The 224042-nt window shown below is 36.2% G+C and overlaps 2 protein-coding genes across 10 annotated transcripts; one reads left to right on the top strand and one right to left on the bottom strand.

Moving 5' to 3' along the window:
• Positions 1-2568: 2568 nt before the first annotated feature.
• Positions 2569-175175, bottom strand: LOC145667074 (dedicator of cytokinesis protein 1-like). 9 transcript variants are annotated; one of them, XM_081734781.1, is made up of 38 exons: positions 174899-175175; positions 166891-167071; positions 164123-164219; positions 160191-160336; positions 154238-154367; positions 135788-136015; positions 133334-133569; positions 130524-130653; positions 128247-128453; positions 123545-123702; positions 120643-120760; positions 115569-115737; positions 113627-113814; positions 106585-106685; positions 105503-105646; positions 103903-104037; positions 100768-100947; positions 97468-97642; positions 83047-83157; positions 81515-81670; positions 79421-79614; positions 74715-74947; positions 71107-71306; positions 68336-68464; positions 65633-65746; positions 64430-64681; positions 60573-60773; positions 59159-59294; positions 57653-58083; positions 54977-55192; positions 49629-49744; positions 49201-49257; positions 42562-42681; positions 28795-29029; positions 26748-26807; positions 19016-19160; positions 14011-14162; positions 2569-11732 (listed from the first exon to the last, which is right to left on the bottom strand). In XM_081734781.1, the coding sequence occupies exons 1-38, from the start codon at positions 174942-174944 to the stop codon at positions 11646-11648; spliced, it is 6114 nt and encodes a 2037-aa protein (XP_081590907.1). In that variant the 5' UTR covers positions 174945-175175; the 3' UTR covers positions 2569-11645. The 9 variants fall into 9 exon arrangements, with proteins under 9 accessions (XP_081590907.1, XP_081590908.1, XP_081590909.1 ...); XM_081734782.1 differs by lacking the exon at positions 49201-49257 and having other exon boundaries at positions 174899-175174; XM_081734783.1 differs by lacking the exon at positions 26748-26807 and having other exon boundaries at positions 174899-175173.
• Positions 175176-210413: 35238 nt separating this feature from the next.
• LOC145667073 (nucleoporin NDC1-like) lies at positions 210414-212470 on the top strand. Its single transcript, XM_081734780.1, has one exon. It carries the CDS (start codon positions 210642-210644, stop codon positions 212385-212387), a length of 1746 nt encoding a protein of 581 aa, XP_081590906.1. The 5' UTR covers positions 210414-210641; the 3' UTR covers positions 212388-212470.
• The last annotated feature ends 11572 nt before the right edge of the window (positions 212471-224042 follow it).

Below are 224042 nucleotides of genomic sequence, written 5' to 3'. Positions count from 1 at the left end.
GACTTTTAACTACCTATTCAAAGTTCATCCTTTCTCTTTTACCCTCTTTTTACACTCTAACATCACAATCTGTTTAAAATTGAAGAGCTCGATTTCTTTTTGTTAAGCAACCCCCAGGTCACGATTTCATTACTTTTGCTCTAAAGATTTTAGTTCACAAAATCCTTAGGTGGGCTCGTCAGTTATAAATCTCCAAAATTACCTTAATTTTTGTAACATCAAGCTGCCTGAAACTGAGGAGACTATACTGCACAATAGAAGTTGTGAATGGTACCAAGTGGAATGTCAAAGCCATTCCGTGTAGTGCATCACTCAATTCCGTGGGAGAGGTTGAAAGGGAAATCTGCGCCTGATCCGTCTCTTTAAAACGGAGTACAAATGTTCAATTACATTCAAATCTGGGGATTGGCAGGACAGAGGAGGCTCAACTTCAATCCAATGTACCTCAAACCACGCCGCAACAGCTCCAGCTCTGTATGTGGGCACACTATCATCGTTGAATATCCATTCTACAACATTTGGACCACAGTATACACAAGGTCCAATAAAATGGCGATATAATCGCTGAGCTACCGTTAAGCGCCAGCATGGGTACCCTTAAAAACTAGGATTCTGCGGTCTACAATATCAGAGCCACCGCTATGTTTCACGGTTGGGCGGAAACAAAGTGGGTTATGCTACTTTAGGTTTCCGCCACACAAACATGGCCTGTAGTTTGATTCATCCGACCATATAACACGTTTCCAGTTATCAGCAGCCCATCTTGCATGTTTGAGGCACTATGGCCCCTTATCAGCGGTTTCGTAGGAGCAACCCGATCGCGTATTTCCATGTCATGTAATTCAGGTGGATGTGATTGTTGACAGGCTGTAGGAAATGCTGCTTGAATTCCTCCGTCACTTGCACCACAGTCGCACGATGATTGTGAGTAAAAATTCGCCTTAATGCATGGTGGAACTAGTCACTAAATGTTTTCTTCCGACCAATGTTCCTCTTTACCGATGTGGTTTTGCCATGAGTTTTGTGGCTTGTCACCTTGACATTTATTCCTAACAACACACTTGGCATTTGTCACGCTCATACCACATAACCAAGCGGCAACAATTTGCCCTGTTTGGGAATCGAAGAAGTCGCCTACTTTACACTATCACTGCCTTCTCGATTCACTGCACACTGTTGTTGTACTGCTCATCATGTAGTACGGATTTTGCCTTAATGCGCCACCATCAATAGTGGCGCTGCAGGCGCCACCTGACCGTTGCCAACCGACACCTGACTTGTTTCCAACTTCAGATATTTCCATTGAATTGACACGTATCTGTATAGTTTCTTCATTCTAGAATAACTAAATATGAATTTAGTATGCTTCATAGCAATAAGGAGTGTTCAATTTGTATTTAGGTCCTAACCTAGTTGGTCAGCTGTTAAGGACGGGACTTATGGCTTAATGTATGAACCCGAATCATTTCGTTCAACGCATTCCCTGGGATTCGAATGACGAAGCACTCACGATAAAGGAGTGATCCCTATACATTCAGTTTTCGTATGACCCAAAAAATGTTCAAATGTGTCCGTTACTTTTGATAACGTATCTTACCTATAAACAGCACAAATTTCTTCACAGGACTATGTATCATTTTATCCTTTATCGAAATAAAATTGTAAAACGTAGCGGTTTTATAACAACTCATCTTCACGTTAAATACCTTACGTCTCATTATAAGAATTTCGACAATTTTTTTCACATCTACTGGCGTCAAATATCAGCTACCAAGTGACGTTAGAGCTGACCCGCTGCGACTCATACACCGTGTTTTGGGGCAATAACACCATATTGTGTACAAAAGGTTAACAGTTTTCAGACGACCCGATACGTATATACGAGATGTGATCAAAAAATACGATGAATAATTTTACTAGAAACAAAGTAATAAGCTCACATGGAATTTGATTTTATCTCCTTCAAAGTACTGTCCTTGGCTAATAATGCACTTATCCTAACGTTGAATCCACGATTAGAAGCATTTCTGGAAGGAGTTCACTACTGTCATGGTCCTCTCAATGTCAGCAATGGTGTCAAAAAGTTTTCCTTTAAGCGAGGTTTTAATTTTTGGGAAGAGGGAGAAGTCGCATGGTACTAAATCTGATAAAGTGAATGTGGTAGGACAGGAACACTTTTCCCGGCCAAAAAAACTCGCGGATCAAAAGCAAGGTATGTCATGGCGCGTTTTCATGGTGAAGAAGGAACCATCTGCTCATTTAATCGAGAGTTAAAATGCTTTTCGCAGACCCATATATATTTAGTTCACCGGAAAGCTCTCGAATAGTCATTCGTCTATTTGAACAAATCATTTGTGCGTTTTAGCACGTTTCCATAGGTTGTTGCTCGTTTTCAACTGACTCCTTGATGATGGTAAGAAGATTGGCTGTTGAAATACCACGAAAGTAATCATCAGAATGAGAATCCCAGAGACCATGAAGGAAATTAGTGGTTCTTTCATTATAAAAAAAAAATATTTACTAATAGTGACTGCATTAGATTATTGTGTGTTCAACAAAATAAAAATGTAATTTTCCACACTAGCTTTGTTTATTTTCTAGCAACTACTTATCACGCAGTTTGTTCTCTTGTAATATACAATAACACAACAAAATGTTTTTTTTTATGATTTACAATTCACAACAATAAGAAAAAATCATGAAAAATGATGGAATACATTACAATATGAAAAATACCAACAGCACAGAAGATAAAATATTGTTATACTGTTACGCAACCATACAATTTTATGCAAAACGATAGTTGCACATTATGCAAGATTAGTATACATATATATTTATGAGCATGATATGTAAATAGGCGACAGTTAATCTCGGGAAACAGAAATCACAGCATTTGGTCCCCAACAGAGAGAGAGAGAGAGATTGAGAGAGAGAGAGAGAGAGAGAGAGAGAGAGAGAGAGAGAGAGAGAGAGAGAGAGAAAAGAAATGGATCCACACAGGAACTGTACAATACTGGACAAAAGTAGTTTCTTCAAAACCCTGTGAATAAGTCACATGAAGAAATGGGGCATCAATATGGAACATCAGTAGGAAAAGTATGGCGTATGGTTACACTGTGTTAACTATGTACAGCATTTATGAGACTCGTTTTATTTTCCAACAATTTTTAACATCGATATTTTTGGTTTGAGTATGCGCCGTGTATAATATTTATCTCCGTTTTGTACTCGTTAGATGTGTGATCATCTAGTACTTTTTTCATTAACTTTATTTGTCATGTTCTATTACTTTACACAGACACTACAAATATTTTTAAGACAGGAAATCGTAATAAAATATGCAGAGATTATTCAAATAAGAGTGAAGTTTGATTTAATTAACAGCCACAAATACAGAATCTACAGATTATTAATTTGGCATGAAAATAAAATAATTGTATGTCTCTGCGCAGTACGATGACTTAACAATAGCTGTATTATCGAAGGAAACTTCGTTCTACAGACGGCAGAAAGCAACTCTTATGAATAATATTCTTAATTTCATGTTTATTTGTATAACCATCATATACATTAACGAGCATTAATTTACAGGATAAACTGCCATGTGTGATACCTACTCTCAATGAAAGTCCGATCTACTATATTGTTCTATCATAATTTGATTACAATATCGTATACTTAATAGATCTTAGAAAAAGTTTTTACGGTAAAATTTTGTACAATTTTGATCCTCTATAAAACCATATACAGTAAACTTTCGATTATCTGCGTTTCTTTCTATCAACGATAAATTATGGCAGTGACCCCAGCCAGTGTGTGGCGAAATTTTAGAATTTAAAAATTGATATTATGTAACCCTGAAGAAGGCCTTTACATTTTATATGACACATTTTAAACCTCTAATGGTGAGTTCTGAGACAGACTGAATTGGAACATGACTCAAATTCTATTGACGAATATTTAGGAACTATATAGAAATTAGAACCTGATACTAATGGTTCTCAATCTTTTTTGATTGACGACACACGTTACTGAACATCCAAGACGTCGCGACACATTTGTTTGATATTTTTCTTATAAATAATAATAATATATATTGTTATAATAGTGCAATCCTTATATGTTTTTGTATGTAATGACTACGTAGTAATGGGCATTATTGCTGCCGCTGGAGGTATTGACTGGTACAGTGTCTCGATTTTAACTAATTATTATTAAATTCTTCATCATTTTTAAATTCTAAAATTTCGGGACACACGTTAGGGAGCTGCGTGACACACCAGTGTGTCGCGACAGATCGGTTGAGAACCATTGGTTTATATTACCATTAATAAAAAAATGTAATAAGTGTATCGTGATGTCGTGAGAGCACTGAAAAGTGTGTCGTCAGACAAAAAAACGCTAGGAACCGCTATATTAAAAGAAAATCTACAACGCATGTGGAAAAATACTTTTATAGAGTCTGCAGAGGAAGAACTTTATGCTTATGAGCTGGTTCATTTAGCGAAATATATTACTGGACAAGATAACACCGTTGAGTGACATCATTTGTGTCGATTATGATCCAGGTTTTAATATCTTACCCATAGAAAAAAAAATCGTAGATGGAGCATTTCGTATGGTTTTGAAGAAGGAAGACAAAGAAAAGGATAAGACGCAGAAGCAAGTGAGTCATGGCGCAGCTCTAGCACACACTGAAAGGCTCACTCAATATGTGGAGAAACAAGACGATGTATCACTTTGTGACAAAATGTTGCTTTAAAAAACTTGTCACAAATAAAGGAGTTTCAACACGGAAAAAAAAAACAAAAATTTCCTCTTTTATTTTTTAAAAAAAGTAAACAGTAAGCTTATAAGTCACCGTAGTATGAGTAGGATCCCTAGTGTAAACAAAAATTATTTAAACGCACTTTCATATTTATTTGTGTCATTTCTCGGGAATTTTGCGGATTATAGTTGCTGCGCTACCCAATTCGACGGATAATTGAGAGTTTACTGTACTAAAATTCTACCGCGTTACAACGCATAAAGACTTATGGTAGCCAGATAGTTTTTAGTTGGGTTATACACGGTCAGCATATCGGCTCCCATTGTTCTTATATCTGTCCGTCTACAGTGGAGTTTGGTACAACTACTACACTCCTATTGCCTTATGCGAGTTAAATATTAAAAATTCTTCTGTATCCTCTCTGAAAATCGAATCAGGAATTACACGCGGTAACTATTCGGCTATGGAGTATATATATAAGAACTCTGTTCTAATTCCGTCAAAAAATAATCAAAGGGACAAGTACTAACCGATTCTACATCAAAACCTAAGTCTGAATTCAAATATTTTTTAAACGAGATGAACTCAATAACTGCATACTAATACAATGCTAACATAACTGACTTTTTATCTTATATTGAGTAGAATTTCCGGGGAAAAAATCCTACTTGATTAATTTCCGACCACATTAAGCCTCATTTCACTTATTGCTCATCGAATTGATAGAATAATGTGTAACAAGTTACAATTTATAAATATTAGAGTTTATTTCAACTGCTTTCATGAATGCATTTGAAAATGAAAGTATCCAAACCAGAAAATAGGTAACTAAAGCATGTATGATCGGAATTTCATTCCAGTTTCCCTGAACATGACCATCTCGTATACTGTTGGAGGTTTGTTGATACACGGGACTTCCTAAGTAGTATTTCGAGCTCTAAACCTGTGATGTGTTGGATGATTCCTACAATTCTATTCCCCATAATATAAGACATCGTTGTTTCCTCCACTGAAAATACAATTACATTACAATAAACATCCAGTATCACAACTGAGAATCCTCTCTGGTTTGCTCTAATATTAATTTGCTTAGCTGATTATGAACTGAATATATAGGAAATTGGACAAGATTATGACCAATACTTATAGCGTATACACTCACTGTAGGACGACACGATTTTACTATATATAACTGTACAAAATACATCTTTATTCGTAGAAAAAATTTCTAATAACTGCCTCTAATTGTGTCACTAGAATTTACAATGAAAATTCGTATTATTATAAAGCATTAATTAGCAAAGTTATTGACCTAAGAAAAAAAGAATGACAGTATTTACGTTATGAGATGTACAAACTTCTGAACTGTTTTAATCTGCAAGAATACTGTTAATACTGAGCTTTCTCTATATTACTATTACTTTTACTTTAAAGAATATTATGTCAAAAAAATATACAGAATTTCTTTAGTTCATAAAGAACAAAATCTGGATTTTTTAAAAATATGATCAGAACTACTGTACATAATTTTAATGTCAAAGACGTAACTTTTCAGCCAATCTCGTAAATATCTTAGTCTTGAAAGTGATTACCGAGATATCTGATTTTCTTCTGAACTATCTATTGAGTGCATCATATAAGGGAAAGGTCTGGAATTCGAGTCCCTTTTTGCTTTCCCGAACACTAAAAATTACTTTCACAATTATTCGCTTTCAGTGATCATCCACCTACTCTGGTCTACGGGCATACTGAAGGAATTAAAACTATGTTTTCCCCTGAGGGATTAATCCAACATGGAACATGGCAGGATGGAATTTTATGTTCAATCAGGACCAGCACATTCCACTATTTCTTTTTTTCTTTTCAGGAAATATATTGGTTAACATAATTTTTTAAAATCTGGTATAAGTCGCAACGCGTTGCTTGCCTAGAAATACAATTTAAAACATGTTAATTTTATGCAAATTTTTCGTTGTAAAGTAAAAACAGTTTCGGTCGTAATTGATAACCTGCTGAAAAATATAATTCCTTGGTTCACTGGCACATTTTCAACCAGCTTAATACCATTCGTAGAGGTCTGTGCAGATATCCACAGCATTTTGTATCCGCATCAACACATGATGATGTAGCAAATATAAACAAACTTGTATGGAATTATGATTTCAAAAATAGTTTTTAACATAACTCTGAATACTCTCTTTATATATTTCTGAATATATGATGATATATGAAAAAAACTAAAGCTACGAGGGAGGAGATATGAATAAAACTAAAGCTACGAAACTAAGGTTACAAGGCTGATATTTCTAGAGTTTCGTCTATTATAGAGGAATGGGGTGTGTGCGATAATTGTAATGCATAGAGTTGGTAACTGTGCAGTTTCAGCCAACTACGGCGCTAGTAGTAGGCAAACAGAAATGGCGACTCGTTTGGAAAACTGCTCTCGCTCCAGTTTGGAGTATTCCGCTCAGTTATTCGATTTCTGTGGGAGAACCATGTAACCGCAGCTGAAATTCATCGACAGCTGGTAGAGGTTTCCAGAGAGACTGCAATGCCTCGTCACCTTATTGCAGAATGGTCTCGAAAGTTTGCAGTTGACAGAGAAAACGTCACCGACGAGAAGCGCAGTGCACACCACGCTGTTGAAGCAGTTTCGCTGGGACATTATCGACCACCCTACCTACAGTCCAGTCTACGCGACTTTCATCTGTTCCCGAACTTGAAGGAGTACCTAGAAGACCGTCGCTTCGCTTCAGACGAGGTGGTGAAACACTCGTGACAACGTGGCATACAAGAACAGGATTTTTACCAGGAGTGGATCTTCAAACTCATCCCACGAAGCGAAGTGCCTCAACCGATATGGAGACTATGTCGAAAAATAACCTAATGTATGTATTATCTGGTGGCTGTATTGATTGTATGAAATAATATATACACGTTTCACTGTAGGCTTTGTAACCTTACTATCTGATCTCTCCTGGGAAATATATAAGAGGGTGTTTGGGTTCGTTTCCTGTGGGCTACCGTTTGTGTAAACAGATTTAATGGTATCGGGTTTGATCCCTGAACGTCCTTTTATATATGGCGCCCGAACAGGGACACACAATAATCGAACCCTGATATCCTCTTATAAATATTAAATGCAATCTTTATTTATCGTAAATCCACGACACTAAATAAAATTGATCGAAGAAAATTATCACGTTTGTAAATACCGTATTTGTCGATTTATTTCAGAGCAAACTGCTACTTAAAATTACTACTGTAAAGACACAAGCATCTTCCTTCAGAACGCAAAGACAAAATATAGAGATACAAGTTCCTTCAGAATGAAGAATACTCCAGCTCAAACAAATTCGCATAAAATTATATTAACACTTCATATTTATTATAAGTTTGAATGCCATGAGAATGGAAGAAAATTCAACGACGCACAACTTTATTCTGGTGGTTGTTTGCGCTAAATAAGTAATCACACTTTAATGTAAGATGTTAATACTATTCAGAAGAAAGACAACGAAAATTCTTGTCTTTTCACGACTATCCGTAATCCACACAAAAACTAAGAATAAATCTATAAAAAGCTATACAGACTTTTAACTCACTCAAAAGCATTTTAAAAACGAATAAGATCGGTTATTTAGTTTGTGCATCTCATAACAGTTCTTCTAAAAATTTGGAAAGAATTAAAGAAAATGTCGAAGAAGGCACAAGGCACCCGTTGCTTTTCTTTGATTATTAAGTAAAACTACTTCCACCCTAGTTTTGGCACCAAAACTATTGTCACTTTATAAAAGGTCTCCTCTCGAAATGACGTACAACAAAAAACTAAAAGCTCTCGCCAAACTTTGGAAGTCTCTCTGCTATACTATCTGCAGTCAAAAATGAACTGTTAAAAAGTTTAGCGAGAACTACACTGAATACAAGACGTTGAATAGGCTTCACGTCGGAGTGCAGAATAAAAACAAATTATCACCGTATGGTTTTTAAAAGATTTCTAAAGCACAATATTAATTAAAATAGTTATTTTTAATGTTTTCAGTCCTTTCCTTGTCAAAGAACGAAAATTCATTTCATAGAAAACGTAACATGTTATCTCGAATAAAATTAATATACAATATTAGTAAAAAACGCTGTAAATACTGATATACCTTTAAAATTAAATTATACTTTTAAAATTTCGTTTCAAAAATGTACATTATGCTTTCATTTTAAAAAAATGTACAAATTTAATACATTTGCATTAATATACAGCTTACATACACAAGGAAACATCAAGTTTATATACAAATAATAAAGAAATTCGAATTGCACATATCCTTTGCAAATTAGTTAGTATTCTTTTTAAAATACTTACTGAAATGTTTATTTTTAAAATGCTGGTCCCTTACAACAATGGACAACATTCCACAGACATTCATGAATATTTATTACAAAGAGGAAAGATCCACGAAAATGTTACTGACTAAATTATTTGCATGAGAAACACTATATTATTTGCTTAACACATACTATAATAATGCAATGACTTGTTGTAAAAGTACAAGTACATTGATAAATATACGTAACTTTGAAAACTATATTGAAAATCTAGTTATAACCTGAGAACTAACGGGATATTTTTGAAACTTGAAATAATTTATTCGTGGTTAAGAGCCTGACATATTAAAATAATACAAAATTTACCATTTTTCTTTTGCTTATTTTTTTATAAATGAAAAGAGATAATGAAATGATACCACAATCATAGATAATGTTATTCTACAACAAAAAAAAAAAATATGGACCTGAAAAATTTTGTTGTTTTGATTTTGGTTTCCTCTGGAACTACTTTTTAAATAACATTATTATGTAAATTTAGTAACTTACCTTAAAACTATTTTGTTTCTTACAAGCTAAATACAACTATTATTTAAAAAGTAGTTCACAGGATACCGAAACATGATATGTAATCAAATGCAGTTGAGTTCGTTCCTCCAGTCGCTACTTAACTTAGATTTTGGGGAAAATGTTATTACGGCAACACTGTAATTTCTGTGGATAGTAACACTAAAAATTCTTCAGGTTCATATTTTCTGTTGTAGAATATCTATGATTGTGGTATCATTTCATTATCTCCTTTCATTTAAAAAAAAAGCAAAAGAAAAATGATAAATTTTGTATTTTTAGCAAGTTAGGCTCTTAGGGAAAAGGAAGATATTACATTCAGCGCTTTTTTTTAACACTGCTTTTCTCGCATATAAAACTTGGATACTCTGAAAACCTAGCAACAAAGGTGTGAAGACAAAAGGTATAGCTCTATTATGTACAATATCTTCTACTCACAATTAAAGAAAGAAAATAATATGACAATCTAGCAACAAAGAAGGAATAGGACAATGCATTTCACATTTAATTATACATATGGTTTCTACTTGTATGAAAAGAATCTCTAAATATAGCGAACAAAACGTCGACATATTCTTTTATGTTAAAACCTGGATAAGGGAAACTGCATAGACTGAGGTCCGATTCACAAGGCACCTATTTCAGCAAAAATAACGCCTGGACCGTTAAGAATAGAAAGTACTATTCTTTAGATAGATAATTCTTTTTGGTAACATTACCGTGGATCGTTGTACGACACCACCATACAGCACATACTACATGCGTACATAATCACAGCGTACTTAGAATAAACTAGCACACGGCGTGGATCAAAGTAAATATTACTGCTCAATTAACATCAATGGTTTATATATATTATTATTATTACTTAACATTCATCCTATAGAAGATATGTATACGTTGGTCATTCATACTATAAATATACGACGGTTAATCATACAATAATAGATAACACTAAACACGATACTACCAATCACGAGAAAACATCAACTGTCAGCAATACAAGATTTATATGTATGGGATCACATGGTCTCCACAAATAACCTAAAAAAACTGGAAATTTACACACATACGTACGCATCTACCGATACAATTTTGTACATATCTAATATTTACAACTCACCTCAACAGCAAATTAATGTTTTATGTAAATGGATGTACAGCTACTATTTATTGTAGTCAATGTTCCAATAACATAATTCAATATATGTATGTATATATATATAATACATGAGGTAAAATACCTACTGGTAAAAAGACATACGGACTAGGAATTCCAGGACACATCTGTGTCGGACACTTACTAACATACCAAAAAATTATATATTTATATTCTTTCGTTACTTCGAAGTCGTCGTCTTTATCAAGTATATTACTATCCAGTATTAATAACTAATCTTTTATATACATTTCTGTAAATTATAAATATTCTCACTAAAGAAGGAAAACAATACCTATAAAACTGCACTTCTATCAAATCTAAACATAATTCTTCAATTATTGGCACTATATGAAAAGCAAAAATTAACTTTGCTTATCAAACAATTAAAAGCTTTCAAAAACACAAACAGCGTTGACTCATTTGCGAAAACTGCTGTAACTCATGTCATTAATTATACCTATAATTACTTTGAATCTAAAACTGACGATGTAGGGAATACCAGGAAACTCTTCCACACTATAAACTTTACCACCTCTCTAGAAGTCAAATTCTTATTCCTGTTAGTTATACTGATACACAAAGAGCATGGACAACAACAGGACTCTTTGTAATGCCCAGGCATACCGAAAAACATCTGCATTTATTAATTAAAAAAAAAAAAAAAAAGAAGGCACAGACTAACACGTCATGATGACATCAGCATTTGGTCACTGAACAACTCTCATCTTGTCCAAAAGCGAATGTACACAGCTTCGTTGGTTTAGTATCAATGCAGTCTTCTATTAACATAAATGAATACTAATGAAATAGACGAAACGGTAGAAATCAATCCGTTGGAATTTTTAACGATGGCTTTTTTGGTGGCGGGGTCGGAGGTGGACCGTCCTCTTCTACTGGTTCTGGTGGTGGCGGCTATACAAGAAAAAGATATATCAATAAATTATAATATTTCGTATTAAATTCTAATATATCAAATAATGATGATGATACTGTTATGGATAATTAAACCAGTGGTTCTCAACCTTTTCTGACTGACGACATACGTTACTGGACGTCCAGGCCATCGCGACCCATTTGTTTGATATTTTTATTATAAATAATAATATTTATTATAATAATGAACCCAATTAGTTTTTATAATGACTCTATATAGCACTGACCATTATTGCTACCGCTGGAGGAGTTGACTGGTACACTCTGTCTCGATTTTAACTAATTATTATTAAATTCTTCATGATTTTTAAATTCTAAAATTTTGCAACACACCTTAGGAAACTGCGTGACATACCAGTATGTCGCGACACATCGGTTGAGAACCACTAGATTAAACTGATGATCAATTACAGATGCTTCTCCAGAAACTTAAATTGATACATTCAAAACTCAAATTCACCAATCAGTATTAAAAGAATGGGTTTGCATTTCTGGATTTGACGTTTAGTAGACGAAATAATAAATTCATCCTAAATTATAAAGAGGACCAAATACTTGTGACTTTTACAATACATAGCAAATCCACGAACTCGTATAAGGTCAAGGCTAACTTACGGTTATTTTTTTTTTCTAGGAGTTAACAGACTAATATCTATTTAGGACAACACAAGGTATCATTTACGAATTATTTTGAATTAGGAAATATATACAGATATTCCAGGAATATTATCGGAAAACTGAGACAACGGACTTCGGACGCATATCTTCTATCACAAAATAAGGTCGTAAAGATGAAGAATTTTTGAATTTCATTTTCAGGTAAGCTACAGTCTTCTACAAAATTTGAAAAATGTTTCACAGATTCAAGAAATATTTTGTTAATACGTCTGTTCATGTGGGACATTATAAGGCTATCTGTCATTGTGACGATTCATACATTGGTGTGACTGAAAGGAATATTGATACTAGAACAAGACGCCAAGAATGAAGATTCAGCAGTTTGCGGCTTATTCAAACACCTAGTTGTGTCCAAGCATAGTATTGGGAAGTCAAGCTTATCAGCAAAACCACACCATAAATCGAAAGCAACGTTTTCGAATATTATATTATATGTAGAGCCAAAAATCCTAAGTTAACTTTGAATAAAAGCAACACTATAAGAATTAGGATGGTGTCACTAACAACTTCATTCAAAAGTTTGGGTTTCATTGATCTTGACAAAGTTCCAGTATTTTAAGGATATTTTCGGAGCTTACTTTCAATTTTTCCCAAACGAATACTGAATTAGTGCACATCATACACACAGGATTATTATAAAAATTCATTGAGTTTTAAGGTGAAATATGTCGAAACTAATAATACAACAGTTTGTGCTAAAGATAAAACGAAAGAACACATTTCAATGTTTAATTTCTCATATTCGTAATCTTGGCTTGTGACGACAGGTTGCGGCACAAACCTAGTTTACAAAATGGCATCTATGTAGCAGAAAGCATTCTGTGTTTTGGAATATGAGAAGGTTTTTTTTCTGTTGTTACCGTATACATGTATTCTGCAGGCAGTTTGCAACTGCACTACCAGGTTAACAGTTTAAGGACACTGGCTGCCTGTATAAAAGTAAATGAACAGGCCGCTGGATTAGGCCATATACTAAAGATGACTTATAGCTTTTCCCAGGCCTCCTAAATCTTAAATTGGCTGTTTGTGATTGTTTTCCTTCGAGGGCATGTGAAAGATACAGTGTATGTGGCCCCCTTACCAACAACTCTTGAGTGAGCTCTACGATCATATTACACCTCATTTACGACCATTGGTAGGGAAATGCTAGGGTGTGTGTGGGGCGAACTACACTATCGTATAGATGTGTGTCGTGTGACGAAAGGAAGTCACAACTCAAGATTTTATAATTGTACATCTGAAACCTGGACAGCGTCTGTATATTTTCATGTATCTCTCGTTATTGTACGTGTTATACATTTTCTAATACAGCCCTTTCAAATAACCATAAATATAGACGCTAGGAAAAAGACTGTATTGAATCAATTATTTGACATGCGGATTATCCAAGAAATTCCTAGCAAATATTTACATTATTATTTGTAGATTATTAAGTATATGAATATCTTCATGTGCGATACTAGAAGAAATCACTCTACGTTTCTGGCAATTATATTTCAATTTTTGGTGTCCGTTCCATCTTACACAATTATTTATTTTAATTGATCTACAGTTAAAATACAAATAATAGATGGCTTACTTTTGGCCGTACTCTGGGAGTGGTTGGAAGTGTAATCGGCCGCGTGTTTTCCTGTTTTCCTTCATCAGGTAGATTGCAATAATCGGCTTCACGAGTTTTCTGTGGCAATGGAGGGGGTCCATCTTCTTCACTGGCTGTAGAATCAGTAGTTCCTGTCGAGAATGAACGATAACATTACAGGCATAAAATAATAATAATAAATAAAATGGAATGGAAATTATTAATAACCTTTCAATAACGTAAGAAAGAAAACACACGCTGTGTGTTTATTAGATAACATTTTAAAACAAGTTCTAAAGTTATTAACATATATACAGATTGTTCTCAAAATAATGGAAAGCCTTGTACTGAAACACCCAATAAACATCTGTACACTGGGACAGTCTTTTGTTAGAGTAAACACACAAAGGAAGCAGGGAATCTGTTTCTGATTACAAGAGCCGATTATCTGCGCGAATCTGTGCCGTCTACTGAACATAAAGAACGCGTGTAGTAGGGCAGACAAAAATCTGCTAGTTACATAGAAGATGACTAGTTTATTGGACGAGGAGTTCTTTGCTTCTTGATAGTGCCGCATTAAAATTCAGAAAGAAAGGAACTGGTATCCATATCAATATTTACGCCGTCTAATTCAGCTCAAAATGTGAGAAATCATTGAATTGATCATTGTTACGAGGAGATATCTGCAATGTATTTCAAATGGAACATATCCCCATTTAATAATGACCGATTCAATTGTATAACATATTTTCAAACAACCCTCTAAATTATAATGAATTGTGTGCCTGAAGCAGTAGGGAAGCTAACCAATAACAAGAGCAGTAAACATAGTAATGATACAGTAAATTATAATAAATATTTACTCAGCTTGCTTCTTCAGTTCTGCACTTATCTCTTTCCAGTATTTGTCAATCACATGTCTGTTGTGATGGTATTTGTTTCTCTTGTATCATATTGTAGGCAGATTAAAAATAACTTCAATTAAGCCTTACCGTTTCTCTTATATCGCAGTGCGCGCACAAACAAAACCGACAATAAGCTAGCAAGAATTAAAAATTCATTCCGGTAAACTTGTCGTCGCAGATTCCAAACGCCGACAAGTCTAAACCTGCTTTCTCTGTGTTGCTTTATTTATAAATATGCAGTTACTCTTCAAGCTGGCACATGCTGGTCGGCACAGACAGTTTGAAAACAGGAAACCTGAGTCTTTTGTGTGCATATCCTTAGATCTGTGTTGGGTGATAATATGCAGTACGCGAGGTAGTATAGCACGGATTCATGTGTACAACAAGCCATATAGTGCTGCAGAATGGGAGACCTCTCCGACTTCCAAAATGAACAAGCTGTGTATGCGTGGTTAGTTGAAGTATTTCTGTCAGTGTAGTAGGTGTAACGAGAGCAAAGTGTTCAAGGTAATGACTCATATACATACGGACGAACTCATAGCGCTATCAGAGATGAGAATGGTGCACGGAAATAAATGAGAGAAATAGCCGGACATTGAAGAGAAAAATAAAATGAAATCTTTGAGTTTTACGTCCCACAGATATGCCGGTTAGGCTAAAGGAGGCGGTGATGATGAGTAATGAATGAAATGGTGGAATGAAGAAAGTGGGAGGAAACGGGAAAACCCCGGAAAAACCCACGCACACGGTGTTTGTCCACCACAAAGTTTACTTGGCGGGGGCTGGGATTGAACCCGGGACCCCAAGCACCAGAGGTGAATGCTCTACCACCGAGCCACCGCGGCCCTAGTGGTTCTTAGAGTAGCGAGTCTAGAGCAATTTCCTTCTCTATTATAAATGATGCAAGGATGGTTCATTATTTTTCTATAAACGATTCACAACAGCTTAAAGGTAGTTCAACGCTGCACTAATAAGTTAACGTCCATAATCTTACCGTGTTTCAACTATCTTGATAATTATCTGTATATTTCCTGTATATCAGTCCCTGTGATACATAAGTCACAATTATACGCATATAAAATGGTAATAAATGATTGGTAACTCTACGAGGGTTGTTACATAAATTCTAAGCCTAATGAAGAAAAATTAGAACTAGACATGCAATACTTTTAGGACAAATTTATTGAACCTTCCTATGATGTCATACTAAATTTGGTATTAATATCGACTTTTATTCTGTTCTTTTATCCTGAAGGCCCAGAAAGACAAAAAAAGTGCAAAGTGTGACCAAATGGAAAAACTGAAGGCAAGAGTTGTTAATGAATATCTTCACAAGAAAGCTTTAAAGCCGCAGGAGATCCACACCGACATGGTTGCTACTTTAGGTGATCGTGCCTCTTCATAGTGAAGAAATGGGCAGCCGAATTTCAGAGGGGAGAATTCCATTGAAGATAACACTCGATCAGGAAGGCCCATGGAAGCACTAACTCAGGAGAACATTGACAAAGTGCATGAAATCATCATGAATAATCGGTGAATGACCATTAGGCAGATTGCTGAGACAGTGGATTTATCTAATGCAAGCGTTGACAGAATTATCACCTACCATCTGTTGATAAGCGAGATGAGTGCCAAAACTTTCAACTGCTACTCAGCTCACCCGACGCAACATTTCAAGAGACAATCTTCATCTCTTCCGGACAAAGCTAAATGACTTTCGCACTCGATTCATAACAATAGATAAAACCTGGGTCCACCATTACCAACCGGAGTCCAAACAAAGTTCCAATCTGTGAAAATACCCTTCATCCCCCTGCGAAGATGGCCAAGTGCCCTCAGCTAGAAAAGTGATGGCTACGGTTTTCTAGGATTCTGAAGAGATAATGATGGTGGATTATCTTTCAAAGGGGCGAACATTGACTGGGGAGTTCTGTGCAGGTCTTCTACAATAACTGCGTGATAATATTCGGCAGAAGCGTCGTGGTTAACTGACAGCAGGTGTGCTTCTCCATCAAGACAATGACCCTAGCCACAAATTAGTCATCGCAAAAATGGCAGCAATTCATGATTGCGGCTACATATTGGCCTCCACCCACCTTATTCGCCTGATTTGGCACATTTTGAATTTCGTCTCTTCCCAAAGCTCAAAAAAAAAGTTGGAAAGTACTCATCTTGACACTGACGATGACGTTACGCGTACAGTACATGAAATTTTACACGCCTTCGACAATTTTTTTGTCAGACGCATTAACGCACTTGAATACCGATAGTAACACTTCATACATACCATAGATTGTAACACCGATTCAGACAGTGGTGTGTAGCGGGCTCGCACCTTGGTCTCCAAAACTGACCACAAGGGATCAATGATACTGAGGTCTGGCGATTGTGGAGTCCATGGCAGATGTGAAACTTCATTTTCGTACTCATCAAGTCAGTCCTGGACGATGTGGACTGCATGAACAGGGGCTCTGTCATCTTGAAACACGGTATTATAATCTGGGAACAAAGTTTGCGCCATGGAATGCAGCTAGTCCCTCAAAATGGTTACGTAGTCTTGGCACTGACATGTCCATGTAGCTTGATAATGAGTCCGGTAGAATACCAGGATATGGCTGCCCAAATCATCACTAAACTACCGCCATGCTTCACTCTTGATAACAGACAGTCTGTATTGTATGCTTGTGCTGGCGTTCTCCACACGTAAACTAGGCCAGCATTTGGAAACAATGTAAAGGAAGACTCATCCGAGCAGATGACAGTCTTCCACTGCTTCATTGTCTAGTTTCTTTTATGGGCGTTGCACCACTGGTTCCGTATAGCAGCATGGTCAACAGTCACGAGTGGTTGGTAAGCACTGTATTCAGCTAAGCTGTGACTTCTGGAGCCGTGGTGATTTTCTGCTTGGTCACAAGCCTACTCAATGTTTGTCTGTCTCTGACACGCAACACATACTTGCGTCAACGTAGGTGCTTCGCTAATGCGGTTTTTCGGAATACTTGTAGGCAGTCATGATCTTCGAGGCTGTGACTCTTGGAATTGGTACACCAAACATTTCTGCAACTTTTGTTACGGAAGCTCCCACCATACGTGCACCCACAATTTGCCCTCTTTGAAACTATGTCAGCTCAGACATGATTCACGAGAACCTGCACGGGCCCATCTGTTCGCTTGGCCAAATTGTATACCTCACAGGATGTACTGATAACCACAGCAACACCTACCATTCAGACGCAAATCGTGTTTGAAATGGCTACCTGTTTTAAACCAGGTGTTTCTATATTTTTGTCCTTCCCCTGTATATATATTGACCCCTTTCGCAAGACCTGGATTCCAGTTACAACTTATATTTAGACGTCTTACCTGAAACAAATATTTGATTTTGAAAACTTGAAACATTTTGTATTGGCATTGAAGAAGCTTTCAAAAATTTCGCTCAAAGAATGACTTTTGAGAGAGAGAGGGGGGGGGGGATAGAAAGAGAAAGAAAGAGAGAGAGACTGAAACTTTATTTGAACTCATGTACCGTAACTAATGTTTACAAATTGCTGCATCATTTTTAATGTCAGAATAATTTTAAAATAAGAATAAATAATGTTCTTTTTTAGAACTTATGAGACGAATTACCATATGTAATTAATCATTACAATATATAATTATTCACGGAAAATGATTACATATATATCTATAAATGTTTAACAATAAATACTGCATTATAAGTTTTTTTGCTATCTACTACAGTATTCCATATTTAAAAGTCAAGAGTCCGATGAAATTACACCGATTATTCACCGAGTTTTGACCCGACGCATACGCTGATGTGCAATTTTATTAGCTATTTTCTCTAAACTCATAAGCACTTCTGAAATAAAACTCTTTTCGAATTATAATATCTTACAAAGAAAACACAGAAGCTGAAATACAAGTAACCGTATTCCAAAATCCTTTCATTTGTGTACAAGTTATCCTCACTTAATACAGTACAGGAAATTCTGATAAAATCGAAACTAGTGGGATCGAAAAAGAAAAAAAGTTTGGAATTATGCTTCTTACACTCACATAAACCTAATTTACGAACTACAATAAGTTAGTCCACTTACCCATTGAATCCCTATTACTCCCGCTGCTTCCATTTAACTTTGTTGGAGAACCAGTTACTTTAATTGGCTGAAACTGACCACTGGATGGACGGCTCAACCTCCGCTCCCGTTCAACTTCAGACCTCAGAGGCCTCTTTGGTGTTAGCTACGAAACAAACAGAATTTACACATGAAAACAAATACAAGAAAGAAAAGATTATCAAGCTACTGAGGCACCCAACACACGTGAAGAAAGCAAGCCCGCTAGCACAGCACACAAACCTGCGTTCGTTTTCCATCACTGTTCTGAAACCTGGTAAGTTACATTGCGAAAATATTTAAGACGGCAAGAATGACGTAAAAATAACAGGGTGGACACGAGAACTATTTTAGGACAAATGTTGCATCAAAATCTTGCATCTCGAAACTACTGCATCTTATATACTTGTACTTTAGTTATGCGTAAGACTGCCGTATTTTGGAACATTTTTTAAAAAAATTAAATTTAAACTGAAGACATGACTTAGAGGGAAGTGCCTAGAAATGCTACATAAGCAATACAGCTTGACGTATCCTCATTGAAAACACGCTTTTACATTAAAAATCGGAAGAAAAGACGAAATGAAAATTTAAAACATAAGTATCTAAAGGTTATTTAAAGGAATATATTATTTTTAAATTTAACTTTACAGATTTTAATATTCAGCTGAAAACTGTTTAACATTACAACTGAAATAACATGAATTCTTTCACAATTTATATCTTTAAACTAAATTATTTGATTATGGAAGCCCACATACCATAATAACAATAAACTATAAAAGGATTTATCTATTAAACACACACGAAGTTTATTCAGTAAAATCCTGCACGAACTGATCAGTTGTAAAACACGCAATTATATAAAATAACAGACAAATTCTGACCAAAGCATATATTAACTAATAAATAATAGCGTTACAGTTTCGGCAAATTAACTTTGCCTTCATCAGACACATTATGAAATACAATTTCTAAGATTACAGCTTATATACTTCTTAAAGTGAGAGGAGGTATTCCATGAACCAATCATATTCGTCCTTTCCTTTAACAATTTTTTAATTAATACAAATGCAACTTTTAATGATCAACTTTCACTTAAGAGCTAAACTTTTAATTGGCACACCTATGTATGAATAACTTTCACTTTTGAAAAACATAAACTTTTAATAGTCTATCCGTTGTTCAACACACCTGTTTTAATCTCTTCTTTCTTCTCTGTTTTATCCAATATCTTTCTCCATACCTCATGTATATTTAGTCCGCTATTCCAATTCATAAGTTTCTCGCTTCCTTCCTTTCTTATCCATTCTGCCTCTTTCCATTTTCTTATAATGCTTCTTTTCTCCTTTTCCAGCCCCTCTATGCCTTCCCAGTCTATTTCATGTCCTGTCTCCCTTACATGTTTATATATAGCGTTACTATCTCTCTTCAATCGAACGTCGTCCTTGTGCTGTTTAATCCTTTCTTGTAACCTCTTTCCTGTTTCTCCTACATAACTCATATCACATTCTTTGCATTTAATTCTATATACAACCCCTTCATCACTTATTTGAATCTCTGTTACCTTCCTTTTCCTCGTTCGCAATGCATTTAACATTCTTCTGCTACCTTTTCTGTACGTTCCTACTCCTTCTTTTCTCAATAAGTTTTTTAAGACTTCCGTTTTTTCTCCTATGCTCTCTATCCCGAACCATCTTTTCTTTTCTTTTTCTCTATCTTCTCTCACTTCCTTCTGCCTTCTGCCCTCTTCTTTCTTGCTATTCCTCTTCAATCTATCCTCACTATATCCATTCTGCATTAATAAAGTGTGAAATTGCTCTATGTCTTCTTTTCTCTTCTCGTCATCACTATCTATCATTCTTATCCTTCTCTCCATGTTTCTAATAAAGTTCCTTTTAGTCCCTTCATCTACATCACTTCTTCTATGGCAATAAACACCTGCTGAGCATTGTTTCCTATACCATGTTGTTTCGAATCTCCCTCCTACTTTCCTTATTGTCATATCTAAAAAGTTTATTTTCCCCTCTTCCTCTAATTCTACCTCCAGGCTTATTCCTTTTTCTTTATCTTCTATCCTTCTCACAAATTGCTCGAATTGTCTCTTCGTTCCTTTCCAAATACCTAAACAATCATCCACATACCTGCAAAACATAATCAGTCTTTCGCCTCCTTCTTCCTTAACTTTCTCTTCCCATTTATTCATCACAATTTCTGATAACACTGGGCTTAAGCACTGGAAAAGCAAATAGCACTGGAAAAGCAAATAGAGTTGTGAAGATAGGAAACGTAATACTAAAGGAAGAAGAAGAAAAATGCCTTGATTTGGGATACAAGTTCAAAGTGAGGGAAGAAAAGACGAATACAAGGGAATTAGTTTTTTCAATGGAACAAGCAATTATGGACATAAAAGAAGAGGAAGAAAGGAACACGATAAGAAGAAAAGCTGCTGCTATAGTGAGGCAGAATATGAACAAACAAATAGGGAATCCTACAAAAGAAGAGAAAGAAGGATTTAAGAGCTTAAGAAAGACATTGTTATACAACAAGCCGATAAAGGAGGAGCAGTAGTAGTAATGGAAGAAAAATGGTACAAAGAGAAATTAGATGAATTATGCGACGAGACATACGAGGTGATAGGTGAGAGAAAGATGAAAGAAGAAGTTAAAGAGGAGATAATAAAGAATGCGAAGAAGGCAGGCTTTAGAAAGTTATTAGATGAAAAAGGAAGAATTCCGGATATGAAAGGATTCCCGAAGATACACAAAAAAGAGGTAAAGTTGAGACCAGTAATGGATTGCAGAAAGAATATTTTTCAACCATTAGAAGAGGAAATAAAGATAATAGCAGAGGAAATAAGGGGAGAACAAGTAAGTAATAGAGTTAAGAATACAGAAGAAGTAAAGAGGATGATAGAGAAAATAGGAAGAAGAAATGAGAAAACACTGATGTTTAGCGTAGATGTCAAAGCATTGTTTCCCAGCTTAAGAAGGGATTATATTTTGAAGGTATTGGAAGAAGAAATGGAGAATAGAACAGTAAGGAAATGGAAGAAAGATAAAGTGATAAAAGCATTAAAACTGATATGGGAGAACAGCGTGTGTACGATAGGAGAAAAATTAGTGAAAATAAAGGAAGGACTAAGTATAGGATCGAAATTAAGCCCAGTGTTATCAGAAATTGTGATGAATAAATGGGAAGAGAAAGTTAAGGAAGAAGGAGGCGAAAGACTGATTATGTTTTGCAGGTATGTGGATGATTGTTTAGGTATTTGGAAAGGAACGAAGAGACAATTCGAGCAATTTGTGAGAAGGATAGAAGATAAAGAAAAAGGAATAAGCCTGGAGGTAGAATTAGAGGAAGAGGGGAAAATAAACTTTTTAGATATGACAATAAGGAAAGTAGGAGGGAGATTCGAAACAACATGGTATAGGAAACAATGCTCAGCAGGTGTTTATTGCCATAGAAGAAGTGATGTAGATGAAGGGACTAAAAGGAACTTTATTAGAAACATGGAGAGAAGGATAAGAATGATAGATAGTGATGACGAGAAGAGAAAAGAAGACATAGAGCAATTTCACACTTTATTAATGCAGAATGGATATAGTGAGGATAGATTGAAGAGGAATAGCAAGAAAGAAGAGGGCAGAAGGCAGAAGGAAGTGAGAGAAGATAGAGAAAAAGAAAAGAAAAGATGGTTCGGGATAGAGAGCATAGGAGAAAAAACGGAAGTCTTAAAAAACTTATTGAGAAAAGAAGGAGTAGGAACGTACAGAAAAGGTAGCAGAAGAATGTTAAATGCATTGCGAACGAGGAAAAGGAAGGTAACAGAGATTCAAATAAGTGATGAAGGGGTTGTATATAGAATTAAATGCAAAGAATGTGATATGAGTTATGTAGGAGAAACAGGAAAGAGGTTACAAGAAAGGATTAAACAGCACAAGGACGACGTTCGATTGAAGAGAGATAGTAACGCTATATATAAACATGTAAGGGAGACAGGACATGAAATAGACTGGGAAGGCATAGAGGGGCTGGAAAAGGAGAAAAGAAGCATTATAAGAAAATGGAAAGAGGCAGAATGGATAAGAAAGGAAGGAAGCGAGAAACTTATGAATTGGAATAGCGGACTAAATATACATGAGGTATGGAGAAAGATATTGGATAAAACAGAGAAGAAAGAAGAGATTAAAACAGGTGTGTTGAACAACGGATAGACTATTAAAAGTTTATGTTTTTCAAAAGTGAAAGTTATTCATACATAGGTGTGCCAATTAAAAGTTTAGCTCTTAAGTGAAAGTTGATCATTAAAAGTTGCATTTGTATTAATTAAAAAATTGTTAAAGGAAAGGACGAATATGATTGGTTCATGGAATACCTCCTCTCACTTTAATAAGTATATAAGCTGTAATCTTAGAAATTGTATTTCATAATGTGTCTGATGAAGGCAAAGTTAATTTGCCGAAACTGTAACGCTATTATTTATTAGTTAATATATGCTTTGGTCAGAATTTGTCTGTTATTTTATAAAAGAAGTTCCAAAGCTAGAATGAGTGGCATTCAGACGCAATTATATATATATATATATATAATGAGTGTGGATCCCTTGACATATAGTCGTGTATATACAGTATAAAAGTGAAGTCGAAATACATTCAACAATAGAAAATGACACAATTTAAAGAGTAGCCACACAATAAACAAACATTTTACGATGATGGTGTTAGTCTTTGTACAAAATATTAGTGAAGCTACAGTTGTATCATTTTTTTTTTTTTTTTTTTTTTAATTTAGAACTCAGTGCACAAATCAACTCAAAGTGGGTATTAATAGGTTACAAACAGACAAATTTACCTACCCGCAAACATATATACAATACAGAGTAACATATATGGTAAAATTATTTATTATATTTCTCTTACATAATTTTTCAAGCTCTTTTGAGTCCAAGTGGCCAACAAGTGTGCTTCCTATGAAGGAAGTTCCGGAATTGATCCCCGGTGCAGGGCACTTGCCTCGGATATGAACATGAGCAGTGGTTCGGGTCACACTTTTGGGAGGTAGATTCCATCTCATATAGACTCGATTATAAAAATAACGTTGGAACTGCAATTAATCAATAATTTTTCAGGAATATTATAATGTTACAATTATTTCGTGAAAATTTGATTCCAGATCACTGCATTTATTACTTTCTTTGACTACGTTACAGTCATCTTTTAAGGCATTTCTATAAATCTTTCTATGGGTGTAATTTCATGACCGAACGTGTCTCAATAAAGCAGAAGACAAAATTTCTATTACGATGCGAAAATATTATTTGTAAATGTGAAATATGCTGTTGAAAATTCTCTATCTAAAAGTGTAAATGCAGCGTAGAAACAATGAGCACACAAAATATTACGATTGCTATCTTAACAATCGGAGCTCGGAGTTATTAAAAATAAAAAACGCAATAGTAAAGATTCACGTGAGTAGCCGAGTTTGTCACGTTGCCGATTAAGCCATGACCAATTAATCTGACAACTATTCAATTTAGCTAGTAAGTAATGTTTGGTTATTTCAGTAATCAAAGACGTCATTTAAAATCCTTTAAACCTCGTATTAAGGCGTACTCCCTTACCACAGACATAAAAAAAATAAAATAAGTAATTTAAAAAATGATAGTTCCCAAGCCTGCCGATCTCGTCGTTTCTCCAATCATTTTGACTACATTATACAACTGTCATCATTAATTATAGAGAGCCCGCCAAAAAATGTATACACTCTTTGTCATTCTTTATCAGGATACTGGTAGTGACAATTGTTCTGATATTTAAGTATATTGTAGTATAGGTTTTTGCCCAACATATGTCGGTACTGATGATAAAGTTCTTCTCGGGCAATCAGCCAGGTGAAAACTGGTGGATAGGCCAACGTTTCGAGAGCTGTCATCGTTCTCATCATCAGGGCAATTATGTAGAGATCAGCGGATATAAGATATATATACTCTGGGCTGGCAAAAATGCTGGTTCCTGATTGGCTGAAAATGCTGGTTCCTGATTGGCTGATTCAATCTGAAAACTGCAGCTGTGATTGGCTGGCTATGTTCCGTAGTCCGTGGTACTGATTGGCTGAGGGTTATCTGGATGTTTGTGTGTCGTTTTCTTTGCTGTGGTACTGATGACCGGGTTCCACAGGGGGCTGAGTTGAAATCCAGTGTCTCTATTAACGTTGTTTAGTTCATGAACTATGGCAAGAGATTCGGCTACTATCCTGGTCCAGTAATTGGTGCTCTTGGTAATGATGGATGTGTCCTTAAATAAAACTTTATGGCCTTCTGTTAAACTGTGTTCAGCTAAACCTGATTTTTCTGGATGGAATAATCTAATGTAATTTTCATGTTCTCTGCAACGTTGTTCAATGGTGCGTCCTGTTTGTCCTATATAAGCCTTTCCGCATTCACAGGGTACAGGGGATGTCGGTACTGTCTGCATGGTTACTGAGATTTAAAAAAAAAAAGGGGGGGGCAGGTGTACGCTTGACGTTGGAGTAGCGTATGTTTTGAAGTGTTTTATCAGGTTTGGGAATGCCATCGACATGCAGCGTCAGTGGACAGGAGCTGTGAAAGATGAAGTGTATCGAAGTAAGCCGCGCACACTCGAGAACCTTCGCCACAAGATTACAGAGGCATGTGTATCGATTTCCATTGATACATTGACCGCTCGTCGTCCTGTTAAGTATTTGGCCGCCAACACCCAACATTTTGAATATCTAATGTAAACATATGCTTACTTCAAGGTGTGTGACACATATCTGAACAATCATCATCATCATCATAGGTATTTCCTGCCTTTATTGGCAGGTCACTTGCCGCAGCTGAGAAGCTTCCATGCTCCACGGTCCTCCACTAACCTTTTCGTCTTCACGTATGATCTTTCTCTTTTAATATCATCCATTAATTGTAGTCTCCTTCGCCCCCTCCCTCCCTTTCCCGCCACCATACCCTCTAGGACGTCCCTCATGATACAATCTCTTCTTAGGCAGTGTCCCAACCAGTTTCTCTTCCTCTTCCTAATAATATCTAAAAGTGTACTTTTCTCACCCACCATTTCTAATACTCTCTCATTCGTTTTCCGCTCGACCCAACTAATTCTTTCCATTCTTCTCCACACCCACATTTCGAAGGCTTCCAGTCGATTTTCGTCACCTTTACGTAATGTCTCAACAATAATTATATTTAATTAAGAAATATGATATTTACAGGGATTTTTTTTTTTGAACAGTGTATAAATTTTTCTTGCGGACTCTGTACATTGATAAGAAAATAGATTAAAAGATGTAAGTTAAGAGTTCTAAAAATACATAAATTTATAGAAGAGCTTACTTCTTTTGACCTATTTTCTTTGTTCCTGTACTCGATAACGACGGCTGCAAAAAACTAGTAGAAATGCTTGGAGAAATACGCTTTCTTCATTCAACTGAACTCTAATTCATCTTGCATGCAAATGTTATATTAATTCCAACTTGTCCCTCATTCACAGAATTGTCCTTAATAATGCAGTAAAATAAGAATTACATATTCTTAAAGTTATTCCACAGTTATGTTCACGGTAGAGCTTGAGGGAAAAAAAAATATAGAAAAAAGCTTTTGAATATTTCTAGGCTGTTATCAAGCCATATACAACCAGTGTAGTTTTCGAAAGTTTAATTTGTTGCCCTGACACTTACTTACCAATGTTTTGCTGAAAGAATGCATCCGCTGCAGAAAAGGCTTCTCCCCTTCCATGCACACCTACCAAGTACGAGAACTCTTACACAAACAAAAAATATAGAGACGGCACAGAACAAAGTTTTCTTTCACTAAACGTTCACAAGAAGATGGTCAGTACAAGACGATTAGTCGATTTATTAGTATGAAGCTATCACTGACGTATGTTATTACTTCATGGGAATCTAGTTAAGTTTTGTAAACGGGAATACGTGTTATCGTTCAGAAATAACAGAACAGGCTAAGAAGGAATTTTCCTCCAAAAAGAAGTCTACATTCATATAATTCAGTGAAAGTATATATATTTAATAGTCTAAACAAAACTGGAACAATGTAAATACAACAATACCTGTATTATTGTTAATCTATGCAATCTAGGAGAATTAATGACAGATATTCTTGGTGCAATTTTAGGAAAGGTGCTTTATTGATACTGAGTTAACAGGTATAGAATTTCTATTATAGTTACGAGTATCTCAAGATCATGCATTGTTTTAGAAGAAATTTTGACACTGTTTTCCTTTCAAATGTGTTTCAAATCGATTCAACGTGTCATACTTTGATTTTTTTTTATTTATTTGGAGATTCCATTTCCGTCGTATCTAATTATGGAAAAAGTATAATAATCATAAATCTATTCACTCGATCTACAGAAAATACCCTATTTGTTGTCTACCCATAACCTACGTTATTTGACTTTACTCAGGAACTTCTAACACGAATTGATGTTCTTCAGGAGTCGAGAAATTACTTCCATATTTTACTTATTATTATTTCCTACGATTAAGAATTGTTATCTTGTTTTACTTTCATTTTCACTGACCTCTGCTCTACACAGATTACAATTTTAACATGAAATAGCTCCTATGTATGAAGTTCAGTTGTCTTCTTTCTTTATTCATTGTAATATGAGTATCGAAATCATCAGATTAATGATTAACAAGTAAGTCATTAGTCAGGGTGATAATCAAAACTAGAACCACTACCACGCTACTATGCCAGTGATTAAACTCTTCGATTATTATTATTGAGCCCTTCGTAGCTCAAGTAATTATGACGACCCTACAAGCTTTTTGTTTTTGTATGTTCACTTTTAAATAACAAAGAGTTTTCACATTGCGTTTTGATAAGAACTGTTTAATTTTAAAAGTAACCATTGCAAAGTTCTGTAAAATAACTTTGGTACATGCGCCACAATCACCATAGTGCGATCACCCCTAAACGAGACATTTCTCAACTCTCAGAAATATTTATTTTTTCAAGTTTTTCTTTCATGATTTTTAATTCCTTGAGAGCATTATTAGGTGCATTAAAAAAAAAAAAAAAAAATGAAAACATTACATTGAAATAAAGTTTATTCAATCCAACTGTGCTTCATAATGTTCAGAGATCGTCATAGATAAAAAGAACTCAGCACAAGGAAACTTAAAGTGGTCAGAATGCCGACAAAGTTTTGACGTATCTACATAACGTTTTAACATTGAAGTGTAATCCTCGTCTGACTATATATAACGCACCACTTGAATGTACTTGTAACTCATGACCGTTCTAGTGTAACAACTTCAAAGTGTTTTCTAACTTGTTTACATATATGTAAATAGTCCTTGTTGCCAGGTTATCGAAATGCAGTTATCTGTGTGATCATGTTTCTCGAAAGACAGGCAGACGTGATTACAGAAGTTCGTTATAGACTATTTCGCAAAGTAATTTAGACCATCATTCTGTTGAGTTGAACGTTTTAAAATCATATTAAAGCAGCAATTTGTAATCTTAACAGAACGTATATATATATCATCATACAAATTACATCTAAAATAATAAGTAATATCAATATCTCTATCGTAAATATATCCTATCTTCCACAGCTATCATCTCTCAACAATTCATAACGTTGTTTCTAATTAAAAATCTATTTTTCACATAATAATATATCAATTTTCTATATTTGTATTACCCGTTCTTGATCGATAACTTAACACATATTTATTCGTGAATTTTGCTACATACATACCTCTTGTCGCAGTTCAATAACTGGTGTAGCATTTGCATTTGGGATATCTTGGTCAGTGTACCAATGGCTGTTCCCTGTTGGAATCACCTGAGCACTCATCGTTTTCCTCGATGAAGAACCCCGATTCTTTTCTTTATGCTTTTCTCGCTTGTTCGACTTTGAGAGGGAAGGAGAGGCATTGGGCTTGACAAAGATGGTCTGGGCCCGAGAGGAAGATTTTAAATGAACAGAATTCCTAAACGAAAAAAGAAACAGAAGCCATGCAATTTATCAAATACATATCATACATCAATCAATCAAACAAAAAGACTTATTGCGAGTAATATTTGAAATCAAGTACAGCAAAACTTCGTAGAAGAAAGCATAACAGACAAGCACAGAAAAGGAACACATCTATCACTCTACAAACTTTTCCCTTCCGTACTTTATATCACTATTTATCAGAAATGTATTCTTAGAAATCTATATACACGATCAAAATGTTTTGTATCTATGTATGGGAAAACTTAAATAGAAAAGTCTGTGGTTTATTTCAGTAAAGTACCAGGAACAAATAAAGGCTCAAGTACTCTACAGTGCAGCAGTACTATCCAAATATTAAGCTCTATAATAGTACTTCTTAAAAATTCAAAAATAATTTTGCCAATATTTACCTCTGTGATTGTTAACTTTTATTATTACTGAAAGGTTTTCCCTTCATATTGGAACAATTATTCCGAATTCCGATTCTATGAGACTGAGTCACATGGTATATCAACTCTTTCCGAAACCTCTTCTTGTTGACCATAGATACTATTCAACTCCATTGCTAGTTCTATTCATATAATTATTATGGAACTTAATGTATAGTATCATGCATAGTATTAATCAATACGAAATAACACTGATATTTTACACTACAAGATGATCTGAACTGATTGATGTCTGATGCTCAAATTCTCATTACACAATGAATGTAACTTAGCATTAAAATATTCATGCAAGACAATATTACAGAGATTTTCTCGTCAAATTTCAAGCTGCAAACATTCAAGCAAAATTTTTAAAATAAAATCATTCAGAAACGTTTTCACAAAAATAAACAAATTTTGATTAAAATACAATGTAGTTATTTTAAATATATATATATATATATTTTAATAATTGCATTACAGTCCTGAGATGAATGCCCTGACATAAAAATAGCGAAATATATTAAATCTATGGTTTTACGCTTATAAATAAACGATAATAAATGTCGTAAAAAGAACACGCCTCCAGGAAGTCACGAAAAAGAATTCGGACGAAACACGAAGACGGCCGATCACCCCTACATGGACTTCCCTTCAAGAAGAGGCTTATAAAAGACCTCACGAGAAGCAATCGATCAGTTGATAATCAATTACCTATCAACATCTTTCTCCTGGGGACGCCATGGGTTACGAAAGTTCCTTTAAAACCATCTCCTATGGCTGCATTGAGCAAAGGAGTTATCCACGTTACCTGACATTTGGAACCTTTTCTGAAGCCACTTTTGTGTGCTGAGGACTTTATTGAACATTGAAAAACATCTAGACGTTTACAAAAGACTTTCAAAGATTTTTATAAGAAGTTTGTAATAAAAGGTTAAGGGTTTATATCCCGGATTTCATTTAGAGTCTACCGGACAAAAAAGCAGTGCGATATATAAACATAATTTTATATGAAGATGTGTGAAAACATCTCTCAATTATCAATTAATTGTTTTTATCACTGTGCTTACAGGAAAATCAATATGTACCTATCTACTTCCAATTCAATGAAACGCGTTAAATTATCAACATAAGAGAGAGATCGCAAACCACACCGGAACATTCTTTAATCCACATGAAGTACTTTAATTTTCCATATCATACCTACCTTCCGAATCTTACACTAAGTTTACCGAATGGGTGATTTTGAAGACGGAACTTATAAAGTCAATATTGAAGAAAATGATATCGAAAGTTTATCCGGACAGAAACTAACTAAAAACAAAAAATTTAGTTTTGAGACAGACTACAAATATTTTCTTGTCTAGGTCTCGACGGATTGTTCTTCACATTATGCATGTGGACATGCATTAAACTAACGGTACATACGAAGTTAATATTTAGGACCTACATGGATTAGTTACACCTTATGCTCTGAGTTTACAAAGGTTCTTCAAAGACAATGAACAAGGAGATATCAGTTAAAGAATAATAAAAACTTTAATTTACAAGTATGACTATGCAAAGACATTCTATGTAGTTACAACTTTAAGAAACTTCATGTATTATTGAATACAATATTTAATATGGTTTATAGTTTCAACTTCTCGATGCTTTTAGTGCTTGAAGTGCCAGTGGAATTACAAGAATGGTCAGCAAAATTATCTAAAAGTAAACTCGAATCAATTCCGAATTCCTAGTTTTGGTATTAAAACACTCACACTACAAACTAATGAAGGCTTCACTAAACTGTATCAGTGTCTGTATGCATTAAACTTTTGCGGTGATTTTTGCAGTGAATATTTTATATTATACAGAGTGTTAATGAATTTTACCGACAAACTGTAAGAAGTGATTCCTCACACCAAAATAAGAAAAAAAAAAACAGTTCATATGGTCTTGTTGTCTAAAATGCATAGTTTCAGAGCTAGGGCCGTCCAAAATCGTGGAGTGGCGGTCCATATCAGAGTAAATAAAGTCACACTTGTGCCATCTAAAAATGCATATTTCAATAGCGTGCAATTTGAGAGTAAAGGATATATCGAAAGCGTTGAAATGGTTGATAGTGAACATGGTATCGGCAAACGAGAAAGCTCAGTTCATGTGCTCTTTTACTTGAGACCCATTCGTTGATTACTACACAGCGAATTTCAAGAGGAACTAGAACGACCTCCTTCTGATTACAGAAACACTGTTGCGTGGTATGCGAAATTCAAGAAGACCAAGAGTGCTTTTACTTCCACTATCGGACAATGAAGACAAGAGGAAGTCGTGCAGGAAGCGTTTTAACGCTGTCATTTCTAATTTACCCATTTTGCTTCTTCTGTACTTGATAGTGCACAGAATTTTACACAAGATATTGCACTTGTATACACATAAGTCTAGTCTACAATCTTTGATTCAAAATTATCTCTTTCGTCATTTTGCTTTTCTGGCCGTTTGCGATGAAAACGAATAATTGCTCCGTGTGTACTTTTCTAATTCACATCTCCGGGGAAGTGTGAACACGTATAATGTACGAACATTGAAGTTCAGAAAATCTTCATGCTGTTATGGAATAAGAGTGACATAGTCCAAAACTGAATGTCTGGTGCGGCTTCAGGCATAAAAGTCTTTTTTTTTAAATTATTTTTTTATTTATTTATTTATTTTTTTTTACAAGCGTACAATAGCAAGTGACAATTGCCTGGATACGCAGGGAACTTGGTAACATCTGAACTAAATGACTGACAAAACATAGTTTTCCAGCAAGATAATGCTTCGCCACATTGGGAATTTCTCGCTCAAGAATCTTTGAATGAGACATTTTCTGAGAGATGGTTTGGCGCGACAGCCTTGCAAATTGGCTACTATGATCGCCGAACATCACTCCTCTGGACTTTTTCGTGTGGGTTATGTCACGGACAGAGTTTGAGCAACAATATGCCTAATCTGAATCCACTGAGAACAAGGGTAACGAACGCCATTGCTAATATAATCCCAGAAATGTTGCACAACACATAACGCGAAATCGAATATCGCTTAGACGTACATGCACAAAAACAGCAAAAGCATCTTATGTGGAGGTGTATCGGCATCGAAAAAAAACTTTATGGGTTTTCCACCTCTTTTACCATAAGCCGTATAACTGTAAATATAAAAGTTTCTTTGAAATTAAATTTTGCAATGTTGGGAAGACTTTAGGGACGCCCTGTATGTTACGGAAATAGATTTTATTATTACATTTTTATTCCATTAGTTTCACTGAGGTAATGATGAGGTATTATATTTCAATAAAAATCCACTAAAAAGATTTCATAACGTATATATTGTCGTTAAGATCATTTTTTAAACTTCGTTAAGAGTAGCGAACAACGAATGCGTGTAAAGTAATAGCTCTACACGCTTCATCACATCAGTATTTCGAGAAAATCGTACTTTTTCACGAATTATGAAATATATACAGGGTGTCTACTGGAATACCAGAAAGTAAATTCATGACTTTTTATGACCTTTTTGTTCAAATTTTCATGACCATGGCGATAAAAATTTACCATTAGTAATAATAAACCCCTACCATCAGTGGTGCATCGGAACTATGCGGGTTGCTAGTCTTAAATATCACTTATTGTGAATCTTAAAGAAAGAATCTAAAATTCTGCTGCCTTGTGCTCGAGCACAGAATAGCACTTACCTAAATACGGGCCTGCTCTTACCAGTGAATCACTCTATACTGTATTTGAAGTTTTAATTCTGAGTATAATTAATTATCCATCTAGCAGAAATTTGTCTGAAATTAAGCACTCAGAGAACTGCCCAAAGACAAAACAAATTATAAAAGAAATTCGTTTAAAAAAAATAGATAATCAAATTTAAAATCTGCAAACTCAAACGAATAATATTATTTGCATAAGTCTAAAGGCCCAAAAATACACAATTTACATTTCTTAGAAGTAAAGAAATAGCAGATCAGAAAGTTGGACAGTAAGAAGTTGTTGTTATATTACAGAGACTAGAAGATGAAATGGGGAGCAGCTAGGAAGACAGTAAAGTACTAGTTAGCCAGCACTAACTGGAGGGGGAAATTCTCACAATTACTGACCTGATACAACTGTTTCAGTACATGCAGTATGAGGTATAAAAGTATGAAGTATAAAAATATACTCTGAAATTTCAGATTTTCATGACCAGTTGGGTAAATAAAGGACTTTTTCATGGCTTTCATGACTACTAAGCAAAATATATGACTTTTTCATGACTTTCATGACTTTTATGACCAGTAGACACCCTGATATATAAGAGAGGAAAAAAATATTCACTGGTCGGTTAAAGATCACTCTGTAATCCCAATAATAAACGGTAAACAATTAAGTCTTTGTATATCCCTCTAATCCTAATAATAAACAGTAATGTTAATAGATGTCGCTACATGTGCTATCGAGTTAAACTGTACAGGCCATCTGCTGATTAAAAACTATTGAAATCTTTAAATAGCTGTATAAACATGATACAGGGTCTGAGGTGTTCGCGGGCAAACTCAAATAAATACATATTTTAAACGTAAACAATTAAAGCTTTTAACCAAATACGATTTTAATCTATAGTGTACAGAAAGCCGAAAGCTCGGGAATAACTAATATAGGTAGATTAAAAAAAAAATCATTTGGGTCTAGAATTTCTAACTGAAGTCCGATGTTCATGCAATTTGTGGCAAATAAGGAAGGACGGGAGATTTATGGGACTATGTTTGTTGCATTAAATTCATCCCGAGTGATATCGGCCACGCCTTAAAAAAAAAAAAAAATCGCCAGTGTACCTTACAACTGGAATGAGGTGCGGTGCGGAGGTTTGAGTTTTCTCCGTTAAATAGCAACTTCGCCAAGGTCAACAAGAAACAGGGAACTGGGCCGTCGTATTGAGAATTGTTGTGCAGTACAGTTGTGTGCTATTGTGTGATTGTGATTAGAACACAGTGAGAATGGTGTACTCTTTGGAACAACATGTGTTTATCGTTAAAAGTTTTTGAAGAATGAAATCTCTTGTTGCTATGCAAAAGGCATTAGGGAACAAATTTGCTCTCTAGCTTCTGATCGAGAGAGGGAAGCATCGAACCCCGCAGGCGGGTGTTGTGGAGGATGTCAGTTATCGACTTTTTAGGTCACCCAAGAACCCCCTCAGTCGTCTGTTGCAAGAAAATGGCTATAGTTATTCAACATGTGATTTATGGGTGTTAACATTCACTTAATTTGTATTCTGCAATTCAGCTTCAAAAATCCAAAACTTCATTTCAATTGTACGGTACACTGGCGAATATTTGTTTTTCTTGAGGCGTAGGCTACATTACCTGGGATGAATTTAAACCAGTAAACACAGTTCCATAAATCTCCCATCCTTCCTTGATAATTTGCTACAAATCACATGAAAATTGGACTTCTGTTAGAAATTCTAGACCGAAATGAAATCCATGAATTTTAAAAAAAAATTATCCTGTATTTTCTAACACCAGAAGAGATTTTCGAAATTGTCGTTATATAATTCTGGTTTTGAAGTTATGATGGAGACCTCCTCCTCTGAATAAAATAACTCTAGACTTATACACAATATAGTATTTCTAAACCCTTATACCTAGTATTCATTGGGCAGATTGGGCAGATATTATCATTTAAACCAGTGATAGCTAAATTAAGACACATTGCAGGCCAGGATAAAATAATAACCATTCCCCTTCCCCTCCCCGAAGTGACTGCTCGTTGAATTTTTGGGTCATACTTTTCTGAATGTTTCCTCTATTCTGGATATCTTGCTTCTTGTTTCAGTGTATAGATCAATTACGGCCTGGGCCACGAACACTTGAAATAAATTCTATGAAATCTGCATGTTTCTGAAACTTTGGAATGGTATTTTATGGTCCTTATCTTGCAGAATGGGCATGGCAACCAAAAGGTTACAGAAAATAATTTTTACAGTTAAAAGTGAAATGTAGATTCCAACAGTGGTTTCGAGCACCGTCAAAATAATTTTTCTTCATTTAATTGATTGTTTTTCGACAGCAACAAAATGATCATATTTTTTCTACAAACACTCTTTGGTGAAAACGCCGTATATCCATTGATAATACAGGATTGATTGGCTATTTTCATAAAAACGAAGTTGACAACAATGGAGGGAGGGGGACATGAAATTCGTCTAGAGCTCATGAAATTTACTGGCGGTCCTGGATTCAGATATACTATGATGGCCAGCTACATTCTTCTTGGTACGCATGAAATTTAATAAAGGAAGAAATAATACATTTTTTTAGTTTTATTCGCGAGCTGGAATTGGCCCGCGAGTCATCATTTAGCCATCACTGGTTTAAACTATATACTCGTTTCGTTATATCAAAAGCTCGAGTATTTATAACTACTTTTACTACAATAACACAAGCTTAACTTCGTTAAACAAATATTGTCAAAAATTTAAGCGTATAAATTGGTAATTCATAGTAATAACCACATAAACTGCACACTGTGCTGAGGATTGCAGCATGCTGTAGGTAACTGGCAACATAATTAAAAGGAACATTGCTGAGATACATATTCATGCAAGTTTGACACACACACAACACTTCCTTGAATCAGATACATGTTTTAGAAAGTAGGCTTCGTGAGTTGGGCATTCATCCAACGATAAAATGGGATGCAAAACAGCCCTTACAAATATATACAAAGTGTGTTCAAAAAGTATCGAACCTCTGCTTGACAAAAATACATTTATTGATTTGAAAATCTGAAACAATAATCCTCTTCAAAGTAGTTTCCTTGGTAACGCACACATACTTCTTCCAGTGCTCCTGCCATTGTTGGAAACACTTCAGGAACGAAGTTTTTGCAATGGTGAGCAACTATGCTGTTGCATTCCGCATGATGTCTTCTCTTAACTCAAATCGGATCCCTTTTAGTAGCATTTTCAGCTTGGAAAATGGAAGAAAAGTCACACGGAGCCATGTCGGGTGAGTAGGGAACGTGACGATACACAGGAATGTTGTGTTTGGCGATGAAAGCCTGAATCAAATTTTGTGGATACTCTCCTCATTCCCGAATTCTCGTTCAAAATTGAATGCACCGATCCGATTGAATGGTTTCCGCTTGGGTATCGCCAAACTTTTGTCAAAATTTGACGCAATATCGCTGCTCAACTTTTTCTGTCATTTTACAAAAAACTGAAATCCGACGACCGCTCACTACACGTCTTCACTCGTTGGCCGACTGCCAGCGATTGATGTTGTCTGTGGGCGAAAAAAAAAATCACGACTGCGCATGAATGTTTCCTCAACATCTACATTGAAGAAAGTCTCCCGTGCTCCATTGGTTTACGCGGGAAAAAATACGGTTCGATACTTTTTGAATACGTCTCGTATATCCATTAGGTAACTTGTTACTTTATTTCAGTAATTTTCCCAATAAACTGTAATTTTAAAAAAAAAAAAAAAAATAACGGTATTCCTATTCTACTCTATAAAATCTAATTTGTTATACATATATTTTATTCCTCTATTAAAATAGTAGTAGATATAGTCTTTTTGATCACAGATTCACAAACGAGACTTAGATATGAAATACTATTTCTGAGTTGCATTTCGTCTAAATTCTATCTTTATTTTGAATACGTAAGAATTATATACATCAGATCCAAAAGTAATATAAACCTCATAATAATATTTACTATCATTATTAATGAATCCTTGTATTGATTCAATATTAGCTTCTTTCTTTGCCATATATAAAACATCAGATTACGTACATATGTTATAGTTTTATTAATAGATTGCATTGATTCTGTATCATGCTTCAGATCTTCACTGCCAGTAAATTCTCTTCTTTTCGGTGACCTGCCCCTAAAACAGGTTTCGAAACGACTTCGGAGATAATATTTTAGTTTGAGGTATACTGAGATGTAATTAATTTCTGCATATTGAAATCCGGATATCTAATTATACTAATAACTGCATATTTGAAAATATTCTTCTTTTGTTTATAGCTTCAAAAAGTCAAATTCAATTTTTATTACTACATATAGTGCAGAAATGACCTAGAACGGACACGAGACACTGGCTTATTGGTGCAGCGCTCATCTCTGGTGCGAGGGTACTAGTTCGATGCGAGGCCATGTAAGTGTGGACGACAACAGGGAGTCTGTGGATTTTCTCAGAGTTCTCCCGTTTCCTTCCACATTCTTATTCTACCAATAATTTCATTTATCATCCGTCTCCTTTAGCCTAAGAGCATAATCGTGGGACAGAAAACTATAATTTTATTTCACTGATTCTATCTAGAACAGGTAATTTACACATGAATACTGCAACAATACGGCTATTAAGAAAAAAACATTACGAACAACATTCTCGTTATAAAGTAAACATTCATCTCCTACCATCTTTTTTCTTTTTTTTTAAAAAAAACCCAGCTAAATTACAGTCTTCCTTTAGATTCTGTGGACCTATAATTTACGCTGACTATTGAAATTCTTTTTAAAAAGGTTTTCTACCGAAAAAGCTTTTAATGGAGATGTTAACTGACACGCGTCTCGGGAACAGCAAAGAATCAGTAACAATATCCTATATATATATAAAAAAAAAAAAAAAAAAATATATGAGTTCCGCTCTGGACATTTGTAGTAAGCGAAATAGTTAATATACTCAACAAGTAAGGACATATATCAACAAATATGTATCAAAAAATGTAAATAAAAACAATTACGTACAACTAGCTTCGGAAATATAACAAGCCAAAAGCCAAAGGAAAAAGCTTAGATGCTCTATTCTAAAGGCGACCGGATTTTATTATCTTCGAATAAAACTAAAAATGAGGGAGAGGGGTACAGTGCAGGAAAAAAAAAAACAAGTGCACAATTTTATATTTACCAAAATATCACGTTGATTTCACCAAGACCCAGCAATGGTTGAAGAAATGAAAGAGAAAATGATGACAGGATTGAGATAACAGAAGAAACAGGCAGAAGTTTGGTTGTCGTTACAATGTACATGGTTTAAGACGTTACATGTGGAATATATAATGTGAAGTGGTCATCGTTTCAGTATTAGAAACACAGCATTGTGAAAAATAAAACGGAAACGAAAAACTTCATAGACAGTATGACTCAGTACCGACAACCAGAACTACTTCTTCCTGCTGTTTTGGGGTACTTTATATTTAAAAAAAATCAATAGAATTAACTAAGGTGATTAAGAAAGGAAAATAGGTTATGAGACATTAGTTTGTTATGGGATGAGCTACTAATGGATCGTAAAGGAGGAAGAATGGAGTGCGACCTAAAAAATGACAAGAAAAGAAAAGAAAGAAGACGATTATTACAAAGTTGTTCATTATCTTTCTTCAAGACAATTTATATCTACAATTTTAACAAACATGTAGTGCGTCACATTATCTGGAAGACCAACTAAATACAAGGTGTCTCAAAAGTCCCCGAACAAAGAGTAACTTTGATATTATCAGAGTTACAACAAAATGTACGAGGGGAAACCGTCTCCAAATACGATGTTTTCAATCTAAAGTAAAGGAATTTTTTAAAATTGGACGAGCCGTTTGGGCTGTACACTTTTTATGCGCTAAATGTTAAATGAAAATGCAACGTTTTGCCATTTACCTGGGCCCACAATATAAGTAAGTGAAGTTACGGTTTGAAATGGGGACTGGCCATCGAAATGTTAGCGTAAAAGACAGTAACTTCGTTTACTTATGTTGTGGGCCCAGGTAAATGGCAAAACGTTGCATTCTCATTTAACATTTGGCGCATAAAAAGTGTACAGCCCAAACGGCTCGTCCGATTTTAAAAAATTCCTTCACTTTAGATTGAAAACATCATATGTGGAGACGGTTTCCCCTCTTACATTTTGTTGTAACTCTGATAATAACAGAGTTACCCTACGTCAGGGGACTTTTGAGACACCCTGTATTTCCGGTAGGAGTGGAGTACAATTTTCATAACCTGGAAATTAAACTAGAAAAAAGAAAGAAAAAAGTACTGGCACGCAGTTCGAATTCGAACTTTATTGTAACACCTATTCGAAGATATCCTTGAAAAATATGTAATATCTCGAAACGCCATTTGCAATGTGATGCACTACACATTACTATAACGTTGTATATTAAACATTTTGTTCACTTCATCAATTATCTTGAAACTTTTCTACCTCGTATATATAATTCCGAACCCAAAAAGTTATTCATGGATTTTGTATGTTTAAATTCTTCACCAATACGAATACAGCACATTTAAAAGATCAACAGAGAAAAAAGTTTTAAGAACAGTTGCATTTTATACTACGAGGGCTATCCAGAAAGTTAACAGAGGTTTTCAAATAAACAAACTAAATTGTATTATATCGGATGTTCTAAAAATGGTACCCATGGCCCACAGAGCACTATTCTAGAGGGTAAAATAAAGCGAAAATGTCATATGATGGTTTGGCCTCCAGAGCCTCCTTTAGTCGCTACGGGAAATCAAAATTTCACAATGTGGCAACGTCGCAGATTAACTTGGAGCCATTAGCATTACTCTAAAATACAACAAGCAGATGAATCGACTGCTATACTACTAAGTGATGCTAGTGGCAATCAATATCGACTTTAGCTGCCATCTGGGAAGAATCGATATATTTAATTGATTGATTGATAGATCTAATCTATGCTTCCTTATTTGTGACGCTGCCACATAGTGCAATTTGTGTCTCCAGACCAGGACTCGAAAGGTATACAAATATATATATTTTATGCTTTATTTTGGCTTGTAGAATAATGCTCTGTGATCTGTGGGCGCCATTTTTAGAACACCCGATATATATTTGAAAGCTACCTTCTCAAGTTATTTTTCCACATAATCGCCATGCAAATTAAGGTACTTATCATACCGTGGCACATGGTTTTTCAATACCGTCGCAGTAGAAATCTGCCGCCTGCAATGTCAACCACTAGCTTATACCGACATGCAGTTCGGTGTCAGTATCAAAGCGTTGTGTAGCGATCCATGTCTTCATTGCTGGGAAGAGATAGTCTTTTGGCGCTAAATCCGGGCTGTACGGTAGGTGATCGAACATCTCCCATCTAAAACCATGCAAGAGTTTCTCAGGTACACTTGACCATATGTTGACATGCATTGTCGTGAAAAAACATCGTCTTCGCGCTAAGTTTTCCCGGCGCTTATGTGATAGATTTCAATTGGCTTGTGGTTGTTCCTCACAAGAAGAAGGATTTTCTATTGCAGCGCACATTGTAACACATCACAGTCCTCACGCTACCACAGCCAGATGCGTACTGAGTGTGGCAACGTTCTGACATTAAGATGGCGACTTTAGCCCTTTGATAGGTCAAAACGTCTGGTACTTTCTGAATAGCCCTCGTATTTAGTAAAAGAAAGAAGAAAGACTTATGATTTTACATGCTGTTATTGTTCGTAAGATCTATGACTTTTTAAAAATATTTCTTGTTTTTAGTTTTCCTTTTCTGTAATCCTTTGTACTAAAATGTCACTTAACAACCGAGTCTTTAAAAGAAAAATACGAGTTTACTTTCTAGTCTATTACTACATTAATTAACTCTTCGCAGTCATGTTCAATATGGATTTCTTTTAATAATATTCTTAGAACATCTTAAGTATTAAAGGAATCGATATATACATGAGAAAACATCAAAAACGACCAATATAATTTTCTCGTAGCAACTCATTATTTCTTCTTAAACCTTCATGATTTATCATATACAGAATGTCCACAATCTCTTGGGTCAAATTTATACAGGTGATAGAGGGATTTAATACATGTACTTTGGGATAGAATGTAGGTGCAACACGACGGCGCACCTGCTCACCTCGATGTGGATGTTCGCCATTATTTGGATACAACCTTCGTAAATCGCTGGATTGGGATTGGAAGAGATCCTATCCGATGGCTATGGCGCTCCTCGATCTCAACCCTCTCGACTTCTTCCTTTTGGGACACATCAAGTCATTGCTGTATGAATCGCCAGTAGAATCCGAGGAGGACTTACTTATAAGAGTCCTAGCTGTCTGCTTGATTGTGCAAGAGACGCTAGGGATATGCGCGAGTGAAGCAAAAATTCTTTAGGTGTTGTGCTACGTGCATCGAGGTTGGTGGTCGCCCCTTTGAGCAGTTACTATGAGTTTTTGGTACGTACAATGCAGCAGTAGTTAGTTTGTGCTAAACCTTACATACTCAGATGTAGTGTTATGCACAATCAAGCAGGTTACATCGACTTCCTATACATATCTGTTATTGAAACGTCGTACTTGTTCCTACAAATTGCTGTAACTTCAAGATGGCGTGGCGCTTGAACTAGCCGTTTTTGACCTTCGGTTTCTTATCTCAAAATACGTATATCAGACCCCCCCCCCCGCATCACCTATATAAATTTGACCCAAGAGGTTATGGACACCCTGTATTTTCCCAAATAAATCATAAGATGGGGAGAATGGGACACCGTTCTAATTAAAAATATCCAGATAAAGAAAATTTTGAAACTACAAACTATATTTTTTTTAAAGAAATACCTGATAATCTACACGAAATCATCACACTCAAACTCAAGAAATCCTTTACAATCTGAATATTCAAATTTACTAATACCATCATGCATTCTACCTAGGTAGAAATACAATAACAAATTCATTTACCTAACTTGTATATCAAGATACAAGTTAACAACTAAACTAACTCAACTCGGATTCTTAAGTATACAGAAAGATCTGCTTTGTGTCTTCTGTACCATATCTCGGAGAAAATATTAAACAATTATTTTATAATGCTGCACAAAAATGAGTTCTTCTGTGTATTGAACGCAAGCTCAGTGCAACGACACAAAAAAACTGTCACAAATTAATGCAATTAAATGAGGCTAAATCTTAAAATATACGCTGAATAGCAATTAAATAATAATAATACACAACACGTATACAACCTACATGGACAAACAAAATATTTCTTATTTTTTGGCTACTTCATGCACCACTGCTGTGTAGAAATTTTGCACCATTGTCTGTTAGTTTTGTATTAAACTTCCCTTACCTTGCTGTGGAGGTTGCGTTGAGGTTTGAAAAGCTCTGTGAGAAGTTGAAGCTTGCAAGGCTTTTTGTGAGAGTGGAAACCTGTGACCTGGTTAAACTGGACACGCGGGACCTACTGCCTCTGTGCATGCAAAAAGAACAGATATGTTTGTGCTGTTACAACGAAAAAAAAAAAAAAAAATCTACATGCAGAGAAAAGGAAACAAAAAAAGAGAAACAAGAGTGAATAAAGTAACAAATAAAGTACAATTAAATACAAGAAACGTATTTCGACCTGTGGCTGAAAAATAAATTAAAACATAAGCTAAAGAAAAATTACAAATTTACTACAAACACTGCATAAGGTGCACTACAATATATACACATTATATATCTGATAACTTGGGTCTGATTGTGTTAGAACAATTCCTCTATCTGAATAGTAGGTCTAAAAATTTATTAGCACACGCATACGATTTAATTTAAATCCTTCGACAGTGTACTTGATTTCTTGAAGAGTTTACGCCAAGCAATACATACTAAAACAACGAAATTCCGACATGCTTTTTTGCTATTACAAGATGAATATATGGGTTTACTCATAATATTTTAAATCATGCTAATAAATAAACACAATAAAGCCTCTAATGAGGGAATTATTATTTATGTGTTAACGTGAAATGCCCTAATACTTGTTCTTGTGTTTGGTTAAGCACACCACTTCTTAAGACTTTTATTCACGTTACCTACATTAATATTACCAGTATGTGATGAGGAAGATGGAAAATCTCAACTAAGACTATCTACTGCTGGATTACAGGCTAAAACGTCAGTCAATGAACAAGGCTACAAAAACTCTTTTACAACATTCATTTAAGAACACCCAGTAGAAATTCACGAATTTTGTCCAAAGTCACTATACAACAAAATGAAGGTAAGTGGTAGAGATACCAACATAATGCCCATTAGACATCTCCAATATTTAGTATAAGGTGTTCAAAAACATATTATTACTAATCTGATAGCTTGCGTAGCTAATCCGAGCTGCAACAAGTAGTTGTTGTTCGGAAGGGCATCCAGTCGTCTTCTAGGTTGTGATATCCTAAGTTCGCGGTAAACTTCGATGTAGCTGGTAGTTGCTAGTGTTTGGCTGCCTGTGAGACATATTCTCATCATGTGAACACGTACTCGATAAGGTTTAGATCTGAAGATCTAGCAGGCGGAGAAAGGAGGTGTATAACAAGTGAAGCAAGTTGGATTGTCTTGGAGATGTCGGATAAGATTTGCAAAGAACTGCATTTCGTTTCATTTCTGCATTTTCTTTCATTCTAAATTATAATGCACTCTTTGTTCACGTTTGAACCTCATCCGTGGACACTATTCTGATAACGTATTCTCACATACGTTTTTTATACGTCATGATAATGCTCCAACCAATGAGGGTACATGTGCAGACGAAATGAATAAAAATTCGCATGCTATGAGGGGTCTGAGACTTCATTTTACGCCTGGGTTCTAGACCCATGAGTGGGGCTTCGTCAGGGAAGCGGGAAGAAAGAGAAACCATTCTACAAGATGGTGGTATAACGCATAGACCTGCGTTGTGTGTCATGTTCAATTCTTATTCTTCTTCTTATTATTATTATTTCATTCATTTTTTAAACCTATGTAGAAAGCTAAGAATATGAATAATACAAGTATAGTAAATTAGACCATATGTGTATTTCATTCAGGATTGTTTCCTCTATACATTTTACGTGTAGTTCGCCGTAGTAGGTTTTTACTTATAACTGCTTAATCCATAACTTCTGATATAGTTATTTATTGCGGTTGTTTGTGGTGAGATTGGAACAAAACTTCGTTTTGTTTTAATTGCATCACAATTTGCAGAAAAACAGCATTGGTGTACAGATAACTTTGTACGCATTCAGGCTGACATTAGCGAAGTCGTTAATGCACGGGTGCTGAATGGATTCCAAGTTCGGTTCCCGAGCTTGGTTACCACGTTGGTTTATTTCGCTATCCGCAGTAACCACACTATACAATCCAAACGATTTTTCTGTCCAGGTATTCTCTAGTGTGTTGCAGAGATACTGGGTGAGATATGTTTACTGTTAGCACCTCTGCTTCTTATCGTACACTACTACAGATACCTAAACAGTCACACGCTAACAGCGGTAATTGGAGAATGACGACCTAGCCTTTCCAAGCCCCACTATATGGTTGGCGTACGTGCCTTCGGTGGAAATGATCAAAGTTCGATTCCCGGTGAGAGCTCATGTAGTTTGCATCCCACGTGAAGCTGTAGGTCTACATCTCATATAGCCTCAGTGCTGGAGAGACGCTTTACTCCAACCCGAACAATCAATAACTGCATTATACAACCACGCTTGAACTCCTTAATTCCATAACACGTATTCGCTAGCGTCATCATACATATTTGTCACCTAACTAGAGGATCGTGTGGTCCAACAACCTTCAAATTACTAGCATTATACGCTCTATTCTCTACACCTAGGTTCCTCCCATAGTGGCCTGTCGGCTGACCTAGCTAAAATCGTTATCTGATATACAAACGCACGTCCTGTGGTATGAATTTCGTTGGAATCACACGATGTAGAAGAGGTAGTCTTAATTAATTATCTTCAGAGTTAGAATAAGATGATGGGTAAGAGATATTTTTAAAAGTACATTCTCCAACGTATATCCGCAAAACCTACATGTACGTACAACCCCGATGGCAGAACTTTTTTTTGTCTTTCTGCGATGAGCTTTTGTAAGTCAAAACTTTTCTACAGGAATTCTGCAAAAAAATTTCTGCAGAAGAAACACTTGTGATTCTTAAAATTACGCTTTACGCAACGTAAAAAGCAGTTCAAACTATATTTAAGCGAGTAGTCCGTCCATTTAAGACATCTACACATAGCAGGCATGTTTTCATACTTTTCTGTTGGCTATTTTTTTTCTCCTCTGGCAATTTTTCTGCACAGGCACGGGAAATTTTCTGCGATCACATCGCAGATCGCGGCATGTTCTGCTATGGGGCGTACAACAATGTCATAAAGTCAAAAATACAAAGTATGAATCATACTTTTAATTAATTAATTAAATAACGGACGTATGTTTGTTACTTTACGGAGCCCTTATAAGTTATCTGCTCTCAGTCCTTTGAATGTGAATACGATCCATGAGGAATCTCTGCTTTTTTATCATTATTATTAATTTTCAAGACTGCCATTACATTTGAAAAATAACAATTCCCTATTATAATTGTAAGATAAGCTTTGGAAAACACCCTTTACCAGACTGCACGCAAATACAATTAAAGATAAAAATTTAAAGTGCATTGGTGATAAAGTATGTGCAAATAGATCTATAATAAAAACTGTAACACTACTGCAAATAAAAGGAAGATGCATGTTGAAAGAGCATGCTTCTACATAATAATGATGATGATAAAGCAATGCCCAATATTGCAATAGAATTTAATGACAACAGCTGCGAAATGGAAAACGTGTAACATCTGCATCTTTGCTTTCAGTGCTATTTATTGTTGTTATGCTTCTTCTCTTGTATTTATTTCTTACTAATGTACGGCCATGTTAACAAATAGAAATAATAATAATAATAATCTGCTCGCACCTGTCGATCGTATTTTTTGATACATAGCCTTGCACGAAAAAGTGCAAAGAGCCGAAGATATATCTCTAAAGTTTGCCGTAATCTTACATAAAATACGAAGAGACAGCTACTGAAACACAGACGAATGAGCATTTTTTTCTCTCTTTTTAAACAACACACTTTTCGTAAGCGTTTCTTATTTTTTTTGAGGATGAAATTAAAATAAAACTTTAGCAATATTAGGATGTTCTGGAGTTGTCATGTTTCTCCAATATGACAATGCAGTATTACACTTGAAAGTGCTTCATGTTCAACTGAATTAAATTTCCTGAAGCTACATGATACTCACAAGTTAATCTGAAATGATTGTACTACAAATTGTAGTCGTTTTTTGTTCTAAATGCCATATAATACCTCTGCGATAGTATGACTTTTGCGATATGAGAGAAATATCAATGAAAAGGAACTGTTATTTAATAATAGCGTCTTGTACCTCTTGCAAAGAAAATTAACATTCGTAGATAGTTAATCACGTAAGTTTCTACATATATGTAAAAAGAAAACTCCAACTATTCAGCCACAAGAAGATATAGCCAGGACGGCTAGATGGGGTATATTCAACTTCAGCAGGTTCAGTGGCGAAATTTTATTACTAAACTACACATACAACAACTTAACCTGGGCTCCCTCATGGCTGTATGGTTAGCATACGCGCCTTTGGCGCTAAAAGACCGGTCTTCATTCCATTTTATAACTCAGATAGTTTGAAGTTCACGATAAGCTGCAGGTCTACATCTCATATAGGCTTAGCGCTGAAAAAAGACGTTAAACTCCAAATCGAACCTGGGGGACACGGTGGCTCAGTAGTAGAGCGCTTACCTTTGGTACGTGGGGTCCATGGTTCGATCCCCGTCCAGTAAGTTTGTGATGGACAACATCGTGTCCGTGGGTTTCCTCTCACATTATCATTCCATAAATTCTTTTATCAACATTAAATTTCCTTAATCATTATTCTGACGGGCGTTAACTGAAAGATTTCATTTCTTTTTTTCAAATCAAACCAACCAAGAACCTTTATTTTTGAAGTCTATCCAGCTCAAGTATTCCGATTAATCTTCGCTTCCTTCATTCTGATAAACAGAAGAAACGCATGAAATTCAGCGACTACAAAATGATCGACAAAAAGAGGGTGCGAAGGCTCAGTGGTAGAGTACTAACCTCCGGCGTGGGTTTTCCCGGAGTTCTTTACTTTTCCCTCCACATTCTCATTCCACCAATTCTTTCATAATCATTCCTTTTCATCAATCATCCGTCTCATTTGCCTAAAGGACATAATCGTAGAACGCAAAACTAGGAATTTCATGTCATTTCATGAGCGACATGACCGCGAATCAAACCGAGGTTTCCAACTTGCCATGCCACTGTACTGACCCATTAAGCCTTCATGTACTGATCCACTTCCTGACCAGCTCTCAACCACCGCCCTCAAGGGCAAAAATGTGTACTCGGCATGACAGGGTAAATATTAGCTACAATAGCCGTTCTTGTCTATTTCTCGATCACACGATAGAACTAACTAACTCTATGGGCAATGGTACCCGGAGCTTCAATGCCGCGTTCACAAAAGCTCTCCACTGATTTCTGTCCTTAGCCAACTGGATCTAGTTTCTACTTTGTATTTTTATTTCTCCGAGATCCATCGTAATATTAACCTCCCATCTGCGCCTAGGTCTCCCTAATGGCAATTTTCCGATTAGACTTCCAGTTAAAACTTCATACTTTCTTTCATTCTGTTTACATGACCTGCCTACCTAAGCCTCCTCGATTTGATGACCCTAACAATGTTTGGTGAACGATATAAATTATGTAGTTTTCCGTTATGAAGTTCTCGCCATTCACCATTCCCGCTCTTCTTGGGTCGGAATATTCGTCTTTTTAGGATATTGTTCTCAAATACTTTCAGTCTACGTTCTTTCTCACAGAATAAGTGATCATGTTTCGCATACGAACAACAGGAATGATTATCATTGTATATATTTTAAGCTTCAAATTCCTCGACAGAATTTGCAACAACAAAATATTTTGAACTGAATAACGACATCAATTTCCTGCTTTTAGTCGGCATTTAATTTCTTCATGAATATGGTTTTGGTCTGTTAATACTGATCTTAAATATCTGAAGGTATCCACATGATAGAACACTTTTTCAATCAACATAACTTAAACGAAACGCGAAATCGATTACAATTATTAATAATTTTGATGTTTTAGTTTTATCTAACCTTTTTTTTTTTTTTTTTTTAAGTTCCGATGCCACCTTATGCAGTGTATAAAACATTTAAAAATTAAAACAGTTATGTACCGTGAATGTAGCTACCATGCAAACGTGACCCTCACCATAACCAGAACAATTCATGCAAACTTTCCCCGTGATGTGCATGCATAGCTGATTGTGATGTTAGGCAATATTAATATTTTGTAACTATACCCTTAAACAAATACAGTGTACCACCATATCACCATAAAGCTACACAGATAAGACAGGACGTAAGACACATACTTTAACAGAGAACTGAAAGATAAGTCCTGTTTCGACTGTCACTTAAATTAAGGAAAGGTTTATGACATCCTGAAAGAAAGATGTCAGAATTACCCACACCACCAAGGAATCATTACTACATTAAGATTTCTGCTGAAATTCAAAGTTATTTTCTGTCATGACCCTTTCAAACAGTGTACTTAAAAATAATGAAAATATCTCACAATTTAATTCGCAAATCATATCATAATGTCTTAAGTTTCAGTTAGTTCCTATTTAAATGCTTCAAACACGATAATGTGACAACATAGTTCTAAGTTACAACGAAATTCAACGAACTTTTCCAACTCTTACTAACTTCACTTTCTAATTCAAATATTACTGGAGGCCTGCTAAGCATTTAAGAAAATCGCTGTCACGATGTAATTTATTAAAACAACTTGATACAAAACATGCATCCCTCCTCTACATGTTGCTTTAACAACTTCCGAACAACTTTACCTCTGAGTTTTCTTGGATGTAGCAGAATATAGTTCTTCCCCTGCGCTGTATCGAAAACTGTAGTCAAATTAAATCAATTCGTTTCAAAATTATTGATCTACTGATAAATGAACATACAGGAGCAATGTATATACTTTTGTTTTGGCGAGTGTAGTTGGAGAAAATTAAAGAATTTTACAAATAATTTCTAACTTTGCATATGAAACTCATTATACACTTGTAGTTTATAGGTTCAAAGCGGAATTCAAATTTTGAGACAGTAAATTCAGTACATGCCCATCTAAAATTATAACGAAGTAATACAATCACAAATTTGTAAGGCCTACTCTATTCAATATGACTTAAGTTAAATTATATGTGAAAACGGTTAAATACAAACATTTGTAATAAGCTGTACAATATGTAAATCACATAGAATGTATACTTACTCAGAAGAACCTAGACTAACTTCAGATAATCTATGGGAATCTGCGTTAGAACTAGCTCTGCTGAACTGTCGTCTCATCGTCACAGCATGAGCACTTTCGAATTGCAAGTCACATGTCTGTAAAATGGATACAGAAAGTCGTATCATAACTATCAACATATTTAGAATTTCCAAGTTAAAAAAAATAATCAATAGCACAGTACAACGTGATCCCAAAATTAGTAACATTTCCAACGAAGAGAACGTAATGCAAAAACAGTGTGATATAAGTAATGGGTTTCGTAATTCGCATTGCTGAAATCAGTCAACGACCAAGTTTGAAGGTAACTCCTTTATTGAGAACCAACCTGTATGTGGTTGAGATTCAGTTATAACAATCAGGATCGACCACAAGTGTGCTGACAACTCATTACATTTAGAACGCTTCCACTTGTGACAAAGCTTTAATAAAGGGTTTATCAAACAAATAATCTACTACAATATTATCATTTTAACTACAGAGACTCTACTCCCAACATTTCTCGGTACTGAACGCCTACTTCTGACTTTCGATATCTGATATTTGTTTCAGTATGAAATAACTAAAGGGACTATTATGTGGTTCCCACGTAGAGTGGGAGACAACATACGTTTATATTACTAAATTTTATAGGAACCTTTTATATATTACGTACTTATTCAAACGTAAACACATCTAAGACAAACAACACTATAAAGTTAGGTAAAGAACAATACAACAAGGCATAATTCTACTTATCTAAATTATATCGGGAAGTTTGGTGGTATCAATAATATTTCTGGACAACTACTATGTCCTTCAAATTACTTAATGAACATATAGGATGCTTATCTCCCCATATACAGATTAACCAACGCTCAGGCCAAACCGCTTAAGTTAGAAACCAGGGTGGAAAAAAATCATGATTTTTTAAATAAAAATCATTTTTGTTGATTTTTTTGATTTAAATCGATTTTTTTGATTTAAATCAAATCTTTCTCCTCGTATAATACAAGTCGCGAACTGGAGAAAAAACATTAGGAATTAATATTAAATGACAATTATGCCATTTAAGTGAAAGTATTTTGGTTTAATTTCGGATTAATCCTCAATCGTTAACCTATTTCAATCCGAAACAATATTTCTTAAGCATTAAGGAAAAAACGTACAGCAACGTTTATCAACATAACACTTTTCTTTTCACGAAAGTTCCTGATATTTGGCAGGAGTATATTTTTTAAAACATCGAAACTATCCAGCGGCACGAAATACATGTAAAGTACATAAATTTCGCCCAAAATTAACTGTATAACTCTATGGCCTATGGAACCCGGAGGTTCAATGCCGCATTCACGGAAACGCTCCACTGACTTCTATCCTTAGCCAACTGGATCCAGTTTCTATTTTGTATTCCTATTTCTGCTGGATTCATCTTAATATTGTCATCCCATCTGCGCCTAGATCTTTCTAATGGTCGTTTTCCGATTGGTCTTCCAGTTAAGAATTTGAAAGTGTTCCTATTTTCTTCCATCCTGGCTACATGACCTGCCCACCTGAGTTTCCTAGACTTGATGACTCTAGCAATGTTTGATAAACCGTAAAAATTAAGTAATTCCTCGTTATGAAGTTTCCCCCATTCCCGCTTGTCTTGGGTCTGAATATTCGTCTGAATGTCGTCAGGATCTTGTTCTCAAATACTTTCAGTCTACGTTCTTCCCTCATAGTAAGCGACCATGTTTCACAACCATACAGAAGCAGGGTGTCTACCAGTCAGGGAAAGTCAGGGAATTTGCAGGGTCAGGGAAAATGTCAGGGAATTTCATTGTGTATCAGGAAAAAATCTTTCCCAGGCTGTGAGGGGTGAAGAAATGCCACTAAAATAGTCATAAATTACAGGTAAATGAATTGGTTCGTTTGTACGTCTGTACAATATTGTATAAGCATATAAACAATGGTGAAAACTTACAGTTCACTTTAAATATAAGTTGGGGGCGCGGTGGCTCACTGGTAGAGCGTTCACCTCTGGTGCTTGGGTTCCCTGGTTCGATCCCAGCTTGCACCGAGTGAACTTTCTGGTGGACAAACACCGTGGTCGTGGGTTTTCTCGGGGTTCTCCCGTTTCCTCCCGCTTTCTTCATTTGATTCATTACTCATCATCACCGTCTTCTTTAGCCTAACTGGCATAATCGTAGGACGTAAAACTGAAAGATTTCATTTTCACGATTTAAATATAAGTTACTTTTCATGAGTTACTAAGGAAAAAAGAATGACAGTCAGGGAAAATTATAATTTTGTCAGGGAAACTCAGGGAATTTGATTATGCTTCCTTCTAGACATCCTGAGAACAACAAGCATATATATTTTAATCTTCAAATTCCTGGACAGAATTCGTGACGACAAGAGATTTTGAACTGAATAATAACACGAATTCTCTGCTTTTAGTCGACATTTAATTTCTTTGTAGATATCGTTTTCGTTTGTTTCAAATATTGATCCTAGATATTTGAAAAAATCCATTTTATCAAAAGTATTATTCGATATTTTAACACATCCAAAATTTGCCGTATTACGATCCCGAGGAACTTCGTTCTATGTATTTAGTACATAAATTTCGCCTAAAGTTTTTATTTATTTATTGTTTCGGAAAGGGGATCGGGCCCCTCTAAATACGCCCCTATTATCTGGAAACAAACAAATAGACGTGGACATAAAAGAATTTTTGTCTTAAATGTCGATGGTGATTTCTCCGTTGGAATAGTTAACGATTTAAAAACCCTATGTTACGAAGAGAAGAAAGCAGGATTCTCCCGTTACCCGTTCAAAACGGGATTTTCCCTAATCATCCTCTGCATGATACTCGTTTTCATACTGTGTTGTACATACATTGGAGCAGTGGCGTATTTAGGGGGGGGGCTTCCGGGCTTAAGCCCCCCCCGAAATCTAATTTACTATAGTAAAGTATATGAAATATCTTGCAGAATATTCACATTTTCAGGCAAAACACCCCCAAAAGTTAGCAAAGCCCCTCCCGAAACAAAATCGTAAATACGCCACTGCATTGGTCTCATTGTATTATGAATATTATCTTCCATAATCGTAATAACAGAACAGAAACGGGGTTTTACTTATTTTCACTTTAAATTAATTTATTTCGAAATTTGATTTAAATCAACGATTTTTATTTAAAAAATCAAGTGATTTAAATCTTGAATAAAATCGTGATTTAAATCAGACTGATTTAAATCAATCCACCCTGTTAGAAACTGGAAATTTTGACAATGCATAGGATTTGTAACGTGAGGTACCACTAAGGGAGGATTTCTGGGAGTTCGACGGGGAAGGGGTAAAACGGGATGGCAATTATTATAGTAAAATGACCATATCTCCGAATTCCTGAAAGAAAGAAACATGAAATTTGGCATTTGAACTTAATAAGACACGCGTTTTTTTTATTTATTTTAATTTTTGACCTAGAAGGGAGAAAACGGGATGGGATCAATTATTATAACAAGATGGTCGTCTCGGAATCCCTGTTTAATGTAGAAGACACGTGTTTCATAGGTTTTTTTTTTTTTTTTTATTATTATTTTATTTGTCCCAAAAGGTAAGAAAAGAGGTGGGAAGAAAGGGGACTAAGACAGCCTATACCCTTTGGCTAATTGACCTTGTACTTACGGCCGATCACGGCGTATATATGCGCCTGCAGTTTGTGTTGTGGAAATACTGCAAGACTTATGATCATCTATGTACATGAATGGGAAACACAATGATTTTTTCCCCTTTCCTTTCCTTGATATATTGTTCATCTAGGAATTGTGTTATATTTTATTTTTAATTTCTGATTCAATTATTAACTGTTTATCATTTTAAGGGCAAATCAACTCAATACAAAATTCGTCGACTATTTTAAATTAGTAACATCACAGCAAATTGAATATCTTCTTAAACCCTTAAAAAGCGGGCTTTTAAAATGTAAATGTAAATGAAATCAAATCTTCAAGTTTTACGCCCGACAGTTATGCCGGTTAGGCTAAAGGAGACGGTGATGATGAGAAATGAATGAAATGGTGGAATGAAGAAAGTGGGAGGAAACGGGAGAACCCCGAGAAAACCCATGCACACGGTGTTTGTCTACCATAAAGCTCACTTAGTGCTAGCTGGGATCGAACCAAGTACCTCATGCACCAGAGGTGAACGTTCTACTACCACGGCCCCGTTTTTAAATGTAGGGAACCATTTCAACATGAAATCATTTACACTTGTTTTGAAGGGTCTATATAACTAAAAACTTAGTTCAAATTTAATATCTTTGAGAGGACTGAAGAACACGACACAAAAGCTGTTGAACTCTTGTCTCATAAACCTGTTGTTTATAGGTTAAATACAGGGTGTTTTAAAACAACACCGACAACGTTTGGGAGGTGATTCCTGACATCAAGATAAGACGAAAAGTATAGACCAACCTGGGTGCACAAATGCTTTCTTTTGGAGCTATAGGGGTCCGACAATATGAAATGGAACCTACCATAGTGGAGTAAAGACTTCACTTTGGAACTAATATATGCGCTATTCAAAAATACATGTCCTACGGTACTTCCGCAACAATTTTTATAGGGATAGTTCGTGAGTACTTCAAATTATATGCCCGATAGCCAAAGTGCCTCTATGAAAATTGTTGCGTATCTTAGGATTCTGGAGGATGTATTTTTGGATAGCGCACATATTACTTTTTAAGTAAAGTCTTGACCTGACTACGGTATGCCCCATAGTTTGGAGCGCTAAGAACCATTAAATTTCATTTTTTCATCTTTTAGGCAGCCTACAACTCCTAAAGGAAGCATTTGTGCACTCAGGTTGGTCTATACTTTGTCTTATCTTGGTGTCAGGAATCACCTCCCAAACGTTATCGGTGTTTGAAACACTCTGTATATTCACTGACTGGGTTCTTCACTTTCCCTTTGAGTACAGAAGTTATAATTATGAGATGCTTTACGGGGGTTTTATATCCGAGGCAAATACATTTATTGGAGAAATGAATCCGGGAGTAGAACCGCACACAGCATATGCGTTACCCATCTGACTACAAACGGATATTTGAGTTTACACACAATAGTGTCCTTTTTATCTTAGGCATGTCACTCATAAGTTAGGATATTTTGAGTGATCAAATGCATAAAAAGGGATCGTATCCTATTCCGAAGATACTACCCAAGCATTTGCGATCATTTATTATCGGAATTATGTATAACCTCACAACTCAAGGTTCGACTATGAATACCTATATGGAAACGAATCCATACACGAATAACATTAAAACATTCACAAAGCATATTATCTTTAAACTATTATACCTTTTTCCCATATTTCTGTTCCACATGGGTTTGCATCTCATTGAAACAATCTTCCAGTCTTTGTTGAAATGGCTGTAGTGATGGTGGAGCCCTCTGCCGGTGCAGTTGAATTCCAATTTCAAGCAATGGTATTTGACTTGCAATAAGATCCTTTAACCGAGAAATAAGACCTGCTTCCGATGGGTGACTCTGCATATATTCAGGTGTAAAAAATGCCTACAAAGAAATGTATATATTAAAAATTAACTTAAGTACTACTTTCTGGAAGTTAAAACACAGAAGCATAGATATATACAAGTCTAAATATTAGATACTTAGGATTCCGCTGTCTTGCAATGAGGATATAAAACATATTTTTAGTTCTTAATTTGTACTTAGCAATCCATAAAGGATTAATGAACTTACAACAGAAACGTATTTATTACTTATACTGTTCCACTTAACGGAGAAGGTTTTCCTTTAACCTGTATTCTTACTATCAAATCAAGCTTCCCTGAATTCTCCTCTTAAGTAAAAATAAATAAATAAACAGGACATAGTGATGTGAAAATAACGTTAACATAAAATTACACGAAACTTCTGCACGTAAGCGATTTTTGTTTGTTTGTTTCATTACATGTATATATTCAAACCACTTTAATTATACTTATCATTAGGGTCCGGATCTTGTTGACCTAAAAATTTTTAAAAAGTGACCTATAAAATGACACTAAAATTCCTGTAAAATGACCCTAAAAATCACAAAAATTGACCTTAAAACTTACGTTTTCTCAAACTTTTATTTCATTAAACATTGACATTTTTTAATATCCATTGGATTTTTAATTAACATTTCTCACTCATATTCAAAAAGTTTTGTTTCAGTTAGTTGCAGTCCATTGATCATTTATTTCTATTGATCAGTCCATTGTACGGCATTGTAAGTATTGAAAGCGTCAATTCACTCCCAAGTTGAAACTAGGAAGCACAATAAAACTTAGCAAGTTTAGACTACATGAAAATAATAGATAAAAACCTGTTTAAAACCCTTGTACGCCTTCGAATGCATTTTTAGTTATTCACGTGATCACATTCTTTGTGGTCAATAACCCAAAACTATCTGTTTGGCCACCTACCAACCCCCACCTTTCGTTAACCAGCTACAGTTTAGTTTTCATTAGCTTGTTAAGAATGCAGTTTTTCCACTCCAATAGTCAGGAAGTAAGAAAAGAAATTATTCAACTTCGTCTTTTCCACATCCGTAAACCGTGTTCATTTAAAGATTTTCTTATGTAGAAAAAAAATAAAAAATAAAAAGACCATAAGTGACCTAAAAGTTACATTAAAATATTAAAAAATGACCTGAAATTTCAAAACAGAAAAAAGTAACCAAAAGTTGACCCTAAAAAACTATATCTTTAGAACCGAGAGTTGATGGATAACGTTTTTATTTGAACTTGCCTTGTCCTATGCATAACAGAAAAAAGTTGACTTGTCAACAAGATCCGGGCCCTGCTTATCAACATCATTACCCTATGGAGATAGTTGTGGGAAAGATTTGACGAATTCTTCATCTACCATTGAATTAATAATGGATACTTGAGATTGATATATATATATATATATCGACTAGAAAGAAATCTTAGGATAGTCACGGTCACTGTGAAGACAAGGCTAATCGAAGTTTCTGTAGAGGGCTGGTAGGTCAAAAAACAATACGACAAGTGTACTTTGCACGGTTTTCTGTTGAGTTGAGTTTATTTTGAGTTTAACGTCCCTCCGGGTCTCCCACGCCAAAGACGCGTACGCTAACCGCTTAGCCACGAAGGAGTTCCACGGCTTTCTGTATTTATAATGCTAGGAAGTTTGGATGGTTGTTCTGCCGAATTGTTGCTCACCCGCGTCGTGATGTGTTAGTGGATTTTGAATAGTGTACACCAAAGGAGGCAAGAGTTAACATGCTGCCGTTTTTCTCTTCCTCTATGACTACTGGAAGCACATGGACAGGACTGTTTGGGCCACTTTACATGACAAGATGTCAACCGTTAGTGTTATCGCTAAACAATTGGTTACTGGGGGTAGTCTTATATTTGAGCGTTCCTCCCGCACAATTACCTCGAATACTTGCTCGCTACATGTAATGTTTGTGGTGGTGTAGAAAACGACTGCAATGGCGAAGGGCGAATGCAAAACGGTTGTACTCAACGATAAGATAGTTTATCTCCCGTACCCAAACCAAGGATCGTGTATGTCTGTCGACGTGCAGATGAGCAGAAAACTCCCGCGTGTGTTCGAACGGACCATAACAGTGAAATCAAGGCTTCCAACGAAACTGAACTCTAATATTACACTGTTTCAGTATACTGATACACAAAAAGTTTGAATTTTAGGGAAAGCAACACCCAACATTCTGAGACACTTGATTTGAAATGTTTGAGAGTCAATAGTCGACACCTCTACCTAGGGGTGAATCTGATACAACATTGCTTTATTACTCCTTCTAATATGTTTATCATATATTAAAGACTGTTAAAGTTATCTTCAGGGCCAGTTCCCAATGACAGTTAACACAAAATTATAACGATTTCAAGCAATATATTTCTCAGTTTTTGTGAAAGTAGAGATAATTCCCTGAGTTTTCAAAGCAACAGATAATGTCTACGGACGCAGATTTGATTGTCTATTATGTCCACTTACCTTTTCGTAGTTAACTACACCACCCATAACAGCTGCATCTACAATGCCATTCAATTTCATACTAAGTGGATTCAGCTGAAGACCAGGATCGTTCTTATGGGCAATAATAAGCTCTCTTAAGGACTTATTCGTAGCTTCCATCGTTTCTATTGCGTTCTGCAGTGGACTCACTTCATACGTGTCTGAGGATGTCACTGGAAACCACCGTAAAATACCCGGAAGGGGATACGAAGTCACAAGCACTGTTCTTTCAAGCCAAAGACTTGCGAATTCATTCTCAGCATCACGAGGCTCCTTATGGAAAGGTCGTGAAAACCTGAATCTCTGCACATCGTTCACTCTGTAGTATCTTAATATTTGGTCATTGATTGGTTTCCCAAATGGCCGTTTCTTTTCGTCCATTATAGGATCAACCTTGTTGATTTGCAAATCTAGGTAATTGGTTAAGGAAATAACTATTTATTAATATTTTAGTTTTAAGTTCTACTTTCCTGCCTTCTAAGTTAGTAAAAACGGTATGCTGATGGTGAAATGTATGCAACCGAAAAAGCCCGAACGGAAGATATATACAAGTGCAGGCTCCTCAGAAAAGCTTCAGAAAACACGGTAAGGCAATGAGATCCTCCCTCCATCCCATAATGTGTATTAATTTTAACCAAAATTGCCCACGAACTGGAACTATCATACTAAAATATGACCAAAAAATGTATTCATTGTAGCAACTGATCACATAAAGAATTACTCCTTGACTGTCCGTGAATAGCAAGAAAAACAAAAAGTATTATGATTTTTTAAAAGCAGGCCATTTTACGTTGAAAATCCGATCGAAAAAATAAATATTATTCTTCAAATTTTTATTACAGCACTTACATTTATAAATTAGATATCATTTGAAATTCGAAAGCAAAAGAATGCGCACAACTACAGAACGTAAGTTTCGAAGTTTGAAGTTGGAAGTTAAAGAAAGAAAGACAAACCATCTGAAATTCTCCCCGAAATTTCATTTTCTATGTTTTAACCTCAATCCTTGAAATTCCCTGAATCTTAACAAAATTCCTGGACTTTTCGCGGTCTTCTCGAATATTCTGACTTTTTTCCGATTTTCCAGGTTTGTTGCCACCCTATTAATACACCATCTATATGCAATACATGATAAAATATAAAATTGTTCTTACAATTATAAATTATTCTTGTATATCTTCAGCGTTCAAAAATGAAAATGAAATGAAATCTTTAAGTTTTACGTCCCACGGTTTTGCCGGTTAGGCTAAAGGAGACGGTGATGATGAGAAATGAATGAAATGGTGGAATGAAGAAAGTGGGAGGAAACGGGAGAACCCCGAGAAAACCGACGAGCACAGTGTTTGTCCACCACAAAGTCCACATGGCGCGAGCTGGGATCGAACTTCAGCGTTCAAATATATATATCTTTAGTGTATTATTACGTATAGTACACCAATCGAAATGTAACTATGAGTTAGTAATCAGCTTGTACAAAAAGGATACACTGATGAGGTGATTCTAATACTTCTTCGCCAGGAGGTGTCAATTTGTTCATCAACTCTGCATTTGGCATCTGATTTAATGTTCGACTGCTGAAGTCACTTAATCTCTCATATTCTTTGCCTCTATACACAAAAACCTAAAAAAGAAGCAAATAAAAAAAATACATAAAAGATCCATAATTCTGAATTAGCTAATTCATGTCTCAGCAAACAAGTGCACAAAACAAACTGGCTACGTTTAGTCACTCTTAATTACGGAAACAGCAGCTAGGGGTAATAAAGTTTCAATACAATGAACACCTATCCTTTTATTAAAGAAAAAAAAAACGTTGTAATTATTCCAACACGCAGACTTATAATGAACATACATAAAATATTTTCAACCTTCAATATTTGACAAATAAAGTAACGAATTTCAATATTAACGGAGATTTGCTTTTAGAACTCTTGGTTCAAAAATGTCAATTCATTGAATAAAGTAACTACTTTCAATATTTAACAAACATTAGAGATGGTTCAAAAATACCAATTCAATACTCATTACGTAATTATTTTCTACCTGGCTAGAAACAATTCTATGCAAATGTATGGACCTAGCGACAATACGAAACTTTTGACAGAAAGAGAAATATTTCTTTGAAACATGACTGTATGGGCCCATATCAAGTTATCAAATTAGAATATGTTTTCAATCAATTTTACTACCCTGTTTTTCTTCCTTGCAGACAAACAGTTGGTACCTCTGTGTAAGCACGGTGCTGGTTTGAATTTCTGGTGAAGGTACAACATTTTTGGAGTTTCTCAAGCATTTCGAATAATTAATTTGTTATTTATTTGAAATGTCACGTTCCTTTTCAAAGAGTATAATGTACAGTCCAAACTACATGTACTCTCATTGGGGACTGAGCTCAGGTCTCCCGTATTGAAAGGATCATGAAACAATTGGTGAAATGAAAACGGAGGGAACGGGAAAACCCCAAGAAAACCCACGGACACGATATTGTTCACTACACTCATATGGCAAGAAATCGATCCAAGAACCTTCGCACCAATTCAAGAATCGGTGAGCAATCTAACACTAAAGCACTGTCAACAGATCTGCTGCCTTCTGAATGTATACTAGAGAGTATTCTTTCAAATATGTCAGAAATCAATATCTTTTTCTCTAACACAGACTGTTTACTACTATTGTAATTTACCAGGAAATGTAATGTTTTCATACCTTGTACAACAATAATACTTCTCTATAATAACAATCGGACGAGACAAAGAAGAAATATATTTAATATTTTTTTATTTAAATTTATCAACACATTAACAGTTAAAAGTAACATGACGCTTTTCGACATGGTTATTAAAAAATGTAAAACAAACATGAAAAATAACAGGATTCACTTAAAAAAAAAGTAACTTACTTTATTCTGCAAAAACGCCGGAAAGCCACGACCATAGAAGGCGACTCTGAAATACTCTGGTTCTGGGCGGATCTGTTTCATTATATTGTCATAAAACTGAGACATTCGTTTCAGTAACTCACTCAGCTGGAAGTAATCATAAATTTCTTCTTCATACTGCTTCACTAACTCTTTACAGACAGACAAGGCACATTCCCACATCTGGAAATACATAATTGTATTTATTTATACATACATATATATATAATACAGAAGGTATTTGCATCATGCAATCTCGAACTATTGAAAGAAATGTTGAGGCAGAGGAATATCAATTGAACCCAAAAAGGCGATTTCATTAAATGAATTTTATCCTCTTTCTGTCTCTCCTCTCCGGGGTCTTCTAGAAATGGCGCCCACGGCCCACAGAGCACTATTCTAGAGATCAAAATAAAGCCAAAACGTTGCATGATGTTATACTCTCCAGGACCTCCTTCAGCCGCTATGGAGAATCAAAATTTCGCTATGTGGTAACGTCGCATATTAACTTGGAAGCATTAGCATTGCTCTACGAATCCATCAAGAGGCCTCATCACAGCGAAATTAAAATACCGCTAATTATACAGTAATTATGTGATATCTTCATATAGATACAAGATAATTGAAAAATGGAACAAGAGCGCCCTAGACAATATTATTTTGCATGAAGTACAGTTATCCCGAGTCATCTAGTGGCTTTCCGTTTGCAGCCATTTAGAAACGCGAAAATAAATGTCGAATTTCAAACAGGTTGGAAATCGAAAGCAGGTAAGTGAGTCCTGATAATGATATCTCATGTAAAATAATATTGTCTAGGGCGCTCTTGTTCCATATTGCGATTGTCTTTTATCTATTTGAAGATCTCACATACTTACTGTAAAATTAGCGGTATTTTAATTTCGCTGTGATGAGGCCTCTTAAGCAGTCACATCAATTGCTAAACTAGTAAGTGATGCTACTGTCAATGTATATCGACTTTAACTGCCATCTGGAAAGAATCGGTGTAAGCATTTGATGGATTGATATATCTACTCTATGGTTCTTTATTTGCAACGTTGCCACATAGTGTAATTCACGTCTCCAGAGGAGGGCCCGGAAGGTATACAACTACATATATTTTTTGTTTTGTTTTGACTTGTAGAACAGTGCTCTGCGGTCCATGGGCGCCATTTTTAGAACATTCGATATATATATATATATATATATATATATATATATATATATACAGCCGGTGTCCAACAGTTCAGAGCCACAGGCCAAATCCGTTATGAATAAAGATACGAAAAATGGAAACAGAGGAAAGTTGCTAGAAACAGATGGTTCTCAATCTAAAATGGTGGAATTTTTCCACTCACGCAAACCGTATGGGCTCCACACTGGTAATGTACCATATACTAAATGAAAAAGCAACGTACATAATTCAGCACACTGTTCGAACCGAGGCACATAAAAATGACATGGGTACGTGTACATTGTTGTGTGAGGGAACCTAGAATACTTCGAATCAGTTTTCCAACAATCCTGTATTATTTGTACGATGAGGACCCAATGGAACAGCCTGCTGAACTGGCAACATTGCTTTTTCATTTAACATTGGGTGCCTTACCAGTGTCGAGCTGAAACGGCTGGGCGACTGGAAAAATTCCATTACTTTAGGTTGAAAACTACCAACTCTAATAACTTCCCTCTTTTTCAATTTTTCGTTTATTGACTCATAACAGAGTTGGCCTACAGCCCCGAACTTTTGATACACCATATACAGGGTGTCCCAGGAGGAAGGCGCAATATTTTGGGAAGTAGTAGTATGAGTGTTTTTAAGCAAAAAAAAAAAAAAAAAAAAAAAAAAGTTCATATAAACATAGGTCCTAATCTCAACGGTTTGAGAGCTACAAGTTGTGAACTGACTTTATGTTGCGTATTGCTCACCCTGTATTTACTCTACAAAAGTGAGACATAGCGAATTTGAAAGGTAATGGAATGGCTTTTTGAATGGTATGCAACATGTGGCAGTGGTATCTTTGGAAGGGAAGCTATTGAGGGAAATTTGGGAAAGTTAAGGTTATCTAAAGAAATTGGATGGCAACACTGATTCCCAAATATCCCTCAATAACTTCTTTTCAAAGTTGCCACTGCCACATATTGCATATCGTTGGAAAGTCCATTATCATCAGCTTTCAAACCCGCTATGTCTTACCTCTGTAGAATAACTACAGGGTGAGCAATATCCAATATAAAGCCAAAAATGGTTCACAACCTGTAGCTCTCAAACCGTCGAGATCAGGACTCATGTTCATATGAACTTTTCTACTTAGAATCACCCATACTACCATTTTCCGAAGTATTGTTCTTTCCTCCTGGGACACACTGTACAGTATATATACATATTAGTGATGCCATGCATTGTTGAAGCGAGCGATACTCGCTCTTACTAATTTCTATCCGAAACTCTGACAAAACACACACAATGTTCTACAAAAATCTTTTTGTGTTTAATAAATATTCATCAAAATCTTATATAAAACTGGGGAGAACGCATTTTCTCATTATTTGTCCATTTCAAATGCAAGCGATTGAGATTATAGTAAATTCTCAGGAAAAAATATGAAAACATATTCGACAAGATTGTATTCTTTTCACGAAATATTTCATAAAATATTTATTTAAATTTTCGCGGGAGTGAGAAGAGGACTAAGTGAATCCTTATATTTGATTGCAAAAAAATGAAATGAAATCTGAGTTTTACGTCCCACGGTTATGCCGGTTAGGCTAAAGGAGACGGTGATAGTGAGAAATGAATGAAATGGTGGAATGAAAGAAGTGGGAGGAAACAGGAGAACCCCGAGAAAACCCACGCACACGGTGTTTGTCCACCACAAAGTTCACTTGGCAGGAGCAGGGTTTGAACCCGGGACCCCATGCACCAGACGCTCTACCACTGAGCCACCGTGGCCCCTTATATTTGATTGCGTTCAACTGCAAGGGTGAGGATTATGTTAAGAAAAAGCCTCAAAAAAGTATACACAAAATTCCATGAAAATACAATATTTTTACGAAATATAATCATGGATCATATTTCTACTTCGAGGGGAAAGAATCCATACAACTTTAGGAGGCTAAAATCACAGCTTAATTTTGACTGGTTTTCATCCCAAGCACGGGAGATTACAGAAAAGAGTTAACGCAAATACAGGGTGGCCCAAAAGTAGGTGTACACCTCTGCATTGATTAAGTATAACATTCTAGCTTATAGGTTTATTTGCTTCGGCTCTTTCGAGCTTAAGATGTAAGTAAAAAGACATTAAGAACAAATAATAAAGAAACTAAGTCTATCTGATAGATAACAATACGAAATGGTATAAAATGCAATGAGTTGATCAGTATGTGACTGTACACCTACTTTTGGGCCACCCTATATACATAGTATTTTACCAAAACTGAATAAATTTTACGTAAATCGTCGTGGAACTTAACAAAATGATCAGTGGGGCGGGGGATGGAAGGTGTGGATTCTGTGTCTGAAGAAACCACTACTTTTTTTTTTTTTTTAACTGATTTTCGCACCATACAGAATGAATGATTGTGATGCTTCAAAGAAAATATACGACATATTGCATTAAAATCGAACAGTTGGAATGAAAACTATTGTGAAACATTTTTTCTTTAATTGGGAAGGGGTACACTTTTAAAATTTGTTATCCAGGTTGTATTCTCTTTTCTTTCTTTTTATGTGAAATAAGTGAGCATTTCACATCCATATGGAATCGGCATTCGAAAAATGTGTTGGCAGTGGCATGAAATACCGTATTACGTAATGCGGCATGACCCCATAGATAACTTACCTTTCCTTTATCGAAGTAGTTAATAATATCGTAATACAAAGCCTCCTTCAACTCCCGGTGAGTCTGGCAGTGAGGATACTTCTGACTCTTCAGAAGAGGAGGTAGCATTGCGTCCGACCAATTCAAAAGTTTACTATGTAGCTTCAACGTATTAGCAGCTTCTGTGTAGTTATCACACTCCAGATGTAAATCACATAATTTATTCACGTATCGTATGTACATTTCTTTTCTGTTAATTTCACTGTAAAAGTCCTGTAAAACAAAAGATCTATAAAATATTTGGAAATAAAATTAGTCATACATAAAAGTAACACTAGTAATATTTTAAAACTGTTATAATCAAGTAACAACTAATGTGGACATTTTTTTCGAGCTACCCGGTGTTTGAAAGAGCAATTAAACGAGTTTTGACGGAATAATATTACTTTTACACTCTTTTTTCGATACTGTTCTATGTTGTAGTTATTGTTGTCTTGTTTTCTTTTTTTTTTCTTTTGTTAACATTTTCTTGTGTAAAATGGCAAAGTTATGCTGTATCTGGGAATTTATTCAATAAATAAATAAATAAAACGGTTTGGGTACAAAACCTCGCCTCCCAAAACTTCGCGGCCCAAAATCTCGCCGGGCCGAAACCTCGCGGGCCAAAATCTCGCGCCCCAAAATATCGCCATACCCAAAACCTCGTAATGATCTCGCGACACAGAATCTCGCCTGGTCTAAATTAAGCGAGACGTAGTGTCGCCTGGGAAGAAATATCGTCAGGATAAAACCTCTTCACGACGATTTCTTCAATGTAGAATGTTCTATATATTACTATATGTATATATTTAGTAATAACACATAATTACATTAAAATAATGACAAGAAAAATTCTAATGCATGCTTTGGAAATCTATATATATAAAAATTAAATGACTATGTTTGTTACATTATACCTCTTGAGCAATCCTACCGATCTCGATCAAATTTTCAACATAGATGAGGTTAGACCCTAGGATGTCTTTTATAATTTTACTTTGTCGGCACAACAAAAGGGAGGGGGAGGGGATATATATATATATATATATACAGAGCCGTAGCTAGAGATATCGGCGCCTGGGGCGAAGTAGATTTATATATATACGATACGTCTCATATATATAAAAGAACTCATTTTGTTTTCATTGGTTTTGGGTTTCATGTAAGAACTTATTTTTTACTTACCAGAAGATTAACGGTACAACTCATCCTATTTTCCTTATTCTCATCAGTAATAATTGACCTGTATTCCAGAAGTCTTTCCATTAGCCGTGTAACCGTTTTTACAAATTTTACACCCTGCAAATAAACAAACATTAATCACCAAAAATTGATAAAAACTTTTTCTCGTTTACAATTAAGATTTCGTTCTTCACAGGCAACATTACTTATTAGCTACACAGGACCGATTTCAAATATTCGCAAAGTAAAGAACTAGAGAAATATACACATCGTTAAACGTTCATGTCTGCTCTGCTATCGATTTCCTTTGATAAATCTTTTCTTGGTAGATTTCGCATATGACAACTGTTACTAATACTGATCATCATCATCATAGGTATTTTGCCTTTATTGACAGGTCCCTTGCCGCAGCTGAGAAGCTTCCATGCTCCACGGTCCTCCGCTAACCTCTTCGTCTTCGCGTATGATCTTTCTGTCTCTATATCATCCATTAATTGTAGTCTCCTTCGCCCCCTCCCTCTCTTTCCCGCCACCATACCCTCTAGGACGTCCCTCATGATACAATCTCTTCTTAGGCAATGTCCCAACCAGTTTCTCTTCCTAATAATATCTAAAAGTGTTCTTTTCTCACCCACCATTTCTAACACCCACTCATTCGTTTTCCGACCGACCCAACTAATTCTTTCCATTCTTCTCCACACCCACATTTCAAAGACTAATACTGAGAAACTATCTTATTATCTCATAGTATGTTGAAATTCCACTAATATTTGATCACCTAATTGCTGTGTTAAGTACTGTTTTGAATTTAGTAATATTGTATTAATACGAGATACGACTAACGGTGATCGGCGGATCCTGTACAATCAAGTTTTATGAGCTATACAAAAGCCCGAATATAACAGACCTACCAAACGTCTTAGGTGGTCGAATCATGTTTGTCCGAAGGGAAGCAAATTGGAAAGCGTTTGAAGATTCTAGGTTTTGATGTGCAAGAAGACCGCTAGGCAGATCAAGAGATGGAGTTTACAAGGATCTACAACAAATCAAAATATGGACTGACTGCAGACAAAAAACAAGTGACGTAACCCACTGGAGGAAGAACCTTGTAGCTGCGAGCGATACTCTCGATCTGATTGTGAAATGATGATGAATTGAATACGGAACTTCGTAACAGAGGAATTACAGTTGCAGCTTTTTTTCTCACGAGTGAATTGTTAACTGATAAGGTTGAAGAAGTTTTGCTTGAGCTAGCTGTTGAGGAATGATGTGATGGAAGTTACGAATGACAAAGACATAAGGCAGAGAGCGGTTTGAAATGGAAAGGGTGGGACTCTTTTAAGTGGAAGTACTGCAAACCGCTGATATACCATCTAATACAACTAATACAAGCAAGTTAATTAATGTATTTTAGTCCTTGTTATTCCGTACATTTTAAAGATAAAAATGTCCCAGATTAAAAAATTTTCAAACATATTAATCCTACTGCAGTCCATATAGAACCAACTTTCTCATAACTGTTACCACGAACGGCTCAGCAAACAATTTTAAACAAATGTTTAAGCTGTTCTTAATATAAGACGCGAAGTGAATTTTGCTCCGGCAGGTTAGAATTAAATGTACAGATATAGTAAACTACTGTTATACTTTACATTAAGATTATAATGTTACACATTATTGTTATACTTTATTAGTTTGAAATCATTCAATGTTGTAGATGAAACTCAATTATTTCTAACTACATAATACTTAGGTTTAAAGCTTCCTAACATGTAAATCAAGTTCATGAGAGTAGCGTTATTATCACAATATCACTACTTGTATACTGGAGTGTACATTTAGATACTTTTTTTTTAAAATCAGAATTTACATCCAAACAACCGTCTGATTCATCACTGTATATGTGAAAGCAAATAATAATAATAATAATAATAATAATAATAATAATAATAATAATAATAATAATAATAATAATAATAAACTACATCCATATCCCTTTAACACATTTTATTTTTTGAAAATGAAATGAATACGTCCCGTGGTTATGCCGGTTAGGCTAAAGGAGACGGTGATAAGAGAGATGAATGAAATGGTGGAATTAAGAAAGTGGGAGGAAACGGGAGAACCCTGAGAAAACCAACGCACACAGTTTGTCCACCACAAAGTTCACTTGGGGGGCAGGGTTTGAACCCGGGACCCCAAGCACCAGAGGTGAACGCTCTACCACTGAGACACCGCGGCCCCTATATATATATTTTTTTAATTTTTTGAAAAGGACAGTCCCACATTATTTTAATACTACCTGAATATACCCATTCTTCGCATCGGGGCTGTATTTGGAAGTCAACGCCTGTGGGAGTATCACTATTCATTTCAGTGACCGCGAAAACTATGAATTCGACACTAATATCGGTCATTTTCTACCACTTTTATATGTCCAGGTAAACGCCTCCTGAAACCCCTGGTTCGAAATTTGAAAAAAAAAAAAAAAAAGCTTCGTCTTGATCTGGAGCCTGGACCAAGGTACCCGTGACCAAAATTTGCTAACTCTCGGTCCACTCGTCTGGTCCCCAGGCTGCACACAGACAGACACACACACAAACAAACTCTTTATTTTATTTATATTAGATATCTATCATGAGCTAGTTAAATATTATGATTATTCATGTTTTACAATAAATAATTACATATACACTATGTACTTACCTGATCTCTCATTGTGGCATGGTTTTCACAGTGACTTAGCATTATGGAATGAAATAATTCTTTATAATGCTCATCACCTCTTCCACCTTCTACTAGTATATCTAGCTGGGCTATCATTTGATTCTCGAACTAAAAAGTAAAGAAACCATTGTGAAAGATTAAAAATAGGCGTAATGAATCAATGTTACAAGGATCTTTAATACAGAGCACATGCATGATTAGAAAAAAAAAAAAAAAATCTGACCAATGTATGCACATGAAAAATATTTACAAGATTATTTTAAAATGTTTTGAAGATATATATGTACAGTATGTCGGAAAAATAATGGAACTCTTTAAATTAAACAAAACGAATTAAATATTTTGCCAACTGTAGTTCCTTTTATTCAAAATACATCCCTTCCGCATCAATACACTGCTAGGCACGTTCAACCAATGCTAGCATAGGATTCTCAATGTCCTTTTTCGGAATCGCCTCACTGACACTCGTCACGGCAAACTGGATATGTGTCACATTGTCATAAAATGTTCTTTTCATGGCCAATTTTAATTCTGGGGATAGGAAACAGTCACACGGCGATAAATCAGGCGAATATGGTGGATGTGGGAGCACACAGATTTGTTTTTTAACAAAAAAGTCACGAACTGTGACGGTTCTGTGACATGATGCATTGTTGTGCAATAAGATTAAACTACCTGGGGCTTGATACTCGAGCCTTACGCGAATAATTCGCTTCCACAAACGCTCCATAACACCCACATAATAGCCACCGTTAACAGTTTGACCCTGTGGAACGAATTTCCGAAGAATACCTCTGAAATCGTAAAAACAAATCAACACTGTCTTCTCACATGACTTTTGAAAACGCAATTTTTTCGTTTATGGAGAACCTGTAGCACTTTGGAGATTTGTTTGTGGGTCCTACTTAAAGCACCAAGTCTCATCATCAGTTACAATCGTTTCCAGGAATGTTCTGATCCGTCTGGCTGTTTTATCAGGTCCTTGCAATGTTCAACGCGAGCAAATTTTTGGTCGTCAGTTAAGGTATGCGGAACAAATCAAGCACAGACTTGCTGTTTCTTTAAATTCTTTGTCAAAATTTTGTGAATCATGTCTCTTGTCGTATTTAATTCCTTCGCCATTCATCTCTCAGTCGAATTCGCATCGCGGGTGATCATTTCATGCACTTGTTCCACTACCTCATCGCGATTTTTGCCTGGCTCTGGATCGTCTTCCCAGGACTCATGACCGTCGCGGAATCGCGGATACCACTCGAACACAGTGTACAAGATAAGCACTCATCACAATACACTTGTTTCATCATTTCTAATGTTTGTGTAAATGTTTTACCTAGATTGAAGTAAAATCTAATATTGGCTCTTTGCGTTATCGTGTTTTGGTGACGAGGTGACACCAGGTACACTCACTTTTCTTGTTATAACATGACACTCCGTTAATCAGTTCTTATAATTGTGGTCTCGTTTTGTTGAACAGATATCCAGCTTTCTGATGATATGTTGCTTCAATAGATGGAGCTAGTGGTTATCTGTACAGAAAGATGATAAAAATGGGAAGCGACATTCCTGTTACATTGAAGGAATGTGACAGGTGTTCTTATGTGCATAATGTAGGGTGACCAGATTCTGACAAACAAAAAGTAGAACACAAATATAATAGTATATGATAGCCTACTGCATCGGCAACAAGTATGTCGTTATTTCATTTAATGTTAACCTTAAGTTAATCATTCATTTTCGTTACAAAGAAAAGTACTGAAAACAAATATATTGAAGGAATTCAACATTACTCCAATTGTTTTGGTAAATGACAAACAGTGGTTTATTTTTATGAACGTACAGTGAAACTTCGTGAAGGGCTAAAGATTTTTTTTTTTATCGATTTTCAGAGAGTGGGGTTATTTTAAGGAATGAGAGAAAATTTAGACCGGCACGAGGGAACCTCAACTAACTTGGTTAGCATCACTGTCATAAGTTGGAAAAAGAAACTTTTCCTACCTTACCGACATCTTAAGATGTCCTTCTCAGTGAAAACAATGTATTGTAAAACATGGTTTGTTGATTTCTCCATCCCTAATCTTTTGAAGAGTGTTATACAACACAGCGGTTCATCATTCAGGAAGAGTGCATGTGATTCAAAATGTTGTGAATAAAGAATGAAACATTAAAATATTGCAAATAAGTTAACTCAGGACATTTTAAAAAAAGAAGGACTTTTCTCAATTTTCTAGGCGTCTTCGCAACACGCACGACAGCTCTTTAGAAAACAGTACTGTACTGCATAAATCAGTGCGTCTGGTCACCCTAGCATAATGCGAGACACAATTATAATAATCTTGTCGTATACATATATATATATACGGTAATAAACAGAGTGCCATAAAATTTCCCTACCAGAAAAAAAACATTGTAGCTTTGTTATAGTAAATGGCGTGGTCGCAGAACAAAGGAATAATGAAGACTAAATACATAGGGACATTTGATCATAATTAGGCAGGCCGTGGAACGACTGCTGGAGAAATTCAAAACAATCAAAAACATATGCAAAGTTACTAGCCCAGATTATGTCTCACGTGTGCTCAACAATTTGCCCAACTCAACGGTGTGGAACACATACGGTGATTTTGCCTATGGTACGGGACTTCTCGGCCACATCATATAAACCTTTCTGTTATTTTTAACAAGATAAAATAAAGGAACTCCATAGAGGAACACAGAAAGCCCTCGTGTATATATATTTAGATCCAACTTACCTCATTGAAATTCGCTTTGATTTGGCTTGCATCTCTCTTCGTATCTATGTAGTCTTCGCCTCTTTTGGAAGAATAAAATTCACATTGCATCATATCAAAAAATATTGGTATAGTTGCTTTCCTCAGTTCAGTCTCTGGAATTAAGGTCATCTCCAGGAATGGACCAACAAGACTAGGAACAAACTGGATTTTATATTGCCCTATAAGACACAGAAAGAAAGTTGAAGGACACATTAACATAAATTTACAAGATAAATTTAGTTATGTCTAACATATATATATACACCAAATATTTATTTACTTCTGAACGCAGCCTTACTTTTCAGAGGCTCTTTCGTAGTCTAAAGTTGGAAAGAAAGTCTTCTTAATTCAGCAATAAACATATTCTAACCTGCTGAATAATTAACGTGAATTTGAACTAAAACTCCTTGACTTTAAAGTCCATGAGGAGTTGGTTGACCTGCTGGAGTACGGTAATGAGTGATGCATAGTCAGCCAATGCCATTACTTCTAACACTCTAATAACTTCCTAATTTTCTCTCGGTGTCCAGTAAATACTGGAAATCTTTTGTCCCTAATTCGAAACTGATGCCAAGATAAAAAGATATGAAGGATGTGTACTACCTACTCTCCTAAACATGAGAAATAATAAAAATTAAATAGTGCCATAACTGTCCATATATTCAGGCAATATGACAATTGATACGAGATCAAATTCAATTTTTTACTGAATTATCCTTGTATATTTCATTCATATCGACTACGTAAAAGGAAATAATCAGATGAAGAAGTCGCAAACTACCAAGACACTTAACAAAATCACTAAACAAGCCAGTGTGAAACATCGAACTGTTCGGCTGTATAATGACGGTATTAAGAAGCTAGTACGACTTAATAATGCTATTTCAGCCAAGCGCTTTATAAATGCACTTAAGTGTGTGATTCGGTTTCTGAACTGAGAGAACAAAGGAATAACTACAAACGAGAAACACCTCACTCATATTCGTTTAACTGATTACAGTATTCTCTTCTGAAACGTAACTTTAAAATATGGTAAAGAGGCGTACTTGGAGACCAAGGAAATTGGATTGAAAAAGTATATATGGAAAAGTACGAAGTATTGCTCAACGACTTAAAATATGCAAATATGTAATTAGAAGTGAATACCTCGTCTACTTAAGGTAGAAGTTTTCTATGGATGAGAACACTGAAGAAGAGATTAACCTATTATTAAGCACAGCTGAAATGCACTTCGAAAGCAAAACTTTACATTAAAAAATAAAATAGTAATGTATCTGAAAGAAGAAATTTTAATGAATAAACTAGCTGAATCTGTTCAGCGTATCGTTCTGCTATGACCATGAATCTCCTTCCCAGCGTGCATGTCTCCTTACTCACACAAGTAAAGGATAGGAGACTCACAAAGAGTGTGAATTGTTGTAGACCATCATAACAACTCTATCCATCACGACTCTGGAACTCAGTAAAGAAATAATAAACAATTCTGACCAGAGTATATACACTTGTTTATTAAAAACTAAATTCCAGTGTAACAGTTTCAACAACGTAACGTTGTCTTCATCAGACACTAACTCACTGAGAGTCAAGTGGTCAGAAGTGTTTATTATACCATCATAGCATTTAATGTATAGCTTTCTAGAAATGACATGATATCAAATGATTTTTTTTTTCTTATAAATCCATATCCATCCGTGTACGCCTCATTCCGGCTCTTGAGGGCTTTGAAGGTTTTGACATTCAGATGTATGCTAAGCGCCTGCAATGTCCGTCAATACGCTGTACCTAACTCTTCTGCTGGTTGTCTAACAAGGATATTAACGTTACCTTCGCCCTAGCTACAATAATAATCGTATGGACTCAAAACAGCCTCTAAAATGCTGAACAGAACAATAACGGCACGATTTTTGAAAATTTGAATGAGAACTGGCTGGTGCGCAAAAAATTTGAAACAAACCAGTGAAAACAGCACGTTTCTAGATCTTGTGGTTTCCGAGATCTCATTGTCGAAAGGAATTAAAGAATTAACCAGAAACATATAACCGGAACTGACCACAAATATATAAACTTTCCTTGTCCACAAACATATAAACCTAGAATTTTAATATATACATAGATATTATACTTCCTTTGGCATGGATCGCAGGCGAGAATACTGAAAATGCAGACATTTACGGTTTACAGATTGCATTGCGAAGCATGTCAAAAAAAATGAAAGTGAAATATATCACTTTTACGTTATGCCCTTTAGGTTAAAGGAAACGTGAGATTAATACAAAGTGAATGATTGTTAAAGGAACTGATGAATTGAGAATGTTGAAGGGCCCCGAGAAATCTACGAACACGATGTTATCCACAATATACTCACATGAAATCAAGTCAGAGGCACTCAAGCATGGAAAGGTGCATGCTAAGAATTACTTAAAAAGTAGTAAAGTTAGGACAGTTAAAGTTGGGTGAAAAGTGTTCTAAGTTGGCACATGCTTTAGCGGAGGCAAGCAAGTGATATTCTGAGCAAACAGACTTAACAACATTTTGAGAAGTTACAAGGTAATAAGATTGTACATTTTAAATGATACTTATCCTGTGTGGATGTACACTCATGTCCAAAAGGATTGTCGCATACCTATAACTGTCTTCTTGTAAGATTATAATTTGATGATGATTTTGCAGGGTACTTTTAATACTGATACTACATGTGTAATCGGGAAATGTATATTTGTGGTAAATTTCATAGGAAAAGAATTATAAATACGAAAATTCGAATGAGTAAAACAAAATGTTACTAAATGAACAAGAAAGTTTTATTTTCATTTCATTCTTATTTATTGTTTTTTTGACATGAAATTTGCCACATACATGTCTTTGCCGATTATACACATACTAACATTATAAGAAATACTGGGCGAATTCCTTATCAAATTATATTCCTACAACAACATATTTATAGACATGCGACAATAATTTTGGACATGAGTGTACTTAGTTACAAGAGGACTTAAAAAGAAAGTTTGTAGTCTAAGATTATGTCGTGTGTGGAATAAATATAAAACAAGTAGGCAAATAAAACGATGATTAACTGAGCACCTTTAAGTAATTGGATAGACTAGGAATTTGGATATGAGTTCACTGACGTGAAGTGCTGAAACATTATCTTTTTGATTAAGAGTTGACTTGATTTTGAGTTTAACGTCCCGTTCAGCAGCGAAGCTATATGAGACATGGACCCACTGATTAACGTGGAATCCGAACCACATGAGTTCCCGCCGGGAATCGAACCCGGGTCTCCCACGCCAGAGGCGCGTACGCTAATCTTTTTGACTAAGAGTACTGTAGCAAAAACAATTATATAGAGCAGAAGACTTATCAAAAATTCATAAAATCTTTCAACACTATAATTTTAACTTCTGGCTAGAATAAAACAAAAAGTCAACAAACAATATTGTATTATCCATGTCCCTTCAATTTACTTGAACGATCGTTGCAACTTATCATTTTTTCAATTAAAATACTAAATAAAAACACAACCTAAATAATACTATACCAATTATATAACCGTATACAATGTAGAAAAATAAATAAATACTTACCTAAGTTAAACCACATACTTCTTATTTCAAAGCCAGTTTCTCTTCGCATATCCTTGTACCTTGCAATGATTTTGGATCTTTTATTTGGAGTAAATGTATCCAACTGAAGAGCTGGTTGTGTCAAAAACGCTATTGCACAATGGAAGAAATTATTCCAAGCTTGATGCTCGAATGGATTAAAAAAGTAATCTCTAATCGTATGTGAGAAGGATCGAAGAGATTTTAATATTACACTGAAACAAGAAAAATTTTAAAGAAGTTATATTAGAAATAAATATTATTATTATTATACATGAAAAAAATTAAAGAGAATAAATAAAAAAAACTATTTAAGGTGAAATGTAACTTATGTTTTGTAGAACAAAGAAGCATTTCTTCAATAATTTCAGCTCTAAAAACAATCTCGATTGTCTTCTCTACCCCAGAAGAATCGCTTTTGAATGCTGAATTTATTCAAAGAAATTTTCTACTCTATGAAACTGAAAACATCTTTTATTCCACGAAAAATATAACTTAGTTTAGACAGCACGCTAACACACTCAGGAATATTACGAAACATTTTACTTATTTTAAACTCTAATTACTCAAAAATCCTTGCAGTTCCATTTGTACTCAACTCTCCCTGAAGCTCTGTACACAGCAGACAAAAACAGGAGCAAAGGAAATGAAAATATCACAGAAATACGAAGAAATGGATCACCAGGAAAGAATAAAACAGATATTTCGCTAATTCGCAGCGAGCCACATCACCATTTGACAAATGAATCACAGCAATACACAATACAAGGTGTGTCTGCATTACTCTTCACAGTGAATCTATTTCCTTGTACAGACTGGCCTATACGTATCTATAAGACGTTTGACTGACTAGTATTTTGTAATTCAGGACAAAAAGTTTCGATATGGCAACACTGTGTAGGCTGAGAGTGGGAATAACGGTCACTGGTCTTGGAACCGTTAGTGCATACCAGACAGAATGGTGGGGCTGAACGAAACAGTCCCGAAAAGCTGGATCGGTCAACGTGAGTCAGTGGAGTGGCCAGCTCGAACTCCCGACTTTTCTTGCTGTTTTTCTCTTTTACTCTATTTTTAACCCACCGTGAACCAGACTCGACGAAAGCTGACAGTGCAAGGATTATTCAAGAATCAAAATTTGAAGAGACATAATGTAATTTAGTTCACTGTAGTTTGGATAGTCATTATTTTCTTTCTATTCAATACATACAAATGCAACAATTACTAGCTTATACTAGCGGTACCATTCACTCAGATTGTTTGTTTACTGAAGATTGGCGTCCCTCTTCAGCATTAAGGATCTACGAGTTCTGAACCTACAGTATAAGGCGGAATTCGAACCCCCCGTAATGCGTTAAAATTTTTATGCTCTCCCACCGGGACTTGAACTTAAGACAACATGCATGAAAAGCGCACGTGTTAGCTATTGGACCAGCGGGGAGGGCCTGTTCACTATAGAAGCAAGCGAAAGATTTTTTCTTTTATGTCTCTATAACACGTTAAGTTAGATATAGACTGATGTATTGCTCCTACTGATGTTATCTCTCAGTAATAGTTTTTTATTGGTCAAACATAAAAAAGTTTCATGTAAATGTGATAATTTCTACAAGAACATTTAATATTTTTTTTCAACTTTTTCCCCCTCTGGCTAATTTAAATTCCAAACGAAAGATCCTATTGGGAATCCTAAACGAAAGGACACGGCCAACCAAAGCAAATTGGATGATTTTGGGAAAGTTATCGTTATTTAAAAAAGCTCGGATGAATTCATTCCCCTTCCTTAGATTAATTTCAACTCCGAACAGGATAATTCTTGCGGCAAGCACACGCAATATGTAACAAAAATCAGAGAATTGTTATTAAATTTACCGAGGAACATATATATATTTAACTTATAGGTAAATTCATCTCTCTCTTGGAAGACTTTAACATCAAGGAATGGAAGAGATTGGTAGGTTTAAAAGAAAATTACGCTTTATTACGTCAAGATGTTTGGGTTGACAATCGTCAGGCAGCGACCGCAGCGTTGAGCTCTTGGTGGTGCTGTGTTCGGGCAAACTCTATACTAGGTTAGAACAGTGTGAAGTGAACTGTCAGACGGTGATAGGGTAAATTGGCCGAATTCTCTAGAGCGCAAATTGTTGGTGCTCGGTTATGTGGTGCATACCTGAAGAAACAGGCAAGTGTGTTGGACATGTCACGAGGGACAGCCTCCAACATGATGATGGCGAACAAAACTCAGCAAAATTACGTCAATGAAGAGAAATAGTGATCTGAGGAAAATCCTCAATGATAGGTCTCGCTGGGCACTCAAGCGGATTGTCATTCAGAACTGTCGCGTCACTGTGACACAGTTGACGGAGGAAATAAATAGCACAACCTGTGTCGACAATCATACTTCACCGTGAGTCGCATGGTAAAAACATACGAGATTGAGTTGCACGGGCAAACCTGCAGATAAGAAAACCATAACACTTTAGCACAATGCCAATGGTGCCGCGAACATTCAGCATGGACAGTTGATGACTGGAAACGTGTAATATGGTCGGATGAGTCACCATTCACCTTATTTCAAACCACGGGTCGCATTATTTATACAATCACGCCATATACAAGAATGATAATGCGTCCATATACATGGATGGAGATGCTGCGGCATGCTATGTTGAGGAACACCGGGATGAAGTTAATCAATTTCCCTAGCCCACACCTAATTCCTGCACCTGAATGGTTCGTCTTGGAGACACGAATTCGGTGCAGATTTCCGATAGGAACTGGGTAACACACTGCACGCAGAATGATCTAATGTTCCACCTGCTACCATTCACGACTTTCATGACTTCATTCCAAGTCGCATCAGAGCTGTTCTGACAGCGAAAAGTGTTCAACGCCACATTATATTATTATTATTATTATTATTATTATTTTGGCGCTTCTGTTAAACTTGTAAGTATTTGTACAGTACGCGGCAAAACAAACAGTACTGAAAGTCACGTACGGATGGCAGGTGCAATGTGGTATGAGCTGTGAGCGCCATTATGTGTGCTTAGTCGTGTGTGGATTACAGTAGTGTGCAGTTGGTGCGAAGATAATGTTACTCATAACAGGAATGAAGGTGTTTATTGTCGAGCACTATTTCCGCTCATACGGTAAGGCAACATCTTACTGCAGATGAGCGCGCATGTCTACTATATTGCTCTGGAATTCTGGCATATGAAGAAGATTTAATCAACAACATATGGTTCCATCATGGGAGTCATGTGTACCTTGATCGCTGCATTAATCGATAATTGATTATTGACCATTCCTGCATTATTTGCGCTGTTTTTGCCGCACCAAAAGTCTCTTATCACAACAACAATGGATGCAGCAAGACAGAGCTAATACCCACACTGCAAGTGAGTGACTTATGCTTCTGCTCAAGAGTTTGGACATCGCTTGATTTCTCGTGAAACGGGATTTTCGTATCCTTCCCACTCTCCTGACCTCACGGCCACAGATATCTACACACGGGGAATGGTGAAGGAAGCAATTTTCCGAACAGATGATCCCCTACCACTATATTAGAAATAAGAAAGAAGACTCAGTCATTTGTTTGTCGTTCCAGCAACCCATGTTCACTAACATTTTCATCGATCTACAGGACCGCTATGAAGAATGTTTGTGACGTAATGGTCATTTTGAACACATGATGTACAGGTGCGATTCCTCTTAAATTTACATTTTATGTTGAGTAACATTTAGTTGACATCCATTTAACAACATTTCTTATGTTTCATTACATTCTACAACAAATAAATAAAAAAAAATGTCAACGATGTGATTTCAGTACTGTTTGTTTTGCCGCATACTGTATTTGAGTTCACAATATTTCATCTTCAGGATTTTGAAACTTAATCGTTTACAGTGAAATTTTATTATACTGATTTTTATTATTTATCCATTAACTCTGCAACTGTTTGTTTAAACAAAGGTACTGGGTAAACAATTGTTAAGGAGAAATGTTACGTTGAAATAAGCGTACACATAATTTAAACAAGTCCTTAATAATGTTAATATTTTAAATAAGACAGAATCTATCTCTGCTACGACTTAAGTTACTTTTTCTTGCATTGGAAGACGCGCAAAATTTATTTAACGTAATAATGCTCATGAGTTACTTTCAAATCAATATATTGCTTGGCTAAACGCGTACATACAGGGTGGCCTAAAGTACGTATACACTCCTGCATTCATCAAGTATAACATTCTAGTTTATGGGTTTATTTACTTCGGCTCTTCCAAGCTTGAGATGTAAGTAAAAACACATTAAGAACAAATAATAAAGAAATTAAGTCTACCTGATGGATAACAATAAGAAATGATATAAATGCAATAAACTGATCAGTACGGTATTGTATACCTACTTTTGGACCAAAATGTATATGAGCAATGGCTACAATTTTGTCTGAATAATAAAATAATGTAATTAAGAAAAATATTTATAAGACTGGATGAAGAAAATAAAGTTAAATATAGTCAATAAAAAGAAAATCTTTTTTTTTCGTATACCGAAAGTTCGGAATTCGTTGAAATGAAATGTTTTAGCATACATTCAAGAAAAAAGAAAGCAGCCTGGGGATTTTTTTTTTTTTTAAACTGTATATGTTAAGCTACTCGCAGAGATACAACTGAAAATATGATTCACTTACCTATTTTGAAGCATAATCATTTCACACCAGTCTTTCGGATACACAGATCTTGACACCAAGTCTTTGAAGACAAGAAGAATTTCCATAAGGAAATCCAGAAGGTCTACTTGTGTATTAAAATGCCTTATATATTCCTCAAAATGATGAGCAGTCATCTGACGAAATATAGCAATCATCACAGCCACAAGATTACCCTAAGAAATTAAGAAAAAAAAAAATTAATAATGAGTTTCCGGATAGCCTAAAAAGATTCAACTTTCATATCAGAAAAATCTATTTTTAATACACAGTGCATTCACCTAACGTTTAATGTCAAATTAACATCTGAAAGTTTGTTCCATGAATTTTGCCCTAAGTCTTCTAAACAGAATCTGGTGAAACTTTTGCTAAAATCTGACGAAGTCCAACTCTAACTTTTATTGACAATAAATCTGGAACCAAAGGTCTATATATGAAAATATTTCAATGCGAATCAAGCCAGTCTAGATCTACCATTATACTAAATTTGGTAGATCGCGTACAATACATATTGTATTTGTTCTTTATTTATTTATTAATTTATTTTATTTGACTTGAGAAAAATCAAACGAAAGACGATAAAATTACAGTACAAATACAGAAGTTTTTCTATACTTCCTTTGTGTTATTGCGATTTTTTTTTTTTTTTTTTTTTAGTAGTATAATCAAATGTAACAGTGCTTTTGATCAACATGTGTGTTAGTAAGAAGAAAAAAAACCTCTGATTATTATTATTTTTTTTTACACCACTCATGACAGGGAGGTGTTATTGTCCAGCCATGTGAAGCCTGCCATCCACGTGCTGTATGTCAACAAAACAGACTATACTTCATATGGTGTCACACGTCACCGAAGAAAGAATACGTTACCTCCACTAGTGCCAGTGTCGAAAGGGACCATAAGATTCGCCTTAAAAGGAGGAGCAGGCAGCACCTAGGTATCAATCTAAGTCCGGGACTGATCGCAAACAACCTATCCTGCTCTGGGCCGTGGAATACTTCCTTAACCTTAACTCTGTTCGGCTGTGTTGGACCGTGGCACACTCCTTTATAACTACTCATTTTGTTCGACTGCTCTGGGCCGTGGAGCATTCTAAATAACAGTTTTTCCAATATTTTTATTTACAGTGTATTGATATTAAGAATATCTGCTAGGACTTAATTTATTACTATGACAGGGTGACTACTGGAGTTGACTTAAATATTTTCAGTAGTTGCAATGTTTTGGTAGAAAAATTTCCAATATACTAAGCTGAACTGAAAAAAGTCCCACATACGACTGTATGCTGTGATACTTAACGGCCAGTAAAATATGTTGAAATAGCAAACTCTTCTTCAATATTGGGGCCGCTGTGGCTCAGTGGCAGAGTGTTCACCTCTGGTGCATGGGGTCCCTGGTTCGATCCCAGCTCGCGCCAATTGAACTTTGTAGTGGACAAACAGTGTGTGCGTAGGTTTCCTCGGGGTTCTCCCGTTTCCTCCCACTTTCATCATTTCTCATCATCACCGTCTCCTTTAGCCTAGCCGGCATAGTCGTGGGACGTAAAACTCGGATTTCATTTCATTTCATTTTTCTTCTTCAATATTCTAACAGAAAGAATGCACAGAAATAGAGGGTTAAAATCGGGAAAAAAACTCAGAAGATTGTTTCTGAACGATATTTCTCTCAGAATGCATGTCGTAATCCACACTGGCCTTCACTCAATCTCACAGTCAACCCTTTCCTCACCTGGTTCATCGTATTACATATATTTAGATTTTATTTCACATTCGTGTTACACTTGGTACAAAAAACATTTAAACATAAGACCAATTGATTACAAATAAGGAAGAGTAACATGATTAAATGTTAATGTTTAACTATTTTGAAGGGTATCAAAGGATTTTTTTATATTTCTCCAGTAGTACACAGTAATTTCCAGTACCTTTTTCCATATTTCCAATATCGATACTAATTTTCAGTAATTTTCAGTATTTTAAGTGTCAATACACACCCTATATGATATTCTATTTTTGATAATCAACCTAAAATCTCAATAACAACAAATCACAAATAAGCAACGAACTCCAAACTTACCACTAATGGAGCTTCCCGATCCATTGAAATTGTAGTCTGAATTACGGTTCGTAACACAGTGAGCATTATTACTGAAATATCATTCACAGTCGAACCGATGTCATTACGGAACAGGAGTTCCATAACATCACTTAGTATTTTCACACAGAGTTCCACCTGTAACAGTGGGAATTTGAATTTACTTTCAAAATATTTTTACAAAAAAGTACAAACTATAGTTATTGCTTTGAGAAAATGGATAAAGACATGCAATCTGAATTGTTAGTGGGTCATGCACACGATTCTACTCTAAGACAAATGGTTAACAATAGCATCGGATAGATTGAAACGGCTGTATAGTGAAAGCCGAATTGTTTTATTTATAAAAATGTAAACAGAAAACACTGGAAGCAACTTATTACGAGAAAAAGAACTAAGCTGAAGCTCTATTATATTTACCTTAGAATATATTAAGTGAAAAAAAGAGTTTTAAGCTATTTCTTTTTTAATACAACCACCAACAACATTGAAAATTTTCTATTTCTACGTCGAAGGAAAGACCTACTGTACCCAAATTTTGATTCTACAGTACTAGAGCAATGTTCTACAGAAATAAAAAAGAATTTTCCCATTTGGCGACACCTTTCAGTTTCTCCTCTTATCCAAATAGAAACACTGTAATAATAAAATTAAAAGTTTCACTTTGTACCAATCAAATGCACGATAATCTTTATATGAGAACTGCAAGCTCAGATTTAATAATAAGTGTATTACATTTTCTTTTAAATGTGAGTATCTAAATATATACATACACGAATAATATCAGAGAGTATAATAATACTAGTAATACGTGGTGCAAATAGAAGCGCAGCCATTTTGTACTCAGGAGATCTATTGCCAGTCATAATAAGAACTCGCTACAACACATGTGAGATGGTATTTATAATCACGACATCGGCACGGCTTTCTTCTCAGGCGAGGAAAACTCCAAGTGGAAATACAAACATAAAACCAAAAGAACGCACTCCATTTACGCCCATGATATTTAACTATTCTTATCTCTATTGTACTATACTGTATTTTCAAATTTCACATCCACGGTTCTGACTTTACTATAATCAAATAAAGAGTAAAAGAACAATATGAAATACCCACGCCCTGGGCAAGATTCGAACCCGCAGCAGATAGGTCTTACGATCACCAGCCTAATGCCTGTGATCGCTCAACCACTGTAGCCGCTATTGTTTCTTTCTACAAATAACTACTCAATGTCAAAGTAAAAGTAAACACTTTCAAATAAGTCGAAACCAATCTTCATTCAAATAACGTCTCTTCTAAAAATTTCATACAATAAACAATTTTTTCATAATCGTGTCTGTCAATTCTATTGTGCTTTTCAACTTTGATCTATTTTTATTCTCACAATTAGTAATAAATCCTCTAATAAATTCACAATTCAACTCTCCTAACATTCGTACATGCTTTCGGGTTATGTAAACACAAATATCCTACTGTCTTCCCTACCTGTCTATCTAATAACTAACGATACCCACCTCTTCGGAGTAACCTCTGTGACTATGCAGTCTGTCTTTGCTGGCTCCTAGAACCTTGGCAACTTTGGCAACCGATTTCGACTTGTTACGGAGTTCAACATTGCTTCGACCCTGGTGAAAGTGGCATTGTTTATTTTGTTTACTTCTTCATATGATGATTTTTTTTTACGCTTAAGATACATTTTATACATTTCATCTGTTTCTAATAATAATGTTCAGAATGCAGCAGTTGCCAGAAAGCATTCCTCAAAAAGCATAATCGTTCCAAGTAGTGCATTGGAATCCACTTTTCACCAGTTTCAAGAAATATTATACAAAAGGATTTTGTCATGCATACTTTACGTTTATATAACCGTACCTATTCAGATGCAGCTGATGAAGGAAAATATTTTACAAATACTCACAATAAGAAAGGAATGTGGGAGGAAGGGTAAGAGTCAGTTGTACCGCCAATACTTTTCTTATTTACAAAATTACTCGATTAGCTTCAGTTTTTAAACATCATTCTTATAGACAGTCCAAGACTATGTGCACTAATGCCCTTGAATTGCATGCTTAAATTATTCCTAATACTTGATATATGCCATTCATTTGCCAAGGCTATTAAAAGCCAGTACTTCACACATTCGCCATTTCTTTTACACCTTTTATATAAAAGTTTCTTTATACATCTCATAACGCTTCAGGTTTTTATATATATATATATATATATATATATATATGTACGTATGTATGTCTTTTACTTCAAGGATTTCCAAAAATACTTTATTTTTTCGTTATTTTATTCGCTCTAGCTTTCATAATGAAATCTTTCGTTTCATAGGAACTCACATCGACATTATTCTTTACACAAAAGATATCTCCAAAATTAATGATATTTATTATGTCTTGAAGAAAAAATTCATTACAAAGCTTACCTTTAAGACACAGGTGATAATACTTTCTCACACTTTATCAATCCGTTAATCATTTAATAATTTTTAATAATTTATCGCGTTTTTCAGTCTTTTAACCTAAATGATATAAAACCATAAGACACTCAACAAAATATTCTAGTTCATTGTGACAGCAGTGGTATAACATTAAACTTTAGGGTGGAATTTGATCCTTGATCGTACTTTAGCAGTAAAAAACGGTAATTCTCTTACAATATTATTCCAATAACCATTCATTAGTCTTTTTTTTCGGCTTACAAGGTTCGAATAAATTCAATCAGAATTAATTATTTAGTTATACTGATTCTAGATTAAAGGCGCACGCGCCAAGTGAGCTTTTGGTGGACAAACACCGTGTACATGGGTTTTCTCGGGGTTCTCCCGTTTCCTCCCACTTTCTTCATTTTACCATTTCATTCATTTCTCATCATTACCGTCTCCTCTAGCCTACTCGGTATAATAGTGGGACGTAAAACTGAAAGATTTCATTTCTAGATTAAAGGCAATGTTTGAAAAAGCGGGATCACGCAACTACTCCGAGAAGACATGCCTACAGTAGAGACAGTTACAATATCTAGAAATTAGGAATGGGTTGACGGAAAAGTAAAATAGCTACTGAAAATCGTTATATTGTTGATTTCAACAAATACAATGAAACAATTAAATACTAGAAGAAAACAAATACTCAAAACAACAGGAAAACCGTGTTAACAATAAAGAAAAAACATTTCTTGCTGTTTTTTCTCCCCTTCCCAAACAAACAATATAACAACTAAGTAGGTCTCTGTCCTATGGAACATGCAGGTTCAATGCCAAAAGCTCTACATTGACTTCTATGCTTAGCCATTGAATCCAGTTTCTACTTTGTATTCCTATTTCTCCGAGGTCCTCCCATCTGCGCCTAAGTCTTCTTAATGGTCGTTTTCCGATTGGTCTTCCAGTTAAGACTTTGAAAGCGTTCTTACTTTCTTCCATCCTGGCTACATGACCTGCCCACCTGAGCCTCCTAGACTTGATGACCCTAGTAATGTTTGGTAAACCGTATACAGGGTGTCTACTAAAATTCCAAAATTAAATTTCCTGACTTTTTCGTGACCTTTTCTTTACCAAATCATAAGATTTCCTAACATTTTCAAGAGCGAATTTGGGTGCGAATCAGGTCGAATTTTCATCCATGCGATAGAAACGTACTTTTCTTGCGATTTGGTAGCATCTAAAGCCGGCCATAGACATTTTTGATGGTGAATTTTGACGTTTTATAGTACAAAATTTTCCAATGTGTACTTACATTTGCACAGTTAAAAAAAAAAAAAAAAAAAAAATCGTGATCCAAAAGCTAAATTTCGTGACTTTTTCGTGACTTTCATGGCCGTTTTCTGATTTCGTGACTTTTTCGTGACATTCGTGACTTTCGTGACCGATAGACACCCTGTATAAATTATGTAGTTCCTCGTTATGAAGTTTCCAGCATTCCCCATTCCCGTTCCTCTTGGGTCCGAATATTCGTCTCAGGATCTTGTTCTCAAGTATTTTCAGTCTATGTGCTTCCCACAGAGTAAAAACCATGTTTCGCAACCATACAGAACATCAGGCATGATTTATCGTTTTATATATTTTAAGCTTCAATATAACACGATTTCAAAAATTAAAACACGTCCACAGAAAATAAAACTAATACAAAATGATGCAATTTTAGATATCCTTCACGTTCTTTCTTTGGTTTTCTATGTCCCCAGGCGAAACATTTTTTTCGTTTTTCCTATATCTAGTGCTTGCACAAATTCCTTGGATTCTTTTTTTTCCTTCTTAATGAGTGTTTTTTTTTTTTTTTTTTTTTTTGAATTCTTTCTTTTTTTCTTGAAGTAAAAGACACAACGATGGATACTGCTTTCACAAACAAGACACTGAAACAAATACTCCCAAAATATTTAATACGTAACATTTTTAACCCAGATATATATATATATATATATATATATATATATATATATATATATATATTTGGCATTCAAGCAGCAGTACCAACATTTTACCATTTTTATAATGTACGTATATTACTACACACTCACTCATTACTAGAGACGGAAAAGAATGATCGCGATTTGAAATTTCGGTTGGGCACTCACATTAATGCTTGTGACAAGGTAACTACAGACGACTACTTGATTTTTCTTAATAATGACACAGGTTTTAATTTCAGTTCTTTGAAAATCCTAAAAATGGTCATTAAAATTGTTTCTTGATTTAATAGTGATGTATATTCAGTGTTTGTTAAAAATATACTTATTCAAAACTACCCAAAGTATAGTCCAACTGTAAACGTTTTGACAATGATTCATCGCTATTCTCAATACAGATCCTTTTTGAAAACTAACGTTGCTTGTGGAACGATATCTCGTCGATTACCTTCTGTATTCATTTAACTCCTCGGTTAGTGCACACAAGAAAAAGTATATTGATACATGGGAAATTTTGTCAAAAGACTACAGGAATTAAAGCAAATCAAAACGGGATGTAGTTCTACACACAACGCTAGTTTTCTGAGAGGATCTGTGCTGAGGATGGCATTATATTGAGGATAGCTATACATTCTTACTGAGGATGGCAATATAATGATAGCTATACATTCTTACTGAGGATAGCAATATATTGAGGATAGCTATACATTCTTACTGAGGATGGCAATATATTGATAGCTATATACCCTTACTGAAAATGGCAATATATTGAGGATAGTTATACATTCTTTCTGAGGATAGCAATATATTGAGATAGCTATACATTCTTACTGAGGATAGCTATACATTCTTATTGAGGATGGCAATATATTAAGGATAGCTATACATTCTTACTGAGGATGGCAATATATTGAAGACAGCTATACATTCTTACTGAGGATAGCAATATATTGAGGCTAGCTATACATTCTTATTGAGGATGGCAATATATTGATGATAGCTATACATTCTTACTGAGGATGGCAATATATTCTTGCTGAAACATTCAGAGTTGACCTATAATTCGAGTGTTGTGGGTTAAGTACAGTTTTAATAAATCTTTTTAATTTCTTCTAGGTATCTTCAAATCAATCAAACCAGGTTTTACCGCAGCAAAATCAAAAACTACTTCCAGCTCCTGCAAAGTTACTTGGCAAGTCATCATGCAGTAGAACAGTAATTTTTTATGGGGTGTCTCCTGTAATTGCAAGACTGCCACGTTACCTTATTACATTCATTATCTGCAGAACTTTCATCGAATAACGTTTCTTTAACCTAAGAAGGTTCAAGAAGTGCCTCCGAGGTACCACCTATTTATAATACAAAAACATCTGTTTCTGGCTAACACTTGTATCAAACCTCCAAACATTCAGTTACAGATTGCATAAACTTCAAAGCAAAAATATTTAAATATTCTTAATCTTTATTATAAAAGCAAGACGCCTCTGTCTGTCAGTCACGTTAATTTTAATATCAGGTAGGCTAAACTGAGCCTTTGGAATATTATATATAAGTTAAATAACATTATGAAACCGCATATACTCCATTTAGTTCGATGACTTTTGCCCAATATCTCGGCAATAACGTAATCCCGTCGCTACAGAATTGCTGAGGTTTATGGTCAAAAAATTGTGACATGTGATTTTCGCAGGTCTCTTATTACGCTAACTTAACATCGTTCAAGAAGTTATGCAGAGACTCAAACAAATGACAGTCGGACGGTGTGCTCGGTTCGGGCTATACGGCGAATGCATTAAAGTCTCCCAGCAGAGTTCTCTCAATTTCTGACGGGCTGTTAAAGATCTATGCGGTCTGATGTTGTCAGCGAGGTATACCAGTTCCGGTCGTTTCTTTTTGACGACCATTAGGTGCATTTGCGCTAATTGTCGACAGTACAGGCCTGAGTCTTTCGTTCTGCCCGGCGGCAACAGCTCGTGGTGCACGATGCCTTTCCAATCCTATCAAACGCAAAGCATAACCTTCTGTGCATCAATGCAAGCTTTGCCACAGTCTGTGGAGCTACTCTCACTTTGACGAAAATTTCAGAACGAAAACATTGAAAACTTATCTACATAACATCGTTCTATTAAAACTTATTTCTTAAATGAAATATTTATGCTAATCGTAAAGAATTCTACGTTACGTTTATTTGTGTTTTACATGCCACCTAACTGCGCTAATAATTTGTTTTATTTGTAAGTAGAAGCTCAATTTACCATTTCGGTTCAACGCCAAAGAATACATGTTAAAAAATTAAATACATACGTGACTTTAAGGGATCAATCAGTCCCCCTTGTCTAATTAACAACAAAAATAGCTTGAGATCTCCCGGTTGAACATGATTTAACATATCCATGTATCCATGTTCTCAAAGTAAGAAAAGACTATAAAGAAAATTTTTGTTTTGGATTTTCAAGGAACTATAAGGAATTTTAAATATTATTTTTAAGATGTTTATGTGTCCTGGGTAGTAATAACTGTTATGTGCCCATCAGTGAAATTTCAAACCTACATAAGCTTCCATCCGCTCTGTTTATTACATATCATTCTTCCACATAAAAGACGTTATCACATACCTGTTTTCCTTTCTACGTGAGAGCATGTATGTACAAAGAAAAAAGAAGAACGAATTAGTTAGCTTAAAAAACACACCACACTTAAAAAACAAATACGTTTTCAAAATATTTACATACATATCCAATCATTATACTGTACGCATACAATCTTATCTTTTGTACTGTGTTGTATCATGCAATTATTTGCTTTCTAATATTTAAACACGAGTTATTCAAGAGGGGAAAAAAAGTACCTCACTTAATTCCTGTATGCAAACACTGATCCAGAGCTATCTTTTCCTTTGCTTGGTCATTCATATTAGAAGGAATATTTATGTTACGTTCGTAACACATATATACGAGGGCCGTTCGGAAAGAAACATCCGATTGGTTAAAAAAAAGAAACACCAAAGTAAATAAGAAAAATTTATTATATACATCTGAAAACTACTTCTTTGTTCTATTTTTCAACATAGTTTCCATAAACATTCAAGTACTTATCATATCTCTACACTAGCTTAGAAATTCCATCAGAATAAAAATCTCCCGCCTATGCCTTGAGCCAGACTGTGACCGCATCTTTCAGCTCCTAACCTTTGTCACTACGTCATATAACACAGTCCTGGAAATTTGTGGAAATACATCGGAAAGCTCCGAGATTGTGAAACGTAGATGTTCACGACCTTTTCCATAAATTTTCTGAACGATTTCATCAATGACCACTGATGGCCTGTCACTTCTCTCTTCCTCATGAATATTTGTTCGTACATTTTTAAATGAACGAACCCATTCAGGAACAACTCCTTCACTCATCGCATTTGGTCCATTCACGGCACAAAGTTCTCGATCAACAGCTGCTGCCGAGTATTGTTTTGCCATGAGAAAAACGTATAACAGCTCGCACCTCGCACTTGGCGGGGTTTTCTATTGCAGCACACACTTTGAGACACTACAAAAGTGGAACTAGTAATCAGACAACCTTCACTCTACGACAGCTGGCTGTAGACTGATCTACCGCGAATGCCTGTGCAAAGATGATAGCGCTGCTCCCACTACTTCAAGCAGTGACCAATCGGAAGTTACCTTCCGAACGTGCCTTGCATATACAGGGTGGACCATTTACCTTGATACGCACTTGTAACTTTTAATCTAATGGACCAAAAATGCTTAATTTTGTACCATGCAAATATTGGCAGGGGAACATTGTTTGTTATACTGTGTGACATCACAAGATTAACATTGTTGTCAACTCAACATAAATGATATTTTTTTCAAATGGCACTACGTCAAATTATTATATATTTCAAAATCTCTATGTTAAACGAAAATCTACATTATATTTTGTATTCAGTGTTGAAAACTAAGTACGCTACAGTATCACAAACATCAAAATTTTGGTGGCCTCGACAAAAATTATAACGCAAATAAAACAGGCTGAGTTATGTACTTCAAAGTACTTTAGTTTCTAATACTATGATCATTATACAATTCTACTGATATAATACTACGATGGATTTTAAATGAATACAAACGAAGTGACAAGGAATTGAAAATTTGACTTTTTTCAAATGCCTTTATTTCGAAAAACTGCTTAGATAGGTAACTAATCCATTTGCGTTGATGTTTTTCAAAAAATGAAATGAAGTCTTGCAGTTTTACGTCTCATGATAATGCTGGCTAGGCTAAAGGAGACGGTGATGATGAGAAATGAGTGAAATGAAGAAAGTGGGAGGAAAAGGGAGAACTCCGAGGAAATCCACGCACACGGTGTTTGTTCACCACAAAGTTCACTTGGCGCGAACTGGGATCGAACCAGGGACCCCAAACATCAGAGGTGAACGCTCTTACCAGTGAGCCACCACGGCCGCCATTGATATTTTTCAGTGAAAGTGAAGATCACAGTGCCGTTTACAACAATTCGATATCTCAAACCGTTCTGAAATATGGGGAAAACTGTTAAAAGTGTTAACACGTTAAAATTATGTAATTCCGAGAAATTATTGTACTTATACCTACCAAAAAGTGTTGTTGTAATGTTATTGAAGCCAATTAAGTCGAAACTTATTTCAATAAGTTTCACGAACATTTCACTTTAAGCAATATATCAAATTTTATCATATTCTCATATCTTCAGAATGGTTTGAGGTATCTAATTGCTGTAAACGGCATTATGATTTTTATGTCTATTGAAAAGCATGTGCGTAAGTCAATGCGATACTTATCTAGATACTTTTTCGAAATAAAGTCCTCTGAATAAAGTCAAATTTTATTTTCTTGTAACATTGTTTCTACTTGTTCGAAATGTATAATGACCATAGTATTCAACTTTAAAGTACTTTGAATGTACATTACCCTAGTCTTCTCACTTGCGATATTACTGTTGTAGAACCCTCTGAAGTTTGGTTGTTTTTCGATCTCTGTTGTACAGTAGCGTCATTAGTTTGAAACACTGCATGACAGTGTTCTTCTTTTATATGTAGACTTAAAATATTTAATAGTCTGATATACTGCGATTTGAAAAACTACAACTTTGTTAGGTTGGCAAAACTGTTAACTTTGTGCTATTATATACAGTAGTATAGTTCGTTTTCTCAAACGAGATGCAGTTCATATATAAAGAATGCTGCCTTCTACGTGTGGTGGCTCGTGCCATAAATAAGTCACCGTCTGTGGGATCTTGCGGAAAACATCCCTGATAACTAAATCATCAACCAGAACCCTCATTTCAAACAGTTGGTAGTCTGTTGTTAACTCCAAGTCGACTACTAGTTGCCACAGTTCCAAGTGCTGTCCCTTAAGTTAGTGCCCGATTCCCTGTTCCCAAGACCAGCTTCTTTGTTCTGCCTGACATGTGATTCATATCAGCCATAGTTTTCGGAAGAAAACACAGCCACAGTGGGTGGTAAGACGTTACAAACCCTGCAAATGCGGTCAAAAGAGAGATGGAGAGAGAGGAAGGAATACTGTTGCAAAAATCAGCACGCGAACTTGGAAGAAATGTGCTGAACTGCACTTCTGCTGAGTGAACGCACTATATGCCAAACAATGTTCCCCTGCCGAAGGTTGCAAGGTACAAAATTTCAGCGTTTTTTGTTCATTAGTTTAAGTTACAAATGGGTTATCAAGTTACAGGTTCACCTGTGTTACATATATATATATATATATATAAGAGCCAATCTTGAAATAAGAACAATTTTAAGCTCTATTTTTATGATAGTAAAAGTAAATTATTTAAAAAGATAAATAAAATACTTCCATCGTTAATTGTGTCTGTAAGAGTTCTCCTGAACAATGTAGTTCACTCATTCTATGGCCTGTTCATCAGATTAGTCCTTTCAGATTAAGTTTTATTTTAATCGTTAAAAGAAATATTTCTCTATGTCAGAGAAAAAAAATCGTCGGATAGTAAGCTATCCAATTAGTAGCACAGTTTAGTATTCATCTAAGGTGCCAAATGTTCGCAACTAAAGCATTCCGTTACAAAATAACATAAAAAACATGTCCATTGTAATAGACTACAAGTCTAGAAGGGTTTCACATGAAGATGATACGTTAAATCTTCAGTTCTTTCATTATATATATATATATATATATATATATATATATATATATAACCTTTAAGAATGTTCTACATAAGCAATTAGTTTATCAAGAGGTCTTATTTAAATTTCAGAATCGTGCCAAAACCAAAAGTGATTTCATCTTCATGTGAGTGTCATAACTTTGTGAACACTGCCACAAAATAAGTTATCAAAATCATTAAAGAAAATTCATACAGACGCAATCAACCAATTTGACTAACATGTGTTAATTTCTAAAGTATATACGTGGTCTTTCCATTAAATCCGCGGGCCTGAACTAGCAGGATGACCCTGAGTGGAAGTTAGGCCATGCGCACTTGCTGTTCTGTTGGCAGGAAACCCACTGGAACGGCAGTAATGACAGATCGTCGAGGCAAGCGTATAGCTAGAGATGACATTAGTTTTGTGGTGTCCTGTTTTTGTTCGTGTTGACGATGGATATTAATAAACATATAGAACAACGAATTCACATCAACTTTTTGGTGAAACTGGGAAAAAGCTCTCAGAAAATTTATGAAATGTTGAAGATTGTTTATGGAAATAAGGCACTGAAGAAAACAATCGTTTTCAAGTGGATCAAACGTTTCCATGAGGGCTGTGAAGACTGCAAAGATGAGGCAAGGCCAGGATGACCGTCGATCTTCTGTGTTCAAGACAACATTGAACGTGCCCGCTCTTGTGCGTTCCGATCAATTATTAACTGTCCGGATGATTGCTGATCAATTAACTGATGGAAAATCATCTGTGCACACGACTTTAAACGAACATTTGGAATTGAGAAAATTGTGTGCGAAAATTGTCCTAAAGTTGCTAACACCGTAATTCGATCACAACGCTAGATTACCCTCTCTACTCACCTGACTTAGCCCCCTGTGATTTCTTTTTGTTTCCGACATGTAAAATGATCATGCGGGGGCGGCACTGGGACGACATGCAGACGATAAAACGTGAAACGACAAGGTACCTGAAGAGCCTGACTTCTGAAGACTTCCGGAAATATTTTCAACAATGGACACAGAGATGTGACAAATGTATTGCTATATATGAAGAGTATTTTGAAGAGGGTAAGATTGATGTACCCTAATTTTGTAAAATACGGTGGTTATGACACCAGTTCGCGTATTTATTGGACAGACTATGTACATAACGAAAATAATTCATTGCATGTCTCTACGATGGTTCTATTGCAGTAACAAATTTTCGATTCTCGCGGGAATCATGTTTACACAAAATATAACTAAATGAGTTAGGTAAAATGTTAAGACCAATAACAGACGGAGGTTTAAATAGAACATGTTTACACGGAATCGGAGTAATAACTGTAAACGAAGCTAACCGAACTAATAAGAACCTCCATATCTTGATCAAATACATATTGATACTATGCCGGATGCTTTAATAAAGGCCATATGCATTTTCTTCAGGATATGAAACTCAGATCGTCCTGAAAAATACTATGCTAAGGACCACACATACTTACTATCATCCATTTGTTTAGAACAAGGAGGGTCTTTAGATATTGAGTTGTGTTGCGTTTTAGTTGTTTTTTGGATTTCTTGTAAATGCATATTTTTACCGATCGGGCAAGAATACTTGTTATCGTTTCTGCTTTGCAATCAAGAGATCCCGGGTTCGAACCTGATGCCAAGGTATTTTGGGTTTTTCACTCGGTTTTCCTCAGTTCACCAAGAGAATGACAGAACGGTATCTTTATACATGTCCTGACCGACTTCAATTTTCATTGTTCTTGTTATTGTGTATTGTTGATGACTCCATTGTTAATTGGTCTTACCAAGTATACTGGAAGTTTGTTAAATATCCAGTGTTAAACCTCCTGTTTTTATTAATTCTCACATTTTACTAATTTATTTAATTGTGAATGAAGTGAACCTAATTTCTGCAGAGAATAGAATCTTGGAAAGACAATACGGTAAATTACTTCAAGTATTACAGCTTTCACACTGAAATTCTCCAATTGATTTTTATGACTTTCTCTGGATTTGCATGACTGAGTAAACTAATTTCCCCTGACCCGTGACACAACCAACACTATATTTTAAGGTTAGGTTAAGAAAAAAAAATATCCATTATTTCAATAGGCCTCCATCATCCTCCTAATCGCCCAACGCTCTTTATTTTTAAATACAGCGTATGCTCAATTTCTTGATGTATATGCTAATTATAATTCAAACATTTTTGGGACACGGTGACTCAGTGGTAGACCGCTTATCTCTGGTGCATGAGGTCACTGGTTCGATCCCCAACTAAATATGTTTGAGTGAACAACATCGTGTCCGTTTGTTTTCTCTGGATTCTCCCGTCTCCTCTCACATTTTCATTCCACCAATTCTTTCATTATCATTCACTTGTCTTTATCATCCGTCTCCCTTAGCCTAAAGGACATAAGCGTGGGACGTTAAACTGAATGATTTCATTTCATTTTTCATTTCAAACATTTTTAATATCTCGGTATTCTTAATACATTCAAAAATAAAACTAAGCAGACATACATCATAATTTGGCTTATCTCTTTAATTATCCTTTGATTATCTTCATCTACCAAACCTAACTTATTTTTTTTATTCTGCGGCATTGATTTTTTATTTAATTAATTTCTTCTTTTCTCAAAGCCTGAAGTTTTAACATCTTTTGGTGCTCTTCAGGTTTTTTTTATTTCTGGTCTAAACCTCTTTCCTATTATCTTCTTGACTCTGACTTGATTCTTTGAAGTGTTTTTCATAAATAAATAAAAAAAAAACTGACTTTTCCGTGAAATATACTAACTTCCCTGACTTTCTCTGACCTTACCTGATTTTCAAGGTCAGTATGAACCCTTACAACTTTAATGCCTTCCTGCCTTGACATTATTTTATTACATATTTCAATCATTTGATACAGTGTTCTCATACATAAACACACACTTGAAATGAACCAGAGTATCCATCTGCATATGTGTCACGCGTGCACAGATACTTTTTAAGTTTTATCCACATATTTACAGCAGGCCTCTTAAATGGATTGTTACTTGCATTGAGTACTGTCAACGCGTTGGCTTCCACTGATGCAACATTGGGTTTTATAGACTAAAAATTCTTTAGCTTCTCACTCCCTCACGACGCAAGGACAACGCAAAATAATTAAAAGTTTCCACCGGGAATTGGATCCAGGACTATATACATTAAAGGTAGACTAATCCTTCGGCTGTACGGAGGGGTTTCAATGAACTTCATAATACAGTATAAACTCTCCCCACAAGTTACGCATCTAATTTCCGAGCTGATCTATGAACTGCAGGCAAAGAGAATTTCTTGAAAGTTTCGAATGACACCGAACAATTAAAGATCGAAACTCTAACCACTAACTTCACAGGGTTCATACAGTTGTCACCAACACTACACATTCGACTCATACATTTTGTTTGTCAACTGTTTAAGAATTGTTAGACCTATTTGAATACAGTTCTCTGGACGCAGAAAGAACGCAATTTTCTGTATATTATCGAAAACTCTACTCAAATAAGTTAAATTTATTCCGATTATATTGACAAGGGTGGAAAAACACTTTCGTAGGCAACTGTACAGCCACTTTCAACAGCAGGTATCTTCCAATCAAATTTCTTTTAGGATTAATAATGAATACAAGCACGGCGTATCCTATCTAACAAATAAGACTGTACTATTGCTAGTGAAAACAGTGGACCGCTTTTGAAAGAAAGAAACTGACTGGAAATAAACCTACAAAACTGTATACGGAAATCAGTATGGCCAGAATGCGAATATTCAAAAGTGATTTAAAATAAAACATTTGAAAACACAATAGTTCGGCCTACTAACTATTATGAATATTTTACTTTTTCATAAATCTTAAAAGAATAATCCTTCATTTACCTGCTTTTAACGAATATTTTTTTTTTCTTAGTCTATCTATTTGTAAAGAAATCAGTTACGATTAATTACTGCATGTAACAATAATTGTACGCTTTCGGCGAAAAATGCGAAAATAATAGACGTTCCGACTTGATTTGTGAAAATGTCAAACATTAAAATCATTGAACGCATTTAGTTATATTCAGTTACGGAGAATTACTCAAATTCTGGGACAAAAAATAAGAAGTTATTTTTTTTAAGTCTTTCACGTCATAAACAAGCATTTTCTAACACACGTAGTTTAGACTTAACATAAGATCTGTGGACGGCTATATTTTTCTTGCACAGAGGAGTACATTTTGATTTCTACAATCGACATTATCACCACTACCAACGAAATACTACATAAAGAGTAACATGTTGGTACTTTACATATATGTACAATTATTGACGAAAAAAATCATATTATACATACAAATAATCCATGTGCTATTTACTTTTGTGGAAAACTGTACAATTCCGTAGGAAATAAGTAAAAACAAACAAACAAAAAAAAAAAAAAAACCGGACATACAGAGCAAAACACATTCTTGCTAGACATGATGCATGCCACTTACGAGATTAAGTACGAATTATGTAGATATTTACAAAAATTTACAACTTTGCTTAATGGAATTCAGAATTAAATAAGAATTATACTACGTAATAACTTGAACTCTTTAATGAAAAATGTAAATAAAAAATATTTCATCTTTGCGCTTATTATAACGAGCAATTCTCGAGATATCAAGTATACCTACCTCCCAAGATGCTAAATCTCTGTAGCACGCACTTTCAAGATCAAAAGCAGCAATAATAGCTTTAACAAAGCAATTCATTCTAGCACAATATTAACATTCATGCAAACTATGCGTTAGATAGGATTTCTCTACGGTAATCAACTTGCTAGAGGCTTGCATAGGCAGAAAACTATTGAACTAGCTTTTACTAAAGCATGCAGAAAGAAATATTCTACGTTCTCAATACTTACACCTACGATAAAATAAATATCTTCCCATTATCCTTTAGTAAAAAAAATATCACAAGGAAAAATTTTTTGCAGTAACTACAATTTCAATTAGTCTAAATTTTCAATACTTCGAACGAAATGCATAGAGATATATATTGATTTTACTGCAATGTACACAGCACACTACGCTAGAATCTAATCAATGAAGCCTTATCTTGTATTGCAAAAATATCTACATGTATCGAAAGTTTAATAAAGTTTTAACTACTAATTCAATATTATGTCATGATTGAACTGAATACATTTTAACGTTTTTCAATTAAATAATAAGCAGAAATTATGCAAATACTATTTAAACTGGTAATGTGCTTCAATTTTATTTATTGCTTTACTGTGATACTTAATTAAGCTCTACTTTTATTACAATCATCAGTCTTTTTTTTCTTTCTTTCTTTCTTGCTTGCTTGCTTGTACATACCTCTTCTTTTCCCTCAAGAAGTTCCTTGATTTTCGTCATAATGACGGGCAGCAAAATTGCACGACACTCCGAACACAAAAACAGTTGGCTATGAACAATATCGTTTACGGTCATCATTTTCTGTTTCGTTAGGCGATTGGGGGCGAGTTTGTTGATGAGATCAGTCAGGATAGTACTGCAATACAAAAGTCATTCTCAATCCAAAAGTTGCATGTTTTTTCCAAAACAATACATATTCGAATATATCAACTCTTTTTCGTAATTGTTTCACTTAACGAGAATTACTCTCAAAACTGAATTTTTTTTTGTCTCACAGTTATACTATGGGCTAAAGGAGACAGATTAAAAATTCAAAAGAATGGTAACTGATACTTTAATTAAATAACGAGAGCTGGAAGAAGGAAAAACTTGGATAAAACACATGGATATAATTTTCTGAATCACAAGTTCACAAAAATGACCTCAAACCGAACTAGACACCGTTTGCGCGAGAAGTGAGTGCTGGGATATTCTCTTCCACAAGGAAACTATTGCCACTAAAAAAAGTTTAGCCTTACATTTAGAAAATTTTTCAATATTTGTCTCCGTGGCTGAACAGAAATTTTTTCGATAACTATCGCCTCTAACGTTTTGACCTTCCAGTTAACTTTATACGTACTCCTTAGAGAACGTAATTTACGCAAGTAACTGTATTACCTAATACTAAAACTTTTACTTTTAACTTTTGTTTAACGTGTTTTAACTTTTGTTATGTACACTTCTCGTCACGAAAACCCAGATTTAGATTGCCTTCCAGACACATCAAAAAAAAAAAAAAAAAAAAAAACTGATCCTTGGTGTTTACGTTCCGCGGATCTGTGCTTACAGGGAAATTTACTATCCCTCTATTTTGACAGGGAGCAACGTGCGTGGTCTTACAAGAGCAATAGAACACCTAGAAATTGCCGCTAAGTAAATATGCAATTGACATATATAATACAACCATAACATATTACAAAAGAAATATACAGTGTAAGTGATATAGATAGATATTAAGTCAAAACCGAGCATACTGGGTGATACGAGATTATTCAAGTCTGAAAGGGACAGAATTGCTAACAAAACTAGATGTACAGACTGAGCACTTCTGAAGTCACGATTTCGTGGTTTAGTAATTTGAGTCACGGAACTCGGTAAAGATTCTTATTTTAGTATAGGTTCGAATCCTGTCTACGAAGTTTTTCAAGTGAAGGATCTGCATTTTATTGCGACGAACATACATGTATCATGTATGGATGCATAAAAGAAATAAATAAATAAATAAAATAACAGGAAAATTATATTATATATATATATATATATATATATATACGTTACCACTACGTAATAAAGTAAATTAAATCATATATATTAAACCAAATCACAAATCCTTCTCGACTTGTCTCTCATATGCACATGCTCCTGGGTTCGATTCTCGGTGGGAGAGCACAAAAATTTAATTTTGCAATCACTTTCACTAATCATCCGTCTCCTATAGTCTAAAGCGTATAGCCATGGGGTATATAACTAAAAACTTTCATTTCTTTCTTTTTATTTATCATTATTTTCTCTTTTAATACATATTCTGGAACACAAAGCAATATGGAAAAATCTTAATCAAAGAACTACTTATTCAGTGTTTCGAACAGTACTTCAATATTTCATTATGTAAGAAAAAAATTGTCACAACTAACCACTGGGAACTGAACTCAGAACCTCACAAAAGATATGTGTATTATCCACTCTTTTTATTATTTTTATTTTTAAGCAAAAACTTAAGTTTATAGGTTATTTTACACAACACTTATCAGATACGTTTGCTAATGAAACGTTGCAGTTACTTCCTATATCTTAAATATTAAAGGAAAAATAAACTTTGACGTAAAATTCGACATAGTAACGTGATGTTGTTCTTTCTGTCCATTTACTAATAATGGGAAAGAAGGTTTGATTTATCCATGCGTTTTATTATCATTATTTTTTGCAGACGAAAACAATATGATTGGATATTTAATATGCCAGAAAACTTTAAATTGTCAAGGAAATTCAATATGGTAAATTTTAAAATCCTCTTTGTTGATCTAGTCGCCGGTATACACAGCTGAGTGGTATGTGGGGAATGTGAAATGGATGGATTTCATTCCAAAAACACTGAGATAGTTGTATGCTTTATCCATATTAACTACTACCTGCCATTTGGACCCTGACAGGTATTTTTTATATATACTCGGATCAAAATAAGGAACGGATTGACATTTGGAAAAATATGAAATGAAATATTCACTTTAACGTCCACGATTATGACCTTTAAGGCTAAGGGAGACGATTACGGCAAGTAAATGATGATGGACGAATTGGTGGAATGAGAAAGTGGGAGGAAACGGGAGTACCCCACTGACTATAAAACCCACGGACACGATCTCATCCACCGCAAGCTTACTTGGCCTGGGATCGAACCAAGGGCCAGAGGTAAGCGCTCTACGACAGTCACCGTACCTCCTCACTTCATTAACATTTCTAAACACATGGCGGCAATAATGTAATATTGTTGTTCCTTTCTACAGAAGCTCCCTCTTGTAACTACCACCAAAACGTTTATGACTGGCCCCTCTCTCTGTGACCGTAACAATCTCGTGTCATAGCTTCCCTTCTCAACACAAATTTCCACGTGGTTTTGAACTATTAATACGCTTCTGATTTTGATCACAGTTTATTTTTTTGTAGTTCTCTTTCGATCTGTAATATGAAGCAGGAGCAGGTGATGTACGTGGGCCTCACGGATGCTTCTCAGCCGGAACCTCATACAAATAGTTTATGTTCACAGTTGAAGGTCATGAATTGAATTGCTGACCCATCTCACATTCGGTCAGTGGATTTTCCTTGCAAGTCAATCAGCAAATCCCCGCAGCACTGTGAGTGTCATTTTCCTTGGAACGCTCTTCCTAGTGCCTTTCGTGAGTAACTGTGTAACTGGCCGTAATAGCCTTCGCAGTAGTTACTCCAGTGTAAACCCATTCTCCCGATAGTTTCCACTTTGCGTATTGAAAATAAATAAATAAATAAATAAAATAAAAACACTTTTCAATAACGATTTAAGCTCAATTTGAAGTCACTAACCACCTACAATTTTAGACACAGCGGTTGCGATAGCAGACGCATCGTTCTAGCGTCATTTCCCAGACAACCAGCGTTCCTAATTTGATCCAATATAAACGAAACAACCTTGGTTCCATGTTTTTTGTAAAACGCTAAACACAATAATATATTTATAAACAGACTCACCTTAATTCTTTGGCATCGAAAACAGTCAAAATATCAGGAATTGTTGATGGCAGGTACTTAAGACACGCTCCTTGAACAACTAACGTGGAATCCGTGTTGTAACACATCATTCCAGTAATACTTTGCAACAATTGTTTCAATGCAACCTCAAACTGCTGCTGTCCTTTGCCTTCATACAAACTGAAATCATAATTAAGTTTCAGCTGATTTTAGGTATCGAATACCATTTAAGTTTGATTTGATAGTTACTTACTTCATTGACTAGTACAATACAACTGTATTTAAGGAATACAACTGAGTACATTAGTTAATTACTTAATGTTTAGTAAAGTAAAACCTGTCTTTAACGGACCCTTTATTACACGGGAACTTGTCTTAAATGAAAATATTTCATGGTCCCATGAATTTACTGGCGAAAATCATGTTAAATTTCCTTCATTAAACGGAAACTTGTGTTAAACGGAAATATTTCATGGTCCCATGAATTTACTGACGAAAATCATGTTAAATTTCCTTCATTAAACGGAAACTTGTGTTAAACGAAAATATTTCATGGTCCCATGAATTTACTGGCGAAAATCATGTTAAATTTCCTTCATTAAACGGAAACTTGTGTTAAACGGAAATATTTCATGGTCCCATGAATTTACTTGTGAAAATCGTGTTATATTCCCTTCGTTAAACGGAAACTGTATTACGTGGACAACGGAAATCAAAATAAGGAAAATCTTAACGGAAAATTTCAAATTTCGGAGTGCAGCACTTAGAAACATTTTAGACATCCTATGAGAGGTTAGATATATTTTCAGCAAAACAGACTGTGATGTGCAAATCGAAGCAGACACGACGGATATACATGCATTAGTTAAGAATTATATGGAAGGTCTGAAAAAAGAAGAGAAGGTGGAGCAAGGAGAGAAATAACACATTGAGCTGAAAGAAAAATGTAGGCTTAAGACGTATCAAGATTCTGTCAAAAGTTTAAAGGAGCTGCTACATTTGCCTTTCTTCGCAATTATACTGATATGTTTAGCATGGTTTTTCAGGACTCAGTGGAAAATTGAGCAGAAAAGCAGCAATGTGTGCAGGAACCCCTCCTTGATTATTGGAAAAATTAAGTTAACGGTTTTTTTTTTTTTTTTTTTTTTTTTTTTTTTTTTTTTTTTTTTTTTTTTTAAGTTTCGCGTGTATTAATGATGCGTAGTAAAAATAAACACTATAAATTGACTAAGGTAGGTACAGCATCATATTTTATCTCAGTATGCCTATTTATTTTTATTTTTATTTATTTTATTTTATTTTTTGCATAGTTCTACCTTCGTTAACCAGAAACCTATCTTTAACGGAAATCTTTGCGAGTCCCGTTCGATTCCGCTAAGACAGGCTTTACTGTACTATTCAATTTTGTAATTTAAATTATTAACTCTGTTAGGATTACTCTTTTTCATATTTCAACTCATTACTATTACATCAGAATCTTTCCATTCAAAAATGTATAAGGAATTGAAGTCAATGCGGAATGTCTGGAAAAACTCACATCATAGGAAAATATGCCCGTTGGAACTGTATGATTTATAATAGTATTTGTTGCTAGTTTTTTTGTACATGTTTGTGTGAACATTTCAACCTTAATAGGAAAGTGATGTATAGATAGTTGTTTGGCAAATACGTCTACGGCAATTTGACTTGATTTGATTTTGAATTTTAGCGTTCCTCTGAGCAGCGAGGCTATATGAGACGTGGATCTATAGCTTAACGCTGGATCCGAACAACATAAGCTCCTGCCGGAGATCAAACTCGGGCCTTCCACGCCAAAGGCTAGTACGCTAACGTTGCCGGCAATTAAGGTCAAAATTGATCATAGAGAGGGAAACAATCTGGTTATCACTGGTTCGCTTGAAGGGAAAACAAAGAGAAAGAAGACAAAAGAGAAAAGCTTCTCCTTCAAAAAGTATCCGAGCAGACTGTTAAGATATATTCAAATTCCCAAATAACATTAAAAAAAAAAAAAAAAAAAAAAAAAATACACAGTGCGACAACTGGGAAACCTTTCCTTTGTTGACTATAAAGCTAGCTGTGGCACGGAAATCTTTCATAGTGGTTTATCTTGCATGTGTCCTGCGTGTGACGCGGCTAAGTATAGACTGATGATTTGATATTTCGTTATCGTTTCAAAAATGGAACAAAATCAAATTCTCTGCGCCCTTAGAGAAAAGTCCAAAACGTTTATGCAGTCAACTGCTTTTCTTTTTATCATGACTTTTAATGGTACAAGAGGTTCAGGAAGTTTGTAGAAGATAACGAAAGTCCAGAACCAAGCTGGTCTTATCAGAACAACTGAAATCACTGACGATTAATCACTGAAATTAAGCTTTAGGGTGATATTAGACCTCACTAGGGTGTATAAGGAGACTGTTTGCCAAATAAAAATGGAGGATTTGAAGAAACGGAAGCTGTGTGCACTTTTGTGCATTATTCCTTAAATGTAAAGAAGAAACTGCACATAGTAGATAGTTGCAAGGAACTAATGACCTCTGCTAAAAGGGAGCTAAATTTCTTCCTCAACATCTATGCAAAGGATACATAAATTTTCAGTACAATTCGGAGACAAAGCGAAAAAGTCCTGCGTTGATGGGTTCTGATTCACCCAAATCCAAAACAATTCGCCAAAAAATCAAACCAGAACTTGCAAGGTTTTACACGTGTTCCCAACATTACGTATGAGAGAGTTCCTTTGCTAAGACGCCTGGTCTTTATGAGTTTTATCCTCCTCTCTAGGAGCCTAGTCTCTGAGAGGTACATACATACACTCCTTGGCCGCAAAGTACCTTGGATCTGTTAATCTAGGAAGTATGGTTTCTGGGTTCTTCCAAACCGACCAACAAATCACCAAATATCCAAGAGGAATTTAATATTTGAACTGTAATTAGTTATTACTGTATATAAAAAGGATTTTATAATAAAAAGTGACTGGGAAAGTCCAAAATTCCAGTGTACCATTTTTAGCTCTACTCTAAAGACAGAATTTTAACAATATTAATAATTCTTCCTGAGAAGTACAGCCCATGTAAACAGAACTAAAATTAGTAAAAACACCACACACGCTTAAATACAGATTAATATAAATAAACTTACTCTGAAAACAGCAGCCTGGATCGGACAATAAACCTCATACAATACTGTAAAGATTTCATCGCTTTCAGCAATAAATCCTTGTCTTCAACTGAGTTGGCATTATCAATGTGATGCTTTAATACGAATATCAATTTGCTATTAAAAAATAATAAGTAGAACTATTAAGTGGAAAATGAACCTACAAAATACATTGTAAAAATATAGATGTACAAGGATAATTCGGAAAGTAACAGTTGTTGTGGCGTAGCACTAGTAGTACACAGCGCTACCATGGTTATATCACGCAATCTGTGATTCAGTAAGCTTCCAGCTGTGTTTGTGTGCAATGTACTACTACGCGTGTGCTGGTTATAACGTCATAAAGTGAGTGCTACCATTAAAAGAAAAAAAAATCCCGCCACAAGCGAGGTTCACGGAGCAATAAGATTTCTTTTGGGTAAAAAATCTGTTAGCTGCAGACATTCATCATGAATTGTATGCTGTATACACCCCAGACATTATGAGTGAATATGCTGTATATCAATAAGTGGATCACAATTTCCAAAGAAAGAACAAACACTTATGATGAACCCAGGAGTGGAAGGCCTTCTATAATTAGTAATGATCTCGTCAAGAAAATTAACGACCATATTCTTGAGACCGTCGATTTTTGATCTCGGAGCTTTCTGAAAAATTTCCGAGTATTTCTCGGTCTATCTTGTGCGAAATAGTCACTGGAAAATTAGACCACCGGAAGTTTTGTGCTCGGTGGATACCCAAAATTCTAATGGAGATCTACAAAACCAATCAAATGGACTCTGCCTTACCCTTTCCTTCCCGGTAAAACATTGAAGGAGAGGTGTTTTTGAACAGAATAGTGACTGAGGACGAGACTTGAATGGCGTATGTGGATACTGAGATGAAACAACAGTCAATGGCATGGGGTCATATCGCTTCTCCAAACAGGCCGAGAAAGGCCTATCAAACTTTGTCAGCGAAAAAGGTTATGGCTACCATGTTTTGGAATGCTAAGGAATCTTGCTTGTCGAATTCATGGAACGCAGTACACAATCAATTTGGAAGTTTACTGTAACACTTTGAAAAAACTGAGAAGAGTCATCTGAAGTCTGCTGGCATCTGAAGTTGTGCTCTAGTGTGAAAACACTCGCCGTGACAGTGCTCGGCGAACACAAGTCTTTTTGCGCCATTTCAAATGGGACGTGTTTAATCATCCCCTGTACAGCCTAAACGTCTCTCCTGATTTTCATCTTTTCATTTACATAAAGAAGTGGTTTGGGGCACTGCACTAAATATCTTTGTATCTATGCACTTCTTTATTTACAGTCAAACGGAGGTTACCTTCCGAATTACTCTCGTAACATAATAGCATTGAAAATTAAAAATAAGTACACCAAAAATTAAAGAACCTAGTACTGCTTACTTTATATGGCTAAATATTTATCCAAACGGAATTCTGTCTACGATATTACGATCTATATTCGCGTCATATAATAACGTGATTTATCGAGAATGATACGAATATTTCTTGAATCCTTAACAAATTCAAAATCCATCAACTTACTATGAAATAACCAGACTATATAAGATTTGAGTAAGATACCTCAGTCGTCTCACTGTCACTTCGAATTCTGGACGTTCTTGGATCGAATATATATATGCCAACCTGACTGAAGTTTTCTTTTGGTCCCACCACCAGAATGGTACCTCTTCATAACTGTCAGTATGGAGAACACTAAAGGCACAGCTGAAGTGAAAAAACATTCTATGTAAAGCAGCAGAGTCAGTCATAAATTTTACTCCGTCTTCTCCTTCTCCTTCCCCTCCACATGTAATTTCAGTGAGTTGTCTCGTGAAATAACTTCAAAACATACGAAGAATGTCAATCAGTCTTAGTAAAGTTAAGTGTTACTAAGACCAGAAATTATTATGTTCCGAAATACAGACAAAGATAGAAAAAAGAAGTAGCTTTGAAGGAAGTGACTTCAGAGATATTTATACAGCGTATTCAGAAATTATTAAGATTGATACGAAATACCTTTGAACAAATTGTGTGTGAAAATATGCAACATAGTTATAAATATTTTAATACAAGATAAAATTTTGAGACATCCTATGTGAAAGATCATTAATACCGAGTTTCTACCTAGTAGATTTTTTCATATTTACATCGGTTTTAAAATTAAAATATTGCCGTTGCTAATAACGGAATAAACTGTTTCACGAACACATTATATATCATTTAGTGTATGTTTTCGAATTGATATTAAACTTATTTTTGAATCCTTCCTTACTATCTTCCCATATAAATCAGAAAGAGCGGCAAATATTTGAAATTGACTCTTGCTGACTAGGAACAACTTGAAAGGTTTGTTTCTTAATGCAGGAAAGCTTCAGTCATTTATTCTTATTATTGATATTTCAATAAAATCAACTACGTTCGCAGCATAACAGCTTCCTTTCTAGTGATGCTCACGCCTTTATATGCTAAATTCAATGCATTAAACTTAAGAAATTCCTTCCACTTGAGAACGCTTGGATACCTAACAAATATTATTCATACTAGCATAAAATAACTATCATCACTGAAGATTACTTAGATTAATTATGTTGACTACCAGTAGTTCGAAGTCTATTTTGTCAGGTAAAATCTTGACTTTACCAGAGAAGGAAAATGAGACTTACCTGTATGCAAGGGTTGCGCTGAAACTTTCTTGAATATATAAATCTAAAACAGGCTGAAAATGTTGGTATTTTCTGTCCGACACCAAGCCTATAATGAATAACTGCAAGAAAAAGGGAAATAACTACATGAAAATATATTTGTTAAGATTCACACAGTGAGCATACTTCAATAAATAAAATTATAAGTTGGTTGCCTAAAAGCGTTTAAATTAATTTTCTACCCAATATTTCTGCTGCCCTTCTGCAGCCTTCCGCTGGTCTCACTATAGACGTTCGTTGAAACCAAAAGCCTTTAAAAAGATTCTGAAATGACTTATTTTCTTAAAGTAGATAGGCACAGGGCCGTGCCGTGGAAAACCAGCGCCCGGGGCGAGAGTATACGACGGCGACCCCATACATATATTCCAAGTAATTTTTCCCACCTTTTTTCCTTTTTTCTCCCCCTTACTTCGGCGCCCGGGGCCGTCCCCCCCACGGCACGGCCCTGGATAGGCATGTGACACACTTACCAATATTTCAGAAGATTTCAATTTAAGTGGTTTAATTTATTTTTCACTATATATGAACTCAGCAGTGTTTAGCCTACTCTACTCTGATTAAGGAAAAACATACTTCAGGATGTGAAAGAGCTTTGGGTGTCAACCAACATCTCCACATATATCATGGAAGGCTACAGAACCGCGGTCGAAATATTGTCTGACACTTTGACCACCATCCCTTATTTTGAAATTTTGCCATTCATGCCATGAATGTTATAGAGTTGTTTGCATTAAAATGGAGAACTGTTATAATCATTTTGAAAATTGAACATCCGTTATTTTGAAAAGTGCAAATTTATAGTGCCGGTCTTATGTGACCGGCGCGGCGTGGTAAGTACTTTATTGCTTCAGGGCGCCGTGCCGGTCATCTTTATATGTCTTTAAATGAAACCTTCAAACACCGGTCACATATGACCGATGCGGCTTAAGCGGAAAGCTCTGTGCCGGTCCCAGATGAACCCCATGGCAGAGCTCATTTAGGAAAAATATTTGTAGTTTTCATTATATAAGACAATATATCTAAAAGTAATAGCTTAGTTCCTAAACTCATCTAAGAGTCGACGCAAAAACACGGCATAATTCCGACTACGTAATATCGTATTGCTGTATTTGAATACTTTTTTTTTTTTTTTTTTTTTAAGGAATTTACTTTGAGAAAAGAAAAAGTAAAGAAAAATGAAATCTCAAATTTAATGCGCTACGGTTCTTCCCCGCAGATTAAAACAGAAGGATGGTAGAAGGTATAGAATTGAATGATTAAGGAAAAACTGGTAGAATGAGAAACATAGAAGAAGAAAACCAAACTCACAAAGTGTTCTCCCACAAACTACCATCAGATCGGAATCGTATAATGACCCTTCGAACCGAGGTGAGCGCTTTACCATTGAGGTACCATGCCTTACAATTCTTTCTTCGAATGAATACAAGAAGATTCATACAAGCATTACCTAAGTAAGTAGCATACAATTATGCACTACATGTAATTCTACAATATTAAACGCTACTATTTACATATTGAAATGAAATCTTTAGTTTGACGTCCAACTGTTATGTCATTTTAGGCTGAAAGTTGACGGATTTTCTGTAACTGAATGATTACGTGAAAAAAAGTGAAAATACGGGGGCTGTACAGGAAGTCCGAGAAGTTTTGAAATAAAAAAAAGTAACAGAATGAACACACCAAGTTCTTTTATAAACATTTGAAAGGTACATCCTTAAGCTATTTTTCTACATAATCGCCATGCAAATTAAGGGACTTATCATACCATGGCACAAAGTTTTTCAATACTGTCGCAATAGAAATCTGCAACCTCCCATTTCAACCACTGGCTTACACCGGCACATGCAATTCGGCGTCAGTATTACAGCGTTGTGTAGCGAGCCATGTCTTCATCGCTGAGAAGAGGTGGTAGTGGCTCGGCGCCAAATCTGGGCTGTATGGTGGGTGATCGAATACCTCCCGTCCAAAACCATCCAAGAGCTCTCGGGTACGCTTGGCCGTGTGTGGTAGAGGTCTGCACGGGCTCGGGTCTACAAATCATAGATCACTTCGGACTCGGGCCGGGCTCGGGTTGTAAATGTTTAAATATACAACATACTTCTCGGGCCTATTCAGGGTTAACTTTGAATATCCTGTACGACAATATTTATTGGAATGTTCTTTCTGGAGAACTTCTAAAGCACACCTAAATTTGTAACTTGAGATGTCCACACTAAAAATCTAATTATCATTATGCAAATGAGAGTAAAGCTTAATTGTGTAGCGGAGACAAAAACTAAAAGTAACACAAATAAACGTGCTTAGCTATATTTAAAAAAAAAAAAAAAAAATGGCTATTTACCAATGAATCCTCCCTTGAAAAATTTAAAGATTTTGACGTTTCGGAACTCCCAGCTGGTTCCTTCCTCAGTGGCAAGGTGAACAGGATTAAAACGGAAAGGAGATAAAAGGAGTAAAACCAGGAATACATACCATTTTACGGCAGGACACATTTAAATACGTTAGATATTACCGTTATGCTGAAGATATTTTACTACTTGTTCGTGACGAAAATGCACTTACATAAATATTTGAACAATTCAACAATCAGCATCCTAGGCTGAAGTTCACCCTTGAACGTGAATCTGATAACGGCCTTTCATTTCTAGACCTATTGATTACCCGATTACATAATAAATTTATTACAAAAGTATACTGAAAACCCAATGCAGGCACTACTTACATACATCAACAGTCATCTCATCCGCCAATGTACAAGGCCAATATTTGGAAGAACTTCTTTCGTAGAGCATTATTAATTTGTGGCCGTCAAAAAGATCTCAATGAAGAAATACAGTTTTTATATAAAATAGGACAAGAAAACGGTTATAAGCTGTGTATTTTACAAAAATGGTTTAATCAAACACGTAGATCGCTGCAAGTCCCCAAAACGGTAACTTCCAAAGAAGCAAAAACCTGGATTGGAATTCCTTATTTTCCAAAACTTTCAACAAAAATTCAACGTATTCTTGCAAAGCATAACATATCTGCTTCAAGTATTCCCCCAAAAGTTCACAAAAACATCTCACTGGATTTAAAAGCTATTTTGTCGATTCATTAAATAAGGCAGGTATTTACCGCGTCCATTGTGAATGTGATTCCTCATACACTGGCCAAACTGAACGTAATATTAACACGCATGTGAGACAATCAAAAAAGTCACAAGGAGAAGGCATGTCGGGTTTAGCGCTTCATCTACAACATTCACATAATGTAAAACAGGTTAAGGTAATAGGTTCAGCAAAATAAAAAAAAAACAACGGAAAATTAAAGAATCGTTCTTTATTCATAAATTCAAACCTGCATTGAACCTTGATACTGGCAACATTGATCGAACTTGGGTACCTACCTTTGATGCATACTTTGGATCTGGCAATAGTGGCCTAACATAGACACCGCGTTCTTTTTTATTCAGTTCATTCTTTTTTCACTCTGCTCTGTTCATCTCAGGATCATTTTTGTACGTTACTTTTATATAGTGGTATGTATTCCTGGTTTTACGCCTTTTATCTCCTTTCCGTTTTAATCCTTTTTACCTTTGCCACTGAGGAAAGAACGAGCTGAGAGTTCCGAAACGTCAAAATCTTTAAATTTTTCAAGGGAGGATTCATTGGTAAGTAGCCAATTTTTTGTTAATTTTGAATATCCCCCCCATGCGCCCATGTAATTATAATGCTTAGCTATAGCTTATCTGTGAATGAAAGTCTGAGCAACAAGATAGATTCTTTTTGTTCACAGCAACCGACAATGACTACTTTGAGGACTATCTGAGTAAGTTCAGTACACATCCATTTCCATAAGAATTTGCACACTGATATTTTGTTTTAAATATTTGGAGTATTCATTTCAAGTTGGGCATTTTGTGAGAATTTATATAAATGAAATGAAATATTTAGTTTAACGTCCCACGAAATGCTCCGAGGCTGAGAGAGAGAGAGAATTTACATAAATATGACCATTTTCTTTAGAGAATTCAAATAGTTAGTAAATGTAAACGATAACCTTTATTTCGTTATTCTCTCTTAATCATGTAAGCTTTTAAACTGCAAAATTAAACCTCTAATTGTTGTAAATAAAAATACAATTTTGGGTTAATTATTAAGTTTCTGTAATTCGGACTCATTTGCTTATTATAAACTCAGGCCGGGCTCGCGCCTAAAGGCTAAAACATTTTTCGGACTCGGGTTACAACATTATAAATTCACGGGCCGGGTCAGGCTCGGGTTAAAAATTCCAGCCTGTGCTGACCTCTAGTGTGTGGACGTGCGATGCCGAAAAAACATCCTCGAAGCTTGTTTTGAATCGCGCGCCTTAACTTGTGGTTTTTGCCAACAAAAACCAAATCGCAGAACGCACCTTACAACAGGCGGATTTTCTATTGCAGTGCACATTGTAACACGTCACAGAAAGCACAGTAACTGCGTCACAGTCCTCACGCTACTACAGCTCGATGTTACTGTGTGGGGCAACGTTCTGACACCAAGATGGCGACTCTAGCCCCGCCCACTGCCGCGATAGGGCCAAACGTATGGGACTTTCTGGACGGCTCACGTAAGAATGTAGTAAGAAACTGGACAATGTAAGAAAAATCAACGAACACAGCAAGCACATACATAGCTGGGGATAGAATCGATTCCTAACACTAGAAATTGGATCAGACCAGTTTAACGCCCCTTTCAGCATAGAAGCTCAGGATGGCTAACATAAAAAGTAGCACGGTCGGGTATCTGCTATTACCACACCAAGCAACTTTTATGTCGGCCACCCGAGAAATGGATCTAGAGCTTAATGTGGGATGCGAATCACAAACTACTACTAGAATAAGAGTCTCCCATCCCGAAGGCACGTACTCTTATCATATAACTACGACTTCATCATTAAGCCACGTGTCTTCCAGTATATTAAGCCTAAGCCTGCGTAATAAATAGTTTTTATGATTACAATGAGGAAATAAACAGAAGTATATTTTAAATGATTTCGGTGCGTAGATGATTACAGAGTTTAATGTCCCTTTTTAGCACCAAGATTTCTGGGCTTTCGGAAACTATGGTCATAGTAGCCAGTTACACCCATGAGGGATGACGTTCCTCGGCGATCACACTACTCGGGGAATCGGAAAAGAAGAAAGGAATGGGGAAGGAAGAGGCCTGGTACCATTACGTTTCATACCTTCCCGGCAGTTCCCTGGTGTGAATGAGGAAAACCCAGGAAAACCTCACATGATGGCTGGTCTGAAAAAGCTTTTACACTTTTATCACCGACTGTCTCCACCAGGAACCAAGGCTGTATGAGATGGAGCCTATAATTTAAAGTGGGATCCGAACCAATACTTGGGTTTATATCCGAGGCAAGTACCCCACCGAGAATCCAGCCCATGACAGTGAACGTTAACCACTCGGCAATAAAGGAATACCTTAAGAGATTTGTAATTTGTAACAAAAATTACAGCAATACTGCCTTCATTCAATTTTCTATGTTCAGTTCTAATTTATTCTGCCTATAATCCAAGCTTACTGGCAGAATAAAAAACATACACATATTGAAACGTTTCAGCATCCTCAGACTATTCTTCCTTCTGCAAACGTAGGGACTCTCCCTTCCATTATATTGTTTGACTGAAAATATGACCTAGAGAACTTTTTAGGTTTTTTAAATATAAGCCCTATCCCTAAATATGCTCCAGTAATTGCCAGGCTCAAAATAGGTTATTTTATAATAACTTAGATACTTAATGCGTCTTCTGGACAGAAAAAAATAATTTATCCTAAAATAAGACCTGGTCTTATTTTCGAGGAAACATTTGCAATTTCTTATGCTTTTGTTTTCAGTTGCTATCTTGGGAAGAAGCAATTATAATATACATAAATTACCAATGAATTTGAATTAAGGGTTAAACATAATGAAAAAAGAAGCGTAACAAAGTGGACCTAACTAAAGAAGAAAGAGCCAATAAGAAATGACATTTCTAGTTTTACATCGAATGATTATGTCCTTTAGAGAAAAAGGACGGGACGATCAATGAAACTAAATGATTATCAAATAATTGGTGGAATGCGAATGTGGAAGAAAATGGGAGAACCACAAGAAAACCTGGACACAATGCTACCCAACCACAAACTCATTTGCCCTGAAATCAAAGTAAGAAATAGCCCGAACCAGAGATGAGCATGTTACCACTGAGCCACCATCACCTCAAGGACTCAATACGAGGACACAAATGAGTACACACAGAATAAGAACAGCAGAACACAAAGGGAAGTAGACGGAGCAAAGAAAAGGTGAAAAAATCTTATAATCGTATACAGATAAAGGTAAGATCACTCCTGGGTTTTCACTAGGAACGACCTATGAGCACAGTAATGTTACAATAAGGAAATTTTAAAAGAATTGCAAGTCTTGTCTGCATCCATAAGCTTTGATTCTGTGATAAAAGTAATGCCTTGATTAATAAACCAAATATATGTGATTTGACGTGATTTTGAGTTTAGCGTCCGTATCAGCAGCGAGGCTATATGAGACATAGACCTACAACTTACCGTAAGATCTGATCACACGAGTTCCCGCCCGGAATCGGACCCAGGTCTACCATGGCAAAGGCGCGTACGCTAATCGCTTAGCCACGAGGGAGCTGACTAAACCAAACAGAAATAAAATATATTCTTACCTGGTTTTGCTTCCCTGAAACAGATGAATTAATTACCGTTAAGACAAAAAAAATTCGTAAAGACTTCCATTTTTTAATCAGTATTATTACACTTTAAAAACTCGGATGTCTTATTTTTGTATAAATATCATGCTCATGTGGACAATCAAGAGATTTAATTTAACTTCTCCAAAATAAAATTTTACACAAAATTTCTTGCACCTTGAAATGCAACAGGTACAGACAGCAATATACGCAAAACTTAATTCTGTAAGAACAATAAAACTGGAAAATTTGTCGTCATGAATCAAGTGAGCTTACCAAGCATTCAAAGACCATATTGTCGTAGAGGTCTGAATCCGAGTTTTGCATAAGAATATTAAAGAGAGCGTCAAGAACATCCTGCAGGAATTTCACGACCTCTTCCCCGTCCACGTTCATTAGTGCCGTTAAGCTGTCTTTTAGGCCATCAGGATTGCTCACCCAATTTAATAATCCTAGTAAATCGACTGAAAATACAAAAGCATAATTATATAGCATGAAATGGAAAATTCTATCTACACTAGTATATATTACTATTATATAAAAGAGTAAAGTAATTCACTTATCAACAACGCTAGGCCATACTAATATACCACCGTGTATTACTGAATTTGCATCTACAGAGAAAATGATGCGTTAAAAATCGGTTGTTTTCTCCACTTATCAATACAACATACTCAAAAAAAAAAAAAAAAATGCATACCCAAAGAATACGGGATAAAAAGGGGTTCAAATTTCAGCCAAGAACAGAGATCTCCCAAATTTCTGACATCAGTAAGTAGGAATTTCAGTTTTCGAAAATTCTGAACTTAGACAGTGGCGATTATTAAGTATTCTGTCTTTTTGATAATGAGGTTTTGTACGAGTACTTGAGGAAATCACGGGAATAAAGATCATTCGAGCGTTGTGCTTACTTCTACCCAGTCTTTATTTTTCCTATCACTCTTTATGTTTTCACCTTTATATGAGTAACCAAAATAGTTCTTCCCGGTTTTGAGGTGCCATTAATCATGCGCTCACAAAGAAGAAATGAAATGACGCACGTGTCTGCCAAGGGATCGGGAGTTAGTCTGATCATCGACTTTTAGTAATACAGGCATGTTGCGCAAATATAGCAGTCATAGCTCGTCCAGTGCCGAAGAGAAATAGACGTATCCACGCAGCTTGTTTGCGTGTGTTTGTTGTATGACTTTAAAGTGGACCTTGTGAGTTGCAGCATATGCAAAGCATTGGTCCCAGAAATTCCGTTCGGAAGATGTGAGCCTTTCGGATGAACTACACAATAGATGACCATATGTGTTGGATGACGAGGCCCTGAAAACTGTCATCGAGGAGGACAGTGGTCTAACGTGTGATGAACTTCAAGGAAAGTTCCATGTTTACACTGAAACAGTCAGACTGCACCCGCACGTAATAGAGGAGTCATACAAGTTACCACACACACTATCCGCAGCCAACAACGAACAACGAATGACAACCTGTTTGTTCTTGCTTAATCATCACCTGAACACACCTATCTTGATCGCTTGCTCACGTGTGATAAAAAGTGGGTCCTCTATGACACCAGACATTGCCTGTCGCCACGTGACCCTGTTACTCACACCTCAAGACCATCTCTGCACCCACGAAAGGTTATGCTCTCTGTATGGGAAAGTTATTTGCCAAGTGGTGCGTTACAAACTCCTTGGAGTTGGTCAGACCATCATTGCTGCCCTCTGCTCTCAGCAGTTCCAAAGGGTGCACCGTGTACTGCATCAGGAGCCGGCATTGCTGAATCGGAGTGGTGTGCTGCTCCTGCATGACAATGCTAAGCCACATGCGGCAAAGAGGATCCGGGACAGTCTTCAGCAACTTGGCTGGAAGACACTGTGCCATGTACCATATTAATATTACTATTTGTTTCAATTTCTCCACAATCACTTCTGTGAAAGATCCTTCGCAAATAAGAAAGACCCGCAGAATGCACTCACGGACTTCTTTATATCCACGACTGCCGAGTTTTATCATCAGAGTATTATGCAGCTGTACGGACGTTGGCAAAAGGTGTTCGATGCTGATGGAGATTGCTTCGAAACCTAAAGGTACGGGACCACTGTATTGCTCTTTGTTCATCACTAACGGTATCTAGGACGGTAAGAACTTTTTTAGTTACCTTGTATATTAAAAACAGCCGCTGTAACACAAATAGTTATCAAATTTACAAAACAGAAGATCGTCTTACCATTTTGTGTTAACTTTGTTGAGCAGACATTAGTTTCAATAATAAAACTATCTTTACTGCTTAATGAAAGTCCGTTGTGTTGTGGTTTATGGCCTTCATTTAGTTCGTTTCTCGTTGAAGGAAGTTTAAGGTATCCCAAATCGCTCTCTTCGTACTTTTTATGATCAACCTGAAACAAAAAGTTAACCATTTAACGCTACAAAAGCATTTACAGTTAATATGATATAATTAAGAAAATAAACATAATTTTCTTATACCTATTTATTTATATACACAGTACTACCCAAAAGTTTCGGAAATATGTGTGATACGACTTATCTACACGTACACTGCTACTTCGCGATGACCAATAAAATGCAGTGTGTCTACATGTTTCACCTTTAACGTAGGAAGGCAGCACAAGACGTACATCGAACGTTACCACAAGGATCTGATGACAACGATTTAGGCTAGGAACAGACCTATGGATGGTTTAAACGTTCTAAACAAGGCCACACATCGATTGATGACGATCATTCGGGAGAAGCACCAACCAGCATGACATCAGAGAAAAATCCTACTGTATTGCGATACGGTTCAGGAAGATTGTAGTCATATAATCAACAAGATCTGTAACATTGTAGGATTATCATATGTATCTTATCATAGGCTTGGTTTAACGAACTCAACATGGGACAGATCGCTATAATATGCTGCTCTCATTGTGCAAGAGTTTCTCGGAGGAAAAACAATATGATAGTTGTACCTCATCTATCATACTTGCCTGATTTTCCTCCTTGAGGTTTTTTCTGCTGATTGAAAATTTGATACAATGGAGAGTCAAGAGGAATCACTAGATATGCTCACGAAACAGGATATTAAACTTTTCATTCCATACGTGATAGAACTGTTAAGACAGGTATATACACTCGCCAGACCACTTCACAACTCATGATAATTATAGGTACATTGAAAATGTACATGATACATTTCATGAACTTCAGAGAAGGACGCGTGTAATAGAAATTTTGCTCCATATAATTTTAGTTTTATGTTTCTTGGTTCTGATCTTTCAGATAAAAGTCGATGATAAATACAAATGCTTTTAGCGGTGAAGCCATACAATGAGAGGAAAATAATAATAACCAAAGAGAACTTACACATATGATTATCGTACCCACTAAATCCAGTTGGTGCGACCAGATTTTCAGCTCGCAATACGCGTGCGAAAGGTAAGTCCACTAGTACAATCACCATGACCCCAACGCGCCTTTGGCGTGAGAGACCCGGGTTCGATTTCCGACAGGAGCTCATGTGGTTCGGGTTCCACGTTAATTAGTAAGACCCGTCTCATATAGCCTTGCTGCTGAAAGGAACGATTAACTCAAAATCAACTCAACTCAACTCTTCTTTAAATAACAGTTAAAGAACTTACATTCTTGAAACGTTATCGCTACTTCCAGTCAGGGATGAAAGTGGATATGAAAAGGTAGGGAGAAGTTTGACGTCATCTCCTTACGTTCCCCTAACTTTTATCCCTGCTTCCAGTGTAATACAGTTAAGTAATGAACGATAAAGGAAATTCGAAAATAATTTGTCACTCCCAATATAGAAATGAAGTTGAAAACAATCAATCTAGACCCCGGACTAGTGGAGGTATTTGCTCCTTGATTTCTCGCTTACCGGAAGGTTTCTCTACCAGCTGATCTACCGAGACACGGCCAATCGTTACGGTTTGGAGCTTGTATTATGCACACTCCTACTGACCAACCATCTGATAATAATTCGCAGTAACAATTCAACAAAATGGAAATTTCAGGCAAAGAAGTGAAAGACGGAATTTGACGTGCTGTATACGAAGTTATTTATCTCAGGAGACTCAAGCACAACCATAGCTAATGCAGTGGTGCCCACCCCCCCTTATGTCCATGACGCACCCCCCCGCAATTGTCTATCCATAGGTATTCTTCCATGAAAAAAATCTTTTCGATTAATTTTTACCCCCCCCCCCCGTCAAACATATTTATATAGATTTTTAACCCCCCCCAAATATTTCATTGACGCAGTTTGCGTCATAACCCCCCCTTGTGGGCACCCCTGGCTAATGCTACACGAGAAAGGGCTTCCAGGCAGCAGTCCACATAAGAGAGGAACAGAACAATAATGTCGGGATTTTTGTATGTTATTCAATCGTTCTTCTATGCCTTACTTGCTACATATGAAACAATTTAAAGTACTGCATTGCTAATTCAAAATATTTAAACTAGCAGTCATATACAAATAATATTTTGTAAATGCGATGCATAAAAGAGTAAGTCAATAAGTAACTGCAATATGATTCTATTTCTTTACGGCAATGTGTGCTCACCAGACACTAGGTGCCACCGTTGGCTTTACCTGTGGTAGGTTTCAGTGTTATCACATCAGTCCGCTTTGTGCTGTTGAAGTAAAGATGGCCGTGCCACTTTCTATGTGCGCCAAAGAAGAACAGCTTCTGTCTCTCTCTCTTTCTCTCTCTGTCTCTCTCTCTCTCTCTCTGTCTCTTTTAAGGTATCCTGGTCCATTATTGAATAAGTCTGTGCCTCGACTCTGAACAAGAGACGAGTAACTGCTGATGAAGTGGCAACTCTTACGCAGATTAGTCATGGGTCTGCATATGACATCATGCATAATAGGCTCAACTTTCACAAAGTCTGTGCGAGATAGATTCCGAGAAAAAAAAACTCGATGAAGAGCACAAGTGAAACTGTGTGAAATCTATCAGCACCTACTTGACCTTTATGCTAACAAGGGTGAAGCGTTTTTCGGGCGAATCATCACTGAAGATGAAACGTGGATTCATCACTTTGAACCAGAGAGCAAACGCCAGAGCATGGAATGGATCACCAGTCAAGAAAAAATTCAGGAGTCAACCTTTTCCAGGAATAATGATACTCACAGTGTTTTGGGACTTACAAGGCACAATCCTGGAACATTACCTGGAAAAGGGGTCAACAATAAAGAGTAAAAGGTAAGTGATATGCTGGTAAAAAGTTGAAGCCTGCAATTTGTAATATACGCAGAGGTCGATTGTCGGAAGGCGTTCTTATGCTGCGTTTCGAGGTATTGGAGCATCCTGCATACAGTCCCGATCTCGCTCCGTCGGATTACCATCTGTTTGGTCCAGAGGCCGTCGATTCAGCTCCCATCAACAAGTAAAGGAAGCAGTGTATTCGTGGCTTGCTGCGCAACCAAAAGCGTTCTTTACAGAAGGTATCGGGAAGCTTGTGCAACGGTGCACAAGGTGCATTGAAAAGCAGAGTGACTATGTTGAAAAACAATATGAGTAAAAGCACTGTACTCTTGTGGTAATAAATAATAAAAATTGATTGCAGATACTTACTAACTTACCATCATTTTTACGAAAAATATAATAACACTAGAATCCAACCACTTTATATCTTTTTAAAGAAAAATAATGTAATACGTGGTGTGATTGGAAGGTTTTAAGACAGTTGGCAACACTGCTCAGGAGGAACAGATATAATCGCCCGTTAGCATGGAAGCGGTGGCTTGGTGTGTCCTTGAGACATGTTGAAACATGCACCGAGATATCTTTATTTAGTACGGTGTAGCAACCAATAGAGTGCGGACGTGTGTGTGTGTGTGTGTGTGTCTTGGCGGATTTTTAAGTGCGCAAAATGATGAAAAATTGGAACAACACGTGTGTGTGAAATTTTGTTTTAAAACTGAGAAATCTACTTCAGAGACTTACGAACTCTTAAAAACAGCTTTTGGAGACAAATGTCTGACCCGGTCAAACGTGTTTATCTGGTTTCACAGATTCAAAGATAGCCGCGAGTCAGTATAGGATGACCCCCGGTCTGGCCAGCCTTCAACATCAAAAACTAACGAAAACATTGCGAAAGTTGACGATTTAGTGCGCTCGAACCCTAGACTTACAATTAGGGAGATGGCTGAAGACCTGAATTTATGTTTCTATGCGGTTCAGTCAATTTTAACTGATGATTTGAACATGCGTCGAGTGTCCGTGAAATTCATTCCAAAAGTGTTGTCACACGAGCAGAAACAACACAGACTTGAAGTGTCCCAAGAACAGTTTAATCGAGCCGAAATGGACTCAGGTTTCTTGAATAGGGTAATAACAAGTGACGAATCATGGGTTTATGGGTATGACCCAGGAACAAAGGCCCAATCTTCTCAGTGGAAGAGCCCAGATTCGCCACAAAGCGCGACAAACTCGGTCGAATGTGAAGAAATGTTGGTTTCTTTTTTTTTCTTTCTTTTTTTTTTTCGATTCTGAGGGTATCGTGCATTATGAATTTGCCCCTAAGGTGCAGAAAGTCAACCAGGAATACTACAAAAGTGTCCTTCAGCGTCTGCGCGAAAATGTGCGGCGGAAAAGGCCTGCCCTCTGTAAAGAAAAGAATTGGATTCTCCATCAAGACAATGCACCAGCGCATTGTGCGTTTTCGATCCAGGAATTTTTGGCCAAATTCAATATTCCGCAACCCCAATCGATATGTTCATTCAGCAAGGAAGTGCTTTGAAAGAAATCCATCAGAATAGACTGTAAGTACTACCATTTTTAAATTACAAGCCCAGTCTTAAAACTTTCCAATCACACCTCGTACACTACAAAACCAATCATTTCACATTAAAAGAAAAGAAAAGAAAGAAACAGAAAAGGAAAAAAAGAAAACACTCTGACCTAGCAACCCATAAAAGGTTATAAACGGACGGCAAGACTGTATTTAGTTGGATGAAATGCAGACCCTCTTAATTTAATGAGTTATCCAATTACCTCACGATCCTAGAGCACCACCAACAATTACGTGTTCCTAACAGGAATGGAGCCGGAAACTTGCACTTCAAAGACACGTCACTCAGTTATATATAAAAGGATCATAAATTAGGAAATGTTACGAGCTAAATGAAGGTCCATAATAGTAATCAAGTAAATGAAGAGTAGATTCCTTCAGACATATAGTTTCACGAACATATCTTAAGCATTAGAGAAACGTAACATACAGTAATATTATTATAAACACTATTATACTACTGTTGCCCTATCTTCCGGCGACATTATTCATACCTTATATACAAGAAGTTCGTGCTGTGTATCACATAACGTTGTTCCATTCTCCTGCATAAGTTTCACGTATGACAAGGCAAATGGCTTCTCCGATTTATCTTTGGCTTCATTGGACGACCTGGAAAAGCATAAGATAGAACTTTCAGTTTTCAAACATATTAAATACAGATTACCTCATACTTATCTTATTAAATTTTATATCTAGTTTAAGTAAAGATATACATAGAAGTTCATAAGAAGAAGAAAATGTGTGTTTAAATACAAGAAAGTCAACAGCTTTAAACACTAAAAGTATACAGGGTGTTTCAAAACGAATGACCTGATCTTAATGATAAAAATTGATTGTTACAGAATTTGGAATACCGAAAAAGCTAGTTAGATTAATTAAGTTATCTTTAAATAAATCCCAAAGTAAAGTCCGGGTAGGAAAATTTTTGTCCACGAGCTTTCACGTTGAAAATGGCCTGAAACAAGGAGATGCGTTGCCGCCATTATTATTCAACTTTGTCCTGGAATACGCTATAAGGAAAATCAAAGATAGCAATCGGGGCCTAGAGTTGAACGGTGTTCACTAGGTTATGGCGTATGGTGATGATGTAAATTTAATAGGGGATGATAGGAGAACAATAGAAAGAAATGCAGAGGTCGTATTAAAGGCTTATAGGGAGATGGGTTTAGAAGTAAATGCAGAGAAAACTAAATACATGAAAGTACGTCGGGACCGTAATGCTGCAAATTATGGATGCGTTAAAATATTAAACAGTACTTTTGATAAAGTGGATATTTTCAAATATCTAGGATCAATATTAACAGGCGAATATCATATTCACGAAGAAATTAAACGTTGACTAAAAGCAGGGAATTCATGTTATTATTCAGTTCAAAATCTCTTGTCGCGAATTCTGTCGAGGAATTTGAAATACCAGGAGGAATTATTCATGCCTGTTGTTCTATATAGTTGCGAAACATAGTTGCTTACTCTGAGGGAAGAATATAGACTGAAAGTATTTGAGAACAAGATCCTGAGACGAATATTCGAACCCAAGAAGAACGGGAATAGGGAATGGCGGAAACTCCATATCGAGGAACTACATAATTTATACAGTTTACCAAACATTGTTAGGGTCATCAAGTCTAAGAGGCTTAGGTGGGCAGGTGATGTAGCCAGGATGGAAGAAAGTAGAAACGCTCTCACAAAGTCTTGACTGGAAAACAGTCGGAAAACGACCATTAGGAAGACCTAGGCGCAGATGGGAGGACAATATTAAAATGGATCTCGCAGAAATAGAAATACAAAGTAGAAACTGGATCCAGTTGGCTAAGGATAGAAGTCAGTGGAGAGCTTTTGTGAAGGCGGCATTGTACCTCCGGGTTCCATTGGCCATATAGTTAGTTAGTTAGTTAGTTATATGTAACGATAAAAACATACTACAAAGGTGGGATGAATTGCAAAATACTCACAAAGCCTTCAAGTTTGAGCTATGCTATTCTCTGCTTGCGCGGCGAGTAGACTTTCACGGACTCTGTTCAAACGTTTGCCGAATTGTTTCCACCATTTTATTGGATGTACAAGGCCGACCTGGACTCTTAACTTTGCACAAGCATCCTGTCTCTTCAAATTGGCGATACCAACGACGAATGTTTTTGGGTGCAGGCGGATCTATGTCGAAACGCCGACGAAAAGCGCGCTGGACCGAAATCACTGACTCAGTCTTCGCAAATTGCAGCACACAAAACGCCTTCTATTGAGCGGACGCCATCTTACTTCTGGCTGACTGTAAACTAAGAAGACACACTGACTAATATCTAGCGACGATTTTCTGAAACTAGGCCACGCCCACTCAAACAACACGATTTCCTTACCGGCACGTCCCATGTTTCCGAGGTCATTCTTTCTGAAACACGGTGCATTTTATAAACTCAATTATGTCAAGTAACTTTCAAGTTATAAAGTTTGTACCACGTTTGGCAAACAATACACAAATTTAAAGATTCTTAAAATATGTAAGAAATGGAAACATGTGAAAAAAGTAGCAATCTTTACAGCTGAAAAAAAAAAAAAAAAAAAAAACAGAACAGTGTTTGAAATACCATAGATATTTTATACCACAGATGTTTTATCTCTCTTCAGGGACCATAGAGGTGAGTAAAAAATGTATATGTACATTCTTCGAACGAGAAGATCCGAGCGTATGCATTTGAAAATGAAAATAAAAGTAGTTACGAACAAGAAATAGCACAAGAATTTAGCTTTTAATATTGAATGTTTCGGTATCAAAGTATGTAAGAGTGAAGAAAAAGGAGACTAAAAAAAAATATATATCATTATATATAGTTTGACATTTTAGTCCATTGGTTCTTGTGCTAGAAACTATGAAGGAAGACATGTGGCCAAGTCAAAATCTGAGTGAGTATCTAGAGAGGAAAAAACAGTACAGAAAGAATATTACCGAAGAGTTTGTAGGTGCAACAGCTGTAAATACATTAATGGAGAATGTGAAAGTAGCGAAATAATAAGAAAAAGTTATTTGAATGGAGGTACAGTGAAAAGAAGACAGAGTGAGTGAAGAAAATTGGAACTATATTACACAAAAGATGGACCTAATGAATAAACTTATAAACTACTTTTACCTAATATTTATATTATAAATACATTTGGAACATGAGATCTCTTGAGAGACCATTTAATGTTATCCAATTGAGGTAATTTTTCTCATGGGCTCGGAACCATTTTAGAAGATGACGATAAAAAAAAAAAAAAAAAGCTATAAATATATATTACCTATAAAAAACCTATAAATAATTAAATAGTGAAAACATAATCACACACACTATAACGGATTTCGCTAAAACGTGGAGAAAGCAAGAAAGAAAGAATGGAAGTTATGCCAAAATATATTACCTATGTTTAAACGTAAATTTTAGGTGGCTCCCTTTGAATTCGTCTATCGGTATGGCAACTTTAAATATTTCGTTCCACTTTGGTTTATCTTCATGGTAATATATTACAGATCTATACTCATTCAAAGGTTCTACTCCACCCCCCATCATTATCACACCCTGAAACATAATAAATAATACAACATTATTTACAAATATATTACAAAAATAATAATAATAAGATACAATATTAGCATATTTGCTTTCCAAATTATAAAACTACCAGTCAATATTTTTAAGACGCAACTCATCATTACATTACCAAGGTATCATTACCATGTACATTATCAGGATGAAGCAAGAAAAAAAATCTAAAGGAATCTATATATATATATATAAGCCTGAGTGAGAGAGTGACTGAAAGATCAACGCTCAGGCCAAACTGCTTAAGGTTAGTGTAAAGGAACAAGTTTTGCCGATAGATGTCACTACAGTCTTTGTATCTCTCCCATGTATTTTTACCTTTCACGAAAATTCACAATTTCTTTTACAAATTTCAACCTAGAGACTTGAAATTTTTAGAGAAGGAATTTCGTAACTTATTAAAGGGAACAATCCGTGCCGATTTTTTATTTAGAATTTTCTTCATTGTTGAAACAGTTCGATTGTTAAAGGTTTGGATATCCATTTCAACAATCAAGTCATTTCAACAATGAAGAAAATTCTAAATAAAAAATCGGCACGGATTGTTCCCTTTAATAGGTTACGACGCTCCTTCTCTAAAAATTTCAAGTCTCTAGGTTGAAATTTGTAACAGAAATTGTGAATTTTCGTGAAAGGTAAAAATACATGGGAGAGATACAAAGACTGTAGTGACATCTATCGGCAAAACTTGTCCCTTTAAACCAACTTTAAGCCAGAATCTTGAAAGAAAGGAAAATATCAGAAGCAAAAGATGGCCATATCTCGATATACCTAAACGTTCGAGGCATAAAAATTGGTATTTGGGCTTTTCGTCCAAAATAATTAAAGACGTGTTACAGCGTTTCCTCACGTTTCTCTCAGAAGGGTGGGGGTTGCAATTGTTATAATATGATGGACATATCTCGAAATCCATTAACATTAAGGACATGTTATACTGCGTCCAGTAAGAGAACGTCTCTGACAGCTCGCAGTGGCATTGCCACTACTCGCGTGTCAAGGTTTTTTTCGGTGCAACTGTAGTGGCAATTTAATTAATGGTATAAGACAGAGTGATTGTGGTTGGTAACACTGGTATCAAAGTAGGGGCTGCAATGTCCCACCGCATGTGGTAAGAAACGTCAGAGACCATCTGTTGTTGGCCGTGCTATAGGAATATGAAACTTCATATATAAATCCTTTATTCAAAACAAGTGGGCATATACCAAAGCGTTTCCAGAAATTCCGCTTTGAACGAGAGAAGGGAGCAATTTCTAATTTCTTTTTCCATATATAAAAAGATGACAGGCTGTCAGTCTCATCATCAGGGGAAAATAGGTGAACTATTTGAAAAGAATTTTTGAACACTTGGACCGACATTGGTTTTTATCTTTTCACTTTGATTTAAATGCATATTCTACGGAAAAAAAAAGATTTAAGTTTTTTGCAAAGAATAATGCCATGAACGTATCCTTGCCGTGAGAAGAACAGAAGCAAATGCTGAAATATGAGGTGCGAGGCGGTAGGCTAAGCAAATGCAGGAGTCTGAGGACAATAAGAGAATAAAAGTATACCGTTTCAATTTCATGTCAAACGCTAGTTATGGAACTCAAGATAAGTTAATTGCAGTCATCTTAATTGTAATATTTCTAGCTGTTTTCTCACTTGCCTATATAAATACCTTTCTTATATAATTTTACGTGTTAGTTTTACATCTTTTTTGCCTTTTAACTAGTACAGCCGTTAACCTACGATTCCATCTTATACTGATTTTTCTCATAATTGGCCTTTCTGCGTTTGTTAAGATACTACAAGAGATTGACAAATTATTTGGATCAGTGATGACCATTTTATAATGCAATGCGGCCCAGGACGAAAACAACACCATTAATGGAGGCTATTTTCCTTGCCCACCTCTGAAGCGATGGTACGCTGATATGTGCGTTAGTCGTAAATTTTCTGAGTTTTTGTTTTCTACGTATCCTCCTTGTTTCATGCGTCTAAACCAGCCATGTGCAACAGCCACTTCACCTGACCCGTTATTGAAAATGTTTATCTTATGTTATCTCTTAAACCAGGGGTTCTCAATCTTTTCCACTGGCGTACTACCGAAGCATATTAATTATTACTTCCATAAGCTGTATGTACCAACAACAGTGGTTTGCGTACCACTGTATATCACAGGTTGAGAAACTCTGTTTTAAATTGATTTGAAAGATTTCCCTGAATAACTGACGTCCACCTTGAAAATATCCTTTGTGTTGGAACATTTAGTGTACTACCGAACATTGACAGAATATGAAGGATAAAGATTTCCACTGAAATGGTGTATAAAAAGATTTTTCCTATTTTCTTTAGTAAGTAAATATTTTGCTTACCGTTATAACAGTTTCTATGTTCCAATGATCTTAGTGTACGACGAACGTATTCCTCTACTGAATATGCCTATTCAATTCTTGTGAAGATATTACACATTATCTTGTATGACCCTCGATGAGAATAAGTCCTCTGTGATTGACTACTTACTGTTCCAACTTACACATGCCTAGTCTAGACCAATTACGCCTCAGCTACGTACATTTGAAAGTAACTCAACATAAACTACATATTTCTAAAAAATCAGCCCGGTGCAAATGTAAAATGTGCTTGGTAATCAAAAGTAAAAGAAAATATTTTCTCAATTAAAAAGTTATGCCTCGATTCAGGAGGTATATTATGATGATGAACCATACTTTCCTCTTACACAAAGGGTTGGAAAAAGATCCATGGGCCTCCATTTGGTCATCACTTATTAGGTATTAGTCATACAGATATTCATTTGGTTGTTTCTTCAAATCTGATCCTGCATAATGATAACTGTAGTGATATATCTTGATATTATAATATTATAGATTCTAAGAATGCAGAATGCAGTAATGCAGAATTATACAGTAGTATAACTATTAAACACTAAAATGTTTTATTTCAAGACAAATCTTTTCTGATAACAGTTGTAACTAACAAAATCGGAAACCGTAGTCACACTTAAAACCGAAAAAAAATGCATACAACAAAAGTATTAGGAATTCTGAATAGATTACTGTTGTTAATAAATTTTGTAACCCCCGTGTGATGCATTTTATCATCTTTGAGAATAATATACTATACAGTAAAGCATCGATTACCCGTGAAATTGGATGGCAAGGGCACCGCGGATAGCGAAAATCGCGGAGAACCTGAAAAAAAGACTAAAAATGAGGTGCAAAAATATATATATACATAAAAATACAGTACGTATTTCAACATGAAAACAATGTTTTATTGTTTGTATTGCTCGGATCATCAAGGTCAGTGATCAGAGAATTTGAAAGCCATGACCAAAACAAAAGAGAAAGAGCCTGCCACTCATCCACGAATTCCGAGAAGGCCTACAGGAATACGATGCACAGTAAACCTATCACTAATTTTCGACCTTCGCACTCTAGTGCATATTGTATTTTACCGGTTGTCGGCTGAGATTTTTTTTTCCCAAAGGTTCGTAATTAATCCGCCAGTGGTTGCCCGCGGACTCTTTACTTCGCAGTGAACAATGCATGTAATTTACTACCACGTAAATCACATTTTCGAATTCTCGTTTTCATACCTTACAACAATCAGCTTCTGCTTATCAGAAATGAAATGAAATCTTTAAGTTTTACGTCCCACGATTATGCCCGCGAGGCTAAAGGAGACGGTGGTGATGAGAAATGAATGAAACGATAGAATGAAGAAAGTGGGACGAAACGGGAGAACCCCTAGAAAACACATGCACACGTTCTGCTTATCACTTCTTCGAGTTGCACTTCGAAACGTGCACTATTGTTGGAAATATTGATTTTTACAATGAAATTTAGTTTTATATTTTAGAACAATTTATTTTTATTTTAGAACATACAGTACTTATTTGCATGTAGAATGTCAGTTCATAACGACTACTTATAAAAAAAATAATTCAGCGCGACTGCAGAAAGGTCAAAAATTCTTTTCGCGGCACTCGCGGACAATTGAGACTTTACTGTACTTGCGTTTCTCAAATTGTGGTCTGAGGACTACAAGTGGTCCTCTTAGATTGAGCATAGTCCAAAAGAAAAGACAGAAAAAAAAAATAAAATTCAAGTTAATTGCGTTATCACACATTATAGCTGATAATCTCAAACAGGTATAGATTAAACAATTTAATAATGTATTATTACACAAATTCTAATGGTTTATATATACCGGTATACAGATTTATTGTTATGAAATATTCCTGATAGCCTTCAATTCTTAAAAAACTAATTATTTTCTTGTATAATGCTAATATATGTACGTATATGCTCAAAGCATTAAATTTACATTCGAAGGGAACAGAGCAGGTTAGTGTGACTGATAAAAGTGGTCTCTACTTGGAAAAAAAATCAGAAATGTTGTGCTGTACAACACAATACATCGAAAATTGATGAACATATCTACAAAAGCCATAGAAACTTTTGTTAAAAGAATCACAGTTTACCACTGACAGAACCATTCCTTTCTAATGTACTTACTGGTATTGGTTGTCCTTTCTCGTTACAAACCCGCACTGTAACTTCTACATTCTTATCAGCAGTTTTATTCCCTTTAGAAAATTCTCCTCCTATTAAAGTCAGGTACAAATCATTTCGCACATCACCTGGCAATATCACTTCCGGGAATCCCATTTTTCGTGCTATTGCAACGTTTCCCAAAACTAAATGAGGATTCTCTTCTCGAACCTAAAACAAAAAACATTTTTCTATATACAGCATTTTTTTCTACATTTTGCTTCTGTGTATCGAATTGCTAGACTAATTGTATTTTGCATAGCAATGTGTATGTTTCCTATTCAATTTCGAGCAAAAGAAAATAATAGTTATTTCACTAAATTTACGAAACAGAAGTTCAGTCAAATTATTATACTTATACTAGCAGCGTTCACCCCGCTTCGCTGCGGTCACCCCGGAACGCAATAAACTTTGTTACTTAGATAATTTTTACTTTTTCGCTTTCAAGTGATATGATAAAAACCATAGAAGATTGCAGTAAATCTTAACATTATATCGCCTGTCATTTATGTTAACCCGCCCCGCTTCGCTGCGGTCATCCCGGTGCTGGCATATTGTAAAAGTGTCTGTAAAAATAAGCAAATCAATTTAAAAATTTTAAACAGAAGATTCAAGCTATTTTCCGCTGTATATCGCCTGTCATTTATGTTAACCCGCCGAGTGACACGGTCATGCGGGTTGCATATAAATACGTTTATTTTTACCTATGATGAACTAATAACAAAGGATTTGTACGTTATGGACACTTGAATGGTCAATTATCTCAAGACACTGGTAATTAAAAATTAAAGTGATATGATAAAAACCATCTAGGGTCCAAATCCTAATAACCCCCCAAAAATGAAAGAAATTGGTTCAGCCGTATTAGCGTGATGAGCGGACAAAGGATTTTGTACGTTCTCTTTTATATATATAGATTTACTGATTTACGCAGTGCTTACTTCTATACATTTATTTTTTAAAACTCCTAATGCTAGGACAAGGCAAGGGATGACACTTGTTAATATATAGGATGTTTCAAAATAACACCGACAACCTTTGGGAGGTGGTTCCTGACACCAAGATAAGACAAAAAGTATAGACCAACCTGGGTGCACAAATGCTTTTTTTCGGAGTTATAGGCTGCCGAAAACATGAAAAAATGAACTTTGAAGGTCCATAGCTCCAAAACTGTGGAACCTACCGTAGTCGGGTCAAGACTTCACTTAGGAACTAATATATGTGCTAAAATACATGTTTCTGAATCATGCGGTACTCACGCAACAATTTTTACAGAGGGAGTTTTGCTACGGGCATATAATTTGGAGTACTCACCAACTACCTATATAAAAATTGTTGCGGAAGTACCGCAGGATTCTGAAACTTGGATAGGGCACATACTTGTTCCTAAGTGAAGTCTTGACCCGACTACTGTAGATCCCATAGTATCGGAGCTATGGACCTTTAGTGTTCATTTTTCATGTTTTCGGTAGCCTATAGCTCCGAAAGGGAGCACTTGTGTTGAGCTATACTTTTTATCTTATCTTGATGTCAGGAATCACCTCCCAAATGTTGTCTTTGTTGTTTTGAAACATTCTGTATATAGTATCTACTATGCGTAGGATACCACTTAATAATGGAATTTAAAAAAATAACAAAAAATGTTACTTTAATCATATTTTCATTTAAATAAAAGAACACAATACATACGACTCCATAATAGAGCTCACGTTGTAAATTATGTTTGATTCAAAATTGTAGTAACGAACTTTTCCCTTTTACTTTTTTACCATCTTTCCCTGTAAATAAGCACTAGGATATATATTTTTTTTTTCAGTATGCCTTACTCCAAGAATAAAAATACCTCTCAAGAAAACTTATTTTACGCGTTTCTCGTAATCAACACAGAGCACATTAGTAACGGTTACACTTCGAACTAGCAATGAAGAGTGTCTCCTGAAAATAAACTAGGATCCGAAACTATCACTCACTCCTTTAGGTTAACGTCCCACGACTATGCACCATGGTTAAGCGAGACAGTAATAATGAATGAGTTAGTGGAGTGAAGAGAGTGGGAAGAACAGAAGAAACGGTAAATCCCCAAGAAAACCCACACATACGGTGTTTGTCCGCCACAAAACCACTTAGCGTGAGCTAGACTCGAACCAGGAACCTCACATACCAGAGGTGAGATTTCTATTTAAGCCACCGGTTGTACTCAGGCTTTTATCTGAGGATGATTTCAAGGGTCTGAAATAATACCTGCTTCAAATCTCCATGCAGCAGCTTCAAACTAGTCCACAGTCCCTGTCCTTTATGATCTTTTTGAGTCACATCCTTAAGAGCTAGGATCTTCTTCAACGTTCCGTCTAAATTGTCCCTCTCCGCACATCTGTAATTAAGAAAAGAATATGTCAAGAGTTATATAAGAAAGCAAATATTGTTACCTGTTCTGATGTGTCGTGGAATTTATATTGTGTTCCTATACAGGGTTTTCATAAAATCTGGACGGATTTAATTTCTTTATTATTTTCATAAAAATGCTCATAATGAAATCAAATAAAGTGCAAACGGTAGCGGAAGGATTAAAGTTTTAGTTGGCAACACTGTTAGATAAGCGGCAACTCTGAACACGTTGAGAGAGGGAGAGGGAGGGCAAGGGTCAGTTTCTTACCAAATTCCATCCATTGTTGTTTTCATTGTTGTTTCCGGTCCATGGAACTCGGAATTCCACAGACAACCGTGTTTAAGATAGCCAAGAAGACGATCAAGGCCAAAGGTTACAAAATCAAGATAGTCCAGAATCTGCATGATGAAGATTTGAACATCCGGTTCAACTTCTGTGATGCCATGCTCAAGCAGTTGGAACATGGCGACGCGAATGTGTGGACGTAAATGGCGCCCAGTTGGAGGTGTGGTGGTGAATGAACTGACCTGGTGCAGATTACAGGTAAAAATTTAATCCTTCCGCTACCGTTTGCACTTTATTTGATGATAAGCGAATTAAATCCGTCCATACTTTATGAAAACTCTGTATTTCACAAACCTCACTGTTTGCTTAGGCTTTTTCTCTGGATTATTTCTTGAACAGCTCTACAGACAAGTTGCTCCTCTTGTATAATGGAAAACGGATAACTTCAGTTCTCGAAGTTAATATTACATAGACTAGTACACCTATCCTCTTCGATAACAATATTTGTACTTGTATATAAATTAGTGCGTTAAAATGAAAACGTTAATGACGTGAAGAGTGAATTTAAGTAACAACAACGAGCAAGAAGCGAAAAAAAGATGTAGTTATGCATGAAGATGTACTTAACTGCAACGACAGAAAGAGCTAGAAGAGATTAAATGTGTCAGTTGATCTCTTTAATTGTAAAGTTCTATTACAGATATTATTATTATTCCTTGCCCATTTGTTTTCCCTTTAGATTTTTCCAAATATCCTAGCTGCTGGATACCTTTGTTTCCTATGACTGCAACTCACAACACAACGCGTTACTACACCATGAATAAAAACGCCTTTTGTAATCACGAGAAGAATGTACGTTTGAAAGCTCATCTTCATTAAAAAGCAGACGTAGGTTGTCCCATACAAAACTTCGCTTATCTGTACAGCAGTAACTAATACACACGAGGAAGTATACAAAAGAAACCGAACTTTTTTTCTTTTTTTAACGTATTTATTCACATTTTAAGCACAAACCTTCAATCCCTTCAAAGTACTCCCCACTTGCACTAATACACCTGTCTAATCTTTTATTCCAGTTTTCAAGACATTAATCTTTTGTGATGCTCGACAGCGCCTCGGTCGTTTTATTCTTCATCTCAGCAACATCAGCAAAACGCTTTTATGTCTCTTTTCATTCTCAAAAAGTATGAATCATTTCGGGACTCTTCTTTTAAAGCACAGCATGCTTCCACCTTGGATTTGTTTGACAGTCAGTAGTCGTGGTACGAATTTGGCAGCCACCTTTTTCATTCCCAAATTTTGTCAAAATTAGCTGCACTGAATTCCAAGTCACTTCCCGACAGCTCCACAATTTCTTCAATGGTCCTTAGTCGATCTTCGTTGATGATTGCACGAATTTTTTTCCACATTTTCATTGTTCGGGCCGTGGAAGGACGACCAGAACGAAGTTTGTCATCAATTGATATTTCGCCACTTTTGAAACGGTAAAACCATTCAAAGACTTGAGTTTTCTCCATAGTATCGTTCTTGTACGTCGTTTTTAACATTTCAAGAGTTTCTGTTCCACTTCTTCCGAGCAAACACAGAATTTCACGAAAATCAGCCATTGCAAAAACGACGATCACACAAAACAGTTGTCACTATGAACTCTGCCGAAACTAGTCCTGATCTTCTTCAGCGAAGGCACTCGGCTTACTGACTCAGGAATGTTCGCTCTATGTGTACTCGCGGTACCGCGGTACTACAAAAGCTCTGCCCACTAAAAACTAAGTTCGGTTTCTCTTGGGTACCCCTTCGTATATACTTATGGAACATATACGAGAAGAAGAAGAATTTTCTAAGGAATCTAACGTAACTAGATAATGTGTTATTGAGGAAGATACCAAGCCAAGAGCTTAAATTTCTAATTCAAACTGGATACAGGTTGGTACATTTTTATTCATTTAAGTAATTAATATACTTTATGAACCATGATTCTGTCTTATAATATAAAATAAGGTAGAGAACACTGTCACATACGCTAGTAAAAATTGGGTGGAAAAAACTTACAAAATATTTCGTGAACCCTCGAACACCGCTGGAATAAAATGAAATTGAACTTAGACCTACAATCCACAAATTTGCACTTCTGATACTTAATTACGATGATACTTGGTCAATAAAGAACTATAAACTACCTATAGAAGAATAACTAAAGAAAGCAGAGTTTACAGCGATACTAATATTTTAAAAAAAAAAAAAAAAAAGTATTACAAGAGAATGACTTGTCAATAATGTCAAAACAGTATTGCAAGTACTGAAGTTGAGTCAATAAAATCCAAAAAGGGAAAGATGGATAGACAGACAGACAGACAGATAGATAACAACAAGATGAACTTACTGTAAAAACGGAATAAAATGATGCTTCTCCTCGTCGCTTTCAATTTTCCCACATAAATAAAGTGTGACATCCATTGCCGCAACACCGAAAGGCCTCCGCATGCCCTCCGTTGGTGACTTCTTTGGTGCTTGAGAATTCCGTTTGTAATCTGTATCCTTTAATTCCATTGCGCCTACTCGGACTACGTAACACACTAGATACACTTTTTCGCGGCTGAGATCTCGGCTGCCCAAGTCCTGCAAGACATAACATCTCCTATTAATAGATATATAAACACAGACACACAGAAATGGATATTATACAGTTACGAATTCTTCTCAATGCAGTTCAACACTAATATTCGAGTCATTCATATACAGAAAAATAAAAGTGAACAAATTACTGTCGTGATTATTACTTAAATTGCTATCGTGAATACAGTTGACTCTTATTTCAGAATATATTTACTACTCAACTCCACTAACTTTGAGTGGCACCGCGTATTGTGCTGCCAAAATGACTTGAGCCGTGGCAAAAATGCGAACTAACGCTCACACCCTCACACATCCACGCGTTGAGCCAATAAGGGTTCAGCTGTTGCTAAGCGAGAGAAAGCGAGTGGAATTCTTCAGCCGATAGCAGCGCTTGCAACGGAAGACTAGGGATCAAGTCAATGAGGCATATCTTTAGCATAGTCGCTAACGCTCTCGCCTTCGGTACGAACGGTCCCAGGTTCGATTCCCGGTGGGGGCAATCGGTCGAAAAGTATAAAAAGCTTTTACAGGCCAGCCATCCTAAACGGTGTTTTCTTGGGTTTTCCTCATTCACATCATGCAAATGCCGGGTAGTGTCTAACTTATAGGTCCCACGCCGCTTCCTTCCTCCCCTTTCCCCGGATAGTGCTCTCGCCGAGGGACGTCATCTCTCATTGGTGACGTGTTGAATGGACATAGATACCGGAAACCCAGAAATCTAAAATCCTAACTTTGACAGGGAATCATACTTACGCACTGCTATTCACATGCAAAACACGGATGCGATATTTACAAATTTTCCTGTAACTGACACACATTTCAGATTAAGTAATCGAAACAAGAAATGATCTCGGAATTTTCCATTTACGATACTTAATGTTATTTGATCCCTGATATTATGGAATCACGAACATCCGTTGCTTTCAAATTATGTCTTTTAAGCATCTAACCACCAAATTAATGTATTTCCCCGGATGGTAAAATCAGAAGTCCGATTTTTTATATAAACACTGTTTTATATGAAAGACAAATTTTAAAGTTAATAGGTATGTAACATTCATGATCGTTCTTCTTTCATGATCTATCTTATCGGCCTGTGAACATGGAAAAATCGAAATCCACTGCTCTTTATCAGTGGTATTCAACTTCGAGTACGCGTATCCCCAGAAGTGCGCGATAACTTCTTAGGACGACGTATTATTTAAATCAGCCACGAATCGAGAAGATAGTGTGCAGAAAACACGCTCAGTTAACTCATTAATGGGTCAAAACATTTCAGTTCATAATATAACTTTATTCCATGTTAACTGTAACATCATCATTATCATCATCATAGGTATTGTGCCATTATTGGCATGTCATTTGCTGCAACTGGTCAAAACATTTCAGTTCATAATATAATTTTATTCCATGTTAGCTGTAACATCATTATCATCATCATAGGTATTGTGCTATTATTGGCAAGTCATTTGCTGCAACTGAGAAGCTTCCATGCTTCACTGCTTTCCACTAATCTCTTCGTCTTCACGTATGATTTTTATGTTTTGATATCGTCAATTAATTATAGTCTCCTTCGCCCCCTTCCTCTCTTTCCTGTCACCGTACCCTCTAGCACGTCCCTCATGATACAGTTATTTCTTAGCCAATGTCCCAACCAGTTTCTCCTGCTCTTCTTAATAATATTTAAAATTGTTCTTTTTCACCCCTACCATTTCTAACACCCTCTCGTTCGTTTTCTGCTCGACCCAGCTTATTTTCTCAATTTTTCTCCACACCAACATTTGAAAAGCTTCCAGTCGTTTTTCTTCATTTTTGCGTAATGTCCATGTTTCTGTCTTATACAGTAAATACTTCACACGAAGCATTTTATGAGTCTTTTTTCAACTCTTTACTCAAGCTCCCACAAAATAGTTTTTTTTTTCCTCCAAAAGCCTTCTTTCGCCATTCCTATACTTAAGTGTAACACAGTACTACTAAATTTATAGTTTACAATAAAACTAGGTTATTTCACCAATAAATCTACAGTAAATTTTAATTAATAAGTAATCAACTCTATAACTAATTTTTGACTTAGCTACCTACAATTCGAAGTTAAATCTGGGGATAAAGCTTGAACAGAAATTTATCTAATAATAAATTGATACTAAAGTGCATTTGTATTTTAAAAGTTACCTTGAATTATATGAAAACAGATAAAAGAACCCAAAAATAATCTACTTACCGTAAAAAGAACCCTTAAATTATGAAGCTGGTCAATATCCCGAGCCAAGCCTTCTTTGCTCCACCGAACAACGTAGTTTTCTGTTATCGCTCGTCCCTCTTTGGCATCGTATAGTGTCATAAGCAATTCTGAGTCCTCATTCATCTTACACACAAAATTGCGCACCGACACAAAAAAGATATGAGAATGATGTGTAACTGTCTTTGGTGTCTTCCTGGTTGTGCCAGACTGTTAGGGTATGAAAACAAAAAAGTACACTTAATTCATAATTACAGACATATGCTCTAGGATATAATCTAACCTACTAGGTAGATTTGTATATTTAATGGACGAGTCAAGCATAACGTATTTCCGCCAGCACTGCCTGCATCATTTCTTTCCGCTGGGTTTCGAAGATATAAAAGGTGCGATCAAAAAATGCGGTGAATGATTTTTATTTATTTTTATAGCAGCGACTGCTGAAGCTACAACCATTTGATGTAATTTGTCCGACAGCCTGATCCTGAGACAGGCAGCGTCAAGTTGGAACACGTTCTGACTTGTCAGTCAGTGTCCAGAGCCGCTAGTGTGAGGTTGTGTTTACCGTGTCTGTCGTGCATCATGGATTTCGGACAACGCGTGAACATTAAGTTCTGTTTTAGGTTGCAAAAAAGTGCCACAGAAACTCATGAAATGTTGAAATTGGTGTATAGCGACAATGCGGTAATTCTGAAGATTGTTTACAAGTGGTATAAGCGATTTAAACGTGAAAATGAGTCACTAGAAGACGAGCAACGTTCGGGACATCCATTTCCTCAAAAACAAAAGAAACCGTGGGAAACATTGTTCGTTCGAATAGGCGAATAACCATTCGAGAGTTTTCAAAGAAATAAACATCTCATACGGGTCCATGGAAAGCACTTTAACCATCGATTTGGAAATGAGAAGAGTGAGTGCGAAATTCGTTCCCCAACTTTTGACTGACGAACAGGAGATTTTGGCCGAAAAAAATATTCGTGTCTTTCCACACCCACCGTACTCTCCAGATATAACATAACGCGACTTCTGGCTCTTCCCAAAATTTAAAACCGTGTTTAAAGGAAAACGTTTAGATACCATGCCTGACATTGAGAAGGCCACAAGAAAGCAGCTGAACGCCTTTCCAAAAGAAGCCTTCCAGGAATGCTTCCAGTCTTGGATTCAACATTGGGATAAGTCCATTGTCAGTGAAGGGCAGTACTTTGAAGGAGATTCAATCAAATTCCATATGACCTTATTACTTTGTTTCTCATAAAATTATTCACCGTTATTTTGATCACACCTTGTAAGCTACATACGGAAGCTTCAATGGTTGTGTTTTGGGTTAGCTGATGAATATTATAATGAAAGAGAGAATTTCTATTTTTGTTTAAACTTCTCACAGAAGAAATTAAAAAACACAAATCAAAGCTAAGGAACGTATTTACATGAAAACAAAGTAAAACGTACACCGGCCTCTGCTTTCCTTCCCTAGTTGATGTAGTGTTTGGAACCGAAATTGTGCGTTTTGGAATTTTGTACTTAGATTGAAAGCGGAAGTAAAGAAATTACTTCACTCGTCAATTTCTTTGGAATGGATCTTCTCTTTTAAAACCATATTCATACATTCTTTCAATGTGCAAACGTAAGAAGAATACTCGTCTATAGCAAACACTAGCGCCCACAAAACAAAATTTTGAAACAATTACTACAACACCAAACATAATACAAATTCATCATACTAACATCATACAATTCCTAAAATACATATGAACACACAAAACACAATTTATAAGAAGTAAAAATAATTAATATCCAAAAATTAATTATTTCTGGGCAACTTCACAAAGTGAACAAAGAGTATTCTCCATGGATCCACGTTACACCCCTGCCTGTGGGTAAGACGGGATTAAGGTAAATTTCACTCCTAACGCGGAAAAAGAAGCTGAACCTTTGCGTGCAGGTACATGAAAGTTTGTACAAAGATTCTTTGACTAAGATGGAATTTCTCTGAGACGTAGTTTACAGAAATTCTGCTCTCTAAACTAAAAATTCCTGACCCTATTCACCTGGCGCCCCTTTTCATACACCCGGTATACTTCAGGTCGCTCCCTCCTCCTTGCTCGTTGGTCATACTTACTTTTTGCCCAACCCTTTCTGCGATTTCAGATGCATTGAATTGTCAAATATAATAACAAGTGAGTTTCGTTTCATAATATGACATTATTCAATACTCTAATGTTAAAGTAGTACATATATAACTAATGGCTGCAACGGAGGAATAAGGCTAAAGATAGACGCTGAACCCATATCCAAAAAAAAAAATTAGTCGCTATTTCTTACTGTTTTCGCTGTATGGCAATTAACATTAAAACCGGAAGTGGTAAATGATCTCTAACACTTCTGCTTGCAATGAAAAGAATACAATCAGAGATGAAACAATGGTACTGAATCCATATAAAAAAAAAAAAAAAATCTGCTTGTCACTATTTCCGTTTTATCCATTATGCGATCAGTGTTGTAATCGAATAAATGAAGATTTTCCCCACTTCCGGTTTCAACACATAGATAAAAGTCGATACAAAACTCGTTCTAGGGGCGCTGAATCTGTTAAAAAAAAAATCGACATTTCTTGGCTCTATGGAAATAAGTACTGAAATCAAAAGTACTAGTAAAATCTCACCACTTCTGGTTTTAGTAAAATGTTGCGGATGAAAACGTTTTCTTGAGACGCTGAAAAGACTGTTGAAATCTGATCGTTGCTATTTATTATTCTACCGTTCTTTTTCTACAGCGATGAATGTTAAAACAGGAAACGGTTGATTTCTACCACTTCCAATTTGAACAGAGAGTTTGGGACCTATTCTACTACTCCTGGCTTCAATTGAGACTTAGCCTACGATATGAAATCTATTCTTGGGACGCTGAATTCATTGCAAAACACCACTTCTTAATATCTTTTACCGTTTTTGCTTAATGAAAATCAGTATTAAAACCAGAAGTAGTACTGATTTTTAACCACTTCCGCTTCCGGTAGAGTGCTGCGGATGCGACGATATGCTTTCTTCAGACGCTGAATCGACTGCAAAAAGATGTTTGTAGTTATCTATCACCGTTTTTATTCTACGGAGAAAAACATTGAAACCGGAAATTACTAATTTCAACCACTTCCGTCTCGAATAACACGCTATCGGAAATGAAAGCTATTCTTGAAACGGTGAATCAATTGAAACAAAAAAACGCTTCTTGAAATCTATTACCGTATTTGCTCTAATACCTATCAACAGATAGACGGACGGACGGACGGACAGACAGACACAAGAATTCCGTTCTATAAGAGTTCCGACACCTATGCATAGTATAGTTTGGAAGTCTAATAATAATAATAATTTGTCCTTACTTGATAAGTTAAATTTTTGAAGTCCGTGTTGTACACTGAAATAGGATTTAGTGCTTATTTTTAATGCTGCAAAGAATGTTAGTATCTGTTAAGTTTTCTAAAGCTAAATTGCACATGGTTATTACAAGTGATTGGTTTACTGATAATTTCACAGTATATTTCTGCCAATAGCCTGCATCCCCGAGGTTAAGAACCATTGTTCTAAAGGGTAAGTAGGAGGATTACACGGCTTGGGAATATAATCACAAATTTGTGTATTAGTAAATACGTATTATTTAATAGACAAAACTGAATATCTCACATGGAGAATTAATCTAAGTTTTAAGGCTGGGAAAACATTTAAGAATGACTTTTGGAAAATTCATTTTCGGAGTTAAGAACTTTGAGTAACAGTTTCCAGGAAACGGGGAGAAAATCTTGCGATTTCGTGTGCGAAAGAAGAATTCAACTTGATCTTAACCTTTGACGAATTCGTTAAGGGTGCTTATGGAAAAATGTACTTAGGGGAAATGCGGATAAACAGTAGTAATGGCCCCACTCTGCCTAACTTTGGACTTTGACCCCGACCTTTATGACGTCATAGGTCAAAGGTCAATGACCTTGGCCCGGGGTCAATGACCTAGGGGTACCTAGGACCACCCCCTCTAAATTTTGGCAGGGGTACCTTGGCCCACCCCCTAAATTTTGGCAGGGGTACATAGGACCACCCCCCTTAAAAATTTTGGAAATTGCCAAATCTAAAAATTTGGTATGGTAGCCTAGGACCATAGTATGTACCTCTATCAGTATTGGGTGTCTATGTCGTTCCCTTTCATGGGTAAAAAATTGCCAAAAAGTCAAATTTCGGGGTTTTTTGACCTAATTTATCCCCTTTGATGAGGTGTTATTATCCTATATGGTTATATAGGCGTATACAGGGGTCCATTACCTTTCATAAGACATGGGTATATTAATGCACCCCTTGAAAAATTTGGGAGGGGTACCTTGGCTCACCCCTTAAATTTTGGAAATTGACCAATTTAAACATTAGGTATTATAGTACAGGACCCTAATATGTATTATGATAAATTTGGGTGGTCCACCTCATTTCCTTCTAGGGGTACAAAATTGCCAAAAATATAAACGTAAGCAGTACGTTATACCACGTGTTTGGTTTTTGGTCGATTTTATCCCCTTTGATGAGGTGTTATTATCCTATATAGTTATATGGTCATGTATAGGGGTCCATTCCCTTTCATAAGATATGGGTATATTTGTGCACCCCTTTAAAAATTTGGGAGGGGTACCTTGGCCCACCCCCTTAAATTTTGGAAATTGCCCAATTGGTATTATAGTACTGGACCCTAACATGTATTATGATAATTTGGGTGGTCCACCTCGTTCCCTTTTAGGGGTACAAAATTGCCAAAATTTTAGTACAACCACGTGTTTGGTATTTGGTACATTTTATCCCCCTTTGATGAGGTCCTATTACCTTATATGGTTATATGGTCATGTATAGGGGTCCATTATCTATCATAAGACATGGGTACATTGGTGCACCCCGGGAGGGATACCTTGGCTCACCCCTTAAATTTTGGAAAATGCCCAATTTAAACATTTGGTATTATAGTACAGGACCTCAATATGTATCATGATAAATTTGGATGGTCCACATCGTTCCCTTTTAGGGGTACAAAATTGCCAAAATATAAACGTTGTACCACGTGTTTGGTTTTTGGGCCATTTTATCCCCTTTGATGATATTCTATGATTACAGGGGTCCATTTCCTATCATAAGACATGGGTATATTGTTGCACCCTTCTTAAATTTTGGCAATGGGGGTCCACTGAAATTGTCCAATTGAAGCATAGTACAGGACCTCAATATGTTTCGGTGGTCCTATTGTCAAATTTTTAAGTACAACCACGTGTTCGGTTACTGACTCAATTTATCCTATTTGATAAGGTTATAAGGTATGGACGGGTATCCCCTTTCAATTTGGTAGGACCCTTCGGGTGTAGTACGGTCACGTGATCAATGATTTGGTTTTGATGCGCGACGAGGTCCCTGGTCAATGTTTTCTAGGAATTAGGTGGAAACTTTGAACAAGATTCATGACATTTAAAACTTTCTTTTCAACTTTCAAACTAAAAAAATCAAAACAAAAATTGAAACGAAAACTTTTAAACAAAAATCTTGAAACTAAACAATTTTCAAAACAAAAATTTGAAACGAAAAAATTTCAAACAAAAATTTTGAAACGAAAAATTTTCAACAAAAAAAATTTGAAACGAAAAATTTTCAAACAAAAAATTTTGAAACAATAAATTTACAAACAAAAATTTCAAACAAAAAATTTGAAAAAATTTTGAAACAAAATTTTTGAAACAAAAATTTTAAAACAAATTTGAAAAGAAAAATTTTTTATATAGAATTTAAATCAGTGATCAGCTTTTACGGTTAACCGTTAAACTTTATCCGGTTTTTAACTATTCGATTAAAAAATCAACGGTTTTCAACTATTCGATTAACAAATAAACGGTTTTCAACTATTCGATAAACAGATGAACGGTTTTTTCCTTTTCACACCAGTGAGTGCAAGAATTTACAAACTAAAACAAAAAAAATTTGTACTCGCTTTAAATACACATCATTTTTGAAACAAGGTGTTAGTGTTCATCATGGATACACAGTGGAAACATCCATTTACCTGTATTCTCGCAGGGCCTAGTGGGTGTGGAAAAACGTATTTTGTGAAGCGATTACTGTCACATCTCCCAACCATGATCAATGCAAAATTTCGTAAGATATACTGGTATTATGCAGAATGGCAAGATGTGTATGCAACAATGCCGGTTCCAGTAGAATTTCACGAAGGACTTCCACGAATGAAAGATTTTCAGCCTCAAGATGGACCACATTTGATTATTATTGATGACCATATGCGAGAAGTGAATAGTGATATTGTTGATATGTTCACAAAAGGATCACATCATCGAAATATTAGTGTGATTTTTATAACACAAAATGTATTTCATCAAAGTAAAGCAAATAGAAATATGAGTTTAAATTGTTCGTATTTGGTGTTGTTTAAAAATCCACGTGACAAGTCACAAATCAAGCATATGAGTTATCAAATCATGCCTGAGCATCCACTGTTTCTACAAGAAAGTTATGCAGACGCAACAAGAAATCCACATGGTTATTTACTGATGGATCTTAAACAAGATACACCCGATGAAATGCGATTTCGTACAAATATTTTTCCCGACGATTTGCATCATTATGTTTACGTACCAACAAAACATGTTTAAATTATTGTGCATGTGATAAGAATGACTTAGTCTGTCACGATGTCTCCTACAGTGAAACACGCTGATCTGCTACGTGCTCTGCACAAAGCTAAACCAAGATTGCGTAAAGCTATTATTGCCAATGCAGACGCTTCATTAATTCTTAGTATTTGTGAATGTTGTTATAATGTCTTAAAAGGCAATGTTCCACTGACAAGTGCGCAGAAATCAAGATTAAAGCGTTACAAGAACACGCTCCGCTATCTCGTAGACAATACAAAATCATTGGATAAAAAGAAGAAACATTTAGCCGTACAACAAGGAGGATTCTTACCTGCATTACTTGCACCTATTGTAGGAAGTGTGTTATCCAGTATTTTGTTTAAACAATAAACTTCATGGGACATAGCAAGAAGATGGTTTTAGTGCCACCAGAAATGCTTGAACGAATGCATGCATCATCATCCCGTGTGAGTGAAAATCGAGAATCTAATCTCGGTCGTGAAATGCAATCTATATTGAATACATCGTATCCAAGTGATGAAGAAAAATGGAATCAGTACAATAGAATATTACAGAAATATCTTTATGTGATACGTAAACAAGAAGAACCAATACCACTTACAATTACATCAATGAAACCTGATAGTGGCGTCCCGAATGTTGACGATAGCACGAAACAAGAAATTTTAGCCGCAATACCACAAATGTATCGTAAGAAAGCCGAACTACTATTCCGTCGTTTAAAACAAGATGACGCAATTACGTGGGATCATAAAGGAACAGTGTACATCAATGATAATAAACTACATGGATCCAATATTGTAGATTTAATGTGCGATGTGACTCGACCGAGGAAACATTCTAATCCTCAAGGCTGGGAATTGTTTTGCAACTACCTTGCATCGTCAAACACACCTCAAGAATTGATTGGTAATCCACGAAGATTAAACTATATTATCAAGCATAATAGTACAACAGCATCTGAAGGATCTGCACCACCAAAACCGGCACCTGAATTATTTTCTTCCGGAGAAGAAGAAGAAGAAGAAGATGACGATGATGTTTTAGAAGTCCGACCAAAAAGAAAACGTATCATTCCACAATGGTCAACGTACAAACCATGAACAAAAAGTTGAAGTCCATTTATTACAATCCTGCACATCCTGCATCATTTTCTACTGCAAAGAAATTATGGCAAGCCACAGGAAAATCTATACCTCTAGCCAAAATAAAACTTTGGTTAAACAAACAACCTACCTACACGTTACATCGTCCTGTACGTCGTCGTTTCCGTAGAGATTTTTATCTTGTTAACAATATTGATGATCAATGGGAATGTGATTTAAATGATTTACAATCACTTCAAAACTATAATGACAATTACCGCTATATTCTTACGGTGATTGATGTGTTTAGTCGGTACGGATGGGCTGTACCACTAAAATCAAAAAGTGCCGAGGATATAGTGAATGCATTTGAAATGATTTTCCAGGACAGGAAACCAATTGTGCTACGTAGTGATCAAGGAACTGAATTTACCAACAAGACAGTACAAAAGTTTCTCAGGAAACACAACGTGCAACATGTTACAACAAAGGATCCAGATATTAAAGCCAGCATCGCAGAAAGATTTAATCAGACATTGAAACATCGTATGTGGAAATACTTTACCAAATATCAAACATACAATTACATCAAAGTATTGCCTTTACTTGTAAAAGCATACAATGAAAGTCGGCATTCCAGTATTAAAATGGCACCTGCAAACGTTTCTCAGGACAATTTACTGGAGGTGTGGCATAACTTATACGACAAAAAGCTACAACGTTCAAAACAAGATACGGATTTATCTGTTGGTGATACTGTTCGTATAAGTAAAACAAAACGTATCTTTGACAAGGGTTACCTCGAGAACTGGACTTGGGAAATATTTAGAGTAAAAGCCATTGTACCAAGAAACCCACCAGTGTATCGACTAGAGGATTTAAATCATCAACTCATCGATGGTGTTTTCTACAGAGAAGAATTACAGCCAGTGCCGCTCCCTTCGACGTTCCTCATCGATAAAATATTACGTACAAGAACAAAAGGTCGCAGAAAGGAGTATCTCGTCCAGTGGAAAGGATATCCTTCCTCATTCAATTCGTGGATCCCTGCAACTTCATTGAAGAAGAAGAATGGAACCTGATCAAGATTTTTACGTTACACTTCCCAGTAATAGTTCCATGGATTATTTTTCAGAAAATACATTGACTTCATATATTACGAAATTACAACGACGTGTAGAGTTTCGCCAGAAATGGGATGTGGCAATTGTAGAGATTCATTATCCACATTCTTTGCTGAACATTAACAGTAAAAACAATAAAATATATTACAAATCATCAAGTAGTAATGATCAAGATTCACCCTTTGGGACTTGAAAGAAAGAGACCAGCAGCAAACAACAATGACTGCATTCCAAAGTGATAGTGTACCACCTGAACAGCCCGGGGCTAAAGAAATCCAACAGCTGAGTTCCGAAGGCGCCACAGGGAGCAGGAAGAAGAGTTTATCTTCCCCCTCTTCGTCCAAGAACCAACTTATTGTGACAAACCCAGTCAATGTGTATGAAAAATGTGTATCAAGGACTCTCCATCTGTAAGTAAGATAAGAGATAAAAATATGCATGTACTAGAATGTTTAAAAAAGAAGGTCAGCGACACGTTAACACAAATAGGTAGAACTAACTTGCAAATATATTTCCAGAATTGTCGTAGCTTATGATGTAAAAGTGAAATATTTTATACTAATGTTTTATCTTCTAACTATGATATTATTATAGCTGTTGAAAGTTGGTTGTGTGAGGGTTACTATAATTCTGAATATTTTGATGACAGATACACGGTATTTCGTCAAGACAGGAACTTGAAACTATTTGGGACATCAAAGGGAGGGGGTGTAATAATAGCAATACATTCAGATTTCAATGTTCAGTTTGTTAATTCATATGATGCAGGATTTGAATGTATTCTAATCAAACTTATAAACAAATCATTAGTTGTGTATATTTGTGCTTTGTATATAGGGCCAGAATCGAAAATAAGCACTTACGAAAACTTCTATCAATTCATTGAAAGTAATTGCCCAGTGGGTAGCTCTATTCTCTGTATTGGGGACTTCAACCTCCCGGAAATTAGCAATTCTATGTTTGACTTCACTCATTCCTCAACTAAATGTAAAAGCCTCCTCAATTTCCTGTCACTCTATAATTTAACTATGTATAATAATATACAAAATACCAATAACCGTACACTGGACCTAGTACTCTCGAATGCATGCGAAATTGAAGTAAACCGTGAAAATTCACCATTGGTACCTATAGACAATCACCATCCCCCCTTAATTATAGCGCTTTCAGTTAAACGTTTTCCAAAACCAAAAGTAAACAATAGATCATCTGGTTTTAATTTCAGAAAAGCCGATTATCATAAATTGTATTTAGAACTTTCAAAAGTTAATTTTAATTGCCTTTCATATTTAAATGACGTAAATGAAGCTGTAGAAACTTTTTATCAATTAATTGACGACGTATTTAAACAATGCATTCCAACTAAAAAGAATCCCAGTAATAAAATCTTTCCTGTCTGGTTTAACTCAGAAATAATTCGAAAAATCAAGCAAAAATCGTACTATCACAAAAAGTGGAAGAACACAATAGACAACAATACATATTACCGTGATAAATTTTGTAGTTTAAGGACGGAGGTAAAGACAAAAATTGCGAAAGCATACAAAGAATTCGCAGCTAACTCCGAGAATTGCATAGCAGATGATCCAACAAACTTTTGGAATTTTATCAAAAATAAAACAAGGCATTTGACTAATGGCCCCCTTATGTATAATGGTGAAAGTCTACAGTGTAACAGGGATATTGCGGAGGCTTTTGCACATTATTTTAAGTCTGTTTACAATCATGAACCTGTGAGTTATAACACTGATGCTCTAATGTCGCACGAACCTAGAAGTATATCACTCGATATTTTCCAAATCACTGAAATAACAATATCAGAAATAGAACATGCCATTAAAAGGTTGAAATCTAGAACAGCGTGTGGCCCTGATGGTATCCCACCCTACATAATAAAGGGAACTATTGATATCATAAAACATCCTATACATATACTATTAAACATGTCCGTAAAATATAATGTTTTTCCAGACCGATGGAAAGAAAGCTTGATATGTCCTATTCCAAAGACTAGCAATGCTAAAAATATAGAAAGCTTTAGACCAATTGCAATTCTATCCCCATTTCCAAAAATTTATGAATATATAATACACAATCGCTTACTTAATCATGTTAGATCCAGTATCTCTGTATACCAACACGGATTTCTCAAGAATAGATCCACTTCAACTAATTTGACAATTATAACAAACTTTATAGCTTCAGAACTAGACAAAGGAGGGCAGGTGGATGTAATCTATACAGACTTTCAGAAAGCGTTCGATTTAGTTAACCACGACATTTTGCTTGAAAAACTAGCTCTTATGAATCTTTCTAAGCAAGCATTAGTACTTTTCACATCATACTTACGTGATCGTAAACAATCTGTAGCTTACAAAGGTCATATCTCCAAAAATTTTAATGCTACATCGCGAGTACCGCAAGGATCAAACCTTGGACCTTTATTATTCCTCATCACTATCAATGACATAACTAAGCACATCAAGAAATCGCATACTTTACTATTTGCAGATGACTTAAAATTATATACTCAAATTAAATCACTTGAAGACTGTAAAAACCTCCAGGAAGACTTGGAAAATGTAAAACACTGGTGCCACGTGAATAAATTTAGCCTAAACATAACTAAATGTAAAGCTATTACATTTACTAGAAAAGGAAAATACATAAATTATGATTATACTATTGACGGTATAAATCTTTGTAGGCCGGAAACTGTTAAAGACCTTGGTGTTACCTTCGACCCAAAACTGACTTTCGCAAATCACATTGAAACTATTGCAAACAATGCTTATAAGAGTCTTGGATTTGTTTGTCGTGTAAGTAGAGACTTCCGTAGCCACATGACAATTTTGAAACTATATTATTCGTATATCAGATCCCAACTGGAATACGCTTCTGTTATTTGGACTCCTCATAATGGAAAATATATCCAAATGATTGAAAGAGTGCAGTGTAAGTTTTTGAGATTACTAATGTATAAAAAAACTGGAATGTACCCAGCATACATATCATACCCAGAACTAACAAACAATTTCAATATACCGACATTAGAGCAACGTAGGTATGTTAATGATTTAGTTTTTCTACATAAAATAATAAATAATAAAATTGATTGCATAGAACTAAGTTCTAATATATTTCTGCATGTTCCGACGTCTAGAACGAGGTTAAGCAATAGTAGTACCATGTACTGTAAGAAAGCACGCACTGACATCCTGTATAAATCCCCTTTATGGAGAATGAGCTCTCACTACAATAATATTGAAGAAAAGTGTGAAATGATAGACATATTCAATATGTCTGAAAAAATGTTTAGGAACACAATTTGTAGTATGATGAGCTGAGTTAATTAATGAAACAATAAAAATTTCTGTATGTTTTTCTTCTGTAAAAATAATGATATTTTACCATATATGTAAACAAACACTGTAAATGGGCAGGACGCGTGTTGTGTTGTTGTTACAATAAATAAATAAATAAATAAATAAATAAATAAGAACCGTGGAAGGTTGTAACGATCCCTGTACGCTATTATAGCAATATACGGGATCTTATTCATGCAATTAATATACATCATAAAGAAACCAATTTATTTATATCTCATGACGCAACTAATAATATATGCCTCATAAGACATCCCAAAAAGGAAATCCATACTTCTGTACAAATCTTACCAAGTGTTAGTTTAATGCTTGGATTTGAACCGAAAAGTGATTTAAAAGATATGGAAAAGGGACAATATACACCGGATGTACGATTAGGTTTACCATCACAAATGTACGTCTATTGTGACATTATTGAATCTGTCATTGTTGGAGATACAATGGTACCCTTGCTACGAATTGTCAACATGGATCCTGTGAATCATACTTTTGGAAGTCATGCAGTACAAATCTTTAATCCTGCACATTATGTTCCGGTGGAAAAAATGAATTTTGAGCAAATACAAATCGATATAAGGGACAGCACAGGTCATCGTATGCCATTCACCTTTGGAATGGTGTGTACAAAACTACATTTCCGTCGTCGTCGTCATGACTGATCCGTATTTGCAATACTACCAAAAACAAGCGTTGTCCGGTATCGGCAACGTCTATATGGGAAGTCCCTATCAAGCAGGACATGGCATTGGAAGTTTCCTTGGTGGCTTATTTCGTTCAGTGTTACCACTTGTGAAGCAAGGCGCTAAAACTGTGGGAAAAGAATTATTAAAATCAGGTGCCAATATGATTAATGATGTGGTGATCTCGAATCAACCGCTGGAAGAATCGTTTCATCAACGTATGCAAGAGGCAAAATCAAATTTACAAGAAAAAGCTAAAAATAAGTTGAAAACTATGCTGGGAAGTGGATATCATAAACGAAAATGGGATGACTGCTCTCAGTTTGAGGTTGACCTTCCAACGATCAACAACATCATCAATCCTACGAAGAGACGTAAATTATCACATAAGAAGAAGAAGAAATCATTGGCATCGTCACCAGATATTTTTGATTAATTCAACGATGGCTTTCTTACATCATCAATCCTGTGAATGTGTAAAATGTGAATTGGACATTTTTTCAACGTTACCCACGCAAACCAGTGTTCTGGACAATCGTATTATTGGCTACAAACCAATTAGTTCAATAGCTGAAAATTCACCAATAGAATTTGTAGTGAGTGTTAGCAGTGATGAATACATTGATTTGCCACAAACCTTATTATACATCCAAGCACAAATTGTGAAACCAGATGGTTCCTCCTTCATCAATACGGATAAAGCAATTGCACCTGTCAATGATTTTCTAAATGCTATGTTTAGTGAAGTACAAATCTACTTGAACAATAAACTGATTTCATTTCCGTCACATAATCATCCATATCGTTCGTACATGGAAAAACTGCTCAATTATAGTGATGGAGCTAAAAATACACATTTACAAACAGCAATGTGGTTTCAAGATACGGCTGGTCATATGAACGCAACCACAAGTGAGAACAAAGGATTTCAACAACGCTATGAACTGACAAAACAAAGTATGAAATTCGATATGATTGGACATCTTCATTGTGACATTTTTAATCAAGATAAATTTTTAATTCATGGAGTGGAATTACGTGTGAAACTTATTCCTGCAAAACCAAACTTTTGTCTCATGGCCGGTGAAAGTGGTGTCAATGCAAAAATCAATATTCTAGATGCATCGTTGCAGGTGAAAAAAGTCAGCATCAGCCCTAGTGTCAAATTGGCACACAATAAAATTTTACAATCTACACCGGCAAAGTATCCTCTGACAAGGGTTCAAATGAAATCATTTACCATCCCGAAGGATATACAATCCAAAACTATTGATAACCTGTTTATGGAAACATTGCCAAATCGTATTATTGTAGGATTTACATCGAATGAAGCATCCAGTGGAACTATTACCAGCAATCCATTTGAATTTCAACATCTAAACATTAATTTCTTTACATTGTACGTGGATGGAAAAGCTGTACCTTCAAAACCATTGCAACCCAACTTTGAAGAAAATCTCTACATTTCATCGTACCACACATTGTTCTCAGGCTCTGGCATACATTTTACCAATACTGGAAATACAATTTCAAGAGCCGACTACAAGAATGGATATACACTGTTTGTATTTGACCTAACTCCCGATTCTTCTGCTGGAGATTGTCACTATTGGAATTTACAACGACATGGAGCCATCCGATTGGAAGTTCATTTCCAAGAGAAATTAGCAGCACCTGCAAACTGTATTGTGTATGGGGAGTTTTCCTCACTCCTAGAGATAGACCACCAGCGCAACATTATCCTGGACTTTTAAATTACAAGGTACGTATACGTTATGTATCATTTCCATTCACGATGTTGAATACATTACAATTAGCTAGTGCTTTAAACGGTAGTCCATTGTTCAGAAATCATTTTACTGGGGTATTTGCAAGCGATGAGTTGCCCTCACGGATTTCTCTTCCTCTGGCAATCATTGTAAATACAGATCCATCTACAAAACTAGGAAGTCATTGGATTGCAATTTATATTGATAATCGCGGTGTTGGAGAATATTTTGACAGCTATGGCCTTCCTCCTTATGTACCACAGCATGTTGCATTCTTAAAACTTCATTGTATGTACTATAAATATAATAATAGCCAAATGCAAAGTCTTGGTTCATCCGTATGTGGCTATTATGCTTATTTTTATTTGTGCTGTAAAGCCCAAGGAAAATCTCTGCGTGAAATTCAATATTTGTTCACAACAGTACCCACGGTTAATGATCGTAGACTGCTGCAATATACATTCTAGGTAATTTTATCATATTTATCATTGTAAGTGTATTTGTTTTATCATCATCTATTTCTATACTAATCATCTTTTTCCTCGTTCTTTTTTACAGAATTCACAATACGAAGCTTTGCAAACGGGTGCTATGCTGCAAAACATGGAAACAAATCATTACAATCAAGAAGAGGAGGCAGTCTAATGAAGAAACCCAGCTCAATATACAAACATTGTCATTAAGAAAGAAAAAGAAGAAACCAGAAATATGAATAAAATACAATTTATGCTGACCTATGTGTTTTTATTGTTCATTCCACATACAACGTTATCAGATTCTCCTAAAGAACTGTGCGATATAAGACGAGAACCCTGTGCAAAGTTTCCACCTAATTCCTAGAGAACATTGACCAGGGATTTCGTCGCGCATCAAAACCAAATCATTGATCACGTGACCGTACTACACCCGAAGGGTCCTACCAAATTGAAAGGGGATACCCGTCAATACCTTATCAAATAGGATAAATTGAGCCAATAACAGAACACGTGGTTGTACTTAAAAATTTGACAATAGGACCACCGAAACATATTGAGGTCCTGTACTATGCTTCAATTGGACAATTTCAGTGGACCCCCATTGCCAAAATTTAAGAAGGGTGCAACAATATACCCATGTCTTATGATAGGAAATGGACCCCTGTAATCATAGAATATCATCAAAGGGGATAAAATGGCCCAAAAACCAAACACGTGGTACAACGTTTATATTTTGGCAATTTTGTACCCCTAAAAGGGAACGATGTGGACCACCCAAATTTATCATAATACATGTTAGGGTCCAGTACTATAATACCAATTGGGCAATTTCCAAAATTTAAGGGGGTGGGCCAAGGTACCCCTCCCAAATTTTTAAAGGGGTGCACAAATATACCCATATCTTATGAAAGGGAATGGACCCCTATACATGACCATATAACTATATAGGATAATAACACCTCATCAAAGGGGATAAAATCGACCAAAAACCAAACACGTGGTATAACGTACTGCTTACGTTTATATTTTTGGCAATTTTGTACCCCTAGAAGGAAATGAGGTGGACCACCCAAATTTATCATAATACATATTAGGGTCCTGTACTATAATACCTAATGTTTAAATTGGTCAATTTCCAAAATTTAAGGGGTGAGCCAAGGTACCCCTCCCAAATTTTTCAAGGGGTGCATTAATATACCCATGTCTTATGAAAGGTAATGGACCCCTGTATACGCCTATATAACCATATAGGATAATAACACCTCATCAAAGGGGATAAATTAGGTCAAAAAACCCCGAAATTTGACTTTTTGGCAATTTTTTACCCATGAAAGGGAACGACATAGACACCCAATACTGATAGAGGTACATACTATGGTCCTAGGCTACCATACCAAATTTTTAGATTCGGCAATTTCCAAAATTTAAGGGGGGTGGTCCTATGTACCCCTGCCAAAATTTAGGGGGTGGGCCAAGGTACCCCTGCCAAAATTTAGAGGGGGTGGTCCTAGGTACCCCTAGGTCATTGACCCCGGGCCAAGGTCACTGACCTTTGACCTATGACGTTATAAAGGTCGGGGTCAAAGTCCAAAGTTAGGCAGAGTGGGGCCATTACTACTTAGACCATATGTCTTTACCTAACAAGTTCATGAATTTGGGTAAATCCACCAGGGATGATGATTGAGCAGGAGGTGTTGAACGTTATCTTTCCATTACTAGATATCCGGAACTTTTGGGTGTAAGAACTTGATTTGTTTAATGCAAATGTCCCATTACAGGGCAACTTTTGCGAAACGTGATCTCTCAGCGAAGGGGAAAAGAGTTGAACTTTCATCAGATTTACAAAACCGTTACAAACAGAAACCTTTTTTTTTTTTTTAATTTTTCCTTTCAGCAACCGTTCTTTGTGAACCCTAAGCTATGGATAAAACTAAGCTTAGCCAAATACCAAAACTACAAGTGGAAAATGGAGAGGTGAACTATTCCTTGCCTTCAATCAAATCTCCGAAACCTCCGAGCATACGAAACTGATCTTCTGCACTTAAGGAAACAGTTTTCGGCTCATCATTAAGATTTCCAAAATCACTTCACAGAAAATTTTGTACAAATGTTCTCTTTTGCCCTAGATGGAGTTTTGAAAAATCCCAGTCTGAAGGACTAAAAAGTCTTCCATTATATATTATTCTGTGTTTCTTTTGAACTGAACATGAAGTAATGAAACTTACAAGTATTTCTTGACATACAGAATACGAATATCTCATGCAAGAAGGTGATTTAGCATACACTAAGTTTGAGTATGAAAAGACATTTAGGAATGGCTATTGAAAAACTCAGTTTTGGGAACTAAAATTTTCACAAACGGAAGAATCTTCCGACCTTTAACTGGAAGGAAACTATTTAACCTTGTCTCCACTTTGACAAAACATATTTACGGGAGCATCTCAGAAAGTGGATTTTCTAAGGATAAAGATTCGCTAAAACTTTTTCCTAACGATTTACACGATCCTGATGTTGGAAAAGTTATTCAAGAGTTTATCTAACTCCAGCGGAATCGCAGTTGGATCTACATATATAAAACCTGAAAAAGTTTATGTATATTTTAAATATTTGAATAAGTCTTGATTCTTCCCGTTCGAAGAACAGGCCCGTATTTCTCCATTGTGCGCTCCTGTGCTCTAAATAATTTCAGCCCCCGCATAAAATTTGCCGCCCCTTGAAAACAACCAATATTAGGGTTGAATTCACAGTTTATGGGGTCGCTGAGATGAATAATGACAGTTTTAAACCGATTCAAATTCAAGGTCATACTCTATATCCCAGGAAGGGGGCCAGATTTTAAAAGTAGAAAAAGACAGTGTGTTGAATTCATAGTTTTTGAGGTTGCTGAGTTCAATGGTATAAATTTTCATCTTGGGGTGGGGAAGAGGATGACTTTTTAAAAATAATCAGATAAGCTAGCTAATTAGTGACTACTGTAATTAGAGCGAATTAAACACATGAACATATTTTCTCGCGCTTGCGTGAGACTGTGTGGGTTGCTAGTTTTAAATATTACTTTATTGTAAATCTTAAAAAAAAAAAAAAAAAAAAAAAAAAAAAAAAAATGCCGCCCTGTGCTCGAGCACAGAATTGCACTTACCTAAATACGGGCAAGATGAAGAACAGTTACTTCTGTTGGTATTATAAGAAACAATTTACATCAAACAAATATATCACAACAACGATCAACTTACCGCTTCCGTTGCTTTTCGTATCCTATCGGTAGCCAATTCATGTTGCCAATATAATTGTATCGTTGACGTGATGTCTGGATTTAAGATATTTCCTTGTTCATCCCTCACTACCATATCCAACCCCAATATTCTAGAAATAAACAAATAATACGTAGAATAGAGCCGCATAACAAGATAACTAATCACAAATCTATAATGTACAAATATAGTTTACATAATAATAATAATAATAATAATAATAAATTTGAATACCCTTTACGAGCTTAAATCGCTCTCTGACAGCATAGCTTTATGTGAAAAATTTCAAGGAACATGCACCTCTGTTTGCTGCGGATAAGCGTAAAAGTGGGAAGAGAAAGAGTGGGAAGTGTCTAAATTTTCTTAAAACGTCCGTATCTCACACTTACAACCATTTTGAACATTTTCGTATTTCCTCGTTTGATCCGTTGGCTTTTCGATATTTATATATCAGGCGCTGATTTTCTTATTCCCTTGATCAGTGTATACAGATAGAAAGGAGTGGTGTATGTATCGAGGCACATCCAAAAAGTAACTTTCCCACGCGTCCCATAGCTAGGAAACCATATGTTGCGCGAAACGACTGCGTGCACGTGAAAGAGTAAGATCCGAGCATGGCGCATGCGTCAGCGGAACTTCTCTAGTGTTCTCAGTAGCGTCGTGGCAACGGTTGAAGTTGGACGTTCCTATTCCAGCTCCCGCCACGTGTGAACTGCAAGCAATGATGAATGTTTTGAAAGCACAGGGCATAGCGCCGATTGAAATCCATTGTCAGCTGTACAAGGTCTATGGGTCTAACGTCATGAACAAGCAAATGGTGTGTTGCTGGTGTAGACAATTTGCACAAGGATGCCAAAATGTGCATGATGAGGAGCGCAGTGGGAGGCCAACCATCATCACAGACCGCCTTGTGGACCTTGTTCGGGAATGCATCACGCAGAACTGTCGCTTCACACTAACGGAACTCAGTAGTTAGTTCCCGTAGATTTCCCGCTCCTTACTGCACACCACTGTCACGAAGCGCCTGTTGTTCAAGAAGATATGTGCCGAAGCAACTGACTCCAGAATACAAATCAAGGCGAATGGGGTCAGCACTGACATTTTTGCAACGAAACCACGAAGAGGGAGATGAGTTTCTGGACAACAGATCTCCTGCAGCAGTTCGGTTGGGACATTTTGGATCATCCACCGTATAGCCCGGACCTCACTCCAAGCGATTACCATCTATTCTTACACATGAAGAGATTCCTGTGAGGTCAGCATCAGCATTTTCAGAATGTTGGAGAGGAGGAAAAGATTGTCAAACAGTGGTTCCAATCTCACGCAGGGGAGTCCTATAACAACAGGTATAGACAATAACAAATGTCTGAATTCCGGTGATGAATACGCTGAAAAATAGCTAAACATATCCTGTATCTGGTACAATAAATGTTTCCATTCAAGGCCTTTGGGAAAGTCACTTTCTGGATGCATCTCGTATTTGTGTAACGAAAAGTTTATTCTAAAATTTAACTAACAATACTAAAAAAAAAATTCATTACCTTACAGTATCAATGCATTTGTTCCAGCAAATATGATTTCGAGACCCGGTTTTGCTCTCATTGTCAGTCGCTCAATGTACGAAGAGCAATCAAATGACAGGACTCGCAAGTATTGGTCCAGGACACTTACTGATACTTAACTTACTGTATATTAAACACATCCTCTTCCGAAATGCCCCAAGACATCTTCTTTATTTCATTTTAATATTTTTCCACTGTATATGTACGGTCATAAACAGGTGCACTTTCACACTTTTTTTTTTTTTTTTTTTTTTTTAATTAAATACTCTTGATCCAAAACCAGTTAATTCATATTAAACCCTACTTCTCAACTCTGTAGAAGTAAATAGGGTAAATGATGCCGAAATATAGGTGTTGAAAAATCAACGGATATCGTGCGCTGAATTTACTAATTCCGTCGCAGTTTATCGATTAGGTTCTTGATTCGAATCTCCCGTTAACGTGTGCCAGTACTGAAAAGGGACGTCAATTTTTAAACAAAAACCTCATTAAAACTATTAATAAACCATTACTTTAATTTTAAGAGGCAATATTTAGTTTTATTAGAAAATTCAAAGCTATAAATCCTGTTCTTTTACCCGGAGTTTCAGAAGGCTCATTATGCGGAATATCTCAAAGAAGGCTCATTAGCAAAAAGATCGCAAATCTAATACACTGCAATTTCTTGTAATCAGTAAAAATCAACATTTAAAAAACTAAACGAAAAAGAAAGAAAATGCATGGAAAAAAGTGAGGAACCAACAATTTTCCTTACATTATATACCCTTCTATAGGTAAACGAATTGAATGAAAATTGGTGTAAACAAAATGTTTGCTTTGACGTTTAGGGAAATATACTTCAGCACCGCAATATCGGGATGAACTACGGTCACGTGACTAACACTGGTTCTCAAACGATGTGTCGCGACACACTGATGTGTCACACAGTCCTCTCCGTATAGCGGCTCCGTATAATCCATCTGGTGAAAAAGTTTGACTCACGGTTGCCACATGGGCTGACACCAGCCGAAGTTCTCTGAGTATAAGGAATAATTGCCAAGGTTCTCTATATCGGATTGTCATTTTTGACAAAAATGGATCTACCACGATAATAGTAAACGATCAGGATACGGTTGATTCTTGATGGAAGTCCAGAACGGTTTCCAAAAACTCCTGGATGTTGCTGGTATGGTGATCCATGAGAGGCTTTCTCCGTCTAGACGAAACCATCACTGTGGATAGTTAGTGCGAACTCCACGAAATGAACGGCAACTTTTCTCGCACGAAACCAGAAATGTTCGAAGGACACAATGCACACGAAAATATTGCTGAAAGAATGTTGAAGATTCTTCTTTCAGTTGCAATATAAAATTCTTACTCATCCACCATATTCTCCTGACGTTTCTCTCATCTACTACCATCTCTTCCAGCATCCCAAGTACTTCTTTGTAGAATGAGCTTTCCTAACTATTGGGCGATGCAAGATGCTATTGAGGTCCAGGCATCTTTCGCCACGGAATTCAGTTGTGGGCTGAACAATTCCTTCCCTTCGGAAATGACACACTTGCGGGGGGGGGGACACATTTTATTCACACCAACGCAACAAAAGGAGACGTACTGAAGCGGTAAAAGAACCCGGGTCTCGAGTTTATCGTGCCGGTGTGTTTAGTAGCTCATCAATCCGAGCCATACATACACACACTAGTCATGAACAGCCCAATACTATTTACTCTTAGGTTCGATGCTTAGTCGGTCAAACCAGATGGATTATATCAACTCCAGTTATGCTTGGTCAAACTCAATGCCTATATTAATAAACATCTCTGACAGCTGAACTCCGTATTGTATAAATGAGATTATTGAATTTGCACCTATAGGAAGTATGATGTAAGTAAAGTACTAGGCAGAATCCATTGCTCATATCTACCCATAATGAATCACGGGAACAAACGAGTTTTCGCTTTCACTAAATGGATAAGGGTTCAATTTGTCTTCTGACAACGGTCTTGTGTGGTGCACGTTACACTAAACTGTTGTTCCTAACTCCTAAAATGGAGTGAAAAAGTTCGTATTCATCACGTGATGTTTTGGGAACTTAAACAGTAAATGCATTGGGAATGTATAAATGAAGCATGAAACATGCTCACTGCAACCCAAAAATAATATAAAAAATATCTTAAATGAAACAAACATGATACCTGGGCCCAGTCAAGTATCTACAATTAGGACCCCCAGAAATAACATGTATTTCTTAGGAGTGTAAGTTGTGTTAGATATATTCCCTAAATTTACCTTGCGAAAATGAGCCTACCATATAATTTTAAAGAAACTAAGATTAGTTTAAAGTGATGGAAACCTCGAAAACAATACTTCGAATTCTACAACAATACTTGTAGACAGAGCTTCCAACCTTTAAAAAAAAAAAAAAAAAAAAAAAAAAACAGAAATGGCAAATTAATGTTACCAACTCTTTCCACAAATTTATCATATTGCTGCAAATAATGAAGAATTATATTATCCATACGTTCAAATAATAATTACTTGAGTTATTGGAATTACTAAAAAATTACTGCCCGCTGTAAATTCCTTATTATCCATTAATATAATTACTAGAAAACTATCTCTGAATACAAAATTATAATTTCAGCTTTGAATTTACCGCCTTACAATTCTTTTGAATTACAATTTTCATCTCACGAATAGAACTCTTGCAATACACTGTAATATTAAATTCCCTAAGGTTGTGGCCCGAAATGAGGTCTACCAAACGGACTTGAGATGGGTGATATGCAGTCAACGCATCCACTTCAACGCGATTTATAAGCTTATCAGAACGGTTTTAGTTGAGTAATGTGTGGTAAGCACACCGGCCCCAACGCGATGAGCTACAAAGAACCAATCAGCGTTCAGAGCCATCTTAGGGTTTTTGTATAGCATGATATAAAATTCTCTCTTGTATTATAGTGTGTCTGATACAGCCAAAGGTTTAGTTAGTTGGCGAAACTGTTACACATCGACTTATGCTTTGCTGAGTCACTCTGTTATTTCTAGTTTGAACTACTAAAGCAAAACGTACATGAACCAGCTACGAGTAGTAATTCTGTGTTAGCCAATGACTTGAATGTGACTTAACTGCAATTCTTTTGTTGTAAAACATGCCCAGCCTCATAAGTCCATACCCAAAGCACATACATACCATTATCAAAAATAACTCTATACGAATCCTGGTGGGGATACCCGGTCGAAAAAGTGTTAACAGTCTTTTCGGGCCAGCTATCCTGAGTGAGGGTTTCCTCATTCACTCCAAGCAAATGCCGGGATGATGCCTAATATAACTGTCCCATGCACTTCCTTCCTTTCCCATTCCTTTCTTCAATTCCCCAGGAAGTGTGATCCCCAAGGAATATCACCCCTCATCTTTATTTTGAACCAATTTTTAAAACATTCATTCTATTTTGTGCAAAGAACTTAAAGAAGTGCATTTAGTTTTTGTTTTTGCATTTTCTTTTATTTTACGGTACAACAGACTCTTTGTTAACGTTTTAACTTCAACCGTGGGAAAGAAGCAATAACATACTCTCATAAACTTTGCTTATACGTCACGATAATGCTTCAGCCAACGAAAGTACATTTGCAGACGAAATGAATAAAAATTCATACGAAACGAGGTTTCGAGACTACCTTGTACGCCTAGGTTCTACACCCGTAGGCGGTGTTTTCGTCTGAGAAGCGGGAAGAACGACGCGTCATTGCTAAAGATGGACGATAAGTAGCTGGAGCTGCATTACACTTTATCTTTAACTATGTTGTGAACGACTTTTTTCTTTTATTCCTTTTTGTATTAACCTCTAAAATGAGGTGAATATGTAGATATATGCTTAGAAAAGAAAGAAAGTACAGTGAATTGAATCATATGTGTAATTTCTTCAATACTTTCCTCGGTGCTCGTTATGTGCAAGATCCGAATATACTAAGCTGTACCGTTTATTATGTTTTTTTACAGTGAAATCAAATTGCTGAAGTTATTGCTTTCAATGTAACTCTTAATGTTGTAGTTTATTGCGGTTGTTTGTGGTGGAGTTGGAACAAAACTTCGTTTTGTTTGAATCACGTCACAACTTGCATTGTATCAGTGTTTCTGTGCGGATAGCTTTATATGTATTCAGGTTACTATTGGTGAAGCTGTTAATATACGATACCAGATAGATTTCAAGTTCGATTCCCGGGCTTGTTCATTACGTTTGTTTCTTTTGACATCCGGAGTAAACATAATAATACGTGATGAGCTAACATGGTCATAAATACTGAAAATCAAGAAATCTAATCCTAATTTGATACGATTGTCTTCTATTCTGTCTATCTCGGGTACAACAAAACACTAACAGAACACTTACTGGTTTCCCATGTCAATCTTCGATGTGACTAGTTGCTTTATTTCTTTCAGTTCATCTACCGGAAGAGTCCCTGAGAGAATTTTACTTCGGTAACTTATAAGTTCATACATCATTCTCTGTATGACTTCGAAATGCTCGCTATGCATCTGAAAATTAAATAAATATATAAATAAAAGCGATCATCATTATATATTATAGATTATACCTAGGTACAATTAGCATTTGTTATAAAATACTTCTCAACTCTGAAAACCTAAATACAAAAATACTTTAAACAGACATGATAAACATAAACCTTAATTCACAACTTTATTCACAAAATTGTATTTATGTGTTTGAAGCATATTATGTAGAATTTGACGTCCACTACAATGCGCAAAGCAATACGTAATATATATATATAGTGTTCTAGAAATGGCATCCACGGACAATAGACCGCTACTTTTCAGATCAAAATAAAGCGAAAATGTTGCACCTCCTTCAGCCGCAATGGGGTATCAAAAAATTCACTATGAGGTAACGTCGTAGATTAACTTGGAACCATTAGCATTTCTCTACGAATCCATCAAACAGTTATATCGATTATTACACTAATAGGTGGTGCTAGTGTCAACGTCTATTGACTTTGACATCTGAAAAGAACTGATGTAACTATTTTATGGACTGGTACATCTAATATATGGTTCTTTATCTTCGACGTTGCCACATAATACAATTCTTCTATACAAGGATCCGAAAGGTGCACAATTTTATATATATATATATATATATATATATATATATATATATATATATATATATATATATATATATATATATATACTTTTTACTTTATTTTGACTTTTAGAATAGTGTTCTGTAGTCCGTGGGCGCCATTTTTAGAACACCCGATATATAGTCATTCAAAAGTTTGATCACATTATTGATTTTTCAGATTTTTTCAAATAAAAGCCACTGTGTCCATACAAAATCATGTTTATTGGATTAGTTTTTTGAAAATAAACAACGTTGTTCATTGTAAAGAAATGGAAATTCATGGTCTCATTGCCACCATGGCAAATTTATTGAGGAAAGCTGCTTGCCAATAAACAGACAACTATCATCACGCTTCGTTTGATGATGTATTAGGTGATATCAATAAAAATAAGTAACTACTCCTGAGAAGTCCTGCTCGAGAACAACAGAATCCCCTGACATTCAGACCTGGAATCCCGGATCACTCACGTAAAGCAAGAAAACTCGCATCTTTTCATCATTGCGTAGTGCATCACCCCAAATTTCCGTTGATTCTCCTTAAAAATGTTGTGCTAACTACTCTACATTTTCTTTCATGAACCTATGTTTTTTGTAACCTCCATTTGCAACATTTCTATGCAATTTATAAATTTTGCTCCATAGCAAAACAATCATATACTCTGCCATATTTCTCACGGAGTCACCTATTTAGCTTGCTCCACAAATTTGGAGAAGTTACTAGCATCACAGAAGAGTCTTTGATTTTTATTGATATCAAACGCGGAGTAGTTACTCGGCTCGAGAATAGAGGTGTGGTTACTTCAAAAGGGCGGGACTTCTTCGAGGTCAACCGAGACGACTAGAGCTCAGTTCTCTTTTTATTGATACCAATGAGAGTAACTACTTCAAAATTGGGCGTAATGAGTAACTTCTCCGTTTTATTGATATCACCCATTGTTTCAACGACACTTAGTGGTGTGCGTATGAACCCTTGTCAGTATTCAGTAGCCAATGTAAAGAACACGCTGACATCACAAACAAATAGAATAGTCACCACCATCACCGAATTTGTTACCCATCGATCTCTTATAAGATGAACTTGACAGGACAGTCCGTAAATAGATACTAACGAACACTGAAGGTCTTTCAAAGGCTCTGCAGAGCTAGAGAGTCGCATAGTTTCGCAAAAGTTAGACAAATTAATCAATCAAATGCCTGAATTTGTAAACCTCTTATCAAGGCTAAGGGTCGGCATTTCATTGAACGTAAAAATACTCGACAAATTTCTCCGTGGAAACAGGAACATATGATATAATTTCTTTACATGAGTAATGGTGTTCATTGTACAGAATACGCGCAACAAACTGGGTTTTGTATGGATACCTGTCATTTTTTTAATTCTGAAAAATCAGTGGTGTGTTCAGACTTTCGATAATGACTATATATATATATATATATATATATATATATATATATATATATATATATATATAAAAGAATATCCAGTACGTAAACCAAGCTTTATAGTTAGTCTGACCACAAATACTTTTTCAAAGTTTCAGACGCTGTAACTCTACTTTCTGCAACGCTGTCAGAAGAATGAATGAACCTGGCGATGAAATGTGCAAGGAATCACTATGAGTGCTGCTATACCTAGATAGAAAAGGAGACGTCTAACCCGTATAGATAGAATGGAACTGAGTAATAGCAGTGATAGCCCTACACAGAGTTTGAAAGCCAGTGTGTGAAATTTCAACACGCTTTAAAAAACTGAAGCTCAGCTGTATGTTTCTGTACCGCATAATTCAGTGGATCCTTGGTGCTAGGTCTATTCAAGATGGTCCGAGAGAAAAATGTCCACGAAATGGTAGGACTCAAGGAGCAATTAAAACAGTGGCGGTGTGTGCAAGGAGAAATTCCATACAGAAACAGGCAGTGATGGCCCGTGATATGAACATGTCAAAGCAACTTAGAAACGATCTTGGTCTTCGAGTCAACGGAACACTTGCTAACGTTATTTGAAGGTGCAAAGGAAGTGTAAATGTGAACGCCTGTTTTAGGAGTACGCGAACAATGAGCAAAGATAGATTGTTTTCACTGTTCAAAAGGATAAGGTGTACGTTTCATCACCTCGGAAAGATAAGGTTCCGAAAATCCAGAGAGCCTATCATCAGTCATGATGTGGTGAGGCGTGAGCTATTCTGGCACCACACGTCTTTATTTTTGTGACAAAGGCGTGAAAGCCGGTGAACACTGTTTTGGAGTGAAGGATTTGACTACCATCCTGTTTAGAATGCTCCAATGAACTTTGCAACATGATTCTGCTCCTGCCCACAAGGCGAAATCAACCCCAGGATTGGCTGGAACACAAAGTGCCTGACGTCATATGCAATGACGACTGGCCCTCTAGCAGCCCTAACCTGAATCTGATTGATTGATTGATTTTAAGTTTTACGTCCCGTTCAGCAGGGAGGCTAATGAGACGTGGACCTACTCATTAACGTGGAATCCGAACCACATGAGCTCCCGCCGGGAATCGAATGCTAACCGCTTAGCCACGGAGGAGCTCTAACCTGAATCTCCTGGTTTACAAACTATGAATAGTTTCGAGGGTATAACCTGCAATAAGAGTCACCCCACAGTTGACAGTTTGAAGCGTTCTTTACTGGCGACATTTATTCTCGAGACTGTACTTGCTAACGGTGGTTATCTTGAAATATGATTGATACAAACTGTTGTCAGACCATGTAAGTTCATATCCTTTATGTAAATTAAATTATCTTTCATCACATTGCTGGTTTTCATTTTTTTAAATAACAATATTTATGGCCAAACTTGGTATACAACCTGTATATTTTTCATACTTCTATAGTTTATATTGAAGTAAAAACTTACAAATGAGAGTTTAATTTACAAATACTGTGTAAAAATATACGTTGTGTATAATAAAATATTACACTGCCATACGAAGTTATACTTTAAAAGCGATTTATAAATTCGATTTACATGAAATTCAAGTCACGTAAAGGTTTACGGAACGCAATACATAAGTCAGAAGGGTTACTGTATACTTTTCTGACATCAAAAAATTAGAATATTAAATGCGAATTTTGTTTTTAGAACTTAGAAGGTATTTGACGTAAGGTAAATAATGTCATTTGACAACTGAAATAACTTGAAATAGCCATTTCACTTACCACGTATAGGTGTTTCCATATCATCCCCCATTCTCGCAATACAGATGTAATTTCTTGTACTACATGCGACTGTCGTGGTATTATGATCTCAGTAGGTCTATCAAAATGAAAATGAACGAATTAAAAAAAGGAGGCAGTTATTAGTATTTAAAATACACATCTTAATATGAATAAACCTACTTGTAATATTAACAAAGTTTGTAGTTATCGAAGCACCGTTTTCTTAATCTTTATCGCAGACAATTTCTTTAGGATGTTTATGTTGCTTGATGAATGACATTATCGGTAACATTCTTACACTGGTTTCACTCGTTTTCAAAATATTAGCATCAATTTCTTACCGTCGTTTATGCCTGTTGTTTCTTGAAGATGTTGATGATGATGAAAGAAGCAATAGGCAAGGATGATAAGAAATGAGTGAAAGTATAGGAATGTTTGCAGTAACGTGATTCTTCAAGCATCGTAAAAATTCCTAAAAGAAGTCGTACTAAAGACGTCTATGGTAAAGATTAACAATACGAGTACTTAGGTGAGCACAAACTTTAATAATATTCAATATGCATCGCATCGGATCATTGAGTGAAATATACTTACTCTTCAAATTATAACTGCAGAAATGCTACAGATTATTATTTATTAGAGATATGCTACATTACTCAAAAAAGAAAATAAATACAGCGGTCTTTTTAACTGGTAGTTCAAGGGGACACTAAAAAACGTGTGAACTATCTTAAAATATACATTGTTAAATACCTAGTGTATCTAAATGAAAAAAGTTAATATAGTAGACTTTACATTTACGGAAATATATTACAAGCAAAATACAATAATACAAACAAACGGAACGAACGACATTTGGTCGCACATAAATGACATCAATTATGCCATTAAAATACACATAAGTACAGTGCCAAATACACTGAATTAACACACAGAACAATACGAAGGATGATCAGAAACTAAGCTTACGAAGTCTTGAGTGAAACGCGTAAATACTGTTTCATACAACCAACAGCCAACAATTAGTATACACATTAGGTTATCTTCGACATAGTCTTCGTATCAGTTGAGGAACTTGAGTTTGAAGATTCTCTCCTGGTAAAAATCCTGTCCTTGCGTATTTCACCTCCTCGTCTGAAGCAAAGTGACGGCCTCCTTCGCCACCAGATGTCGTGAGGTGATTCTCCTATTGTCCTTCCACGCGAGCTGTGTTCAAATCTGTTGATGCCGTGCTGAGTCGGTCACTGCGCTTCTCGTCGGTGACGTTTTCTCTACCAGCCGCAAACGTTCGACACCATTCTGCAGCATGCTAACGAGACATTGCAGTATCTCCGTAAACCTATACCAGCTGCCGGTCAATTTCAATGGCGGTTACATGTTTCGCTTAAAGAAATGGAGTAACTAAGCAGACTTCTTCCCGAGATCAGAGACCAGTTTTCCAAACGAGTCGCCATTTGTGTTTATCTACAACTAGCGCCAAAAGTGGCGAGTTGCTGAAACTACAAGCTACCAACTCCATGTATTACAATTACCGCACACTCCTCATTCCTCTATAACAGAAGAAAGTCTAGAAATATCGTATTGTAAGCTCAGTTTCTGATCCTCCCTCGTATGTAACTGTTCCACTATATATTACTACTACTTAAGACACCAGCTACAGAAAAAAAGAAATCAGAATTATTTTTCTTGTAAGCAAAATTGCTAAAAACCTTTTTCCTCATCAAAATATTTTATCTTCCCTTGTTTTTTTCTTTTACACATTAAGGTGTTCTATAAAACAAAACTAATTACCTTTGACTATCTCACAAGCTTTGTGTACGTGTGGTTCCATATTCGATTCCGGAGAGACCTACTTTAAACTGCATATATCTCATAATTATGAAGTGGTATCATGTCTGAACCTTCGGTGTGAGCTGTCCCAGGTTCGATTCTCGGTGGGGGCACTCGGTCGAAAAAGTGTAAAACGCTTTTTGAGGCCAGTCACCCTGAATGATGCTTTCCTGAGTTTCCCTCATTCACATCGGGGTGGTACCTAACCTATAGGTCTCAGGCCGCCTCCTTCCTTCCCCCATCCTTTCTTCCTTCCCTTTCCCCGGATTGTGTGCTCGCCGAGGAACGTCATCCCTCAAAAAGTGAAGGGCTAACTGACCTTAGATGCCGAAATCCCAGAAATCTAAACCCTAATCCTATGGAATCTACGCTCATTAATAATCACCATTCGCACATCCAATGTTTCAGACATGTCTTTATCATAATCTCACAGGAACCTTATCAACCCCGTAGCTCTTAAACATAACTACATCCAATAGTCGATCATTGTTTTTTCCTTTTTAAATCTCCCCAGAAAACATTTTCAAGTCCTTCATTTTATATAGAGTATTTATTCTCTAATTTCTTCCCTATCACTAATTGCCTGTACTTTTATAGTGCACCGAACCCGACACAACGCATATCAAATGCGATAGCTGTCTATTTACTTAAATTAGTAATTGTCTTCTCTAGCGTCCTACTTCTTGAATGCGTCTGTGCAGCAAAAACAAAAGCATGGCATTGAAAAAAGAAGTAATTACAAATTTAAGTAAAAGTGCGATTCTTCGCACAATGCTAAGAAATATTCAGCTAGCTATTGTCAACGAAATGCTAGAAGAATTGAGAAAACAGCTCTAACAATGTATAGAAATAACTAACCATTCTAAAAGGATAAAAGCCCTTACATTTTTCAAAATTCTCGTACTATAACTAAACGTTCTCTACATAAACGAACTTACCCTGATTTGTCAACTACTGATTCTTTGATATGAATAAAAGATTTGGGAAATATTCCTCGGAGTGCTCGATTCTTTGTTGCGTATCCAAAGAACCAGTCGCCATTTTCTTCTAGAATATGAACGGTGTCCCCAACGTTCAGTTTTATTCGACATTGTGCTTCTTGGTGGAAATTGTGGATCGCTGGCAAAGAAAGAAGATAATCAAACAAATTATTAACCAAGATCAATTGAAGTTATATTTTATATCTTCTATAAGTTGTCGCATAAAACAAACAGAAATGCCAGGATAATGAATAGGCTGGTCGTACCTAGATAGTTAAGAATAAATTCGCATGAATCATATACATTACTATTTACTGGTTTCTACATCCTATGATTGGCAGCTAATGAAAAATAAGAACGAAAAATCGCTGAAATAAGAAATAACAGGATACTAAAATTCCTCAAGAACTATTACGTACACACCGTTTCTTCATATGATGTTATTTATCAATGAATTGTAATCCATTGACACAGAGACGTAAGCTGTATCGTAGCTCTTCGAACCTTGCTCAATGCAATTTTTTTTAAAGAAATCAACGTTGTTTAAAGAATTACGTATCGGTAAATTTCATGCATTGTAGTAGAAACAAGTTAAATTAAGATATTCTTCAACTGCATATCTACTTATAGAAGCTATAGGGCACATGTTCATCATAAGAAAAGTGGCCTGCCTCCGTGATTATTTCTTTCATCTCTGTGAACGTCATAAGCAACATTTTTTATTGCCACCAGATCCTTACTTTTGCACCTCGTATTATAAGTTTTGCTTAGAGATTGTTTTGGGATTATGAATGTAGCTAAAAATAACACAGGTGAAAGCACCTCTTTGATTGAAACGTAGCTTTGGAAATTACAGATGCATAATCCTAGAATTTCATCTCAACAGTACAAGAACTCTGCACCTTAATTAAGAGAAAATGACCAACCTGGATGCGTAAATGCATCATTTCGGAGTTACAGGCTGCCGGAAACATGGAAAAATGAATGCTATGGGACCTACCATAGTCGGGTCAAGATTTCATTTAGAAACTAATATATTTGCTATCCAAAAATAAATGTTTCAGAATCCTAAGATACTCACGCAACAATTTTTATAAAGGGAGTTTGGCTATGGGCATATAATTTGAAGTACTTACCAACTACCTCAATAAAAATTGTTGCGGAAGTACCGCAGAATTCTGAAACATGGATATTTGGATGGAGCGCTTACTAGTTCCTAAGTGAAGCGCTTACTAGTTGATCCGACTACGGTAGGTCCCATAGTACAAGATGTATGGACATTTTAAGTTCATTTGTCCATGTTTTCGACAGCCCGTGACTCCGAAATGATGCATTTGCGCACCCAGGTTGGTCTTGTAAATTATTTATTGCAGCTTTGGGAAATTCAAGACTGCTAATAAACCTCAATTGACTAAAGCAGTATATACATTTTAAGATTATATATTTGTGTTACAGATTCGGCCATGTAACATAGCCTTCCTCAGACACAGTAGCGGTTTCTGACGTAGGGCTACCGGGCTACGGCACGCTTCCTATATTTGTGTAAGATTAATTTTAGTTCAAAAAATTTTCATCCATTCATTTAGAAGATTTAGAATTTAGATTTCTGGGCTTTCGGCATCTATGGCCATTTAGCCCGACACGATTTGAGGGATGACGTCCCTCGACGAGCACACAATCCGGGGAAAGGAAAGGAAGAAAGCGGCCTGGGACCTATAAGTTAGGTACCACCCCGGCATTTGCCTGGTGTGAATGAGGAAAACCCAGGAAAACCTCATTCAAGGTGGCAGGCCTGAAAAAGCATGTTACACTTTTTCGACCGAGAGACCCCACCGGGAATCGAACCCGGGACTGCTCGCACCGAAGGTGAGAGCGTTAGCGACTACGCTACGCGGGGCCACCACCCATTCATTTGTTTAAATTGTTCGTTAATTAACAAGATACAGAACTTTCCCATGACGATCTTGGTTTTCGTGCGTGGAGCGCCATTATCAGCGCCTTCCGCAGTGTGAAAGTTGTACTAACGAGCCGAGCGAGCTGTACTGAATGGAGCCCGCTTTAACTATACAAGCCTACCCAACAAATATATCTCTAGCATGAAGCAAAGATCTCTATATGCCTTGTCCACTATCCTATTTCTTTTTCTTTTTTTTTTTTTTTCCCGCCCAGAATAGCTTCCACCGTGTTGAGCTAGGTTGAGCCCAAAGACATTCTACGCAAGCGCCAAGTATTCCTCTTTCTCACTTTCTTTTTCTGCTTGCTGACGGCGCTTGCACCTCGGTTCTCTGTTTTCTGCTCTTGTTTTATTTATTTTCTTTAATCCTAAAGATGAGGGAGCCACAAAATTGTCGGAGTGTATATTAAATGAATTGAACATTTTTGAGACAGATTCAGATCGTAGCAAAATTATAGCACAGACATTTAATGGGGCATCGGTAATAATGGGATCAATTAATGGCGTACAATCTAAAATTAAAGAACACTTTCCTTTAGCACACTACGTCCAGTGTTAACCAACTAAATCTGATAATGGAAAGAACTGCATCTCAAAATCAATCGACAAGTTTTTTTTTTCTTTCTTTCTTTTTCTGTAGTCTCAGAATTTTCCACATTTTTCCTCCTGCTCCTCACAGCGAGTATCTTTTTTGGAAAAAGTGGCTGTACGGCGTATTCCGAATGGGTCAGCTACTCGATGGAATTTAAAGTCACGAACCGTCAATTCAATCTATGAAAATTAAAATGTTTTGAAAGAATGCTTTTCAGAACTAGAGAAATCCTACGATGAATTCATGTTTTGTTAGAATTTTTTCTCAAAATAATGCCGCATGTGAATATTTTCTGTAATCAAATTCAGTGCAGGTCTACCATCAAAGTACAAACAGCACTTAAATATTCATTAAAGCCATTGAGAAAATTCGGAATGACACAGACAATATTATGACAAGTGATATATTTCTTCCAACAATTGGCGAAAACAAATGTGGGCGGATTGAATCTTGCAGAGTACCAGATGCCAAAGAAGTATGTGATCGCATTTCTGCGGATGCGCGAAATCGATTTGGGAAAACAAGCCATTTGGATGCAGCCAAACTTCTGGATTCTGCAAATTTTGGTGATTGCGGTTGAAAGATACCCAATGTCAGATAAGCAGCGACTTCGCACTGAGCTTTTGGTTCTGTCAGCTTATCTTTAAAAACATCTTACAGGACAATTTTAGCGAAATAACAACCCTTTTGCAAATAATAGTGACCATACCAATGTCCACAGCAGAGCCTGAGAGACGACTTTCATCTCTAAAGAGAATAAAAATATTCGGGAGGAATTTCCATAGATCAAAAAGGTTAACTGCCCTTGCCACGATAGAAAAAAAAAAAAAAAAAAGTATGATCAACAACATGCTAGATTTCAACTTCAGGGTGATAGAAAAGTTTGCCAGCAATAAGAATCGAAAGATGAACTGGTCGAAAGACCTCCGACTTCTGTGGGTAAGTACAAGTATATATATAGTAGAACGCTTTGTTAATGACAGCACGAGCAGCCACTGCTCAGACACATTATCTAGATAATGTATCTGAGGAACGCTATGTTATATAGCCGAAACTATAACACAAATATATAATCTTAAAATGCATATACTGCTTTGGTCAGTTGGAGTTTTATTAGCAGGTTGGTCTATACTTTTTGATTTATTTTGGTGTCAGAAAGCACCTCCCAAACGTTGTAGCTGTTGTTTTGAAACACCCTGTCGAACTAGCTTTCAGACGAAATCTCACTGACAAACAAATCAAAATAAATGTCCAACCACCTTAGTCCTAAAACTCTCAAAGTCTACGAAGTGTTAAATCTCCCAGTGGAATTAGTGTTTAGAACAGCCAAATATGAATTAAGGGACAACCACACAGAGCAATGAATTAAAACCATATTTGACACATTGTGGAATTCCGCACAAATTATTAATGCGAACAGTGCTTTTTTAAAGTGAACTGACGGTAAATACAGGAGCAACTATTAAGAGTAATCACAAATCGCAATTAACTTACGGAACACTCTACACTAATTTTTCGGAACACACTACATTAATTTTTCGGAACACTCTACACTAATTTTTCTTTAAAGAAAACGAAAGTTACAATAGGAGATGGTGCTGACGGCGGACGTTCCCAGGAAGAACGGAAATAAAATTCAATTAAGGTCACTTTTCTTCTGTATGAACATCTTTCCTATGCACATAAAATCTAGATGGTGTGGCAATGTAATATTCCTCTTGTAATTGCATTTGCGCTGCTTTTTCTTTGCCTTTATGAGTATTAAAAAGCAACCAACGTATTTTAATATCTATGCAGTACTACTGAAAGCTTACCAGAAAAATTAAGCCCAGAATAGTTAACTCTTTTTAGATACTTTGGCAGAAATGCTATGTACGCACACATATAATCAATTATCATGCCCTACAACTTATATGCTTGCTTCGAAGTGATTTACCTTGTTTCATGCCTGGAGAGTATAACATAATAAAATGCATTTTCTGTTACTTGCGTTCCACGAAATAGAATGACGTCACTTCAAGTCTGAGCTTGAAATGAAGACACATCTTCTGTGGTGGCGTAGAAATATTTGTCTTTAATTCGCAATTGTGAAAAAAATAATAAAGTTTATCACTGCTTTAGGTCTATAGTTCATGCGCATATCTTAAGAAATAAATATTATAGCGTTTTTCCCCTTCTTCTCTTCCACCTTGTCCCTAACAATCAGAAAATTTTATATTAGCTAGTTATGAGTCAAACAAGGGAAGAGTGTATTTTGACTGCTATTATGTGGGTTTGTTATATTTTTATTAGCGAAGGTAATTGTATGGCGTAATTTGTGTGTAATGTGCGGTATAGTAGAGGGATAAGAATGCTGTTACTGAGTTAGATTCTCCGCTAGCATCTCATTTGTACAACAATTTTCATAGCGTAATCTCTTGTATAGTCAAGCAGGACTTAGCATTACCTATTATTTTGAAACATGGAAGGGACACATTTGTAAATTAAACGAAAACTATGCCAACCACATTCGTTTCACAGTACCTCTGTTTGCGCCTCTGTCGTGAGAAATTCAATCGAACAAAAAACTGCAACACAATCATTCCTGCGAAACGCGCACAATCGCTAACGCGCCAGCTCACAAATGAACATTCGAAATCAGTACTTCCATCTTTTCATTTACCAAACTGGATTACGTGTAAACTACCCTGTAGTGAAAAACCGCTTTCTATTTGAGGACAATACGAAATGAACAATTTTCATAGCGTAATCTCTACCATGTTCGGGCAACTCAATGAAAATTAAACCATTATAATGTGGAGCATGGTCTAAATTTATTAGTAATTATTACTGACATTTCTTTAAACTCTTCCAAAGTCTGATGGGATTTTGATAATTTCCCCAATGTATATCACACGCAGTTCTTTCAGTGCAGATCAAGTTTAGACACACCTCATTTTTCCTAATTTACAGGTAAAATTTAGTACGTACTCTGCATGGAAAGGCATGTTTATAAGGAACATTTCCTGGAGACAGCAAAATAAAATAGTAAGTAATACAGATGTATTCTATGTTTACAAGCATAAGGTTACTATTGTAAAATCATTACTAGTAATATATAACAGTGAAAATATTAAATGCATACAAAAAGTACTGCATTATTTTCCGAGAAGTGTAGTATTTTTGTACAGCACACAAAAGCTGTATTTTATTTTACTAGCGTGAGACCATTGTAAGTTCTATAGGAACTCATATTTCTACAGAAGTCCTCGCATTTTCACTATCTTCATCTACGTGCATACCCACCAGCGTCGTTCTGCCCTGATTTGGTTAAACAGCATTCATGTTTTGACACCTAGCATAGGTGGGTAGTATTTATGGCATGTGTGAACGCTGTATTTACAAAAGTTATTTCTAGGGTTTATTACCCTTGATTTCGTCTACGCCAAATAAGGTATTGACAGCCCAGCGCACATCTTTTGGAAGATAAAAAGACCGAATTAAAATTTATAAACAATTATGTCAAAAATAAAATGAAATAAAATCTTTAAGTTTTACGTCCCATGGTTATGCAGGCTAGGCTAAAGGAGACGGTGATGATAAATGACCTTCATGCAAATTTCTGCAGATGGCAGGATTAAATACTAATAATCTTTATTTTATGTTTACTAGTGTGACATAATTACAAGTGTTACAAGACCGTTAAAATAAGTGAGTGCATAAGGAAGATGGCTATATTATATACTAATTTCCGCCAGCGATGTATTTCTGCACAGTGTACAAAACTTGTATTTTATGTTTACAAATGTAGCGTCACTCCTGTGAAACCCTTACGTGCAACAGGAACTTCAAGTGATGGTTTCGTAAACAAAGTTACGGGAAGGTTCTAGATTACTGATTCCCCATGTAGGTTAGAAGCTGGGTAGGTTTCTTTCTGTGCTAAAGTTTATACATTTAATTTACACAGTATTGCCGAGCGAGCGTTAGCGAGTGAAGGTGGGTTAGAGCCCCGCAGGGCACGTTGTTTTGTGTCTTTATTACTGCTCAGTGGAAGGGAGACGAGTAATCTAGAACCTTGCCCAAACTTACTATGGCACTCCGAAAACTCACGTGTTTACACTACTTTGCTGACGCGTCTGCTCACTTAGGATACGCCCATAAAGGTCCACAAGCTCTGACCTCTTCTGACTTGGTTAGATAGCATTCGTGCTCTTAGTGGCAACCCAGCACTGGTTAGTTTGTGCCTTCCACTATAGTTTTTATGGTATATATCCGGACGCTGTATTCATACGCAAGTTATGAAAGAATTGTAATTTTACAACAATACTCCTACTGTCCTCTTCAACTTCATCAATACTACGTATGGTACGCCTATTGCCATGTAGTCCAGTGCAAGGCATTTATTCCGAAGTTGGGCGTCCGCTTTCGCCACGTTTTTTCAATGTTATCTCCTTTCCACACTTTCTGCAATTTGTTCTTAGGTTCATTAATCCGTGATCTTCACAAACTTTTAAAAAATGTTCCTCGTTATCAACGTATTGCTTCACAAATGTTAAAACTGTTAGTTCATTGCCCTTGTACATTCGCCATGTTGATAACATAAATGCTCGTTTCTTTCCCACAATGCAGCTGTTCGGTTACCTTGCGCCAAGTAGTTCCCTCCGCTCGCCGTATAGTCCCATGTTTATAACCGCTTATATATAACAAATAAACAGATTTTTCGAGACTCTTATATATTATCAAGCACACAAACGATCAAATTATCCATATCTTTCCTGTAAATTTTTAAACTTTTGCTGGAAACGGACGCCCAACTTTGGAATTTAACCCCAGTGCAATGAGAGAATAACACGGAAATCGTAGAATTATATTATTTCGGCAGTTACTTCCAGTGGTATACCTAAACTTGAGCTGCACTCGTTTTTCAACAATTATCCCTTAATCAGTAATCCGAGCTCACTATGCAAGAGTTATGAATGGGAACTTTGCTATGATCCATAAAGAAACATCTCTCTCATAGATTTGGGACAATTTGTGACGGCCATATTATTTTTATAGATATTATGCTTCGAATATTGCCTGATACATGAGTGTTTCGTCGGTATATTGGTTGTGTAAGCATCTTACTAATCTTTATTTACTTAATTTAAGGATAGAATGTCTCAAAATAGGACATTTTTTAAATTCATTTATGTTCTCTTGCCCAAGTTACATCAATCTCAGACAATATTTCCCCTCGTTCATGCATACCATATTCAATTATTTCCGGGTTTTCGTGATTTTTAAAAGCCCATATTACCAATATTTACGAACTTCATACTGACGGGTGAGTCATAAATTGGTCATAACCAATGATTCAATAAATAGCATAATTTTTTCTAATTCACATGCAATATTACATATTACCTTTTGCACTGTGTCATAAAATACAATCGACTTACCTATTCCATATCTATCTTTCTCTCTAACTGGTTTCCACTGACTCATTTTTATATTTATTATCTCCACATATTGTATTACAACAGACCACACACAATTCCCCTACAATTCGCCATCTTGGCGATCATATACACCTAAATCGGATGTTGTCAATTCTTCCCACCTTTGAATGAAAACATTACACTACAATACATCGCAACAAGTTTATGACAGATAGTTATATGAGAGTACTCTTGTGCTAGGTCGAGATTGTGATCTTGAAAAGACTTTCATGTGTGAAACATAGGAAACTGTTTTCTTGAACTTCATTAACAAAGTCTTTTACTTATGAAAATAGTGAAATTATCAAAAATAAATCATTTATTTTCTTTTAAAAAAGTACAGGATCAAAGTTACGGATTTTGATATATGTATATATTATTTATAAGAATTTTATTTTTGGAAAATAGTAAATTGTCTCACGTTTCTCCCTTCTAAATAGATATAATGTCTGATATAAGAGGCACCGACTTGGCAACAATGCAATGCGTAATTCACGTATCCGCTGTATGCTAGAACAAGTGACTTCCCTCACTCCGTTCTCATAATTAACTCTTACGTAACATTAAAAAAAAAAAAAAAAAAAGTGTCCGTTAAGTTGTCTTTCCCAAAACTTGCTAGTCAGGAATATATCTGAAATGTAACACTAAACTAGCGAACTTAACTGTTGACAAACTGACGAATGTATATTTGCTCTCATTACCATACTTGCAGTGTAGAATTTTGTAATACTATATACGAGTATATACAAATAAAAGAGCAAGTTTGCATTTATTAAATCTAGAACTTCCAAGTCAACAGCAAAACGAAAGTATGCCAATAAATATTTTTAGTGTCATTATAAGTACTCTTCCATCCAGAGACATACGAAGGAGGTGGGTCCTGTAGTTCGAACGCCCCCCACCAAATTCTGATTTTCCGTAAATTTTACAAATTTCCGAGATTTTACAAATTTTAATGCAATTCATCCTCATTGAATTTGGATCCCGAAACGCTTTGGACCTCTCCCGAAATAAATTCCTGTACGTGCTTGTTGTCATCACTTGGTAGCAAGGGCGCCCATCAGAGGGGGAAGCAAAGTTGGGCGCTCGCCCTCCTAGAGGAAATTGTACTTCAGAATATCGAAAATCCAATAGAGTTTTACATTAGTTACAGCAAAATTTGATACTATTTTTGAAACGTCGCTTATACTTGCCCCCCATTAGAAACATGGGCGCCCTTGCTTGGTAGACACTTGTCCATAATTTAGGAACTTCCGTGCTCTATGATCATCCGCTAATCTCTTCGTTTTAATTGCAATTCGTTCTTCCTTTTCCCTTTTCCTATTTTACCTTCTGTTACATCTTGTATAACACCTTTATTAAAACATTCCCTATTTTCTAATCAATTTCTATTCCCGTTTAAAATGCCACTCATTCTTCTCTTAAAATTTGGGTGAATTTTCGTTTTATCCCAATAATTTTCTCATTAATGAATGGGTACCAACTGTACGGGTTTAACTACTCAGACACGGATGGATGTACGGGTTGCTATTCAAAATGTACAGGTAAACTAATATTTTTGACTGGTTTTCTTTAATTGGTTAAAAGCTACAATTCGATCATTATCATTTAGCAAAATAAATAAATAAAATAAAATAAATAGGCTTATTTGCCTACCCTACTGTGATCAAAATCACAAAGTAAGAGAGTGGGAACTTTGTATAAGCCAAATAGTAATTGTCCAGCTTCCATGCAAGTAGCAATTTGGAGGACAAGCTGTGAATGTATGCTACGGGTGAGCAGGCTTGAAAAGATGGTATACATATACCACATTGATTTGATCCCTAGTCTTCCGTTGGAAGCGCTGCTATCGGCTGAAGGAACTTCACTCACTTTCTCTCGCTTAGGAACAGCTGAATCCCTATTGGCTCAACACGAGGGTGTGTGAGGGTGTGAGCTTTAGTTCGCATTTTTGCCACGGCTCAAGACATTTTGGCAGCACAATAGCCGTGCATTCATGTCCACATTGCGAATGTTTCCAGGGGTAATGGTAACACCAAGGTTTAATCAGGGGTGTTAAATTCAAATGAAGGCCTGCCCCCCCTCCCAAAAAAAATCCTGCTTCTCCAAATGGTGTTCTTCTCTTATGTGTTTATTGAAGTTATTTAGTAGTTAACAGCAAAGGAAGAATAGGATCTATATTTATAATACAAAATCACTCAGCCTGCGAGAAACACTAATTCCTAATGATAATCGCCGTCCCTCTACGTTCACGGTCTCCCGCCTACATTTATATGAAAATGAGTAGTGATGATGATGAACATAAATATTTTTTCCTATTTATTAATATAAACCATATTAAATGTTAATTTGCTCGTAATCTTTAAAAATAATAAAACAATGTGTGTCCGTGTCATCAGCTTTTCCCATAGAAAGAAGTCATCTAGAACCACCAAATTTTTCAAACAGGTAAATCTTCACCACACCTAATCGAGTACAAGCTGATTTTTTTATTATTATTTTAGGCCCAAAGGGAGATTGGCGGGGAGTCAAAACATATGAACGGTTCTGATTGTTTCTAGGGAAGGGCCACAATTTTTCGAAAAATGAATTTTTCGAAAACGAATTTTTTTTTCGAAAAAGGGAAAACGAAAAACAGCAAACGAAAAATTTGCTGAGAAACAGAAAACGGATGATTTTCGTAGATCAAACTGAATTCATTTCATTTGTTAGGACTTCCAAACTATAGTATACTATGAGTAGTAATGGGGACACTTCAGGACACTTTTTGGCCCCTGGGTCCCTGCTTCAGGACCCATGGTCCCTGGCCCGGGGTCAATGACCTAGGGGTACCATGGCCCACCCCTAAAATTTGGCAGGGGTACATAGGACCACCCCCCCAGGACCCATGGTCCCTGGCCCGTGTCAATGACCTAGGGGTACTTAGGACCACCCCTCTAGATTTTGGCAGGGGTACATAGGGCCACCCCCTTAAATTTTGGAAATTGCCAAATCTAAAAATTTGGTATGGTAGCCTAGGACCATAGTATGTACCTCTATTAGTATTGGGGGTCTATGTCGTTTCCTTTCATGGGTAAAAAATTGCCAAAAATTTAAATTTCGGAGGTTTTTGACCTAATTTATCCCCTTTGATGGGGTATTATTATCCTATATGGTTATATGTGCATATACAGGGGTTCATTACATTTCATAAGACATGGGTATATTGGTGCACCCCTTTAAATTTTTGGGAGGTGTACCTTGGCCCACCCCTTCAATTTTGGAAATTGCCCAATTTAAACATTTTGGTACAATAGTATAGAACCCTAGTATGTATTACTATAAATTTGGGTGGTCCACTTCGTTCCCTTTTAGGGGTACAAAATTGCCAAATTTTAGTACAACCACATGTTTGGTTTTTGGCTCATTTTATTCCCTTGGATGAGGTCCTATTACCTTATATAGTTATATGGGTGTATACAGGTGTTTATTTCCTATTGTAAGACATAGGTACATTTGTGCACCCCTTTAAAAATTTGGCAGGGGTGCCTTGGCCCATCCCTTAAATTTTGGAAATTGCCCAATTTAAACATTTTGGTATAATAGTATAGAACCCTAGTATGTATTACTATAAATTTGGGTGGTCCACTTCGTTCCCTTTTAGGGGTACAAAATTGCCAAATTTTAGTACAACCACATGTTTGGTTTTTTGGCTCATTTTATTCCCTTGGATGAGGTCCTATTACCTTATATAGTTATATGGGTGTATACAGGTGTTTATTTCTTATTGTAAGACATAGGTACATTTGTGCACCCCTTTAAAAATTTGGCAGGAGTGCCTTGGCCCACCCCTTAAATTTTGGAAATTGCCCAATTTAAACATTTGGTATAATAGTATAGAACCCTAATATAGATCACTATAAATTTCGGTGGTCTATCTCGTTCCACTTTTAGGTGTATAAAATTGCCAAAATATAAACGTAAGCAATACGTTGTACCACGTGTTTGGTTTTGACCTAATTCATTTCCTTGGATGAGGTCCTATTACCTTACATGGTTATATGGCCATGTATAGGAGTCCATTCCCTATTATGAAACATAAGTACATATGTGCACACCCGGGAATGGTACCTTGGCCCGCCCCTTAAGTTTTAGAAATTGCCAAATTTAAAACATTTGGTATCATAGTACTGGACCCTAATATATATTACTACAAATTTGGGTGGTCCACCTCGTTCCCTTTTATGGGCCATTTTGTTCCGCTTTAGGGGTGAACATGGATACAGTGGTCCACCTCGTCCCGAGTTTGATTCTTGGAAATGTTGAATTTAACGTCCCCGCGAAAACGGTGAGAAATGATAGGACGAAACATGAACTTACTTGACTGAGGATTGAAGCAGGGACCTCATACAGTAGAGACAAGCGCTAAGCGACCGTACACGTGTGTTGATTACTATGCAATGGTCCCGAGTTTGATTCTTGGTGCTAGTGTTAGAAAAATTTAACGTCCCACCTGAAACGATGATGAGAAATGAGAAAACATCATAAACTTACTTGCTTGCGGATTGAAGCAGAGACCTCACACATCAGAAAAAAAACGCTGAGCCACCATGCTAACTTCAGTGCGAGCAATTTCACGTATGAAAAAGAACATGGACATATTATGTTACATTACACATTTCTGCTCGTTGTTAAGCATAGAAGTTTGTTATTGTGAAATTGCAGAATCTGCTTATACTACATCAGCATTTTTTTCTCAGCTGACGGACTTTTAAAGCTCAACTTTACATTTATGTCAAAGACAGTTTCGTAACATATCGATGAGTGTTACATTTTTTCAATCAAGTTTAAGGAAAATGAATCACATTTTAGATGTGGTAATTTGAATGTCGTATTAAACTAACGAGTCAACGGTATGATGTCATGATCAAAATTGCGATACTAGATGTCGTAACGATTGATGTGTAAGGAGAAAACGTGAATAATGTCACAACCAATCAGATTGTTTCTTACATCACGTTTCGGCTCATGATACATGATGAAAGCTGTGTTTTCATTGGTTTTCCGTGATGTCATTGATTCATTTCCTCGTTTCTAATTGGCTGATAGTGTTGTCACTTTATAGTTGAACCGTTTCAGACCTAAATAAAATTCTTAATTTCATTTTCAAATCCTACTTCCACGAAGATCTTGAATGAACGTAGGTGTACCTCTAGTGACAGCGTGACTTTACTCCGTTCCTTGAATTTGAGGTAAGTATCAACCGCGTTTTCTTAACATCAATGGAGTGCTTTTGCATGAGGATAACATTGTTATCACTGTTTTTATTTTAACATGAAATATTTAGCAAATGGAAGAATAACCCTCACTTACTTGACCGGGAATCCCACACATTAGAAGTAAGCACAAGAAATTTGTTGATTTTGGTTTAGCGTCCCTTCAGTAGTGAGGCTAGGAATACAGCTTAATGTTGAATTTGAGCGCATACTGTGTGTTGAACCCGGGCCACATCCACACATTAGAAGTAAGCACGAGAAATTTATTGATTTTGGTTTAGCGTCCCTTCAGCGTTAATGCTAGGAATACAGCTTAATGTTGAATCTGAGCGCATACTGGGTGTTGAACCCGGGCCAGAGTTGCGTAACGCTAACCACTTAGCTCAGTTTCTGAGAGTTACCATTAACGTAAACAAAGAAACTACGCACGAATTTGTTCCCTACAACGTGAGACGTGGACTTGCAGTTTAATGTGGGATCTGATCTCCCGCCGAGAATCGAATTCGATTATTCCTTGTCTAACCGCTTGAAAAAAGCAAGCGCATGAGATTTTTGTTTTCGTTTCATGTTCGTCATACGTTTTAAAGTTCAGTGTCAGAGGAAAAATGCTTACTACTACAATGATTCTCTTAGCACGCTTAGAAAAACAATTTCATTCATTCTTTTTATCACTACAGAAACTTAGGTCATTTACATGTTGATGTTGGTCCGGGTTTGATTTCCAGTATGACGACAATAAAACGTTTCAGTAGTAGAACTATTTGAGATATGATAATTCTTTTAGGATTGATCGTGTAGTCATTTTGATAACGTAGTGATCTCTGAATTCAATTTTAATTCGTGCTTTTTTTTCTCTTTTCGTTTTAGATATTTGTTTTCTTTGCCTATTCCTTTTTGCTTACCTTACTTTTTTCCTATTTGAATATGGCTACTTCTGGCTTTACTGTCTTGCGAGAAATCAATAGACATTATCGGCGTTTTAATCTTGAAGGACGAATGCTGGAAATTCAAATTAATGCTCCGACCAGTGGCACCGATATTGTTGAATGGGTTCAGGCCTCCTTTCAACAGATGTTGGATTACTTATTGGAAAATGTCGACGAATTATCGATGGTTGGATTGTCGATTTTATCTCACGATGAGAAGAACAAACCGTTTTATTTATCTTTTCTGCGTGCAAGTAATTTGACACTGGAGACTTTATGGGCTTCCTTTGATCGCATCCTTCAAAGTAACGATAGTTTTCTCATGAACGAACCGTTCATTGTACATTTTCATCATGTGGATGTGCCCCGTGGATTTGGGAGAATGCGTCGAGGTCTTTTATCAAACGACGAATTATTAAAGTGCAAGAAAGGCATTTTACGAGTGAAAAACACCGACAAGAAATGTTTGGCTTATGCGATTGTGATTGCTATTGGCCTAAAGAAATATAAAGATACAAATCAGAAACTGTACAATCAATATCGCAAACAGCGCAAGTGTGTTGTTATTCCAGACGTACATGAACTTTTATCCAGATCATCAGTGAATTTAGATCATGGGGGATCTGTGGAAGAATTGCGACAATTGCAACGCTACTTGACAAATTATAAACTTACCGTATACACCAGCTTTTCCGGAGAAGATATTCTGTATGAAGGGCCGGGTGGCGAAGACAAGATTCCAATCAATTTAATGTGCATCAATTCTCATTATGACATCATCACGTCATTAACGGCCGTTTTTTCAACTGTGTATTATTGTGCTGCATGCCACAAAAAATATGATCATCTTAATAGACACGTTAAGAACTGTTCGGCCATGTGTGAGAAATGTTTGCAAAAACCGCCATGCAGTAAGACCAATACGGAGAAGCAGTGCCTAGAATGCAATCGTGAATTTTATGGTGAAACATGTTATACAAATCATCTAACTGTACCATATCATAAAGGCCAACCAATATGCAAGATGGTGAAACAGTGTGCCAAATGTCTACGCATTTATTCGTTTGTCCATACAGGGGAAAGAAAACATGATTGTACAGATTATTTTTGTAATGTGTGTCGTAAACACGTTACGTCTACCCACCAATGCTACATGAAGCCTGATACGACTCAATTAAAACCTGGAGTTCCATCAGTGTTACATGCCAAGAAGGCTATGATTGTCTTCTATGATATCGAAGCCACACAGGATACTTTCTTCGATGAAGACACGTTCATTCATAAGCCCAATTTACTGGTGGCCCAACAAGTATGTTACAACTGTGTTCAAGATGAGGATATACATCATCCGTGTGAAGTTTGTGGACAGCGGGAACATATTTTTCAAGATGATCCGATCAATGCCTTTCTTGCGTATTTACGTCAACCACGACCCAACATCAAACTTATTGTATCTTTGGCACATAACTGTAAGGGATATGATGGTGATTTTATTCTTAAATCTTTAGTGGAAGAACATGAATTGAAACCTACTTTGATCTTGAACGGAGCAAAAATTTTAAGCATGAAAGTGAATCACTTATCGTTTATTGACTCCTTAAATTTCATGCCAATGGCTTTAAGTAAATTATCCAAGGCATTTCATTTACCAGCGACCAAAGGATATTTTCCACACTTTTTTAATACTGCTGCAAATCAAACGTATGTGGGAAAATTACCGGACATCCATTATTATGGTGCAGATGAAATGAAAGTGGATGAACGAGAAAAATTCATGACATGGTACAACGAACACCAGAACGATACGTTTATTTTCCAAGAAGAATTGGTGAAATATTGTGTCCAGGACGTCAACGTACTTCGATTGGCTTGTATATCTTTCATGACCACTTTTGAACAAGAAACTCACGTCAATCCTTTCCTGGAGACTATCACTTTGGCGAGTGCGTGCAATTTAGTATTTCGACGAAATTTCTTAAAACCCAATACTATTAGCATTCTTCCTGCACGAGGATACCGTCACAGAAACAATCAGTCACGGATTGCTTTGCAGTGGCTTGCCTACATGGAGGAAAAAGAGGGTCATTCAATTCTACATGCGGCCAAAGGTAAAGAAGTTTATGTTGCTGGTTTTCATCTGGACGGTTACTACAAAGATCCCGACACTAAAGAGGAACACGTGTATGAATTTGATGGCTGTAGATTCCATGGCTGTCCTCTATGTGTCCCTACAGGCCGTGATCAGCCCATTTATGAGAACTCCGAAGAAACAATGAACTATCGCTACGAGAGAACACAGCGTAAAATGAAATTATTACGATCCATGGGATATAAAGTACATGAAATGTGGGAATGTGAATTTCGTCAAGTGTTAAAATCCAATCCAGCATTGGCCTCTTCTTTAAGCACACATCCTTATACTAATAAGACACCATTAAATCCAAGAGACAGCTTCTATGGTGGCCGTGTTAATGCCATTAAATTGTATCACGTCGCAAATGAAAATGAAGGCGAAGAAATAAAATTCTTGGATATCGTTTCCCTGTATCCTTATGTGAATAAATGTGGACGGTATCCAATAGGGCATCCACGAATATATCTACAGGGAGATCCAGAAATGCCCGACATTCAAGATGTTAACGGATTGGTCAAGTTGAAGATTTTGCCTAGCAGAAATGTGTTTCATCCAGTGCTGCCATTTCGCTCAAATAAGAAGTTGTTGTTTCCACTTTGTGCTGCCTGTGCCACAGCATTAAATCAAGATTCTGAATGTACACATTCGGACAGTGAACGAAGTCTAACAGGAACATGGGTGTCCTATGAAATTCAAAAAGCCATTGAACTTGGGTATCAAGTCATTGAAATTTACGAAATTTGGGATTACGACATCACCGTATATGATCCAGAAACCAAGACTGGCGGATTATTCAGCGAATACATTAACACATTTTTGAAATCGAAGCTGGAAGCTTCTGGTTGGCCTGCCAATTGCGTCACCGAAGAAGAAAAGCAGCAGTATATTCAAGTGGTACAACAACGGGAAGGCATAACTTTGGATGCAGCAAATATAATGACAAATTCAGCACGTCGTAGTCTTGCAAAACTCTGTTTGAATGTCTTCTGGGGACGACTCGCTATAAGAGACAATTTCAGCCAAACGACCATCATTAACGACCCCAAAGAACTGTATCAGAAATTAACTGCTCCAGATATAAAAGTCAACCAAATTTTACCTGTTAACGATTCGTTGTTATACCTTTATTGGCAGTATGAAGATGATGTTCCAGTACAAAATCACAATGCTAATGTTGTCCTTGGAGCATTTACAACGTGTCAAGCTCGTCTGGAACTCTACAAATATTTAGAACTGCATCAAGAAAGAGTACTATATTTCGATACAGATTCCGTAATATTCACGCAGCGACCATCACAGCCCACAATAGAACCAGAAGTATTTCTTGGTTCAATGTCAAATGCACTGGAATCAATTGGACCAAAAGCATACATTAAAAAATTCGTGTCTGGTGGCCCAAAACAGTACGCCTTGGAAATCTACAACCCCGACACGAAATCAACCAGTTATGTATGCAAAATTCGTGGATTCACACTCAATTATACTGCAAGTCAAAAGTTAAATTTTAACAGTCTGGAGCTAATGATCATAAATCAATCGAGTAAAAAAATCTCCATTAGCACGCCGCACAAAATTTACAGAACCCACGATCATCATCTTGTCACAAAACCTGAAGAAAAGAAGTACAGTTTCAACTATAAAAAACGCCGATTAATACCAGACACATACGAGACATTGCCCTATGGGTATAAAAAAGCCGAACAGAATAACAGCCATATTTTTCCCTAATCCCACCAACATCACTTCCCAAAGATGGCAAAGAATCAAGACGGTGCACGGGACATGCTTCAACGATGCACGAGCGAAGACAAAACTCAGATGACATCACCTTGCAGAAACCAGTGTAGAAAAAAAAGGAATTCAGGTACGTCACATTTGCGTTTCTTTTCTCACCTCATTCTCTCTTGATCAGCTAGTTCGATGTTAATAATCTGTTTTTCTTCTTTCACAGGAAACAAAATAAATATTACCATGCATATTCATATGTTTTATTTTCTCTTTACAGAATTTGTACCCGTCACGGACACGTCTTCCTTTGAAGAAAAAGAAATTCTGTATTCTATTTCACATGCTAAAAATAAATGTACAAAAACATGATTCTGTGTTTTATTTCACATACTAAAATCAAATTCTTTTCCTGTACTGCGATTTCAATTTCTTTTTTCTAAATCAGTTTACCGATAAATAAAAAATGTTTTATGAAAAAAAAAATCAAACTAAATTTTTGTTTCAGAACTTTTTTTTTCGTGTAGGAAATATAAAATTTTTGTGTACAAAATAAAATTCTGTTTCAGAAATTTTTTGTGTACGAAAAAAAAACTGATTCAGAAAATTTTTGTGTACGAAAAATGTTTTCAGAAAAATTTTTTGTGTACGAAAACAAAATTCTGTTTTCAGAAATTTTTGTGTGTACAAAACAAAAACTGTTTCAGAAAAATTTTATGTACAATCCGCGGCAAAAAACCTGCAACATGAGGATGTAAGTTTATTGTGAAACTACGCCTAACAGCACACGGAATGAACATAACGTCTAAGTGGAACGAATCACGCCAGGATAAACCTCGGCCTCCTCCCGTGCACACTTATTTTGGAGCAAAAGACTTCGTCATTTCACAATAAACTTATATGCTCATGTTGCAGGTTTTTTGCCGCGGATTGTACAATCAAAATTCTGTTTCAGAAAAAAATTTTGTGTGCAAAACAAAAATCAGTTTTCGTCACGAAACTGCTCCGACTAAATGAATCGATTCATTCTGATAGTGTTGGCAACACTGGAAAAATCTCGGTAAGTATCGCTCAGACACTGAGTTACAGCGAACACAACTAGATTCGAACCAACATCCTTAAATGTCTGATTCATCTCTAAATACAGCCAACTAAACAATAAGATTGTGTGTATACGTCAATGCTTAGCACTGAGTCAGCAAGGTTTTCTTCAAGGTCAAAGTCGCACACGAAGTAAAAAGATGACAACACAGATCTTCTATCTTTCTATATGAAACATAAACCTAGTGTAAACTGCTCGCACTGAAATGTGTAATGTAACATAACCTGTACATGTTCTTTTCATACGCGAAACTGTTCGCACTGAATGGAGTACGGCGGCTCAGCGCTTGTCTCTAACGTATGAGGTTCCTGCTTCAATCCACAACGAAGTAAGTTCATGTTTCCTCCTATCATTTTTTCATCATCGTTTCAAGGGGACGTTAACATTTCCTGAAACTAGCACCAAGAATCAAACTCGGGACCATTGCTTAGTAATCAACACACGTGTACGATGGCTCAGCGCTTGTCTCTAATGTATGAGGTCTCTGCTTCAATCCTCAGTCAAGTAAGTTCATGTTTCGTCCTATCATTTCTCACCGTTTTCGCGGGGACGTTAAATTCAACATTTCCAAGAATCAAACTCGGGACGATTCGAAGGTATCCATGTTCACCCCTAAAGCGGAACAAAATGGCCCTCTAAAAAGGGAACGAGGTGGACCACTGTATCCATGTTCACCCCTAAAGCGGAACAAAATGGCCTCTAAAGGAAACGAAGGGGACCACCCAAATTTATCATGATACATATTAGGATCCTATACTATAATACCAAAATGTTTAAATTTGGCAATTTCTAAAACTTAAGGGGTGGGCCAAGATACCATTCCCAAAAAATTCAAGGGGTGCACAAATGTACCTATGTCTTATAATAGGTAATGGACCCCTATACATGACCATATAACTATATAAGGTAATAGGACCACATCCAAGGAGATAAATTACGTCAAAAACCAAACACATGGTACAACGTATTGCTTACGTTTATATTTTTGGCAATTTTTGTACCCCTAAAAAAGAAACGAGGTGAACCACCCGAATTTATAGTAATACATACTAGGGTTCTATACTATTGTACCAAATGTTTAAATTGGTCAATTTCCAAAATTTAAGGGGTTGGCCAAGGTACACCTCCCAAATTTTTAAAGGTGTACACCAATATAGCCATGTCTTATGAAAGGTAATAAACCCCTGTATACGACCATATAATCATATAGGATAATAATACCTCATCAAAGGGGATAAATTATGTCAAAATCCTCCGAAATTTAAATTTTTGGCAATTTTTTATCCATGAAAGGGAACGACATAGACCCCAATACTGATAGAGGTACATACTATGATCCTAGGCTACCATACCAAATTTTTAGATTTGGCAATTTCCAAAATTTAAGGGGGTGGTCCTATGTACCCCTGCCAAAATCTAGAGGGGTGGTCCTAAGTACCCCTAGGTCATTGACATGGGCCAGGGACCATGGGTCCTGGGGGGTGGTCCTATGTACCCCTGCCAAATTTTAGGGGATGGGCCATGGTACCCCTAGGTCATTGACCCCGGGCCAGGGACCATGGGTCCTGAGGCAGGGACCCAGGGGCCAAAAAGTGTCCTGAAGTGTCCCCATTACTACTCTATGCATATATATAGGAAGTCTTATAGGACGGCTAGGTTCATCTGTCTGTCTATCCAACCGTTCTTCTGTCGACAGGCGTCAGAGTAGAGCAGTAAGAAATAGAAAGAAGTTCAGTTTTGTAACATTAGTTCATCTAATCCATTTGACTTTTATTTAATCCAGAAGTGGTAGAGATCTATCGCTTTCTGTTACATTGTTGATCACCACAGAACACAGATCACCACAGAAAAAGTAATATATAGAGAAACGCGGTTTTCTAGAACCAATTCAGTGTCCTAGGAATATATTGAATGTTCGCTCTTATTACACTTACAGCTTAAGCTATGCATAAGTGTCGGAAGTTTTTAGAGTGGCTTTATCCGTCTGTCGATAGATATTAGCAAAAACAGTAATGGATAATGAGATGTCGATTCAGAGTTCTCAAAATGGGCTCCATCTTCTCCATTAACCCTCCATTCAAGCCGGAAGTGGTTCAAATACCCTTTTTTGGTATTAACTTTTATCACTATAGAACGGAAAGGGTAATAGATAGGGAGAAGCGATTTATTGCAAACAATTTAGCGTCTTAACACAACATATAACTATACACAACATTGTATCAAAACCAGAAATTGTTTATATTTACTATTATTTTTGGTTTCAATAATGAATTACATAAAGCAGAAACAGTAAGAGATCGAGATGTAGATTTTTGCAATCGATTCAGCTTCCAAAAAATAGGTCTATCCGAAGTTGTTCAAATTAACCATTTTCGGTTTCAACGTTAATCAATGTAGTACAAAAATAGTAATAGATAGCTATAGATGTTTTTAAATCCAATCGATACAATTTGTTTCTTTAAAAACATCTTTGTTGTATTCAATCAAAATACATGTTTGTTATGTGGGTTTGCATAACAAGAGAGGATAAAAGTGTTGCTCTTCGTTATTTATTTACTTCATTTATTTCCTTTCAGTAAGGAATAAAAATGAGGAGAACGTGCGTGGACGCCGTCCCCCACATCCAGAAAATATCTGGCGCCCCCCCCCCCCCCCACACAAACATTTTCTAAAATATTATAATGGACAAAGATAAGAATGGCGGACGGCGCGGCGTGTCGTCATGCTTCCCCCTACCTTTTCAGATCCACTTTTACCCCTGTTTCAGGTAAAGTAAGGTAAGGGGGTACAATTTTGAATGGGTATAATCCTGAACACACTAAACTTTTGCCCTGATTTTCGAGTTTCGAAAGTTACCAGCTCTGATTAAAGAATATGGCATTGACAGTAATGTGCCTGCGTGTTCTCATTAAGATTGTGTATTTAATTGTTTGTTGAGTCCGGGCAGTAATTATTTTTCAAGCAAAGGCATATACAGTATATTAGCCATGGAAAATGTTATAATATGAAATCGCTCAAAGTTTGAAGTTGAGTCTTTATTTAGAAATGCAGTGAATTGGTTGGAAGTTTATTGTAACACATTACATCAAGGATGTTATAAAATAGAGGATCTGCCCATTCGTATCTTCAATATATCAACTCAGTGAAGACAAAAAAAAAAAAAAAAAAAAAAAATAATAAAAAATAACCGAGCATCGTCTGATCCGCCACGTTTGATTGTTGGCTCGAAACATTTCGATCTTAGTGATGCGGAGTGGGCAGAGTAAGTATGGCGAAGCTGTGACGTATGGCTTCACGATTTTGTTGTATGGGCAGATCCTCTATTTTATAACATCCTTGCATTGCATGGTCTTTGATCAAGGATCTTATAAAATAGAGGATCTGACCTTACAACAAAATCTTGAAGCCATACGTCAAAGTTTCGCCACCCCTACTCTGCCCACTCTGCCCAATAGGATCGCAATGTTTTGAGCCAACAATCATGGCGGCAACGAAAGTAGCCAATCAGATGATGGCGAAAACGAGAGTAGCCAATCACACGTGCCGATGCTCGATTGTTTTTTGGTTTCATTGATTTAATAGGATGAGGATACATAAGGCAGATCCTCAATTTTATAACATTGTTGTCTTTGATAGACATAACAAATGCCATCTATGAGTTATGTTTGTAACTGTTTCGTCGTTGGTAAAATACAGTAAAAAGGTAGAATTTCGAACGCCAATCAGATAAAATTCTGAAAACTAGAATGAATATACATTTCGAACTACTGTGCGTTACCATCTTGAGTGTGCATTTCCTGTTGTACAATTACAGATGCCACTATGGAAAAGTAAAAAGAAGCATCTCTTTTGAGATACTACTAGCATGACAACAGCAGTGAAGTGCGTAATTAAGAGGAGCATAAGATGCGTTATACCAAATTCCTCTGGGCACTCTCTATGATCGCGTGAGTAAGGAAAAGCAGAGGCTAATTTGACCCATTCCGCGTGTGACGGGAAAAATTAGACTCCCACAATACTGTCAGAAAACATAGAAAAGGTTAAAAAAAAAAAAAAAAAGACAAATTAGTGTATTTCGGAAATAGAGGAGTAGGCCTTACACCATGCTGCTTTTGATGTAAATTTTGTCTGTGGAAGTCGATACGCATATAATCCAGAAATAAAGTTAGCTGGTAAGAGTTGGTTCAAAATCTTTATGAACAATCATTCAGACAGAAGTTTGAGGAAACCAGAAGGAAAATGAAATGAAATCTTTAAGTTTTACGTCCCACGGTTATGCCGGTTAGGCTAAAGGAGGCGGTGATGATGAGAGATGAGTGAAATGGTGGAATGAAGAAAGTGGGAGGAAACGGGAGAACCCCGAGAAAAGCCACGAGCACGGTGTTTGTCCACCACAAAGTTCACTTGGCGGGGGCTGGGATCGAACCCGGGACCCCAAGCACCAGAGGTGAACGCTCATGTATCATGTTTCACGAAATGGTATCCTTCCTTTTATGAGTTAATCATCTGGGGAACACTGATTGGAAATACTTGCGTTTTACGTGCATCACCTTTCATTGTAAATAAATCACACATATAGGCAATAGTAGGCCTATTATATTACAAAACAAAAAATTATACATATCTACATGACCAGCATACTGCTATTGATATTTTTAAGGATTGTTGCTATAAAGCCATATACTGACCTACACGGTCAAGTTGTTTCTTTTTGGACTAAAAAGTAATGCCTTCATTTGTAGAGTGACTTAAACAATACAACACGAATCACTTTCAAACCAAGATGACTACAAGGGGAAGTATACACTAACTCACATCCAATGTGTAAAAAGAAGTTTTTAATTCTTCATTATGAATCGCAGGCCTCAAACAACTATTTATCAACAGAATTGTAAAAATAAGAAAGAAAAAGAAAGAAAAAGAAAAAAGTAAACTTTTATCCAGTTCTTGAAAAGAATTCTATTTCAACCAAGTAATCTTATTATGCAGTGCGTGGTTATTTTGTTAGTGAATTTGGAGTGTAATGTCTTTCTCTTACCACTAAATAAAGTAAACCATCCGTGTCTACATTATGAAATAGTTTGGAATACCAACATCAGTGAGACCGTCAATACTTTAAATTACAATAAAATCCATCAACAACTCAATTTTACTATCTTATTCCTCTATTTGTATTCCAACTTTTAATGTTTGGTTTAAATGTTAATTCCACCGAGTCTGATATTTCATTTCATTCCAAGCATCTTTACTAATTCAAGCACTTAAGAAAAGCCCTTTCTAAATAAACGAATACTACATACACTTCCTTCTATTTGTCTGAAACAGTTTTCACCTATTTTATTGATGGAACCTAAATACGTACATCTTTGTGCTATATCTCTTTCCAAATCAAAATAGTCCAACTGCCTTACCTATTTGTAAACATAATCTCTTTCATATTGGAGGCTGAATTTTTGCTGCGTGTTATGTGAAATCAAAACACTAATGGAAAAGCATTTTAGATCATTCAGTATACAGTACATTGCCGGAACTGAACAAATATTTACAGATGCTTCAAGAAACAAGAAATAAAAATGTGGAATTTCCAATAATAATTCCAAGTTTAAAAATTGAAAATCTGTTCCAACCTCTAACACTATTTTTGAAGAAGAAACATTCGCCATAAAACAAACATTTTTACTAGTTAAAAACAATAATATTAAGTCCGCATGCATTTGCAATAAGGCATTAAGTGTGCTAAACCTTTAGGAAATATACAATGGTCGACCAGAACTTCTTGTCATCTTTTAAATATAAATGTACTGTATTATAAAAAAAGAACCTTGATGAAAAATGTTCCAAAATATATCTTTTGAATACAAACTTACACTCAGATATAAAACATAATGGAATAGTGGATAACGCTGCAACGATGCAAAAGATTTAAGAACAGCCTGATTAATCAAATTAGCTTATTTCAATTTCAAACCTGCAATAGAAAATGTGGAAATTTGAAAATGGAAAACAATAATCCATGGCGGTACATATTACTGCGATATAATGAAGTTACAAGAAGAAAAACCGTAGCACATTACACATTCATGGACTAGACATAAAGCTGTACTATTTTAAAGATTGATATTTAATACAGCATAAGTACCAACTAAACTATTTTAAACCAAAAGGATGACATATTTTTGTTGGTGTAACAAAGAAATAGAGACGATAGATCACATTATATTCAACTACAAAATATTTCAAAAAGGCAGAGAAGAGTTATTTTAAAAAATCCACAATTAGGATATATTCTCTTTCCATTAAACAAAGTTTAGCGACAAATAATTGGAAACTAATAAAGAAATAATGTAGTATATACAATTAAACGGAAATTATAACAGCATTGAAATTTTGAAAGAAAGTTAGAGAAATTTAGCATACATTTGTGCCCCAAATCTTTTGGGAGTCAAAGTGTTAGGCAATTAATTAAGCAGTACTATGTTAACTTGAAGAAAACCACTTCTGGTTTTCCAATTCTCAGCAGAGAGCACAGCAAGTCAAATGCATTGTCCTATTGCAGATATGAACTTAAAGAGGAATGTAACATAGCTTTGGAGATCTTGAAGGCAGAAGACGTTCCGGGGAAAGTGGAGTTGGTATAAACATTTTAAGTGCTATTGAAAGTATTTTGATAGGGGGATAAGAGATGGCGCTGTACACCTAAGTATTGGGGAGCATTCGCTCTCAATTTTTATTCAATTTTTAATATTTACAAATTATTACTTTTGACAATTTTACTGTTTAGTACAATCTTAAGACAATGTCTTTCAATTTTAATATCGTCATGCGCCGCTTATCCTTCCTTGTTACAGTAATAGTGTAATAATCAAGTATATTTAAAACAGGCAAATTCGGTCATTTTGGCACGTACCACTTCATTACATATATTTAATTCAAATACTTTTATTCAAAACAAACTTAGGCTAGTTTTAGACGGAAGCATTTATCGCAGCATTTCTCGTAGCAAAAATCGTATCATCGATATCCTACCGTGTAAAGTAGCAAATGCTATAGCATTTTTCATGCCATGGCATATCCTATGGCATTTCTTGTCGATAGAACCTGCCCTATTTCGTAGCATTTCCCCCAGCATTTCTGGTCCGATTGCAGCGCCGTGGTGTGTTAAAAAGAAGTGAAAGATCTTGTGCCAAATACCCATGCTCTTTGTTTTGTGTGGGAAATTGAATTGTAGTAAAGAAAAATGAGTTGGAGTAGGGGTGCTCTTTGCCCACATACTTCTTTGCGATTTTCGTTTTTTAATATGACCGGCGAGAACTGTTGTTACAATTGCTATAGCTTTAGCTACCTCTCGCTTAATTTGCGATCTTCTCCAGCGATTTGTTTGCTACGTCCCACCCAACACAAGTACATACTGATCATGTGTAAAGAATGTTCCTCGAGGTACATTGGAATGTACATGATAGGTACGTGAATAGAGCAATCATGTGAAATACACATGTAAGGAATAAGGTTACTTCCGCCCAAAAGTACGTGCATGACACATACCGAGGAATGTATCTATTATGTGTATATCACGTACCGTGTATGTACTTGACACATTTACTTGGCATTGGCATGTGCCAGGAATGTACACCTTGTCTCAAAAAGGTTGAGCGCATTCTTTACTGGTGTTTTGAGGCAATAATTTTCTAAGTCCAGCTTCGGGTATCTTCGGGAAAAAGTAAGCCAGGTTCGAACCTCCAAGCCAGCCTTTGCAATCGGGAAAAAGTTTGCAGATGTGTTTTTCTTCTTTTAAATATAATAAGACTTGTTACCAAGTGTTTAAAAAAGCAACATTGATTGAAATACTTAATGATACAATATTTCGAAACTTTTTTTTTTTTTTTAATGTCAGCACATGCTTGTTTGCCATTTAGCTCTCCATACGTAATGGAACATTTAAATACATTAAAGAATCTTTCCATATGTAAAAGAATGCTCAAAGTTAAGAAATAGAACATAATTATCGCCTGAGTACTAAAAAAAAAGTCAAAGTAGAACAGAAACAGCGTTTGTAATGGATATGAATGTCATAATTATCTTGAGATCCGTTATACATCGCTAGAAGCATAGTTCTAGAAGTCCTTGGGCTAGCTCATTGGTAAGCTGTCGGATTTCAAATCATAAGGTTGAGAGTTCGAATCCGGTTTAGGTTAATCCTTTTTTTTAAATTATATTTTCCGCAATGCATGAAAAATTATATAAAATAATTACATTAGAATACATAAGTTGTGTATATATAACATAATCATTGCAGAACATAGTAATTATTATGTTTAAAATATAACATCTGAGATAATTTTCACAGTAGGTCGGTATTATATATGAGGATGTAAATACAACTTAAGAAACTCGTTCAATAGCAATAAATAAATCATGTAGTGTATTTATTTGCAGCTATTTGTCATATAGAGGGTAATTCTCAACATTCATAATACAGAATGTCATTTATGTTCTTGAAAAGTTATTCGATGCATAAACAGAAGGTATAAACAGAGAATCCAAAGTCGGAACGCTCACAAAAAAATTCATGAACCCCAAAGGTCACGTGAGCAGACTGGAATTGTCCTTATGAAGCATGCCACAGCAGAAAGTCTTTACATAGATTTTCAATTCAATTCCTGATATATGCTTTTGCAATGTGGAAATGGTGATGCCTTCAGTCGCTCTCTCTCGCTCGCTCGCTCGCTCACTCTCTATTTATACAGAATATAAAAGTGGATTTATGTGTGTATTTCAACATAATTCTGATATATCTAGAGCAATTTTAACTATATTTCTTACAGTCTGGAAAAAGAGTACTGTCGGGATACATATAAAAAATGCTAGAAACGGGTCGATATTAGTATCGAATCCATAGTTTCGTGGTCGCTTAGGTGAATGTTTCTACTTTCAATTCAAGTCCAACTAAGCTACCATTAGCACCCAGGGTGGTTACGTAGCGACATAAAGATATCGAAATCATTCGATATTAGAATCGAATCGTAAGTTTTCAGCGCCGCTAACAGTGCAGCATTTCCCATTAGTCCACAATAGTCCACATTTCACATTAGTCCCATTGCCTAGAGGGCAACATATTTGCAGAGTGCAAAGTTTAAAACTTGAATAATATTTTATTTTTTTCCGTATGAAAAAGTTATAAATCAAGAGAAAATATACTATTTCACGAACAATCCTCTTTTACTATTCTAATATGTTTAATAATAGCGTAAGAAATCTAATAGTAATTCAGAACATGTTTCACAGTTGTTATTTTTTGTTACATAGTTGTAGCTGTAGCATGTAGTGAGTGGAATTTAACTGTAATAAATTCACTAATTAACCATATTCGAATTAAGTTTTATTTTTAAGTTCGGGATGAAGGGGCGGAGAAATATGTAGTTATTGGGGGCACCGAGCTTTTCTACATTTTACTTTCAAGATCTCCATTTTTCTTTTGTCATTTGCTCCTAATAAAAACAGTTCAGTCACTTTTGGATTGTCATAGGATAGTAGGAGTTGGATTTTGGGATGCAGCCTGTGAGATTCTAGAGGAGCTAACTGCTTGAAAAAGTATTTTTGAATCATCTGTAACATATGAAATAAGGATATGTATCATAAAAAATTGAAAGTAACTATGTCTGCGTAATCATCACGGTCAAATTGCAAAGTCAAATAAATTGACGTTTGGTATATAATCAGGCTCCAGTCCCAACTGGGAAGTTATCATACGCGTGTCACTTTCATTATAATACATATCCTTAGGGGGAGTAGAAGTCCGAATGTTTGCGAAAAATTGAGTTGAGTTGAGTTGAGTTTAGCGTCCCTTTCAGCAGCGAGGCTATATGAGACGTGGACCTACTGATTAACGTGGAATCCGAACCACATGAGCGAAAAATTGAGTATCTCACAAGCCGTTCAACTGAGAGCTGAAATTCAGCATATAACTCTTTATTAAAAATAAAGAGAATATGTCCTGGCATTTTTTTAAATTATCTTTTATGAGCGGGGGGACGGGGGTGCATTTTCTATATATTGGAAATTGGTAGTGGGTTGATTTGTAAAAATAATCGAAAACGATTGATATTAGTTGAGAAACAGATTGAGTAATGCAAATTAAAGTTCTTTTTGAATTTTATACCCACTGCTTTCTATTTATAATTGCTGAAGCTGGTGTTTAATATATGGAGCGTTCCGAGCATAAGGCAATCAAGCCATAAAGTTAGAGAAAAATGGCCATAAAATTTGTATTCTAAACTTAATTACATGGGCATTTTCAATTAGTACGGCATGCTTAATTATATAGAAAATTAGTTTCTCTCTCTCTCTCTCTCTCTCTCTCTCTCTCTCTCTGTTTTTTTTACGTTGGTCTACTTTTCCTTGATTTGAAACTTTCAAATTTCACCCTATTTTCTACTGAAATGTGTCTGTAAGGCAACAAAGAAATAATTATATATGATAAATTTAAATTCATTTTAATTTGGAAGATGAGAAACACTTTGCCATTATATATCGTAAAGGTTAGACCCACCAGTATTGTAACAGAGAGGTGCTTGAGCCATTAACGGTAGAAATTCAAACTCCGATAAGTGATAATTTCACAGTCTTGTTTTATTACAAGTGTAACCTCTTTAGCCAATGGAGAGGAGGACGTGGGCCATCGGTCAGAGTTGATGTCGATGGGTTTTGGTGGGTCGGAGTTGGTCACAATGGTTCAGAGTGGTTCATAGTTGGTGGTGGGCCAGAGTGGATCACGATGGTTGATAGATCAGAGTGGGCCAATGGGGCATTTGGGTGGTGGGTGATAGTGGGTCATGGTGGGTCGTGGATCAAATTTTCATTGACCCACACCATCTCTGGTTAAAATTGTACTAAAGATAAGAGGCACCGAAGATGCATGTCGGCTATTATGCTCAAATTTTGCTCATGGATAGTACTCCACCAGGAAGCAATAAATCTGAAACGGTTCACGGTATCACCTTCTAGAACTCGAGATGTAGGGGTTTGTCTGATTGGCTAAATTAAGACGTCAATGATTTATCCTTCAACAACCAAGCTTTTTATGATCGTTTCCGTGGGGAAGTCAGAAGAACACGTGCCTAGTAATCGTAATATTGATAGTTTGCGTCCACCCCGGGTATTTGTTTTGTGTTTTTTGATTCACCTAAATATAAACAAATCACACATATAGGCATTTTGACATATTTTGGGAGAGTAATTTTGTGGTTCGTTGGCGTTTCATCGCGTCTCTGCTGCTGGTAGTAAAGTTTTCAAAATGAAACTTGGGCCACCACGGATTGTCGCTGCGGGGCCACCAATTTCTGGCGAGAGGTCAATAGTTGACCATCTGTAGTCCACCGACGCTTACAGCTTAGAGTGATGAACGATGTCTTTGCCTTGTAGAGTTCATGACTACCGACGTCGGCAGTCAACTAGCTTTTAGTATTCCTTTACTAACCATCTATTGTTCATGTTTGTACACGGTGTTGTCATAATAATAATAATAATAATAATAATAATAATAATAATAATAATAATAATAATAATAATAATAATAATAATAATAATAATAATTATTATTATTATTATTATTATTATTATTGTTATTATTATTATTATTATTATTATTATTATTATTATTATTATTATTATTATTATTATTATTATTATTATTATTATTATTATTATTATTATTTGTAGTAATAGTAGTATAATTGATGATAGAATAATTATTGTCTATGTATTGTCCAGGTAGGACTACACACAGGATTTTGCTCGTTTTGGTTCGACTTGACTCTAATCCGAGTCGAGTTGGAAGATATTTTTCGCGCCGAGTCCAAGAGTAGACCTCAAAGATGTCTGTTTCGAGTCGAGTCGAGTTTCAAAGAAAAGTCGTTCGTGCCCATCCCTACTAATGAGAGCTTAATCGGAGTTAAGCGAAATTGAAAGTCTCACTATTTATCTAAGCGACCCCGAAAACTATGAATCTAATATCGATCATTTTCTACCAATCTTTTATATGTATCCCCCTCCCATTCACCATAGGTAACCCGACAGCACTCTTTTCGAAACTATAAGAAATGTGGTTAAAATTACTCTAGGCCAGTGGTTCTCAATCTAATTCCTATCACGATCCCCTTTTATCACACGCTCTTGCCAGCGACCCTTTTATAATTTGTTTTATAATAAGCTTGTGTGGGATTTTTAACATGCCTATTTCTATAATAGTAGAATCCATTTTTTTGTTTATAGTGAACAGTGCCATGGAAAATCAGCGCCCGGGGCGAGAGTATAGTACGATGTCACCGTATATATGAGTGACGTCGACAGACTAGCTACGAAGCGCCACCATGGTTGGCACGAAGCTCAATAACATTTTCAAAATAAACCCTACCTTTCCTTAATTTTGAGCACATTTTATTAGTTTTTTCCTTCTATTTTACCCATGTGCACATGCACTTTCCTAACATGAGTAACACACTTCCTCCGAAATGTGTGGCCCCTTTTTTCGGCGCCCGGCACTGACAGTGGATACAGTAACTGTAATATCAATATTCCCAACGACGAAGGTGCTGGTTCAAGATGGATGTTAAACTCCTTCATTGAAGAGGCCATTAACGTATCCGATCTAAGCCCACAACTTCTCTACCAAATAATAGAATGATCATGCGACAAGTCTTTGCAACTGTTTTTTTGTAACGAAGACTTGGACAAGTTCTGCCTGATGAGGAGAGAAGAATATCCTGGTCTGGGGATTGCTGCTTTAAAAGTAATAATTCCATTTGCTATATCGTACTTGTGCGAAAGTGTGTTTTTTATGGTAAACATTAAAACAAAGATAAGAAATCGCTTATCAGTTGAAAGTGGCTTGATAATGTTCGTCATGAAGATTGAACCGGACATTGCTGAACTAGTGAAATTACACCATGCTTAGGTGTCTCATTAGGTTTTAATTTTAATTGTATTTCAATGTGCAGGTTTTGTTGCATGTGTATTTTTCTAGTATTTCTATATACAGTTCTCATTAGTTTTATATCATACCTCTTTGATTTAAATTCATTTTTAAACAACTCTACTAACTAACTAACTCTATGGCCTATGGAACCCGGAGGTTCAATGCCGCGTTCACAAAAGCTCTACACTGACTTCTATCCTTAGCCAATTGGATCCAGTTTCTACTTTGTATTCGTATCTCAGCGAAGTCCATCTTAATATTGTCCTCCCATCTGCGCCTAGGTCTTCCTAATGGTCGTTTTCCGATTGGTCTTCCAGTCAAGATTTTGAAAGCGTTTCTACTTTCTTCCATTCTAGCTACATGACCTGTCCACCTAAGCCTTCTAGACTTGACGACCCTAACAATGTTGGGTAAACCGTATAAATTATGTAGTTCCTCGTTATGAAGTTTCCGCCATTCCCCATTCCCGTTCCTCTTGGGTCCGAATATTCGTCTAAGGATCTTGTTCTCAAATACTTTCAGTCTATGTTCTTCCCTCAAAGTAAGCGACCATGTTTCGCAACCATACAGAACAACAGGCATGATTATCGTTTTGTATATTTTAATCTTCAAATTTCTCGACAGAATTCGCGACGACAAGACTTTGAACCGAATAGTAACACGAATTCTACACCCTTTGAAAATGTTCAGTAGACTTATTTTTTATTGTTCTTTACAGTGTGTATAAAAAACAAAAGTATGCCTATCAGAACAAAATTAAAAATAATATTTAAAAATAATTTCTGGTATTAGATTCTAACTATATTTATCTCTTCCGCCTATCTTCGCGATCCCCTAGGGGCCGCGACTCCCAGGTTGAGAAACCCTGCCCTAGGCATACATGAGTTATGTTGGAACATACATACATACACTTTTATGTGTATAAATGCAGATAAGAGAGAGTTGAGAGAGAGCGATTAAGGAATTACCGCTCTCAATCTCTTCACTTTACTTTTGCGATTCGCGAATTTCTTACGTGACAGTTTGGGGCTAGCTAGTTTTTTGTCTTGGACCACGATCCGATTTTCTATATGCTCTACCTAAATGCTGTAATGCGAATATTGAGAAGTTATCTGTGATGAAAGTAGCTGCAAATAAATACATTACATAACTTATTTATTGCTATTACACGATTTTTTAAAATTTGTATTCAATATTCACACATAACACACCGACGTTCTGTCAATACCTCAGATGTTATATTTTAAAGATAAGAATTACTTATGTCGTGAAATGATATGAATATATATATTCAATTGATATATACAACTGATGATATGAATATATATATTCAACTGATATATACAACTGATGAATTGTAATGTAACTATTTTACATAATTTTCATGCATTGAGGAAAGTAGAATATCATAAAAGAATTTCACCTGAACGGGTATCGAACTCACGATTTAAACGCTCGGTGGTGTACCACTGAGCTAACATGACCGCTTTTCGGAAGCTGCTTCTGAAATATAACTGAGCTCATACATAAATGCTCTTTTCCGTATGGAAATCACAATGACGAAACGAGAGTGTGAATACATAGTCTCGAAATATTGTATCATTAAGTATTTCAATGTTACTTTTTTCTACACTTAATACCATTTCAACATGTCTTATTATATTTAACAGAAGGAAAAACATATCTGTACATCGTTTCCCGATTACTAAGGTTGGCTTTGGAGGTTCGAACCAGCAGCTTTAGTTTACTGTTTTCCGAAGATACCCGAAGTTGGACTTCGAAAGAGTTTGTCTCAAAACAGCTATCATCATATCGCTCAATCTGTTTGGTATATGTTTTTATACGTGTAAAGTCAGTATAACAATTCATTCTTTAAACAGCTTTTCGTATGTATTAATATTCCTTTATAAAAACTGTTTTTGATATTATTATTACGGCACACCATTTTCAGATTTCTTTCGCGAGTCGTTGACCAAGTCGTTCCCCACCAGCGTTGCCAGACTCACAGCTCGGAATTATTCCAAAACCTGATCGAACTTATGCTAGATTCGGTCAAATTATGCTAGATCCTCATAATTACTAATTCAGGAGTTTAAAAAAACGAAGTTGAGATACGATAACGTAACTTAAAATACACAGAGAGCAAGAATGCAATACTTCACGCACCAAAATTTTAACTCAGCTAAATTAATGCAGTCGTTGCCAGACTCAATGGCGTATATATCGTATAAATGAATGCAAAGTTTTTGTTTACATATTTTGAAAGAAAATTACTTCGCAGCATAAGGGGAGTTGGGAATCGTCTGCTAGGGGGGGGGCGGCAGATTTTTGGTCGGTCTCGGAGCTGTCATTTCAGGAATAAATATGATCATGAAGTCAGAAATAAAGATGGCGAAGTTGTCAAAAAGTTGGGGGGAGAATGGCCCCCATGGCTCCGCCCATGCCTCGGAGTTAAAGGATTAGAAAACCCTGGGTGGAGCCACAAAAAATCCCAAAGACGTTTCGAACTTACTTCGGAAAATAAGACTGCCTGTATGGTTTACCGACTGTATGAATCAATGGAAGAGGATACATTTCTGCCGTTCTTTTTCTTCCCACGACCAACTTCTTTCTCATCTCCAGGTTTTACGGCTTTCTGATAAACTTGCTGAAATTGTGCTAGATTTGGGCAGGATGCTAAAAGCAAGATGCTAGACATGCAAATTATGCTAGATCTAGCATCATTATGCTAGATCTGGCAACGCTGTTCCCCACAATAGGCGTGTCGTGCAAGTAACCAATCACACGTCAGGTACTAGCTTTTACCTATTGCTTCCTTCTCACAGCTCAGAACATTGGTAACTATGGATAGACGTACAGCAGTAATTACTTTATGGGAGTTGGAAGGTTATTCTGCAACTGCAGCTAGCAGGCGAGTAGGTGACCCGGCCTCTACAGGAAGGCTATGGATTCGGAAATATGGTGCTACAGGTCAGACTGATAATTTACGATCTCCTGGTCGTCCGCATGTGTCAACCGAAGCCCAAGATGCGAGATTAGTAAACGAAGCCCGGTTAGACCCACTAAGGACGTCTAGACAGCTAAGGGAAGTTTCTCTCTTTCCTGGTAGAAAGCATACAGCTCTGCGAAGGCTTCGTCATGCTAGGTTACGTAGCCGTGTTGCTGCCGTGAAGGAAAAACTCTCAGACGACCACAAAATTTACCGTCTCGCGTTTGCACAGGCGAATGTGGGTCTCAATTGGGAAAACGTAGTTTTCTCAGATGAATCCATATTCACAACATCAAAGGAGGGACGCCGTTTTGTGTATCGTCCGAGAGTCACCCGATATGACCATGGATATGTGGCTGCTTGCAATCGCAGTGGCCATGTATCTATTTTATGTTGGGGTTGGATTTCCAGTCGCGGAGCAGGACAGCTTCATAGAATTGAAGGACATCTGGACAATGCTCAGTACTTAGACATTATCAGTAATATCATGGTGCTATCTGTACGAGTATTTCAGCCTGATGGTGTAATTCAGTTCCAGCAATACCAGTCGCCAATACATACTTCCCGTGTGATTCAGGAATGGTTCGCAGGGCATCCTGAGATTGATTTAATCGACTGGCCGCTCGTGGAGCAGACCTCAATCTCATGGAAAATATGTGGGCAGAAGTGAAGCGTACTCTAAGGGAAAGTTGGCCTGAGGCAGATCCACCAAGAACTCAGGATGACCTGTGGCATCTTGTTTCCGAAGCATGGCTGGAGGTAGGGGAAGGAGATAGATTTGTCACCCATGTAATAGATTCCATGCCCAGAAGAATGGAGCGTGTAATAAATTCAGAAGGGTCTTGGACACAATATTAATGTCCCCGCCTTAACTACCGAAAACAGCCCTTTTCAGGGCTACCTAAACGCTTCTGAAAATATTTCTAGAAATAAACCACTCCTTGTATCCGATTTCTGTGCAATCCTACTAACAAAAGAATGATTATTAGCTGTAGGCTTTGAACTCAAGACCTCTTTATTGTCAAGTCCGTACTCTACCAGTGAGCTAACATGAACACGCAAACCCAACCTGAAGAAACACGACTTTCAATTTCTGGTATTCGATGACAATGATGCTCATATACTTGGCAAATGTTGTATTCAACTTGGGACATTCCGCAACACACACACACACACATACATAAACAAAGCGAAAGAGAGAGAGAGAGAGAGAGAGAGAGAGAGAGAGAGAGAGAGAGAGATGAATACACAAAAGCATATTCAACGTATTCGAATGAGACTCTAAGTAACGACATTCCGTTCTAAAGAGAGTTTGTGTTTCTTCCCGTGACGTTAAGGGGATCGGGAAAAGTTATGTGTCTTGAAGGAGGATACGACTTTGGATACTCTGTTTATACACTTTCTATATCCGTAGGAATATATTGTATTTCACGAATGTAAATGACATGCTGTAATGAGAATATTGAGAAGTTACATCTGTATGACAAATAGATGCAAATAAATACACTACATAACTTATTTATTGCTATTGAACGAGTTTCTTAAGTTGTATTTACATCCTCATATATAATACCGACCTACTGTGAAAATTATCTCAGATGTTATATTTTAAACATAATAATTACTATGTTCTGCAATGATTATGTTATATATACACAACTTATGTATTCTAATGTAATTATTTTATATAATTTTTCATGCATTGCGGAAAATATAATTTAAAAAAAGGACTAACCTAGACGGGATTCGAACTCTCAACCTTAAGATTAGAAATCCGACAGCTTACCAATGAGCTAACGCAAGGACTTCTAGAACTATGCTTCTAGCGATGTATAACGGATCTCAAGATAATTATGACATTCATATCCATTACAAACGCTGTTTCTGTTCTACTTTGACTTTTATTTTAGTACTCAGGCGATAATTATGTTCTATTTCTTAACTTTGAGCATTCTTTTACATATGGAAAGATTCTTTAACGTATTTAATGTTCCATTACGTATGGAGAGCTAAATGACAAACAAGCATGTGCTGACATTAAAAAAAAAAAAAGTTTCGAAATATTGTATCATTAAGTATTTCAATCAATGTTGCTTTTTTAAACACTTGGTAACAAGTCTTATTATATTTAAAAGAAGAAAAACAAATCTGCAAACTTTTTCCCGATTGCAAAGGCTGGCTTGGAGGTTCGAACCTGGCTTACTTTTTCCCGAAGATACCCGAAGCTGGACTTAGAAAATTTTTGCCTCAAAACACCAATAAAGAATGCGCTCAACCTTTTTGAGACAAGGTGTACTAGGCATGTCAGTAATGTTCCTTAGGGCAGTGCTATGCAACTGGGGGTGCGAGTACTTAAATACTAAAACCTAACGCTTCATTTTTACGTTCGAATTTAGAAGCTTGTACTTTGAAAAAAAAGCGAAGCAACTAACTCTGAAAATATATACCCTCCTCCGGCATCTGTGTGACAATTTAACTATCTATTAAAATACTACAGTAACATTTACGAGCGACCGAGCTCTAACCTATAATCTTAGCATTTAAATCTTTGATTTACGGTTATTTGTGATTTTACGTTTATAACAAAGACAAATATTTTTAAAAGAGTGTAGTTTAAATAAATTACTGAAATAAATATTTTTCACAAAGTTTATCCTTTTAGATTATTGTTCAAAGGCCTTTGCCTTTAGTAAGCCTTCTCCGAAATACATGCAAATGAATTGTGCTGCCATCTTTGGAGCTCTTTTAAAATACACATATATGTTTCTCGACAATGAGATATCAGAAACTACAGGCTCTAGAAAGATGACGTTTTCACTGATCGATTGCAAATTTCATGTAGATTGTCCAGTTCTAATTGAATATTTAAAAAACATGGGCACTATTTCTTTAGTACATTTTTACGGGTACATTGGAAGTGTTGAACTTTCACAAAAATAAAATAAAACATCACATCCTAATCATTACACATTCCAACACCACACTGTTGTATATAGCGGTTGTATATGTCTCCGGCATTTGTTTCATAGCCAAATAATAATGGAAAAGGAAGGATAACCATTTCCTGCAGGATGTCTATATTATCAGGCTGAATTTCTTTAAGGAGTTAGTTTATACTTAAACTTACGTCTTCCCGAAAATTTTATTTAACGTCTAGTTTTAACGTACAGGTTTTGAACTAATTCTCTGCTGTGTAACGTCACAATATAACCATCAATGCTAATGTTATGAGGACAATTCTGCCAGTGGGGTTTAGAATGTTACAACCTAGAGAACGCATCAAACGTCAGAAAATTGCAAAATGACACACACAATATATTACAATGTGGCTAAACTCAGAAAGTGGCTATAGAAGTGAAAAGCATATGGCTAAAAAGCCACTATTGGCTCTTTGGAAATTATGTGACTAACGACGTTCTCAAAATGGCCAGATCTCGTCACAAAGTGGCTAAATTGGCAACCCTAGTCGCAATACGAAGCAACTTACGCACAACCATGCCATGGTACATGGGGTATGTGCCATTCACATTCCTCACATTCCAGTGAAGCATGTAAAAGTACCTTTCAAGTGTCAGAAATTCCTCGAAAGGCACGTACCTAGCGACACGTGCTATGCATATGAAATGTACATTTTTCAAGTACCAGGTACGTAAACGGTACATATGGAACTTAAATGGCACGTTCCTAGAATGTACCTGGTTGGGTGGGGTCACGACAGATGCTTATCAAAATGCTACCGTTTAAAAGCACCATATACTTTTTATGCCATACAATATTATATGAAATTTTTGGCAGCACATCTGCTACGAGAAATGCTACGATAAATGCTTCCGTCTAAAACTAGCCTTAGTAGCAGTCCACATGGCTATATGGCTGGGACTATAAGGCTAGTTTTAGACGGAAGCATTTCTCATAGCAAAAATCGTATCATCAATATTCTACCGTGTAAAGTAGCAAATGCTATAGCATATTCCATGCCATGGCATATCCTATGGCATTTCTTGTCGATAGAACCTGCCCTATTTCGTAGCATTTTCCCCAGCATTTCTGCTCCGATTGCAGCGCCATGGTGTGTTAAAAGGAAGCGAAAGATATTGTGTCAAATATCCATGCTCTTTGTTTTGTGTGGGTAATTGAATTGTAGTAAAGAAAAATGAGTTGGATTAGGGATATTATTATTATGTTAATTTAAAAATATTAGGAACATCCTTGTTTGTACAAAGTTAAAAGCGTGCAGTTTCACTATACGGATCCACACAGAAATTCATTTTTAAAAAACTCGTTTCATTTATTGTACTTTCAGCAATCATTTCTGAGGTGTGCTCTTGCATTCCCTGGAGCAGATTCACTTTAACAGGTGGCAACGTGTAGTTTTACTATACGGATCCATAGTATAAGTAGTAGTAGTAGGAGGAGGAGAAGGAGGAGGAGTAAGTAGTAGTAGTAGTAGTAAGAGTAATAGTAGTAGAAGTAGCAGGAGTAGGAGGAGTAAGTAGGTCTAGTAGTAAGAGTAGAAGTAGGAGTACTTAGTAATAGTAACAGTAGCAGTAGGTGTAATAGTAAGAGTAGTAGGAATAGGAGTAGGAGTAGGAACGGGTAGTAGTAGTAGTTGGAATAGGAGTAGGAGTAGTAGTGGTAGTAGTAGTAGTAGTAGTAATGGTAGTAGTAGTAGTAGTAGTAGTAGTAGTAGTAGTAGTAGTGGCAGTAGTGGGAACGGGTTAGAAGCCCCGAAAGGGTTGGTTGGGTTCTGTTCTCGATACAAAATGGGGAAATTACAGACTTGCCAAAATTTTATGGCAGCTTATTGAAGATTACGTGCATTTCAGGTTCGACTTTAATTTCTATATTTCCACGTAAATACGCATTTCAGATCAGTCTTGGGAAGTAACGTAACGCAAGTAACATTTCCTAGTAACGCGTTACATTTTTTCCAAAGTAACTGTAACGGTAACGCGTTACAAAATTTTAAGTAATGTACCTAGTTTGCGTCACTTTTTTCGCGTTACATTTCCGATGAGTAACTACAATATATGTATTTTTTTTTCGCAAACAAATGTTTCTTTCCTGTAAGTGACTTTCTCAGAATGGAACAATGGAGCATGAACGATGTCAGTGACCGACAATTCCTGCACTGTTCGCCTTTTCCCGTTTCGCCTTATGACCTTTAGCAATGAAATTTGCATGTAAAACCTGTTATCACTTTTCATCTTAATGCAAGGCGGAACGGGAAATCTCGATGTGCATTTTCCCGTTTCGTCTTACGAACTTTACGTTGGTAGGCTTTCATAGATACAATTTGATTTGTTTATTTACATAAAATATAGTGCCACTTGCTGTTTTTGGAAGATGAGGACAGCCTCAGGGAAATCACGCGTACTGATTGCAAGCACCTGGAAGATTTTGTCTTAGATTTTGGCGGCTCCAAATCAATACATTCAGTGAGTGAACTACGAGTGCAATGGTACTGGTAGTCTATTTTACTTTGAATGGTGTTGTTTTTATAAAGATGGAGAACGAAAATATTTTATCGTTCGAACATTTGAAAGAATACTTTCTCTTAAAAGCTGAAGATGATGGTGAACAGTAGTGGCGTATTTAGGGGTGGGGCTTCCGGGTTTAAGCTCCCCCCTCGAAATCTTCCTTACAATAGTAAAGTGTATAAAATATCTTGCAGAATTTTCACATTTTCAGGCAAAGCCCCCCTTCCCGAAAGTTAGCAAAACCCCCCGAAAAAAAATCGTAAATACGCCACTGGTGAACAGAACTTAAAAGTAAAGTGGTGCCCCGGCTGGAAATATTTATCAACAACTAGGGTGCCATAATTAACGACATTCAGTAAGGGTTTAATATGAATAAACTGTGTTCTGAAGAGTAGGCCTACTTTATTGATGTAATATTGATGGTATGTAATATTAGGGTTCTTTTAGACCAGTTTGCATATCCTAAAGTCCCGTTGATTATTGAGTTTGGAACAACTAGCTTTAAAAAGCATGTATCGATTTCAGAGTTACTGGCAAGTTTTGATTCACCCCCAGTTCATGTGTTCTCATTTTGTCAGTTGTAGTGTAATGTTTCTCTGTATTGTGTATTTTTAATTTTACATAGCAACATTAGAATTATAATAAGCAACCATTTTTTCCTAACGCATAGGGATGGGCCCGAGTCAAGCTAAAACTCGACTCGAATCCAAGTCGAGTTTCGAGTCGAGTCAAAAGTAATATTCTCGAGTCGAGTTTGATAAATGGCTCACTCGTTTTAACTCGTTTTGAAATCATGGCCTGATTACACTGGGAAGCGAAAGCCATGAGAAATGTAATCTAAGCAGTAATATGGAATACTTTTAGTGTTGCTCACGAGAGGGGACACTGCTCGCATCTCGTCTCGTATCGATAGCGAGACTACAAGAGATTTTTTATAACAAGCTTAGCTCGGCTCGCCTTAACTAAGCCAATGGCTCGAGCCTGCTCGCTTGGGGTGAACCATCGGTCGAGCTTGCTTGGTTGGGATAAGCCATCTGCTCGGTTCGACTCAACTGAGCGAAGGGCTCTAGCCGACTCGGTTGGGTGAGTTGTTGGCTCAGCTCACTTCTCGGTTTGAGTCGATAGTGAATGAGCTGTGAGCCGATCTGCTCGAGTCGTTCACAATTCTAAACCCGGGCCGAGCAGTTTTGAAAATATTTGGCCAGTGCCCTATAACTTTTAACAACGTTTGGCTTGAGCCCGAATACTCAACATAGACCCTCAACCAAAATTCAGAAGCTCGTGAACAATGACCTTGACTCCTAAACTTCACGACTACCGAGGTTGGCAATCAACTACTTTTTAGTACTCATCTTTCATGTTTATACACAGTGTTGTTATAATAATAATAATAATAATAATAATAATAATAATAATAATAATAATAATAATAATAATAATAATAATAATAATAATAATAATAATAATAATAATAATAATAATAATAATAATAATAAGTTGTAGTAGTAGTAGTACCATTTATAATAATTATATTGTCTATGTAGGATACTTGAAGAGAGTACGCGAAACTATACACCAGATTTGGCTCGACTCGACTCGAAACTCGACCTGAATTCGAGTCGAGTTGGAGGAAATTTTTCAAGCCGAGTTCTCGAATCGAGCTCAAATATGTCTGTTTCTAGTCGAATCGAGTTTCAAAGAAAACTTGCTCGAATTCACTCGTGCCCATCCCTACGAGTAACGCAGTATGGAATTTTAGTCAATGTTACATGACATTAAAATGTTCATATAGTTGTCAAGTAAAAATTTATCCATGCATTTACATAAATCGATTCAGAACGTGCAATAATAATAATAATAATAATAATAATAATAATAATAATAATAATAATAATAATAATAATAATAATAATAATAATAATAATAATAATAATAATAATAGCGGTAGTAATAGCAGTACGGAAAACTGAAGTAATAAGATTTTTTCACATATTCAAAGTTTCGGACCCAAAACTAACGCGTTAGTAACGCGTTACTTTCGAAGTAAAGTAACAGTTACTTTTTTGAGGCAAGTAACGCGTTACATTTTAAGACAAAGTAAAGTAACTTGTAACGCGTTACATTTTTACAAGTAACTTACCCAACACTGTTTCAGATGTAAGTGCACACTATATTTCTATTACTTATACACTACTCTATTAAAATATTAGAAATTTCTTCTGTAAATTTTAAAATCTATGGAACTATAGTATAACTGCACCGTTAAAAGTCCTTTGTATCATAATAAGCATAGTATGCGAAAAAGGGCTTTAGAAGAAATAGTGACTGAAATATCTGTTTTAGTTTTGAAGCCATAATTGCGCTCCTCTCCAGTGATTTGTTTGCTACGTCACGACAAAATGCTTATCAAAATGCTACCGTGTAAAAGCACAATATACTTTTGATGCCATAGAATATTATACGAGATTTTTGGCAGCACATCTGCTACGAGAAATGCTACGATAAATGCTTTCGTCTAAAACTAGCCTAAATCTCCCGTAAGGGAGAAAACTGAAACTGAAAAACTGAAAGTATTTTGATAATATTATTGTCATCATTAAACGGAATTTAACTCTAAGAAAAGAAATAGTAATAATAATAAAAACTATATCTGCAAAGGATATACATTATCCGATGAAAAATTAGAAATAACAAATACAAATTGAAAATTTTATTGAAATTAACTGCAACTTATAGTCATGTTACCTTATATAATAAGAATAATAACAAAAGGATAAAGATTTCATCGCAGAAAAGGGTTAAAAGTATACAAATTAAAAGTACTGAAAACAGCAATCAAACAGAGAACACTGGCAACAATGTTTAAGGTCCATGCCTGGTGAGAGAGATGAAGAAGACAAAGAAAATACAAAAAAATGTTGCTTACATTCAAACTTATTTCAATATTCTATTTCATGGGTCCACGTTTTAATTACAAAAGTCATTTGTACAATTTGTCAGCATTCTCAAGGAGAACGGATGAGCAAAATTGAAATATTCGTTGTTAGTAGCTGATCAATTTTGATCGTTTGGATACACAATACAAGATCATTTCTAGAATATAAATAAGAGCAACTTAGCAAGATGGGGACGTATTATAGAAGAATATTCTGTAGAGAGGTCTATTTTTGGAGAGTAATAGAAGCCATTCTATGGTCTTTGTTTTGTGAAGCATTATATATGTTCTTCTTTATTGCTATTATTAATTTTAATTTGTTTCACCCACTTATTTGGCTAGAGAATACACTCAGAACTCAAATTACGTTTTCATTATTGGGCATGTTAATGCTTTTGTTTTGTGTGATGGGTATTGGAGTTATGTTAAGCATGGAATATTTAGTAGCAAAACCGTTCTATTCAACTAGATTCTCTTTAATATACTGCCTTCTTCTACCTGAAAATCTAGCTTTATTGACATTGTATATCATTTTAGGAGGACAAATAGCCCATGTTTATCTGTCTGTCCGAGGAGGACCGTACGCATATTTAGTGAAACCAGATGAGAATGGAACAGAATTTATTGTCGAAGAACATTTAATCTTAATCCTATCAGGTATGTGGACAGGACTGTATTATTTTGTCCGTGAGTACGGATTTCATTATCATGAACGTTGCATCAAATTTCCTATTATACAATTGCCCAAATTTCTCCAGATAAAGCATGGACTTGTAACAGCAATGTATCCCGCTGCCCACAGCAGTATATACCCCATGTTAATTTTCTATGGACTCTACTTTTGGAAAGGCAGATGCGTTCGAGATTCACTGTGTGATGTTATGCACTGGAAAATTCCTGAATATTCCACACATTCTTTTTATTGTGTTTTAAATTTAAAAGTTCTTTTCTATGCATGGTTTCACAACTTCATGTTTTTCCTGATAACAAGTAGTCTTATATTATGTTTTCAGGCATTTCTTACGGAACATTGGACATTCCCAATATTCAATATCATAAAAGACGTGGCTTGTGTTAGATTGGCAAATGGTCTTAACAATTTTGATTTCCCCATGTTACATTACTTGGCTTACTTTGATTTCTTAATGTTGGCAGAAACTAATCAAAGAAGGCGTCAAGAGATTTTTTCCTTAAGTCATCCTGGAGGACACCCGCATCGCTGGAACGAAATAAGTGACAGTTTTCAAGATCTTCTCTCTATTTTTATGGAGGAAGCCACAACTGCATTTCAACCAGGACAATTATATCCCTGTAATATTGCTGGTAGAGGTTTTGTGGTTGTTAAGCCTCCTCCCTTACCTCCACGTTTTGTTCCTCAGAAACGAAGACTTCGCTATAAAATCAGAAATTTAACAAAAGAGTGGGTTACCGAAAACTTAGCGCACGATCACATGCAACAACAACATATATTGCCACGTATGCAATTTGGCTACGTACTAGACATTTTTAAGTTAATGATGTTCAATTTTTGGTGCTGGTTACAAAGAAAACCAGGTTTTTCCTATTTCTTCGCAGAACGTTTAGCTCTTAAGTCGCAAAAACTTTTTTACAATTGTCAACCAGTGATATATGCATGTCAAGCGATGGGAAGCTTGGTTGCTGCATCTTTTAGTGAAGATAAGTACGGTGTAGTTTTGGTGGATTTGGATATTATACTTGATTTAATGCTTCAGTTAAAAGAAATCTTAGATGCGCATGGCGGAAATACTTATAAAAAGACTCCTGATAGTTATGAGGTACAAATGATGAAAAGTCTGCGTTCCACAATTAAACGAAGTATATATAAAATATGTACTGTATTTCAGGATCATATTTTAGAAGTAAGCAACGACTTAGTATCGCCTCTTTCATCATATCTCGATTTTAGAGAGTAACAAATCAATGCATGTTAAAAAGTACAATGGAGTTAAATAAGAATATATTTGAAGGTGTTAATAATAATAATGACTGTCTACCACATAGCAATATATCTATATAATAAAACGAATATGGATGTATATCTGGCTTTTATTTAATTCCAAAGGGATCGATTTCAATATAATTTTCATTAGAATATTAGGATTGTTCACACACGTAACAGTTTTTTCACACACCGGATACAAACATTTCACTCGTAGTACCAGTAGAGGCCTGTTTCTAATAGTTTGAAACTTCTCGGACAACGACGAACAGTGCTTACATATATGATGAACAGTGCAGTTGTGCTTAGCTCACAGATTGAGTCTGAAATACCTAAACTATGACCACTGTGCAGTTAAATGACTTGGAGCATTACTATGTAATGGGGCTGCAAGAGGCTGGATGGTTGTTCCACAGAATTGCCGCTAGCGTGGGTCGTGACGTGTCAGTGGTCGATAAGTAGTGTGTACAATGGAAGGCAGATTGTTCCACAGTAGACGCGCCCTCCCCTGCGATGCACTAGATAGAAGAATCTTTCGGGCAGCCCTAACAGGACGTTGACCGCCAGTACAATCAGTGGACACCCAAGTAAATGCATGGATGTAGGCCTACTATTCCCGCGCTCTGCTCGTATGATTACTCCTGTCTACTTAGCGCATCGCCGTAGTATTCAGCTATGAGAGCTTTTTTTCTGTTGTGTGTATCGTAGACGTGCAAGAGAGCGAAGAATTCCAGAGTGTAAAACATGGGATGTACACCTGGCATAGTTCAGGGGACTATAACTAATGAGCCGCATATTTATGAAGTCGTCAATCTCATATTTCTGAGTGTATCTGCACACTTTACGAAACCTTTATCTTCCAGCAGGAAAATAAACACATCTCATACTGCTAGGACAACCCAATGTGGTCTACCCAACATTGCTTTGTGGTTGAGTTGATTTTCCGTGTGTAAAACAATTTTGGGACGCAAACAGTATTTGATAGCCAACTGTTGATTTCAACTGTTATATTTTTACTTTCAATTAAAGTACAATTTATGGTTGGTAATTTCGTTGAATTGAACAAATCAATATTCACCGTCTGACTACCTTTTTATTCTTGGTTGTTAAGTTGAAAATTGGTTACTTTTGCGGTAAAAATTGATTAGTGGAAACAACGGCGGCAAAACGAACATCATCAATATATTGTATTAGCAACCACTGAAATCTAAGCTTCCACATTTTGGATATGGAATGTTGCATTGTCTACGTCTACTTGTTCTCAAGTCTTCCTAATAATTTTCCATTTTGTAATTTATTTCAAGGGTCACCTATATTGAAACGCTCTATATAACGTATATATCATCTCAATGTAGTGCAGTCACATTTCAATATATCCATAAATGTAGAGATATGAAAATTAACTGGTATATTTTCAACAACATGTGGCGCTGATGTGCAAGTGAGCTGTGGTTCAAACAAAATATTAATGTTTCATCAGTTACTGATACAAAATTTATTGGTCTTGACTGATAATTACGTATGTGGGCGTGGTTAGTGGATACAGATGATGCTAATCTGCGTCATGAGTTCAGCATTAAACAGCGACTACGAAGTTTTGTGCGCGTCTAGTTAGGACTGTTAAGGAAACTTCTGTTGAAACAAGTGTTTATCATATGCGCGTCTTTTTGCATGGCACAGGCGTTTTAGAGAGGGACGGGATTTAATTGAAGATTAAGAACATCTAGGTACAGCAAGGACACAGGATTAGTGGAGAAAGTGAGAACACTGGTCACGGAAGACCGAAATGTGACACTGCGAATCCTTGCTGAGGAGCTGGACGTAAATAGGAAACAGTGCGGCAACCCACGATCTCAACAAGAGGAAGATCTGTTTCGTACCTCATTCATTAACAAATGACCACAAAGGGACAGGGGTTGATCACTACAAAGAACTGATTGGGACTCTAACTTCCTCCTGAATATCGTTACTAGGGGTGAGACACGGGATTTTCAATATAGCCCGTTCATAAAAAGTGCAGAGTGGGGAATGAGAGTCTCCTAATTCTACACAAGACAAAAAACTGCGCTAGTCAACATCCAAAATCAAGCTTTTGCTCGTTGTTCTTTACGATAGTAAGAACATTGTGCAAAAAGAATGTGTACCTAAAGAACAGACAGTTAATACCTAATCTTACATTGAGATATTAAATTGGTTACTGCAACGTATCACACGTGTGATCCCCGAGTATCGGTGTAATGCTCAGTAGCGTCTGCTCTATGTCAATGACCCAACTCAAAAGGCAGTAATTGTGCAAGACGTATTGTCCCAAAAGGGGATCTGTGTGTTTCATCTTCTCTATTCACCAGATCTCATCCAGTGCGATCATTTTCTATTTTCTAACCTCAACTCTGCACTCAAAAGTTCGTACTTTGATCAAACGGCCCTTAAGAGGACTACGACAAGTAGTGCCGTAGCCAAGGGGGCACCTAGGTATGTGCCTCCCTTACGACTCAGGGATATTTTTTATTTGACATACACAAGCATCTTTTCGAGAGATTCATTAGTTCTTCGAAACAATCATACATTAACACATTCAGAATTTTTCCTTATTTCTGTTGATTATTAATAAAATATTTTCTGTTCTTTATTTCTCAACGTAATTAAATCCTTTCTTCAGGGTGAGCGGTAGGCAGTGCGAATTTGTCCTATAATTGTCGTGTCTGAATCTATTGCTAAGTTCCATATTTGTCAAAAGAAGAAAAATAACAGAAATTAAATTATCACAGGAAGAGTTTATCGGACACTCAAATTGAATACTTTAGATCTAAACTTATGAAGCTGTCGCCTTAAAATCTATATTTTAACTTCTGTACTACATTATCTCCGGTTTTCTTTCTATGACGCATGTCCTCGGGAGGGTCGAGTAGCTTTCTTGTTTGGGGGCTTGATGACCCCTGGTATTCAATATTTTTCTTAGTTCATCATCACAACAAGTTTAAAGGTCCGAAAAATCATGCAGCAGGTTATCTATTCAATTGATTCCGTAAGAACAGTTCCGTGGAGAATATTTTTATATGAATAAAGAGGAGTTTTCCTGAACAAATCAAATATAGATTATTATTATTATTATTATTATTATTATTATTATGAAAATAACTGTAGTTACGAAGCCGTTATTTCCTAGCATTCAGGATTGAAATTCGATAATTCTTTTTGTAACTAGCTCTCAAATTGCCACAGCACCGAAAAATCCGGATTCTCTAACGAGAATAAGACCCGAAACCACGCGTATCAAGTGTGAAAAGTGACCCCATGAGCAATTGTCCGCCGCGCATCGTCGGGCCGATCTCTACTATGGCGGTATGTAAGCGGATTTCGAGCGGGAACGAGGCGTGACATCGAGTCGATTGAGTAACCGCAACCACTGGCGGGCCGATAACGGTTTTGTCGGGGTAACCTCGAACGCGGTACTGCGACGGATGTAGCCTTCGGACCATACATTGATCGTGGCGGTTTTCCCTGCTTACGGTCGTGCGGCGGGAACGGATCGACTTTGCATTACCCACAATTCTTCATTCTCCGCGTGGTGAACGTCATTTGTTCTGGTTTTCATATGAACAGAAGAGAAGTCGGTAACGTCTGCTGACCTAGGATATAAGAGCAACAACACTGTAATCATGTAAGTATATCGGACAGTTCGTTGGCTTACAAAACTATTTTCGTGACCGGTTACAGCAGAACATGTACGTTATTTGTTACTTGGCAAAATGTCAAATATACTGCCTAAAGTTTTGCTTATTGCAAACAATAAACTCCAAAATTAAAATTCTCACTGACAATTACGCGATATTCCAGATATGCTTGGAAGGTATTGCCTTCTACAGCCCAACCATCCCCGGATGGGTTTGGAATTCTTGAAAAAAAAAAAAAAAAAGTGTTACATCTTTGTATTTTAACCATGTATTGGTATAAAGGTTTCAGCGCTTAAGTGCCAATACGTTGCTGCCAAAATTGAGAGTAGATGATTAAAGGCGGCATGAAGAGAAAGTTTTAGGGGCAATCCGTCGTGGTTTGCGATACATCCGATTACGTGTATTGCATATGGGGAAATACGTGGGAGATTTCAGCGGCTGGGTATCGGCTAAAGGTGGGGGAGCAGCGGGATTATGGCGGACACCGCCGGCGGGACGAAGGCGTAATTAGTGTAATCGAGCAGGTGGCCCGGCGGGGGCCTTCGTCACCGGCCCGCCATTCGCACGTCGGGCTTACGGCGGCCTTCTGGCAGAATGCTTATGAGGGTGTTAAGATTAAGAAGGGTAATATGTGTTTAAGACAGAGAGACAGAATGTATCTCTCATTTAACAAAATCCTGGCTACAGGTCTGACACAAGAGTTTTCAATAGCATTCCACAAAAGGATTTCCAGCAAACCGTCTCTGCGCTGGCGGCCAAGGCGCAACGATTATGGATGCAGGAGGGTAGTACTTTGAATGATTCTAGGTAAGAAACCTTCTGCTTAAACTCTTTCATTTTCTACAGTTCCACTCTCGATTTCAAGTTGTTGCACTGTATAAAGCGGTTTTTAGTTTTTAGATTTAGCGTCACAATTTGTAAATTTTGTATCACATTTTCGGTAGGTTAGGAAAATACAGCGTGGTGCAGTTAAAAGAAGTCCGCATCCCCTTTGAATGCGAATGCAATATTTCGACTTCTGAAATTGAGTAAACAGCTACAACATTGGACAGTTTATGCAATTATCGATTTTTATTCAACAATCAATAATATATAAAGATAACCAAGAAAGTTCTGTTGCTTTTTCACCCACCACCCTCGAACGTCGATATGTCACCTAGGACGTACATGGAAGATCAAAAATAGTCCCCATCAGCATCGACGACCTTCTGCCAACGTTCTGGAAGGCCATGGATTCCATCGCGGTAGAACTTGATGGGCCGTGAAACGAAGAAGGTATTAAGTGCATTTTCAACCTCTACAAGGAATTTGAACTGGCGTCCTCTAAGGTGATTGTCCAAGGAATGTAACAGGTGATAATCAGACGGTGTAATGTTCGGGAGTATGGCAGATGCAAGTGTTTCAAATTCAAAGCGTAGAATGGTGTTCCGGGTCATCCTAGCCACGTGCATGCGCGCCGAATACGTGGGTGCTCCGGAGCTTCGGCACCCACACTAATAATCTTGTCGGCACCCGCAAGATTTTTAGTTTGGACCCGGTTTTGAACCCGTTTCACTTGCGTTTAAATCAGCCGTGTTACCGGCTGAGCTAGGGCAGCCCCAATTTATCCTTATAGTGCCAGTATATTTCACAGCACAGCCGTTTTTGACTGTTCAAACTATCAAATATCTAGACTTCCGTGAAAACATATAACACGTCCCGACATTAATATGCACCCACATAAATTTTGAAAAGTCGGCGCCGTTGGCCACGTAGTCCTGTAACAGGAGAACCTCTTTCCGATTCAGAAGTGCTAGCTCCAGAGTTTTGAGTTTTTCTTAAACACGGCTCAACTACTGGCAGCGCACAGTTGCATTGATGCCCTGACCAGCTGGTAGCAGTTCCTGATGCACGATGCCGCGAGCAGCCTACCAAACACCTTCCGGTGCGGTGCTGGTTTCGACTGTTTTGGAACCGGTTCTTGGGATGCTAACCAATGATGACGGCGCCATGGAGCTTCGTACAAAATCCATTTCTCATCACATGTCAACATCCTGTCCTTTCTCAGACGAGACAGCAATGAAACACAGATGTCTGCTCGCGTTGGCTTCTGTCTCGGAGTCAAATCATGTGGGATCCATCAACCCAACTTGTAGTACTTCCTAAGTTGATGGAAATGCTGCCGAATGGTTTCTCCACTCACACTGAATTGTAGTTCCAGTTCATCACATGTCTGGCCACTGATCGCCTGAAGATCAGAGGAATACGGTGGTTGTTCGAGATTTGTTGAGTTTTTAGCCAGAAATTCGTTCAAAATGATAGCCTTGTGTAATGGTGCGTCTGCACTAATCAAGCAGCAACACGTCTCATGCTCAAACAATCGTTTAAAATGGTACGAATATTGATTCGACACACAAATTTTAGCGACTATCTCTCTGACTTAAAGGATGATTTTTAATCAACATTTCCTTTACTTTAGAGATGTTAAATTCAGTTGAAGACGTTTATGGTCGACCAAAGCGAGCAAATCTTCCACCACCTTTCGATTGCACTGTACCATTCATACGCATGCGTTTTTGATGAAGTCGATTCACCGTAAGCCTTATGTAACATTTTCAGCGCTTTCGCACATGTAATTCCATTTACAATGCAAAATTTCAAAAAAATCGCCCCCCCCCTCACACACACGATTGACAAATGGAGCACTGTAAACAAACTGACAGATGGCGCTCAAACCCCGCGTGAGCATAGAGGGCAGTTGTGCTAACGTACCAACAAAAATTTCGACGCTCCCTTTCATTGGGCTTTGTAAATGTACAATTCCCAGTACTTTTTTTTTTTGACAGAATGTACACTCTAGATACGAACCAAGGACTTGTGGGAAAATAATATTCCTGTTTTATCAGCGGAACTTATGGGCTATAAAACCACCCTAGTTCTTTAGATGGTACATCTGAAATTCTGGTGAGATTAAATACTGTAATCACTGACGGTTGACGAACAAAAGTCGTATATATATTATGATATGGGAATACAGGCCTATGTATGCCCCAAAATATTCGCTTAAAGGTTTTTGAGGCCGATTAAGACAACGCGGACCAGGGTTGTGCCGAAGAAGCTTATTGTAAAATTCTCTCTATTTATTGTAGGGTAGAGCAATTATCGTACACGGGGGATTGGACTTTCCCATCACCTTTTAATATAAAAGATCCTCTTGAATACAGAAATATATTACAATAGGTAGTTTCCTCTAATATATTCGGTAAGAAAGTGGAAGAAACCAAATGACCAAGCGTCGTAGGGCTTTTGTAGGTAAGGTTATTCTCTTTGACCAGGCGTCGTAAGAGGGAATGACTTTGCGTGATTAGGCGTGTCTCGGTGACCGGGCGTCATGAGAGAGAAAAGGAACCCAATGACGAGGCGACGTAGGACTTTTAGGAAAGGTATCTCTCAATTGACCAAGCGTCGTGAGAGGGTAAGGTGTTTCCAATGGCCGGGTGCCTTAGGGCTTTTGGTGGTTTGATCAGCCTGGAGAGATTGATGATTCTTGAGATGTGCTGCTTTCTTTTATCCTAAAATGTCGGCTACCTTCGTTGATCTTCGTCTTGCCGATGGTGGGGGACTCCTCTTCGGTAATGTCGTCTGCGCTATATTTATTTACTGCAAACACGTGTAATAAACACATGGCTACAGCCTGGTGTGAAGACATTCGGAACCTTACATCATCTTTATATTGAAAGTTCATCCATCTTTCTGGTGTTCCATCGTAAGAATGTTATAACTAGAAGAAATTTGGAGATCAAGATCATCTTGCAAAGTTTCATCCATTCTGGTTTGGATGTTACACTTCCATTACTGCTGTTAATTTCTACCTTTCCGTTATCAGATGGGGTGATAATTTGGAGAATATCTTATCCTTCTTTTTTATTGTAATACTTTCTATCTTTCTACGAGTAGTTGTCCATCCAACAGCATTTTTGTGATCTCTTTGTATCTTCCTCGAGTGGCAAGATGGTTTTTCAGTTCCAATTCAAATACGTCACGTTCCTCTTGACGAACTTTTCTTCTACACGTTCCTGTAATCTTATACAAGCTTTCTTCTTCTCAGTTTGACTTTCAGATGCAATTTACACTTCTATTCGATGGAAACTTCCTATATAGAACCGGTTCAGAACATTGCCATCTTCAATAACGTAATATATCTTCAGTTTGACAAGACGTAGTCAATTTCGTTTGTTCTTCAACTTGGTGTTGCCATGCCCATTTTCTTTCTTTCTTTCCTGAAAAATGAATTCATAATATGCATCTTCTGGGCTTTGGCGAATTCTACTAAAAGGTTTTCACATTCAGCTCTATGACCATATCCGAAATTACCTGTTGATTTTTCGCTTATCCATTTTTGTTCTATGATCATCTTTATGTAACACGTAAAAAAAAAAAAAAAAAAAAAAAAAAAAAAAAAAATCATCCGACATGGCCAAGTATGTTGGTGATGGTCCTCCTATAACTAGTGAAAGCTATAATGGAAATGTAATATGCAACGTGTAAGATGTGTAAGCTGGTAATACCAAGAATGCGTATGCAGTGCCTGGCCATTGTTACTGGTATTAGGTGATTGTTTGTAGTACGTCAGGAAGGGTAGAATAGAGACGTGTATTGAAGTATAGATGCAGAATGAAAGATCTTGTTGAATTTCAAAAAGGGCAAATTGTCGGTCCAAGTGTATCTACGGTGATCATGTTAGGTGTATCGCAAGAAACAGCATCCTTGGTGATGATGGTAAAATAACATCGGCGAAAACAAATACACTATCCTAACGTAAATAAACAGACAACGAAAAATAAGCCCTTGGCCATTGGTACGCACTGTGTAGAGAACCTGCAATCACATGCATCGAATGCGAGCTTATTTTGCTAATGAAAATGTTTCTACGAAATTCTCAGACAAAAAACATAAAATGCAATACAAACTATAGAAAAGCAGAGACACTGATATGTGCTCAGTGCTGCAGCGTTGACATTGTATTTATACGATAAGAAAATAACTAATGTTTACTTCTTATTGTATGTCAGATAATACTTATATTTATATTAGGGTTTGAAAATGACCCCTGTCAAATACTCTTATGCCACATTTTAAGAGCATTGATAACTGCCCATTACTCATAGTTAAATATCGCTAGAGATATTGGTGATGATACCTTTGATGTAACTCTTCAATTGCTACGTAATTACACAACTTGCGGTATCCTGATGACCGAACATTAGGTCGAAGAACAGGTGCGTCCAAGAGATTTACCCATAACAACGGCTTCTTGTATCCTTGAACCCATGAATGGTCAATGTCGATACTCATCATCCATAATTCAGAAAGAAAATGTCTTGCAGTGTTCTTAACGTCAGCGGTGACAGTTATACCCTCAGTATATAAAAAAAATAAGGTGTGTTATTTCCAAAGAAAGCCACGAGAGCTATATACAGGGTTGATGCGCAGTTCATATGAACTATGAATTTACATCACTACAATAACGATTTTTTTTTCATTCATTGCAACACAACTCGGATGTGATTTACCTGAATAATCAAAAAGTGTGAGGCCTGTGCGTTTTCTGGACGGAGACCAACATGTGCTAAACTATTCGGGTGCAACAGCACCTTTTAACTTAATTTGTTGCACAATTTGGAGCTTATACGGGTGAAATGAAATCATGATTCTCCCAAATCAAGGATCGGAAATTTACAAAACTAGTGTGTTGAGGAACAGATATTTTCTGAATATCCAAGCTTGCAGTACAAATACTTCCAATCATTCCAGTGTTTGCACATTCCTTTCGCTTCCGCCTGGTTTTGATTACAATTAGATGCTGTTAATCTAACGGAAAACATCCACCTTGTAAAGATGAAGCCATCTGGGACATTCCTATGACATCCCAGGTTGAAATGTCACCTGAGTATGAACTGTATAGAAATTATGGAGTTGCTATTCTTGAAATAAGTATTTAATAAAGGGAAAACTATACTCAGCAATCGAACTCTTCATATGAAACAAATTAACAATTCATTATCAAAAGTGTGTCGCATCAATTAGTGCGCATCTTACATTACGTCATTATGTACGCAAGCGAAGGCATGGTATGAATGCTGATGAACCTTGTACAGTCAGCGACAAAAGTTCTTTCTATTTCCGTTTGCTAAAAATTATTTTGGGAATAACGGTGGTATGCTTAGAACGTACAACGGTGGTATAGCTTGAACATACACAAAATTACATTCTTCTTATTTACTGAAAATTGTACACAAATTGTCTTTCCATTCTGAAGTTATTTAAGAAACTAATTTCATCAAACAAAAAGAACTTTTGTCGCTGACTGTACAATCATCTAAACATGAAGACAAGTTTCATATATATCGTAGTTCCTTTTTCCAAAGTTATACACAGACCTCAGACCCAGAAATACGCGGCAGTTTGCTGGGGCCTACTAATAATCTTTATCATTTGTTGTTTCTGCAAGATATTTTCAATTTGCTACTTTCGTATCATTAATAACATATTACGCTTTTAATTCACTTAAATGAATAAATTATTTTTGTACTGCTTTCCGGAACTTGTCCAATGAAAACAAATATTTCAGGGACCATAACAGGATAACGTTGTATTAAAAAGTACCGGAAACGGAAAATAGCAATAAATAAACAAAAAATTGATAAATATTACATACTTTTTACATGCATTAATAAAACATCAAAGGACTTAATATTAAAAACACGTATGTAACAGTTTCAGGGAAGTACTGCTTTCATTAGATACATAATGTGATTTCTGTCTGGTGAAGGCGATAGTGATACCGCCGAAACTATTACTTACCTGTTTTTAATATTTTTGTGCTTTGGTCAGTGTGTGTTTTATTAATACGCGTGGAAAATATCCAAAGTTATAATGAACAATGTACAAATTACACATTATTCAGTCAAAAGATTCACTTTTAGTTATAATTTTTCTTTACTAAAAATCTGTTCACATTCTGTAAGCATTGGATTAGGTAGTCAAATAACGTTCTACAATTTCGTACAGTATTGCATATAAAACGAAGTATCTTATTTTTAAAAAATCACAAAAATAAACATACAATTTAACACATTCAGAGTACAAAACAAAACAAAACTTTCTTCTTCATTAACTTCGAACAAAATAATAACAAAGAGACGGTTTGATAATTAGATTGTGTACAACGAAAAAAAAAAAAGCATGATTTGCTACAAACAGCCAAACTGTTTTCATTATGTCAATAGGTCGTTCGTTTAACAAAAGTATAACAACAGAGGGGTGAAAAACATGATCTGACATACACACATTAGTACAACAAATTACAGACAGATAATGTGTTTAACATACCAACTTAACAACTGATATATAGGAAGGTATTAAGACAGTATTCATCCTACTGATTGGCTAACAGAGTATCGAGTTTCAATCAGCAGTCAAATTTTAAAATTTGGATAGCGAATTTACCGTATCGCTGCAATTACTTCAAATTTTTCTTATGAATATTAGCGCCAAATATTACAATTTGATAATGATTTCCGGATTAAAAGACAAGGTATCAATTCATAATTTATTTTCCTGAATTCCCAGAAGTTCAAAGGTCCCACTGACATTATCATTAGTTTAAACTCTTTCGAAATGTCTGTTATTTCGTGCATTAGAACTTCGAAATGTACAGGAAATTGTAAGATCCAGAGAGTATATATTCCACTTTTTTTCCCCCATTTTCCAGGTCATGATACAAATTTATTGCATTCGATGCTGATTTTTTTTTTTTTTTTTTTAGCGAGCTACTTAATCATATATCCATGCAGGTAGTTTCATCGCTTGCTTTTAACTCTCTCTGAAAATTCTGATCAAAACCTAGGTTTACAAAATTTGAATACATACATGTTTTGGATGTGTATATTTCTTCCTAAAAACATGGCCAGCCA

Source organism: Thermobia domestica, chromosome 12, assembly GCF_964235325.1.
Source record: "Thermobia domestica chromosome 12, izTheDome1.hap1.1, whole genome shotgun sequence".
Lineage (NCBI taxonomy): Eukaryota > Metazoa > Arthropoda > Insecta > Zygentoma > Lepismatidae > Thermobia > Thermobia domestica.
Note: the sequence above shows the minus strand (reverse complement) of the source record. Positions and strands in the feature narration are given on the sequence as shown.

Excerpts from the sequence above, each read along its gene's own strand:
- LOC145667073 (XM_081734780.1), top strand. The coding sequence starts at position 210,642 with ATGGGGACGTATTATAGAAGAATATTCTGTAGAGAGGTCTATTTTTGG.
- LOC145667074 (XM_081734781.1), bottom strand. The coding sequence starts at position 174,944 with ATGAGTCAGTGGAAACCAGTTAGAGAGAAAGATAGATATGGAATAG. Across the intron at positions 79,615-81,514 it reads ATCGGGAAGCTCCATTAGTG|GGTAATCTTGTGGCTGTGAT; the intron begins GTAAGTTTGGAG and ends TTAATTTCTTAG. Across the intron at positions 11,733-14,010 it reads CTCCCAGAGTACGGCCAAAA|CCGCCACCACCAGAACCAGT; the intron begins GTAAGCCATCTA and ends TTTCTTGTATAG.